General features: G+C 44.5%; 3 protein-coding genes across 4 annotated transcripts; 1 reads left to right on the top strand and 2 right to left on the bottom strand.

The window, feature by feature from the left end:
• Nucleotides 1-7,413: 7,413 nt before the first annotated feature.
• On the bottom strand, nucleotides 7,414-32,641 carry LOC309552114 (zona pellucida sperm-binding protein 4-like; the record flags this gene model as incomplete). Its single annotated transcript, XM_082252918.1, has 12 exons — nucleotides 7,414-7,568; nucleotides 9,253-9,366; nucleotides 9,594-9,672; nucleotides 9,794-9,944; nucleotides 10,020-10,209; nucleotides 10,882-11,009; nucleotides 11,457-11,551; nucleotides 11,830-12,017; nucleotides 13,622-13,777; nucleotides 28,438-28,534; nucleotides 29,247-29,368; nucleotides 32,482-32,641. 12 exons carry the CDS (start codon nucleotides 32,639-32,641, stop codon nucleotides 7,414-7,416), a joined length of 1,635 nt encoding a protein of 544 aa, XP_082109044.1.
• A 21,897-nt stretch (nucleotides 32,642-54,538) lies between these two features.
• Nucleotides 54,539-121,864, top strand: LOC309552116 (platelet-derived growth factor receptor-like protein). The gene is made up of 6 exons (XM_082252920.1): nucleotides 54,539-54,677; nucleotides 65,000-65,315; nucleotides 87,504-87,655; nucleotides 95,083-95,376; nucleotides 116,886-117,025; nucleotides 121,427-121,864. The coding sequence occupies exons 1-6, from the start codon at nucleotides 54,629-54,631 to the stop codon at nucleotides 121,646-121,648; spliced, it is 1,173 nt and encodes a 390-aa protein (XP_082109046.1). The 5' UTR covers nucleotides 54,539-54,628; the 3' UTR covers nucleotides 121,649-121,864.
• Nucleotides 95,271-226,988, bottom strand: CCDC69 (coiled-coil domain containing 69). Of its 2 annotated transcripts, none has more exons than XM_082252922.1 (9): nucleotides 226,785-226,988; nucleotides 173,704-173,761; nucleotides 171,277-171,425; nucleotides 163,006-163,093; nucleotides 160,806-160,879; nucleotides 155,976-156,077; nucleotides 148,479-148,598; nucleotides 138,628-138,725; nucleotides 95,271-95,408 (listed from the first exon to the last, which is right to left on the bottom strand). In XM_082252922.1, the coding sequence occupies exons 1-9, from the start codon at nucleotides 226,830-226,832 to the stop codon at nucleotides 95,399-95,401; spliced, it is 747 nt and encodes a 248-aa protein (XP_082109048.1). In that variant the 5' UTR covers nucleotides 226,833-226,988; the 3' UTR covers nucleotides 95,271-95,398. The 2 variants fall into 2 exon arrangements, with proteins under 2 accessions (XP_082109048.1, XP_082109047.1); XM_082252921.1 differs by lacking the exon at nucleotides 95,271-95,408 and adding an exon at nucleotides 135,354-135,760.
• Nucleotides 226,989-288,358: the final 61,370 nt, after the last annotated feature.

Below are 288,358 nucleotides of genomic sequence, written 5' to 3'. Positions count from 1 at the left end.
ACCGTCACCTAATTTCCTTTTCCTGTTTTTTGTTTTACATATTTCCCCATGTGTGCAGTGTTGTCTGTGTCATAGCTCAACTGATAGGCATGTTTGCCTTGGCATATCATATTTCAGCTTGCCAGAAAGAAAAAGACAGCTGGAAAGACACTGCATTAGTTTTCTACTAAAAATCATAAGAAAAATGCTGTTTTTTTTGGGTTGTGGACATACTACAGAGCTGAAACTTGACAGGTACACTTTTGTGACCCCCCAGACACTAAATACAAAAAATGACATGCCTGCCTAAAAAAATGCCCGATAAATGCCTGCAAGAGAAAAAGACAGCCGCAGAGAAGCCGTATTCCTGAAAATATAAGAAAAATGCTGTTTTTTAGGGGTTCTGGACATGCTACAGAGCTGAAACTTGACAGGTACACTTTTTAGACCCCCCAGACACTAAATACAAAAAATGACATGCCTGCCTAAAAAAATGCCCGATAAATGCCTGCAAGAGAAAAAGACAGCCGCAGAGAAGCCGTATTCCTGAAAATATAAGAAAAATGCTGTTTTTTAGGGGTTCTGGACATGCTACAGAGCTGAAACTTGACAGGTACACTTTTTAGACCCCCCAGACACTAAATACAAAAAATGACATGCCTGCCTAAAAAAATGCCCGATAAATGCCTGCAAGAGAAAAAGACAGCCGCAGAGAAGCCGTATTCCTGAAAATATAAGAAAAATGCTGTTTTTTAGGGGTTCTGGACATGCTACAGAGCTGAAACTTGACAGGTACACTTTTTAGACCCCCCAGACACTAAATACAAAAAATGACATGCCTGCCTAAAAAAATGCCCGATAAATGCCTGCAAGAGAAAAAGCCAGCCGCAGAGAAGCCGTATTCCTGAAAATATAAGAAAAATGCTGTTTTTTAGGGGTTCTGGACATGCTACAGAGCTGAAACTTGACAGGTACACTTTTGTGACCCCCCAGACACTAAATACAAAAAATGACATGCCTGCCTAAAAAAATGCCCGATAAATGCCTGCAAGAGAAAAAGCCAGCCGCAGAGAAGCCGTATTCCTGAAAATATAAGAAAAATGCTGTTTTTTTAGGGGTTCTGGACATGCTACAGAGCTGAAACTTGACAGGTACACTTTTTAGACCCCCCAGACACTAAATACAAAAAATGACATGCCTGCCTAAAAAAATGCCCGATAAATGCCTGCAAGAGAAAAAGCCAGCCGCAGAGAAGCCGTATTCCTGAAAATATAAGAAAAATGCTGTTTTTTTAGGGGTTCTGGACATGCTACAGAGCTGAAACTTGACAGGTACACTTTTTAGACCCCCCAGACACTAAATACAAAAAATGACATGCCTGCCTAAAAAAATGCCCGATAAATGCCTGCAAGAGAAAAAGCCAGCCGCAGAGAAGCCGTATTCCTGAAAATATAAGAAAAATGCTGTTTTTTAGGGGTTCTGGACATGCTACAGAGCTGAAACTTGACAGGTACACTTTTGTGACCCCCCAGACACTAAATACAAAAAATGACATGCCTGCCTAAAAAAATGCCCGATAAATGCCTGCAAGAGAAAAAGCCAGCCGCAGAGAAGCCATATTCCTGAAAATATAAGAAAAATGCTGTTTTTTTAGGGGTTCTGGACATGCTACAGAGCTGAAACTTCACAGGTACACTTTTTAGACCCCCCAGATGCTAAATCCAAAGAAATTTTTTATTTTTATTTTTTTTTAATTTTTCCAATAATTGGCTCTCTATCAAAAAATTATAATTTTTAAGAACTTTTTTTGCGTGATCCCTCTCCGGCATGCCACAGTCCAGGTGTTAGTCCCCTTGAAACAACTTTTCCATCACTATTGTGGCCAGAAAGAGTCCCTGTGTGTTTTAAAATTCGCCTGCCTATTGAAGTCTATGGCGGTTCGCCCGGTTCGCCGGTTCGCGAACATTTGCCGATGTTCGCGTTCGCCGTTCGCGAACCGCGAATTTTAGGTTCGCGACATCACTACTCGTGAGATGTTCCCTGTGCCACTGGCTGCAATACAACTCCAAAGCATGATTGATGCACCCCCATGCTTAACAGTTGGACAGAGGTTCTTTTCATTAAATTCTGTGCCCCTTCTCCAAACGTACCTTTGCTCATTCCGGCCAAAAAGTTCAATTTTAACCTCATCGGTCCACAGAACTTGTTTCCAAAATGCATCAGGCTTGTCTATATGTTCATTTGCAAAGTTCAAACGCTGATTTTTGTGGTGAGGACATAGAAGAGGTTTTCTTCTGATGACCCCATGTACAAGTATCTCTTTATAGTGGAATAGTGTACCACAACTCCAGTGTCTGCCAGATCTTTCTGGAGGGATCGTGCAGTCAAACGTGGGTTTTGAATTCTTTTTCTCACAATCCTGCGAGCTGGTCCGTCTGATATTTTTCTTGGTCTTCCAGATCTTGCTTTAACTTCCACTGTTCCTGATGACTGCCATTAATTACATTCCGAACAGAGGATATTGACATCTGAAAATGCTTTGCCATCTTCTTATAACCTTCTCCAGCTTTGTGAACGTCAACTATTTTCAGTTTCAGTTTTCTAGACAACTGCTTAGAAGATCCCATGGTGCCGATTGTTGGGGGCAAGGTCAGATGAGTCTGGGCATTTAAAACCTTTGAGATTGACATCACCTGGTCTTCCCAGACGATGATTGAGAACAATCCATGGCACTGGCGTGTCTTAGCCTTGCAAAGGCGGCAGTGCATGCTATGAATTCTGCAGGGTGCCCAAACTTTTGCAGACATCTTTTTTTTCCCTGTAATTTTGAAAGTGTCAATGATGGAAATAAAATCTAACTTTTGTTGACATATTATAATAAGAATGTCTAATCTGTAATTTGACACATTTGAGATTTTTCCATCTTTCCTTGGCTTCTTTATGCACATTAATACAAATTTTTACCTGGGGTGCCCAAACTTTTGATCCCCACTGTACATGCAATATGTTAGAAATATCCTATAAATTGACAACTTTGTGTAAAAAAAAAAAAGTTTTCATTTTTTCCCCACATTTTCAAAAAACATGTTCAAAAGACTCATAGAATATGCGTTGGGAGTGTTTCTTTCCAAAATGGTATCATTAGGTGAGCAATTCCATTGTCTTGGTGCTCTAGGGCCTTCAAAAGTGATAGGTAGTCAGAAAGCTGTGTATTTATGCTCCTAGAACGCTAGAAGGTGCTACTTGGGATGACTTTTTGTGGCTAGGCTGTGTAAGTCTTCCATTTCTATCACCATACTCAGGAAGATTAGCAGAATGTATTTTTTTCTAATTGTAATTTTTGCTGTGTACATGCCATGTGTTAGAAATCGCTTATAAATTGACAACTTTGTGTGGGGGGGGGGGGGATTCTTCATTTTTCCCAAGAATTGTGGGGGGAAAAAAAATTACAACTTAAAAACTCATCATGCCTCTTACTAAATACCTTGGACTGTCTTTCCAAAAAGGGGTCATTTGGGGGTGGGGGGGGGGTACTGTCCTGACATTTCAGGACCTCAAGAAAAGGAGATAGGTAGTACATCAGGTGTGATCAATTTTCAGTAATTTGTACCATATCTTCTAGACTCAAACTTTCACAGACTAAATACTCTAATTTGGGTTATTTTTACCAGAGATATGTAGCAGTATAAAATTTGGCCCAAATGTATGAAGAAAAATTTTGCAATATTTTAGAATAGAAATTAAAAAAGTTTTGCTTACATCACAAAAACCCAATTGTGCTCAAATACCAAAAAAAGAAAGCTCCATTTGTGTGAAAAAAATAAAAATTGTTTGGTTACAGTGTTGCATGACTGAGCAATTGTCATTCAAAGTGTGAGAGCACTGAAAACTGGTCTGGGCAGGAAGGGGGTTAACTGCCCTGAATTGAAGTGGTTAAAAAAAAAAAGATAGCACTACACCCATTTTAAAAATTTATATAGTCAGACCAAAAAAATATACAGTACAGACCAAAAGTTTGGAAACACCTTCTCATTCAAAGAGTTTTCTTTATTTTCATGACTATGAAAATTGTAGAGTCACACTTCAAGGAGGTAGTCACCTGGAATGGTTTTCACTTCACAGGTGTGCCCTGTCAGGTTTAATAAGTGTGATTTCTTGCCTTATAAATGGGGTTGGGACCATCAGTTGTGTAGAAGTCAGGTGGCTACACAGCTGATAGTCCTACTGACTAGTCTTCCTACTGTTTTGTATTATGGCAAGAAAAAAAGCAGCTAAGTACAGGAAAACGAGTGGCCATCATTACTTTAAGAAATGGTCAGTCAGTCCAAAAAATTGGAAAAAAAAAACTTTGAAAGTGTCCAAGTGCAGTCACAAAAACCAAGCGCTACAAAGAAACTGGCTCACATGCAGACCGCCCCAGGAAAGGCAGACCAAGAGTCACCTCAGAAATCGCAGGTTAACAGCAGCTCAGATTAGAGACCAGGTCAATGGCACACGGAGTTCTAGCAGCTGACACATCTCTAGAACTGTTAAGTGGAGACCGTGTCAATCAGGCCTTCATGGTAGAATATCTGCTAGGAAACCACTGCTAAAGAAAGGCAACAAGCAGAAGAGACTTGTTTGGGCTAAAGAACACAAGGAATGGACATTAGACCAGTGGAAATCTGTGCTTTGGTCTGATGAGTCCAAATTTGAGGTCTTTGGATCCAACCACCGTGTCTTTGTGCGACGCAGAAAAGGTGAACGGATGGACTCTACATGCCTGGTTCCCAATGTGAAGCATGGAGGAGGTGTGATAGTGCATTGCTGGTGACACTGTTGGGGGATTTATTCAGAATTGAAGGCATACTGAACCAGCATGGCTACCACAGCATCTTGCAGTGGCATGCCATTTCATCCAGTTTGCGTTTAGCTGGACCATCATTTATTTTTCAACAGGACAATGACCCCAAACACCTCCAGGCTGTGTAAGGGCTATTTGACCAATAAGGAGAGTGATGGGGTGCTGCGCCAGATGACCTGGCCTCCAGTCACCGGACCTGAACCCAATCGAGATGGTTTGGGGTGAGCTGGACCGCAGAGTGAAGGCAAAAGGGCCAACAAGTGCTAAGCATCTCTGGAAACTCCAAGACTCTTGGAAGACCATTTCAGGTGACTACCTCTTGAAGCTCAGCGAGCATGCCAAGAGTGTGCAAAGCAAAAGGTGGCTACTTTGAAAATGTCATATTCTAGGTTCTTCAGTTGTTTCACACTTTGTTATGTATATAATTCCACGTGTTAATTCATAGCTTTGATGCCTTCAGTGCGAATCTACAATTTTCAGTCATGAATAAAAACTTTGAATGAGCAGGTGTCCAAACTTTTGGTCTAAATATATATATATATATATATATATATATATATATATATATATATATATATATATATATATATATATATATCCCAACAACTACACAGCAAACATGTCAAGCCAGCTCAAAAATGAATCTTTGATCAAAAGATCGTAAGACCAGGGACCCAAGTATTACCACTAATATCACAGCAGTAGTCCAGGGAAGGGCACATCAGTTGTACTTTCCACATCAGTTGTACTTTCCACAACTGCAAACATTGGATTAAAGATTCTAATGTGCTGGAAACTTGCCTGCAAATATTAACATGGCTTTAGAACAAAAACTCTTGGCAAGGACACTACATAATCTTGGTAAGCTAGTAAGTGTGGAAGCAAATCCAAGCAAAATTCACTAGATCTACAGAGATAAGTCGGTGTATATTTTCCAATACTCAAGCGTTACACAAAAGATTGTCAAAACATGTTGGCCAAAATACTAAATTTAGTAGTATTAAGTTATATAGTTGTTATAAGTTGTTATACCTGGGCAGGGCAATACACAGCAATATAAATGTTGCTGTTTTTTGCATTTTGTAAGGGCAATGGCTGGTGTTGGCACTTCAGCACAGCACCATGTCTGATATATTGCACTGTTTTTCACATTCACTATTGAAGATGATCTACAATTTTATATGGACTTTATATATTCATATTTTGCACTGAAGTCACCTTACACTTGTCACTATATTTGTAGTTGCTATATTTGCACTAGCCAGCACCCTGGAATTTTTTGTTAGTTAAGCTACACAATTTGTATCGTCAATCACAAAAGTTTATTGCATTTTGAACTATAAAATTACACACCAATACTAGGCAGTGCCATATAAGAGGGAGGCTGCAGTTTAGGTATACCTTTGTGTGGATATATTATACCAGATGCAGAGTGTCACTATTCCGCCACCAGTTGAAGCTCCCACTGTTGCCTGCTACAAAAACCCAGATGCATCTTGTTTTTTTTAACGTAAAGGCAATTGGTGGCAGGCAAGAGTGACCGCAGAGAAAGGTTTCATCTCCCATTCTCTGGAACCCTCTTCCTCAGTCTGGCTACTTCCTATTCTGCCCACCTTTAGATGATACCTGAAAAGTAACAGTGAAGCCCATCCCACCAACTAACAAAGTCTTCCATCAGATAATCCCCTATATATTTGTTGTACCACTTCACCCACCCTATGAAAGTGTAAGCCAATATAGGCAGGGTCCTGTCTACATTGTAACTAATGCATTTCCCCCACCTTTAGGTTTTAAAGCACTGTGCAAACTGTTGGTGCTATATGAATCCTGTATAATAAATCAAAAGTTAAGCTTAGACTTAGCCCGTTTGTCTTGACAGCTGGAGCTGTGGAACAGATGTGCATGTCTATGGACCATTTGTATCACAACTTACTTGTTGCTTATGACACATACCTACTGGTTATGGCAACATTTGCCTCAATAATGGCAAGGATAGGCTTACCATTAGTAACATGTTACACCCATACTCCGGGTGTAACAGTTTACTATAGGCCCTGGGGACAGGCTATAGTAACCTTTTACACTTAAGTCTGTTCCATCACACTGGCTGCTGTACTGGCTGGGAGGGTTCTGTAAAGCCAACTGTCTTTCATGTTAATTGCCACGAGTTTACCCACCCCTCCCCTACAATATATACCAGGCTCCACTATCCCACCTGGAGGCCTGTCCATGTCAGAAGCAGTGCACATCCATTTGATGCTTCTGCCTTCTTGTGAATAGCATGTATGACACTTGGGTCAATTCTACAGTGGTTGGCACCTGGAGAAACAGCTGATAAAAATGGTCTGGTCAGCTGCAGTGATTGGGGGCATCTAGGGTCTGATGACCTTGTGATTTAACTGCATACCAGCAGAGGTGGAATGGCTGCTCAATGGTACAGAGTAGTATTGAACATTGTTACATTGTGCCGGTACAGAGATTCTTACTCCCCCTCCCCCCACTGTTGCAAGAGGCAGTGTAGAAAGGTTTGGCGATTGGCTGACAAAAGCCACAGAAGATTGGATTCTGAAAAAAACATTTTATTTAAGCATTTACAGTGGACATGTCTCAGTTTCATGTTGAGCTCCATTGTTCCATCTTCGTTTGTTAATAGTCACAACAATCATAGTCACAAGGATAACTGCCAATACACAGCCAACAGATACTGTTCCCTTTAGCCAAACACTGTAAGTAGACTCAATGTCACCTAATGGAAGAAAAGGCACCAAGACATTAATAGGGCAAAGTGACAAACTAAATTCAGCCTAAATTCTCAATTTGTACAAATTAGTTTACAACTAGTTTAATAACACTTCTACAAAGCAGTTATTCTGCAATAGCTGTAAAAGGACAACCGATTCTACTTGGGACACTGCAAGTCTTTAACCCCCCCAAGTTACGGTTCAGCTTGGGAGTACCTTAGCAGTGCTGTAGCACCCTTCTTGCTAGGCTGCTCTAGGCAAATTTAGTGTTTAGATCTCCTGTATTTAGAGCAGAATGCTTAACTGTGGGCTCTGCAGGGTGCAAGTCCAGCTGCTTTGCCCAGTTTTTCATGGAGCTTTATAGAACAGTGAGTAGGAGAATCAGATGAGCAGATGATGAAACTCTAGCCAATCTCTGGAGAGGATTTGCCCAGAAGGTGGTTGGTTAGGTTGGTGCATAAATAGTGCACATCTGCAGAGAGCAGTGTCCTTGTCCAGGAGGAGAAGTTCCCAGCTAAGGGAGGGCTGCCTGTTCTGAAGACCCAGCCTGCTCCAGGATCACAGCCATGCTGAGAGGGCCTGCTCAGTCAGAATGCAGGAGGGGTGCCACCAAAGACCTGCCTTGGAGATCACAGGTTGAACCCGTTTGCTGGAGTCCATTACATGCCAAGCTGAACGACTGAGTAATAACCTAAAGGGGAATACTTAGTGACCACCACTTAAATCACTGCTGCACAGTGTAAAAGGCTTGCATGCCTGGCCCTGTCCACTTGATTTCTACAAGAGGGGCCTCATTGTTCCTAATGTGGAGTATCTAAAAGCTCAAACCTTATCCAAGTGATTACTGCAATAAAACCCTTTCTAGTTGGTCTGCACTCTTAACCAATCATGCTGGCCCCTAAGAGTTAGCCTTCTGCATTACCCAGGTAGAGTAAGGGTTTCCAGGCCGTTTAACTGAAATTGGAGGCTGCCAATTCTGACCTACCGAAAGTGAAGATTGGTCTTCCAAGTCAATATCAAGAACAGTCAAATTACAGGTACATTATAGGTTACATATTTATTCTGACTCGGATTGTTGTGGTAGTGACCTAACCCTTGTGAGACCTCTGTGCCTGGCCTGTATAAGCAAATACAGTCACTGCGGACAATCCTCCTCAGATAGCTGAACTCGCCAATACTGGTTTCATCCAAAAGCTGGTTTATTCTGAACATCACACAACAGGAATACAGCAGAATGAATGGATTTCAGTATTATGCGGTCAAAAGATGATGCTTTCCTTAGCTTAGCATGTAGATACAAGAGTCTGTTTCATGAGGTAAAATTGAAGCAGCCATGACACAGGAAGTACAGGAAGAACAGGGGTGGAGTTTACATACAAGGAAATTATGTATCAGGCTCACAGGAGGAACAAGAGCATTACCAAAAAAGGCCAGAAGGTGGCAGCAAATAAATCACAGAATATACTATGTAAATTGCATCTACAATAATGAGAATATTAACTGTGTAACAGCACAATATTTGTTCAATGTTTTGAAGGAAGCATACTGAACCTTTAGATGAGCACAGCCATTGTGCGCAACAGGTTCAATACTGAGTCATGCTGGGGACCTATACATTTGAGGTTTTACCTACAAGTATGATGAACAAGCCCCAATGCAAAAGAAACCCATGCCATAGTTAGCGCTCACCTCTCTCCATTTCAGTGGGATCTTGCCTTTCCCCGTCTTTGTACCCACTAAAGATGACAGGTCCATCTGAAGTAACCATTAGTGATTGTTGCAGAGCCATATCAGCCATTCTCTCTGCAAGAGGAGACAATGTTTAGTTCTCATACAGCAGCATGATCCACAGGACAGATTTAGAGTTAACCAAACAGCTTCAGCCTAATTGGTTTTAGGTGAGAACACAGGTTACAATCCAAGGGATAGTTTACATTACCGCCAGCTTGTCAAGTCTAAATCTAGCTTTAGTACAAAGGATAAGTGCAGAAAGCCAGGAAAGTAAAAATGTTCAAAAATCCCCATCTTACTTTTCTTTTGAGCGCAGTTTACTATGCAGGAGTCTGTGGCAGATGGGACACATACTGACGCACTGCAGTGAAAGAACACCTATAGGGGGGGGGGGGGGGGGGGAGGGGAGGGGAAAAAAAAAAAAAAAAAAAAAAAGTTTAGTACTTTTCAACCAGGCTGCAAAACCAACTTAGGGCCAGGCACATTATCACACACTTACCAGGCCACCAAGAGAAACCTGGGTGTTGGGAGCCACAAAAGTAAAGGTGCTGACCATGAAACGTTGGTAGTAGGTTGGAAAAGGCATGCTTTGTGAAGGTGCTCCAACAGGAATCACCTGAGTTAGGTAGTTGTCTCCACGGAAAGGGCAGCTAGAAGACATAAACCAGCATGTAAAGACTAACGCCGATTTGTTGCGGTCTATAAACCTGCCATCAATTGCTTACCTGTTAAACAAGATTGGCCATTGAGGAGCATCAGTGGGGCTAGCAGAGTTGGTTGCCCAGCAGTTGTCCAATATGAGAACCAATTTAGGGTCACTCCTGTGTAGAATGTGAACCTCCAGGAAGACTGGATCTCTGAGCACTTTGACTACAGGGTAGTCTGCATCAGCATAGTATGAACTATAACCTCCATCTGCAAGACAAGAAAGCTTACGTTTATATATATATATATATATATAAAAAAAACTTTAGAAACAAAAGTGGTGGTGGGGGGGTCTGGCTATTTGGGAGTGGCATGCATGTCATAAGCTACAACCAGCACATCAGCTTTTAGTAGTTGTGTGAGAAGGCAAGCCTTTGAAGTGAAAATTTTGCTGGCACCAGTGAAACTGAGGTTGCAGCAAAACCCCATTACACGCCAGAGCTCTGGGCCCCAAATGAAGACAGACAAGTTCAACATGAAGTAGCATGTTTAAAACTAGGTTAAGCTTGGTCAAATTTGCTCCCCTGCTGGTTACAATTTCACTGCAAACCATTAATCCCTTGTAGCCTTGCGTTACACAAGTGTTAGATGGCATCTCAGTCAGCAGCACCTGCCAATATATCCAAGACCAGTGGACTGTAGCCTTTTGCCTGCAATAGCCAGCAGTCTGAAGTGTTTTTAAGGTATATGGGTGTGGGTTCCAAGGAATGCTGTCTTGAGAACCTGCAGGTTACCACTGCAACCTGAAGAGATTCATTGTTGTGCCATACATCAGATCCATGCATTCCAAGGTTGCCAGAGAAGGTCTCAAAGCCATTCCATTTAGCATTTGAATCCAAAACAGCTACAGTTGCTTTAATCTTTTTTTTGCTTTAATCTTACCTTTTGCTATTAACATTTCCAGCAGAAGAGGTCCTTGGGTGGACACTGGAGGTGGTGGTGGTAAAGTCACTACTCCAACTTCCAAAGAAATAGTGCCAGTTTTTCCATAACTGCAGCGAACAGCAAGCCTGAAGGAAGGAATTGGTATAGCAGTCAGCCATCAGTTGTGTGTCAAATATTGTTATAGGTCTAAAACACCTACTACCTCCTAGTAACATTCAAATGACAGTGCACTAGAAAAATTATGCTTTTGTAAATGACCAAGAGCCTTCTCTTTTGTCCACAGGGCTGACCATCTTTGTTTATGCATTGACTAAGCTAATGGCCTAGTGATGAAACAATCCTGCAGTCATTTCATGACTCGTAAGCCTCGTACTGCTCACCTAGAAACGAGTGTGCAAGTGCTCACTGGACAAGCAATGAGGAAATTCTTAAAATTAGCACTAATGAAATGCTTTTGGTAAATCTTTGTACTTATGACCAGGGTCAAAGACTGCTGTCCATACAGACAGTTGGAGGCTGTTGCTTTTTGAAAGCTCAGCCATGTATGCTGACTGGGACCACTTTAAACATACCTTATTGTACTGTCCCTTGTGATTGAAGAACCTTGCCATGTTTGCATTTCTTTGTTTGCAACAAGTGTGCTTTCATAAGTCATGCTGTCAGATGCCTGTGAAAAAAAGCAAACAATTCAGATCCAGAGCCATTTAGAATGTTACATAAAATGGTCACATGTGCATGGAGATCTCTCTCTAACAAAAAAATAAACGTAAAGGGTGATTGATAACTTTTGCATTCTCATTTAGTTCAGACTAGCCATTTTTGGCAAGGTCACCACTGCTTCCAGTTGAGTTCTGTAGGAATAGTTGACAAACTACATGAAGTCCACATATTGGACCTCCCCCTTATACAAAGCAATCCATTTAGTTTTAGAATTGATTAACTCACCTGATTCACAGTACTGCATGACAAAGGAAACATGAAGCCAACAAACGTGTCTGTCATCGTGGTGCTCAAGCTGGGGCATGAGGTGGAATCTACATCCACCACACTGACTGACTGCAGTATCAAAGATGGCAAAGTGAGATCAGTTGACACAACCACCACCATGTTGCCGTCAGTGCATTGCGCAGTCACTGTAGAAGAAACATATGTTAGTATACAGGTTTGACCTACAGCAAATACATTTTACAGCTTTTAGCACTTAGGTTTCCACAATTTGGGAAAGGAATTTTAATGCAACAAGGCAAACGTGGCCATGCAACACCTTTGAAAACGAAAATGTTTAGACTGCAAAGAGGTAGTGTGCCAGCCTGGCCACTTTACCCTATAACCCTTACAGCACTTAGACAATAAAATCAAGTCCTTGCCCCATCTAATGATCTAGACCAAAAGCATGCTTAGAGTAAGCCTGCCTAAAATCATAGCCAACACTGCTAAATGCTGGTGGCGCCCAACTAGTTGGTTTAATTCCTGTGATTCTTCACTAAGCAGTACATGGCATCTCAACTTCAAAAAAGCCAAATACAGTGCTAAAGCCTACTGAAAGCTTGTCATCAACAGTGATGCATTATGCCCCATACACACATGCAGATTATCTGCAGACTTTTGTCTGCAGACTTACCAAAACCATATAATATGAGGTCAAACCTAAACATTTTCAATTTTTATGCAATCCGGCAGGCCCTTGCACTACATAGAAATGGTAAGTCTGCAGACAAAAGTCTGCAGATAATCTGCACGTGTGTATGGGGCATTAGACACCACAAAGTTTGTACAAGTCTGGCAGTAGTAAAGATCCTATGTACACCCTGGGGGCTAGAATTCAAGGGGCCACTGAAAAGGCATCAAGGACATCACAGGCATTTTCCCACGATACATTATACAGGTGGGTTGGGGACAACCACTCAGCCAAGTCATTAGTAATATCTCAGGACCCTAGATTTGTTGCAACAGCTGCAGTAGCAGATAAGGTACTTTTGGGGGGGGTCTTTGCTGGGACAATTTAAATGACTGCCCTTCTACTCACAATGAAGGCTTGTTAGCCGTTACATTGCAAACTAGTACCTAAAGCAAGGGTCCCAAACTGGCAGCCTTCCAGCTGTTGTGGAACTACAAGTCCCATCATGCCTCTGCCTACGGGAGCCATGCTTGTACCCGTCAGCCTGGCAATGCCTTATGGGAATTTTAGTTCTACAACAGCTGGAGGGCTACCCGTTTGAGAGCCCTGGACTAGGGTGTATGCGGTGACTGTATGTAGATTAGCATAGTTTGCATTGACAAGCTCACTTAAGAAATCTGCCCATCATTCCACAACTTCCAGATTTCTTGCAGCTTCTCTGCTGTCAGGACTATTTACCCCATGGTACCTTGCTACCTGTACTGACAACTCGCAACACCTCTAGTTTGGAAGGCAGGCTCTGAAATGTGTGACAGCAGTACCTATACTCAGGGCATACTAAATGTGCGGGGATCTTCAAAAGTGGTTCACAAATGTTAGATTGTTCAGATTAAGAGTATGCTAGAATTGCAGACCTGTTAACACTGGCTCACCTTGTTAAAAAAAAAAAAAAACTATTGCAGCCATTGTGTCAATTGGTGAGCTACAAGTAAATTTTGCTTTGGGTTTGATTGAGAAAAAAAAAAAAAAAAAATGTATAAAGTTTAGAAAAATTGTATTAGCAAGTGTAGAGTTGCCAAACTTGTTTAAGCCGATTTAAGCGCCAACTACCCAACTTACATTTGTTTCCATAGTAACAAGGATTTTCCGGGTCACTCCGAGTATAGCAGCATCCAACACTTTCACAGCGATCTTTGGACACAGTTGTATTAGCACATGGAATTCGGTCAGCTGTTGGAATAGCAGAACATTCTCCAGCACTGGGAGCATCCATTGCTATACAGAAAGATACAGTAGTTATTTAGATGCTGTGCACAACTGAAATAGTTTTAGATCTGCTGGTTGTCTCCAGTGGCAGTTTACTACAATGTGGGGTTTGCCTTTAGGTTCCCCAAACAATTACTGTACATTTCTTCTAGAGTATACTATAGAGGGCTTTTTATTTCTAAAAAAAAAAAAAAAAAAGTAATTCCCAACAGGGACAGCACAAATGTTAATAGGTTCACTGACTTACCACACGGGGTAATTTTGGTTTCCTATATAGTGATAACTGATTTGTTATTCAAGCTTACATTTTTATGGTCAAACCACTTGGGCCTGCCTTAGCACCTTTTATGAACTCCGGTACTTGCATAGAGCAGTTATTTTTGTATATGCTTTTCTCACTTAACACTTTAAGTAGGGCTGGAACAAGGTCATCAGGTGCCCATGGTGAAGTTTGCAAAAGGTGTGCACCTTCCAAGTAGTTTGCATCAAACTGGAGAATTACATTGGTGCATGTGTACCACAAATATGGGACTAAACAGTAGTAAAAAATAAAAAGTCCCTGCGTCAGTGGCGTTACCAAGAACACTGGCGCTTCATCACTGGTGTCAGTCTGATTGTTCAGTGGGATAAAAGGTGAGCTTTAGATGGGCAACCATCATTGCTGCCCCTCAGAAAAGGGTGCTGTGGCAGACAACACTTGATAGGTGTCCCCATTTTAACCCACTGCACCTCAGCGGTTTATTGCATGCTGTTGCAGTGTGGCCCCACACAATTTTTTGCCATGAAGCAAAGTATCAGGTCATGGAATGTGTAAGCCCTAAACAGCTGCATAGTCCTGTTCAGTTGGAAAGTCAGGGAGCAATAAATGCAGCTCAACCTCTTACCACCCTGCATTCACCCATGTGATTAGGCCCCTAAGGCCTTGTTGCAGTTGTGGGGGCACCACCTGCTCAACAAGACCCATGGTTTTGTCAGGGGGGTGAAAATGGGTAGAATGAGGCAAAATAATGCATCCTCCCCATCTGTCAAATGCCCTCTGAAAAGCAATCTAGTGAAAATTTCCTCAGAGTGCTACTGAAAGCACAAACTAGTCCTAAGGCTTCATGCAGATGTGACAAGCATGAAAAAGGGCAGTCCATTAATTTCAATGGGCTGCCCTAAAGAAATAGTGCTGCTCCAAAATGCATGGTACATTATGTATAGCACTGTCCCCCGTAGGGCTCGCTGTGTGATGACTTTTCAGGCCTCCTCTGATTACCTGCAGAGTCACTTAGGGACAGTTCACTCATCCATACTTACTCCAGTTGCTCAGTACTCAAACAGTCCAGGGGGGGGGGGGGGGTTTGGTTTTATATTTATTGTTGACTTAGATGGGAGAAGGAAATAGTGGGGTACTCCCAACTTGAACTATTCACAGTAGATGAGGCCAAGTGAGAGTTGTCCTTACCAGGTTATTTGCAAAAGCAGACCCCGCTTTAACCATACTGCCACATGCGTGGAAGAAATAAGTTCTCTTGCTCTCTAGAGACAGACTTGATGCAACTACATTATCTTCAGGACACTTTCTAGCATCCCCTTGACTGACCAGTCCACTGACTCTTCCAACAGAAGGGGTTGCCCTCTAAAAATCAGATCTTGTCTGGCAGAGATGACTGGAAGGGACACTCAAGATCTGGGTTCAACTCCTCTGCTTTTAAAGGCCCTCGGTTTGACCAACTGAGGCTACACGGCAGCTGCCCCCCCCCCCTCCGGGACCTTGCTCTCCAGCTGAAAGGCCCCAAGCACATGTGCCTATAGCATTTATTCAGTATCCCAGCATGCATTGAGACACTTTCCTCTGCCATTCACCAGAGCTGTACTAAATGCCTTTGCACTGATCAGGACAGGTTTCCTTCCACTGTCCAATATATGCTTCCCTAATGGACCAGTGTAAAACTTCAGACAAGACGAGCTGCACCATGAGCAGACCTCACTAGCAGATCCTGCTCTGGTAGGCAGAAAGCAATATAAATTTCCCCTGCAATCTCTGTCAAGCTGAAAAGATCCAAAAACTATTATCTCTAGCACTTATCTAGGATAGTGCAACATATGCATTTTGTATAGGCAAGTGAAGCGCAAGAGCAAGGCTGTGGGGGTGCCATTAAGAGTTATGGCACCACCACACCTGCAAGTAGGCCAAGTTTGTGCGCATTCATGCAACAAAAGGTCAACCAAAATGGAGAGGGGGGGGGGGGGGGGAAGGTCTGGGGCCAAATTGCCCCCTGTATACTCAGATCACACATGCAAAAGCAGCAGCTTCTCCTTCCACCATCCACGTGTGGTCACATGACAGAAGGGCAGCCTGCATTTACTCCTCAGCTGGGCCATTCTAAAAATTGTTAGTTTCAGCACCGCTTTCTTCCATCCCCTGCAGGCTAGAGAATGAGAAAGCCAAATCTCCCCAGCAGCTGACTGCTACAATCACTCCCATGAGTGGAGGGGGGGGGGGGGGGGGAACAAGCAGCTAGTGCACTCCCATCACACTGCACCTGGGGCAGTAATCCAGTCTCAAAATTCTTAGGCCAAATATAGAAGTACTCCATTTCAATGCTAGGATTCACACTTCTAAGACTAAAAAGCTCAGGCAGAGAGCTGCACCTGTGGTGCAAATTTAAGACAATACATTCTTTGTTGTGAGTGACAAGCCTCTGGAAAGCCCAAATGAGCAATTAAAGATTACCAACACGGGTGCACTGGCCTAGTGCATTATCCTTTGAGGTTTATTAAAAGTAATAGAATAAAAATACTCAAACGAGTTCTTGATAAAAGCACAAACAAAAAATGTTTAAATCCTCAGCATCGAGATTGGGATAACATCGTCCCCTAAAGCTGTATAGGCTTAAGTGTTTCGAGGCAGCGCCTTTTCAGAAGGCTCTGAAGAGGCACTGCCTTGAAACGCGTAAGCCTGTACAGCTTCGAGGGACGATCCAATCCCAAAGTTGAGGATTTTAAAAATTCAAGTTAGACTTACCAGTAACTTGTTTTCCAATAGTCTTTCAGGACAGCACCTTAGAGAGATGGCTCCTCCCTCTCCTCATCAGGAAACACCCCATCCACCAGATTTTAAAAAGGAGGCTTCTCCCACCATTCATCAGTTTGTAGAAGAGTACCTCCGGCCCATGCTGGAACACAAACAGATATGGTTAATCACAGCAATACATTTTATACAATAGGGCGGGATCCTCCTGCTGTCCTGAAAGACTATTGGAAAACAAGTTACCGGTAAGTCTAACTTGAATTTTCCCTAAAACGTCTTTCAGGACAGCACCTTAGAGAGGATTATCGAGACTTACTCAATTTAGGGAGGGACCACAGCTTGCAGGACCTTTCTGCCAAAAGCCTGATCTTCAGCTGCCAAAAGGTCCAACCTATAGTGTCTTGCAAATGTAAAGTAGCTTGACCACGTAGCCGCTTTGCAGATCTGATCTGGAGTGGCACCAGCTTTCTCTGCCCATGTAGTGGCTAACGCTCTAGTAGAGTGAGCTCTGATCCCTGTGGGGGAGACAGTTTCATTTGGGAGTAAGCCTCTGAAATAGCGGATCTGAGCCATCTGGCTATTGATCCTTTTGATGCCTGGCGACCTTTTTTGTTGCCAGAGAAAACAAAAAGAGAGTTTGATGATCTAAACTCTTTAGTAACCTCCAAGTAATGTATAAGGACCCTTCTTACATCTAGGCAGTGAAAGCTTTTTTCCTTATCTCCTGATGGATTAGGGCAGAAGGTAGGTAACAATTTCTTGTGAGCGGTTTCTCGTTGAAGCTACTTTTGGGAGAAACCCTGGATCCGTCTTGAGAATTATCCTGTCTGGATATATGGACAAGAAAGGTTCGATAGCTGATAAAGCATGTAATTCACCGATTCTTCTTGCTGATGTTATTGCCACCAAGAAGACCGTCTTGAGGGTAAGGTTTTTTAGTGTAACCGTTTCTAGTGGTTCAAAAGGTTCCTTTGTGAAGGCCTGAAGGACCACCGACAAGTCCCATTTGGGGGGAAGCTTCTGACAGGCACTGGTCTGGAGCGGGTAAGGGCCCTGAAGAATCTGATGATTAAAGATTCTGAAGAAATGGGCCTTTCCAAGAATACCCCCAGGGCTGTAACTTGTACCTTGAGGGTACTTACTGCCAAACCTTTTCCTGCGCCCTCCTGTAGGAACTCCAAAATTGAAGTAATACTGTTCAATTTTTGATCTTTCGATTCACACCAGGTATTATATGTCTTCCAAACTTTTGCATATATATTCCTTGTGACTTTTTTCCTACTGGAAAGTAGAGTAGCAATTAATGCGTCTGAAAATCCTTTCCTTTTCAGCAGTTGCTCCTCAGATACCAGGCGGTGAGCTTTAGCTTTTCCACTTCTGGATGATAGACTGGACCTTGAAGCAGTAGGTCTTGACGAAGAGGGAGCTGAAAAGCAGGTTTGACCGATAGTTGAAGGACAGTCGAAAACCAAACCCTTTTGGGCCAATAAGGAGTGATCAGGATCACTGAGACTCTTTCCATTTGGATTTTTCTCAATACCAACGGAAAGAGCTGGAAGGGGGGGGGGGGGGGGGGAAGGCATACCCCAACCTGAACCTCCAGGGAATCTACTCCCAGAGAGATGTCGTTTCTGTGGAGTGAGAAGTAAAGTGGAAGTTTTGCGTTTTCTTTCGTTGCAAACAGATCCACCTCTGGCTTTCCCCAAGTCTTGGTTATCAACATAAAGACTTCTGGGTTCAAGCTCCATTCTGCTTCTCGGATCTTCTGCCTGCTTAAATAATCCGCCACACTGTTTAATGTACCTTTTAGGTGGATTGCTGACAAGGAAAGTAACTGCCTTTCCGCCCATTGCAGAATTTCCGTTGCCAACAGCTGTAGGGTTTTGCTTCTTGTGCCCCCTTGCTTGTTTAGATATGCCACCGTAGTGGCATTGTCTGAAAGGACTTGAGCATGAGTCCCCTGAAGATTTTGAGAGAAGGCAGCTAGGGCTAGGCCCACTGCCTTTAACTCCTTCCAATTTGAGGATTTCCTTGTCTCGGTCCGAGACCAAACCCCCTGTGCCAGGTTTTGGTTCCAGTGGGCTCCCCACCCCCAACTGCTGGCATCCGTTGTTAACCTCTGGTCTGCTGGGAAGGACCAGGCCAAACCCTGGGACAAGGTTATCTGATTTCTCCACCACCAAAGGGACCTCTTGACCTTGGTGGGGATTTTTACCTTTAAATCCAAAGTCTCTGGATTGTGATCCCAGATTCTGAGGAGGAAATATTGGAGTGGCCGAAAATGCAGCCTTGCCCATTGGACAGCTGGAATTGATGCAGTCAGGTTTCCAAGGACTGACATGATCTCTCTGATCGACCACCACTGATTTGTTTGTAGCCTTGCTACCAAATTCTGTATTTTGACCTGTTTGTCTTCTGGTAGGAAGATTCTTTGTTCCACAGAGCATAACTGAAACCCTAGGAACTGAACCCGCTGAGCCGGTGTGAGATTCGATTTCTTGATGTTCACTATCCATCCCAGAGCTTCTAGATGACTTCTTGCCTTGTGTAGGTCCTCTTGAAGTTTTTCCTTTGACGGGGCAAAGAAAAGCAGGTCGTCCAGGTAAGGCACCACAGAGATTCCCTGAAGGTGGAGGGGAGCTAGACACTCTGCCATTACCTTCGTAAAAATACGAGGGGAGGACGATAGCCCGAAAGGGAGTGCTTTGAATTGGATATGGAGCATTTCCTTTCCCAGATTTACTGCCAACCTTAGGAATCTCTGTGAGTGAGGGGCAATAGGGATATGCAGGTAAGCATCCCTTAAGTCGATTGATGCCATGAAGCATCCCTTTGTTAACAGGGTTCTGACTGTAACAATTGAGTCCATTCGAAACTTTTTGTACAGAACTGACCTGTTTAAAGGTTTCAGATTCAGTATAAGACGAAAATCCCCCGATGGTTTCTTTATCAAAAATATGTGGGAATAGAATCCCTGATGTTGTTCCTCCACTGGAACTGGACAGACAACTCCCTGTCGCCTCAGGTCCATCATAGCCAGGGCTTTTTCTGCATCTCTTGGGAGGTTTGTGACAAAAATGGATTTTTGTAAGAACTTACCGTAAAATCCTTTTCTCTTAAGCTCATTGACAGACGTAGTCTTCTTGATTCTCAAGAGCTGGGTTATGTTGTCTCCGCAGGAGTAGGACTAGGCAGAATGACAAAAACGTTCTGGCTCCACCCTAGGGGGCAGTCCCTGAGGGTATATCCTCCCTCTCTCTGCTACAGGGAATCAGTTCTGTTTAAAGCAGTACAGAGAAATTAACCCAACCCAATGATAGAGGGGCGGGTACTACGTCTGTCAATGAGCTTAAGAGAAAAGGATTTTACGGTAAGTTCTTACAAAAATCCATTTTTCTTTATCGCTCATTGACAGACGTAGTCTTCTTGATTCTCAAGAGCTGGGACATCCAGAAGCAGTGCCACAAATGAGGGGTGGGATTGACAAAATCAAATCCAATCTAGTAGGCCCAACCGGTGCCAAACTAGAAGTTTTAAAGGCTCATTATAAACAAAGAATGAGACTAAAGAAAAATTTTCCAACGGAAAAAACCCTCGAGGTAGACCACTGGTCTCCTCAAATTGCGGCCTGCAAAACCTTGTGGCCAAACGAGGCATCAGACGATGCCATTACATCAACTTTATAATGTTTAGAGAAGGTATGCACCGACGACCAGGTAGCAGCCTTGCACACCTGGACCACTGACGCCTGATGGCAAAAGGCCCATGACGCACTAAGTGCCCGAGTGGAGTGCGCCTTAACAGGGAACGGGGGCTCCCGACCCTTAATAGAATAAGCCTGCACTACCGTCTGTCTGATCCATCTGGAAATGGTCGCGGCAGATGCAGGCAACCCCTTTTTGGGTCCATCTGGGATCACAAAAAGTGAATCCGTCTTGCGAAACGAGTCTGTCGTTTTCAAGTATACCCTGATCGCCCGGACCACATCCAAGGAGTGCAAAGCAAATTCCCGAGGATGACTGGGCTTAGGACACAGGGAAGGTAATACAATTTCTTCATTCAGATGAAATTCTGAAACTACTTTTGGTAGGAAGGATGGATTCAGACGAAGAACCACCTTATCTCTATGAACCACCAGATATGGTGAACGACAAGATAATGCGGCCAGTTCTGACACCCTGCGTGCAGAAGTAATAGCCACCAAGAAGGCCACCTTCTGGGACAACGTGGGTAGAGGAATCTCCCTAATATCTTCAAAGGGAGGTTTCTGAAGAACCGACAACACTAAATTAAGATCCCAGGGGGGTAACGGCGCGTGCACTGGCGGAGCCAGATGTCGCACCCCCTGGATGAAATTCCGCACCAAGGAATGAGTAGCCAAAGGCTTCTGAAAGAAGATGGCTAATGCTGAGACCTGACCCTTGATAGTACTCAAGGCCAGTTTCTGCTCAACCCCTTGTTGCAGAAAAGCCAATATTCGACTAATCGAATAAGACCGAGGACGGAACCCCAAAGGTTCACACCATGCAATGTAGGACTTCCATGTGCGATGATAAATCTTTCTGGAAGTCGCTTTCCTTGCTTCAACTAGAGTAGGAATAACTGAAGCTGACAAACCTTTGTCCTTCAGCACCTGGGTCTCAATAGCCAGGCCGTTAAAGCCAGCGATCGTAAAGCAGGATGGAAGATCGGTCCCTGAGACAGTAGATCCTCTCTGAGAGGAAGTCTCCACGGGACGTCCGCCACCAGTCTGACCATGTCGGCGTACCAAGCTCGACGAGGCCAGTCCGGAGCTACCAGGATTACTGGGATTCCTTCCTCCTCTACCCTGCGAAGAAGTCTTGGCAGTAACGCGAGAGGAGGGAAGGCATATATTAGCTGGTATTGCCCCCACGGGGCGATCAGTGCGTCTGCGGTTTCTGCTAGAGGATCGCGGGAGCGAGCCACGAATCTCTGAACTTTCCTGTTGAATCGTGATGCCAACAGATCCACATCCGGGGTGCCCCATCGTAGGCACAACTGGTGGAAAACGTCTGGATGGAGGGACCATTCCCCCTGATCCAGGGTCTGACGGCTGAGATAATCTGCCTGCCAATTCACCACCCCCGGAATGAACACCGCAGAGATTGCTGGAACAACTCGTTCCGCCCAGCGAAGAATGCAAGCCACTTCTTTGGCCGCTCGGACACTCTTGGTGCCCCCCTGGTGATTGACATAAGCCACGGCCGTGGCATTGTCCGACTGGATCCGAACCGGGCTGCCCTGGAGCTGCTCGGTCCAGTGAATCAGACAAAGTCTGATCGCTCTCAGTTCCAATACATTTATCGGTAATCTGGATTCTTCCGGGGACCAAAGTCCCTGGGCAGATAATTGACCGAGAATTCCTCCCCATCCGGATAGACTGGCATCCGTGGTCACCATCGTCCAATATATTGGCAGAAATGACTTTCCCTGGCTGAGCATTGGAGACCGAAGCCACCAAACCAGAGACTCTCTGGTCTGTTTGCTCAATCGTATCTGATTGTCCAGGGATTCCGGATTCCGATTCCATCTGAGGAGAATCTCTTGCTGAAGAATTCGGGTATGGGACTGGGCAAATGGGACTGCTTCGAATGAAGCCACCATCAACCCCAGAACCCTCATGCAAGTCCGAAGGGAAGACCAGCTGTTGGACAGTAACAACTGGACTGCTGATTGAATCTTGCGAAGTTTCCCTACCGGAAGAAACACTCTTGTCCTGACTGTCTAGAATTAGACCCAGATATTCGAGCCTCTGGGTGGGAACCAGAAAAGACTTTTGCTGGTTCACCAGCCACCCGAATTCCTGTAAAGAAATCATAGTAATTTCTATGTTTTTTAGCAAGGTCTGAGGAGACTCTGCATGAAGCAGAAGATCGTCTAGGTAACCTAGAATCTATATACCTCTTTGGCGCAGAAGTGCCAACATAGGGGCCAACACCTTTGTGAAGACCCGCGGAGCCGTGGCGAGACCGAAAGGTAACGCCACAAACTGATAGTGGTTCTCCTCTACGGAAGAGCGTAGAAAACGCTGTTGTCCTGCGAAAATGGGAATGTGAAGATAGGCGTCCTTGATGTCTATGGACGCTAGGACATCCCCTGGATGCAGGAAGGCTGCTACCGTGCGAATGGACTCCATTCTGAATCTTCTTATGTTGACGAAAGAATTGAGTGCTCTTAAGTCCGGAATTGGACGCACTTTGCCCTCTTTCCTGGGTATTGTAAACAGGTTTGAATAAAACCCTTGAAACCGTTCTGTCCAAGGAACGTGGACTACCACTCCTTGTTGTAGTAGATCTGTGACTGCTCCCCGCAATCTTCTAGACGATCCGGAGATAGTCGGATATTGGAAGGGAAGAATCGCGCCGGTGGGAGAGATCGAAACTCGATCTTGTACCCTGACTTTATGACTTCGCAAACCCATTTGTCCGGGATTCTGGAAAGCCATGGATCCGGGAACCGGCGAAGACGTCCCCCCACCCCAGTTATGGGTGGGGGCGCACCTTCAGGCTTTGGATGGTTTATCTTCAGGTCTGGAGGGGGGCGGGCTTTTGCTTGCCCGACCAACGACCCCTGACGCCTCCTGTAGGAACCTTGGAGGACTTAGTTTTTTCACCCGCTGGACGAAAAAACCTCTTGTGAGCAGAAAAAGAAGGCCCTCGTCTTTGACGAGTTCCTCTACCTTTAAAATTTTGCGGTAAAAAGGTGCTTTTTCCACCGGTGAGATCCTTAATGATCTCATCTAAGTTGGCTCCAAATAGACGCTCTCCTGAAAAGGGGATATTAGCCAATGCTTTTTTTGGAACCTTGGTCGGCTATCCAACCTTTTAGCCACAGTGTACGCCTGAGAACCACTGCTGAGACTGATGCTCGCGCCATTAATGGAGTGGCGTCTAACGCCGCATCACATACAAACTGTAACCCCTGTATCATTTGTTCCAACAAATCTGATACCGCCTGAGGGACTTCTTCTAAGTCCCGGCGTAACCACTTGGTCCATTCAGTTACAGCCTGCGAAACCAGACCAATAGCAATTATTGGCCTGAAAGCTGATCCAATCAAGGAAAACATGGTGCGAGACATAGCTTCTATCTTGCGATCCACTGGATCTTTAAAAGACGGAGCGTCTTCTAAAGGAATAACCGTGGCTTTATTCAATCTAGCAATTGGTGAATCCACCACAGGTGGTTGTCCATTTCTTAATAAGGGTTTCCTCAAACGGATAACGCCTGTCAATGCGTTTGGAAATATTAAAAGTGCGTTTTGGCAGACGCCATTCTTCATCGATTGGATTGCCAAAACATTTGGGCAATGGAAAAACCTTTGCCACTTTGATGCGCTTTTTAGTCCCAAAAGGGATCTCAGTTTCAGCTATTTCTGATGGAATACCCTGTAACCTTAAAATCTCTTGAACAGATACAATGAGTGCGTTTACCAACGCTTCCTCTCGGGCTATGGCAGATGCCGAAACATCCTCCTCACTGTCTGAAGAGACAGGACCCGAGACACCAATACCAGATGAAGTACCTGCAACTGCAGAAATAGGCTCAGAGTCTGAATCCGAGGTTTCAGATAATAAGGGGTTAGGCGGGGGTCGCTTTCTTGCGCCCTGTCCCTGACAAGCCACTTCCACCCGGGACACAAAAGTTTCCATAATGGCTGACAAAGATTCAATTGTCAATGGGGTGCTGGAGGATCCCGCAGACCCCTCGAGGGGATCCGGAGGAGATACATGAGTGGCAGGGTCCATGTTAATACAGGACACTTTTGCCAGCAATAAACAAAAAAACTTTTTTTTTTTTTTTTGTGTGTCTCCCCCTAGCGCAATAGCGCCCCTCAGAGTACCTGCTTCTCGATCCCAGAGAGAGAGAGGGACCCCCAAGGCTCACCAACCGATGCAGTGCAGTTTCCAACAAACTGCAGCCAGCGTCTGTCTTACACAGACTGGAAGGAGCTGTTTGCTTTTTCCCGGGCAGAAGGTGTGGCTCCGCCCCCTGTGTACGCCTTCCGGCGTTCCCAGCCCTCCACGAGGAAGCTGGGCTCACAAAACATGGCCGCCCCCATAGAAGAGACATAAGACTCCAAAAACACGGCGGCCGGCGTGACCTGAGGACATACATGCATTCGGTCTACGGCAAAATGGCGGCGGACCGCCGATATCGTCTTCCCAGCACATCCACCTGCACTCTGCTGAGAGGTGACATATGGATCTACAGAGATACACTGCACATAAGGTAGGATTATACCTCCTATGTTTGCTGTAATGTTACAGTCTGCTGGGTAGAGTGTTAGCTCTTGAACCAAGTCTACTTCCCACAAACACATGCTGTATTACAAGGGGGACTTGTAAGTGTCAGATATATACTGACCATATATGGAGGGGCCCATAATATATACTGCCTCATAAATGAGGAAAAAAGGGAACGTTTTACTCACCATACCGAACCGACAGGCACCCTCTCTTCATAATACCCTCTCCACCGAGGTGGGGGTTTGTGGACGCCTCGACTCTCTGGTCCTGGCGTCCAAGCGAGCTTTTAACTCGCAAAGTCAGTCCCTTTACTGGGACTCCGTCGCGGCCGACTCAGCGCACTGGTCTGCACGCGCTTTTAGGCAGAAACCGGGGTGACCACTGGATCTCACATCCAGCCCGTCGCCCGGCCCCGCATACTTACTTGAATATGTCGCGGCCGACCAAGCGCAATGCCTGGTCTGCACGCGCTCGTAGGCCGGCTGGGGTGACCACAAGTGTCGCCCAGTCCGGCATTTTTGCTTGAAGATCTCACAGGAAAAAAACACTGGAGAAAACTACCTAAAAAATGTCTTTTTCTTAAAGAAAAAAAAAAGTCTTGCCAGGACCAAAAGATCCCAGCAAGGAACTTAGGTCCTTACTCCTGACTAGACAGAAAAAAACTGATTCCCTGTAGCAGAGAGAGGGAGGATATACCCTCAGGGACTGCCCCCTAGGGTGGAGCCAGAACGTTTTTGTCATTCTGCCTAGTCCTACTCCTGCGGAGACAACATAACCCAGCTCTTGAGAATCAAGAAGACTACGTCTGTCAATGAGCGATAGAGAAAGAACCTTTCGGGTGGCGTCTCTGAAAACTCTATGTTGTAGCCTTGGGACAGCATATTCAGAATGTATTGATTTTCTTTTATGGCTGCCCAATAGGGGAGGAATTCCCTCAATCTTCCTCCCACCGGCAATGTCTTGTCATTGTGTTTTGTTGGTTGACACAGGAGGATGGAAGAGAACACCTCCTTTCCCTTTGGGTTTTTGTGTCGACCAGTTTCTTCTCTTCTCTTGGGGTCTGCTATTTTGCTGAGCTTTTTGAGGTCGAAAAAGCTTCTTTGCTGCCTGTTTCTTCTTCACAGGAAAAGACTTCTTTTTGTCTGCTGTTCTATCTAGAACAGAGTCTAGCCCAGGTCCGAATAGTAGATCCCCTTGAAAAGGAAGTCCACACAGCTTATTTTTAGAAGCTGTATCTCCAGGCCATGTCTTTAACCAAAGAGCCCTTCTGGCTGAGTTGGATAAAGCTGCAGATCTTGCTGTCATCTTCACTGACTCTGCTGAAGCGTCAGCAATAAAGGCTGTGGCCGTGGAGAGCGTGGAAAAGGAATCCAAAATTTCCTGTTTGCTTTTGCTTTTAGCTGGCTAAGCCAGTATTCCAGATTCCTGGACACACGTTACTGCCATGGCAGGCTTCAGACTCCCCATGGTGGATTGCCAGGATCTCTTAAGTTGCTGGTCCATCTTCTTATCCATGGGATCCCTCAGGACTCCCATGTCTTCAAATGCTAGGTCTGTTGACCTAGAAACCTGGGAGAAGGCTGCATCAATCTTTGGCATCTTATTCCAGGGAGCTCCTGGGTCCTCATCAAAAGGAAATCACCTTTTAAAGGCTTTAGGGAAGAAGGTTTTCTTTTCCGGATCAGCCCACTCATGTTTTATTGCATCTGAGATGGTCTGATGCACTGGGAAGATACGGCCCTTAGGCTCTTCCAAACCTGCATACATTTTATCATGTAGGGACAGTTCCTTCTTTTCCTCCTCTAGACCCAGGGTGATGTAAACTGCCCTCAGGAGACCATCCACTTGCTCTAAGGATAGTTTGTATTTAGTGGGCCTACTTTGTGCCCCTCCCTCCTCTTCTTCCTCTGAATCCTCTTTGTAATGTGAGGGGGAATTATCTCCTTGGGTGGAAGGAACCCCTTCTGTCCCCACCGAAGGAACCAACTGTGAACCCTGAGAGGACAGTGAGGCTGATGGCTGACTCAAGGCAGGATCCTGTAGGGATGACCGAAAAGATTGGATGGTAGCAGCCAATTCCTTCCTCACAGATGCGACTAGATCGCCACAAACTGTAGATGCTTCTTCCTTTACTAGTGCATCAATACATCCCTGGCAAAGTGTCTTTTTCCAGCTTTCCGACAACTTTGCTTTGCATGAAGGACACTTTCTCTTGGAAACAATTTCCGAGCTTTTAGCCTGGAAGACATGAATGGGAAAACACACATGCTTCTTAAGAGTCAGCCTGATTCTCAGGGTCACCAAGGTGCACAGAAAGACATTTTTAAGGGAAGTCCCATGTGCCCTGACAGGCCCCCAGCCACCGGGGGGAAAGATAAAAAGGGATGGAGAGAGACCCCACAGTAAGATAGGCCATATAAAGATACCCCTTACCTGGGCCTTACTGGTGCCTGTGCCTGTCCCACTCGCTGAAGAAGCTTCCATCACTTGGCAGCGGTATCACCCGTGGCTTCGGTACCGGTTCCGGAGACCAAAGCGCACCTGCACTGGAATAAGGCACCAGCTTGCTCCTCCCTTCTTCCTCTGCGTCCGGCGGAAATGACGCCACACGCCCCCTGCAGAACGCTGCCCTTTCCGGAACCTCACTTCCGGTCCGGACGAGCGTCACTCGATCCGGAGAAATGGCGGCAAATTTGAAAAAAAGGCGGCGGAAGCCCAAGAAAAAATCTTTCCGCTCCCAGATGCCTTCCCAGGGCTGTGCTCTGCGGGGTCCTGACTCAGCCTAGAGCACTGAAGAGGAAGAAGGAGCCCATGCACTGCAGTCGGTCGCGTGAATGGGAGAAGCAATCGTCTCCAAAAAAAGGGTAGGTGGACGTAGGAAGCCCGGTCTCTCAGGATAGCACCTTAAGAGCCCAGCTCCCCACAGAGGTGTTCCTTGGCCAGAGGAAACACAAAAACTGATGAATGGTGGGAGAAGCCTCCTTTTAAAATCTGGTGGATGGGGTGTTTCCTGATGAGGAGAGGGAGGAGCCATCTCTCTAAGGTGCTGTCCTGAAAGACGTTTTAGGGAAATTTTGTTTGATGTGTTTTATCAAGTCATTTGGGAGTATTTTTATTCCATTACTTTTAATAAACCTGCTTAAAGGATAAAGCACTAGGCCAGTGCGCCCTTGTGTTTGTTTATCGTTTCTAGTGTTCCCAGACTACCCTGGTCTTGTGAGGGGCTGCAAGGCTGAAGCATTCCAAAGTTGCCGTGTCAATAGTTAGACATCGGCAAGACGGTAGCTGAGCTGGATAAAGGATTGTACCACTCAGAGCGCAGGGGACAGGTGCCTTGCACCAACAGTTTGTTTGAGCAATTCAGATGCTAGAAGCAAAGTTTACCAAAGAGAACTGGACATTGGAGATCCTTTTTGTGGTACCGAGATTTTCCATTATGAAGAAGTTCTTCCAGACTAATAGTCATCACATGTTTACCATCCTAATAAAAAAAAAAAAAAATAGTTCATTGAGAATGCGACTCAATCACATTAGCTTCTTGCATGGTAGTGTCAAGGTTACTCACTGCCCACTCCCTTTAAGTGATACAGAGTGCAAGGGGTTAAATGGCTGTGCATTACCTACTGGATACATTTGCAACATTGCCCACGCTAACGTGTGAAGCCTCCCTAGCAAGAGGCCCAAACTTTTAGGGTTTGGACAGCAATATGGGCAACAACCTGTCCTGGTGTGATTCCTTGGACCAAGCCCTGTAGTATGTCACTGGAACCTCAGATTAAAATCCACAAAAAAAAAACATTTTAGAACCATAAAAATTTGAGGGCTTGTCCCAATAGACATCTAGTCTACAGTCCTGCTGATGTCTGGACTGAGGGGGTACCCCCTTCCTCAGAGGAAAATAAAAAGTTGTAACCCCTACCTACCAACTGCAGTCCTCAGCTAGAATTCAAGAATTGTTAGAGGGGAGAACAGTGCTAGTGACAGGTTTTATGTCCTTTGGAGGGAGCTTCTCTATACTACTAGGGGGGGGGGGGGTATAGAAGAACTTAACCAAACTCTATAGTTATGCATGAAAGTGGAGGGGGGGTGGGAAAGTTGGAAGACATTCCAACTCTTCAAGCAAAAACACCCTGTTCCAATACGCACATCAGAAAGAATCTTTTGTTGCAGATTTTAGCAGGTTACCATCTTACCTCTTCTTTCATAAAGCAGCTATCAAATGAAGCACCAACCCTTACAGATCCATCCAAATCCTGTCCTACCCATGTGCCACAAGCAGAGTTATTGTGCAAGTAGTGAGGCTTTCCATTATGATCTAAAGGAAAAAAAAAAACCCCCACAAAGTCAAAAGCTTTTCCAGGGAGAGTGCACATTTAGGATTTCAAACATTCAGGACTTCAAACATTCAGGACTCAAGCACACTGGACATAAAAACATTAGTAGAAAGCTGTAGAAGGAGTTTCAGCTTTTTGCAGTAGCTTTTTTTCAGCAAAACTATACTCTACAAAAGCTTATGGCTCAAAAAGCTTGATAAATGCATTATAGCCGTATTTTTTTAGCGTTTAAGCTTTTATTAGAGTTAGAGCGTCATTACAGCTGAAAAACGCCTCTCAAAGCCCACCAGTTCTGAGTCTTTCCAGCCAGAAAACACCCCAGCCAAAAACTGCTGATAACAGCCTTTTTGTGCATGGACACAGGATAACATGATGGGGAGTTTACTGGCTGTAGAAAAACACATCCAACACCAAAATCAGCAGCTGTAGAAATATCCAGTGTGCATGAGGCCTCAGTTATTCCCTCTTAGTAACCTGCAGTGTGGCACAAACCACACACCTGAAGAGCATCTTGAGGCAAACTGCTTAATAGGTTAAGGCCCCTTTCACACAGGCTGACCGTTTAGATCCACCTGTCCGTTTTTTTGGCGGATCTGAACGGTCCCCCCATGCATCTCTATGGGGCATTGGATGTCAGCGGAGACATGTCCGCTGACACCCGATCCGTCAAATCTGGACGGATGGAAACCCTATTTTCCATCCATCCAGCGGATCGGATGATAACAGACCGACAGTCCGTTCCCATCCGATTCCCCCATAGAGATCTATGGGGCTGTGACAGCTGTGTCTCCGCACAGTGCGGAGACACAGCTGTCAATTCTCCTGCTCAGCGGATCGATCCCCCGCTGAGAAAACAGAGTCCGTTTGACGGACTTACTGTGTGAAAGGAGCCTTAGGTTTGTAGAGCATATTAGCCAACATTTAATGCAATGCTGGTGCTGCACTTTTAGCATTATAGATTATATAGTAACCCCCCACAACCAACCATTCACAAGAGTACTGGATGCTTCTACATTACCTTACCAAAACAAAGCATCCCATTCTTAGTAGGAAAAAGGCAGACCATAGGAACTGGAACCACTAACATCTGCTGATTTTGACAAGATAAGTTTTGCACTTACCACTATGGTTCACACTGAATGCAGCCTTGAAATAACGCTACTTAGTGCAATTTCATGTGCAGCTTGCCAACATCTGCCTGACTTCATGCCAATAGTGCAGAAACCTCAAAATCAGCACAAGTCAGTCACACCAACTGAACGGTTCCATTGGCACAAATAGTGCCAATGGAACTCTTTTATAAACAATGCAACTTAAACAGTCAAGTAGAACCAGTGTGAATCAGGGCTTAAGGCATTTAGATGTATTGGATATTAAAAACACCCACACATTACTACACTATGGAAGTCAAGTCTCAATGGCAAGAGGATTAGATGTGGGGCAAACCACAGGAGCAATGAGAGAAAAGCCGCTCAGGTGTATGTTCCAAAACCGCTGCATGTCAGATCCGTCATCCAAGAGTAGAGAAATTCCAGGTTTGAGACCGTACTCAACCTTGAGTGCAGTCTCAAACTTGGAATTTCTCTACTCTTGGGCAAACCACAGGAGCCAACCATATTATAGCACAGAGGTATGGATGGTGGAAGAATTAAAGAGTAGTTATTTTAATTTGCCTTTTGGAAAAAATCAGAACACTTAGAGGAAGTAAAGTCGAAAAAAAAAAACGAGAAAAAAAAAGCCCTGTAAAGAGAAAGGCATAATGAGCTAGTATGCATCGCATACTAGCTCATTATGTAGTACTTACCTTAAAACGAAGCTCCCGCCGTGCAGCCACCTCAGCGACAGGACGGCGACATGTCCGGCCGTCCTGCTTCCGGGTTCGCGTCCTCCGGCCATCTGATTGGCCGGAGGCGCGATTACATCACTCCTGCGCCTGCGCGCGGGAGCCGCCGTTCACGGCACTGAGCTCTGAAGGAACGGCACGGGTGGCCGTTCCTTCAGAGCGCCTGCGCCGATGACGTCATCGGCAGTATGCACTCTAAATATCTCCTAAACGGTGCAAGTTTGGGAGATATTTATAGCACCTATAGGTAAGCCTTAATATAGGCTTACCTATAGGTAAAAGTTTGTGAGGTGGGTTTACAACCTCTTTATTGCAGGGGGGGGGGAGGGTCTAAACTACAACTTTAGGTTTAATTTGACTTTAGATAGTTTAGGCCAAGCGAATCATTCTTTGAGACTGCATTAGCGTCCTCATTTAAATAAAAGTTTACTTTCCCACCAAAAAGCACCCCCCTCCACCTAATGGGGCATCATATAAAAATCCTAAACAGTACCTTGAGGGATACACATTTTTGTTATCCAGGTAGAAGAGGATCACTTGCTGTCCTCATGAACATTTTTAGGCCCCTTTCATCCCTGAGAAAATGTCCAGCTTCAAGCGCTAAAAGGCAACAAGCCAAAACTCATTGGTTTCAATTGCCCCTGCTCACATGAACATTCTGTCACCTGAAGCAAAATGCCACAAAGTACATGAGCTGCTTCTTGGTAGATTACAGGATTTTTTTGGTCCCAATAGAAAGGCCTGACTTAAGTTTTTTTTTTTGGTGTGAATGGAGCCCAAGAGGTTAAAGCCAGAGAAACCCTTGAAAATAACCTTCAGGGTTCAGAGAACCCCTACAATATACTACAGCTCATGGTCCATTAGTGTGGGGTCAGTGGGAGGAATGCTGCTTACACTGGTCATTTGGAATAATCCCGGTCTTACATAAAAGAAAAGGTAAGGTAAGGTGGACTACCCCCTACCTTGGTGGGAGTGTTACTCATTTGGGAAGCAGTTGGTCACTGCTCAAGGAACCCCTAGCAACCTCCATAAAAATCCTATAGTTCCTCAGAAGTTTGGTTGCAAAATGCTGCTTTATAGATTTAAAATTTAAAAAAATAATGGACATTCTGACACATTACCCCAGTGTGTTTATCAGAAAAGCCCTGACTGGTCACCTGTGACTAGTTAGGTTAGTAGCCCCCAGAAACATAGCTATACAAGCCAAAACAACAGAGTATAACAATGAAAATAAATACTACTTGTACTCACCTAGTACCGATAGCACAAAAGCAACATCATTCAACAGTGAAGGGAGTGAGAATTGCATGTAATCATACCCACAGTTCAAGCGGGATGCATCATCCCAAGAATCCAAACTGCCAGACACAAAGCCACAGAACCATACCACCCCTAGCAGGATTAAAGCCATCTTGCCTAGCAACTACCAATACCACAAGTAGGGAAAAGCTCCCTATTTATATGCTGGCTCATTAACTGATTGGGCAGCTATTGTGGTAAGCACAGGTGTATTGCATGTTGTTAAAGGCCAATGATCAAGTTCTAGGAAGTTTCATTAACTCATTCCTAGCTTATATTCCTTAGGTGAATACTTTTGGAGGAGTTTTTTACTACTAATGCCCCATACACACGTGCAGATTATCTGCAGACTTTTGTCTGCAGACTTACCTTTTCTATGTAGTGCAAGGGCCTGCCGGATTGCATACAAATTGAAAGTGTTTAGGTTTGACCTCATATTATATGGTTTTGGTAAGTCTGCAGACAAAAGTCTGCAGATAATCTGCACGTGTGTATGGGGCATAAGGTTAGGTCCACACTGGCCTGCACACTGGCAGCTGTCAAAGTTAGCTTTGGCAAGAAGTGGCGCGATGCATATTTCAGTGCATTTCACTGCGTCCCTATTTTTTTTTTTTGTTTTATTAACTTTATTTGAAGTGTCCTATAGTTTTTGCACAACAGTGCGTTGTGCTGCTGTGCGGTGCCATGTGGTGGTATCCAGTGTGCTGCGTAAAATTACTGACATACTGCATTTTTCCGCAATAGGCATCACCCCAGCATTGTGGTATAAACTGGGCACATGTGCCCTAGTGTTGACTAGGGATGAGCTCAAATGAACCCACCTGAGCTATCCTGCCAGGATGCTGTCACTGCAGATTGCCACTCATATGTGGCCGTAGTGACACTTTACTGGCAGGTAATGATGGACCCCGGCGTGTTGGGACCGCAATTGCCGACGACCACCCAAGATCACTCCCCGCTTTGAGGGAAGAACGGTCGGCTGTTGTAAACACAACCAACTGTTCTTCTCTCTGAAATGATCACAGAGCATCTGTGATCCTTCTATATAGGATCACAGATGTAGCACCCTCCTAGATAGGTGCTAGGTAGGTAAAGCCTAGTATCTCCATCTGCTTATCAGGGGAGCCTGATTGTTAGTTATGCCTGTTGCATGTGTTCATGCATGAGTCATCTGGTCTGAGGGAGTATCCCCACTTTGCCCAATAGGGAGGCCTGTTGGACAGTGGAGGAAACCCAGCCAGTGACACACAGGCTTTGTAGCTGTCCCAGTGGGATGGCCCAGACAGTGGTGCATCCTGGGATAGGCTTTAAAAGCCAAGTGCACGTGTGGCAGGGCGCCTTTGGGCGGGAAGCCAAGTCCTAGAAGGAGAGTACAGCTGTTTCTCCTTCTGCAGTTGGAAAAGGTGGTCACAGGAAATCAGCCTGGTGAACCTTAAGGTGTTGCTGAACGCAGAGGTCCTGTGGATGCAGACAAGTGGAGTTTGGAGGCAACGGTGACTCTGGAAAAACAGTGTCCGTGAGTACAGAGGAACTTGACCAGCGGTCTGCCAGGAAGGGGGCCACTGCAGAAGCTAGGGTCAGCGGACAGATGTCAGCACACCGGTATTGAGAGGAAAGGTGGATGCCAGCTTCAGAACCCTGAAGAGAATAGCTAAAACAGGAACCTTTTAACCACTTCTATACAGGGCACTTTCACCCCCTTCCTGCCCAGGCCAATTTTCAGCTTTTAGCGCTGTTGCATTTTGAATGACAATTGTGCAGTCATGCAACACTGAACCTAAACCAAATTTATGTAATTTTTCCCCACAAATAGAGCTTTCTTTTGGTGGTATTTGATCACCGCAAGGTTTTTTCCTTTTTGCTAAACAAATAAAAAAAAGACCGAAAAGTTTGAAAAAAAAAAAAAAAGTTTTTTGTTTATGTTATACAATTTTGTAAATAGATTTTTTTCCTGCACTGATGAGTCTGCACTGACAGGCACTGATGAGGAGGCACTGATGGGGTGGCACTGATGCGGTGGCACTAATATGTGGCACTAATAGGTAGCACTGATATGCAGCATTGGTGGGCACAGATAGGCGGCACTGCTGGGCACTGATAGGTGGCATTGATGGGCACTGATATGTGGCACTGATGGGCACTGATAGGCAGTCCTGATGGGCACTGATAGGTGGCAGTGATAGGCGGCACTGATGGGCACTAATGGGCACTGATATGCGGCACTGGTGGGCAATAATGGGCACTGGTGGGTGGCACTGATAGATGGCAATAATGGGCACTGGTGGGCAGCACTGATGGGGAGGGCACTGATGGGGAGCACTGATGGGGAGGGCACTGGTGGGCTCCCTGAGCCCTGATTGCCAGCCCTGGTGGCCATGGTGGGGATCCCTGGGGTCATGGGTGGGCATCCCTGGTGGTTCTCGTGGCCCCCCCCCCCCGAGGGTCTGCACTGGTAATCAATGATCTGATTACCAGTGCAGATCCCCCCCTGTCAGAAGAGCCGCAGATCGGCTCTCCTTTACTCGTGCCTGTCAGGCACGAACTAAGGAAAGCAGATCAACGGCTCTTCCTGTGCACTATGTGACCAGCTGTGATTGGGCACAGCTGGTCACATGGTATCGGAGATGCGGTGTGTCAGAGTGACACGCCGCATCAGCGATCGCCGCTCTGCGCGGCTCTGTCCTCAAGATTGTGCATAGTTCATTGTTGGAGTATCCCACTCATCCCTTCTCCAATCCCTAAATAAAAACACAAAAACCAACATCCCCTGGATTGATTATTGACTGAGCCAAGGACTTTCAATGCTGTTTGTCTGCTATCAGTTGCTAAGGGTAACCCAAGGGAATCCAGAAGGTGTAATTCTCAGCAGTCCTCTAGGGGGCAGTGTTACACAGGTCTCTATGGTCATTTCATAAGCCCCTCCCCCCACAGTTAGTAAACAGTCCCCTAGGCTCACACTTAACCCTTTGATCACCCACTAGGTTAACCCCCTTCCCTGCCAGTGTCATTATTACAGTAACAGTGCATATTTTTAGCACTGATTACTGTAGTAATGTCACTGGTCCCCCCAAAAGTGTCAAAAAGGTCAGTTAGGGGTTCGATCTGTCCACCGCAATGTCACAGTCCTGGTAAAAATCGCAGATCACCGCCATTACAAGTAAAAAATAAATAAATAAATAAATAAATAAATATAAAATGACATAAATCTTTCCCCTAGTTTGTAGACGCGATAACTTTTGCGCAAACCAATTAAAATACGCTTATTGCGATTTTTTTTTTTACCAAAAATATGTAGCAGAATACAAATTGGCCTAAAAGGATGAAAAAAATAGATTTTACATTTTTTTTTGGGGGGGGGGGGGGGGGATGTTATATAGCAGAATGTGAAAAATATTGTTTCCTAACTTCCTAACAGTCTCCATGGCAGCCTACGTGTGGGTTAACCCCGCCTCCACTCCAAGGGTATAGGACCCCCCTCTCATAAATTTCAGCTCACAGGTACAGCCAGTGTTCCTTTTTTGTCTTCCTCCAAGGACCAAGATGCTATTGGACAATCTGAGTAGGATGACCGGTTTACCTTATCTAGGATCAGCGGTGTCTGTATGCCCAGGACCCAGCCATGGGTGGGTGAGTGGCGCTTTAAAATTCTGCTACTTGTGGATGGCTGGCGGCATCCTGGTAGGGTCTGAAGACTTCGGGCAAGGTTATCCATGGCAGTGTATTTGTTCTATTTGTCAGTATTTGTCTCTCCTTTACTTCCCTGGGGCTAGTGGACTGTGACCAATGGCTACTGGAACGCTCTCTGCGCTCCAGGCATCTCCTTCCTCCTTCCCTGCCGCTCGGTTCTGCTGGCGCATGTGTAGTAGATGGACGGCGCTTGGTCCCGGTCTTGCGCATGCACAGTACGCCTCAATCAGATCAAGGCCTGGCCCGCGCATGTGCAGTTGCGATCGCGGCCAGGTCACCAATGACGTCATCCTGGCGGGGAATTTAAACAGCTGTCAGCCCCAGTACTCTCAGGGAGTACTGTGGGCATAGAGACAGCTTTCCTGTGCCTTTTCCTTTCAAGCTACAGGTATGTGGGACTGGTATTATGCTTGCTGGTTACTGGATGCTGTGATGCTGTATTAAGGATGGTGGTAGTGGTGGCGGTGGGGGGCGGGGGTGGATATAGGTAAGGGAGGTTGGAGTACTTATTGTGCTGCTCTGTCCCTGATCCTTGTTCCCCTTTCTTACCACTGTGGTTTTACCGGCATGCATGGATCCTGCGTCACCGCTCTCCTGTGGCCAGCCCTCTCATAACAGGTGGGTGCTGGTGCGGCAGGGGGAGGGGTGCTGGCTCCTGGTTCACGGCTCAATCCCGTGTCTCCCCAATCTTTCTCTTCCTCCCTCCTGCTCTTCCAGGTCTGGTACTCATCAGGAAAGGGACCCTGCCTGGCCAAGAAGGAGTTCATCTTCTAGGTCCAGACGTCATGAGTCTCCGTCAGGGAGCAGGCTGCAGAGGAGATGCTCAAGTTCCTCCTCCAGACACCGCACACACCACCATAGTAGCCATACAGCCCTGAGAGCCTGTTGGGGATGTGGGGCGCAAGTCCCTTTGCGAGCCATGCTTCGCTCGCGCAGCCGGTGAGAGGGAGTCTGAGGACCAGAGGTTGGAGTCCCTGGTGAAGCAGTCCCTGAAAGAATGGGGCACTACTCCCGCACAAGGTCAAGCTACGACCAGCTCTCACATTGAGGCCCCAGAAGATCAGGACCCCTCTCAGCCGAGCCTTACTTCTGGAAGGTCATCTGAGAGTGACTCCGAAGAGGATGGATCTGTAGGAGGCTTTGACTTCGCTCTGGTCTTGCCTTTGATTAGGGCTATTAAAGAGGCCCTGAAATGGGAAGATCCCCTGACTCTCCAGACGAAGCAACGAAAATTCTTTAAGCACCTGGGTAAGGAGTGCCTTAATTCCCCATGCCTTGCAGAACTGAAGGACGTCATCACGGATGAATGGAGTAAAGGGGACAGCAAATCTTCCCTATCCTCCAAGCTGGCGAAGCTCTATCCGTTTAAGTCAGAGGATGTAACTCATCTGGAGTCAGCCCCTCTGGTGGATGCCGCAGTCACAAGACTGGCAAAACATGTTACATTGCCATTGGATGATGCACTCTCTTTTAACCACTTAAGCCCCGGAGGATTTGGCTGCTAAAGGACCAGGGGTTTTTTTGCAATTTTTTACTGCGTGACTTTAACGGACAATTGCGCGGTCGTGCGACGCTGTACCTAAACGAATTTGACGTCCTTTTTTTCCCACAAACAGAGCTTTCTTTTGGTGGTATTTGATCACCTGTGCGATTTTTTGATCACGCGCTATAAACAAAAAAAGAGCGTAAATTTTGCAAAAATAACAATATTTTTCACATTTTTTTATATGAAATTCCCCAAAAAAAAAAGTAAAAATCAAAATTTTTTAACATTTTTCGGCCAATTTGTTTTATGCTACCTATGTTTGGTAAAAAAAATCGCAAAAAGCGTATTTTGATTGGTTTGCGCAAAAGTTATCGCGTTTACTAACAAAGAGAAAGATTTTTGTCATTTTTGGTGTTTTTTTTTTTAACGCATAATGGCGGCGATCTGCGATTTTTTTTTCGGTACTGCGACATTGCGGCGGACAGATCGGACCCTTGACTGACATTTTTGACACTTTTGGGGTTACCAGTGACATTACTGCAGTAATCAGTGCTATACATATGCACTGTTACTGCAAAAATGACACTGGCAGGGAAGGGGTTAACTTTATTGGACAGGGAGGGGTTAAGTGTGTCCTAGGGGCGTGCTTTCTACTGTGTAGGGACATGGCTATTGGTGTAAAAGCAAAGATAAACCGTTCTACATAGTAGAACGGTCAGATCTTCACTTTTACACAGGGAGAACTGACAGGCAGCTTGTTTACACAAGCTGCTCTGTCTTTCTCCCTTCACAGGAGCGATCGTAGTGTGGCCGGCGGACATCGAGTCCGCCGGTCACACGCACTGACTTGCCTGTGAACGAGCCGCGGCGGGCGCGCGCCTCGGCGGGCGCGCGCCCGCCCGCTATAGGCTCGCAAGTCAGTGACAGGCGAGTGACGTACCGATACGTCACTCTGCCTGGCCGGGGCTGACCGCCGCAGTATATAGTCGTGCGGCGGTCGGCAACCGGTTAAGGATCCCTTGGACAGAAAGATAGATCTGGACCTGAAGAGGATTTACGTTATGGCTGGTGCAGCCTGTAAACCTGTCCTGGCGCTAGCAGCCATGTCCAAGGCCATGGAAACTTGGGTGTCCAACATCGAGACTAAGCTGGGAGGCATCTCAGATGAGGCAATGGAAAGCTCAAGAGTTTAAACTGGCTTCAGTCTTTTTGGGAGAAGCATCCATCGACATCCTTCGTCTCCTAACCAGAGCCATGCTTTCCTCAGTTACGGCTAAGCGGGCCTTATGGCTGCGCCCCTGGCTTGCTGATCCAGCCTCCAAACAGGCCTGGTGTAAAATTCCTTTTGAGGGTTCTTCCCTCTTTGGGAACAAACTGGACAGCCCCATAGCACGAGCCACCGGGGGGGAATCATGCTTCCTTCCCCAAGATAGAAGTCTTGTTGGCCAGAAGAAGTCTCAACCCAGCAAACAGTATACAGAGAATTCAAGGGATGCTCGCTACTACAGGCCTGGTCGGGACTTTCGGAGGAATTGGAGAGGAGGTCAGACATCCTCCCGAAGATCATCTAGAAACCCGGCTCCCTCCAGGCAGGAAGCCACAAAGTCTTTTTGAGATTGGGCCTGCTCAGACATACCAGGTGGGGGCACGTCTGCTCCTCTTTCGGCGTGTCTGGGTGGCCTGAATCTCAGACTTCTGGACCGTCGAAAACGGTCTCCACAGGTCACACGTGGTCCTTCCTGGCGGACCCTGTTCCCAGGTTTATTCCAACTCGCTTGCCTTGCTTGAGTCTTGCTCACTTACGTAGATGATTTGGTGTCTCAAGGTGCAGTGGTTCCGGTGCCTGATCAAGAAAAATTCCAGGGCGTGCATTCACCCCTCTTCCTAGTGCAAAAGAAGAACGGATCCTGTAGGCCCGTCATAGACCTCACTTATTTAAACAAGTCCATAAAGAACGAGAAGTTCAAAATTGAGACTCTTTCCACTATCCAAAAGGCAGTGCTACCAGGCGACTGGTTATCCTCGATAGACCTCAAGGATGCCTACTTTCATGTGCCTGTAGCAGAAAACTTTCGCAGGTACCTTTGTTTTGCAGTCAAAGAGCGGCACCTCCAATTTACCTGTCTTTCTTTCCGCCTGCCTACATCTCCGAGAGTGTTTTCCAAGGTCCTCCTGGCAGTAGTGGCCCTCATAAGGTTAAGAGGAATACCTTTACACCATTACCTGGACGACCTTCTTCTGTTATCTCAAGACAGGGATCAATTGCTAGCCCACAGAGATCAAGTAATTGCGACTCTCATGGAATTCAGCTGGCTATTAAACCTGCAGAAGAGCCAGCTGGAGCCTACTCAACGCCTAGTCTATCTAGGGGCTCAGTTTGACACCATCAGGAGTACAATCTCCCTTCCTCTGGAGAAAATCCCAGTGGTTCAGGAAAGGATTCTTCCAGCTCTTTCCTCCTCCCTTCTGAGGGCTTCTCAGTGCCTCAAAATCATTGGCACGATGGTGTCCACGGCTCCCATGGTCAAATGGGCTCTATGGCGAATGCAGCCTTTTCAAAGAGGCTTTCTTCAGCAGTGGAACCCAGAGGAGCAAGAGCAATGTATCCACATCTCCTCCAGCATGAGGATCAGTCTTTTGTGGTGGCTCCAGCGCAAGAATCTGCTCAATTGCCATTCTCTGACTCCAGTCTCATGGACCATCATTATGACTGACGGCAGCAACTCTGGCTGGGGAGCTCATTGTTTGACAGGGGAGGTGGTCTTCGCAATTCCACATTCCCGTCTCCAACATTCTGGAACTTCGGGCAGCTTTTATGGCTCTCCGAGCCTTCCGCCACCTTATAGAGGGGAAGTCCGTATTGCTCAGGATGGACAATACCACAGCAGTGTCCTACGGGAAGAGGCAAGGTGGGACCTGGAGCCTTCCCCTCTTACGGGAGCTAGACCTGATCAGGACTTGGGCCCAGGCTCATCTTGCCAATATTTCGGCAGTATAAATTCCTTCCGGGGTCTCAAAATGTCCAGGCAGACTTTCTGTCCAGAGTTCAGTTGAACCACAACAAATGGTCCCTCCACGTTCAAATGGATTCTGTCACTGGGGGTCTCTCCCGAAGTCGACCTGTTCACCTCTCCCTGCAACCACAAGTTGGAGAAATATGTCACGAGAGGCAGGTGTCACCAAGCTTACGGGACAGATGCGTTGACCGACAAGTGGGAGTTCAGCAGGGCATATGCCTTTCCCCCAATCCCCATCATCCTCAGGTTCTTGCAGAGACTCCAAGCAGAAGATGTGGAGATTGTTATGGTGGCTCCATACTGGCCAAACAGGCCATGGTTCCCGCTTCTCCTGCAGCTCAGCTATCGGGACCCAATCCCTCTTCCCCTCACGCTAGACCTTCTTTCGCAGGGAGTGACATTACACCCCTGCTCTGCATTGCTCTGGTTGACGGTCTGGTTCTTGAGAGGGAGAGGTTGGAATCCCTTGGCTGTCCCCCGGGGGGTCATTCCCACCTTGATGAGCTCCAGAAGACCAAGCACAAATAGGGTTTATTGCAGAGTCTGGGCTAAATTCATGGAATTCATGTATCCGGAAGGAAGGTCTTCTTCAGTCCCTTTTCTTCAGTCCCTGGGATTCAAGACGTCCTGAAGTTTCTCCAGGCAGGTCTGGATATGGTCCTTTCAGTAGGCACTCTCAGAGTTCAAGTGTCGGTCTTGACCGCTTTCTCCAGTGTCCTGTGGGACAACAGGCCTACAGAGCAGAGGGTTTGGCTGCTCCAGAGGCGGTGGCGGCCCATTCTACAAGAGGGCGGCTTCACGTCAAGTGGCTCCAGAAGTAGTGTGTAGATCGGCCTCTTGGTCATCTGTCAACACCTTTATGACCCACTACTGTGTGGAGCCTGCCTCCTTATCTTCAGTTAATTTAGGTCTGACTGTTTTGTCTGCTAACAATATGAATTAAAATGTTCTTTGTTTAAGCATTCCCACCCGTGTGGTATGGGCTAGTTATTTCCCACACGTAGGCTGCCATGGAGACTGTGAAAATTCCCTATCAGATACTTACTGTAATTTTCCTTTCCTGATGGTCTCCATGGCAGCCGCAGTTTCCACCCTCTGGTCTTGGATTCGGCTAAGATATGGAACACTAGCTGTACCTGTGAGCTGAAATTTATGGGAGGGGGGTCCTATACCCTTGGAGTGGAGGCAGGGTTTTTTTTTTTTTTTCCCAAAACATTTTATTGAAATAAAATACAGTAGAATGAAATAACAATTGAATAGCAGTTTGAATGGTACAAAGCGGAACAGAAATACCAACAGTAACATCCAGAATACAATATAAGGGTGGAGGAACAAAACACGACACAATTGTACAGTGGAGCACATGGGTGTACAAGACTTGAACTGAGCATGTAGTATATACCTTAAGCAGTGCGGGAACAGTCCTGCTTCCCATACTCTGGTGTGGGGCCACAGGGAGAACGTACAGTCAGAGGTCGTGTGGACCTCCAGAGTTGTGGGATGGAGTGGAGGCAGGGTTAACCCACACGTAGGCTGCCATGGAGACCATCAGGAAAGGAAAATTACGGTAAGTATCTGATAGTGAATTTTCTGGATTTTTTTTTTTTCAGAATTGTCGCTCTTGTATTGTTTATAGCGCAAAAAATAAAAATCGCACAGGTGATCTAATACCTCCAAAAGAAAGCTCTATTTGTGGGAAAAAAGGACATCAATTTTATTTTGGTACAGTGTCGCACGACCGCACAATTTTTAGTTAAAGTAACGCAGTGCCGAATCGCAAAAAATGGCCTCGTCATTAAGGGGACAAATCCCTCCGGTCCAGAACTCCCTAGTGGTGACCTGCATTTATCCAGTGAGGAAAAACGTAGTGTGTACAAGCCTTTATTATGGTCTGTGTATGGCTGCTGCTATTAGTGCTGTCTCTGAAAATAAAGGTTCTTTCCTGGTGCCTCCATGGCAGCATACTAGTAATAGAGCTCCGCCTCCGCATAGCCCCCCCCATAATTCTCCTTTTTTTCCTCATACCTCTTGAACAGTGAAGATTGCAGCAGTATGTCCCTACCTCTGCCTGTGAAAATGGGCAGCTTCCACCGGGTTCAGCCTCTCCCGTGTGCAGTCCCTGTTCTTGGGCCGCTAAACGCGCTAATAAGACTGGGAACCCCTTCTGTGGATCTTCTGGGGTTTGTGAGTAATGGCGTTTCCTCATGTGGAACAAATCTGCCGTCTTTTGTTTGTGTATATGCAAATATATATAATGAATGTATATATATGCTGTGGGGATGGCTGGCTGCGGGTGGATCAGCATTCCTTTTGTTTCCCTTTTTCTGTCTCTGCCCAAATATCATGCATTTTCAGTATTTGTCTTGTATTAAAACATTGCCGGTTTTAAATTCCTTTTTTCCTGTAGACCGTTAGTGTGGTACCTTGCTAGTATGTGTTTGTCTTGCCAAGCGGTCAGGGAAGTTCTCCTGCGCAGCATAACGGTGTCTGTGGCGTCCTCGGATATCCTAGTCGTGCCGGGTCGCTCCAGGATGCGCAGTAGAGACCACGGCGGCCATTTTGCCGTAGTCTCCAAAAAAAAAAAAATAGAAGACAGTATATATTAACCACTTGCCGCCCGCCCGCCGTCATATGACGACGGAGTGGTGCGACCATTGTTCTGGGCCGCCGTCATATGACGGCGGCACATTCAGGCAGGGCAGGCGCGCGATCTCTGCACTGCCGGTGTTGGCGTGTCCCCAGGACACAGCCCGTCACTGGCAGGGGGGAAGCAGCCAATTAGCATGGCTGTTTCCCACGTGATCGGCTGTGTTCCAATGACACAGCCGATCACAATAGAGGAGCCCAGAAGATGACCGCGCATGCGCGATCGGGAGCCGCGGTCATGTCGGTGGCTCTGTGTTCCCTAGGAACACAGCTAGTCACCGGCAGTAGTAAACAGTCACTGACAGTGGCTGTTTACTATGTGATCGGCTGTGAATCCATTCACAGCCGATCACAAAATGTAAACACAGAGCAGTAACTCACTGTTACTAGCTCTTCTCCCCTCACACAGTTTCCAGAATTCAATACGTCCAGGGGCACGGTCTCCTTGCCCCCGTCGAAAGCAACAGCCATAATTTAGAAGACACTCCGTACCATAGGGAAGGACTACATGTCAGCATCACAATGTCTGAGTCTGATCGGCTCAATGTCCTCCTGCATCCCTCTCGTGCCATGGTCACATTGGCACCTCAGGTTCTTTCAGTCGGGATTCCTGTCCCAGTGGCGCACACGTCAGCTCTCTCAGACAATCCAGATAACATCGGTAATGTGCAGAGGCCTTCATTGGTGGACAAATCCGGAGAATCTCGCCAAACCTCACCATTTGGGTTCTCATTCCTGGACCACGATCACATCGGATGCAAGCAGCCAGGGTTGGGGAGCACATTGCGAAACGATGCAAATCCAAGGAAGATGGTCTTTCCCAGTGAAAGGCTTGTTTTCCAATATTCTGGAATTGAGGGCTGCATTCCTGGCACTAACCTCACTGGCTCCTCAGGTGAGGGAGCAGAGGGTCCTAATACGTCTAGACAACAGGGCAGCGGTTTCATACATCCAGGAGCAGGGAGGAACCCACAGCAGGAAGGAAGTAGAGCCCATTATGATCTGGGCAGAAAGGAATCTGGTGGCCCTCAGAGCGGCCTATCTACCGGGCAAATTGAACACAGTGGCGGATCATTTATCAAGAGAGTTCGAGGACACCAACGAATGGGCACTACATCCGCACATTTTTCAGCAGATCCTCAGCTTATGGGATCCTCCGCAGGTGGATCTATTTGCAACTCCGGAGAATTCCAAGCTCCCGAGATTCTTTTCACGTCTCCCTTACCGGCAAGCGGAGGAAGTGGATGCTCTGTCCTGCCCATGGCGGTTCACGACTTTGAAGACGGTCTTTTTGGTGGCTATCACATCCGGTAAAAGGATTTCGGATTTGCACTCCCTGGGAATAGGGGAGGAGCATATATCCTTTTTCCCAGACAGGGTGGAGCTACGTCCTCTACGAGGTTTTACTCCCAAAGTGACTACTCCAGATAACTTGAGTGAGCCATGGGCCTTACCAGTCTTCTCGGATTCATGTCAGGAACTAGATGTTCCCAAAATACTAAAAGCCTATTTGGAGACGACAGCAACCTTCAGGAATTCAGAAAAGCTTTTCGTGGTTCCTTGGGGTAAAAACAGAGGAAAGGAAGCCTCAAAAAGGACCTTGTCATCATGGGTAGTCAAGACCATTCAGAAAGCCTATAAAGCACAGAACATGGATATTTCTTCCAGAGTGAACGCACACTCAACAAGGGCAGTTTCAACTTCCTGGGCAACGAGAGCAAACGTCTCATTAGAGACAATATGCAGGGCGGCGTCTTGGTCGTCACAGCACACGTTTCTCAGACACTATCGAGTTGATCCGGGGGCCCTAATGACGGTTGAATTTGGAAGAAGAGTTGTTCGAGCAGCAATGTCTTTATCCAATTAAAGTTTGTTTTTTGATTAGCATTATCCCACCCGTGTAAGCTAGTTATTTATCACTAGTATGCTGCCATGGAGGCACCAGGAAAACAGAAAATTGTATCATACTTACCGTAATTTTCCTTTCCTGGTGCCTATCCATGGCAGCATACGCTCCCTCCCTTGGTTTTCCTATTTATGGAGAATAATGGGGGGGAGGGGGGCTATGCCTTTTAATTTATGCTATTCACTGATCCTGAAGGTGGAGTCGAAGCGGAGCTCTATCACTAGTATGCTGCCATGGATAGGCACCAGGAAAGGAAAATCACGGTAAGTATGATACAATTTTTCGTTTTCGTTGAGTGAGCCACAAAGCTTTGTTTCATAGTACTGCTCTTTTCATGAGCATTAGCAACAATCTTGGAAAAACAAGGCAAAAAGGGAATTTCCATAGTTTATATGGCCCCAGATATGAAACCCGAAATATAATCAACAATTCTAAATATAATCAATTCTGTCACAAAGCGAGACAGATTCTGAAACAAATGTATTATATTATTAAATAAAATACAGCTTGATGTATGAATTGCTGTTCTAAAGTAGCACTGCAGCAGAATAAAACCTGCCCGGACCACTTCTTACACTGAGGGCGGGTTTGAAATTGTTTGCGTTTAGCTGATTTCAAACCCGCATGTCAGTGCGACTTAGCGATTTGACGGACATTTGTGTGGGTTCATGCACAGATGTATATTGAAATCACCCCCAAAGTCGCCAAAAGTAGTGCAGAAACTACTTTTGGAATTAGTGCGGTGCCACAAAGTCGGTGTCGCACCGATTTGGATGGTGCCGTTGCGGGCAATAGGCTCTGATTTGGCATGGGATTTGACATGTCAAATCGACCTGATGTGAACGGGGGCTAAAAGCGGTAGTAAACTCTTAAGATTAAAAAATTGTCCCCCTGCAGGCTAATCTCATAATGTGCTAGTGTGCATTGCATACTAGCACATTATGACAGACTTACCTGTAAAGTAAATCCCTCTAGCAGTGTGCTGACAGGGCTTCCATATTTACGCTATTTTCAGGCCGTTTGAATGGCCGGCCCGCGATGACATCACACACGCGCATGCCCACTGGAGTCATGATCATGGCACAGCACAGCACTGAATGGACAGCACACTCGCGAGTGTGTCACCAGCTGTGAATATCTCCTACAGTGCCTTGAAGAAATATTCATTTCCCTTGAAATTTTCCACAACCAAAATTGTAAATTTATCTTATTGGGATTTTATGTGATAGACCAACACAAAGTGGCATTTAATTGTAAAGTGGAAGGAAAATGATAAATCGTTTTCAACATTTTTTACAAATAAATATCTGAAAAGTGTGGCGTGCATTTGTATTCAGCCCCCCTGAGTCAAATTAGGTGGAGAGTGTCTGTGAACAGCAATTTTCAAGTTTTGCCGCAGATTCTCAATTGGATTTAGCTCTGGACCCATGGTGCCATAGGAGGAACAACCACAATTTAACTTTTATTAATCTAAATTATAAATAAATGTACTAGGATTCGCAGACTTGTATTGGTAAAATGGCCGAGGCCTTTATTATAACTTCACAAACAATTTTTTTTACAACTAGTCCAGCCATAGAGCGCGAACTAAACCCATAACACACATCTTTACTCACTTATGTAACTTAGCCATGAAGCCCAAGTTACCCATAAATATTAATATATAATTAAAGAACAACCTCAACAACGAAGTTGTCACACAGAAAATAAGCAAAACACAAAGAGCATTTACCATAGGGGACGGGTGGGAGGGACAAAGTCTCGGTCTGCTCCTGTTAACTAATGCTGCTAACGTATTTTCTTTGTTCTTTTATAGGGAACTGTTTAAGATTTAAGGTTTCAAAATTGTAATTTTTGACCCTACAGTGCCTTGAAGAAATATTCATTCCCCTTGAAATTTTCCACAACCAAAATTGTAAATTTATCTTATTGGGATTTTATGTGATAGACCAACACAAAGCGGCATTTAATTGTAAAGTGGAAGGAAAATGATAAATCGTTTTCAACATTTTTTACAAATAAATATCTAAAAAGTGTGGCGTGCATTTGTATTCAGCCCCCCTGAGTCAAATTAGGTGGAGAGTGTCTGTGAACAGCAATTTTCAAGTTTTGCCGCAGATTCTCAATTGGATTTAGCTCTGGACTTTGCCTGGGCCATTCTAACACATGAATATGCTTTGATTGTAGCTCTGGCTGTATGTTTAGGGTCGTTGTCCTGCTGGAAGGTGAACCTCCGCCCCAGTCTTTTCCAGATTCTAACAGGTTTTCTTCTAAGATTGCCCTGTATTTGGCTCCATCCATCTTCCCATCAATTCTGACCAGCTTCCCTGTCCTTGCTGTAGAAAAGCATCCCAACACCACAACATGATGCTGCCACCACCATGTTTCACGGTGGGGTTGGTGTGTTCAGGGTGATGTGCAGTTAGTTTTCTGCCACACATAGCTTTTTGCTTTTAGGCCAAAAAGGTTCAATTTTGGTCTCATCTGACCAGATCACCAAACCACATGTTTGCTGTGTCCCCCACATGGCTTCTCGCAAACTGCAAATGGGACTTCTTATGGCATTCTTTCAACAATGGCTTTCTTCTTGCCAGTCTTCCATAAAAGCCAGATTTGTGGCATGCACGACTAAAAGTTGTCTGTGGACAGAATCTCCCACCTGAGCTGCGAATCTCTAAAGCTATAAATACTTTTTCAAGGCACTGTAAACAGCATATTCACTGTACCTACAGGTAAGCCTGGTCTGAGATAATTTAAAGGGGTGCATGATGCAAGATGAAAGAACTAGAGTCAGTAAAGCATATGTGGGGTTTGAAGCAAAGCCACTACAGGAGGTGAATTTATAAAGAAAAGCAGTTGTGCAGTTGCTATAGGTGTAGCACCCTCCTAGGTGGGTGCTAGATAGGAGAGTATATATTTGGCTCTGTCTGCCTATCAGAGAAGCAGCAGGTAAATTCTATATTGCTCTGTGCTTAAATGGGAGCAGGATCTGTGAGTTAAGTCTGCTCAATGTGCTCAGTGTGTGATTCATCTGGTCTAGGGGAGTGTTTCACACTAGTCCAATAGGGAGGCATATTGGATAGTGGAGAAAACCTGACCAATGGGTACACAGGCTTTGATACAGCCCCAGTGATTGGCACAGACTGGTTGTCTCGGTGCATTGTGGGGTGGGGTAAAAAAGTCAGGAGCACATGTGTTCGGGATCTTTGGCTGGCGAGCAGAGTCCCAGAAGGAGGGTGGTGGCTGCCCATAGCAACCAGGACCAAACTCGCATTATGGAGACCCATAGCCTGGCCACATGGTACAGGAGTGAAGGAGTTAACTAATGCACGCATGAGATCTGCACTAGGTGCATGGCAGAACCCCAATCTGTCACTAGGAGTGAGGTGGACTGGAGGAGAGGGCACGGGCTCAGCAGTGTCCTTCCTAAATGCAACATACATCAAGCTAAAGTGTATAGTGACACATGACAGTTTTACAGAAGGACTGTGCAAGGCTTATCCCTAAGCCGGGGAGCTGCCATAATGTTTGATTTTCACATGACTGCAATCCCTGCATGGTCCTGGGCATGATGAGCACGAAAGGTACCCCTATATGCAGGGCGAGTGGCCCCCATCTGCAAGTGTGTGAATGGTGGGTAGCCTGGCCACTCACCAGTCCTTGTGGTGCGGCTGTAGACTCCCACTGTAGGAAGGGGGCCCCTTGCCTCTTCGCAGATGGTTCCAGTGATTAGAAGTGACAGGGAGAAGAGTGAGAAGACGCTCCAGTCTCCCTGCAGCAGGGGCGAGATGGATTGTGCTGCCCCTGTATCACCACTCTCAGGCCTCAAGCTTTGGTGCCCTGCCTGTCTGGTCTCCCGCAGAGATGTGGGCACACATGCTGAAGTGCTCACATGGGCTTCCCTGCTGCCAAGATTTAAAAGTTTCCAGTGCATACTGTTAAAAAATATTCTACCACTCCTCTTCTTCCTCAGTGTTCTATTGGAACTGTAGTGTAAGGGTCCATGTGTGTCCCATTCTATGGTTGATGTCCTGGACTACAATTCCCATGATCTTCAGCGTCCATAGGCTTTCCTGGCTATAGCTCTCCCCCTGCTGACTGAAGAGGATAGTGCAACACAACATTCAGCATAGCAGTAGAAAGTGAAAGTAAAACTGACTGTAAAGAGGACAATGCCTCCTTCCCCATGTCCATGTTTCTGTAGTCCAGCACCTGGCTACACTTTTTGCTGCATTTTGCTCTGTTGAAGTGAAACTAATTCTAAAAAATAACAACTTGTGAACAGGCAGGCTTTTTATTGGGTTGATTTACTGAAACTGGAGAGTGCAAAATCTGGTGAATCTCTACATTGAAACCAATCAGCTTCCAGTTTTCTTTTTAGTCAACGCTTATTTGAACAAACTGAAGTTAGAAGCTGAGTTGTTACCATGCACATCTGCATCATATTTTGCACTCTCTGGTTTTAGTAAATCAATCCCAATGTCCCTCCTGTGGATAATGCATCACAGGAATGGAGGCGAGTAGTTCTACCACTTGACCCCCCTTTATTACCAGGCCATTTTTTTGCGATACAGCACTGCATTACATTAACTGACAATTGCACAGTCATGCAACGCTGTACCTAAATAAAATTTATATCATTTTTTTCCCCACAAATAGAAGTATTTTTGGTCATGAATAAATCACCACTGTTTTTTTTTATTTCTTGTACTATAAACAAAAAAACTAATTTTGAAAAACATTTATATATTTTTTACTTTCTGCTCGAAAACATGTCCAAAAATAAATAAATGTAAAATATCTGTCTTCATAAATTTAGGCCTATATGTATTCTGCTACATGTTTTTGGTACAAAAAATCCCGGTAAGCGTATATTAACTGGTTTGTGTGAATGTTATAGCGTGTAAAAACTATGGCATATATTTATGGAACTTTTATTTATTTATTTTCATAATAGTAATGGCGACGATCGGTGGGGCTGTGATATTGCGGCAGACGATTGGACAATTACTGACACTTTTTACACTTTGCGGGAACCAGTGCCACTAATACAATGATCAGTGCTAAAAATATGCACTGTCTCTGTACTAATGACAGTAGTCATGACTGGAAAGGAGTTAAACATCTAGGGCGATATAACTGTGTGCCTAGCCATTGTTTTTGTGTACTGTGTTAGGTGCTTTTACTAGGGGAAAAGATAGATTTTGTTCCTTGCTTTGCAGGAACACAAATTCCATACCTTCCCCTCTGTCAGAATGGAGATCTGCCTTGTTTACATAGGCAGATACTAGTTCTGTGTGTTTTACTGACAATAAGCAGGTGCCGGTGGACATCTAGTGCCCGGCACCCACAGATCAGCTTCTGCATGAATAATCACAGCAAAAGCTGCTCGCTGGTAGCACATGCATGCCCCCTGCAGGCAGGAGTGCAGAATCACATATATATGTGTGATTCCGTACAGGAGAGCTATCCTGCAGCAGTAAAGCTGCTATGGGCTGTCTTTAAGTGGTTAAAGTCGCACTAAAGCCTCACATTTTTCTTAGAAATAGATCTTTAAAGGCTAGGTGAGCAAAGGAAAATACATGTTTAATTCAAGAATGGTGCAGGAACGCTTACAATTTCTTCACTTAGAGGTCATGGCAGTGTGATTAGTGGACAGTTTAGTAAAAGACAAATGGGAGAGCTGGCACCGCTCAATCCACAATAATACTGTGTGTTGTCAGCCCACCACAGGAATTAGAAACCAAATGCATTTCTGGCTGATCAACGGGTATTTTTTGCCCTTGTAGAGTCTTTAAAGGTATAAGACATTTGGAATGTGCATATATGGCAGAGGTGTACTAAATAGTTTTTTATATTTTTTCCAGATGTGCACTTCCATGCCAAAGTCCTCCAACATTTTAAACCTGAGAATGTTTGCTCCCCTTTGTACTGCAGAATGTTGACTGGAATGCTGTTTACAGTGTCTGGGTTATGAAGGACTGCTTCCTCAGTTTACTATAGGGATAAAGGACTCATTCACACTTAAGCATTCTGTTGCGGTGCGTTATGTGATATTGTAGCTCAGGGTTTCTCAACCAGGGTTCCCCCTGAGGTTGCTAGGGGTTCCTTGGGAAATGGCAATTTCTGCCTCTCAGATACGTTCCCATTGTTCCTTATAGCTATCTGTAAGGGGATAATTCTTCCCAATGATGACAAGAGTAAGGAGCATTCTTCCCATTAACTTTCACACTGATGTGTCATAAATTGTAGATTTTTAATTTTTAGCAGGGGTTCCCTGAGACTAGAAATTTATTTCAAGGGTTCCTCTGTGTTAAAAAAGTTGAGAAAGGCTGTTGTAGCTCTTTTAAATAAATTAGGAGCAGGAAGGTTTTACTTTGCCTCCTCTGCAATAATGGTTTCTTACACCCCTGATTGCATTCTCCTTTTGTGTGCATGTGCAGCTCAGTGCGCAATCCTGGCATGTGCCGGGTGCTGGGATGAATGAACACCAGTGTGCATGTGCAGGAGTTATGTCATCCCAGTCAGGTTAAATATGGTGAACCCGGAAGAAGCTGGCCAGAAGATATCAGCACTAGCAAGGAAATTCCTAGACATAACATTGCTGGAGCTCAGGTAAGTTTAGACTTTAACCACTTAAGCCCCGGAGGATTTGGCTGCTAAACGACCAGGGGGTATTTTGCAATTCGGCACAGCGTGAGTTTAACGGACAATTGCGCGGTCGTGCGACGCTGTACCTAAACGAATTTGACATCCTTTTTTTTCCCACAAACAGAGCTTTCTTTTGGTGGTATTTGATCACCTGTGCGATTTTTTGATCACGCGCTATAAACAAAAAAAGAGCGTCAATTTTGCAAAAATAACAATATTTTTCACATTTTTTTATATGAAATTCCCCCCCAAAAAAAATGTAAAAATCAAAATTTTTTAACATTTTCTGCCAATTTGTTTTATGCTACCTATGTTTGGTAAAAAAAAAAATCGCAAAAAAGCATATTTTTATTGGTTTGCGCAAAAGTTATCGCGTTTACTAACAAAGGGAAAGATTTATGTCATTTTTGTTGTTTTTTTTTTTAACGAGTAATGGCGGTGATCTGCGATTTTTTTTGCGGTACTGCGACATTGCGGCGGACAGATCGGACCCTTGACTGACATTTTTGACACTTTTGGGGTTATCAGTGACATTTCTACAGTAATCAGTGCTATACATATGCACTGTTACTGTAAAAATACACTGGTAGGGGTTAACTTTATTTGAGAGGGAGGGGCTGTGTGTGTCCCTAGGGGCGTGATTCTTACTGTGATTGGCTGTGGCTTTAGCTGTAGGGACACTGATCAACGGTTCTACATTGTAGAACCGTGTGATCAGTGTTTTTACACCGAGGAGAATGACAGGCGGCTTGTTTACACAAGCCGCCTGACTTTCTCCCTCTCCCCCGACGATCGCCGAGTGACCGGCGGACATCGGGTCCGCCGGTCACACGCGCGGGGGGGGTCCGTGACCGCGCGGGAGCGCGCCTCCGCGGGCGTGCGCTCGCTCCCCAGAGCCTCACAGGCTAGCGACGTAGACCTACGTCGCTCTGCCTGTGAGGGGCTGACTGCCGCAGTAAATATACTGTGAGCAGTCGGCAAGCGGTTAAGGGGGTTTCAATGGGCTGCCAAAGCATTGCAATAAATGAAACAAATTATTTTTTTTTAGCAATGCAATGCACCACAAAGCACAGTTTACACTGCCTTTGTGCTTTTTTTTTTTTTTTTCTTCCTTTCATTCTATCTATCTATCTATCTATCTATCTATCTATCTATCTATCTATCTATCTATCTATCTATCTATCTATCTATCTATCTATCTATCTATCCAACAAAGAAACAAAGAATAGTGACGGCAGAAAAAGACTGAGTAGTCCATCGAGTCTGCCAATTTTTTTATTGTTTTGTGTTGTTTTTTCTTTGTTACCTTTTTTTGTTTGAGTATAGATTTATGTTTGTCTAAGTGCCGGTTCACACTATTGCGATGCGGGAACACTGTGAATCTACTGCGTATTCCTGCATCGCATTCGCAGCACAGGCAGTTCACACTGTCATATGCGACACCCCCAGATCCGATCACAGTGCGATCTGACAGTTCGCACATGAATCGGATCGCACCGGTGTGAACCACCATGCGATCCGATTCTGCTGTGGACCAAAAAAAAGGGTCCTGTGTGAGTTCACTGCGATTGTGGTGCGAAACTGTATGGCTGAATTCGCACCGCACAGACATCACATGTGATTTTAGGAGCAGTGCGCTCTGAATTACATGCGATGTCTGTCATCGCAATAGTGTGAACCGGCACTAAAGCATGCTATCTATCTATCTATCTATCTATCTATCTATCTATCTATCTATCTATCTATCTATCTATCTATCTATCTATCTATCTATCTATCTATCTATCTATCTATCTATCTATCTATCTATCTATCTATCTATCTATCTATCTATCTATCTATCTATCTATCTATCTATCTATCTATCTATCTATCTATCTATCTATCTATCTATCTATCTATCTATCTATCTATCTATCTCAACATGACCTATCTTTCAGAAATGTGTAATTAAAACAGTTAGCAGTTGTAAAGAAATTAATATTTCATACTCCAAATATACTGTTGGGCCATGCTTGACACCATTGATGAATATTTCCAGGGACACAATTTCTAGTGATAAACTGTCTCTAATGCCCCGTACACACGTGCAGATCGTCGGCCGAACGATCGGCCGTCTTTTGTCCCCGGGCTGTCATGTCTGTTGAAAAGTGCAAAAGACTGCACAAGAATTTTGTCCGCCGACTACAGCCGACTGCAGAAGTGATGTCATGTGATGGTTAACTTTCCCTGTGTTTTTTCTTTTCTGAGCATGCCCAGTCTTGCAAATCTGCTGTCTGTCGGCTGAATTCTGTATTGACTGGCGAACAATCGGGCGCTCTGGTGTCGGCATACAAAAATTTTAATGCCTGCACAACAGATTCTTTTCAGCCGAAAGTGCGCTGTCGGCTGTCGGAAGCATCATACTAACAAGCCGAAAATTGGCCGATCTGTCGTCGGCCGAAGCTTTTCGGCCGACAATCTGCACGTGTGTACGGGCCTTTAGTCTGTGATTAGGGACAATTTTTCTAAATAAATCTGAAGAAAATATTTGCAGAGAATACAATCCTGCCCCTTCATTCCCTCTCACCACCTCCCCGCCATGTCCCCTCGGTGTACCTCCCCTCCTCCCTGGCAGTGTGGAATCCACTGACCGTCCACCACTGGCAGGACTCACAACTCTCACACTGCACTGTGGAATTTCCAGCCTTCTCACTTCTTGCAGCAATGGATTACAAAGTTCTGCTGATTTTGCTGCCAACTCTTGTTCTGCTAGGTAAGCCCTATCTGTCCGTCAGTCCTTTCTGTCTCAGGCATAGCTTCTACTTGTACCTGAGTGCAGTATCTGTGCTGTGCGCTCTTTGCATTCCTATACATCATATAACAGAGGAGCTATTGTAGGAAGTATACACACAGAACTGATCTCTCTCAAGCAGACTTAGGACGTCTAAAGCTTACACAAAAAAGAATAAGGAACATGAGCGTGAATTTAGCTAGTGACATTTTGAGGCCCATGTGTATGGGGCCATCATTTTTTGTTGATCTTTTACACATTCATCATTAAATGTTAATTAATATTTTTATACAGGATTTATATAGCACCAACAGTTTGCAATAAGCAAGAATTTTAAATATAAGGAGCACTTCTACTGACTTTACCAATGAACCATAGCAAGCATGCAGCCAGTGAAGACTTGGGATACCTAATACGTCCATTACTTTCCCAGATCCGTAACTCACCATGTAGTGAAGTAATGGTAACTATGACAAGCACAGATTCTGCGACCTCAGAAAAAAATCAGCAATGCTAAGAGCCCATATTTCTGACCGGACAGGGTTAATGTTCTTTTACCTAAACTAATTTATTGCTAATGTGTATTGTCTCTTTAAAGCGTAACTCCACTTTTGTCAAGAAAAAAACATTCCCCTCTGGGTGATCTATCTACATTACAAGGATTTTACCAAACTTTGTTGCAGATTCCTACCTTTTGTTATTCTTAAGAAATAGCTGTTTGTTTGTTTGTGCACAGTAAATAGGAGCATCTTTATAATTATCAATCAGGCACTGCGCTTGCCGGGTTCTAATGAGGAAAGTGGCAAGGTCTGCATCCCTTTAGATTTGATTTCCCTTTGGGAGTATCCCCCAAAGAATTACATTTTTGTTGCAGAGGATTCCCAAAATCTAACTTGTATCTTATTGCAGACTTTTGGGAAAATCAGTAGGCCAATTACACAGGCAAGAAATTACATTTCTATCTACCGTATACTTGAGTATAAGCCGACTTTTTTCAGCATGTTTTTTTTATTCTGAAAAAGCCCCCCTCAGCTTATACTCGAGTCATGGTCTCACTTACCTTTTCCCCCGGTCAGTACACGTTCGGCTTTTCCCGGGCAGACGGCGCCATTTTTAAATGTAAGGCGCCTCACCGAAAGGAGATGCAGTGCTGCAGGCATCTCCTGTACCATCTGTGCCATGCCTGTACCATCTCCTGTGCCATGCCGCCATGCCTGTACCATTTCCTGAGCCATGCCTGTACCATCCCCTGTACCATGCCTGAACCATCTCCTGTGCCATACCTTTACCATCTCCTGTGCCATGCATGTACCATTTCCTGTGCCATGCCTGTACCATCTCCTGTACCATGCCTGAACCATCTCCTGTGCCATGCCTGTACCATTTCCTGTGTCATGCCTGTACCATCTTCTGTACCATGCCTGAACCATCTCCTGTGCCATGCCTGTACCATTTCCTGTGCCATGCCTGTACCATCTCCTGTACCATGCCTGAACCATCTCCTGTGCCATGCCTGAACCATCTCCTGTGCCATGCCTGTACCATCTCCTGTACCATACCTGTACCATCTCCTGTACCATGCCTGTACCATCTCCTGTGTCATGCCTGTACCATCTCCTGTGCCATCTCCTGTACCATCTCCTGTACCATCTCCTGTACCATCTCCTGTACCATGGCAGAATCATCTCCTGTACCATGCCCACAGCCCTGCATCTCCGGTACCATGTCCGCAGCCCCTGCACCATGCCCGCATACCCTGTTTAGGGTCTCGTGGTGGTCCAGTTGGGTCCAGGAGCTGCTGCATTTCCCACCCTAGGCTTATACTCGAGTCAATATGTTTTCCCAGTTTTTTGTGGTAAAATTTGCCTGCCTCAGCTTATATTCGGGTTGGCTTATACTCTAGTATATACAGTATATGACATGTATTACTGTATACCAACTGTGTACAGAACGCCTCCATGTTGCCATATCTCATTGCATTTTATAGAAAATTGCAGCTCTGCAGATTGAAGAGGAAAGGTCATTTTGAATAACAATATGTAATAACATAACATAATAACATAATGTAAGTATACATATCCCATGCCTGAGCGACCCCTGTGAAAGCTGCAAATCGCCATAGTAGTTGCTGCTACTACAGGGACAACAGCAGTCTTCCTGGTTCAGTGCCATGTGGTTGCCCTTCTGCAGTCACAGGGGATCGCTCACCTGGCACTCCATTCACAGAAAGCCTTGTATTTTTTCAATGAGTACAAGTTATTCTCTGATTTGACAAGGCGGAGAGGTGGGGTGGTGATGTCGCAATCTCCACCTTGTCCAATCAGAGAATGCCTTGTATTCATTGAAAAAAATACAAGGCGTTTTGTAAATGGTGGTGACATCAAACAAGAGACCCCAGTAGTTAGCATGCAGAAGGGCAGCTGCTTGGCACTGGACCCGGACAACTGCTGCTATTACTGTAGTAGCGGCAACTACTACTACTACAGTAATTTGCAGTGTCCACAAGGATCACTCAGGCATGGGATATTAACTTACATTGGTCCAAGCTGGACCGATGTAACTATGCAATAAATTATAGTGCCAAAACTTATGATTTAAAGGGATTTATACATATTATACATATTTACATGCATTACTAGTGTGTGTAAATTGTGTGTACACATGTATTTCCTATAAAATTATACATGTACATTGTGACAACTTAATTTACTTCTGACAAATTAATACGGCACTGTTTTCAATAACACATCATTACAGTGTATCTGTAGGGTGGAGAAAGGTTAGATCCTTTGTCAAGTCTTTACTGTTGTCTTTTTCCCCACCGGGGAGATCCACTCCTCTATTTGGACTGATGACCATTGTTGCGGAGAAAGAAAACCAACATTTTGAGCCTGCCATCACACCAGGTACCATTTAAAGTGATGCAATTTAAGGCCCCTTTCACAATTGTGCGACTTGTCCTGCGACTTGGGACTGCAAAGTCGCATGACAAGTCGTACTCCATGATTTCCAATGAGTACCGTTCATATCTGTGCGACTTCAAAGTAGTGCCTGCACTACTTTGGTCCGACTTTGATGTGTTTTGAGGTCCATAGACCTCAAGATTACACAGATATTGCTGTGTAATCTGTATAAAGTCCAGTCAAAATCGCATTAAAACCACATCAAAATCGTGCGACTTTTAGGTTGCACAAGTGTGAAAGGGGTCTTAAAGCCCAAGTTTAACACTACTTCAGCACTACTTCAACACTACTTCAACACTACTTCAACACTACTTTAACTCTACTTCAGCACTACTTCAACACTACTTCAACGCTACTTTAACTCTACTTCACTACACCAAAGTGCTGAATACAATCTGACATGCCTGATCAGGTCAGGACCCCTGATGATATGGCAGCGCTGCTGTATGTGACACCTGGGGGGGGCTTAAATGCAGCTATGGTGCAGAGGGATCAGATGCCACTTTGTTTTTTTACTCTGCTGAATAATCAGCAGCGAAAAAGGAGAATATGTTTTAAAATGGATTTCAAAAGCTAGGCACTTAATGGCACAGGCACAAACTATCTTCAGCAATACAGAATATCACAATTATGTAGTGCTTACATGGGCTGATTGCAAGAGACTTGTGTTCATGGGTGGCCGAGTTCTCTCTTGCATTACACGTATCTGAACAGCAGAGCTGGGGTACTTTTCTCCTGGTCCATCGCACTGTAGGCCCCTTGAAACTCCTTTAGGGAAAGGGAGCCTTGACTGCTGGAAGCATGGCATCACTGTGGGTGTGAACCTAAAAGAGAAGTTAAGTAGCTCCCTTGGGATTGGCTACAAAGACCTGAGGTGACTGGGTGGAGCCTGAACTCTAGGAAAAGGCTACGCTGGGGCACATCCAACTGCTCTGAGGAGATTGAAAATGCAGGGTGGGTCACACTGTACCCACACTGCATGGCAGTGGCGGCTGGTGCTCAAAATTTTTTTTGGGGGGGGGGGGGGGGGGCGCAAACAGAAAAATGTAATAGGCATTGCTTTGCGGCAAAAAACGCTGTAAAAAATTGCGTGACTTTGAGGTCGCAAAAGTGTGAAAGGGGCCTTCAGAAAATAAGGTATAGTGTGCCCCCTTTCAATGCAGAGGGACCAGCGTGCCCCCTTTCAATGCAGAGAGACCAGCGTGCCCTCTTTCAATGCAGAGAGACCAGCGTGCCCCCTTTCAATGCACAGTGACCAGCGTGCCCCCTTTCAATGCACAGTGACCAGCGTGCCCCCTTTCAATGCACAGTGACCAGTGTGCCCCCTTTCAATGCACAGTGACCAGCGTGCCCCCTTTCAATGCACAGTGACCAGCGTGCCCCCTTCAATGCAGTGACCAGCATACATGCCCCCTTTCAATGCAGTGGCCAGCATACATGCCCCCTTTCAATGCAGTGACCAGCGTACATGCCCCCTTCAATGCAGTGACCAGCATACATGCCCCCCTTCAATGCAGTGACCAGCGTACATGCCCCCTTTCAATGCAGTCACCAGCATACATGCCCCCTTTCAATACAGTGACCAGCCCACATGCCCCTTTCAATGCAGTGACCAGCGTATGTGCCCCCTTTCAATGCAGTGACCAGCATACATGCCCCCTTTCAATGCAGTGACCAGCGTACATGCCCCCTTTCAATGCAGTGACCAGCGTACATGCCCCCTTCAATGCAGTGACCAGCGTACATGCCCCCTTCAATATAGTGACCAGCGTACATGCCCCCTTTCAATGCAGTGACCAGCGTACATGCCCCCTTCAATGCAGAGACCAGCGTGCGTGCGTGCCCCATTCAATGCAGTGTGGGCCCCCCCCCCCCCCGAGACCAGTGCACTTACCTGGAGCCCTGGAGCTTCTCTTTAGTCCTGGCGGCGGCTTCCCCTCACTGTGTCCCCCGGCGGCGCGTCTCTACTCTCCTCGAGTCCTCCCACTCCCGCCTCCTCCTCGGCCAATGGCATGGGGTTTGCCTTGCGGCCAATCAGGAAGCCGGTATTAAACCGCCTTCCTGATTGGCCAGGAGGAGCAAATCTTCATTCACTATTGTCACACAATGGGTGGGCTCAGGGAGCACTGCTCTGCGCCCTGGGACCACCCTTTGCATCACCCTATTAGAGCCTCTAGGGTGGACTATCAGGGGGGGATGAAAACTCCTCCTACAAGCTTTAACCAGACACTGATAGAAGTCACATGACTGCTATATACTTCTGATTAGAAAAGGTATTTTTCAGTTTATATTTACTAAAATAATTGCATTTCGATGGTCTGTGTAGTGTGGGAGACCAGATATAGTGACTAGGGATGATCGAACTTTTGAAAAGTTCGGTTCGACCAGAACACCCGAATTTCCCAAAAGTTGGGTTCGGATTCCAGAACCCCATTGAAATCAATGGGACCCAAATTTCGGTAATCAAAAAACACCATTTTGAAGCCCTAAAACCCAATAAATGCCCCTAAAAAGTGCCTAGGGTTCTGGGTCATGCCCCAGGGACTATGAATCAGGCAAAAAAAAGTAAAAAAAGTTCTTAAAAATTGTCGTTTTTGATAGAGAGCCAATTATTGAAAAAATTATTGAAAAAAAAAAAAAAAGAGATTTCTTTGGATTTAGTGTCTGGGGGGGGGGGGGGGGGGTCTAAAAAGTGTACCTGTTAAGTTTCAGCTCTGTAGCATGTCCAGAACCAGAAAAAAAACAATTATTTTTCTTAGAATTTCAGTAGCACAGGGATGGTGTTACCCTCCTTTCACACCTGGGCGTTTTTGTTTCAGGCGTTTTATGGGCGTTTTTTGAAGGCGTTTGGAGGCAGGCATGACATCTGAACTTCTGTATAGGGGTATATATATATATATTTATATATGTGTGTGTGTGTGTATATATATATATATATATATATATATATATATATATATATGTGTGTTTATATACATTTATTTACACACACACACACACATATATATATATATATATGTATACCCCTAACCCAAAATCTGCATAGTGGGGTCACCCTGACATGGAAGAGTTCGGTCACCCTGGTATGGCAGGCAGAGTCAGCTAAACTACACTACGGTCACCCTGACATGGCAGAGTTCGGTCACCCAGGCATGGCAGAGTTAGGTCACCCTAAACTCCAGTCACCCTCCAGTCACTTAAAAGTATCCCTACAGAAACTAGATTATTGAATCTAACTATAGTGGTATATTGTACCCTAACTACACTGCATATCCCTTTCCTCACACTAAAAGAACAGCTCCATACAGCAGGAGAAACACACATGCTTACACTCTCTTCAAAAGCCTCTGTATTACAGTGCTAGAGGTTAGGCGGGGCTATATACTGGGGGGCTTATTGACTCCTGATTGGCCTCTGGACCCCGTAGTCACTCTGATCACGTTCCTAGCAGACTCCTGTCCCCTTCATTGGCTTGGAATTGGTTCTGGTGACCGAATTCCGAACTTTTACCGCAAAAAGTTTGGAATTCGGCCGAATTTCGAACACCCAATGTTCGGGTCGAAGACAATGGTTCGATCATCCCTAATAGTGACTGCAGGCTCCTGGGTTTAGTAACACTTAAACATTGACATTTGCTGCAGTTCGCCGTGCGATTGCAATGCGGTGCAGGAAACACACAGAATTTGCTGCAAATATGTGAACCAAGTATTTTGGCTGTTTGCTGCAAGGGTCGGCTTGTGTGTGACTTCTTCTTCTGCAGATGTGCCACATCCTGTCTGTTTTGGGGTATATACACTATATTACCAAAAGTATTGGGACACCTGCCTTTACACGCACATGAACTTTATTGGCATCCCAGTCTTAGTCCATAGGGTTCAATATTTGTAGCTATAACAGCTTCAACTTTTCTGGGAAGGCTGTCCACAAGGTTTAGGAGTGTGTCTATGGGAATGTTTGACCATTCTTCCAGAAGCGCATTTGTGAGGTCAAGCACTGATGTTGGACGAGAAGGCCTGGCTCGCAGTCTCCACTCTAATTCATCCCAAAGGTGTTCTATCGGGTTGAGGTCAGGACTCTGTGCAGGCCAATTAACTTCCTCCACCCCAAACTCACTCATCCATGTCTTTATGGAACTTGCTTTGTGCACTGGTGCGCAGTCATGTTGGAAAAGGAAGGGGCCCCCAAACAGTACCCACAAAGTTGGGAGCATGAAATTGTTCAAAACGTCTTAGGAGTTCCCTTCACTGGAACTAAGGGGCCAAGCCCAACCCCTGAAAAATAACCCCACACCATAATAATTGATACCTAATGGCAGTCAGGGTGCCATTGTCTAGCCTGTAGAGGTCTGTGCGTCCCTCCATGGATATGCCTCCCCAGACCATCACTGACCCACCACCAAACAGGTCATGCTGAACTATGTTACAATGTTACAGGCAGCATAATGTTATCCACGGCTTCTCCAGATCTTTTCACATCTGTCACATGTGCTCAGGGTGAACCTGCTCTCATCTGTGAAAAGCACAGGGCACCAGTAGCGGACCTGCCAATTCTGGTGTTCAATGGCAAATGCCAATTGAGCTTCACAGTGGCGGGCTGTAAGCAATGGGCCCACTAGAGGACGTCGGGCCCTCAGGCCACCCTCATGAAGTCTGTTTCTGATTGTTTGGTCAGAGACATTCACGCCAGTTGTCTGCTGGAGGTCAGTTTGTAGGACTATGGCAGTGCTCATCCTGTTCCTCCTTGCACAAAGAAGCAGATACCAGTCCTACAGATGGGTTAGGGACCTTCTGTGGCCCTGTCTAGCTCTCCTAGAGTAACTGCCTGTCTCCTGGAATCTCCTCCATGTTCTTTAGACTGTGCTGGGAGACACAGCAAAGCCTTCTGGCAATGGCACGTATTGATGTACCATCCTGGAGGAGTTTGACTGCCTGTGCAACCTCTATAGGGTCCAGGTATTACCTCATGCTATCAGTAGTGACACTGACCCTAGCCAAATGCAAAAATAGCGAAAAACAGTCAGAAAAGATGAGTAGGGAAAAAAATGTCAGTGGCCTCCACCTGTAAAACTATTCTTGTTTTGGAGGTTGTCAGATTGTTGCCCATCTAGTGCACCTGTTATTAATTTCATTACCACCAAAGCAGCTGAAACTGATTACCACTCTCTCTGCTACTTAACTAACCAAATCAATATCCCAGGAGTTTAAATGACTTGATATTATACTCCGATTAAAAAGTGTTCCCTTTTTTTTGAGCACAATATATATACAGTATATAAATCTGCAGAGCATCGGCCTGGGGCTGTTGGGCCTGTTGACCCATGGGAGTTCATTGGTCAGGACAGATTACTGCTGTGCTGCCGCTAATCCCCTTAAGAGGGCCCATCTTCAATGGTTCCAGTAATTATGGACTTTGTTTTTACAGATATTATCCAACACAGGTATAGACCGCACTATGTTGTTCATTCACCTAATCTTTTGGTAAAACCTCTAGGGACAGTGTTATGTTCAGCAGCACAGCTAATTCTACCTCAGCCAAATTAGGTGAACTGATTGTACATGAATGGGAAGATTGATGAAAGATGTACCTGCGCTGTCCGAGTGCCTCAGTAAAAGGTATTTTAACCAACTAAAGAAGTTGTCATTGTCTGTTCCTAACAAAAGTACATATTATAGAATAAGTGTAACCTTGCAGTATCTGAAGAAACTTACAGCTAAGTAAACATTTGTACCAGGTAACCCTCATAGTTGAGTACATTTGAAGAACGCACACTTAAACCTTAAAGTTTGGGATACAATCTCAAGTATTTGCAGCCAGTCTAAAGAGGGAGCCTGTGACTGTGGTGGGAGATGGTGACTCTGTTGGATGGGAGGACAGATGCACTTTATATCCCTCACCTCATGGCGAAATACTCATATTTGGTCCTGCTGTGGCACAAGGTTGGCCGAGGGACCTGGCCTGGGTAGTCACGAGTGCAAGGCCTTCCATAGTTTAACGCAATAGCTTCTGGTGGAGTGAGCCACAATGGTGAGAGAGAGTTTATGAAACTGAGTACCAGTATGTGTTCAGTTCCCAGGGAGGGACATGAGTGACTGGTGAGCTATGGGGATTCTTTGGCATCCACAACCTAAAACAGTTATTCATCATGGTGATGAGGTGGAGAAGGTGAGAGTGGAACACTGGTGTCTTCTGGTTAGGGGTGTGAAGAAGTTAAGTGCCGAGGAACCGATGTTCGCCACTCCCTAGGGCAGGGATCCTCAAACTACAGCCCTCCAGCTGTTGGGGAACTACACATCCCATGAGGCATTGTAAAACTCTCACATTCACAGACATGACTAGGCATGATGGGAATTGTAGTTCCTAAACAACTGGAGGGCCATAGTTTGAAGACCCCTGCCCTATGGGGTGAACACCCATCACCTCCTTCCCTACTTTTTCCCCTCCTCAAATGCCCACAGTACAATTAACATCCCTGCTTGGGGAGCGGGAAAGAGCTGCGGGAGCTTGTGACGGGTAAGTGATCACCAATAAAAGGATGCGGGAAAACTTTCTCTGCCATTACCACCAATTCCTCAGGGTGGGCCGGGGGGGTTAACTTTTAGTGCCATGACCACCAATGCAAGGAGGGATGGGGGGGGGTTACCTTTCACTGACGCTTACCACCAATGTGCAAGGGGGGGGGGGATTACATTTTACTGCCAGTGACCAGCAATGCAGGGGGGTTACCTATCACTGCCATTGACCGCCAATGTATCAATGTAAGTGGGGGAGGGGGGGGGGGTTTACTTTACTGTCATGACCATCAGTGCAGGGGGGAACTGGGGTATTAACTTTTACTGTTACTAACCACCATTGCAGGATGGGGAGAAAATTTCACAGCTACTGACCACCAATGCAGGGGGCCTGGATTTCACTACCATCGGAAGTCCCAGTGACAAATACACCCCTCATTCCTTGAAATGAGATGAAATCTCCCCAGCAGGTTTCAGGACATGTTGGAAATCTCCTGCAGATATGTCTCTTACCAGTCAAGATGTTGCTGAATAAATGGCTTGTTTATTAGAAAGCAAATGTAAATTACTTCATAACCATGGACAACGTGTACTTCCACTGCAAAGAACATTACATTATACAAGCATTAAACACTACCATGTAGTGGCATAACTACTAAGTACAGTATAATATACTATATAAGAATGGTTGTTGCACCTCTGTATGCATAAACAGCATGCTAACAAAACCCAGGAGGTTCCAACCCTCCCACAGATTTACAGCTTACTTAATGTTCTTGCATGAAGATCCAGTCAAATTTACTGTTAAATATCACTTTATTTTGTTTTACAGCTAAATGTGAAATCAAATCTAAACCAGATAGAACTGCCGAGAAAAAATTGGCTGGGGTGTCTACCAAATCCACAACTAAGAAGCCTAAGCAGGATGCCATAAAACGACCACCAAAAGTCAAACCCCCAGCATCTCCAGCCCAGAAGCAGGCAGGGGGGTCCATCCTCTCCCAAGTTGTGCAGAGAGGGAAGTTCCAGCAGATTGGTGATACAATTACTGTGAAGGCTGGCCAAACCTTGGATCTTCGCTGCAAGGGGACCTCAGTCCGATGGAACTACCCCCACTACCTGCATGAGGATGACGAGGGAAGACTCAAGTAAATGAAACTAATATATTTATTTTTAACAACAATCTTACAATACGATTATATGTGCATATACATACAGTCAGGTCCATAAATATTGGTAATGACGTCAAAATCACTCAAATGAAGGTGTGATCACCATATATGGTGATTAGCATGAAACGACAAAAATGAACGCCATATCATAAAACCCAAAACATTTAAAATAAAAGAAAAAAAAAAAAAAATTACCCTTGATAACGTCAGCTCTGACTAAACGCATCGGGTCACGGCATGCTGACATCACCCTCTGCGTCCAGGAATTGCGGGCGGTAAGCCGACCGGCCGGCGGCTTCAGCTCCTTGTCTATCCGAGGCGTTTCCTCTATCTATTCATATGAGTGCATTTTCGTTTTATACAATAAAGTCTTTTTGGTTTTACGTTATGGCGTTTCCCTTTTTCATTCGATGATTGCGGTGTCCACTGGTCCTTATGTGTATTTCCATTTGCTGTGGGATATCTTGAGGCTGTCAGGTTCCCCCTGGATACATCTATCATCAGACTACCGTTTGAATTCAGGCTGATTCCTTACTGTCATCCGGTAAGGAGCTTCTATATTGGTGGGTGCTCATCTTAGGAGTGAGTTTCCCTCTCCTTATTCCTCACTGGGTGGAGAGTATCTGGTTCCTTGCTGCACACCATTTTCTCTCATGCTGGATGATTACAGCGCACAGTCTTCCCTCTTTTTTTGGTAAGAAGTATTTACACAAGTTGTGACACAAGCACAGTGATGTTTTTTTTACCTTTTTACATTGTTTGTGAAGGTGTTCCTTTTGTATTTTTTTTTTAGTGCATTTTTTTATTTTTATTTTTTATTTTATTTTACATTTTTTGGGTTTTATGTTATGGCGTACATTTTTGTTGTTTCATGCTAATCCCCATATATGGTGATCACACCTTCATTTGAGTGATTTTGACATCATCATCACATCATATCAAGTGGCTTATACAAGACTTCTTCCTGGTATTTGGATCATTCACGGGTTCAGCACACTTGGTGGAGAGTGACCATTATTTATGCACATTATCCACCTATTTCTGGTAAGCAGAACATTCATCAGTTGTGGATTTCCCCTGCCTAACAACTTGATTGATTCACATCTCACTCATTGGAATTTAAGAACTAATATTTACCTATTGGACATTTTTTCATATTAAGTTATTTTTATATATTTCATTTATATATATTTTTTTATCACATAGCGCAACTTTTTTATATTATTTGGTTTTGGGGTGTTGTCACACTTGAAGTTGCTGCTTATTCTACTATTCATTTCATTCAATTTTGATCATTTTTCATTTTTTAGCATTAGCGCGGTTTATACCACGGTTTATACCACGGTTTATAACACGGTTTATACCACGGTTTATACATTTACTTACCATAAATATTGGGACATCAACACAATTCTAATCTTTTTGGCTCTATACACCACCACAATGGATTTGAAATGAAACAAACAAGGTGTGCTTTAACTGCAGACCTTTAGCTTTAATTTGAGGGTATTTACATCCAAATCAGGTGAAAGGTGTAGGAATTACAACAGTTTGTATATGTGCCTCCCACTTTTTAAGGGACCAAAAGTAATGGGACAATTGGCTGCTCAGCTGTTCCATGGCCAGGTGTGTGTTATTCCCTTTTTATCCCATTTACAAGGAGCAGATAAAAGGTCCAGAGTTCATTTCAAGTGTGCTATTTGCATTTGGAATCTGTTGCTGTCAACTCTCAATATGAGATCCAAAGAGCTGTCACTATCAGTGAAGCAAGCCATCATTAGGCTGAAAAAACAAAACAAACATATCAGAGAGATAGCAAAAACATTAGGTGTGGCCAAATCAACTGTTTGGAAAATCCTTAAAAAGAAAGAACGCGGGGGCGTGACCGGAAGGGGACCGAGGCGGATGTGTGTGACCAGATCTCCGCCGGTCCCCAGATTTAATCCATCTTAATCCTCAGTTTTGGCTGCTTTCTTTGGGGACATCGCTGCATATCTAGTATCCCCAACCCCTAAAGATCCTACCTGGCCAAAAATTTCACGAATCGGATCACCTGGAGCGGATCGGTGACTGCGGCCTAGTCGGGACCAGAAGCCGGGGACTCGCCTAAAGCGGCATCCGGCCGCGGACTTCCGCGAAGCGGCCGATCTGACTGCATCTTGCGGGCCATCGCTGCTCTCCTAGCATCCCCACTCTGCTGGCCCCTTTTCTGGCTCGGGTCTTTAACTCGATTCCTGACGGCTAGGATTTTCCTCCTCAGAGGTTAGAGGCCCACATATCTCTAATTCCGAAGCCGGGGAAAGACCCCGCATCGTGTGCCAATTACAGACCTATCTCTTTGATTGGAATCAACCTTAAACTTTAGGCTAAGATCCTAGCGACTCGATTGAAACCGTTATTGCCGGACCTTATTCATATGGACCAAGTGGGCTTTGTCCAAGGCCGAGAAGCTAGGGACAATACCTTGAAAACCCTCCTGCTTACTGATTATGCCCGCTCCCACATTATACCTTTGTGCCTGCTGACGGTGGACGCGGAGAAGGCCTTTGACCGTGTTGACTGGCATTTTCTGCGTCTTACCCTGGAACAAATCGGTCTCGGCCCGCTGATGCTGGCTAGAATTATGGCCCTCTACAAATCACCTTCCGCTAGGCTCCGGATTAACAGCTCCTTATCTCCTACCTTCAGCATCCACAACGGTACGCGCCAGGGTTGCCCCCTGTCTCCGCTCCTCTATGTCCTAGTAGTGGAACATCTGACCGTTGCTCTTCGTAAAAACCCCAATGTTTGCGGACTGACCATTGGCCCCATGCATTCTAAACTAGCTCTATTCGCGGATGATTTACTGCTTTACATCACTTCTCCTCAAAAGTCCCTCCCTGCGATCTTGGCCGAGTTCCGCGACTTTGGCCTTCTGAGCACCTTAAAATCAATCATTCTAAATCGGAAATATTGAATATCTCCCTGCCTAAATCGACTCTTAAGCGTATCTCGGACACATATCCCTTTAAGACGGGATCCCCCTCCGTTCGCTACTTGGGCGTCAATCTGCCTTCTGACCCGACGCGCCTCTTCACTGACAATTTTGTTCCACTCTTCACTAAAACCCTATCTGACCTGTCTACCTACTCCACGAAACGCTTGTCTTGGTTTGGGAGGATCAATGTTCTGAAGATGGACGTTCTACCTCGCTTTTTATACCTCTTCCAAGCGCTTCCTGTTCACATACCTGCCTCCTTCTTTGACAAGCTGCGTAGAGCGCTTTCGAGATTTGTATGGCTTTATAGCCGACCCCGCCTAAAGTATGCGACTCTCACCCTTCCGAAGTCTAGAGGGGGCACCGGTATCCCGGACTTCGCTCTCTACCACCGCGCAGCAACCCTGACGCGCTTGGTGGATTGGTTTCACAATGCCCCCACTAAACTGTGGGTGCAACTTGAACGTCTTCTTGCCCCCTTTGATCTCAGGGCACTTCCCTAGACTTCGGCGCATCTTCGTGGTCACGTTTCCTCTTTCAACACTTTAACGGGCCAGACCCTGCGGGTTTGGGATTGCCTGAATAAGTCGGGCCGTCTCTCAGGTCCTCAGGGCCCCATGACTCCCTTCTTTGGCACCCCGGCGTTCCCCCCGGCAGCCTCGTGTTCTAGATTTGGACCCTGGACTGCGACGGATCATCGACGTGTTTCCCAAATTCTCCGAACTGACTCGTCCTTGTTGACGACCCCTACATCCACCACATCCGACGGTGCTCTTGTGAGCTGGCTGCAGCGCGGACAGGCTCTCTCCTATATACGCACCTTGCCCTCACTGACTGATGTTAGGGGAGACCCTTCGGAGTTTGACTCTATCCTACTTCAGGATGTTCCCCCCACGCATACGGTATCTCTCTTATATTCCTTAATCCTACGTGCCCTTTGCCCTGACCTGCCGACCTATACTGCTGCCTGGGACAGAGACCTGGGACGAGCCCTTTCATCTACCGACTGGTACAAATGTTTCGCGCTGACTCACTCGCTGTCTCCTGCTACACAAGTTCAGGAGAAGGGGTTCAAACTCTTGAGCAGATGGTACAGGTGCCCTTCCTCGATTACCTATATTGATCCACTTCAGTCGGACCAATGCTAGCGATGCACGTCATCTAGGGGGACGCTCCTTCATATTTGGTGGGAATGTCCGCAGATCCATGAATTGTGGACTGGAATTATTGCTCTTTACTGCAGGCTCCAGGCAACTACAGTCTCCGCGACACCGCAATTGGCCTTGTTGTCCTTGTTGCCCGGCTCCTTCCAGTCGATCAAGAGAGGCGTTCTGCGTTTTTTCTTGGTGGCCGTTCGGACGGTAATACCCAGACACTGGAGAACCCAGTGCGTGCCTTCTAAACTTGAGTGGGCTTTGGAACTAGACAGGCTTAGGGATATGGAAAACCTGCTGGCTCGAGAAGGGGGTAAAGAGGAACGGTTCTCTGCTGCATGGATGTCTTGGGACATGTTTCGGTGTTCGGATGCCTTTCAGTCCTGGATCGAATCGTCTGTAATGCCGGGTGATGGGGAACAGTAGTGGGATGTGGGCGGTCCCTCTTGATCTTCTCTGTCTTCCTCATCCTCTTGGCTTCTCTGTTTTCGCTCTCCTGCTTTACCCCACCTTCCTTCTCTCTATCTCTTTGGCTAAAACCACTGGCACCATACGGCTATCCTTTTTGCGTGCCCTTGTTGTTTTAGGGTGCTTCTCAGTGTAAAACCTGGGTATTTATTAGTGCCTTCTACACTTTACACCATCTTCTACTGCAACACCAGATGTAGCGGTGTCTCTACCAGTGTTATCCTTTATTTGTCGACCCATGTTACACCAAGCTGCTGTTTGTTAAGTTGCGATACTATCATACTCCAATGGACCTGGTAGTTTCTGTTTCGTTCCAACACTATTTAATATTGATTGTAATAGGTACTTTCTTGCAATTCACTTTGTGACATGGCTGTGAATTTTTTCTGTTTGTTCCTGGCTCTTTAACTTTCACCCATACTTTGTAAAACTCCCCTTTTCGCAATAAAATCAGATTGAACTAAAAAGAAAGAACGCACCGGTGAGCTCGCTCAGCAACACCAAAAGACCCGGAAGACCACGGAAAACAACTGTGGTGGATGACCAAAGAATTATTTCCCTGGTGAAGAAAACACCCTTCACAACAGTTGGCCAGATCAAGGAGGTAGGTGTATGTGTGTCAAAGTCAACAATCAAGAGAAGACTTCACCAGAGTGAATACAGAGGGTTCACCACAAGATGTAAACCATTAGTGAGCCTCAAAAACAGGAAGGCCAGATTAGAGTTTGCCAAAAAACATCTAAAAAAGCCTTCACAGTTCTGGAACAACATCCTATGGACAGATGAGACCAAGATAAACTTGTACCAGAGTGATGGGAAGAGAAGAGTGATCATGATCCAAAGCATACCACCTTATCAGTGAAGCATGGTGATGGTAGTGTCATGGCATGGGCATCTATGGCTGCCAATGGAACTGGTTCTCTTGTATTTATTGATGATGTGACTGCTGACAAAAGCAGCAGGATGAATTCTGAAGTGTTTCGGGCAATATTATCTGCTCATATTCAGCCAGATGCTTCAGAACTCATTGGAAGGCGCTTCACAGTGCAGATGGACAATGACCCGAAGCCTACTGCAAAAGCAACCAAAGAGTTTTTTAAGGGAAAGAAGTGGAATGTTATGCAATGGCCAAGTCAATCACCTGACCTGAATCCGATTGAGCATGCATTTCACTTGCTGAAGACAATACTGAAGGGAAAATGCCCCAAGAACAAGCAGGAACTGAAGACAGTTGAAATAGAGGCCTGGCAGGGCATCACCAGGGATGAAACCCAACATCTGGTGATGTCTATGCCTTCCAGACTTCAGGCAGTAATTGACTGCAAAGGATTTGCAACCAAGTATTAAAAAGTGAAAGTTTGATTTATGATTGTTAATCTGTCCCATTACTTTTGGTCCATTAAAAAGTGGGAGGCACATATACAAACTGTTGCAATTCCTACACCATTAACCTGATTTGGATGTAAATACCCTCAAATTAAAGCTAAAAGTCTGCAGTTAAAGCACATCTTGTTTGTTTCATGTCAAATCCATTGTGGTGGTGTATAGAGCCAAAAAGATTAGAATTGTGTTGATGTCCCAATATTTATGGACCTGACTGTATGTGAAAATACATGTATTTATCTGTAAAAGCCTCCCTTATATAAACATCTAAAAGCCCTGAGAATGTTGCTGGGTGCCACCATCTTGGATGTGATGTTTGCAACCCCAGCAGATAAAGAGCTGTCACACAAGTGAAACTCTGTGGTATTCCCCTTCATCAACCCAGCCAGCTAAAAAAAAAAATTGTGTTTTTTTAGGGAGGTGATGGGAGGGGGGAATTGGGCCAGCACAGACAGTAATTAGACATTCCCAGAAAAGGAGAGGGCTATGGCATGGCATGAGCTGGGGAGGGGGCTGGGGCTGTGCTAAGGAATGTGCACTTTGCAAGTGCCATTGCTGCAGAGCTTAGTAAATAAAAGGAATACCTGTTCACATGCAGGGATAATTCTTAAAAAAACTGCATTTTTGCTTGCACATGATTGGATGATGGAAGTCAGCAGAGCTCCCCCCTTATTTACTAAACTCTGGACCAACAGCACTTGCAAAGCACACAGTCAATATACTTTTAGTAAACCATCCCCTATCTTTCTTCTGCAATAATACACACCTACCTGCCTGCCACAGTCTTCTATTGAGTTTTTCGCATGCACTCCCATCGCACTCTTGCTATGCAGGAATGACTGACCCCCGTGCACTTGCTGGGGGTGACTCCCCCCCCCCCCCCCCCCAGCGGCCAGCGAGGGAAGCAAGGCCCGAAGCGAAAAAAAAAAAAAAAAAATAGCGCAGGGCAGACATGACCATGTGAAGAGGGGAGACAGGGCAGGTGTGAGTTAAATTAAATTGTTTTGAGTTGGGGGGTATTCAGGGATTGGTGTATCAGGTTTGGGAGGGGTTGAGGTACAGTTAGGAGGGGTGGCCCCTCAGATTGGAGGTCAGTGGAAGTTCAACGGACGAAGGAAGAAGAAGCTTGGTCACCCACCTTTTTCACTGCAGAGCATCTCACCTCAGCTTCCCTGGTCTGTGATGGCGGATTTGGACGTTTTGCTGGAGCAAATCAAGGCCGCTGCCGCGGTGAAGGGGACTGAGTGGCTCCGGTCCCAGGTCTCCACGTTGATGGGGGTTCAGGACTCTGCGCAGGATTCGGAGGGGCTTGCGGTCCCGCGGGCTCGGCGGTCACGGCCGCCGGAGCGTTTTTCACCGGACCCTTCCCCTCGAGCTCAGCGTCATCCTAGGAGCCCCGACAGGGACCCTTCAGGGCCGCCGGCTAAGCGTACTCCTGCTGCGGCCGTGCGCGCCTCTGGGAGGAATCCTCTGCATGGACGGAGCTCTGGGGGTAGTGGGGGGAGGCGGCCTTCGGTCTCTCCCCGTCCCTCTCGCCGGGGTGCTACTGGACTGGCGGGCTCCCCTACTGGCGATGCTCCGGTCGGAGGGGTGCCTCGGCGTGGGAGCGGCTTCATGGCGGCCGGTGGCAGCAGTGATCGGCGGGACTCGGAGTCGGCCTCGGCTGGGCGCAGAGAGATGACGCGGCGGGGCAAGTCACGTGGCCGGGTCATCGGAAGTTCGGCTGGTTCACAGAGGTCTCCGTCGGGCGGAGCTGGAGTACGGGGGCGTGGACGCCTGTCGCTCGGCTCTGCAGATGGCGGGAGTGCGACACCTGGTGGACGGATGTCGGCGGTGCCCGGGGACGATCGTTCGGAAGGCGAGGTGTCCGGATCGGATGTGGAAGAGGATGTCGGTGGTCGGTCGGCGACGAGGGAGGCTGGATCGGCGGCTGGGGGCGCCCCCCCTGGGCAGACAGGTGAGGTCACAATTCCTTCTCTGGCTTTGTCTGATTTGCGGGGCTTGTTTGATGTGGGGGGTGGGGGTGCTGGAGGGGCTCGGGGGGTGGGGGTGTCCCGGCCAGTGGGGGCGGGGACCCCGGAAGGGGGTGATGATGGGGGTTTGAGGGGCTTCCTCCTGGGTCTACGGGACCTCTTGGGGCGTTTGCCCCCGGGGGACGGGGGCCGCTTGTCTCCAGCGGCGGCTTGGGTGCCTCCGGCGGGGGGCTCGGGCACGGAGCCGGGGGGGGCCCCGGGGCTGGCGGGGCCGTCTTCCACGGGGCTAGTTGCGGGGGGGGCTGGGGCCCCTCCCCAGGTTGTTGGTGCGCCGGCAGTGGTGGCAGTGACGGCCGGGGCGGCGGGGGACAAGACCGGGACGGCGAAGGAGGGGAAGGCCGACGCTGTTCGCCTGGACGATTCAGCGAAAGGTGAGGTATATGTTTGTTTTGAGGGCCCATTGGGGGCACATTTGAAGCAGGAAGTCCGGGAGAAGATCTGGAAGGGTGAGTACGTGGAAATCTTCACGCTGTTGCCCCTCGAGAAGTTTCACCTGGACAGGGTTAAACCGGAGGAGCGCAAGAAGGAGGACGAGGAGGCGCAACGCTATCGGCTTATCCCTCGGACCTTCGCCAATTGGCTGCAGGCCTTTGCCATTCTGGCGGGCGTCATAGGGGAAAAGGCGCCGGAAAACTGCTCGGCCCTGTTCTGCTACATGGACGCTGTAGGGGAAGCCTATCGGGTTTACGGGGGGTCGGCCTGGCTGCGGTACGACGAATAGTTCCGGCAGCGGAAGGCGGTTAGGCCGTCCTTGCGGTGGGACCACAAGGACATCAGCCTGTGGATGCGGCTCATGTCGTCTGCGAAGGCTCCGAATCAGTTTTTTCCAGGGGGGGCCGGTGGTTCTGCGACCCCGGGACAGCCGGCCGCAAAGAGGAGGGGTTTCTGCTGGCAATTTAATGAGGGTTCCTGTAAGTTCGGTGGCACATGTCGCTTCAAACATGAATGCTCCGGTTGCGGAGGTTCCCATGCCTTGGCTCGGTGTTTTAAGTCCGGAAAAGGGCGGTCCGGAGAGCCTTCGCACAAAGGGGACGACGCCGGTGAGGGTGGAAAGGCTGCGGCCTTTTCTAGATAGGTACCCCGATAGGGCGGCTGCCCGACTTCTGGGGGAGGGTTTTGCGGTGGGTTTTCGTATCCCTTGCTCTTTGGCCTCGGTGCCGCCGGTGGCGAGGAATTTGCGTTCGGCATTGCGCCACCCTTTGGTGGTGTCGGATAAGTTGCACAAGGAAGTGGCTCTCGGTCGCATGGCGGGCCCGTTCTCGGAGGTGCCGGTGCGTGACTTGGTGGTTTCGCCGTTGGGGGTGGTTCCCAAGAAGGAACCCAACAAGTTTCGCCTCATTCACCACCTCTCCTTCCCAAAGGGTGGGTCTGTGAATGACGCCATCGACCCGGATGCCTGTACGGTGTCTTACATTTCCTTTGACGCCGCGGTGGCCTGGGTGCGACATTATGGGCGGGGGGCCTTGATGGCCAAATCGGACATTGAGGCGGCGTTCAGGTTGCTCCCGGTTCACCCGGACAGTTTTCGATTGCTGGGCTGCCGGTGGCAAGGGGCGTATTATGTGGATCGCTGCCTTCCTATGGGCTGCTCCATATCGTGCGCGCTGTTTGAGACCTTCAGTTCCTTTGTGGAGTGGGTGGTTCGGGAGGTTTCCGGTGTGAATTCGGTGATCCACTATTTGGACGACTTTCTGTGTGTGGGCCCGCCCTCTTCCAACGGGTGCGCGATCCTGCTTGCCACGTTGCAGCATGTGGCCGGGAGCTTCGGCATTCCGTTGGCCCCCGACAAGACGGAAGGCCCGACCACGGTGCTCAGCTTCCTGGGCATTGTCGTGGACTCGGAGGCCATGGAGTGTCGCCTACCGGAGGATAAATTGGGGGCTTTGAGAGCTGAAATTGAAGGGGTGCTGGGTTTGCGCAAGATTCAGTTGCGCAGCTTGCAGTCGTTGCTGGGTAAATTGAATTTTGCCTGCCGCATTATGCCCATGGGCCGGGTTTTCTGCCGACGGCTGTCGGCGGCGACTTCGGGGGTGAAGTTGCCCACTCACTTCGTCAGGCTCAACAGGGAACACAGGGATGACTTGCGTCTGTGGCACGGTTTTTTGGCCACATACAATGGTAGATCCTTGTGGATGGCCGGGCCGATCAGCAACTTTGATTTGGAACTGTTTACCGATGCTGCTGGTTCGGCGGGGTACGGGGCTTTTCACCGGGGGGCGTGGAGCGCCGCCCCTTGGCCGGGGGCATGGCAGGTAGCGGGGCTGGTCAGCAACTTGGTGTTGCTGGAACTGTTCCCGGTGGTGGTGGCCCTGGAGATTTGGGGGGCGGAGTTCAGGAACCTGAAGGTTCGCCTCCATTGCGACAATCTCGGGGTGGTTCAGGTGATCAACCGCGCGTCGGCTTCGTCTCAGCCGGTGGTGCGCCTCCTCAGGTATTTGGTTTTGCGGTGTCTACGGTTGAATGTTTTCCTGTACGCTGTGCACATTCCGGGGGTTCAGAATGATATTGCTGACGCGCTGTCTCGTTTTCAGTGGGACAGGTTCCGGGAGTTGGCACCGGCAGCGGAGCAACGCGGAGTCACGTGTCCGGAGTGGCTATGGGGGATTGCCTTGGGGTCCTCGCTGGATGGATCAGGAAGTCGGTGAGCGAGTCCACGTGGTCGGCTTATTGCAAGGTATGGTTGGAGTGGCTGGAGGTGTTGCGGGTGGCATCGGTGGATCCTCTGGGTCCGGAGGTCAGGTGGGTGTTACTTTCTTTTGTCTCTGATCATTTTGAGAGGGGCGCGTCGGCTTCCGCTGTGGCTCGCAAGTTGTCCGGCTTGGCCTTTCTGTTTAAATTTCTGGGTTGTCAGGATTACACGAAGGACTTCGTGGTGAGACAAGCGTTACGGGGCTATTCCAGGGCTTATCGGAGGAGGGACACTAGGCGCCCGGTGTCCTTCGCTCTTTTGCAGGACGTCTGCCGGCAATTGGGGGAGCACTGCGCCTCGAGTTACGAGGTGGTGTTGTTTAGGGCGGCCTTTTCTCTCGCTTTTTTCGGGGCTTTCCGGATTGGGGAATTGGTCAGCTCCTCCCGGACGGTGCCGGGGGGCCTATTGGGTCAGGATGTCTCTGTCGGTCGGGAGGGGGTTACTATCCTCCTTCGACGGTCCAAAACGGACCAGAGTGGCAAGGGGGTCCGTGTCCGGTTGTTCGCGGTGCCGTCTTCACCGCTGTGCCCGGTAGGGGCGGTTCGGGATTACTGGGCAATCCGCCCTTCGCGGCCCGGTTCATTTTTAATGCATGCGGACGGGTCGTCGTTATCTCGTTTTCAATTTGTATCGGTGTTCAGAAGGTGTGTGGGCTCTTTGGGTTTGGATGCCAGTAGGTTTGCATCTCATTCCTTTCGGATCGGGGGGGCCACTGAGGCTGCACGCTGGGGATTGAACGACGATGCGGTCAAACGCATTGGGCGCTGGGAGTCTAGGAGGTTCTTGTTGTACGTTCGTCCACAGCTGTTGGTGTAGGGTATGTACGGGGGGTGGTTTTGTCGCTGGGGGGGTGTGGGCCCGGCTGGTTATCTGATTATTGGTTGGTTTTCTTTTCCTTTTGTCCCCTTTTCTTGTAGGTTTGGAACCCTGCCTTGTTTGGATCGTGGGACACTCGTATGTTTTCTGGGGGGCCCGGAGAGCTGATGTGCGTCCTAATGGTAGACAACTTGGTTTTTCTCGGCACGAGGCTTGTGTCCGGTGGCTGGGGGTGCCGGGGCTTACTTGGGGCAGGGTCCTTCCCGAAGTGCATCGTTTCGCCCGTTGGACAGGCAGCCAGATGTTTTGGTGCTGCATGCCGGGGGCAACGATTTGGGGGCCAGGTCCGCGCGGGCCTTGATCAGGGACATAAAGTTGGATTTCCTTAGGCTGCGCACGGCTTTTCCGGCGCTGCTTGTAGTTTGGTCGGATATGGTGGCCCGCACGTCCTGGCGCATGGCCAGGTCGGTCGCGCGCCTTAATAAGGCTCGGATTAAGTTGAACAAGGAAGTGGGGCGCTTTGTGTGTCGGAATGGGGGGTTGGTGGTTCGCCACCTGGAGTTGGAAGTGGACACATGGCGGTATCTGCGGGATGATGGAGTCCACCTCAATGCGGTGGGTATAGATTTATGGGCCCTGGGATTACAGGATGGGATCCAGCGAGCCTTGAGGGTTTGGAGGGGCACGCAAGGGTAAGGTGTCACCCTTGGGTGCTGGTGGCGTTTTGTTGGTCTTTGCTGGCGGGGGAGGTGAACAGTTTAGGATAAGGGTATGGTTGGGACTCATCGTTGGTATGGGTCCCTATGGTGCATTCCATTTAATGTCAGTTTAAATGGAATTCAAAATGGTGGCACTGCGGGGAGTGGTTTGTCTCCGAGCCGGTGACGCGGCTGGAGGCCTATCAGGGCACAGGTCCCGCAGTGCAGGATTTGGAATTATTTGGAGGAGCCTCAAAGACCAACAGGCCTAATGACTGATTGTTTTATGTTTGTAAGGAATGTTTTTTCTCCTTATGTTAATTTTAAGGTAAAAGGGTTAATAAAATGGCTGCTGTGGCCAATTAACTCCAAGCACGGTGTGGTCTCAATTATTTAGGTAAAGGGAAAGGTTTATGGCATGGGGGTGGAGCCTTTGGCTTTAAGCAGCCTAAGAGTTTGGGGGTGACATCTATTCTACATTGGTCAAGCAAGGCCCGAAGCGAAAAAAAAAAAAAAAAAATAGCGCAGGGCAGACATGACCATGTGAAGAGGGGAGACAGGGCAGGTGTGAGTTAAATTAAATTGTTTTGAGTTGGGGGGTATTCAGGGATTGGTGTATCAGGTTTGGGAGGGGTTGAGGTACAGTTAGGAGGGGTGGCCCCTCAGATTGGAGGTCAGTGGAAGTTCAACGGACGAAGGAAGAAGAAGCTTCCCACCCACCCTCCCTAATTTCTGGGACTGTTATGGTTGATTTTGATTCATGTCTTTTGTGCTTTCTGTCCTTTCTGGGGGAATTTTATATTGTCATGGCAGCTGGGCGTTTTGTTGGTCTTTGCTGGCGGGGGAGGTGAACAGTTTAGGATAAGGGTATGGTTGGGACTCATCGTTGGTATGGGTCCCTATGGTGCATTCCATTTAATGTCAGTTTAAATGGAATTCAAAATGGTGGCACTGCGGGGAGTGGTTTGTCTCCGAGCCGGTGACGCGGCTGGAGGCCTATCAGGGCACAGGTCCCGCAGTGCAGGATTTGGAATTATTTGGAGGAGCCTCAAAGACCAACAGGCCTAATGACTGATTGTTTTATGTTTGTAAGGAATGTTTTTTCTCCTTATGTTAATTTTAAGGTAAAAGGGTTAATAAAATGGCTGCTGTGGCCAATTAACTCCAAGCACGGTGTGGTCTCAATTATTTAGGTAAAGGGAAAGGTTTATGGCATGGGGGTGGAGCCTTTGGCTTTAAGCAGCCTAAGAGTTTGGGGGTGACATCTATTCTACATTGGTCATGTGACTGCTGCATTGCTGGAAGGTGGAGTTGAGTATTTTTGGGTATTTAGTTCCACTTTAATGACTGACTTCCAGCTTATTTAATGACTGGCTTCTGCTGTTCACATTTAACCCATCATCCTAATATTTACATAAGATTAGGGGCTCGGACTGGCCCTGGAAATAGACAGTTTGCATCCAGGGACGGGCGTTCCTGCCGTACACAAACTGGGCACAGCTAATCCATGGAGTTTAGCCACATCTGATCACCGCAGTCCATTTGAATGAGACCTAAGGCCCTGTTCACGCATGGGCAATTTAACATGACTTGCCCAATGTGTGTTAATGCAAGCAGAAATGAGCTCAGATGTGTTCAGATACTCGTCCAAACTCACTCGAGCTATCCTGCCAGGAAGCTGTCACTGTGCCTGCCTGCAGCCGCATGTATGCATGTTCCTTTTATCAGTACAGCTGCAGGGCAGGGAATGCCTTAGCCACTTATGATTATTGGTTCACAGTGACAACCTAATCACGGGATAGCTCAGGGGAGGTTGGACAAATATCTGAACACGTCTGAGCTCATTCATAAATGCAGTAACGGTGGATTGCCATTCTTTTCTATGAGGCTTGTTTGCACCTATGAATTGCGATTCTGTGCGTTAGGAAAATAGTACTGGTGTATTTTTAGGTGCATTAACACGATTTTGGCCCCACAGACTTTAATGGCAGCGCACAGAAAACAGTAAAGTAAAATGGTCCTGATTCCCCAATATAGATCTTTATATCACTAGTGGGACCACCAGCAGGAGGAAGGAGGTCCTGATTCCCCTATATAGATCTTTATACCACTTGAGGGATCACCAGCAGGAGGAAGGAGGTCCTGATTCCCCTATATACATCTTTATATCACTAGAGGGACCACCAGCAGGAGGAAGGAGGTCCTGATTCCCCTATATACATCTTTATATCACTAGAGGGATCACCAGCAGGAGGATGGAGGTCCTGATTCCCCTTAATAGATCTTTATACCACTAGAGGGATCACCAGCAGGAGGAAGGAAGTCCTGATTCCCCTATATTATTATTATTATTATTATTATTTTTCTACAGGATTTATATAGCGCCAACAGTTTGCACAGCGCTTTACAATGTGAGGGAAGACAATACAGTTACAATACAGTTCAAAACAGGAGGAAGTAGAGGGCCCTGCTCGTTGGAGCTTACAATCTAGAATAGATCTTTATATCACTAGAGGGATCACCAGCAGGAGGAAGGAGGTCCTGATTCCCCTAAATAGATCTTTATACCACTAGAAGGATCACCAGCAGGAGGAAGGAAGTCCTGATTCCCCTAAATAGATCTTTATACCACTAGAGGGATCACCAGCAGGAGGAAGGAGATCCTGATTCCCCTATATAGATCTTTAGATCACTGGAGAGATCACCAGCAGGAGGAAAGAGGTCCTGATTCCCCTATATAGATCTTTATACCACTAGAGGGATCACCAGCAGTAGGAAGAAAGTCCTGATTCCCCTATATAGATCTTTATATTAATAGAGGGATCACAAGCAGGAGGATGGAGGTCCTGATTCCCCTAAATAGATCTTTATATCACTAGAGGGATCACCAGCAGGAGGATGGAGGTCCTGATTCCCCTATATAGATCTTTATACCACTAGAGGGATCACGAGCAGGAGGAAGGAGGTCCTGATTCCCCTATATAGATCTTTAGATCACTAGAGGGATCACCAGCAGGAGGATGGAGGTCCTGATTCCCCTAAAAAGATCTTTATATCACTAGAGGGATCACCAGCAGGAGGATGGAGGTCCTGATTCCCCTAAATAGATCTTTATACCACTAGAGGGATCACCAGCAGGAGGAAGGAGGTCCTGATTCCCCTATATAGATCTTTAGATCACTGGAGAGATCACCAGCAGGAGGAAGGAGGTCCTGATTCCCCTATATAGATCTTTATACCACTAGAGGGATCACCAGCAGGAGGAAGAAAGTCCTGATTCCCCTATATAGATCTTTATATTACTAGAGGGATCACCAGCAGGAGGATGGAGGTCCTGATTCCCCTAAATTGATCTTTATACCACTAGAGGGATCACCAGCAGGAGGATGGAGGTCCTGATTCCCCTAAATAGATCTTTATACCACTAGATGGATCACCAGCAGGAGGATGGAGGTCCTGATTCCCCTAAATAGATCTTTATATCACTAGAGGGATCACCAGCAGGAGGATGGAGGCCCTGATTCCCCTAAATAGATCTTTATACCACTAGAGGGATCACCAGCAGGAGGAAGGAAGTCCTGATTCCCCTATATAGATCTTTATATCCCTAGAGGGAAGTCCTGATTCCCCTATATAGATCTTTATATCCCTTGTTGCCATTTTTTACTTAAGAGATAGGATAACCGGATTATAGCAGATCTTTGATGGAGGACAGACTCACACAGGCACCATGCTTTAGTTTTCTCAGGAACACACACTGCAGTTTCTGCTGCCTCTTTTTTCTCTTTTTTTTTTTTTTTTTAGTGAGTGCAACTTTATTTAAACACTTCCTGGTTAACAAACAGACAACATATTCATATGACTGTAGATCAATGGATAAGCTGTATAAGGGCATATAAACAAAATGTCATATATCTTAACACCCCCACTTGCTCTTATACTGCTTATGAAAAATAGTTTAGTACAGTTACATCATTTTACTCTCTATACTCCAAAAATATAACTCACAAACCTATCAAGCTTAAACTTTGTTATTGGTTTAGTCATAACATCAGCTACCATTTTATCTGTAGAACAATACTCAAGATCTATCTTGCCTTCACTCAGAATAGACCTAAGGAAATGGAATTTAATGTCAATATGTTTGCATCTTTGATGGTAAACTGGGTTCTTTGCGAGAGCTATCGCACTCTGATTGTCTTCAAAAATCTTCACTGGCTCAAACTGACATTCACTGTCCAATTCTCTCAGCAGTTGTGCAAGATATAGACTCTCCTGTGTGGTTGCAGCTAATGCTATATATTCAGCTTCACATGAAGATAGTGCAATTGTTGGTTGTTTCTTTGATTTCCAAGAAATCAGAGGTCCATTTTCAGTCAGGCTAAAACAATATCCTGTTGTGCTTCTCCTATCAATCTGGTCTGAGGCCCAACTGGCATCACTATACGCCTCTAGTTTTAACTTCTCTTTACATTTTCTGTAGCATAGTTCAAAATTGACAGTTCCTTTCAAATATCTCAGTACGTGTTTGGCCGTGATCATGTGTTGTACACTTGGTTGTGAAAAGTGTTGTGACAGTTTACTTATAGTCCAACTCAAATCCGGTCTTGTACACGTAGCCACATAAATCAAACTGCCTACTATCTCCCGATAGCTTTTTACATCTGCAAGTTCACTTTTGTCGTCGAAATCTAATTTTTGTTCACAAGGAGTAGATCTCGGTTTACAATCTGACATACCAAATCTTTCTATCATTTTCAAAATGTATCTCTTCTGATTCATCTTCACCGTTTCACTAGTCTGTCTAAAATCAATGCCCAAAAAATAGTTCAGTTTTCCAAGATCCTTCATTTTGAATTTTGTCGCAAGTGTTGACTTCACATCATTGAGTAGTTTTTCATTGCTTGCAGCAATGATGAGATCATCCACCCATATTAGTAATATTGCTTGTTCATCTCTGTTCTGTTTGACATAAACACAATGGTCTACAGAATTTTGTATAAATGCATTTGAACATAGATAATCATGTAGCATCTTGTTCCAGTTTCTTCCCGATTGCTTAAGACCATACAGTGACTTTTTTAGTTTGAGAACTAGCTTTTTATTTGTGTCATCTTTGATCTCAAAACCTTCTGGTTGGTCTATATATATATATCACAATCAATTGGGGCATGTAAGTAAGCTGTCTTCACATCCATTTGATGCAAGATTAAATCATATTGTGCTGCCATTTGCATCAAAATGCGTAATGAAGTAAAATTCGCAGTTGGAGAAAAAGTTTCCATGTAGTCGGTTCCCTTTACTTGATTATAGCCTTTTGCCACAAATCTGGCTTTGTACGTTTCAGTTCCATCTGCATTGCTTTTTATTGCATACACCCATCTACCCCCCACTGAATGTTTGCCTTCTGGTAATGTGGTCAATTTGAAGGTATCATTCTCCTTTAGTGATTCCATCTCATCTTTCATTGCATTTAACCAACTTTGTGACTGGGGTGTTTCCATAGCTTCTCTGAAGGTCTGAGGTACATCATGTGCTCTATAGCAGTAATCTATGTTCATTAGTACCTGATCATCATCAACAGATTCTAGTACATAGTCATTTAAATACTGAGGAGTTTTTCTATTTCTTGTAGGGTATCTTGTACCATGGTCTTCATCTTTGTCCTCTACAATCTTCTCTAAAGAATCTGGGGTCTCATTAGTCATTGGACCTGATACAGGAATTACACTCCTTTCCTCATAGAAATCATCATTATTGTCCAACAGCTCAGTCTGAGTTTGTTTCTCGATTACATCCTTTTCAATGAATTTTACTAGTCTGTGCTTGAAGACTTTGCCAGTTTCAGGGTAATACACTAGGTAAGAGGGACTATTTTTGTCATATCCTACAAAAATTCCTTTTGTGCATTTTGGATCCAGCTTTTTCTTATCGTGTTTGTATGCAAAACATTCTGACCCAAAAATCTTCATTTTTGATAAGTCTGGTTTCTTCCCTGTCAGTATGTTGTATGGCGTTTGCTTCAAACGATTGTTAAAACATCTATTTCGAATCATAGCTGCTGTCATCACTGCATATGTCCATAACTCTTTTGGTACTTTGCTCTCTATTAGCATACATCTTGCCATCTCTATCAGTGTTCTCCAGTTTCTTTCAGCTGTTCCATTTTGATGTGGTGAATAAGGTGCTGAAGTCTCATGTCTTATGCTCTTCTTTATGAGTAGTGACTGGAAGTCATTCGATGTGAATTCGGTACCATTGTCTGACCTCATTCTCTTGATGATCCCATAGGGGGCAGTATCAGCGATAAACTTCTCTGTGGCTAGAACTGTGTCACTCTTGTTTTTCAGAAAGTATACAAACACTGCACCAGAATAATCATCAGTGAATCCTATGACGTATTTGAATCCGTCCTTTGCAACTGGCTCTATAGGACCTGTTAAATCTGTGTGTACTAGTTCAAGTGGGTATTTTGCACGGGTGTCAGGCTCCCTGTTTCTACTCTGAGCAAATTTCCCTTGGATACAAATCTCACAATTCAGGTTGGACTTATCAACCTTACCTTGGATCTTCATTCCATCTACTAGATTCTGTAGTTTCAAGATATCATCGTAATTACAATGACCTAGGATTTCATGCCATGTCTGAATATCATAACAACCGTAACAAATGTCATCGCATTCCTTATAGGTGTTCAAATAGTAAAGCCTGTTGTATTTCTTTATAACAAATTTTGTACCATTCTTATGGATCAGAATACTGTCATCTTGTCTGAATTCAACAGACGCCCCATTTCTTGTTGCTGCTTCAACAGAGAAAATGTCTTGTGGATATGTGGGGATAAACAATGCGTTTTGTAGCAATGTCCTCCTTTGTCTTCCCTTACTGTCCATTAGGTATACCTCAGCGTCGCCTCTCTTGAGTGCTACACCGGAAGTTCTTTTCCCATCTGCCAACTCCATGTAATGTTTCTCTGGCTTAAACGAGGTGTCAAATCTTTTAAATTTCTTGATGTCTGTGATAATATGCGATGTTGCTCCTGTATCTACCATCAGGCTTTTTGTTTTGGGATTGTTTAACTGGTCTTCGCTTATTTTAAAAGCAAATGTTTGTTCTGTATCATCCACTACCTGCTTTACATTGTCTCGTGCCTTTCGTCTGCACAATGTCTCACTGTGAGTGGAGCTCTTGCAATAATTACACCACTTTGTCTTCCTCTTATTCATTCTGTATAGACATGCATTAGCTTTGTGACCTTTCTGATGACAACTGTAGCAGACAATGATGTCTTTCTCCCTTGTTGGTACAACAGGGGTGCTGATTTTCATTACATTATCAGTGCTTGTGCTGCTGTGATATTTTTCAGTGTCCTCAAAAATCCTTAACTGAGTTTTAAAGTCAGTAAACGTCATATCTTCTTTACCTTGTGTTATGTGGATTGCAAATGGTTTGAATGATTCAGGCAGGCCTTTAAGAATCATAGCCACTAATAGTCAATCACTGAGGGTCTCTCCTGCATTTCTAAGTGCTGTAATCGCTGTTTCTGTGCGTATGATATAGTCTGTGACACTTTCACATTCAGACTTCTGAAGAGATGTTAGTTCTGTGTATAAATTTATGATACGTGGCTTACCTTGGCCAGCATAATGATCTCTCAGGATTTTCAGCGCTTTTCTTCCATTATCAGTTGCTTCTCTCATTATAAGAGATAGACTTTTGTCATCCAGGAATTGTATTAACTCAGCATAAGCTTCCTCATTCTTATTCCTGTCTTGTACAGGATCTGTTCCGTCTGGTGGTTCCTGCAGGATTGTTTCTTTAAGATTCATCAAGCGCAGATGGCCTAGGAATTTTGTCTCCCACAGCTCATAATTTTTCTCATCTCCATCGAAAAGCAGCCTGTTCCATCGGCTTGTTCCCTCTCTCCTGGGCCCATAACCTGTTGCCATTTTTTACTTAAGAGATAGGATAACCGGATTATAGCAGATCTTTGATGGAGGACAGACTCACACAGGCACCATGCTTTAGTTTTCTCAGGAACACACACTGCAGTTTCTGCTGCCTCTTTTTTCTCTTTTTTTTTTTTTTTTAGTGAGTGCAACTTTATTTAAACACTTCCTGGTTAACAAACAGACAACATATTCATATGACTGTAGATCAATGGATAAGCTGTATAAGGGCATATAAACAAAATGTCATATATCTTAACATCCCTAGAGGGATCACCAGCAGGAGGATGGAGGTCCTGATTCCCCTAAATAGATGTTTATACCACTAGAGGGATCACCAGCAGGAGGAAGGAGGTCCTGATTCCCCTATATATATCTTTATACCACTAGAGGGATCACCAGCAGGAGGAAGGAGGTCCTGATTCCCCTATATATATCTTTATACCACTAGAGGGATCACCAGCAGGAGGAAGGAGGTCCTGATTCCCCTATATAGATCTTTAGATCACTGGAGAGATCACCAACAGGAGGAAGGAGGTTTCCGATTCCCCTATATAGATCTTTAGTGAGACCTCATTTGGAAAACTGTGTCCAGTTCTGGAGACTTCCCTTAGAAAAAGATATTGATAAGATAGAACGAGTCCAGAGAGGGATAAAAAACAATGGTGAAAGGTCTGTTGCATAAAACATATCGATAGCTACTTCAGGAACTTGATATGTACATACAGTCTGAAGGAAAGAAGGGAAAGGGCAGACATGATTAAAACCTTTAAATACATCAAGGGAGTGAGTAAGGTTCAGAAGGGCAGTTTTTTCAATATGAAACCAAAATCAAGAACACGGGGACATGACCTCAAAACTAACTGGAGGAAAGTTCAAAACTAATCTTAGAAAGTATAATTTTACTGAAAGGATAGTTGATGCATGGAATAAACTTCCAGCAGAGGTAGTGAGACAGTCAACAGTAAATGGCATCAAACATGCTTAGGACAAACATAGCTCTCTACTCAGACAATAAAGCTAACGAAAAGAAAAAAAACAAGCAAAAAAAAAAAATAGGCAGACACGATGATCTTTTTTTGCTGTCACCTTTCTATGTTTCTCTGAAAATGCACTACAACATGGGCATCATAAACTAAAATAAAGTAAGAAAATGCAGACGTACAAATGTGAATCTAAGGTGTTTTGGAGCTGTTGTATGAAATTAGTCCTAGCTGCAAACTATGCAAAAATGTAAATTTTGTGTGACAAATAAGCACACTAATGCCTCTTTTCCACTGAGTGGTACGGTACGGTTCGGTTCAGTACGGTACGGTTCGGTACGGTACACATTGCGTTTCCACTGCCAATAGTACCCTTTCATGATACGCGTGGTGTAGCAGGAAAGCTGTGATAGACGATTCTCTGTCAACCAATCAAAGTTCTGCAGAGTGTAGCTCCACCCTGTTGGTACGGTACTAATGTGCTTGGTACCCCAACGAAAGGGTACCAAAAAAGTGGTACGGTACGGTTCGGAATTAGGGTACCATTCATAATGGAAACGGCATAAATAGCGTACCGGACCGAACCGAACCGTACCAGAAAGCTCAGTGGAAACGAGCCATAAGCTAGCCTAATGGTTATATGTCTGCCTGGTGCCATCTAGTGATAAACCCCAGAGTATAATTCAAGGTTTTTACAGACAAATCTTTGCCTTCTAAAAGGCTTTAGGTATAAATCAGACAAAGCAGGGTATTAATTACGTGTACTGTTATGGTTATACATTGCAAAATTAGCCTAAAGATAATCCTGTTTAGAGAAATCCCTTTGAACTCCAAACTTGGAAAAGGAACGCTCTGCAGCACATAATTTTGGCCTGCAACAAGAAATGTGACTGTAATCCAACATATCCTCATCTCGCCATGACACAGTGCTATAATTGCAGACCAGTCAGTCTCATTTAATGTATGGTTATTGCAAAGGCACCTTCTAACCATCTAACAATCTTTCCCTGACAGGGTTAAACACTTTGGCCGGTACAGTCAGCTCATTGTGTTGAACACCACTGCAGCAGATACAGGTGAATTCAGCTGTGGTGGGTATCAGTGTACTGGAGATGGCTGCCATGACGGGGAGGAGAAGACTGGCAAGACATTTGTGTTTGTTACAGGTAATCTATTTTATGTTCCTCATCATGCACTAAACATACACTATGTTACTAAAAGTATTGGGATGCCTACCTTTTCACGCACATGAGTTTTAACCACTTTACCACTAGAGCATTTTGCTGTTTTACGTCTGGGCCACTTTTTGCGATTCGGCACTGTGCGACTTTAACTGACAATTGCGCGGTCGTGCGACGCCATACCCAAACGAAATTTACGTCCTTTTTTTCCCACAAACAGAGCTTTCTTTTGGTGGTATTTGATCACCTGTGTGATTTTTACTTTTTGCGCTATAAACAAAAAAAGAGCGTTTATTTTGAAAAAATAACAATATTTTTAACATTTTTTTATATGAAATTCCCCCCAAAAAAGATGTAAAAACCAATTTTTTTAAAAAATTTTGGCCAATTTGTTTTCTGCTACCCATGTTTGGTAAAAAAAATCGCAATAAGCGTATTTTGATTGATTTGCGCAAAAGTTATTGCGTTTATTAACAAAGGGAAAGATTTATGTCATTTTTGGTGTTTTTTTTTTAACGAGTAATGGCGGCGATCTGCGATTTTTTTTGCGGGACTGCGACATTCCGGCGGACAGATCGGACCCTTGACTGACATTTTTGACACTTTTGGGGGTACCAGTGACATTACTGCCGTAATCAGTGCTATAAATATGCACTGTTACTGTAAAAATGACACTGGCAGGGAAGGGGTTAATTTTATTGGAGAGGGAGGGGTTAATGTATGCCTGGTGCTTACTGACGTGTGGGGGGGGGAGGTGACTGTGTGAGCCAGGGACAGATCGGATGTCCAGCTATGCTGAACACTCCGATCTGTCACTCCCTGTCACTGAGGAGATCCGCCCGCTTGTGTTTACACAGGCGGGCGGATCTCCACACTAGATCCCCGACGATCGGGGCAGAGCAGCGGCGATCGCCGCTGCTCCTCCCCTGGCCCGACTCCCGCTGTGAATGAAAACAGCGGGAGCGCGCCGCCTACAGGGGAGGAGTCTGGCAACGTAGGTCTACGTCGTCAGACGGGATCGTGCCACTTTGCCGCAGTAGTACTCCGGTACTCAGTGGCAAAGTGGTTTATGGCATTCCAGCCTTAGTCTGTAGGGTTGAATATTGAGTCAGCCCACCCTTTGCAGCTATAACAGCTTCAAGTCTTTTGGGAAGGCTGTCCACAAGGTTTAGGAGTGTGTCTATGGGAATGTTTGACCATTCTTCCAGAAGTGCATTTGTGAGGTCAAGGCACTGATGTTGGACGAGAAGCCCTGGCTCACAGTCTCCGCTCTAATTATAGGGGATAGAACCAAGGGATGGTGCTCAGAAGTGGGTAGGTGGAAGAGACAAGGGGTTAAAACCTGCTCCTATTCTCTGAGAAAAAAAAGCCCTGAGAAGATGTGAGCACAATCACTAAAACCTAATATAAGCTTTACCATGTTTATGTAATTTTGAAAGTAATTTTTAATATTTTTAAATCTCAAATTTTTATTTAAAAAAACCTAATGATTCTGTCATAAAGTTCATCTTTCTGGTATTTCATGTTTTTAGGGTGACAACGCTCTGTTCCTGTCTTCCATTTGTGCCCCTGTCCTCTCAGCCTGTTACATAGGCTTCCGATGGAAAGTACAAATACTTGATTCAACATCTGTTATGCAGGCATGGTCCACTAATGTTCTAAGTGAGCACAACAATCTATTGATAGACTATTTCTGAACAAAGTACCAGGGTAATAGTATAATTGCTTGTCTGCGAGAGTTCTCATTTATCCAGGTTATGGTGTATATCAGTGGCGGCTGGTGCTCCAAATTTTTTGGGGGGGGGGGCGCAAAAAGAAAAATGTAATAGGTATTGCTTCGCGCCAAAAAACGCAGTAAAAAATTGCGTGACTTTGAAGTCATGGTACAGGCATGGCACAGGTGATGGTATAGGCATGGCATAGGTGATGGTACAGGAGATGGTATAGGCATGGAACAGATATGGTATAGCTCCAAAAAACAATAAGGTGTAACCACCCTTCTCCTGCGCTTGGTATCCAAGCCCCTCGACCAAACTCCTCACGGGACTGACAACTGGCTTCTCAGATGGCTAAGGTCTTGCTGCCCATATCGGACTGGGGTAGTCACTCTGCCTGGCCGGGGCTGACTGCCGCAGTAAATATACTGTGGGCAGTCGGCAACCGGTTAAAAACATATGCATAAAAACAGTACAACAATAAAAAATCAAGATAAGACTGTGGGTCTTATCTTGATTTTTTATTGCTGTACTGTTTTTATGCATATGTTTTTAATTATACGTATATATTATTTTAGCATTTGTATTGTATCTGCATGATCGATGTATGCCACTGTATACTACTAATGATGTCACGAGAGGGAGTGGGGTGGTGCTCTGGCCACTCCCCCGGGGGAGGGGACACTCCCACCTGGGGGTAGTGACTGGATCGCTACCTCACTGCATCACTATTTAAACCAAAGAGACAGCCATGACACAGTGGCTCTGGGGAAGAGGCTAGGCCTCGAAACGCGTCAGTCATCTCATCGGTCATGGACGATTATATGGACTAAACCCGGACAGTTGAGCAATCTAGCTTGATACGATATACTTTTATCTACGTCTGTGAGTAGCCATTTTTAATGTTACATAAATAAAGCCTTTTATTGAGGATAATGCGCAAGGTTGGTGCGCCCTTTCTTGTTTTCTTTGCTTACAGATATGGTATAGGCATGGCACAGATATGGTATAGGCATGGCACAGGTCATGGTACAGGAGATGGTATATGCCCCCTTTCAATGCAGAGACCAGCGTACATGCCCCCTTTCAATGCAGAGACCAGCATACTTGCCCCCTTTCAATGCAGAGACCAGCGTACATACCCCCTTTCAATGCAGAGACCAGCGTGCGTGCCCCCTTTAATGCAGAGATCAGCGTGCGTGCCCCCTTCAATGCAATGAACACTGTGCTGTGCCCCCTTCAATGCAATAAACACTGTGCTGTGCCCCCTTCAATGCAATAAACACTGTGCTGTGCCCCCTTCAATGCAATGAACACTGTGCTGTGCCCCCTTCAATGCAATGAACAATGTGCTGTGACCCCTTCAATGCAATAAACACTGTGCTGTGCCCCCTTCAATGCAATAAACACTGTGCTGTGCCCCCTTCAATGAAATAAACACTGTGCTGTGCCCCCTTCAATGCAATGAACAATGTGCTGTGACCCCTTCAATGCAATAAACACTGTGCTGTGACCCCTTCAATGCAATAAACACTGTGCTGTGACCCCTTCAGTGCAATGAACAATGTGCTGTGACCCCTTCAATGCAATAAACACTGTGCTGTGCCCCCTTCAATGCAATAAACACTGTGCTGTGCCCCCTTCAATGAAATAAACACTGTGCTGTGCCCCCTTCAATGCAATGAACAATGTGCTGTGACCCCTTCAATGCAATAAACACTGTGCTGTGACCCCTTCAATGCAATAAACACTGTGCTGTGACCCCTTCAGTGCAATGAACAATGTGCTGTGACCCCTTCAATGCAATAAACACTGTGCTGTGCCCCCTTCAATGCAATAAACACTGTGCTGTGCCCCCTTCAATGCAATGAACACTGTGCTGTGCCCCCACAATGCAGAGTTCAGCGTGCGTGCCCCCTTCAATGCAACTGTGCTGTGCCCCCTTCAATGCAATGAACACTGTTCCGTGCCCCCATCAATGCAGAGTTCAGCGTGCGAGCCCCTTTCAATGCAGAGCGCCACAGCATTGTCCCCAATCACTGCAGAGCGCCACAGCATTGTCCCCAATGATTGCAGAGTGCCACAGCATTGTACCCCAATGATTGCAGAGTGCCCACAGCATTGTACCCCAATGATTGCAGAGTGCCACAGCATTGTACCCCAATGATTGCAGAGTGCCCACAGCATTGTACACCAATGATTGCAGAGTGCCACAGAATTGTACCCCAATGATTGCAGAGTGCCACAGAATTGTACCCCAATGATTGCAGAGTGCCCACAGCATTGTACCCCAATGATTGCAGAGTGCCCACAGCATTGTACACCAATGATTGCAGAGTGCCAGAGCATTGTACCACAATGATTGCAGAGTGCCCACAGCATTGTACCCCAATGATTGCAGAGTGCCCACAGCATTGTACCCCAATGATTGCAGAGTGCCACAGCATTGTACCCCAATGATTGCAGAGTGCCACAGAATTGTACCCCAATGATTGCAGAGTGCCCACAGCATTGTACCCCAATGATTGCAGAGTGCCACAGCATTGTACCCCAATGATTGCAGAGTGCCACAGAATTGTACCCCAATGATTGCAGAGTGCCCACAGCATTGTACCCCAATGATTGCAAAGTGCCACAGAATTGTACCCCAATGATTGCAGAGTGCCACAGCATTGTCCCCCAATCAATGCAGAGTGCCACAGCATTGTACCCCAATGATTGCAGAGTGCCCACAGCATTGTACCCCAATGATTGCAGAGTGCCACAGAATTGTACCCCAATGATTGCAGAGTGCCACAGAATTGTACCCCAATGATTGCAGAGTGCCACAGAATTGTACCCCAATGATTGCAGAGTGCCACAGCATTGTACCCCAATGATTGCAGAGTGCCACAGAATTGTACCCCAATGATTGCAGAGTGCCACAGCATCGTACCCCAATGATTGCAGAGTGCCCACAGCATTGTACCCCAATGATTGCAGAGTGCCCACAGCATTGTCCCCCAATCAATGCAGAGACCAGCATGCGTGCTCCCTTCAATTTAATGCACTTACCTGGCGGCGGCGGATTCTCCCCTCCTCGATCCAGTTCGTCCTCTTCTGCAGGGGTGGGAAGGTGAGCGGCTTCTCCCTCGTCCTCCGAGCGGCGGTGACGGTGAGTGACTGACGCACGCACCGGCACCGCCCCCATTGTGACGTCGCGATTGGATGTCCTGGATGATGATTGGTCCAGGCTGGAGACTGGACCAATCACAGCCAGGACATCACGAAGGTGGGGGTGGCCAAGTGCTCTTTCCTGCGCCCAGGTTACGCCCCCAGAAGGCAGCCAATCGGCGCCTTTCTGAGTTGTAAACCCCACCCCCCCTTTAGCCACCACATAGGATGGTCAGGCCGACGAACCGATTTTTTTTTTCCTAACTTTATTGTTCTTTTTTGTCATTTTTTTTTCCTTTTTTTAAGGGGGGCGGCGCCCTGGCGCCCCCTATGCACGGGCCGCCACTGGTGTATATATAGTATTAGTTTAGCCTAGCACACACTATTCGTTTTTTTCATTCAACCCAGCAGGGCCGAACGGATTGATTCCAGTACACACAGGCCGAATGTCAGCCAGTTTCTATTAAACTGGCCAATACTGCCTGACATCCGGCCTGTGTGTACTAGGCTTTAGTCACATTCAACTTTACTTGTTCTGTAATGTTGAAGACATATCAACACTCATCTATGTAGCTTCCTTAGTCCTTATTTGTCAAGTACATCCAGTTATATGTGTTAACTATATCTTTGAGGTGTAATGCAGTGTATTGCCAGTTCCATCTGGGATCGTTCTTTTTTCTATTTTACTTAGTACAGATGAAAGATAAGTTTTAGGTATACACTATATTACCAAAAGTATTGGGACGCCTACCTTTACACTTACATGGAATTTAATGGCATCCCAGTCTTAGTCCGTAGGGTCAAGTATTGAGTTGGCCCACCCTTTGCAGCTATAACAGCTTCAACTCTTCTAGGAAGGCTGTCCACAAGGTTTAGGTGTGTCTCTATGGGAATGTTTGACCATTCTTCCAGAAGGGCATTTGTGAGGTCAGGCACTGATGTTGGACGAGAGGCCCTGCCTTGCAGTCTGTGCTCTAATTCATCCCAAAGGTGTTCTATCAGGTTAAGGTCAGGACTCTGCACTGGTGCTCAGTCATGTTGGAACAGGAAGGAGCCATCCGCAAACTATTCCCACAAAGTTGGGAGCATGAAATTGTCCAAAATGTTTTGGTATGCTAATGCCTGAAGAGTTCCCTTCACTGGAGCTAAGGGGCAAAGCCCAAACCCCTGAAAAACAACCCCATACCATAATCCCCCCTACCCCAAATGAGTTGGACCAGTGCACAAAGCAAGATCCATAAAGAAATGGATGAGTGAGTTTGGGGTGGAGAAACTTGACTGGCCTGCACATAGTCCTGACCTTAACCCGATAGAACACCTTTGGTATGAATTAGATCGCAGACTGCGAGCCAGGTCTTCTCTCCAACATCAGTGGCTGACCTAACAAATGTGGTTCTGGAAGAATGGTCAAACATTCCCATAGACAAAGTCCTAAACCTTGTGGACAGCCTTCCCAGAAGAGCTGAAGCTGTTATAGCTGCAAAGCGTAGCCCAACTCAATATTGAACGCTATGGACTGAGACCGAGATGCCATTAAAGTTCATGTGCGTGTAAAAGCAGGCGTCCAAACACTTTTGACAATATAGTGTAGCTGTATGCAGTGTGTTATCTACAATTGATTATACAATTTCTAATACCCAAGTACTAAAAACTGAAGTATAGGTATGATCATTTTTACATACCAATGTAAGCATTTATTTTCCATACCTGTGGTTTCCCCATGGAAGCTGTAAATCACTGTAGTAGGCACTAACTTCCAGGTCCCGTGCTGAGCAGCTATCCTGCTACATTGTGAATACAGGTGGTCACTCGCTTGGCATAGGTGCCATTTGGGGACACTTTGCATTTTTATCAATGAATGCAAAGCATTCATAATTGGACAAGGTGGAGTAGGAGGGCGTTGACATTGCAATCTTTACTTTGTCCAATCAAAAAACACTTTACTTTTATTAAGAAAATGCAGTGTTCTCTAAAAAGGCACCAGAGCCAAGCAAGCAACCTCATGCATTAATAAGCAGCAGGACTGCCACTCAGCACAGGACCTGCAAGACAGTGGAGATCATTGCAGTGTCTATTACAGTGATTTCTGGCTTCAATAATGATCCCATAGGTATAGTACATACCTAGCTGGACCAATGTAACTATGTAAAATTTGCCATACCTAAATTCCAGCTTTAAGAGTGCTGAGCCACCACAGGACAATATTGTCCTATTTTTGTAAAAACAGATTTAATAATGGTCATACATTTTATTTTGCAGTGGCTTCTGGAATGTGGCTTAATGTTTCTGGTTGAAATATTGGTAAATTAGGTGCAAAGACCATATTGTCTGATCACTTCTCGGTAACAAAGACTCTCGAGTGTGTAGAACTGAGTTTTTAGTAATGAATAGAATTACCTTTAAGATAAGCTTTAACAAATAATGTTTGCTATGTCAGAATGTCAGAATCGAATTGTCTAATTGACGGTAATATGATTTTTCTGTAATCATTGCATTTATCCTTGGAATGATCAGATATGATGCTTTCGTTCTGTTCCTTTGTAGATCCCCAGGAGCTCTTTGTCCCAACTGAAGATTATTATGTGGTTGTGCAGATGCGCACAAGACAACCAGCTCTGCTGCCCTGCCAAGTCACCAACCCATTGGCTAAAGTGACTTTGCATAGAGAGTTCCCACCAGAGCAGATCCCAGTGGATGGGGTAAAGATCTCCTTTGACCAGAAAAAAGGATTCGTCATATATCAACCACAGCTTTCTCTTGCTGGTTCTCTGTATTGTATCGCAGAGTTTGATAACCTTCGCCAGATGTCCACCAAGTATATGTTGATCTACGTACACTGTAAGTGCCCTTGGTCAAGATCTCACAGTGTTCTGCTGAAGAAAAATATTGTAAGATAAAAGATTTGAAAGTATATCTTTATGGTTTTCAAGTTAAAAAAGAAGGAATTTATTTAATACAGGTACTTATGTCAATTTACGCAGTGATTTACATATATGGTGTACATTCACATCAGTCCCTGCCCACAAGGAGTTTACAATCTGAGGTTCCTATCTAACTTAACCACTTAAAGAGGTTGTAAACCCAAATTTTTTATTTTTTTCAACCTGAAAGAGAAACAAATAATGAGCTAGTATTTATCGCATACTAGCTCATTATGAAATACTTACCTTAGAACAAGCCCCCGCCGTGCCGCCCGCTTACCTCTATGACAGGCGACATGTTCAGTCGCCCATCTTCCAGGATCGCGGCATCCGGCCATCTGATTGGGAGCCGACGGTCGCGGCACGGGGCTCTGAAGGAACGGCACCAGCGGCCGTTCCTTCAGAGCGCATGCGCCAGTGATGTCACTGGCTGCATGTAAGGTAAATATCTCCTAAACGGTACAAAAAAAAATAAAAAATCTGATCACTTTTATTGCTGTCACAAGCAATCTAAACATCCCTTGTGACAGTAATATGCAGTGACAGGTACTCTTTATGGAGGGATCGAGGGTCTAAAAGACCCTAGACCCCTCCCCTGCACTTCCATGTATTCAAAATGCAGCAAACGGCATTTTTGAATACACTCGTTTTTTGAATTTGCCGCCTTTAGCAGCAGAGTAACCCGGACGTGACGTCATGGACGCCGCCTCCGATTTACGTCATCGGAGACCCGATCGAAGCCGCTTCCGGCTTTGATTGGGACTCCATCCAGCCGACGGACGTGCTGGCTGGGTGCTCGGGTCTCCCGGTGGGATGGGAGACCCGGGCAAAGCCACGGAAGGTGGTGGGAGGGGGGATGTCCCCTCCCGCTCGCCGGGGTAATGACCGAGCGGCTCCCAAGCCGCATTGGTCGTTACCCCAAGAAAGCCGACTGCCGGCTCTAAACAACGGTACCAGGGTGATGCCTTGTGCATTCTCGAAGCTTCTCCAGTATCCAAACTTTGGGGGCCACGCCCCCACCGCATCGATCACCCCTGGCTCTGGATCACCCAGGGAGTCCCCACATCCTCTGTCCCACACCGTGCTACCAGGGGAAAGCCCGGGCAGTTGGAGGAATTAGCACCACACGAAGCGATTAGGGTGTGCTTAGGCACAGTCCCTGTGCACACCTATGGGGCTTCCTGGTTTTTACTTTTTCCCTAACCTCACAGCAAACCATGCCCTCCACAGGCGCCAAACTTCCTCCAGACCTACATTTAGACAACCACATACTTACTTTCAAGACGTTCATTCCTTGCTTATATACCACTTATATACCACTAATTCATCATCCAATATACCTATTTCCTGTCCCGGAGATGCAAAAGGAAGTTAGAGAGGAATTCCCCTCACTCCAGAACAGGTGTCGTATTGGAAGAATTCTCCTTACATTTTGACCTGTGGGCAACTCTAAAGTTCTGGATTTCACCTCATTTTTTTGGTGACAGTGGTCATCAGTACACATAGAGGAGTGTATGTGTACCCCCAATGGGGACACAGGCAACAATAAAAACTTGACAGAGGGTCTAACCCTTTCCCCCTCAATCCAAAGAAAAAAAAAATGGCTTTAGATTTAGTTAAAGCAAAAGAGATGTCCCTCCAGCACCTAGAGTGTCTCAGTGCCGAAAAAACAATATACTGTATACAAACCACAATTGTCATCTAATGCAGACCTCAAAAGTTTAGACATTGTTATTTCTAAACTCTTTAAAACCATTGCATGTATCTCACTATAACAAATAGAATTGCAGTTTCTGCTTATGATTTATCTACATGGCACAGTCCTCTCTAACTCCACTAGGTGGCACCCTTTTCACAGAAAAGCTGAGATATAGCCTGGCCCTGTTCATGTCTATTTACCATAAAGGGTTCTGTTTAGTGTGGATTTTTCCTTTTCAGTTCTTTCCAAATAATACTTACTATTAGGGTTGAGCGGACACCTAGATGTCCGTGTTCGACGGGTTCGGCCGAACTTTAAAAAAAAGTCCGGGTCCGTGTCCCGGACTTTTACCGAACTTTTCCCGGACACCGAACCCCATTGAAGTCAATGGGGACCCGAACTTTAAGGCACTAAAATGGCTCTAAAACACCAAAGGAAAGGGCTAGAGTGCTGCAAATGGCAGCAAAACGTAATTAAGAGCATGGCAAGTGCTCTGCAAACAAATGTGGATAGGGAAATAACTTAAAACAACAAAAAAAAACAGAAAAATAAAACAATGTTCTTCTTCATCTCTGAAGGACGAGGCCCATATGGAGTAGGAGGGAGGTTGAGGTGGTGGTGGATGTGGCGGTGACATAGGCGTGCGCACAGGGTGTGCTGGGTGTGCCTGGGCACACCCTAATCACCTAGGGCACATAGCATTGCCAGTGAGGAGATGGGAAAGATCTCCCTGGGACCTGCTCTGCTCTATTTCTCCTTGCCTACAGGTACATGGCCCCGATACATTACTCTCCCTGCTGGCAAACACATGCATGTGTATTTCAACTTTGGGGTGCACACCTTAATGCAATAGGCTGCGCACACCTATGGGCGGTGTAGGTGGAAGCGGCGGTGGAGGAGGACCAGGGCCGGATTAACAGCATCATGGGCTTGGTGCTGAGGATTTTGAAGGGCCTTAAGGGCCGTGCCTTGCCATGCACCCAGAGGAGGAAGGGTGCAGCCATGCATGCCTAATTCAACATGGGATGCTGTCTCTGAAGCCCATAAACACATCCATGCATCGCCAACTGTCCCTCCTTGTCCGGCCTTCACGCTGTGTGGGGAGGTTCTGAGGGTGCTGCCTGGGGAAGCGAGCATAGAAGCCAGACTTCTGTGTTTACAAGTGACAGAAGAGCGGTAACAGTGAATATGGCCAACCCGGGGCCTATATAAAAGGTAGGGGCCTGGAGCTGCAGCTCCAATAGCCCCTACATTAATCTGGCCCTGAGGAGGAGGACGAGGTAGCCAACACTGCTTCTTTTCAAAAATTTTAAATGAGGGTACACCCCAAAAGAGTGAGAAAGAGCAAAAATGGAACAATGGGTGGGTAAGGTCGGTATCCATTGCTATTCTGCATAAGGTACGGAAAAGTCCCGTGGGATCCATGCCTGGTTCATTTTAATGAACGTGAGCTTGTCCACATTGTCTCTGGACAGGCGGCTGCGCTTGTCTGTTATAACGCCCCCAGCCGTGCTAAATACCCGTTCAGATAATACACTGGCTGCAGGGCACGCCAGCACCTCCAAGGCGTAAAGGGCAAGCTCAGGCCATGTGCCCAATTTGGAGACCCAGAAGTTGAAGGGGGCAGACCCGTCATTCACTACATGTAGGCGTGTGCACACATACTGCTCCACCATGTTGGTAAAATGCTGCCTCCTGCTAAGACGTTCCATCTGAGCTGCTGGTGCTGCTGTTTGTTGTGGCGTGCTGACAAAGCTTTTCCACATTTCGGCCATGCTAACCCTGCCTTCTGAGGTGCTGGCGGTGCCCTGGTTGCGTTGGCGACCTCCTCCTCCTCCTCCTCTGCCTTGTGCTTCCACTGTGGCCCCGCTGTCAGATGGGAATGCCAGCAGCATGGCGTCTACCAGCGTGCGCTTGTACTCGCGCATCTTGCGATCGCGCTCCAGTGAGTGAATTAAGGACGGTACGTTGTCCTTGTAACGGGGATCCAGCAGCGTGGCCACCCAGTAATCAGCACAAGTTAGAATGTGAGCAACTCGGCGGTCGTTGTGGAGACACTGCAGCATGTAATCGCTCATGTGTGCCAGGCTGCCCAGAGGCAACGAAAGGCTGTCCTCTGTGGGAGGTGTATCGTCCGTGTCCTCTGTATCCCCCCAGCCACGCACCAGTGATGGCCATGAGCTGGCCTGGGTGCCACCCTGCTGTGAACATGGTTCCATCTCCTCCTCCAGCTCCTCCTCCTCCTCATCCTCCTCATCCTCCAGAACTGTGCCCCTGCTGGACAATTGCGTCCCTGGCGTTTGCGTGTGCAGGAACCCACCCTCGGAGCCCCTTGCGAATGACTGCCCTGAAAGCCTTGGAAATGTTACCTCTTCATCCTCCTCCTCCTCCTCATCCTGTGCCACATCCTCTTCCATCATCGCCCGAATTGTTTTTTCAAGGAGGCATAGAAGTGGGATAGTTAAGCTGAGAACGGCGTCATTGCCACTGGCCATGTTGGTGGAGTACTCAAAACAGCGCAACAAGGCACACAGGTCTCGCATGGAGGCCCAGTTATTGGTGGTGAAGTGGTGCTGTTCCGCAGAGCGACTCACGCGTGCGTGCTGCAGCTGAAACTCCACTATGGCCTGCTGCTGCTCGCACAGTCTTTCCAGCATGTGCAAGGTGGAGTTCCACCTTGTGGGCACGTCACATATGAGGCGGTGAGCGGGAAGGCCGAAGTTACGCTGCAGCGCTGCCAGGCGAGCAGCAGCAGGGTGAGAACGCCGAAAGTGCGCACAAACGGCCCGCACTTTCTGCAGCAGCTCTGACATATCGGGGTAGTTTTTAAGGAACCTCTGCACCACCAAATTCAGCACATGCGCCAGGCAAGGGATGTGCGTCAAACCGGCTAGGCCCAGAGCTGCTATGAGATTTCGCCCGTTATCGCACACCACCAGGCCGGGCTTGAGGCTCGCTGGCAGCAACCACTCATTTGTCTGCTGTTCCATGCTCCTCCACAACTCCTGCGCGGTGTGTGGTTTGTCCCCCAAACAGGCAAGTTGTAAAACTGCCTGCTGTCGTTTACCCCTGGCCGTGCTGAAGTTGGTGGTGAAGGTGTTACGCTGTCCGGATGAGGAGGCGGTAGAGGATGAGGAAGCGGAGTAGGAGGAGTTAGGAACAGGAGGCAAACTGAAGCGCCCTGCAATCCTCGGTGGTGGAAGGACATGCGCCAAATTGCTATCCGCCTCAGGCCCATCCGCCACTGCATTTACCCAGTGTGCCGTTAGGGAGATATAACGCCCCTGACCGTGCTTACTGGTCCACGTATCCGTAGTTAGGTGGACCTTGGCACAGATGGCGTTGCGCAGTGCACACCTGATATTTTCCCCCACTTGGTTGTGCAGGGAAGGGATGGCTTGCCTGGAAAAGTAGTGGCGGCTGGGCACGACGTACTGTGGGACAGCCACCGACATAAGGTTTTTAAAACTGTGCGTCTCCACCAGACGGAATGACAGCATTTCAAAGGCCAATAATTTTGAAATGCTGGCATTCAGGGCCAGGGATCGCGGGTGGGTAGGGGGGTACTTCCTCTTCCTCTCAAGTGTTTGGGAGATGGAAAGCTGAACGCTTCCACGGGACATTGTGGAGATGGTTGTTGGTGACCCAGGTGGTGGTGTTGCTGACAGATCGTCTGTTTGCGGGGTGGCAGGTGCCGGTATCACTACAGATGTGGCTGGAGCGGCCGAGACTGCAGCAGAAGAGGAAGCAGGATGAGCCAGAGACGTTTCTTGGTTTTGAAGGTGTGTACTCCACTGCAGCTCGTGCTTTGCACTTAGATGCCTGATCATGCAGGTTGTGCTCAGGTTGAGAAGGTTTATGCCTCGCTTCAAGCTCTGATTGCACAGGGTGCAAACCACTCGTGTCCTGTCATCAGCACATTTTCTAAAGAACTTCCACGCTAGAGAACTCCTTTGAGCTGACTTTGGTGCGCTCGTTCCCTTGCTGCGTTGGGCAGTAGCGGGCGTAGTGTCTAGGGCACGGCCGCTCCGCTTCTGCACCCTGCTCCCTCTTCTGCTGTGCTGGTGGCTCTGTGCGACCACCGCCTCTTCCTCCAAACTACTCAGGTCACCTGCATGACGTTCATTCCATGTGGGGTCGAGGACCTCATCGTCCTCCACATCATCTTCCACCCAGTCTTCACCCCTGCCCTCCTTGTCGGTCTCCACAATGCTGAACGCCGCAGCAGTTGGCACCTGCGTTTCGTCATCATCGGAGACGTGCTGCGATGATCCTTGCATGTACTCATCTTGAGAAATAAGTGGTTGGGCATCGCTGCACTCAATCTCTTCCACTTCTGGGGCAGGGCTAGGTGGATGGCCCTGGGAAACCCTGCTGACAGAGTCCTCAAAAAGAATAAGAGACTGCTGTATGGCTTGGGGCTCAGACTGCTGGCCTGATTTGCAAGGGGGTGAGGTGAAAGACGGTTGGACATTGGCTGCAGGTGCCAACTCTGACCTTTCTGCAGTAGACTGGGTGGGAGACAATGTGAAGGAACTGGAGGCACTGTCAGCAGCAAACCAATCTACTATCGCCTCAACTTGTTCTGGCCTCATCACTTCTAGGGGCGTTTGATGCCCTACCAAATACTGATGCAGGTTCTGTCGCCTACTCACACTTGAGGAAGGTGTTTCACTTGTGCGTGTAGCTGGCACAGATCGACCACGTCCTCTCCTTGCAACAGGAGCTCTACCAGCAGCACCACGACCCAGGCCACGGCCCTTATTTGACGGTCTCCTCATATTTCTGTAATTTAAGATCTTGCCCTAGAAAGGTTTTTATTGAATAGCGGAATAGGAAATATGATCCAAAAAAGTGTATGTATCTCGCACGTACAAAACCACACTAGGCCCCAATTACTATTGTTTCTACCCCTAAAAGGATGGATGAGGAGTAGGAGGAGTATGGAACAGACAGCACCCTCAAATCTTCAGAAGTATGAGATGAACCCCAAAAACTTGGAAAGGTGGATCTCACACGTACCGACACAGACTATCCCGCAATTCAATTGATCCTCAAAGGTTTTTATTGAATAGCGGAATAGGAAATATGATCAAAAAAAGTGTATGTATCTCGCACGTACACAACCACACTAGGCCCCAATTACTATTGTTTGTACCCCTAAAAGGATGGATGAGGAGTAGGAGGAGGAGTATGGAACAGGCAGCACCCTCAAATCTTCAGAAGTATGAGATGAACCCCAAAAACTTGGAAAGGTGGATCTCACACGTACCGACACAGACTATCCCGCAATTCAATTGATCCTCAAAGGTTTTTATTGAATAGCGGAATAGGAAATATGATCAAAAAAAGTGTATGTATCTCGCACGTACACAACCACACTAGGCCCCAATTACTATTGTTTGTACCCCTAAAAGGATGGTTGAGCAGTAGGAGCAGGAGTATGGAACAGGCAGCACCCTCAAATCTTCAGAAGTATGAGATGAACCCCAACAACTTGGAAAGGTGGATCTCACACGTACCGACACAGACTATCTCGCAATTGAATTGATCCCCAAAGGTTTTAATTGAATAGCGGAATAGAAAATATGATCAAAAAGAAAGTGTATGTATCTCGCACGTACACCACCACACTAGGCCCCAACTACTATTGTTTGTACCCCTAAAAGGATGGTTGAGCAGTAGGAGGAGGAGTATGGAACAGGCAGCACCCTCAAATCTTCAGAAGTATGAGATGAACCCCAAAAACTTGGAAAGGTGGATCTCTCTCACACGTACCAACACAGACTATCCCCCAATTTAACTGATCCCCAAAGGTTTTTGATTAAATAGCGGAATAGAAAATATGATCCAAAAAAAGTGTATGTATATCACACGTACACAACCACACTAGGCCCCAATTACTATTGTTTGTACCCCTAAAAGGCTAGATGAGGAGTAGGGGGGGTATGGAACAGGCAGCACCCTCAAACCTTCAGAAGTATGAGATGAACCCCAACAACTTGGAAAGGTGGATCTCTCTCACACGTACCAACACAGACTATCCCCCAATTTAACTGATCCCCAAAGGTTTTTCATTAAATAGCGGAATAGAAAATATGATCCAAAAAAAGTGTATGTATATCACACGTACACAACCACACTAGGCCCCAATTACTATTGTTTGTACCCCTAAAAGGCTAGATGAGGAGTAGGGGGAGTATGGAACAGGCAGCACCCTCAAACCTTCAGAAGTATGAGATGAACCCCAACAACTTGGAAAGGTGGATCTCTCTCACACGTACCAACACAGACTATCCCCCAATTTAACTGATCCCCAAAGGTTTTTGATTAAATAGCGGAATAGAAAATATGATCCAAAAAAAGTGTATGTATATCACACGTACACAACCACACTAGGCCCCAATTACTATTGTTTGTACCCCTAAAAGGCTAGATGAGGAGTAGGGGGAGTATGGAACAGGCAGCACCCTCAAACCTTCAGAAGTATGAGATGAACCCCAACAACTTGGAAAGGTGGATCTCTCTCACACGTACCAACACAGACTATCCCCCAATTTAACTGATCCCCAAAGGTTTTTGATTAAATAGCGGAATAGAAAATATGATCCAAAAAAAGTGTATGTATATCACACGTACACAACCACACTAGGCCCCAATTACTATTGTTTGTACCCCTAAAAGGCTAGATGAGGAGTAGGGGGGGTATGGAACAGGCAGCACCCTCAAACCTTCAGAAGTATGAGATGAACCCCAACAACTTGGAAAGGTGGATCTCTCTCACACGTACCAACACAGACTATCCCCCAATTTAACTGATCCCCAAAGGTTTTTGATTAAATAGCGGAATAGAAAATATGATCCAAAAAAAGTGTATGTATATCACACGTACACAACCACACTAGGCCCCAATTACTATTGTTTGTACCCCTAAAAGGCTAGATGAGGAGTAGGGGGGGTATGGAACAGGCAGCACCCTCAAACCTTCAGAAGTATGAGATGAACCCCAACAACTTGGAAAGGTGGATCTCTCTCACACGTACCAACACAGACTATCCCCCAATTTAACTGATCCCCAAAGGTTTTTGATTAAATAGCGGAATAGAAAATATGATCCAAAAAAAGTGTATGTATATCACACGTACACAACCACACTAGGCCCCAATTACTATTGTTTGTACCCCTAAAAGGCTAGATGAGGAGTAGGGGGAGTATGGAACAGGCAGCACCCTCAAACCTTCAGAAGTATGAGATGAACCCCAACAACTTGGAAAGGTGGATCTCTCTCACACGTACCAACACAGACTATCCCCCAATTTAACTGATCCCCAAAGGTTTTTGATTAAATAGCGGAATAGAAAATATGATCCAAAAAAAGTGTATGTATATCACACGTACACAACCACACTGGGCCCCAATTACTATTGTTTGTACCCCTAAAAGGCTAGATGAGGAGTAGGGGGAGTATGGAACAGGCAGCACCCTCAAACCTTCAGAAGTATGAGATGAACCCCAACAACTTGGAAAGGTGGATCTCTCTCACACGTACCAACACAGACTATCCCCCAATTTAACTGATCCCCAAAGGTTTTTGATTAAATAGCGGAATAGAAAATATGATCCAAAAAAAGTGTATGTATATCACACGTACACAACCACACTAGGCCCCAATTACTATTGTTTGTACCCCTAAAAGGCTAGATGAGGAGTAGGGGGGGTATGGAACAGGCAGCACCCTCAAACCTTCAGAAGTATGAGATGAACCCCAAAAACTTGGAAAGGTGGATCTCTCTCACACGTACCAACACAGACTATCCCCCAATTTAACTGATCCCCAAAGGTTTTTGATTAAATAGCGGAATAGAAAATATGATCCAAAAAAAGTGTATGTATATCACACGTACACAACCACACTAGGCCCCAATTACTATTGTTTGTACCCCTAAAAGGCTAGGAGTAGGGGGAGTATGGAACAGGCAGCACCCTCAAACCTTCAGAAGTATGAGATGAACCCCAACAACTTGGAAAGGTGGATCTCTCTCACACGTACCAACACAGACTATCCCCCAATTTAACTGATCCCCAAAGGTTTTTGATTAAATAGCGGAATAGAAAATATGATCCAAAAAAAGTGTATGTATATCACACGTACACAACCACACTAGGCCCCAATTACTATTGTTTGTACCCCTAAAAGGCTAGATGAGGAGTAGGGGGAGTATGGAACAGGCAGCACCCTCAAATCTTCAGAAGTATGAGATTGTGTTCACTGTACCCCACAAAGATTGAGTTCACTGCACCCCACAATGATTGTGTTCACTGCACCCCACAAAGATTGTGTTCACTGCACCTCACAAAGATTGTGTTCACTGTACCCCCCAAAGATTGTGTTCACTGCACCCCACAAAGATTCTGTTCACTGTACCCCACAAAGATTGTGTTCACTGCACCCTAAAAGGATGTTGTTCACTGCACCCCACAAAGATTGTGTTCACTGCACCCTAAAAGGATGTTGTTCACTGCACCCCAAAAAGATTGTGTTCACTGTACCCCCCCAAAGATTGTGTTCACTGCACCCCACAAAGATTGTGTTCACTGCACCCCAAAAAGATTGTGTTCACTGTACCCCCCAAAGATTGTGTTCACTGCACCCCAAAAAGATTGTGTTCACTGTACCCCCCAAAGATTGTGTTCACTGCACCCCACAAAGATTCTGTTCACTGTACCCCACAAAGATTGTGTTCACTGCACCCCAAAAAGATTGTGTTCACTGTACCCCCCCCCAAAGATTGTGTTCACTGCACCCCACAAAGATTCTGTTCACTGCACCCCACAAAGGATTTTGTTCACTGCACCCCAAAAAGATTGTGTTCACTGCACCCCAAAAAGGATTTTGATCACTGCACCCCAAAAAGGATGTTGTTCACTGCACCCCAAAAATGATTTTGTTCACTCCACCCCAAAAAGATTGTGTTCACTGCACCCCACAAAGATTGTGTTCACTGCACCCCAAAAAGATTGTGTTCACTGTACCCCCCAAAGATTGTGTTCACTGCACCCCACAAAGATTCTGTTCACTGTACCCCACAAAGATTGTGTTCACTGCACCCCAAAAAGATTGTGTTCACTGCACCCCAAAAAGGATGTTGTTCACTGCACCCCAAAAAGGATGTTGTTCACTCCACCCCAAAAAGATTGTGTTCACTGCACCCCACAAAGATTGTGTTCACTGCACCCCAAAAAGATTGTGTTCACTGCACCCCAAAAATGATTTTGTTCACTGCACCCCAAAAAGGATTTTGTTCACTGCACCCCAAAAAGGATGTTGTTCACTCCACCCCAAAAAGATTGTGTTCACTGCACCCCAAAAAGATTGTGTTCACTGCACCCCACAAAGGATTTTGTTCACTGCACCCCAAAAAGATTGTGTTCACTGCACCCCAAAAAGGATGTTGTTCACTGCACCCCAAAAAGGATTTTGTTCACTGCACCCCAAAAAGATTGTGTTCACTGCACCCCACAAAGGATTTTGTTCACTGCACCCCACAAAGATTGTGTTCACTGCACACCAAAAAGGATTGTGTTCACTGCACCCCAAAAAGATTTTGTTCACTGCACCCCAAAAAGATTGTGTTCACTGCAGCCCAAAAAGATTGTGTTCACTGCAGCCCAAAAAGATTGTGTTCACTGCAGCTCACACACAGAAAAATGGATGTGGATCACTGACACCTGCCTATCTCCAATCCCACACCACACAGCAATATCGATTGTAGTTTGTAGAACACAGTTTCCCTAAAATTCAGCAGACTCTGTCCCTAACAGGATTGAGAAGAGATCGTAGATCAGGATTGAGTGCAGATTCACCCCACCCCCCACACAGCAATATCGATTGTAGTTTGTAGAAGACACTGACCCTATAATTCAGCAGACTCTATCCCTAAAATGCCTACAACTCGCCCTGCCTAAACACTCCGACCTGTCCCTCAATTCTATCCGGACACAAATGGTTTTTTCCTGCCTATCTTTCCCTAATCAGCAGCCAGCACATTGATGTGTGCTCTGTCCCTTAGCTAAGCAGCAGAATGACGCTGCTGCGGCGGCTGCCTCGAACTTATAAAGACTTGGTCACATGCTTCAGACGGCCAATCACAGCTACTAAGACATTTGCAGGCATGGCTGGGATGGCTTAAGGCACACCAGTTAAACGATTGTTGATTGGCTGTTGAAAGCCCGCCATGAAAAGAGCGCCAAAGCATGCAAAACCCGGAAATAAAACGACCGAACACGGATTTTTACCCGAACATACAGTAAAGTGTCCGTGTCCGTGTTCGGGTAAAAAAAATCCAATTATTCGGTACGAACACGAATAATACAGTCCGTGTTCGCTCAACACTATTGGTGTTAGTTCCTTATTATATTGGCCATGTAATAAAAAGGCAAGGTTACTGTGCTTGTCTGCCTGGATCTGAACAGGTGATATTAGAACAGCATCTGTTTAATAGGTCTTAAGAATGTTTCCATTCTAGAAGAACTGTAGTGAGTTTTTAGAAATTATTGCGTATATCAGGGGTCTCCAAACTTTCAAAACAAAGGGCCAATTTACTGCCGTTCACGTTTTAGGGGGGCCGGACTGTAGCTAGCGGGGGTAGAAAATGCCCTGGAATCCTTGGGAGTAAACAATGCCATAGGCTTGGTGGTCAGTGGGAGAAAAAGTGTCCCATCATTGGTGTCTCACTGGGAGGAATAGGGCCCCATCGCTGGTCTCAGTGGCAGGAATAGTGTCCCATCATTGGTGTCAGTGGGAGGAATAGTGTCCGACCATTGGTGTCAGTGGGAGGAATAGTGTCCCATCATTGGTGTCAGTGGGAGGAATAGTGTCCCATCATTGGTGTCAGTGGCAGGAATAGTGTCCCATCATTGGTGTCAGTGGGAGGAATAATGTCCCACCATTGGTGTCAGTGGGAGGAATAGTGTCCCATCATTGGTATCAGTGGGAAGAATACTGCCCCATTGCTGGTCTCAGTGGCAGGAATAGTGTCCCATCATTGGTGTCAGTGGGAGGAATAATGTCCCACCATTGGTGTCAGTGGGAGGAATAATGTCCCACCATTGGTGTCAGTGGCAGGAATAGTGTCCCATCTTTGGTGTCAGTGGGAGAAATAGAGCCCCATCGCTGGTGTCAGTGGCAGGAATAGTGTCCCATCATTGGTGTCAGTGGCAGGAATAGTGTCCCATCATTGGTGTCAGTGGGAGGAATAGTACCCCATCGCTGGTGTCAGTGGGAGGAATAGTGTCCCATCTTTATTGTCAATGGGAGGAATAGTGCCCCATTGCTGGGGTCAGGGGGAGGAATATTGTCCCATCACTGGTGTCAGTGGGAGGAATAGTGTTCTATCACTGGTATCAGTGGCAGGAATAGTACCCCATCATTGGTTTTAGTGGAAGAAATAGTGCCCCATAATTGGTGTCAGTGGAAATATTAGTTCCCCATCTCTGCTGTCAGTGGGAGGAATAGGGCCTGTCTTTGGTGTCAGTGGAACAATTAGTGCCTTGAATCAGTGGAAGGAATAGTGCCCCAAGGGAAGGAATAGAGGCATGCAAAGGGCCACATCTGGCCCGTGTGCCGAAGTTTGGAGACTCCTGGTTTATATGGATCATTTACATCAAATAACCTGCTGTATAGAAACTATGTTAAGCCGCAATAAACCGGCACCATATTGCCCAACTGACAGTCTCTCTTAAAGATTTCATTCCTTTTTTAGTTCCTTCCTCCCCAGTTGCCTCTCTTTTTGATCAGATGCATAAAAAAAAATAAAAAATGTTTTTAAAGTATTACCTAACTTTAAGGAGAATTGTATCGGTCTAAAGCCTTTTAATACACCCTCTGAGTTATTGCATAGGTTATTATGAAATAGAAGTATAAAGTAAATACGTTTTGTAATAATAATCAGTTTAATGCACACTTACCTGGCTCCTCTCACTGATCTAGTGCTGTCCTGTCTACATCACCATTCCTTGCCTTCCTGGTCTTACAGAAGACACAGGCAGCAGTAGGAGTCATAGCTTCCTTTTGCTGTCAGTAAAATCCTGTGAAGAGAGAGCGGGGGGATGGCCGAACTGTGCTGTGTGTGTCTATTGATGCACATAGCCCAGCTCAGGGGGGCACCCAAACAGATGCCCCCTGAGCACACAAATTTCTGAGGGGGCACTTATAAGAAGATAGAAGGGAGGGTGCCAGTGGGGGGACACAATAAGAGGAGGTAAGGGACGGATAACATTTATTTTGTATATTATATATTTCATGATTTGAGGAATTGGGGCAGTGACAGGGCCAACTAAACTTCTTCTGCAGAAAGATGTCCCTCTTTTCCATCTGAAAAAAAAAATCATAGTATGCGCCATGTTGAAATACACTCTCTTGCCTGCTCAGTGCCAATTCACATTTGAAAAACAAGAATTTGGCCTTTTACCAGTCTTGTGCTGTAGGCATCCACAACTTATGGCACTCTTTTTTTTTTTTTTATACGCTGCACCCTTGTCAATAATCAAGCTGGCCAATTATTGGATAAAGGTAAAGAAAAAAGTGCAATCGGAAAACATCTCATCTTTTATAAAGAAGTATCACTTTTTTTTATAGTATTCAATTCCTAATGGGACAAAATACATGTGCGTCCTATCTTCCTGGATTCCCTGCAACACAGGCTGTGATGTTGAACAATGGCACACATTCATTCAACCCCACAGCTAGCACCCAGGTGGCTGCATTGCTAGTGAGCGCCTGTCTCCGACTACCAGCACATGGGAGGCAAGTACCGTCATAAAGAATGCATTTTCCAGTGCAATCTACAGTGCAGTCCCACCTACCCCACTGCACTCTGTCATTGGTTGCTAGGACGGCTGGTGTCACAGCAACCAATGGCATCCCAGCAACCAATGGCATGCTTGTCTCAGCATTCACAGGCGGACCAAACTTCCCTTATTCAAACCTACACCACCTCCCATCTCCCTCCCTGCTGTTACACACTGTTATTCAGCCAATCTGTGAACTGAATAAAACAGGAAAAGGGGACTCTGATGGGGACACTGATGTACGTAGGGAATCAGATGGAGAAATAGATGTATGAAGGAGTTCTGTTGGGCACACTGATATAAGTGGAGACTTTAATGGAGACACAGATGTAAGAGGGAGCTCTGATGGGGACATTGATATAAGTGGGGACTCTGATGGGGACACAGATGCATAGAGGAGCTCTGATGGAGACACAGATGTATGGGGGAGCTCTGATGGGGAGATTGATATAAGTGGGGACTCTGATGGGGACACAGATGCACAGGGGAGCTCTGATGGAGACACAGATAAATGGGGGAGCGATTATGCGACACGGATTTAAGGGGGGAATCTGACAGTGACAGTGGTATAAGGGGGGCAATGATGGTGACTCTGATGGTAGAACTGATGTAAAGGGGGACTCTGATGGGGACACTGATGTAAGGGAAACTCTGATGGGGACACTGATGCATGGGGTGGCTCTGATGGGGAGCCTGATGGGTGCCTTGATGTAAGGGGGGACTATGATGGGAACATTGCTATAAGGGGGCACTGATGTATTGTGGGACTCTGATAGGGACACTAATGTAAGGGGGGCGGTGATGTATTGTGGGACTCTGATAGGGACACTGATGTAAGAGGGGACTCTAATGGGCACCTTGATGTAAGAGGGAATCCGGTGGGGACACTGATATAAGGGGAGGGCACTGATGTAAGGAGGGACTCTGATGGGAACATAGCTTTTCTTTGTTTTACTAAAATGCTTTCTTTTTTTATAAATCATAACATGCTGATGATAAAAAAAGATTAAAATAAAATATAAAATGTACCTAATTATTTGTAAAACAGATTTTTTTTCTTGCCTAAGAGTATTTGTAAATTATACATTGCAACCCTGGTTCTGAAAAGTATTGAGACCCCTGCATGAGACTCTAGCACAGGGGTCTCCAAACTTTTTAAATAAAGGGCCAGTTTACTGTCCTTCAAACTTTAGGGGGGCCGAAATGTGGTCTGTGGGAGTAAAAATGCCCCAACAACAGTGGGAGTCTCAAGCTTGGTGGTCTGTTTGAGTAAATAAATTACATAGCTTCTGTGGTCAGTAGGATGAGAAATAGTGCCCCATCATTAGTATCAGTGGGAGGAATAGTGCCCCATCGCTGGTGTCAGTGGGAGTAATAGTGTCCCATTGTTGGTGTCAATGGAAAAGGTGCTTCATCTTTGGTGCCTCATATCATAGGATGGAATAGTGCCCCAATGGCCAGATAAAGACGAGCAAAGAGCCACCCCCACTGCACTAGTGTTAAACTTAAGCCCCGGAAGATTTTACCCCCTTTCTGACCAGGGCCTATTTTGCGATTAGGCACTGCGTGACTTTAATGGACAATTGCGCGGTCGTGCGACGCTGTACCCAAATGAAATTGACGTCCTTTTTTTCCCACAAACAGAGCTTTCTTTTGGTGGTATTTGATCACCTGTGCGATTTTTTGATGATGCGCTATAAACAAAAAAAGAGCGACAATTTTGCAAAAATAACAATATTTTTCACATTTTTTTATATGAAATTCCCCAAAAAAAATGTAAAAATCAAAATTGTTTTAACATTTTAGGCCAATTTGTTTTCTGCTACATATGTTTGGTAAAAAAAAAATCGCAAAAAAGCGTATTTTGATTGGTTTGCGCAAAAGTTATCTCATTTACTAACTAAAAGAAAGATTTCTGTCATTTTTGGTGTTTTTTTTTTAACGAGTAATGGCGGCGATCTGCGATTTTCCTTGCGGGACTGCAACATTGTGGCGGACAGATTGGACCCTTGACTGACATTTTTGACACTTTTGGGGGTACCAGTGAAATTACTACAGTAATCAGTGCTATACATATGCACTGTTACTGTAAAAATGACGCTGGGAGGGAAGGGGTTAACTTTATTGGAGAGGGAGGGGTTAAGTGTGTCCCTAGGGGCGTGCTTCTAACTGTGATTGGATGTGGCTGTGTGTGTAACAGCAGAGATCAATGGTCCTACATAGCAGGACCGTTTGATCTGTGAATTTTACACAGGGGAGAATGACAGGCGGCTGTGTTTACATTAGCCGCCTGCCTTTCTCCTGCTGATCGACGATCTCCGACGATCTCCGACGATCGCGAGTGACCGGCGGACATCGCGCGGGCTGCTTAGGGAACGAGCGGGGGCGGGAACGCGCCTCCGGCGGCGCGTGCTCGCCCCCTATTGGCTCACAGGGAAGTGACGTACCGGTACGTCACTTTGCCTGTGAGGGGCTGACCGCCGCCGTATATAGTCGGGCGGCGGTCAGCAAGTGGTTAAGGTGTGGGTGTACTGTCCAGCCCTGTTGCTTGCAGCCTGTAAAGCTCTTTGAGAGGCTGAAAGCTGCTTAGACTGGTCGGGGATGTAGACTGCTTGCCCTTACCTTTAGTACTGCTTAGTGTACCGTCCAGTTCATCCAGCTGCAGCAACTCTCAGCCTCTCACAGAGTTTAACCACTTCCATACCGAGTCATGTAAAATGACGTCGGCAAAGTGGTTGTCTAGATCCGGGCCGCCGTCATATGACGTCGGCCCGTTCTAGCTGCTACTGCGCGCCCCCGGCGGCGCGCCCCCGGCGGCGCGCAGCGGCGCGATCAGGGATGAGGCTCGTCCCTCGGACATAGCCCATCACTGATCAAGGTAAACAGCCAATAGAAATTGGCTGTTTACCACGTGATCGGCTGTGTCAATCACAGCCGATCACATGAGCGGCTCCAGCACGAGCCGCTCGTTCTCTCTGCAAAGCGCGCCCCCGGGGGCGCGCAGAGCAGCGATCGGGGACGAGGCTCGTCCCTCGGACAGAGTCGATCCCCGATCTAGGTAAAGAGCCAATGAAATTGGCTCTTTACCACGTGACCGGCTGTGTCCAATCACAGCCGGTCACAAATGTCAACAGAGAACACGGTAACTAGCTGTCACCGTTTTCTCCTCCTCACACACTGATCCTGTGTGAGGAGGAGATTGTGGTAACAGCTAGTTACCAACTACAGTGCACCCTAAACACACTGATTGCCCCCCCCCAATAAAGAGCACCTGTCACTAGCCCATCAAAGTACCCGAGTACCTGTCATCAGGTACTCAGATGACAGGTACTCGGGTACTCTGATGGGCTGGTGACAGGTATTCGGGTACTCTGATGACAGGTACTCAGGTACTCTGATGACGGATACTCTGATGACAGGTACTCGGGTACTCTGATGACAGGTACTCGGGTACTCTGACGGGTACTCGGGTACTCTGATGACGGGTACTCGGGTACTCTGATGACGGGTACTCGGGTACTCTGATGACGGGTACTCGGGTACTCTGATGACAGGTACTCGGGTACTCTGATGACAGGTACTCGAGTACTCTGATGACGGGTACTCGGGTACTCTGATGACGGGTACTCGTGTACTCTGATGACAGGTACTCGGGTACTCTGATGACAGGTACTCGGGTACTCTGATGACGGGTACTCGGGTACTCTGATGACAGGTACTCGGGTACTCTGATGACAGGTACTCGGGTACTCTGATGACAGGTACTCGGGTACTTTGAGTACCTGTCAACGGAGTACCCGTCATCAGAGTACCTGAGTACCTGTCACCTACCCATCAGAGTACCCGAGTACCTTCCACCTGCTCATCAGAGTACCTGACGCCTGAAGTACCCAAGTACTTGCCGCCTGCTCATCAGTACCCATCACTACTCATCAGTACTCATCAGTACCTATCACGTATCAGTACTGATCATCAGTACCCATCAGTACAGTATCACCTATCACCTATCAGTCAGTGAGTACTACTCATCAGTACCTATCACCTGCCTGTCACCTGCCCATCAGAGTACCCGAGTACCTGTCACCTGCCTATCGGAGTACCCGAGTACCTGCCACCTGCTCATCAGTACCAGAGTACCTGTCACCTGCCCAACAAAGTACCCGAGTACCTGTCACCCTTCATACAGCCACCATATCCAAGTCCAAAAAGGTTTATATACGTCGTCCGTTTAAACCTAAATACCGGTGTTATGGCAGCAGATAGCTGCCATAACCCTGGTATTTTTTTAAACGGTGGACGGTTGGCTTTCCGATAAGGGTGGTCCCAGCGGCAGATTCGCCGTGGGATCACCCTTCCGGGATGGCGGAAGAGGCGCCCCCCCCCCTCCCGACGCGTTCCGGTCCTTTTCCCCGCTTACCGGACCCGCCAGCAGCGGGGAAAACGATCCGGTCCCGAATCCTCACAGACAGAATGTCGAGTGAGGGCAAGCTTGCCCTCACTTGACTCTATGGTCTTGGAGGACCGGAGCTACGGAAAATGTTGTTGCCTAGCAACCGGTTTAAAGGTCCTTTTTTTTTTCTTTTTCATTTTATATTATAATTATTTTTTTTTTTTTTTTTTTTCTTTTAGTGTACTTGTGAGATCTGAGGACTTTTTGACCCCAGATCTCACAAAAAAGAGGTCCTGTCGTGCATATTTCTATTACGAGGAATATTTACATTTCTTTTAATAGAAATAAAAATGATCAATTTTTTTTTTTTTTAAAACGGTGTAAAAATAAAAAATAATAAATAAAATAAATAGTAAAAAAAAAAATTAAAGCGCGCTGTCCCCGTTAGCTCGCGCGCAGAAGCGAATGCATACAGAAACCCCGCCCACATATGTAAACGGTGTTCAAACCACACATGTGAGGTATCGCCGCGATCGTTAGAGCAAGGGGAATAATTTGAACCTGAGACCTCCTCTGTAACTCAAAGATGGCAACCTGTAGAAATTTTTAAATTGTCGCCTATGGGGATTTTTAAGTACCAAAGTTTGTCACCATTCCGTGAGCGTGCACAATTTTGAAACATGACATGTTGGGTATCTATTTACTCGGCGTAACATTATCTTTCACATTATGGAAAAAAATTGGGCTAACTTTACTGGTTTCTTATTTTTTAATTAAAAAAAGTGAATTTTTTCCAAAAAAATTGCGTTTGGAAGACCGCTACGCAAATACGGTGTGATAAAAAATATTGCAATAATCTCCATTTTATTCTCTAGGGTCTCTGCTAAAAAAAATATATAATGTTTGGGGGTTCTAAGCAGTTTTCTAGCAAAACAACTGATTTTAGCTTGTAAACACCAAATGTCCAAAATAGGCCTAGGCAAGTGGCTAGGATGCATGATGATGCTCCTTGGATGTTAGGCCCCTCTATATGGCTAGGCTGTGAAAAAGTCTCACACATGCGGTATTGCCATACTCAGGAGGAGTGGCAGAATGTATTTTGGGGTGTCATTTTTGCTGTGTACATGCTATGTGTTAGGAATATCCTATAAATTGACAACTTTGTGTAAAAAAAAAAAGTTTTCTTTTTTTTCCCACATTTTCCAAAAACCTGTGGAAAAAAATGATATGTTCAAACGACCCATAATGCCTCATAGAATATACGTTGGAGTGTTTGCTTTCCAAAATGGGGTCATTTTGTGGACTTTTCCATTGTATTGGTGCTCTAGGGCCTTGAAAAGTGTGATAGGTAGTAAGAAAGTTTTATGTGTATTTATGCTCCTAGAACGCCTGAATGTGCTTCTTGGACGTGGAGTCTCTTTTTGTGGCCAGGCTGTGTAAAAGTCTCACACATGTGGTATCGCCATACTCGGAAGGAGTAGCAGAATGTATTTTTGGGTGTAATTTTTGCTGTGTACATGCTATGTGTTAGAAATAGCTTATAAATTGACAACTTTGTGGGAAAAAAAAGAAAAAAAAAAATTTTTCTTCATTTTCCCAAGAATTGTGGGAAAAAATTACAACTTCAAAAAACTCACCATGCCTCTTACTAAATACCTTGGACTGTCTACTTTACAAAAAGGGGTCATTTGGTCGGTATTTGTACTGTCCTGACATTTCAGGGCCTCAAGAAAGGAGATAGGCAGTCAGTACATCTGGTGTGATCAATTTTCAGTAATTGGTACCATAGCTTCTAGACTCAATAACTTTCACACAGACTAAATAATATACACTAATTTGGGTTAATTTTACCAGAGACATGTAGCAGTATACATTTTGGCCCAAATGTATGAAGAAAAATTTATTTTTTGCAAAATTTCATAATTGAAACTAAAAAAAAGTGTTTTTTTTTCAAAATTTTTGCTCTTTTTTTGCATATATCACGAAAAAAAAAAACCCCAGTTGTGATCAAATACCACCAAAAGAAAGCTCTATTTGTGTGAAAAAAATGATAAAAATTTTGTTTGGTTATAGTGTAGCATGACTGAGCAATTGTCATTCAAAGTGTGACAGTGCTGAAAGCTGAAAATTGGTCTGGGCAGGAAGGGTGTCTAACTGCTCTGTATGGAAGCGGTTAACATGTTGCTGACAGCTGGGCCGGATGGTGTGCCTGTGTCCTCCACCCCCACCAAAACACCAGTTCTAGACACCTAGTGTGCATGAGGCCTAAAGTACAAGTTCACTGTCTGAGAACTACTGATGCAGCCTTTGGTATCTAGAAACATTTGGCATGCATCTTTACAAGGTCAAACCCAAGTCCATAAAAAGATAAAAATAGCAGAGACTGTAGGGAGTTTCAGCCAGCTGATCCAAAATTCTGAAGCATACTGCAGAGGAGAATTCTCTACAATTCAGCATGTTTTTAATATGTATTTGCATACTTTTTCAGATCCATCAGCTCCACCTAAACCTACAGTTGAAGCATCAGTGAAGTCATTTCGAGCTGGAGAGAATTTTGTTGTCACTTGCACTGTTCTGGGTGATCTGGACATTGCTGTAGATATCACCTGGACCTTTCCTGGGCAGAAAGTAAGAGGCAGTCCTGGAATCATTGTTCTTGTGCTATACTATAAATGTTCTAGTGTTTACTTCTTTCCTTCATTTATAAAGATAATTTACCAACAATTCTATTTATATACAGCATTAATATGATTATTATTACAAGATTTATATTATGCTAGCAGTTGTGCAGTGCATTACAGAATAGGGAAGATAAGACAGTTACAATACAAGAGGGTTAGGAGGGCCCTGCTCATGAGAGCTTACAATCTAAAGGGAAGGAAAAGTGATAGAAAAGGCATTATTTTGTGAGGGAAGACCTGATGGAAAAAGTAAAGTTGTTAGGTGTCGGGGGAGATAAGCCTTTCTGTGGCAATCAAATTTCAAGGATTGCCTGCAAGTGGATAAAGTAGGAGATGGCAAGGCAGGTTGAAGTAGAGGTAGGGAGAAGCTCTGGAAAAGACCTGGAGGGGAACATTGGGGGGGGGGGGGGGTAACAAATGGGCTAGAGAGCAGGAGCTCTTGGGAGGAGCAAAGAGGACCGTTTGGGTGACATTTTGGGATGGGGTTGGTGATGTAGATGAGGGCTAGTTGTGGATGGCTTTGTATGCTTTTAATAAGACTTTCTAATTTTATACGTTGGGCTATCTATTTATCTGTCTGTCTGTAATCAATGTTATCTATATTATTCTTTCTATTGTCCACCAATCTATTCATCCATTGTAAATCTCATCTGTCAGTATAAATCCTTAACCACTTGCCGACCGCCCCCCGACTATATACGGCGGCGGTCAGCCCCTCCCAAGCAAAGTGATGTACCGATACGTCACTAGCCTGGGAGCGAATAGGGGGCGAGCGAGTGCTCGTACCTGAAGAAGCCGGCGCGTGTGACCTGCGAACCCGATGTCCGCCGGTCACTCGCGATCGTCGGGTAGAGAGGGAGAAAGGCAGGCGGCTAATGTAAACAAAGCCGCCTGTCACTCTCCCCTGTGTAAAAGCACAGATCACTCGGTCCTGCTATGTAGGACCGTTGATCTGTGCTGTTACACACAAAGCCACATCCAATCACAGTAAGAAACACGCTCCTAGAGACACACTTAACCCCTCCCTCTCTAATAAAGTTAACCCCTTCCCTCCCAGTGTCATTTTTACAGTAACAGTGCATATATATAGCACTGATTACTGTAGTAATGTCACAGGTACCCTCAAAAGTGTCAAAAATGTCAGTCAAGGGTCCGTTCTGTCCGCCGTAATGTCGCAGTACCGCAAAAAAAAATCGCAGATCGCCGCCATTACTCGTTAAAAAAAAAACAATAAAAATGACAAAAATCTTTCCCATAGTTAGTAAACAAAATAGCTTTTGCGCAAACCAATCAAAATACGCTTATTGCGATTTTTTTTTACCAAACATATGTAGCAGAAAACAAATTGGCCTAAAATGCTAGAAAATTTTGATTTTTACATTTTTTTGGGGGGGAATTTCATATAAAAAAATGTGAAAAATATTGTTATTTTTGTAAAATTGTCGCTATTTTTTTGTTTATAGCGCATGATCAAAATATCGCACATGTGATCAAATGCCAACAAAAGAAAGCTCTGTTTGTGGGGAAAAAAAGGACGTCAATTTCATTTGGGTACAGCGTTGCATGACCGCGCAATTGTCTGTTAAAATCACGCAGTGCCGAATCTCAAAATAGGCCCTGGTCAGGAAGGGGGTAAAATCTTCCGGGGCTTAAGTGGTTAATTTCATTTAAGACTGAACTAGAGACCAAACTTGTTTTTACACTTTGGATACATTTGGGAGAAGTAAAAACCTTTGCAAGACTTCTATTGCACTGTGTGACTCCATTGTGAGTTTTCCCCTGACATTTTGGCTATATAACAACAAGACAAGAAAATTTGGCAACAAGTGCCAATGGAATGTAGACAGCAATAGGCAGGCGCTGGGACTTCAAAATGTATTTTCTTTTTTTCTTTTTTTGATAGAGCAAAGGGTTTAAACTCCTATTAGGTTTAATTTTTGTTGTCCACATCCTGCTGGGGAGGTTTCTCTCCAATTTAGGGTAAGGGTCTAATCCTTCCCAAGTCTATTCAAAACATAAAAAAAAAAAACAATTTTCCTTTATATACTTGGAAATTCAAATCAGGCTTACAATGTAATGTATTTGCGTTACCTTGGGTTTTTTTTCTTACAAGCAAATAAATTATTTTAACGAAATCTTAAATTTTTGGGGGAATTCAATGAAAATCTCCTTTTATGTGCTGCCCACAGATAGCTAAGTAATGTATAATCCCCCAGATGACTATGAATCCCCGACACAGTAATATCCATGCAGCTACAGTATTGCAGACAACCTTTGGCAGTGAACTCTATTATTTACTGAAAAGCTGCATTGTTGAATTGGGTCAATATTCTCACCACTTCTGTTCCAACAGGAAATGTGGATACATTTGGGTTGGGTGCTAAGGTTTTCATATTCAGCCAAGTAACTAAACTATTGGTTACCTGATACTAAACATTTGCTGGCGATGCCAGCTTAGCTTTCTGCCATGCCTAGTTCTTGGTTTCATGTCAAGCGGCGTGGTCCCCTAACCTCCTTCTGGATTCTCTTCAAAGAACTCATTATTCATCGTAAAGAAGGAGAAGGACACGGAGCTGGAATCCATAGGGCTCATTTATACCGCAATCCCCACATTTTTATTATTAGACAGAATTTATATAGCGCCAACAGTTTGCGCATCACTTTGCAACCGGAGGACAGACAGTACAGTTACAATACAAATTAATTCAGGAGGAATCAGAGGGCCCTGCTTGTTAGAGCTCAAAATCTAAAAGGAGCTTACAATCACATTTGGTGTGTAGTTCTGCATGCGTGTTCTCAGGTATTTGTTTTGTCACATTTTCAGTGTTTTTTGGGTAATAGTTATGATTTTTTACTACATGCATTTAACTACTTCATCACTGGACACTTTCATCCCCTGCCTGCCCAGGCCAATTTTCAGCTTTCAGCCCTGTCGCACTTTGAATAACAATTGCGAGGTCATGCACCACTGTACCCATATTAAATGCTTATCTCTTGTGAGACAGAATGAGCTTTCATTTAATATTTTTTAATAGTATTTAATAACCACTAGGGTTTTTTAATTAAAAATTAAAAATTTTAATTAAAAAAATGAAAGAAAGAACGAAAGTTCTGAACCCCCCCCCCCCCCCCCCAAAAAAAAACTTTTTTCTTTGTTTCTGTTATAAAATATTGCAAATAAGTAATTTTTGTTCTTCACTGATGTGCTGATGGGGCTGCACTGATGGAAATTAATAGGCAACACTAATGGGCACTGATAGGCACTGCACTGATTGGCACTGATAATCAGGACATTGTAATCAGTGTAAGCAGTGTGCTGACAGCCTTGCCGGTTATCAGCACTCCTTTCCTCACACAGACACAGCACTTTTTTTGTTTTGTTTTGAGACAGAATGGGGGAGAGTTGGATCTTTAATTTTTATTGCGGTTACTGTCCCCATTGGGAGATTTACTCCTTTGTACCGGTGATCATTGTCGCCATGAAACAAAGTAAGGGGAAATCCAAAATGTTAGAGTTGTCCCCAGCAATGGCGTCTGGTGCTCCATCTGTCAGGGGGGGCAGAAGATGGACCTGACCATGAACAAACCCCCCCCCCTGTCGCCCCAAGCCGCACCATGCACCATACCCACACCCTCCGGCTCGCTCACTCTGTTCTGCCCCAGGACTGACACATGGAGGCAGCGGCAGCTTCCCCACTCAGTCTCCTCCGTTGGTCAGACTTTCCCTGCCTTTCCTCGGCATCACAGCGGTCGTCTTCTCCCTCCTCCTCCTCTTTTGCCAATAGGCTGGCTTCTCCTTTCAGCAAATCAGGAAACGGGTCTCAGGATCCACTTCCTGATTGAGAATCAGTGTGACAGTAGCGAATATTCATTTGCTATTGTCACACAACTAGGTGGGCTCAGGGCGCAGTGCTCTGCGTCCCAAGCCCACCTTTTTTTGAAGCCTATTAAAGCCTCTGGCTCTAATCACGTGCTTAAAAAAAAAAAAAAAAAAACCCTCATTGGAATCCATGCATCCGTTGCCTTGCATGCAGATTAGGGTGCCAAACGCATGGATGGGGGGGGCGTCACCCATGCCCCCCTAAAGGATGGGCCGCCACTGGTCCCCAGAATAAGAAGTAAAGGGACACCTGTTCAGGAAACAATTGTTAAACTTCCTGCTGCATGTCTGGGACAGTAAGTGAAGGGAAACTTCACTAAAGGTACACAGAAAGCAAAAAAATAACTGCCCTACTCCTATCCAAAGCATTAAAAAAGTTATGGCTATAAATATACTATAAATACTATATTTTTACATTCAGTAATAAGAAGATAAGAAAAATAAGAATTGTTGTATCCTCTTCTACAGATTGGTAGACCTCCTTATGTCCGAGAGAGCACTTCCCAGACCAGAAGAGGTGGCCAGTTGCTGCAAGAGACTCAAAGCATCTTGAGTATTGACGAATCTCGAGCAGGGGATGACGGCACCTATACCTGCACTGCTCAGAACCTTCAGGGGAGCACCTCAGTGAGCACAAATGTTTCTATCCTCCCTGCTGCTGCCTCAGGCAGAGCCAGAAACCAAGGCTAATACCATAGGTCTTGTTTTACAAAGGTGTAACCAAACTCAGTAGACTAATGATCTCATGGAACTATGTGGACACCACAACCATGTGACTGACTGCCAAATCAAAAATAATCCTCAGTGCAGTGTTGAAAAGACTGGTTTTACAGCCTTATAGTATATCAGTCCCTAAAGACATGGCCTTGTATTAGTTACAAACAGTAAGTGTATTAAAGTGTACATCCTATATTAAGTTACAGCTTTTGTGATTTATGATTCAAATTACAAGTATGAAAATCATTCCGTTGTCACGGACATATCACTAGAATCTTCTCCGGAGCAGAAACCACTGCTTAAAAATAGATGGAAACTGTAACTAGATCACATTTAGTTTGTCAAAGCACTATGTATCATAAATAACTCCCATGATTTTCCCCCATAAAATATTGTTTTCATGCTCTTTTGCAGCTCAGTTCTGCAGATCTCTTCCAGCAAATACATGTACGCTCTCCAGCATCAACTGCATTACATTGCTCTTCTTTACTAGTTTACAGATTTGACAACATTGGACCAAGCCTGCACAATGTGTGTTGGCACTACCAACTGTAGTGGTGCAGTGCGGATGTTTCCCACCTGTGACTTATAGTGTACTGCAATGCACCTGTGTTTAGGTGCCTTTGGAAAGGTTCATTGGTTTGCCATTTTGTCCAACTGATCTTCTACAGGTCCCTCTCAAAAAATTAGCATATTGTGATGAAGTTCATTATTTTCTGTAATGTACTGATAAACATTAGACTTTCATATATTTTACATTCATTACACACAACTGAAGTAGTGCATGCCTTTTATTGTTTTAATATTGATGATTTTGGCATACAGCTCATGAAAACCCAAAATTCCTATCTCAAAAAATTAGCATATCATGAAAAGATTCTCTAAACTAGCTATTAACCTAATCATCTGAATCAACTAATTAACTCTAAACACCTGCAAAAGATTCCTGAGGCTTTTAAAAACTCCCAGCCTGGTTCATTACTCAAAACCGCAATCATGGGTAAGACTGCCGACCTGACTGCTGTCCAGAAGGCCATCATTGACACCCTCAAGCAAGAGGGTAAGGCACAGAAAGACATTTCTGAACGAATAGGCTGTTCCCAGAGTGCTGTATCAAGGCACCTCAGTGGGAAGTCTGTGGGAAGGAAAAAGTGTGGCAGAAAATGCTGCACAACGAGAAGAGGTGACCGGACCCTGAGGAAGATTGTGGAGAAGGACCGATTCCAGACCTTGGGGGACCTGCGGAAGCAGAGGACTGAGTCTGGAGGAAGACTGGGGAGAGGGAAATGCCAAAATGCCTGAAGTCCAGTGTCAAGTACCCACAGTCAGTGATGGTCTGGGGTGCCATGTCAGCTTCTGGTGTTGGTCCACTGTGTTTTATCAAGGGCAGGGTCAATGCAGCTAGCTATCAGGAGATTTTGGAGCACTTCATGCTTCCATCTGCTGAAAAGCTTTATGGAGACGAAGATTTCATTTTTCAGCATGACCTGGCACCTGCTCACAGTGCCAAAACCACTGGTAAATGGTTTACTGACCATGGTATTACTGTGCTCAATTGGCCTGCCAACTCTCCTTACCTGAACCCCATAGAGAATCTGTGGGATATTGTGAAGAGAATGTTGAGAGACGCAAGACCCAACACTCTGGATGAGCTCAAGGCCGCTATCGAAGCATCCTGGGCCTCCATAACACCTCAGCAGTGCCACATGCTGATTGCCTCCATGCCACGCCGCATTGAAGCAGTCATTTCTGCAAAAGGATTCTCGACCAAGTATTGAGTGCATAACTGAACATAATTATTTGAAGGTTGACTTTTTTTGTATTAAAAACACTTTTCTTTTATTGGTCGGATGAAATATGCTAATTTTTTGAGATAGGAATTTGGGGTTTTCATGAGCTGTATGCCAAAATCATCAATATTAAAACAATAAAAGGCTTGCACTACTTCAGTTGTGTGTAATGAATCTAAAATATATGAAAGTCTAATGTTTATCAGTACATTACAGAAAATAATGGACATTATCACAATCTGCTAATTTTTTGAGAGGGACCTGTACTTAAAGGGGTTCCGCTCTTGTAGCTCTAACTACTACTACTACTAATCTGAAGCCCACCGTTTGTTTCAAGCCCAGACTTCAATATAGCTTATCCTGAAGAATACCTAAGTCCTCAGTTGTATGTAGTTTTTGGAGTATCCCACCACTACCCTATCCAAGTTCTTGCCGCAGTAGAACAGCGGCAAGTCTAAATCAGAAGATGGCTTTCAGCTCAGTAGGTTTGTTGGCCTGTTGGGGTCATTGAGCAATTGGACACTTAAAACAAAGGCCTGTTGCTGGTGCTTGTTTTGATTTCTATGCGTTCAAGTTTGTGTTGTCCAGCTACAGGTTTGCTTTACATCTAGGCAAGCACAGGCAACTAAGCATTCTGAATGTTCCATTTAAGATATCAGCTAACTTGCATATTAGCACTTCCCTCCCCTCCCCTCCCCACTTGTGTCATGCACACAACAGATGGTAAAATCACAAGCACAGCAAATATTTCAACATACAGTGGTGTGAACAAGCCAAGTAATTATTATTGGGTAATGTGTTTTTCAATGTATTATTAGCCCACAAAACGTAAGGGTGAGTTTAGACTAGAATTTCTGATGGCGTGATTTTTCTTAATTAAGAATATACATTTTTTTTTGTCCATGCTGGGAAAAATTATACAGAAAGTGATATTGAATGGGGACCACTCTTCTATCACACAAGTATAAGGAAAAGCAATCAACCCCTGAAAGCACAACTTGTACCAATTAGTGAAGCTGATCACTATCGTCACACTCCTGTAATTGGGAGGGGAGAACAGAATCTTTTTACACCTATTTCATTCGCTCACCATAAAAAGAAGACACTTATTTTGATTAGGTGACAAAACCTATAAATCCTGACATCATTCTAATGCCTCGTACACACGCATCGATAGTTGGCCGTGAATTTTCGGCCAACGTCCGATCGGCCGATTTTCGGCTTGTTAGTATGATGCTTTCGACAACCAACTCCGACTTTTCGGCCGAACAAAATCTGGTGTGCAGGCTATAAAATTTTTGTTGGCCGTCAACACAACGGCCGATTTTCCGTCAGTCAGTACAGATTTCGCCAGACAAAAGTCTGATGAGCAAGACTGGGCATGCTCAAGAGAAGAAAAAACACACGGTAAGTAAACCAGCACATGACATCACTTCTGAAGTTGGTTTTTGTTGGCCGAGAAAATTTGTGTGCAGGCTAGAGCACATTTCAACCAACACAACAACACTGGACAAAAGACGGCCGATCGGTCGGCCGATAATCGTTGCGTGTGTACGAGGCTTAACACCACATACCTCTTTAAATGGATATTTGTTAAAGCATTTAGCAGGAAGGGTAGAGGGCATTAATCAAATTGTTGACAGAATATTCTAGAAGTCTGACAGATTTTACAGGTATTCTCTACAAAAGGTGTTGCATTTTTGGTGAGATATTTCCAAAAATAGGGATTTGTCGAAGAATGTAGTACATGTAATACAACATTGAGACTGTGCATATGCAATGCCTATACACTGTATGGCCAAACTTTTGTGAACTCCTGACCATCACACCTCTATGAGCTCATTGGACTTCCCATTCCAAAACCATAAGCTTTATTGGAATTGCATCTTTGACCCTTTTTTTGCAGCTAGAACTGCCTCCACCCATCTGGGTTTTTAGAGGGTAGCTGGAGAAAATTGCTCCCATTCAGCCCAAAGAGCATATGTGAGGTCAGACGGGTTGATTTACTAAAACTGGAGAGTGCAAAATCCGGTGCAGCTGTGCATGGTAGCCAATCAGCTTCTAACTTCAGCTTGTTCAATTTAGCTTTGTCAAAAAGAAAACCCTGGAAGCTGGTTGGTTTCTATGCACAGCTGCACCAGATTTTGCACTTTCCAGTTTTAGTAAATAACCCCCTGATGCTAGATGAGAAGACCTGCCTCACAATCAGTTTTTTAATTCACCCAATGTGTTCATCAGGATTGAAGTCAGGATGTTGCACTGGCCACTTAAGTTCCTCCACATAAACTCATAAAAACGTGGGGTTGATTTACTAAAATGGGAAAGTGCAAAATCTGGTGTAGCTCTGCAGAGAAACCAATCAGCTTCCAGGTTTTTTGTCAAAGCTTAATTGAACAAGCTCAAGTTGGAAGCCGATTGGCTACCAAGCACAACAGCACTAGATTTGGCACTCTCCAGTTTTAGTAAATCAACCCCCATGTCTTTTGGGATCTGGCTTTGTACATAGAGACACAAGGTTGGAAGTGCACAGTTGTCTAAAATGACATTGCATGCTGTAGAACAGGGGTTCTCAAACCCCAGGCTGCGGACCGATGCTAGTCCATGCCCCGTTTGGAGCTGGGACAAGCGTCTGGGTGTGGGCAGCAGCCAAACTAGCCAGCACAAGCTGTGCTACCACCACTCTCTCACCCTTCCCCAACACCAGAGGAGCCCGCTCCTCCTAGCACCACCACTCCCTTCGCTCTCTGTGGTCACCTTAACTACAGAGGAAGGGGGAAAAGAAGAAGAGGAGGGAGGAGAGCCGGTGTTCTGTCAAAATAGCCAACTCGTCAAAATCTCCAACCACGTCACTTCATGTGACTCTCCAGCATCGGTATTTAGAGATTTAGACGAGTTTGATATTTTGACAGAACATCGGCAGCGGATACACTACGGTACATGACGAGTTGGCTGTTTTGACAGAACACCGGCTAAGGAGAAAAAAGTTGTCGCCACCTTGGAGGCAGCCATATTGTTGGTTACTAGCGGGTGTAAAAAAAATGTCCACATAGTGTATACACTGCTGTGTTCTGTCAAAACAGCCAACTCGTCGAATTTCCCAATTACGGATGCTGGAGAGTCACCAGGTTGAGGACCGCTGCTGTAGAATTACCAATACCCTTTGGAAACACCTAAATTTAGTAGTTTAGAGGGGTGTCCATAGATGTAGTGTATATAGTATGTGTGATAGCCAGGTATTTACAAACCATAGTGTAGTTTAAATGGAGGGGATTGATTATTTCTGAGTCAGTGACTGGAAGAAGTATGCAAATTATAAAAGACATAGGTCCTTATCTACATACCTGCTCCACGTAAGCAACTTGGAGTATATTTAGGTAAGAGCGTCAGTGTAACAGCCAGGCAAATACCATTTACAGAATTTAAAGTCAGCACTGGCAGCCTTTACAGTATATCTCTCCAAAGTAAGTATTCATTTAATGAGGACCAGCAATGTGGAAGATGAACTATACAAAAGCAAGCAGATGGCAAAGGCCTTACCACCAGTATTGCTTAAAAGTTTTCCTGTAGCTGACCATTTCACAACTACTGACTTTTTATGCACCGTCTCTCTGTGTGGAGACTATCAGCGTAGTAGCAGAGCAGGATTTTGCTTGCTCATGTCAGAACCACCCTCTTTCCCCCATGACTGGCAATGTCCGTGTAGGGAGCACAGATCCACAGAATGGACGAAGCATATCATTTATTGCAGCATTTCTCAACTGGGGTGCCATGGCAAAATTCTAGAAACTTTACGAACAAAGGCAAGTGGATTTAGTAGCTTGGTCCAAAGCCTTACATAATACTGGTCCTGACCCTGTGCAGGGCTGCCTGCCTGTGTCCTACCAACTGATTGCAAAGGAGCACGTCTGGCGACTGTGCAGTGTTCTTGATTTTCTCTCACCTGCTTCCATGGCCACCAATGGGGAGGGAAGGGACAACAAGGGGAGGGGCATAGGATTTGCCGGTTGCAAAGGCCACAGTGGAGGGTGATTTCCCCTCCCCTGTGGCCCATGCAAAGTGTCATGGGACCAGGCAGTGCTGGTGCTCAGTAGCTTTTCCTTAGTCAATCAGAACTCCTGATTTGAATATTGTATAGATATAAGGCAACACTGTGTCACAAACTACAGACCATTGAACTACATTTTAGGTCTCCATTCATGTAAGTTGGGATGTAGCAGCTGCGCAGACACAGCTGCTGCTCTCAATTTGACATTTGTGTGGGTGTGGATGCATGTACCTAAACACAGACAGTTTGAGAGTTCAGGCACAGGCACCTATATGGATCTCAGATTAGCAGCAGTCACTGTTTCTGTGCAGGTGAACGTACCTTAATTGACATGAATCGGACTGCACGCATAAAACACCTGTGCATCCATGTGCAGGCATACAAGGCCCTTGCTCAAGTGTATGCTTCGGTATGCCTGTGTGAATTAGGACTGAGGGCTCCTTCACACCAGCTGCTGCATTTTTGTGTGTGCATGGTGAGATCAGTGCAGTGATGATGCGCCAATCTCAGCGCATCATTTTCCCTTTTCTTTTTTTGAACGAATTTTGAGATATCTCACAGACATCTCATAAAGTTCAATAGCTGGCCATGCGGCGAGTTCTCTGATCCATATCAGTAGGGACTTCCCAAAGCAGTGCCAAAAAATGAGAGGTGGGAACAGCAGAAAAGAACAAGTCCCCAAGGCTAAACATAGCCAACCAGGCAACACAGGACTCATCAGAACAAAAGATGAGGCCCATCTGAAACAAACAGTAAACCCCCTCAAGGAAGGCCAAAAGCCCTCCAGACAGCAGCCAGCAAAAACATGCGGGCAAAAGAGGCATCTGCAGATGCCAGCACATCCACCTCATAAAATTTGGTAAAGGTGTGAACAGATGAAGTACTAACCAGGTCCGACCCTGCTCCTGACTAGGCAGATTAAAACGGACATCCTATGCAGGAAATGAGAGGGTGTATCCTCCGGGACTGCCCATAGGCGTAGCCAGAACTTTTTTTTCTGCCTAGTGCCCTACTCCTGTAGGGGGCAGTATAACCCTAATGATATGGATCAGAGAACTGCGTCCGTCAATGAACGATAGAGAAAAGTGTAAACATTTCAGGGTACCACTTAGGAAAACTGACATGTCTAGATGTTCCCTAATGAGATAGCGAATCTTTACTTTTTGAGTTCAGGTCCACTTTAATATGAATAGATATACCATAAAAGGTGGCTTGCGATTGTCATCATGTAGGACCTTTAAAGGATAAGTTCACCTTTTGTAAGATGTTACACCCATATTCAGGTATTCTGAATGAATGGACTACAACTACCAACAGCCTTTGCGGCTGTCGGCTTGTAGTTTTCAATGAACTACCAGGGCGCTGTTGAATGCTCTGGGAGTTCATTGATTCTTCCTGTCAGTGTAAAACTGCTTGTTCATACGATGTACAGGCTGGCAGCTTACATTGACAGTGTGCAGGAGGAGAAAAAAAAGTAATTATAGGATTTACATAGCGATAACAGTTTACGCAGCGCTTTACAACATAAGGGCAGACAGTATAATTTCAACACAGTATATTACAGTAGGAATCCGAGAGCCTTGCTCGTTAGACATTTTTTTTATGTGCCAAAAAAATTTGAATTGATCATTTTTTTTTAAAAGGTGAACTTATCCTTTAATAGGGTCACTGGTGCAGTTCACCTGGTATGAATACCATCATGCTCCAAAGAGTGTTCTGCTTTTTCAGCACCCTGTCACCTGTTGGTGCAAGGCAGTCCAGCTCTGGGACCGTACATTACAAAGGACTGAAAATCTAAAAACTTAATGTTTGGGGATGAGAAAGGCAGCTGAGGTTGTATATCGTATTTGGATAGTAAATTGATAAAGACCAGTGTTCACAAGGATAAAATTTATTAAAAGGCATTTTGGAAATTGTACAGTACATCAGCTAAAGTGGAAATGCCATTATGAAATGTATACCAAGCAATTTATAATCAAGACAAGGCTTTCCAGCCTCTGAAGTATCCTTTAAATGTTACTACTGAAAACAAAAGAATGGTTCACAAAGAAAAGTGCTTCATCATGTATAGTACTAGTAATGATTAAGTCCTACAACCGAAATAAACTTAACAGAGACATACAGAGAGATATTTTAAAGCTGCCATTGCGTATCCCCTTCTGAAAAAGCCAATTGCTGGTGTCTGGCTTCAGAATTTTCTTAGACACAGACATAGAACAAGCATGCAGATGACACCGACATAGAGAAAGCATGCAGATGAGCAAAGTCAGAGTGAAATCAGAGCTCCTAATCTGCATACTTATTCCAGATTAATTACCCAGACCCCGATTCAATAGCATTGTCCCCAGGAAGTAGTATTTTTAGATTGGGGAATCCGCAATGGCAGATTCCACTGCCTTAAGTGCAGTTCCAGTGCATTTAACTGAAATTTCAAACAATGAATTTAAGGTGAAGACGGGGAGGTGTGTGTAGTCCAAAAATCAGAAACGTAGCCTAGGGTGATAACGCTGTCAGGCTAAATAGATTGTTGTAAAGGTTGTTGCCACGGGGTTGATTTACTACAACTGGAGAATACAAAATCTGGTGCAGCTGTGCATGGTAGCCAATCAGCTTCTAACTTCAGCTTGTTCAAATAAAGCCGTTTACAAATGTTGGATTTTTTTTTTTGTACCTGCAAGGTAATGCCATAATGTGTTAGTATGAATCGCATACTGGCACATTATGTTACATTTACCTTAAAAATGAAAGCTCTTCCGGTGCCGAAATGTCAGCACTGCAGGCATCTTATCTTCACCCGTTCTGCTTTCAGGTTCGCGGACTCTGACTGGCCAGAAGCATGATGACATCACTCCTGAGTAAGCACGCAGGACACGCCGTTTACGGCACTGGGCTCTGAAGAAACGTCACGGGTGGCCATTCCTTCAGAACGTATGCTCCAGTGATGTCACTGGCTGCATGTACACTAAATATCTCCAAAATGGTGCACGTCTAGGAGATATTTACACTACCTATAGGTAAGCCTTATTATAGGCTTACCTATAGGTAAAAGCAAGAGATGGAAGTTTACTTCCACTTTAAGCTTTGAAAAAAAATAAAAACCTGGAAGCGGATTGGTTTATATGCAGAGCTGCACCAGATTTTGCACTTTCTAGTTTTAGTAAATCAACCTCACTGGGACAAGGATGTAGCCATCACGTTTAAAGTGAAACTTCGCTCTCTCAATTAACATGGATTATTTTTAATCCTTCTGCTGCTAGCATTAGTAAATAGATTGTAAAATATACAATATTTACTTGTTTTAATGTTTTTTTGCAATTTTTAAGTTACTTCCTGGATTCCATGCCTAGGCAAATGATATATATCCCAGGAGTCTTCAGGAGGGGTTTTTCTCAGCTAAGCACACTCTTCTGTCTGCCTGCATGAATGAATGAGCTAAGGGCAAATGGATTCCAGGAAGTAAATGCTACATAAATCATCTTCCCTTACTCAAGATGGCCACAGCCAAAAATGCTAAGGGGTGTTTTTTCAAAGTGATTTCTTAGCAAAATAAAGTATAGAGACCTTGATGGATGGATGAGTTTGCTTTGAATATTAAAAATTAATTAAATAGCATTTTAATTTTGTGGTGCTCAGATGCAGTGTAGTTCCACTTTAGGCAAGAAACAAAAAATAAAATAAAATAAATAAAAAGAATTCCAGCGCCACAACTCAACCCTTTGAAAACACATGACAACACTGGAGAGAGATGCGCTGTACAAAACCTGTTGAAGCCTGATGTGGTGGATGCACATGCCAAAGGGAACAGCACAAACACCTCTACTATGTGACCATTTAAACCTTTTTTTTGTACATTGGAGGGGTTTGCTATGTTTTTGACTTCTAAGGAACAGTAAAAGCTGCAATAAATTACATTTTAGGTATACTGTAACTGCTTTTATTATTGGAAATCTTTCCTATTTACACCTCCTTTATATTCTGACGCCTAGATATGGTTTCATGCATCTACTAGTTAATCACCCAATGACAGCCGTTTCCAAGGTGCAACTAAACAAATCATTAGCACAGCAAACATTTCACACTGCGGTGGTGCAATATCCCATAAAAAGTGACGTTCTTTATTACATAATGTGCTTCCTATGAGTCGGCATGACAAAGTGCCCTTTAAAGTGCTAGATCGGGGTTTTACACCACCTACAGCATTCAGCAGAAACCATACTGTACAGGATTCTCAATGTGACTGAATAGGAGGATGGTGCTGGGCTGCTGTAAAGAATATTTAAATGCTTTAGAACTTCTAGAGAAACAAAAAGAGAATGCAGTATGCTCTGAGAGCTATAATAAGGCACTGGGATTCATTAACTGAAAAGGAGATGCATTAACAGTATGATGATTGAAGTGACATTTCCACTATAACACTAGTCAGTTTATATCAGTGCTGTCAGTTTACCTGGTAACAGTATCTACATCTACCTTGTATTGTACATACATGCAAAAATATCTATTTGGGGTTTTGATGTCTGGGGAATAAGTGCACCGTTGTGATAAAAACAAACGATCGTCCTGGTTAATTCAGTGGCAAAAGCCTTAGCACAGTTTCTATACAGCATATGCATTCAATGAAGTGTAGAAAAGAAGATGTGCTGCGGCAGTAGGGACAGTCAGGACACACTTTCTAGGGTTATAGGGAATAAGAAATGTATCCTTTTAGATGTGCTTCTTTACTACCAGCCGGCCATGAGCTAGTGAGTAATGCATAGAAAGTGTTATCAAGGATGCTTCTTTTGATACTAGTCTCTATGCAGAGTCCTGTGTAGGACATCTGAAATGACAGGACCATCGCTGACCCCCTACTGTTCATCCATATTTGTACACTTGCTTGATTGGCCTGGATGTATCGAATGAACTCAAGCTTTTGATAGGGACACTTGTACTTTGAATAAGACCTAACAATTTAGAAAACTTTTTAGGTTTACCGATTGCTCCAGTGTGCAAAAAGTATTTCAAATTCAAGTCTACAAGTTTGCATACATGGACCACTGCAACACTAAGATTACCTATGACAACGTTTTACAGTTAGGGGTCCTTCACAAAAGCTTTGGCCTCTGAAGTGCGATCCGCGTACGAATAGCGCTACATAAAGCATTTGACAAGTGGTGAGAAGGGATTGCATCACCTCCAGCTTTTAACCCCTGGATCATTGAACTAGGAGGTGGCAAAAATGTGCATTGCATGCAGTTATGGGGTGCTTCCAGAGCAACCCTATTCAGTTGAAAAAGTAAAGTTCCGCGGGTACTTTGCCCTCTGAAAGCAACAGCAGCTTTGGCTGTTGCTTCTCAGCCACAGGATTTGACTGCCTCCTCCAGCTGCTAGCCCTTTGACGATTACACTGGAAGCAAGCATTAGTGGTGTATGGTGAGCTGATAGAAGAGATTCAACTTCATTCACACGGATCTAAGAGAAGAAGGGGAATTTATCAAAACTGGAGCAGCTGTGCATCGCAACCAATCAGCTCCTATCTTCAGTTTGTTCAGGTAAAGTGGTTGTAAATCTTAGACATGAAATATGAACAAAGCATATCCTGTGTACTTGTCTGAAAATAAGAGCACTAAGTGTAATTTCTGTCTGCTTCTTCGTTCCTCTGCATAAATCACTTCTGACAAGTTTTCCTGACACCAAGAAAAAAAAAGTGACAGGGGAGGGACCTCCAGCTGATAAGACAGCCTCATCTCTGTTCCTGTGTGCTGTGTGAAGGGGGTGTGTCCCTTCCCTCCAATCAGCTCACTGAGCTCAGCAGAGTAACTTCCACTCTCCACCCCCTTTTTTCTGACAGTTCACACTAGCTTTATAAATTCTGGACTTTGAACATATGTAGAGAAGAGAAAACTGGAGATAAAACAGATACAACTTATGTAGGAGGATTTGTTTAAACTCTGTGTATCACCTGAGGTCAGTCACTTCACTGAGTATATGTAAGGGTTTACAATCACTTTAAGCTTGGAAGATGGAAGATAGAAGCTGATTGGCTACTATGCACAGCTGCTCCAGATTCTGACTATAGTTTTCTTAAATTCCCATCAAGGAGTTATACACACACACACATATATATATATATATATATATATATATATATATATATATATATATATATGTATATCTCCATCCAAGAGAATCCCTAGTGTTTAAACTCTTCTAAAAAAAAAACACCCGCAAAATTATGAGCCATCAACTATGTATTAAGCATGCTTGAGCATGTTCGGAGTGGGGCTTTAATACAATTCACAGGCTGTCCCATGACAGTTAACAGAAATAAGATATAATGCTACTAATACAAATTTAAAAAAATTTAAAAAAAGTGCTCACAACACACAAGCATGGTTAAAACTATAGCAAGTATAAAAATATATACATCTGTGACTTTTCAAGACTGGTGATGTAAAAAGTGAAAAAAAAAAGGAATAGTCCACCTAAACAGATTGCTTATTTTTGAGTACTCCATTAGATTTGATAACCCCGTAAGTCGAATAGAATAGTCTTCTTCAATATCCTCTTTCCAATGTTTTATATGGGCATATCTTAGCTTAATGCTGAGTGTTATTGTCACCTACTTCCAGCTGGACTGTCTAAAAAACTATATAGAGAATCCAACATTGATCAGGGCTATACATTAAGTAGGGGGCATTGCAATTGCAATGGAAATTTCAGGAAAGGATGGGGATCTTGATGTGGCACCAGACAATTTTATCAACTTAAAAGGAGATCAAACCTGCAGGAGCCCAATTTAAGGCTGGGTTCACACTAGTGCGAATTTGATGAGGGCTTCCCTGCATCCAATTCGCATGACCATAGATGGAAAAGTAAATGGAGCTAATTCACACATCTCCATGGCGGCTGCGGAATGGATTCATCCCTGAAAAAGGAACGCACTGGATCCCTGCTGTAAGCCGCATACTATTTAGGTGTGAACCTAACCAAAATGTTCATTGATGGGTGGACAATGTGGGGTTGATTTACTAAAAGTGGAGAGTGCAAAATCTGGTATAGCTCTGCATGGAAACCAATCAGCTCCCACGTTTTATTGTCAAAGCCTAAATTGAACAAGCTGTCGTTAGAAGCTATTGGTTAACACGCAAAGCTGCACCAGATGTTGCACTCTCCAGTTTTAGTAAATCAACCACAGTATGCCCAAAGAAATTTATTTTTTCTTAGTTTTGAATTGGGGAGGGGGATTAAAACTGCTGTCGTGTTTTTACAAATGCTCGGGGCTCTGTTAGGCTTCATGCACACTGGGCTTAAAAAAACGGCAGTTCTTCTGGCAGAAAACAAAAAAAACAAAAAACGCTCATATAGAGCATATATTTTTCAGAGTTTAGGATGAGTTTAGGAGAGTTTTGTGTTTTTTCTGTCAGTAAACTCCATTTAGAAACGCAAACCAGAAGATTTTTTTTTCCTGCCTTTATGAGCTCAAAATATGCCTGTAGTCACCCTTAAGTGCATGAACACAAAACTCCGGTAGCAGCAGCGATTTATAAGCCAGTGTGCATGGAGCCTAAGAGAGATTTCCCTTTCTGTCCTGGATGGATGGTAAATCAATGACAGGGATCCTGCAATAAAAAAAACTGGTAAGGGTTCCAGCCTCCCCTCTTCTATGGAAAAAGAAGCAAAGTTATTTTTGTCTAGGTTGCGGTTAAAGATTTAGCCTCACCTACCCCTGGTGAGACCACTGTCATCTGGACGGGAATTCCCGTAAGGGGTAATCTCTGTAACAGAACCCCACAAAGTAGTAACAACCCAACCAGGGTACCAAACATATCCCACGCTATCAAAACGTAATGTTTTGGTGGAACATACAATTTCAGTTTAAAAACAAAAGCAATTTTGCATAGAGGAAGTGTCCTGTTGCCAGTCATGGATACCATAAACATGTATATACAGTTTCAATAATTAAAACAATAAAATAAATATGAATTTTTTCCATGAGAGGAAGCTTCTTGCATGTTTTAGGCTATCGGTATTGCCTAGGTCTTCTACATAAAACAAGGATTTTGACCCTTTGTCCATGAATTGAAGACTTCTTTCTCCTAGGTCACTTTGATGGAGTCCTGTGTTGTTATTGGCAGAGAAAAAGGGGGCGGGCCATCCCCATTCACGGTTCGGTAAAAGTGCTGTTCTTTGTCACGCTGTAGCTGTTCATGAAGCTGTTTCTCCTTTTCTAGGGCCACCTGAGCATTCAGCAGCTCTTCTGTCAAACGGCTACAACAAATCAGAAGCAGAGAATGAAACAATGACTTATGTGCGCACACACACACACACACACACACACACACACACACACACACACACACGAGTATGTAGGGAATACAACACAAAAAATGTTAAGGCTTTTGGGAGATCACAGAGATACTTTCTGCAGGAAGTTACCTTTAGGTACCATTCACACCAGGGTGACTTTAAAAATGCACAATTTCAAATGCAACTTTAATGCCACTTTACACTCTATGGCACTCAAGTCCCTTCAAAGAAGTGCAGGAACATTTTCAAAGTCGCTGTGACTTAAGTTGCGTAGATTGGAATTGGTGCTGTTGAAATCAATGGCCTGTGACTTGTCATGGGACTTTCAAGTCGCACTAGTGTGAACGGAGCCTTAACCACTTCCCACCTGCATTGATGTCTCTTTAAACAGTAAGAAACTACCAGAGGGACAGGAAGTCACTGTGGTCACATGATCGGAAGCTAGTCCCATCAGCTACCAGTCTTTACCATGGACAGCAATAGTGACGTGCTCTCCGCACATAAAAATCCTCCTTCATTTGTCTATCACACATTGTCCCTCCCAGACACTGCAGATCACAGTGGGAGGGATTTAGTAACAGAGGCAGTGCTGTCATTCCAGAAAGCAGTGGGCAGGACTAGGTGTGGTCAGGTGCTTTTTGACAAGCTACAGGCTTGTGAATTAAAGCGGAGTTCCACCCTCATTTTCTTCTTTTCTGATTCCAGTTGGGTAAAGCATGTTAAAAAAGAATTGGACATTCATTTGTTTTTTTTGGGGGTCACTTACCTTATTTTAGGGGCATCTCTGTCCGACTTCCTCCTTCTGCGGCCATGGCCCCGGACGGCACTTCCGGTTTTGCATTGCGTCCTGGGAGATGTGTGTCATCCATCCAAGGATGCAATGGGGATGACCGGCCGCTACTCTGATTGTCGATCGCAATCTACAGCGCATGTGCGAGATTGCGATCGGCATTCTGGTTAGCTGAAAGAACACAGTGGGGGACATAGCGGCTTCAGACGCCCACACCGGAGATGGCCACGCTCTTCAATCAATTTTAAAGGTAGGATTTTATCTATATTCATTTACTTGTAAGGGGGTTTGGTGAAATTCTCGCGCTGTCTTTATTATTTACCTGAATTATCTCCTTTAATGCTGCAGGTACTATTATTGGTAACCTACACAATACAGATACTTATATTTGGGGGGAGTACCGCGCTTTAAAGGTGCCTCATGCAAAATTAATTAAAACATATAAATATATATGTGAAAGGTGTCTTAGTGCTTCTCAGTGTAATATTCACAAAATGTGCATCAAAACATAATAAATAAAGTAAACTTCTATCAAATATAAATCCTTCAATCCATAAACAATTAGGTGGTTAAAATTGCTGAATAAATATACTTTTTCATAAATCAACAATGCATATATAATTTCTTAATAAAATATAATAAAGTGCCAAATTGTAAAAACTTCCTAATACGTGACCATCTAATAAAATTATTTTGTGCTGTTAAGTGGGTGATTTAAATATAAAGTGCTAAAATGTCCTTGAATAAATATATAAATATATAGTGATCAAACAAATCTTCTTAATCCAACACCGCATGCAGGTGCTCTTCTGTGTGGTGTCCACTAGGTGTCCTAAGCGCTCACCTCAATACTCTTAAAAAAACCTTGTATTGTATGCCTCAGAGTACTAGTCCTTCCTCCTTACTGGCGTCTGGGTGCCATGATAAGAAATCGATTTTCCTCCCTTTTAATATATGCAGCGATGTGCCAGGGGATATCTGTGGACCTTTGCGTCTCCAAAAAACAAAGCGGGCCAATATAGTGAAGTATGTTCCGTTTTTTATTAAATAAATAAGAGTAACACTCACATGGTATATCGTCTTTCTCAGAGCATAACAAACAATTCCTTGCCGATACGTCACTTCCGGTTTGCTATCCTACGCGTTACGCTGCGTACCCACGCAGCTTCTTCCAGGGATCCCTGGAAGAAGCTGCGTGGGTACGCAGCGTAACGCGTAGGATAGCCAACCGGAAGTGACGTATCGGCAAGGAATTGTTTGTTCACTATATATTTATATATTTATTCAAGGACATTTTAGCACTTTATATTTAAATCACCCACTTAACAGCACAAAATAATTTTATTAGATGGTCACGTATTAGGAAGTTTTTACAATTTGGCACTTTATTATATTTTATTAAGAAATGATATATGCATTGTTGATTTATGAAAAAGTATATTCAGCAATTTTAACCACCTAATTGTTTATGGATTGAAGGATTTATATTTGATAGAAGTTTACTTTATTTATTATGTTTTGATGCACATTTTGTGAATAATACACTGAGAAGCACTAAGACACCTTTCACATATATATTTATATGTTTTAATTAATTTTGCATGAGGCACCTTTAAAGCGCGGTACTCCCCCCAAATATATATATTAATTTACTGTACTGTAATGTGGGAATAGTGTTAGTGTAATTGGCAATAGCTTACAATAAGGGGGGTATTTTTATCTCAAAAATGTTTTTTGTGGCCGGAACTCTGCTTTAACAGCAACATCACTGATTGCCATGTCCTCTGCGACAATTTTTTATCCCACTGTAGTGCAAGTAGGCTGCGTCAACATGAGAGTGGTAACTTTGCTCTGAATTCGGGAGCAGTGCAGTATAGTTACCACACCATCACAGGAAGCTGAAGTAGACTTCACTGGCAGGATCAACAGGTATTTGTGGGACCTTGCAGGGGTTTAAAGGCAAATGGTAGGCACAGATGAATTTATAATGAAATGCTTCTGCGCACAGTTCCACCTAATGACTCGTGTCAGAGCTTACATGGTCATTGCTGCCTGGTTCTGGGCTTGGGCTCGTAAGGCTTCAATCTCCTGCTGCAGACTCTGCACTTTCTCCTCCAGTATAACATTCCTGTCCATCTACCATAAAAACAGAAAGAAATCATCATCAGTAAAAGTAAAATCCAGGGTGATAAAAAGCCATACATCAGTATAAATACTACTATAATAAGCTATGATATGGAGCCGATTCTAGGACTATATGCCCCTGGACAACATGCCCCCTAGATAACATGCCCCCTAGACAACATCCCCCCTAGACAACATCCCCCCCTGTTTTGACAGCGGGCGAAGACACATGAAGATCCTTAGTTCGACCGACGTCAGAGCTATCTGCATTTGCTTTAGACTTAACATTGCACTGCGGGTCATCATTTCAGAGCAACAGGATATAGATCGCAAATGTATACAGCTTCCACTGGTATGAAGGCTGTGGGGGAGACGAAAGCTGTGAGACATGGGGTTTCATATCGCTTAAATACAAAACGGGGCACGCTTTATATATAAGTGCAGCTCGCCGTTATCGTTAGAATCAACGATATGAAGATCCGGTTACGAGACAATGGGCACCGGGGTGGGGGAAATTTCAATAGTGACCTGCCGTCGCGTCGCGTTCAAGTCCTATTTCACTTTATTTGTTGACTGCTTGATCAATTAAGATGTCAAGATGCCATCGTGTGGACCGCGGCGCGGCAGACCAATGAGAATAGTTAAGCAATACTCGTATTTGACTGCGCGCAACGCGCATACTGTGCAGGTAGGCTAGCACAGTGTTTCTCAACCTTTTTTCAGTCGAGGCGCCCTTGAAAAGTATTTTCAGTCTTGAGGCACCCCTGCCCAAGGTTTGATTCACGTTACGGTGCTCATTCCTGACACAGACAAATGCTCTGCTCTTTAGGGGTGCCATTAATTCTTAATGACACTCCACACTTTGGCAAACATGGGGTGCTTTGGGTGCGGCACAAGTTTAAAAAAAGGGTCAGGGACTGCTTTCCCTGCATTTCTGCTGGTAGGGAAACCCCTTGAAGCCCTACACGCAGCACACATCCACACAGGGCTTGTTCACATGTCAGGTTGGAGGAGCAGTAAAACCACATGGTGGAGCTGTCTTTACTACCCTTATCTGCTCCCCCTTTAGCTGCAGAGGCAGCATCTGGGGATGTACATATGTGGTTGCTGCAGCTGGAGGTATACCCAGGGTGAATGGGGCTGTACTGCAACCACCCTGCAACTGTGTGCATGGTTGCGGTGTGGTGTTGCTGAATTTCCGGGTTAAAACAGGTGGTGAAAAGCAACGTATTGCCTCTTTACCGCCTGCCAAATGCCTCTGAAAAGTGATCTAAACAAGGACTGATTTTCAATGGAGCAGCAGCCCTTGCTGCTATCAGAAACAAGCCCTAAAAAGCAGTTCTGACACTACAGGAATGGGGGTCAGGATTAAAAGTAACATACATACACACACACACACATTTATATACAAACACACATACAAAAAAATTTACAAACACACATGCATACATGCACACATACAGACACGCAAATGCACACACATGCATACACATGTATACATGCACACATACAGACACATGCGCACACACACAAACATGTACAAACACACACATACAAATGCACACATATGCATACACATGTATACATAAACACAGACACATGCACACATACAGACACATGTGCACACACACACAAACAAACACATGTACAAACACACCCACACATAAACACACACACACACACACACACACACACACACACAAACACATGTACAAACAACACATACAAATGCACACACATGCATACTGATGTATACATGAACACACACAGACACATGGACACATGTACACACATACAAACACATGTACAAACACACATACAAACACATGTATACATGCACATACAGGCACATGTACACACACACACACACACACACACACACATATACAAACAGACACATATACACAAAAACTTTAAACGTTCTTTTACAATACCTTTCCTCACAGAGGCCGGGTACTGCACTGTAGGGGGAAGCAGAGAGCACAACACACTCCCCCTCACTTTACTTTCACTTTGCTGAGGCTGACGGAGCTTCCTCACAGTTCCGATGTACAGCAGAGGATCGGGAGATCGGGCTCATCTGACAGCCCTTCTCTTCCATGATCCCGCGGCACACCTGAGGACCTCTGGCGGCACACTAGTGTGCCGGGGCACACCGTTGAGAAAGGCTGGGCTAGCATAACACGTAGCTGCCATTGTTCCCTCCCTCCGTCGCAGCCTTCTAAATGCTAATGAGCATCACGGAATATGTATTGTCAGAGAAGGGACAAGAAAAACTGTTATTAGAAGAAGGATTAGTCTATGTCAAGCAGAAAAATCTAGCAAAAGGAGTGGTGTCGTTCGAATGTGAGAAACGTCGATATGCAGCCGCCTGTAAAGCCAAGGTGAAAGTTATTGGAAATCAAATTGTTGGAAGACTTCATGAACACACACATGGACCAGATCCATCAAGGAGAGAAGTTTTGAGAGCAGTTCAACACATGAAGACACAAGCTAAAGAAACAGAAAAAACACCTCAACAAATCATCAGAGTGTATCAACGATAACCAGAGATGCGGCTGCAAAGTTGCCAACCGTTCAGCATCTCAGACATGATATTCAACGAATCAGACAACAAGCAAATAATCCTATTCCATTTCCGCTAACTGCCGAAGAAGTCATCATTCCAGATCAATACAAAACAACAAGCGATGGTCAGAATTTCCTTTTGTACGATTCTGGTCCAGCAGTAAACCAAATTCTTATCTTTGGAACACATGAAAACGAATGTCTTGGCACAATCTCCACATTGGTTTCTCGACGGAACCTTCAAGACCGCTCCTTCAATTTTTCTCCAGTTGTATACGATTCATGCACTTGTCCATGAACGCACTATACCTTGTATATATGCTCTTCTACCAAACAACTCGCAGGCAACATATACGTCTTTACTTCAACAGTTGATGACTCTTAATGCCAACTTAAATCCAGCAACGATAATGGTTTCGAGCAAGCCATGATCAACAGCATACAACAGGTTCTGCCAAATGCTCAAGTCAAGGGATGCTTCTACCATTTTAGCCAGAATCTTTACAGAAAAATTCAGGAACAAGATCTTCAACAGCGATACCAAGAAGATACAGATTTCGCAATAAAAATCAGAATGGTTGCAGCCCTGGCTTTTGTCCCTCCTAATGATGTCATCGCCGCCTTCGAAGAGTTGTGTGAGGAAGTTCTTCCAGATTCCCAAGCATTCCTTGATTATTTTGAGGATACGTACATCGGCAGACCACAATGTCGAGGGCGTCGTGGACCCATGTTTAGAAATGAAACGTGGAATATGTTTGATCAAGCAGAACATGAACTACCTAGAACTAACAATTCTGTTGAAGGATGGCACCGAAGCTTCCAGTCAAACGTCGGCAGTCATCATCCAAACTTCTGGAGGTTTGTCGAAATCATTAAACGTGAACAAGCGCTTCAACAAGTTCATTTAACACAAGCTCTAGCTGGTCACGCTCCTCAACCAGGAAGAAAAATTTATTCCGATCTGAAGGCGCGAGTTCTCACTATTCTCACTATTTTATTATGGAAATCGCAACACATTAGACTATCTGTGTGGCATTGCACACAACCTAGGCTTTTAGAAACAGACAAACAGGTCAGGTGGTCACTAAAATGTTATCATTTTATACTTGTTACATTTTAAAATACAGGTTTTGTTAGTTGAGTTTGTTTATAAACTACTATGCAGTTTATATATATATATATAGTAAAATATGTGCATTATTGACAGTTTGTTTAATTAAAGGTTTTGTAGTTGTAGTTTATTTGTAAACTGCTATGTAGTTATTATATACATATTAAAATATATACATTATTAACAAGAGTGGGAGAGAGGGGAATATTATCCGGTGATATTGTCCGGGGTTAATTGTCCAAGGGATAATGTCTGAAAGATATTGTACAGGGGGATATTGTACAATTGTACAGGGGGATATTGTACAGGGGGATATTGTACAGGGGGTATTGTTCGGGGGGATGTTGTCCCGGGGGGGTATTGCCCAGGGGATATTGTCCAGGGGGGATATTATCCGGGGGGGATGTATTGTACAGGGGGTATTGCCCAAGTGATATTGTTCGGGGGGGATGTTGTCCTGGGGGGATATTATCGGGGGGGGGAGATCATGTCCCGGGGGGATATTATCCGGGGGAGATTATGTCCAGGGGGATATTGTCCCGGGGGATAATTGTCCTGATACCATGGAGCCAATGTAAGCCAATGTAAGTTTTAGCTTACCAGCTGCTGTGGAACTAAAAATCTCACCATATTTCTCCAGCAACCTGTCTCATGCAAACCATAAACCCAAAAGAAACATGTAGGGTGGAGTGGCTACAGATAAAAATCGTACAAGAAAAAATACGAATGCCCTTAACTTTATTTTTGTAAATGGCCAATATAAAAAAGCTTGGCTAATGCTATGGTCTCTGAATTTTAATCCTGTACACAGACTGTGTTGCAAAACGTTCCTATTAAAAGTAAATCTAAGCTTTATTACAGCGCTTAGGTATTTTCAACCTCCCTCATCTAAAATAATCTGCCAAAACCCACCTGTAATACAACCCCTGGCAAAAAGAATGAACTCACTACTTTCGTAAAAAATGTTTATTCAATTGTTTAAATTGTGTAGAAAAAAAAAAAAACTAATCACAGACATTCCTCAAAACTATTTTCATTTAACATTCCAGCCTTCTGGCTTTATGAAACACTAAAACAAAAAAAAAAAAAAGAAAAGAAAACTGTAGTCAATTGCAACTGTTTTTGCAGATCAAGCAGAGGAAAAAATATGGAACCACTCGATTCTGAGAAAAATATTATGGAATCATGAAAAAAAAAAAAAAAAAACAAACACTACAGTACACCACTACTACTCTGTTTCACCACCTCTAGCTTTTTTAACAGTTTGAATTCTCTGAAGCATGGATTTAACTATCGACAAATAGTATTCTTCATCAACCCAGCTTCAACTTTGTTATTGCAGTTGCCAGATCAGCTTTGCAGCTTGGAGGCTTGTCATGGGCCATTAATGTCTTTCATTTCCAACATAGATTTTCAATTAGATTGAGGTCCGGACTATTTGCAGGCCATACCATTGACATTTTATGTCCTTCTAGAAGGAAAGTTTTCATGTCTTTTGCCCTATAGCAAGATGCAAGATCATCCTGAAAAATGATGTCATCATCACTAAACATCCTTTTAATTGATGTAATAAGAAAAGTGACCAAAATCTCAATCTAAACTTGTGCATTAATTGAAGATTTAATGACTGTCATCTCCCCCGTACCTTTACCTGACATGAAACCCCATGTCATCAATGATTGTGGAAATTTGCATGTTTTCTTCAGGCAGTGGTCTTCATACAATTCATTGGAACAGCACCAAACAAAAGTTCTAGCATCATCACCCTGCCCAATGCAAGTTCATGATTCATCACTGAATATTACTTTCATCCAGGCATCCACAGTCCAGGATTTCTTTTCTTTAGTCCACTGTAACTTTGTGTTTTTCTGTTTAGGTGTTAATGATGGTTTTAGTTTTTGGCTTTTCTGTGTGTAAATCCCATTTCTTTTAGGGGATGTCCTACAGTTCGGTCTCAGACACTGACTCCAGTTTCTGAACATTGGTTTTGTTGTGCATTTTCAAGGCATTTTGCTTTAAGTTTTCCATCTTGACGCTTTGATATCTTCCTTGGTCTACCTGTACGCTTCTCTTTAATAACCTTTCCATTTGGTTTGTACTTGGTCCAGATTTTAGACACAGCTGACTGGGAACAACAAACATCTTTTGCAACATTTCGTGATGATTTACCTTCTTGAAGAAGTTTTATAATCCTCTCTTTTGTTTCAACCGACATCTCTCGTGTTTGTCAGAACTTTTGAAGAAATATACATATTTTCAAAAATTTCATATGGAGGTTTAAGACTGAATAAGCCCCAAAACAAGGTTAAACTCAGGACATTCACATAAGTCTTCAAACAGAACATCCTGTGTTTTTATCACCACGTTGGAAGTTTGTAAACTGGCTGTTTGCTGAACTGAGGACAAAAGCCAAGGATTACTATATTTATGGTCACTAACTAGATTGTATTTGAAGAGCCTTTAATGATAATACTTTGGAAATACAGCCAACTCAATTGCTTCTCCCAGATGAGAAAACCTTGGGGGAATGTTTACCTACTAGGACATCTCCTAATAGACTTCCATGAAAAGACAGCAACATTAGTTCTCCAATGACCAGGCCATTGTCTTAACTCTGGGAAAGAAACATAGAGCAAAAGATCCCTCATAGAAAGAACAGTTTGTTATCTTGTAATAAATTCACACAGCTCAGACATTATCTTAAAATATTTGGGATCATAAATATTAATGTGCACCCTCCATGGTCCATAATATACCAAAAGGGGAATATGGAAGTTTTGTTTATGGGTTTAGGATAATATTTTATTGAGAATTACATCATATATGTATATATCTAAAAGTGTAGGATTATAAGGCTATACCTCATATTATAGCCCAATTCTTTTTCTCTATTTTGCTGGCATAATAATCATCTAGTAGGTAATATTCTGATTAGAAATATCCCATTGTAGAAATGGGTTACATATATGCATTACTGTGTTTAAAGATAGATATATATTATTATTATTATTATTATTATTATTACACACTCCGCTGCAAGAAAAAGTATGTGAACCCTTTGGAATGATATGGATTTCTGCACAAATCGATCGTAAAATGTGATCTGAACATCATCTAAGTCACAACAATAGACAATCACAGTCTGCTTAAACTAATAAACCCACAAAGAATGAAATGTTGCCATGTTTTGATTGAACACACCATGTAAACATTCACAGTGCAGGTGGAAAAAGTATGTAAACCCCTAGACTAAATGACATCTCCAAGAGCTAATTGGAGTGAGATGTCAGCCAACTGGAGTCCAATCAATGAGATGAGATTGGAGGTGTTGGTTACAGCTGCCCTGCCCTATAAAACCACACCCCAGCTCTGGGTTTGCTTTTTACAAGAAGCATTGCCTGATGTGAATGATGCCTCGTACAAAACAGCTCTCAGAAGACCTACGATTAAGAATTGTTGACTTGCATAAAGCTGGAAAGGTTATAAAAGTATCTCCAAAAGCCTTGCTGTTCATCAGTCCATGGTAAGACAAATTGTCTATAAATGGAGAAAGATCAGCACTGCTGCTACTCTCCCTAGGAGTGGCCGTCCTGTAAAGGTGACTGCAAGAGCACAGCGCAGACTGCTCAATGAGGGGAAGAGGAATCCTAGAGTATCAGCTAAATACTTACAAAAGTCACTGGTAAATGCTAACATCCCTGTTAGCGAATCTACAATACGTAAAACACTAAACAAGAATGGATTTCATGGGAGGATACCACAGAGGAAGCCACTGCTGTCCAAACAAAACATTGCTGCACGTTTACAGTTTGCATAAGAGCACCTGGATGTTCCACAGCAGTAGTGGCAAAATATTCTGTGGACAGATGAAACCAAAGTTGAGTTGTTTGGAAGAAACATACAACACTATGTGTGGCGAAAAAGAGGCACAGCACACCAACATTAAAACCTCATCCCAACTGTGAAGTATGGTGTGGGGGTATCATGGTTTGGGGCTGCGTCAGGGCCTGGACGGATTGCTATCATCGAAGGAAAAATGAGACATTTTGCAGGAGAACTTAAGGCCATCTGTCTACCAGCTGAAGCTCAACAGAAGATGGGTGTTGCAACAGGACAATGACCCAAAGCATAGAAGTAAATCAACAACAGAATGGCTTAAACAGAAGAAAATACACCTTCTGAAGTGGCCCAGTCAGAGTCCTGACCTCAACCCTATTGACACCAGACATCCCCAGAATATTGCTGAACTGAAACAGTTCTGTAAAGAGGAATGGTCAAGAATTACTCCTGACCGTTGTGCACGTCTGATCTGCAACTACAGGAAATGTTTTGGTTGAAGTTATTGCTGCCAAAGAGGTTCAACCAGTTATTAAATCCAAGGGTTCACATACTTTTTCCACCTGCACTGTGAATGTTTACATGGTGTGTTCAATAAAAACATGGCAACATATCATTCTTTGTGTGTTATTAGTTTAAGAAGACTGTGATTGTCCATTGTTGTGACTTAGATGATGATCAGGTTACATTTTATGACCAATTTGTGCAGAAATCCATATCATTCCAAAGAGTTCCCATACTTTTTCTTGCAGCTATATATATATATATATATATATATATATATATATATATATATATATATATAGTTTTCTGCTTCTACCTAGATGTGTAATTATTCAGAATATTTATATAGGTAAAACATTTATTCCTAATCAATACAAGTGCTGCATTAGTAATGTATACTCATTAGACGGCATTGCCAGGTATATATTACAAAGATCATATAGCCATGCCTGCAACATGAGAAAATGGACATTCTTACAACAAATCATTTATAAGAATAAATCAGAACAAATATTTCTACTCTAGGATACACTTGGTGGCAAAAGAGGCAAATGCCTAATCACAAAAGAAAGTTCTTTTTTATCTGCCTCAACCAATGGAAAGAAGTTCCACTTTCTGGGCTAGGCTTAATTTTTATGGCCTTTTTGTCCCAAAACGGTATATATAGGAGATCACAGTTGATCATCAAAGGACAAACACACTTGCACACCCTACTTCACTACATAGGTTTTATTGATTTTGTCATGGATTATTTGAATACTGGATTTTGAGTGCTCATGAATGATATTTAGATTGTGACTCCCCAGATGTAACAACCATCGTAGATTTTTCTTTAACTTATTTTTGTTTTTCTAAATTTTACCTTCTTTGACTCTCACTCCAACTACACCGTAAACTTTGTAGTTAAAATTTTAGTTACCCAAAATATTTTTGTCAACTCCTTCATTCCCTTCACTTAGTTTTTTTTCTACCATTTTTTATAAAAGCTTTCAATTGGTGTTAGTTTTTGTAATGCAATAATAAAGATCTTGAAGGGTAGGGCACACTTTGGCATCCTCACATTGGGCAGTCCTTCCATAACCAATAGATGGTATACTTTTATATCACCCACTGTCCCAATGTATCTTGGTGCTGGTTCACACTGTAATTGCACAGGAACGTGCTCTGCATTCCTGTGTGATGTGATTTTCAGCCCATTCGTTTGGATGCACTACTTTTAAGAATGCATTGCAACTGAATTGCATGGTACTGCAGTACCATGCAATCCAGTACACTCATGGTGATACATGGCTTTCCTGCACCGTGTTCTGGTGTGGATGGACCCTACATCTCTACTTGTAGTAAATTCTTTGCATCTGAATTCCCAGCTCTACCCACCTGTCACATCCAACAGGAAGAGGTCTTAATCGTGTTGTTGGGTTTCTAATATATTTTACATTATAGATAAAGGGTAAACAGTCTCTTTCTGAGACTCCACCATAGAGAAGAACCATTTTTTTTGTTTGCCAGAAACACTTTTGTTATGTGCAAAGGCAACGGGTAATTTGAACAATATTGACAGTTTAGAGTGGAAAGACCCTTTAAAATTACAGACGCTACACCTTGACAGCTCCCAATCGGTTTTTCACGAAAATTGCTGAGCTACTCCCTCCAGCAACTTAAAATAAAACAAAAAAATAGTAAAAGCTGAAACAATTCTAATGACCACCATAATCAGCTTTTATACCACACATCCTGAACCTTACTGTAGCTTGCTGGGCCTGGAGTCTTTTCTCTTGTTCCTTGATCCGCTCACTTTTCATTTCAATAACAAAATGCAGACTTTGCAGCTCCTGCTCCCAGAATTCACCAGGGCTACCATGATCCTGTGAATATAGCATTGGAAACCACTATTAAAAAATACTTGCAATCACTGCCTGATGATGTGCTTTACCCCGATCTAGAACCCCCCCCCCCTTCAACCCCATCAGTGGAGGTTGCTTTTATTATTATTATTCTTCAATGCACTTTAATAAGATAGCGAAAATTTTAAACTAAATATTTCACAAACGTGGACAATTCCAACTGAGCGCATAATGAATGCATGTATAATAACACAGGGTACCTAGAGTGAAACCAAATGGCTAATGATTGGTAGTTCTGGAGATCTAGAAGGCTGGAGTTATGTCACAGTGATCATCTTGCTTCACAACTTCAGTCATTTCATGGACTTCAGATTTTTCTATTAAGGAACTATAGTATTTTTTTATTCGTTCAGCTATACATATGCTTGAAGCTAACCTGTGAGTTGGTGGTTGGTACTCAAGCATAGATGCCGAATGTCCCGGATTTGCTGGGACAGTACTGCATGTATGTGCTCTGTCCAGGGCTACTTCCCAACATCAAATCATCGTCCTTATCTGAGTTACTGAGCATGCCCAGTAACTTAAAAACAAAAAAAGTGTATTAACTGAAGGGATCACAACCTTTAATAGGTGGTTCCAGCACAATTAGGTGCAGGAACACTTGGAAAGTGGGCATGATCTGGGTAGGACCACCCAGAAGAAAAGGCGTATTAGGTGTGCCATGAATTCAGGTGATCATGTCCTGCAGACTGGGATGAATATGTTGACAAAATAAAGTCAATAGGATCTCAACAGCAGCACGAATCAGGTTGATTCAGGTTAGGGGATCAAATGCAGGTTATAAAGAGGTCAAATTCACCTGTCAATTAATTCTGAATGATCTCAGAAGCTCTCATTCAGAATCCCTGAATGATCTCATGATCTCTTAAATGGGATCTTACATGCAAGTAGAATGCAAGCTTTTTTTCCCCCTTTGACATGAGCCCAAAGTATTCAACACAAGCACCCAATATGTCCTAACCCTAATAAGGACCCCAAATCTTGTGAGATGACACTCGTGCACAATGACCTAATTTCTAATAGATGGAGATAAGGTCTTTTTTACCTCAAAAGGACTGAAGTAAAAAAAAAATTAGGGTTGACGTGATTGTCCCGCCCTATCCTGGTGGTCAATGAACCCCCACGTATCACAGCTTCAAAGCAAAAGTGATAACCACTTGGTCAGCGTTCCACCATTACCCTTGCTGAAACTTTCCCTGCACAGGCAAATCTGACATCAGTGTCCCAGCACATGACAGTGAAATATAAACCACATTCCATAAACCGGTATTACATATGAATACAAATATGTAAGCAGCCTGTTTAAACTTTTGAACCTATTAAAAGGCACCTCCTGCACTGCCAGGCATTCTCTTCTAAAAACACAAGTCGGCTCCTTTAAAATTCCTTCCTGAGTGATTACAGGGAGGCCTGGAATGTGGCAGCGCACCTAAGTGTGGACAGATTACCAAAGGGAAAGGATTACTGTACTGTGCCCTGAAATAACTGTTTGTGTGTGAGGCACATTGGATAAAGCACACTTCAATGAAATAAACAAGACCTACACCAAGTACAGCTTCAAGCCAAAAAAAGATCATTTCATTATGCACGTAGACAATAGTTTGTTTTAATAAAAGGCCAAACCATAAAACATTGACATTTCAAGCGTACAGTTGCCTGATTTTTTTTTTTTTTTTGGATAGAGTGTGGAAAGGTTAAAACATCTGTCAGGTTTCTATTGCGGTCTATGTCCCCACTGGGGATTTTTAAAAAAATCTGAAATAAAGTGATTTAAACAAGCTAAACATGTTCCAGAGCATTTATGTTAAGTGTATATTTACAGCAGTACCACACCATAGCGGAGAATAACAGAAGAGTTAGCATGAGGTTTTGTTAGACCCAATACCGGTTTGAAGAAGCACGACATCCTATCAACGCTATATTCCTAAGGTCAAACAAATGCATGCAGTCACCCATATGAATTTGGCTAGCCTTTTGTAATAGAAACATAACAGGATAAATCAAAGATCATCCCAGCAGTCTATTAAAAACAAGTTCCACTGGTGCTAGTCCAGGGATATCCAGCCACCCCCCCCCCCAAACCTCGTCAAACTTAGCGAGGCATCCCCGATGCCACGCTCATACCGGAAAGGAACCCCCATGTGGTCTATGCATTTTTTGGGGGCGGGAGAGGAAGTACTCTTCTAGTGCAATCGTAGGATTTTGCATGCTTGGAACAGCATTCTGGACACCCTAGTGAACGCATCCGGCACTACTACATCAATCAGTATATCCAACACACGTTGTTTGGGGTCAGTTACAAGGGTAGTTTGAAATAATTGGATTATTCAAGTTTATAACTGTCTCCCAATATCTGTGTAACGTGGGGCAGCGCTACAGCATGTGGACCAATCAGGTCCTGTATCAATACCATTTTATGTAATTTAAACTTGCAGTGAAGTGACTGGCTTCAGGTGATACACAGATGAAACAAATCCTCCTACATAAGTTATAACTGCCTATCTGCAGCCCTTTCTTCTCTACATCCTTTCAAAGTGCAGAATTTGTTTGTGAATAGTGGCAGCAGCTTTGCTCGCTATTATCTCTGTAAACGCACATAGCAGCTCGCTTGACTTTCCACAATCTGATCTGCATAGAATTTGCATAAGAGTGAACCGGGGCTCAATGACTTCATATCCATGCAGCATTTTATTTTTTTATTTTTTTATGGAGGTGACACTTTACAATCTTCCACTTAGCTATAGGAACACTTTAAGTAGGGACTTGTTGACCAGTGGTACTGGTCCACTGTCTTGGCATTGGTTGGCTTCTGCAGACATGTCCTTCAGCTGTCTTCCCATACCGCTGTCAGTTTGCAGGGCTTTGAATGAACTACGAGCACACTCATCAGCACCCTTGAAGTTCATTGAGAAATAGAAGCCATCTGCAATGGTGGCAGATGGGACTTGTAGTTTTTCTCATTTGCAGATTCCGGTGAATGAATTATGCGACTATACAGGCGAAGCAGGTGTGGGGAGAAGAACCCGGTCACAGGGAGGTGGGATTGCAAGTGCTGTAAATACAGGTGCAATGTACAACATGCTCCAAAAGGTAAAACTAAAGCCCCGTACACACGTACCGATAAATATTCGGCCGACGACCGATCGGCCGATTGTAGGCTTGTTAGTATGATGCTTCCGACAGCGCATTTTCGGCCGAACAGAACCTGTCGTGCAGGCATTAAAATTTTTGTTGGCCAACACCAGAACGGCCGATTGTTCGCCAGTCAGTACAGATTTCGGCCAACAGACAGCAGATTAGCAAGACTGGGCATGCTCAGAAAAGAAAAAAGACAAGGAAAGTTAACCATCACATGACATCACTTCTGCAGTCGGCTGTTGTTGGCCGACAAAATTCGTGTGCAGTCTTTTGCAGTTTTCAACAGGCACGACAACCCTGGACAAAAGACGGCCGATTGTTCGGCCGACGATCGGTACGTGTGTACGGGGCTTTAGTCTTTAGGCTTCCGCGGGTATGCACAGGCATTTCTAGGTGCTGTGGGAGCTATCTTAACACTGGAATAGATGAGAGATACAAAAAGGCAGCCTGTGATACAACCTACTGGCAGCTATGCAAAGACTAATAGCCTCACAAAGCGGTTTTAAAAAAAATACAATACATGGGGAAAAAGCAGGGAACCTTACAGGAGCAAAGAATAGGTAGTGTAAGGAATTTTCTATAAGATTATGTAAAATCTCAACAATTCTGGCATTGCATATCAAACTATCTGAGAAAAACTGACTGAGTTACCCATCAACCAAATGCATTTTTTTACTTTTAGATTGCAAGCTCTAACAAGCAGGGCCCTCTGATTTAACTTGTATTAAATAGTATTGTTACCGTACGGTCTGCCCTCATGTTGTAAAGCACTATGCAACCTGTTGGTATATAAATATAAATCTATATAATAATAAAAAAACATTGTTAATGTTCTGGTTATAAAATGCCGTATTTTATGTATTGCTATAGGCACCAAATATACATTTACAGTGGATATAAATGTCAGGTTTTTGTGATGTAAATAAATAAGACAAAGATAAATAATTTCAGAACTTTTTCCACCTTTAATGTGACCTATAAACTGTACAACTCAGTTGAACAACAAAACTGAAATCTTTTAGGAGGAGGGAAGTAAAATAATAAAATAACCACTTGCCTACTGCTCACATTGACAGTACTGCGGCAAAGTGGCTCGTTAAGGTCTGACGACGTAGACCTACGTCACCAGATTCTCCCCTCTGAGGCTCGCTCCCGCTGTATTCAGACAAAGCGGGAGTCGGGCCAGGGGAGGAGAGGCGGTGATCACCGCCGCTCTTCCCTGATCGTCGGGGATCGAGTGAGGAAATCCGCCCGCTTGTGTAAACAAAGCGGGCGGATCTCCTCTGTGACAGACAGTGACAGATTGCAAGATTCAGCATTGCTGAACCTGTGATCTGTGTCTCTGTCACACAACCCCCTCCCCCCACACAAGTAATCATGAGGCATACATTTAACCCGTTGATCATCAACAGTGTTAACCCCTTCCCTGCCAGTGTCATTACAGTAACAGTGCATATTTATAGCACTGATTACTGTATTAATGTCACTGGTACCCCCAGTGTCAAAAATGTCAGTTAGAGGTCCGATCTGTCTGACGCAATGTCGCAGTCCCGCAAAAGAAAAAAAAAAAAAAAAAAAAAAAAAAAATCGCAGATCGCCACCATTACTAGTAAAAAAAATAAACAAAAATGACAAATCATTTCCGTAGTTAGTAAACGCAATAATTTTTGCGCAAACCAATCAAATCAAGCTTATTGTGATTTTTTTTTACCAAAAATATGTAGTAGAAAACAAATTGGCCTAACATGTTAAAAAAATTTGGATTTTGGGAATGTTCTATATCAGAATGTAAAAAATATTGTTTTTTTTTTTTTAAATTGTCGTTCTTTTTTTCAAAAAATAAATCACACAGGTGATCAATCACCATCAAAAGAAAGCTCTATTTGTGGAGAAAAAAAGGACATAAATTCAATTTGGATACAGCGTCGCACGACCGCGCAATTGTCCGTTAAAGTACTGCAGTGCCGAATCGCAAAATATAGCCTGGTCTGGAATGAGGTAAAATCTTCCAGTCTTAAAGCGGTTAAAAATACACTCATTGAGATTTTTTTTGTCAAAGACATGTAGCTAAATACATTTTGGCCTAAATATATGACAAAAATTTAATATATTGGATATTTTTTTAACTGTCAAAGTAGAAAATGTCAATTTTTTTTCGCAAAATTTTCACTCTTTTTTTGTTAATATCGCAAAAAATTAAAAGCGCAGAGGTGATCAAATACCACCAAAAGAAAGCTCTGTTTGCAGGAAAAATAGGACGTAAATTTCGTTTGGATACGGCATTGCATGACTGCGCAATTGTCAGTTAAATTTGCGCAGTGCCAAGTTGCAAAAAGTGGCCTGGACATTAAGCAGGAAAATCCTCCGGGGCTAAAGTGGATAATATGGTTGCATAACTTTGATGAAGCACCTTTTGATTTTATTACAGGACTCTTTGTAGGTATGAGTCTATCAGCATTGCACCTCTGGACTTGGCAACATTTGCCCGTTCTTTGCAAAAACACTCCAAATCTGTCAGATTGCGAGGCATCTCCTGTGCTCAGCCCTCTTCAGATCATTCACGGATTTTTAATTGGATTCAACTCTGGGCTCTGGCTGTGCTATTCCAAACCTTTAATCTTCTTCTGGTGAAGCCATTCCTTTGTTGATTTGGATGTATGCTTTGGGTCGTTGTCATGCTGAAAGATGAAGTTCTTCTTCATGTTCAGCTTTCTAGCAGAAGCCTGAAAGTTTTGTGCCAATATTGACTGGTATTTGGAACTATTCATAATTCCCTCTACCTTGACTAAGGCCCCTGTTCCAGCTAAAGAAAAACAGCACTAAAGCATGATGCTGCCACCACCATGCTTCACTGTGGGTATGGTGTTCTTTTGGTGATGTGCAGTGTTGTTTTTGCGCTAAACATATCTTTTAGAGTTATGGCCAAAAAGTTAAACCTTGGTTCCATTAGACCATAACACCTTTTCCTACATGCTTTTGGGAGACTTCAGATGTGTTTTTACAAAATTTATCCGGGCTTGGATGTTTTTTTTTCTAAGAAAAGGCTTCCGTCTGGCCACTCTACCTCATAGCCCAGACATAGGAAGAATACGGGAGATTGTTGTCACATGTACCACACAGCCAGTACTTGCCAGATAGTCCTGCAGCTCCTTTATCGTTTCTGTAGGTCTCTTGGCAGCCTCCCTGACCAGTTTTCTTATCGTATTTTCATCAATTTTGGAGGGACGTCCTGTTCTTGGTAATGTCACTGTTGTGCCTTATTTTCTCCACTTGCTGAGGACTTCACTGTGTTCCATAATATAATCGAATGTCTTAAGCCCCGTACCGATTGTCGGCCGTAAATATTCGGCCGCCGAACGATCGGCCGATTGTCGGCTTGTTAGTATGATGCTTCCGACAACCGACAGCGACTTTTCGGCCGAACAGAATCGGGTGTGCAGGCTATACAATTTTTGTTGGCAGTCACCAGAACGGCCGATTGTTCGCCAGTCAGTACAGAATTCGGCCGACAAACAGCAGATGAGCAAGACTGGACATGCTCAGAAAAGAAAAAACACACGGAAAGTTAACCGTCACATGACATAACTTCTGCAGTCGGCTGTTGTTGGCCGACAAAATTCGTGTGCAGTCTTTTGCACTTTTCAGCCGACAGGACAGCACCGGACAAAAGACGGCCGATCGTTCGGCCGACATTCGGTACGTGTGTACGGGGCTTTAGAAATGCTTTTGTATCCCTCTCCTGAATGATACATATTAACAATGAGATTCCTCTCATGCTTTGGAAGCTCTCTGTGGACCATGGCTTTTGCTGTAGAATGCAACTAAGAAATGGTCAGCAAAGACCTAGTAGAACAGCTGAACTTTATTTGGGGTTAATCAGAGGCACTTTAAATGGTGACAGGTGTGTACTGACTCACAAACAAAGCTACATCCCCAGTTATAAGAGGGTGTGCAACCACATTATTTTATTTTTTATCTATTTTAGTTTTTATTTTTACTCCCCCTAAAAGATTTTAGTTTGTTTTTTTGCAATGGAATTGTACAGTTTATAGATCACATTACAAAAGGTGGAAAAAGTTCTGAAATGCATTATCTTGGTCTCATTTTTTTTACATCACAAAAACCTGACATTTTAACAGGGGTGTGTAGACTTTTTAAATCCACTGTATAAGACTGGCTTTAAGGGTACCAATATAATACCTGAATGTGTATTTTGTAGTCTTGATTTAGGACGGACTCTTCAACCCGTTTCATTTTCTCTTGGAAGGAGGCCAACTGTCCATTTAACTCAGCAACAGTTTCCTGCAAATTAAATGATTACTATGCTTATTTGATAGGGAAATATAAAGAACAACAGTAACGTGCAAAGTACAGTAGCCACAGGAACGGTTCATTAACAAGTCTATTCATTTTAATGCCGGAAAAATGAACCTGCGCAGTTTTTTGACCATACAGCACACCACAACGTTCACATTTGTGTGCGTTGTGCCAAAGCTCAGGTGCGTTAAAGGTTTACTGTATATGTGTGCTGGGGTTCTATTCAATCAATAGCTTTTTGTTTGTATGCTGGATCTTTAATCCCCAGCTTTGGACAAAGTCAGTTATGTAAATACGTGGCCTATGCACTTGAATGCGCTCTTTCCATTCAGAACGTCTCTGAGTGCATCATCACTGCTCTTTGCCCTGCTTTACAGAATAAAGCACTGATATATTACCAGATCAGTTATCATTTCCAGGTATCGCATCACTGCATATAACTTGACTTCGTACCTATGTGATCTCATCCATAACATTTTTTCAACTTAAAACTACAGTAGATTGTATAATCTAGCTGAACTCTTTATCTAGATTGTTACATAGTTAGTGAGGTTGAAAAAAGACATCAGTCCATCCAGTTCAACCTATGATGTGTGTGTGTGTTTGCTTTTAGCCGTACATTGTATACCCCTGTATGTTGTGGTCTTTAAGGTGTCCATCTAACAGTTTTTTGAAAGTATCAATGCTCCCTGCTGATACGACTGCTTGTGGAAGAGAATTCCACATCCTTACCGCTCTTACAGTGAAGAACCCCTTACGCACTTTAAGGTTAAACCGCCTTTCCTCTAGTTTTAGTGAGTGGCCACGAGTCTTATTGTATCTCCTTTCTCTGAATAGTGTGTTCCTTATGCTCGGGTCGCCAGTACAGTATTTGTACATTGATATCATATCCCCCCTCAATCGTCTCTTCTCCAGAGAGAATAAGTTCAGGGCTTGTAGTCTTTCTTCATAGCTGATGTCCTCCATCCCCCTAATTATTTTTGTTGCCCTTCTCTGGACTTTCTCCAGTTCCAGCACATCCTTTCTGAGGACCGGTGCCCAGAACTGGACAGCATACTCCAGATGTGGCCGGACCAGAGTCTTGTAGAGCGGGAGAATAATCTCTTTATTTCTGGAGTGAATCCCCTTTTTTATACATCCCAGTATTCTGTTGGCTTTGCTTGCTGCGGCCTGGCATTGCATGCCACTGCCAAGCCTGTTGTCTACCAGTACCCCTAAGTCCTTTTCCATCCTAGACTCACCCAGAGGTTCCCCCCCTAGCGAGGAGCTTGCTTTCTGGTTTCTGGCCCCCAAGTGCATTACTTTACATTTTTCAACATTAAATCTCATCTGCCATGTAGTTGCCCACTCCGTTATTTTGTTCAGGTCCGCTTGCAAGGTTTCCACATCCTGCATAGAAGATATTGGCATGCCTAATTTAGTATCATCCGCAAATACTGAGATTGTACTAGATATCCCCTCCTCTAGATCATTTATGAATAAATTAAACAGGATTGGTCCCAGGACAGAACCCTGGGGGACCCCACTTTCCACACCCGCCCAATCCGAGTACTCCCCATTAATCACCACCCTCTGTACTCTCCCCTGGAGCCAGTTCTCTATCCAGGTACTCACCTTATGGTCCATACCCATCTTCCTTAGTTTGTACAGTAAGCGTTTGTGGGGAACGGTGTCGAAGGCCTTTGCAAAGTCCAGATACACCACATCCACAGGCTTACCTTTATCTAGGTGGCAGCTCACTTCATCATAGAAGGTTAATAGATTGGTTTGGCACGAATGATTTTTCATGAATCCGTGCTGATTAATACTTATAATACCGTTTTCATTACTAAAGTCTTGTATGTGGTCCCTTAACATCCCCTCCAATATTTTGCAGACTACAGATGTTAGGCTGATCGGCCTATAGTTACCCGGGATATATCTCGGCCCCTTTTTAAATATTGGTACCACGTTGGCTTTTTTCCAATCAGCTGGCACCATACCCGTCTGTAAACTATCCTTAAAGATCAAGAATAATGGTCTGGCAATCACCTGGCTGAGCTCTTTAAGAACCCTCGGGTGCAAGCCATCCGGTCCCGGGGATTTATTTATGTTAAGCTTCTCTAGTTTAGCTCTAAGTCTATCTTCTGTTAGCCATGGCGGCACTTCCTGAGGTGTATTATTTAGTTCGGCCTTACAAGCTGGGTTCGTGTAGACCCCCGATTCCTTTGTGAAGACTGAAGAAAAGAAATTATTTAACACTTCCGCCTTTTCTCTGTCCTCAGTGGCCATTTTTCCTTTATCATCTTTTATGGGGCCAATGTGTTCTGGCCTCGCTTTCTTGCTGTTTATATACTTAAAGAACTTCTTGGGGTTCTTTTTACTCTCCTCCGCTATATGTCTCTCGTGTTCTATTTTAGCCGCCCTGATTTCATCTTTACATTTCTTATTACACTCTTTATAATGCTTAAATGCTGCCACTGACCCCTCAGTCTTGTATTTTTTGAAGGCCTTTTCTTTAGCTCTAATATACATTTTTATGTTGGAGTTTAGCCACCCAGGGTTTAGTTTTGTTCTTTTAAATTTATTTCCCAGTGGAATGCACTGGCCCACCCCCTTGTTAAGTATGCTCTTGAAGCACTCCCATTTTTCCTCCGTGTTCTTTGTTCCCAGGGTTCTATCCCATTTTATATTTTCTAGCAGTGAGCGCAGTTTAGGGAAATTGGCTCTTTTGAAATTCAGCGTCTTAATATTACCCTTGTGTTTCCTATTACTGTGATTAATACTGAAACCAATTGACCTATGGTCACTGCTCCCTAAGTTTTCCCGTATTTCTATATCCGTGAGCAGGTCTGCATTGTTGGTAATCAGTAGGTCAAGTACCGCATTGTTTCTTGTCGGTGCATTCACCATCTGACCCATGAAATTGTCCTGCAAAATATTTAGGAACTGCCTAGCCTTGGCTGAGTGCGCGGTTCCTTCTGCCCAGTCTATATCCGGATAATTAAATTGCTTTCTTTCCTAGCAACTGGAAACTAAAAGGAAACTGTCAGGAATATGGGAGCTGTCAATGCGGACTTGTTTTCAAAGCTGTATAGTCTGGGTCGGTCATCACTATTCTTGCTTCAATAGTTAGACTCCAACCTGAACAAATAGTTAAGTCAGCAGTTCTAACTACACTGGCTGTATTCTTGTTCTGGGACAGTGAATCACTGAGCAGTGAGACAAAGGTAAAGATGACACTCCATGAACTTGCATCTTCAAAAGCAAGCCAGCTACTGTATTTTCATCCTGATGGGTGACAGCCTGAAAAATGTTATCTCACGTCTTTAAAACTACATGGGAAGTATTTGTTTCCAGCACACCATGGATCCATTTTAGGAATCCATTTTTTTTTTTTTTAATAAAGCATGTGATTTTCACATGCCTGACGAAAGGGCCCTGCACAACTCTGAATTGTACTTACATGTGATTGCTTTATTAAAAGCTCTGGAAATATAAATGGATCCATGGTGTGAAGGCGACATATGCTTTCTTGTACATTGATTACTGGGTAACCAACTGGTTGTTGCTACAGCACCCCCATACCCTGGCCTTTATCCAAGAAGGAATGCGATGGGAATATATCTGATCTACCTCAACACGTGGTAACATTTTTTTTTTGCCAACAAATTCACAAAGCAACTACACAAAAGGCTTCTATAGTTCTTTACAGAGGAACTTCAGTTGTTTCTGATAAAATATAAGTCAGTAGCTACAAATACTGTAGCTGCTGACTTTTAGGGCCCATTCACGCTATGTGAATCAAACAGGAGTGTGCTGTGTGTTCCTGTGCGATTCACATGCAGTCCTGTTTAGTGAAATTTCAGCTCGCTAATTTTGAATGGGCTGAATTTGTGCCACACCAAAAGCAGTGCATGCACAGCTTTTTGAAACACACTGAAGCTGAAATGCATGATACATTTGTACCATGTCATCTGGTGCAGGCAAATGCACTGCGGTTGCGACCTGCATTTGGGGTGTCATTAACTTTGCACCGACACCCGCTGCAGATTGCAAGGGCAGTGAGATTTGAATGCGGTGCGGGAAACCGGCACAGAACCACGGGTTTCCAGCACAGTATTCTAGACTGATGGGCCCTTAATAAACAGACTCTTGCCAGTCCAGGGAGTCCAGCACTGTCCTCACCTGGGCTGGCTCTTTACCAGTGTTTGGTATACTGGCGTATCATCTTTGATGTTGGAAGCCAGCTGTGATTTGCTGGTGTTTCACAGCTGGCTCCCCACTAAGCATGCACGAGGCACGCTGTGCTTGCAGTGTGGTCCTGCAGCGTCCTGAGGCCTTTGACATGTCCCAGGTGGTTGCAGGCGGGGAAGGGGACGGGGCGAACTTTGGGGAAGTGGGAGCAGGCAGCTATTAGAAGTAGGTACCGACATCCAGAAAAAAAAAAAAAAGAAGATAAATGAGCAGGGGAGGCGGATCAGCGGAAGTTCACATTTTCAAGTTCCACTTTAAATTCTTCCCACAAGCATCTATGAAAAAGGACATTTTTTACACAAGTAGCTGAGAAACTATCACAAAAAGACTTGACTTTTTATGGTCATTATAATGAGATAATGCTATATGACTAATTTAGATGCTGTAACCATCTTATAGTCATCTTTGGTTATGCACTACTTCATTGCAAATGGATTCATCTTTTAATTATGCTGCAAAAGCAATGAAACAGCAGACCTTAAGGGAAGTGGTTAACTTTTCGTACGTTTCTTTGAGTGATGCCTTTTCTTCATCGTAGTGCTTCTGCAGCTCTGTGGGAAAGAATATGGTACAGTACAGTCATTTCCTTTCAAAGTAACTCTGTGCACACATACATAGAAACCCTAGGTTCAAAAGGTTTCACTTCCTTTATAAGGGGATAACAGAACCACACTACACCCTAATAGATATAGATAGATATATATGCTACATTACATGATTATGCCCCCATGAACTCTAAAAAACGTTTGTTAGTATAAAAAACAAAAAAAGATTCCCGAGGCACAGTCACAGACATATTAGAATTCATCATTATAAAAATATATTATATTTTATATATATTATTAGACCTATTCATAAAGCAGTATATGACCTAACCACGGCCATACTGCTGCTTTCCAATGAAAGTATCACTTCAACATTCAAAAAGCACAGATGCTTAGAGATTCTGAAACATGCAAAAAAAAAAAAAAAAAAAGTGGGAGGGGAGAAAACCCATCACATGATCGATTCAAGGTCATATGACAGTGCTCTCCTCCTATCTGTATGCGGCTAGCGGGAGGTCTGACCCATCAGTGTGACATCAGGGACCCAGCTTCAAATGATTGGATTCTTTTAAAATTTACATTTCAATATACAAAAATTACTAAAAACAAAAAAAACATTTAATTTCTACCTCTTCAGCATTTAACATATTACCGTTTTCCCCCATATTCCACTCCCTCTCCCACCCTCTTGTGCCAGATGCTTTCCTCCCTCATCTCCATACCCTCTTAAAATCCTATGCTATACAGTTCTCAACATATTTACAATTTTTTTTAAAGTCCGTCCACCTTTCCCAAATTTCGGAAAACGTTTTTGGTCCTTCCCTCTCAGATATTCCATTATATATATATATATATATATACATACACACACACACACACACACACACACACATATACATACACACACACACACACATACATATATACACACACACACACACACAGTCAAGTCTCTTAAACCATTCCCTATTGTGGGTCTTTTTGGAATTACTAGTTTTGCTGCATTTCAAAAGGGAATGGCAACACTGTACTCTTATAAGTTTTTTTACTTTTGTTTATGTAGGGAAATAAACAGCACCACAGGTCATTGGGTATTTTTATGCCCGTAATCTCATCCATGTGTTGCTCCACCTCTTCCCAGTACACATATAAAAGTGGTTTATAGTGTCCTTCATATTGCAGCCTCTCCAACACAAAATGGATTTCTCTGGTTGACATTTTTGTACTTTACAGGTGTTATATACCATCTCATATACCTTGCTTTGGGACCCTGGAACAAGCAAAAAAAATAAATAAATAAAAAAAATGTGGTGGGAGGGGAGAAAACCATCACATGATCTATTCAGGGTCATGTGACAGTGTTCTCCAATCTGTCTGCGGCTAGGGGGGAGGGCGGACCCATCAGTGCGTCATTAGAGGCCTGGATTTGACAGCCAGGTCCTGACCAAATAAGGAAATAAGATGGTGGCGCAAGACTCGGTGTGTGGTGGCGGATCACAGCAAGAGGATGCTTGATTCGAGAGTAGGTTACTAGAGCATATAACCCAGCAAAACAGGTAGGAGGAGTTAAAAAGCAAAATTAGCCCTGGGGTGGTGAAGCTCCCATTTAAAATTCCATTTGCACTGGTATGGCATTGTTTTACTTTAATTATTTTATGTTCACTAGCAGTTTAAACATCAGCTAATCATATGGACCAGTAAACCTGTCAAACTTGAGAAATGAAATGGAAGAAAAGATGAAAAAAAATACATAAACAGATATTACCTGCAAAAAAAATACCTTAAATAAAGACCTTAAGGCAAAATGATCAATGGTTCCAAAGATATAGACACCTAACATTATTGGCAAATCTCCACTTGGTTAGTAAGACTGCCCATAAGGTTTCTTTGAGTTAAGAGTGTATTTCACAAAACATAAGCATTGCTTGTACATAATAGCTATAGCATGACTTGCCCAAGTTTGTGACCAGTTTACTGTGAATGCATTGGGTAAAAAAATGCACATTTATGAGGGGAAAAAAAAAAAAAAAAGTGTTTTTCCTCTTGAAATGTACACTTTTACTCGGCATCTGCTGTAAATCCTTCAGAACACCATAACCCCCGCCCCCCCCCCCCGACATCTTCAGTTTTACCTTCACACTTTTTATCAAGTTCAGCTTTTAGACATGAAGACTGTTCTGAAAGACGTTTTTCCAAGTCTGCTTCTGCATCTCGTTTACCCTGTAACAGAAGAACGACATCTATTAACAGACAAGAAAATAAAGTCCATCTCCAGGCACATGTGGTGCCTCCAATCCCTTCTCCTTGCCCATTCACAAGTTTGCCATCATGAGACCTTCTTCCCAGGGTAGAGACCAGTGAGCCAGCTCTGCAATCCAGGCCTGCCACTGGCCGACCTTGTTGCCCTTCGTCGAAACATAATCACATCACTGCAGTCTAATGGAGCTTGAAAGAATCACACTGCTGGACAGCCAGTGATAGGTTTTCACATCATCCAGGCACTGTGATGGGCACCTGATGAATAACCCACTGCAGTGCAGAAGAGGCTGGACTAGGTACTCCGATATTTAGGCACAATAAAAGTGCGTTTAGGTTTTGTGTTTTTTTTTTTTTTTAAATAAACTTGGAGATTTAGAGGACGGTGGTGGGGAGGAGGGGGTTAACAGACATGACCTATAAAGCTGGACTCCAGCTATGTTGCTAAATACACATATGTAAAATGTTTTGTAAATCTATCTAGCCATTTTTCTGATTCCTACACTTCTAACAGATAGCACACACAGGAAGGTGACACCACTTTCTTTTGTTAAGAAATACAGTGGTGTCACTTCTGCACCTGTAGCCTGGTGATTGGACAATGAAGGAGCAGCAATACTCTGATAAGCTATTAACTCGGCTCCCTCTTCCGGGCAGGATGTTTCTGGTCATGTAGCAGAGTCTGACTGGCTCCTAGTGTTACCCCTCCGTCTACCAGTACGGGTACTGCTATACAAAGAATGACAGAGTTCAATATCCAGATAGAGGTGGGTAATTAAGCTAGTTGCGTGTAAAAATGCATTTAATCTCCAGCCAAAATGTACTTTGTTTTGGATAAAACAGGGAAGGATTAGAACCCTTGTTGGGTTTTGACAGCTATCCTGGGCTCGGTCTGTCATTTCTGTTCATGACAACGGTTATATTAGATACGGCATTGGGAAAAAATCTCTAACAGGAGCACAGACCCCCAACTCCTGAAGGAGGTACTAGCCTTCCCTCCTCCTACTACTAAAACATATGCTTTCTTTATGTTGCTGTTGGGGATATTCCCTCACTTCCTGTCCTAGTGACAGCGGTTTCTTCAGACAGGAAGTGAGGGAAGATCTTGCTAACAAAAGCACTGGACAGAAGTAAAAACTCTAAAGACATTCTAATCCCTTCTTATTCTATTCAAAACTAAAAAAAATAATTAAGAAGTTTTTGATGGACATACACTATTGCAAATAGAATGCACGTCTGTGTTAAGGCCCGTATACACTTGACGGAAATCGGACGAAATATCATCCGATTTTTCTCTCTCTTGCTCAGCGTTCATAACCGTTTTTAGTTGACAGTGCATAAATGTTCACGAAATTTCTCGTCCGATTTTTTATTTTTTTTGGGACATTTGTTCCTAGACTTCCGGGTCGTCAGCAACTTCAGATCATGCGCGGTCTTTCGTTTCCGATTTTTCACGGACGTACTGCATACACATTAAAGAAAATTGGTCGTCAGGGGACGGACGATAAAAATTTTGGTGTTTGTCCCTCCGTTCTTTTTTGTTGAAAATGTTGGCATCGGCTGCTGAAAGTTGTGTACACACTAGCCAAAAATCATATGATTTTACCTCGGACAGGAATTTTTGGCAGATTTTCTACTAGTGTGTACCCCACTTTAAACTATGGTTGTTTACATATCTCTAAAGATCAAGTCATTTTTGCCAGCAAGGGGCACGCGTGTGCCGCTTCTGTTGTGAATATTCACAGCAGAACCCGATCTACAGGTCCCGAGCACTGTATGTCCTCCGGCACCCGCCGATCGTCGGTACAGAACACAGAACGGTGACCTGCCTATGTCTATCAAGACATATCACTGCTCTGACAGGGGTAAAGGGATGGATTTGGTGTTCTTGCAAAGCAAGAACTAGAATCCATGTCTTCCCAAAGCAGCACACCGTGTACACCACTGTTTATAGCACAAACAAACAAAAAAAAACGCAGGAGGTAATCAAATACCACCAAAATGAAGCTTTTTTTATGGAAAAAAAAAAAACAACACATTTTATTTGGGTACAGTGTTGCACGACCGTGCAACTGTCAGTTCAAGTAACGCAATGCTGTATCGCAAACCGTGGCCTGATCATGAAGCGGGGTAAAAATCGGGAGGTCAAGATGTTAAAATTCACCCTCTCAATTTGTCCTGTTTACCGTTAACATCGAAAGTAAAAGAAAATCTAAAATTTTGGGTTATCCCCAGAAAATGAATAGAGAGGAAATCTGATGGGCTACTTGGGAAAAGAAACCATTGCGCAGAGAAGGTAAGAATAACATGTTTGTTATTTTTAAAAATAAAATGTAAACCATTGTTATTTTTAAAAATAAAATTTAAACCAATCACTTAATAAAAAGGTACCCACATTAATTAAAAAAAAAAGAATGCATTTATTACATTTTTGCTTTAAAAGCCCACAAAACATTGCAACCACAAGCAGTGGATCACAGGTACAATGTGGAGACTCCTGTTGACTCTCCCCACAGCCCCAAACCAGAACGAAATGAAGAGTAGTCTACAAGTGCAATCAGGTCACTGCACTTGTGCTCTATAAAATTTTTTCCAGTGGCAGATGCGACTTGTAGACGACCTATTCACAGATCACTATGAATTGATAATGTGGCTGTCTGAACAGAGCCATGCACAGCCACACCAAATTCAATTTAAAAAAAGAGAATGCTGCAGGGAGAAGAACCTGGGGGCAGTGCAGTTTGAGGAAAGGGGGTTAAGGGATGTGACCATGTTTTATGTTGGAAAGAAATCCAGTATTTAACCACTTAAGCCCCGGAAGATTTTACCACCTTCCTGACCAGGGCCTATTTTGCGATTCGGCACTGCATGATTTTAACGGACAATTGCGTGGTCGTGCGACACTGTACCCAAATGAAATTGACGTACTTTTTTTTCCACAAATAGAGCTTTCTTTTGGTGGTATTTGATCACCTGTGCGAGTTTTTGATCATGCGCTATAAACAAAAAAAGAGCGACAATTTTGCAAAAACAACAATATTTTTCACATTTTTTTATATGAAATCCCCCCCCCCCCCCCAAAAAAAAAAATGTAAAAATCTAAATTTTTTAACATTTTAGGCCAATTTGTTTTCTGCTACATATTTTTGGTAAAAAAAAAAAAAAATCAATCGGAAAAAGCGCATTTTGATTGGTTTGCGCAAAAGTTATAGCGTTTACTAACTAAGGGAAAGATTTTTGTTGTTTTTATTGTTTTTTTTTTTTTTTTTAACGAGTAATGGCGGCGATCTGCGATTTTTTTTGCGGGACTGCGACATTGCGGCAGACAGATCGGACCCTTGACTGACATTTTTGACACTTTTGGGGCTAACAGTGACATTACTACAGTAATCAGTGCTATACATATGCACTGTTACAGTAAAAATTACACTGGCAGGGAAGGGGTTAACTTTATTGGAGAAGGAGGGGTTAAGTGTGTCCCTAGGGGCGTGCTTCTAACTGTGATTGGATGTGGCTGTGTGTGTAACAGCAGAGATCTACGGTCCTACATAGCAGGACCGTATGATCTCTGCTGTTACACAGGGGAGAAAGACAGGCGGCTTTGTTTACATTAGCCGCCTGCCATTCTCCCGATGTAACCAACGATCGCGAGTGACCGGCGGACATCGGGTCCTCCGCTCACACGCGCGGGGGGGGGGCCGTGAGCGCGCGCTCGCTCCCTAGAGCTTCACAGGCTAGCGACGTAGTACTATGTCACTTTGCCTGTGAGGGGCTGACTGCCGACATAAATCGTCGTTAGGCAGTCGGCAAGTGGTTGAAGCATTAACATGTGGTCACACCCCTTAAGCACCTGCTAGATTATATGAATGTACAAGCTATTGAGATCTGAGCACAGGTATATCTGATTTCTGTTGTATTGCAGGTCAGTGGCCAGACCTAAACCTAGTAGCTCTCCCCCATGTATATGTTTGCCTCATGTTGGCATTGTGTCCATAGTAGCATTTGCAGTGGCAGAGCAGAGTAGGACTGGCCATAGAAGGATTACATTGACGCAGTTGCCCAGTTTAAACATGTATTGTAATACGTGTGAACTAAATATCCCTATTTTTATTACAAAGTTTGCTAGAAAGGGTATAGTAGTGTGCAGAGGGGGTTCATCCACTATTTTTCATGTTTCATGCTACACCCTAAATGTGGATGTAACATGAAACATGGGAAGAAAGATAGTGTATGTTTTTGAGACCTCTCTCTGTTTTTTTTGCAGTCTCTGTCCTGTCTGGGGGATTTCCTTTTACTTGCTTTCCCAGAGACAGAGCAGAAAGAAAAAGGAGATTTCTCCAAAGTGAGGGGATAGGCCCTCCTAGTTGTCACTAGAACAGAGAATGGCCACCCGGACAAAGAGGATGAATCTTCCCAGTGGGGACACAAACAGCAATACATCCAAAATTAGAAAAAAAATATTGCTTTACATACATAAAGTTAGAACAATACAGTCAGATCAGATTTAAAGGCCTTGCTATATGATTTAAAAGGTAAATACACTTTCAAGAGCCAATGTTCTAACAATTTTAGATAAATAGAGCACTCTTTTCAGTGTCAGCCTCTATTGTCAACTGTCTCTCTGACAGCTCCATGTATACAGATTGCACCTGTAGAAGCCATTCTCACTGGACTCAAAGTTCAGATTAAGGTAACAATGCAAATGGCTTCTTTATACAATGTAGTTGCTCACAAAACAAACATTTTGCAGTTTAGTTTCTTTCCCAAGCAGAACAAAGCTCCATACTGGCAGGCAACATTAAAAGAACATGTTGGTCTTGTTCTATGCATTTTTCTATAAAGTCATACTAAGTACACAGAACGCATACGGTCAATGAGCTGATGTAATTATTTAGTTGTTCTGTGATAAAAGGTAAAAGTGAATGGGACAGAGCACCAGTATTTATTGAACTCTTTGCTAGCATTTCTAGCATCTGCTAATAATAGGTGTTCTGGAGGCTATTGAAGTCATGGCTTGGCGTTTGTGTTATCAAGTCCTTTAAAGCGATTTTGGGCCATCAGCTTTCCGAGTGCAACCTGAAAAAGAAATACTGCCGATTTTTCTTTCGGGTCACTTACCTTATTATAGAAGAAAATATACTCCCCTTCCTTCCACTATCTCCCTCTAAAGGCCGCGGCCCGCGCCGTCTCTTCCGGTTTGCGATGACTCCTGGGAGCTGAACGTCATCGCTCCCAGGAGTCAATGCGCCTGCACCGGCCCCGCTCGTCACTTCTCATGCAGGCGCGGCATTCCCTGCTAAACAGCTTCTGGGCATGCTCAGAAGCTGTGCAGGGATGCCGCGCCTGCACCGGAAGTGACGAGCGGGGCCGGTGCAGTGCATTGTGGGACTCCGACCTCATGGAAGAGGACATGAAGAGGGACGCTGTGGCTTCAGCTGCCCACACCTGAGATGGCAGCGCTGGAGAAGAACTTTTCAAGGTAAGTATTTCTTCTTACAGGTAAGTGCGACCCGGGACAGTTCAGAGGCTATCCATTATGGAATGTACTAGCCCCGACTGTCCCGGGGGTATTTTTAGCTAAAATTGACCCCCGAGGCAGGAACTCCGCTTTAAGCAGAGATAAGCAACAGATTTGTTTTTATGCCTATGTATAGCCCAAGTTTAGGGCACAGTGTGTAAGTATTAGTGGAAAGTGACTTATTTTGAAGCTCTAACACCCTAGTGTTTGGGCTTCTGCTGTAGCTACAGGAGCTGGAACGGTTTAGTTTGGTCTGCTCGAGGATCCACAGGCTGGGAGTTTGATTACCTCCCCGACACTGGGAGACACTTCTGGAGATTAGGGCGGGAGTATTCAAATACTCAGCCTGAATATTTAGTAGGGCCTAACCAATCCCTGGGGCGGTGTGCCCAGATGGTGGATGGATTCCTGAGTGGCTGCTTGCCCTGGGCTTTACTGGGCTGGATGCTGGACTGCTTTCTTGGGACCATATACATGGGCTGTGTACATTCTAGGACCCTGTGAGTAGAGCCTCTTCACTTGTACTGAAGTTTTAATGGTCCCCAGCCGTGAAATATGGACTACTGCAATTTCCTATTACTTGCTCTACACTTTGCTGCACGGTCTCCAGCTGTTCACATATAGACTGTTCTAGCTTGCTACTGTAGCACTACTCCCTTGGGAGCTGCTGGTTACGGGTTCCCCTGGGTTACCATTAGCAACGACATGACAGTTCAACCTTTCCCAAGTGTTTTAGCTCAGTTAGGAAACAGTCCAGTAACTTTGGTTTTTATGGTTTTATTTAGAACTTGGATAGGAGAAGGGAATGAGTGGGATACTCCAACTTTATACACTATGCACAATAGGCTGGGACGACTTGAAAATGCTAATTAACGCTGAGTAACGCTAGTCATGGCTAGGCCGCTGCTTCAGTTTGTCACAAGCTGTGACGCAGGACTGAATGAACTTGCTGAGGTAAACTGTATCCTGGGGTAAACTGGACTGTACTGCAGAACAACTTCAGGGCCCTTCCTGGCACCCCCTTTGTTCCTAATCTTCAGGGTCAACTACACAGCACCCCCTTTACCAATGCACTCCTTGTATGAGCTAGCACCTTGATCCCCTGACTTCCCTGGAGTGGTCCCCTCTCCTAGGTAGATCTCCTGGTACTCACGATACTGTTTTTCCCCAAGATGATTCTGCCAGCAGCTCCAACTGTCAGCACTCTGGATCCTCTGCAGCTCAGCTTCACACCTGGTTCACTAGGCCAACCGCCTGAACCACTTTCCTCACACCTGCAGGAGGAGAGACAGCCGTCCACCTCCTCCTGGGACTTTGCTCCCACCAAAAGAGACCCTGTCACATGCTCCCCCCGGATTTATAGCCAATCCCAGGATGCACTGCAACAATGCCCACCCACTGAGACAGCCATAAACCCTGGTGCGCTACTGGTTAGGTTTCCTTCACTGTCCAACAAGCTCCCTTATTGGATACCAGTGGGGACACTCCCTTAGACCCAGTAAATCACACCTGGAAACATGTGACAGGCTAAACTAACAGATCAGGCTCTCCTTGTAAGCAGAAAAGAGCCACTAAATGCGTTTTCCTAGCACCTACCTAGGAGGGTGCTACACTACTACTACTTATGTGACTACTATTACTAGGATAGAAGTATCTTCTATCAGCTGTTTCATTTTGGAGTATCCTGCATTACTCCCAGATCCCTTCCTAAGTTCTACTTGATCACCTCAAGCAAGTTCGACTTGCAATACATTTACAAAAAAAGGCACACCTAGTCTGTTTATTGAGCCAGAATGAATGGACTGCTGTGTGCCTGGCTCTTTTGCTGCAACTTGGGATATAACCTATTTAAATCTACAGTGAGCGCTACAAATACATTATAACTCTTATTGTAAATAGACACCCACTTTTTTAGGTTCAGGTTTTTTCAATGAAGGGTACTTTTATTGCAAAGACATTTTAGTCTACTGCATTCTTTCAGCCTTGTGGCAACAATTTGAGAAAGGGAGGAAGACCCTTTCTGTTTAAGCATAACTGTGCTCCTATTCACAAAGCCAAATTCTCCTGTGGAGGATTTTGATTGACCTGCACAGAGCCTTCACCTCAACCCTACTAAACAACTTTGGAATGAACGCATATTGTGAGCCAGGTCTTCTTGTCCAACATCAGCATCTAACCTCAAAAAATGCTCTTTTGACTGATTGGGCACAAATTCATACAGATACACCCCAAAACCATATGGAGGCTGTTACAGGGGGTGGCGTGTATGTGTGTGTAGAGGGGGGTGGGGGGGTCACTGCATCAACTGTATATTTATTGATTATGGTTTTGGAATGGAATGTCCCTGTAAGGGGCAGGTCACTATAAATGTTCTGGACATTTAGATAATGTGCAAGAATTCTGATACTACTGAAGCCCAAAGCAACCAAGAATATTGCAATTGCTTTTAATAAAGCTAGTGAGAAGACTATAGGCTTACATTTGCCAGGTTCCTTGTTCACATTAAGGAACATTGCAGTCCATCTATTGTCAGCCAAATCAAAGTTTCTCGCTAAAGTGTTACTGCAGCGTTTACCTAGCACTATTGCTCCTGTAGAGGAATAATACTTCATCTAATTTTACAACTGACCTTTTCCCTCAGCTCCTGTTCTTGCTCCTCCAGCTTCTTCTTGTTGGCCTCCTCCATGGACATCTTCTCCTCATGGTGGGACTGAATGAGCTTTCTGATTTCTTGCTCATAGTCTTTGATTTTCTGCAAACATTCACTTGATCCATTTCCTGTGTTAGAACCAGAATAAAGAGAAAACTAATGTCAGCTCATAATCCATGTCTACAAAGCCACTTTTCGATAGCAAGTGAACTCCGTAATAGAATTTATATCTAATCTGAATTGCTATTAGTGAAAATGTAATTACCTAGAATTAACGTATACAACAAAGGGAGGAAAAGCATAGTCAATGGGTTGCCTACAGCTAACAGTTTCATCCTTGCCTTAAATCACCAGTATCTTTTGGGCGACAGATTCTCTTCTGGACAAATGTTTCGAAGAAAACTGGGAGTGTTAAAGTGTGTAAACCCAAGACTTTTTTTTTTAAAAGGAGTATGGAACAGAATCCCAGTCAGGTACCCGCTGGGGAGTACAAAATGTATAGAAATTGCTGCGCTAAGCGTCAATTGACTAAAAAATAATAAAATTAATATACAGATAAAAAAGCAGCTACACAAAAAGATTGGAATCATCAATAAACCAATGTGACAATAGGGGTGTAGCGCGTAATGATTAAATTAAATCACATGACAAGAGAAATCTTAAAAAATGGTCAATATAAAAGTCCATATATATTCTCCAATATCACTGTGAATCCACACCAATAATCTTAAAATTGAAGAGTGCTATAGGTCCACCACCAAAGGAAAGATCACTCAGATGCCCTTACCAGAATATTAGACCAACAGGTCAAACAGCATGGGTTAACAACATTAACCACTTGCCGACTGCTCACTAGAGCTCTACTGAGGCAAAGTGGTTCGTTATCGCCTGGCGACGTAGACCTACGTCGCCAGACACTCCCCTTTCTCGGCGCTGCCGGAGGCTCGCTCCCGCTGTATTCAGTCACAGCGGGAGTCGGGCCAGGGGAGGAGCAGCGGCGATCCCAGATCCAGCCGCGATTCCCAGATCGTCGGGGAATCTAGTGTGGAGATCTGCCTGCTTGTGTAAACACAAGCGGCGCGGATCTCCTAAGTGACAGGCAGGGTCAGATTGCAGGGTTCAGCATAGCTGAACCTGCGATCTGTCCCTGTGTCACTCAGTCACCTCCCCCCACACACGTTAGTAAGCACCAGGCATACATTAACCCCTCCCTCTCCAATAAAATTAACCCCTTCCCTGCCAGTGTCATTTTTACAGTAACAGTGCATATATATAGCACTGATTACTGCAGTAATGTCACTGGTAAACCCAAAAGTGTCAAAAATGTCAGTCAAGGGTCCGATCTGTCCGCCGCAGTCCCGCAAAAAAAAAAAAAAAAAAAATTGAAGATCGCCGCCATTACTCGTTAAAAAAAAAAAAAAAACACCAAAAATGACAGAAATCTTTCCCTTAGTTAGTAAACACAATAATTTTTGTGCAAACCAATCAAAATACACTTATTGTGATTTTTTTTTTACCAAACATAGGTAGCAGAAAACAAATTAGCCAAAAATTTTTAAAAAAATGTTGATTTTTACATTTTTTTGGGGGGAATTTCATATAAAAAATTTGAAAAATATTGTTATTTTTTCAAAATTTATGCTTTTTTTTGTTTATAGCGCAAAAAGTAAAAATAGTACAGGTAATCAAATACCACCAAAAGAAAGCTCTGTTTGTGGGAAAAAAAGGGCTTAAATTTCGTTTGGGTACGGCGTCGCACGACCGCGCAATTGTCAGTTAAAGTCGCATAGTGCCGAATCGCAAAAAGTGGCCTGGACGTAAGACAGCAAAATCCTCCGGTGGTAAAGTGGTTAAAATCCGCAATCAGAATCTCCGGATCAATGGTGGTAGTAATCATAATAGTCACTGCATCATTGGTAACAGTAATCACATCAGTCAACCTCTTTTTTAATCCTGGTGATCATGGTTTAGAAAATGATGGGGAATCCAAAACTCTTGAGTTTTAACAGGGGATAAGGGGGAATCTAAATTAAATGTATCAGCACCCAAGGATACTAGGAAGCAGGAGCCGCCTGTGTCCTATAATCGAATAGGGTTCATGTACACTGGGTGCTGTATGCATGTTCAAAGCAAGACTAATTTGGCATTTTTTTCCTACAACTGTAATATGTGCGCTAAAAATAAAAAATAAATACTACCAAAATAACCATTTGCCTTTGAAGAGAATCTTTCCTTTTCCACCTGCTGCAATGGTGCTCAATCTGCCTCCTCTATTCTCCAGATGGTACTAAATAGAAAATGACAGCCACAAATGGAGAAGACTAATAGTGCATACCAAACTGGCACACATTTGTCTCTGGCCTTGCCATAGCTTGTAAGATTGAACATCAAAGACAGCCGTCTTACCAGCTATGTGGTTCAGCTCTTGAGATGTCTGCTGGTTCTCCTTTGTTTTCTGACGACTCTGAAAGAAAAAAAAGAGAACTTGTTTTTGACATGGTATTATTTGATAAAGCTTCAGATAACACAAGGGTGTTCAGAGGTGCAGGAGTGTATTGACTATCCTCTAGCATCAGTTTCTACCAGTGTAGGTCTACAGAGAGAGATGAAGAAGAAATGGTGCAGACACCAATAGCACTGGCTTATTAGTCTAAATTAACTAAATAAAGTTTTAGGTCTTTATTTCCTTTTTCAATGGTTCCCATTGTTGAGTAAAGGGAACTCATCACAGGTCTATGAATACCTCTATAGTGGCATTGGTTTACTTGTCCAGGGACCTAGATTTTAAATTAAACCTTTCCTGAGAAAGATATTGGTTCTGCCATTGATGACCTCCTAAAAATACTATTTTGATGGCTATTATGCTGACCCAGGCTTCAACTCAATGACAGATCAAGTATGCATATAGGGAGAGTCAGAAATTCATCTTTGCATTCCTGCTCAAGGTCTGTAAAGTATTAAAGCCAGAGGGTTACTATGACAGCCAGGCATATAGCATTTACAAACCAGTAGCCTTTGTGTCTTAGAAAAGGCCAAGTTCAGCCAAAACATTTACATTCATTTTTTGTATAGGCTTTTATTACAGTATGGTCAGTGTCCTCACTTGTTAACAGGACAAAAAAGGATTGGAAATCAGAACATAAAGCAGTAGGGAGGGGCTAGAGCTGCTGACAACACTTTTATTGTCGTTTGTGTTTTCCTGGGTCATTGACAACTATACCCCCTTATCCACAAACCGCAAAGCTCCTAAATCACTCCCTGGTTATCTCTCTTCTCATTAGCTTACCTTCAAATAGGCTATCCCCCCTTTCAGTCCATCATGAATGCTGCTGCCAGACTCATCCACCTTACAAACCGCTCAGTGTCTGCTATCTTTCTCTGCCAACCCCTCCATTGGCTCCCACTCACCAAACAAATTAAATTCAAAATACTAACAATAACTTAAAAATCTATCCACAACTCAGCCCCCAGCTACATCACTAACCTAGTCTCAAAATACCAACCAAATTGTCCTCTCTGTTCCTCCGGCTCTCTAGCTCCCTCGCCACCCCCTCCATTACTCTCCTCCGAGATTTCTCCTGAGCCTCTCCCATCCTTTGGAATTCCCCACCCCAATCTATCTGATTATCTCCAACTCGATCCACTTTTAGCCTATCCTGCCCCCACGGAAAAACTGTTTTTATCCTCTTCATCAGCTCACCCCCCACAATTACCTTTTGTATCAATTGACCCTGCCTCTTAGATTGTAAGCTCCAACGAGCAGGGCCCACTGATTCCTCCTGTATTGAATTGCATTGTATTGTAACTGTACTGTCTGCCCTAAGATTGTAAAGCGCTGCGCAAACTGTTGGCGCTATATAAATAATTACATACACATGTGTCATAGGGAAAGAAGTGAAACAATACTCTCCCAGAAAGGGTCACAAGCAGAAATACGTTCCTATAAAAAGTGTACGTAAACCCTGACAATCAACTCTTATTTGCTCCCTTTTGGTCTTTTAAAAAACACAATACCAGCCAAACATATGATAACAGTGAATAGCCCATTAACAGATTAAAACAAATACAGCTTTTTTTTTTGCAATCTTCATCTTCAACCCAGAGAATTCCCCTGCATTCATTTACCCTGCATCTAGAAGCCTTCAGCCTGATGGCCAGCATATTTTATTCCACTTCGTCTGAGCCAAGGCCATCCCTGGACCTGCTCCAAGCTTGTGACTGGACATTGTAAAGAGAAGCAGCACAGTGATGAGCAGATCTCTGTCATTTTGTTTTCTCCTCCTATCAGAGCCCTTCTGGTCAGCACTGAACTGATTGGCTCCTTGTGCTACTTCTTCCTCTTACACAGCAGCCCTGCTTTACAGGGACTGTAAGAGGCTTATACAAGATCAAAAGTAGTTACTTACACTGTTTGCATTAAACAATACATTTAATGATGTATTAAATATTACAGAGCTTTAATTTGTGTTTTATACAATCAGCTTTAAATATAATATCAGGGGCATCTTGTTATATTTGCTTGATAAATGCCAAAGAACCTGTTGTTCTTGTCAGAAATTCAGCACTGCGTCCTCTACATACTTCCTGTGTTATCTCAATGCCTTGACATATGCCCATCCCCATCCCTATCCAAATCCAAATCCAAATCCAAATCAAAAAAAAAAAAAAATTGGCTGGAATGAAGCATTAAACACAAAGACTTCGCCCAAAGGTGTACGTGGATTACTCACAGTTTAGACAAACACTACAAAATCTCAGTGTAAACTACCGTGCCTGTGTCTTGTCAAAGACTGACTATCATTTTTATTAGCAAAGAACACTACACGTTATCAGAGTGACTGCAATAATATAGAGACTGCCATTGTTGGTGTAGCAGATACCACTTCCTCCTCCCTAGAGCAGTAACATAATTTTCGTATATATAAAGAGCACATAAGAAAGCTTGTTGATGGCATGGCATTTTTAAAGTGGTAGTAAACTCGGCTTTGTCGATTGAGCAGGGTCTTAACCTCTCTCAGAGACTGATCAAACTGGCTTTATGCCTGACAGATCTATAGATTTTAATATCCCTTGATTATTCTCAAACAGACATGCTCCCCGACAAGGTTCCAGGACTATAGCAAGTCTCGACAGAAAAAGCATTGGATACTGTAGAGTGGTTATAGCTATGGGAGGTGTTGTGGAGGACAGGACTCCTGCTTCGCTTTATTAACTTTCTGGCTAGTATATGGTTGGGTGGCCTTCTCTCTATCCCCTTACTAAGACAGGGCTGCCCTCTCTCCAGCCCTCTTTGCCCTTGCTATGGAACCTATTGCGTTAGCACTTGGGGTCTTTCCTGAGATCTGTGTCCTATGGGTGGGGTGGCTGAAGGAGAGGGTAGCTCTCTATACTGCTTACTTACTGTTGTTCCTCAATGCTGGAACCTCCTTACAAGCAGCCCTTCAATCTAGGAATACCTTCTCTCAATTTGCTGGTCTGAGGGTTAACTGGCATAAGACGCAATTCTTTCCAGTCTATGCTGGGGCGTGGGCTTCCGCCTCTGTAATGGGTGGATAATTTTACTTATCTGGGTATTATTGTTTCTCCGTCAGGTCTCCAATTGTACAAAATATTCACCCTGTGTTATCTAAGGTCAAGCTTCATCTGAAGGCATGGAGCAACCCCCCTCTTTCCTTTCTTAGTTGCATCTCCTTAAAATTAAAAAGGTCCTACCCAAATTTACCTACCACTTGGGTAATTCTACACAATGGCTCCCTAAAACCTTAGTTACTAAACTCCAAGAAAAAAGGTTCCTTTCCCTCCTTTGGGGTTCCCACACCCCCAGGAAACATAGAAACATAGAATGTGTCGGCAGATAAGAACCATTTGGCCCATCTAGTCTGCCCAATATATCTGAATCCTATGAATAGTCCCTGGCCCTATCTTATATGAAGGATAACCTTATGCCTATCCCATGCATGCTTAACCACTTGCCTACAGTGCACTTTCACCCCCTTCCTGCCCAGACCGATTTTCAGCTTTCAGCGCTCTCACACTTTGTCTGAGAATTACTCAGTCATGCAACACTGTACCCATACAAAAATTGTGTCCTTTTTTTTCACACAAATAGAGCTTTCTTTTGATGGTATTTGATCAATACTGGGTTTTTATTTTTTGTGCTATAAATAAAAAAAGACTGAAAATATTGTGTCTTTGTTTCTGTCATAAAATTTTGCAAATTAGTCATTTTTCTTCACAAATTTTGGCCAAAATTTATACTGCTACTTATCTTTGGTAAAAAAAACCCAAATAAGTGTATATTATTTGGTCTTTGTGAAAGTTATAGAGTCCACAAGTTATGGTGCTATTCATTGAAAATTGATCACACTTGATCACACCTGATGTACTGAAGGCCTATCTCATTTCTTGAGACACTATAAGGTCAGGAAAGTACAAATACCCCCCAAATGACCCCTTTTTGGAAAGTAGACATTCCAAGGTATTTAATAAGGGGCATGATGAGTTTTTTGAAGTTGTAATTTTTTCCCACAATGCTTTGCAAAATGAAGATTTATTTTTTTTTATTTTTTTTTTTTTACAAATTGCCGTATTAACAGGTTATTTCTCTCACACAGCACATGTATACTTGCAACTACACCCCAAAACACATTCTACTACTCCGCCTGAGTATGGCGATACCACATGTGTGAGACTTTTTCACAGCCTGGCCACATACAGAGGCCTAACATCCGAGTAGCAGCGTCTGGAATTCTAGGAGCACAAATTACACATATCATTTCCTGACAACCTATCGCACTTTTGAAGGCCCTGGAGCACCAGGACAATGGAAACCCCCATAAAATGACCCCATTTTGGAAAGCAAACAGCCCAACATATAATTTTTGAGGCATAATGAGTCTTTTGAATATGTCATTTTTTTCCACAAGTTTTTGGAAAATGTGGAAAGAAAATGAAAACACATTTTTTTCACACAAAGCTGTCCATTTATGCAATATTTCTAACACATCGCATGTACATAGCAAAACTTGCACCCCAAAATACATTCTGCTATTCCTCCTGAGTATGGCGATACCACATGTGTAACACTTTTTCACAGCCTGGCCACATACATAGGCCTCACATCCAAGTAGCGCTTTACACAAAGTTGTCCATTTATCCACTTTAAGACTGGGCCTATTTTTGACACTTGTTGTTTACAAGCTAAAATCATTTTTTTTGCTAGAAAACTACTTTGAACCCCCAAACATTATATATTTTTTTTTAGCAGAGACCCTAGAGAATAAAATGGAGTTATATTTTTTATCACACCATATTTGCGCAGCAGTCTTCCAAATGCGATTTTTTTTAAAAAAATTCACTTTTTTGAACTAAAAAATAAGAAAACAGTAAATTTAGCCCAATTTTTTTCCATAATGTGAAAGATAATGTTACGCCGAGTAATTAGATACCCAACATGTCATGCTTCAAAATTGCGCATGCTCACAGAATGGCGCCAAACATTGGTACTTAAAAATCCCCATAGGCAACATTTTAAAAATTTCTGCAGGTTACTAGCTTAGAGTTACAGAGGAGGTCTAGGGCTCAAATTATTGCACTCGCTCTAACAATCGCGGCGATACCTCACATGTATGGTTTGAACACCGTTTACATATGTGGGCGGGACTTGCGTATGCGTTTGCTTCTGCGCGCGAGCTAGCGGGGACAGGGCGCTTTATTTTTTTTTTTTTTTTCCTATTTATTTTATTTATTATTTTTTTATTTTTACACAGTTTAAAAAAAAAAATGTTTTGATCATTTTTATTCCTATTACAAGGAATGTAAACATCCCTTGTAATAGAAATAGGCATGACAGGTCCTCTTTATTGTGAGATCTGGGGTCAAAAAGACCTCACACCTCACAACTACACTAAAAAAGAAAAAAAAAAAAAAAAAATTGTTGAAAGAGGAAAAAAAAAAAAGCAAAAAAAAAAAGCGGCCCTTTAAACCGGTTGCTAGGCAACGTCTTTTGACGTAGCTCCGATCCTCCAAGACCATAGAGTTGAGTGAGGGCCATCTTGCCCTCACTCGACTTCCTGTCTCTGAGGATCCGGGACCGGATAGTTTTCCCCGCTGCCGGCGGGTCCGGTAAGCTGGGAAAACGTCTGGGACGCGGCAGGAGGGGGGGGGGGCACCTCTTCCCCTGCACCGTAAGGGTAATTCCGCGGCGAATCCGCCACTGGGACCACCCTTATCTGAAAGCCGACCGCCCGTCGTTTCAAAAAATACCGGGGTTATGGGGGCTATCTGCTGCCATAACCCCAGTATTTAGCTTTTAATGGCCGGCGCATATAGTCGTTAGGCGGTCAGTAAGTGATTGCATGTATATGGCAAACAGGTGACAATGACTGACGGGGTGACAGGTGACGATGACTGATGGGGTGACCGGTGACGATGACTGATGGGCTGACAGGTGACGATGATTGATGAGGTGACAGGTGATGATGATTGATGAGGTGACAGGTGACGATGATTGATGAGGTGACAGGTGACGATGATTGATGGGATGACAGGTGACGATGATTGATGGGATGACAGGTGATGATGATTGATGGGGTGACAGATGACGATGATTGATGGGGTGACAGATGACAGTCACTGACGGGGTGACATGTGACGATGATTGATGGGGTGACAAGTGACGATCACTGATGGGGTGACAGGTGACGGTGATTGATGGGGTGACAGGTGACGGTGATTGATGGGGTGACAGGTGACGGGCGATGGTCACTGATGGGTGACAGGTGACGGGCGATGGTGCACGGCGGTACTGATGGCAGTCTCTGGTGACCGGTGAACTTTAGGCTATGTTCACATGTGAGCGTAGCGATCACGGGCAGAATCACTGCGATTCTGCCCGTGATCCAGAAATCATTGCAAATTGCGGGGCGCCTGTGCGTTGCCTGTAATTTGCAATAGCACCCCAAATGCTGTGCGATGTTGCTGCGATTTCCGCCTGTCGAATCGCGGTAACATCGCGCAAACAACGCATGACGCTCCAAAGAAACTCTTGTACCTTTTTTGGGCGTCATGCGATGTTTGCGCGATGTTACCGCGATTCGGCAGGCGGAAATGGCGGCAACATCGCACAGCGTTTGGGGTGCTATTGCAAATCAGGGGCAACGCACAGGCATCCCGCGATTTGCAATGATTTCCGGATCGCGGGCAGAATCGCGGTGATTCTGCCTGCGATCGCTGCGCTCACATGTGAACGTTATGGGTGTCAATTTCTGGGCACTGATGAGGTGACTGTTGGGTGACAGGTGACATTGGGGGGGGCTGAGGACTGTGTGGGGACATTTATTTGTGTGATTTTTACTTTGTGACATGTGTACAGAGCAGTAACTCACTGTTTCTAGCTCTTCTCCCCTCATACTGGAAACTGTATGAGGAGAGAAGAGCTAGTAACACTGAGTTACTGCTCTTTGTTTACATTTTGTGATCGGCTGTGAATGGATTCACAGCCGATCACATAGTAAACAGTCACTGTCAGTGACTGTTTACTACCGCCGGTGACAGCTGTGTTCCTACGGAACACAGTGCCACCGACATGACCGCGCTGCGCGCTCCCGATCGCGCATGCGCGGTCATCTGGTGGGCGCCTTCATTGTGATCGGCTGTGTCATTGGAACACAGCCGATCACGTGGGAAACAGCCACGCCCATTGGCTGTTTCCCCCCTGCCGGTGACGGGGGGTGTCCCGGGGACACCCCGACACCGGCAGTGCAGGGCGGCGCGCACGCGATCGCGCGCCTGCCCTGCTTAAAGTGCCGCCGTCATATGACGGCGGCCCAGGATAATGGTCGCTCCGCTCCGCCGTCATATGACGGCGGGCGGGCGGCAAGCGGTTAAACTCCTTCACTGTATTTGCAGCTACCACTTCTGCAGGAAGGTTATTCCATGCATCCACTACTCTCTCAGTAAAGTAATACTTCCTCATATTACTTTTAAACCTTTGCCCCTCTAATTTAAAACTGTCCTCTTGTGGTAGTTTTTCTTCTTTTAAAATATGCTCTCCTCCTTTACCGAGTTGATTCCCTTTATGTATTTAAAAGTTTCTATCATATCCCCTCTGTCTCTTCTTTCTTCCAAGCTATACATGTTAAGGTCCTTTAACCTTTCCTGGTAAGTTTTTTCCTGCAATCCATGTACTAGTTTAGTAGCTCTTCTCTGAACTCTCTCTAGAGTATCTATATCCTTCTGGAGATATGGCCTCCAGTACTGCGACAATACTCCAAGCGAGGTCTCACCAGTGTTCTGTACAGCGGCATAAGCACTTCTCTCTTTCTACTGCTTATACCTCTCCCTATACATCCAAGCATTCTGCTGGCATTTCGTGCTGCTCTATTACATTGTCTTCCCACCTTTAAGTCTTCTGAAATAATTACTCCTAAATCCCTTTCCTCAGATACTGAGATCAGGACTGTGTCAAATATTCTATATTCTGCCCTTGGGTTTTTACGCCCCAGGTGCATTATCTTGCACTTATCCACATTAAATTTCAGTTACCAGAGTTCTGACCATTCTTCTAGTTTTCCTAAATCCTTTTCCATTTGGCGTTTCCCTCCAGGAACATCAACCCTGTTACATATCTTTGTGTCATCAGCAAAAAGACAAACCTTACCATCGAGGCCTTTTGCAATATCACTTATGAAGATATTAAACAAAATTGGTCCCAGTACAGATCCCTGAGGTACCACACTGGTAACATGACCTTGTTCTGAATGTTCTCCATTGACTACAACCCTCTGTTGTCTGTCACTCAGCCACTGCCTAATCCACTCAACAATATGGGAGTCCATGCTCAATGACTGCAGTTTATTGATAAGTCTTCTATGTGGGACAGTGTCAAAAGCCTTACTAAAATCTAGATATGCAATGTCTACTGCACCTCCACCGTCTATTATTTTAGTCACCCAGTCAAAAAAATCTATAAGATATGTTTGACATGATCTCCCTGAGGTATACCCATGTTGTTTTTCATCTTGCAATCCATGGGATTTAAGATGTTCCACAATCCTATCCTTTAATGGGGTTTCCATTAATTTGCCTACTATTGATGTCAGACTCACTGGTCTATAGTTGCTCGATTCCTCCCTACTACCTTTCTTGTGAATGGGCACGACATTTGCCAATTTCCAATCTTCCGGGACGACTCCTGTTACTAATGATTGTTTAAATAAATCTGTTAATGGTTTTGCCAGCTCACCACTAAGCTCTTTTAATAATTTTGGGTGTATCTCATCAGGACCCTGTGACTTATTTGTCTTCACTTTAGACAGCAATCTTAGAATGTCTTTCTCTGTAAAGACACATGCATCAAATGATTCATTAGTCATCCTTTCAAGTGGAGGTCCTTCTTTTTCTTCTGTAAAAACTGAACAGAAGTATTCATTAAGGCAGTCGGCTAGCCCTTTATTCTCTTCTACATACCTTCCATCCTTTGTTTTTAATTTAGTTATTCCTTGTTTTAGTTTCCTTTTTTCATTTATATATCTGAAGAAATGTCTTATCCCCCTTTTTCATAGACTGAGCTAGTTTTTCTTCTGCCTGCGCTTTAGAAGTTCTTATAACTTGCTTGGCCTCTTTCTGCCTAATCTTGTAGCTTTCCTTATCTTCATTGCTCTGGGTTTTTTTATAATTACAAAATGCTAGCTTTTTATTTTTAATGATTTGGGCCACTTCTGCTGAGTACCACAGTGGTCTCTTCCTTTTTTTGCTTTTACTGACAAGTCTAATGCAATTTTCTGTTGCCTTCAATAATGCACCTTTTAAGTAGTCCCATTTCTCCTGGACTCCATGTAATCCGTTCCAGTCTGATAAGGACTCATTTATGACTAATTTCATTTTTGAAAAGTCTGTTTTTCTAAAATCTAAAACTTTTGTTTTTGTGTGGTGTGACTCTTTCACAGTTCTTATATTAAACCACACTGACTGGTGATCACTAGATCCCAAGGTTTCACCTACAATGACATCATATACCGAATCCCCATTTGTGAATACTAAATCCAAAATGGCCTCCCTCCAGGTTGGCTCCTCAACCACTTGTTGCAGAGACAACCCCAGTAGGGAATTTAGAATATCTGTACTCCTGGTAGAACTTGCGATTTTGGTTTTCCAGTTTATATCTGGAAGATTGAAATCTCCCATAATGATAACTTCTCCTTTCATTGTCATTTTAGCTATTTCTTCAACTAGTAGATCATCTAGTTCTTTAACTTGACCAGGTGGTCTATATATCACACCTACACGAGTTACTGCATGATTAGCAAACTGCAATGTAACCCAAACTGACTATGTTGGCCTCACCAACTTGTATTAGGTTAGATTTAATGCTATCTTTCACATACAGGGCCACTCCTCCTCCTTTCTTGCCTTCTCTGTCTCTTCTGTATAAAGAGTACCCTGGTATGGTTATGTCCCAGTCATTTCTTTCATTAAACCATGTCTCCGTAACAGCCACTAAATCTACTTTCTCAGATGCCATTATTGACCCAAGTTCATTGATTTTTTTACCTAAACTGCGAGCATTTGTAGACAGGACTCTGAGCTTGTCATTTCTTAACCTCTGTGCTTCTGACCTGTTCTGGCATTGTTTCGGGGGGCAATTGGACTCTTGTATTTCCACTCTTTTGCCCCCCCTTCCTAGTTTAAATACTCTTTCGCAAATTCTTGGAGTTGTTCACTAAGTACATTTGTTCCTTTGAGAGAAAGATGCAAACCATCTTTTTTGTAGAGTTCCTTTCTATTCCAAGTAGAGCTATCATGAGAAACAAAGCCAAATCCTTGCTCTTGACACCATTTACTAAGCCATATGTTGAACTCCTTTATGCGCCTCTGCCTATCATTCTGAACATTATGCACAGGCAGAACTTCAGAAAATGAAATGGTGGATGCAAAATCCTGTACGTCATTACCAAGTGTGATAAAAGATTTTTTCACCTCTGACACTTCATTGCAAGCCAGGTCATTTGTCCCTAGATGGACAAGAACATCCACGTCCCCTTCCTGATTTGCTTGAAAGAGTAGGAATAAATTCACTATTTTTTCCAGACCACTTAATCAGAGAGAATTGGCTATGCTGATTGTTTTAGGCCGGGTTCACATATGTGCGAATTGGATACAGGTTTCTCGGCATCCAATTTGCATGACATGCAAGTGTGACCGACTCTCAATTTAGCTGGTTCACACATGTCCGGGCGGCCGTTGTTCTGCATTCCAAAAGGGTCCTGTACGTGTTTGGGTCCAGTTCAGGTGTGAATTCAGGCAAAAATTCAGACTCTAGCCTACAGCCACACATATGTGAACCAGGCCTCAAGCATTTATTTTGTTTCCCCAGCTAGTTACAGCTTATTGGTGGTTGCAACCTGACCTAACTCCTCTACTATCTTGGAGCCAGCAATTCTACAATCTTTGGAAGCCCTCCAGTTTTTCCTGGGTTGAGGTTTGAAATCCCCTCCTAATCTAACCCCTCCATGCTTACCAGATTTATTACTACTGCTATCTACAGGTCTTCAGTTGTCAGTTCCCAGGTAATCACATATCTCTCTCTTATTCCGAGCTGGAGGCTATCCTTCTTGACCTAGGGAAACCCACTTCAGAGCTGTATCTATATCCTCTTGTGGAGGCTATCCCTGAGCCGTCTTCCCTAAAAACAGAAATGGAGGTCTGATATCCCAGGGTTGAATGACGAAGATTGGTCGGAGATTTTTCCCCCTTCTCTCCTTTAGTGTCTGCTAGGGACATGTTAATCCAATTCAAAATCCTGCACCGGGTCTATATTACCTCTTATAGGCAGCACAATATAAGTCCCTTTATTTCTCCAGCTTGTTGGTGCTGCACACACCAGTCCGGTGATTTATTTTGTATTTTTTGGACTTATATAGTCATATATTGGCAAGGTGTGTTAAACATTGTTGCCACTAAAACACAGATCGTAATCCCCGTTGAGCCTAGATATTGTTTTTTGGGTCTGGTTGAAACTCCCCCCACGGTGCAATTCTGGAATGCATTTAGTAAATTCCAACCTGTCTTTAGATCAAGCGACATGCAATATCCCTGCAAGTTTCAGAGAGTATGGTCTTGCTGGTTAGATAATGCCTCCACTGCTGAGACAGTGGATAACTCTACCTGCTTGTTAAAGTGTTGCTAAACCCAAGGCCCTGCATTCACTATATCTGGTCTCCCACAGCACACCAAACATGGAAATGCAATAGTTTTAGTAAATATAATCTGCTAAAGTACTTTTTCTCATCAGCAGTATATAATAGTCTTTTGACATCCATCAGTGCATGGTTAAAGCTTGTAGAGTTTTCATTCTCATCTGATTGTCCTAAAAGGCTGCAGGACCCCTCTGTCTGGACAGTGCTGACTGGCCCTGTGGTGATCACATGCGGTGATCACATGCACTTTCCCAAGAAAAAAAAAAAAAAAAAAAACTTTCTAGCAATACACACCAAACTGAACATGTGCAGTTTCCCCCTACCCTGTGTTCTATATGGAGATGGATTGGGGACAGTGGAAGGGGAGGATCAGGGAAGACAGGATCAAACACCCTTTTTACAAAATGCAGAGATTAACCCCTTAGGTTCCACAGTGAGTGTAACAAGCATGCTTTACTAAATATACAGACTGATTTTACTGTTGTGGGTTTAGTAACACTTTAACTTTAACTATTGTTGGGGGTTGTTGGGGGTTGCTTGAGCCATGCACTACAAGATTAATGCTCCCCTTTTTATTTATTTTTCTTTGTTTGTATTTTCTATCCTATCCTTTTTTGCTCTATTGGGCCAGTAGGCCCCACCCCTGTGTGGGCAACTTTTGGACCGTTTGTGTATGAAAAGCAGTTAAACTTAATACAAAATATAAAAAAAAAAAAATATCTCTGCTTTGTCACTTTTACCTACAGGTAAGCTTATAATAAAACGTACCTGTAGGTAAAATGGATATAGTTACATAGTTACATAGTTAGTGAGGTTGAAAAAAGACACCAGTCCATCCAGTTCAACCTATGATGTGTGTGTGTTTGCTTTTAACCGTACATTGTATACCCCTGTATGTTGTGGTCTCTAAGGTGCCCATCTAACAGTTTTTTGAAACTATCAATGCTCCCTGCTGATACGACTGCTTGTGGAAGAGAATTCCACATCCTTACCGCTCTTACAGTGAAGAACCCCTTACGCATTTTAAGGTTAAACCGCTTTTCCTCTAGTTTTAGTGAGTGGCCACGTGTCTTATTGCATCTCCTTTCTCTGAATAGTTTGTTCCTTATGCTAGGGTCGCCAGTACAGTATTTGAACATTGATATCATATCCCCCCTCAATCGTCTCTTCTCCAGAGAGAATAGGTTCAGGGCTTGTAGTCTTTCCTCATAGCTGATGTCCTCCATTCCCCTAATTATTTTTGTTGCCCTTCTCTGGACTCTTTCCAGTTCCAGCACATCCTTCCTGAGGACCGGTGCCCAGAACTGGACAACATACTCCAGATGTGGCCGGACCAGAGTCTTGTAGAGCGGGAGAATAATCTCTTTATTTCTGGAGTGAATCCCCTTTTTTATACATCCCAGTATTCTGTTGGCTTTGCTTGCAGCGGCTTGGCATTGCATTACACTGCCAAGTCTGTTGTCTACCAGTACCCCCAAGTCTTTTTCCATCCTAGACTCACCCAGAGGTTCCCCCCCTAGTGAGTAGCTTGCTTTCTGGTTTCTGGCCCCCAAGTGCATTACTTTACATTTTTCAACATTAAACCTCATCTGCCATGTAGTTGCCCACCCCGTTATTTTGTTCAGGTCCGCTTGTAAGGTTTCCACATCCTGCATAGAAGATATTGGCATGCCTAGTTTAGTATCATCTGCAAATACTGAGATTGTACTCTATATCCCCTCCTCTAGATCATTTATGAATAAATTAAACAGGATTGGTCCCAGGACAGAACGTAAACATGCACCGTTTAGGATATATTCACATGTTTTGCAGCTGGTGATATCACTGGCGCATGTGCACTGTGCTCTGAATCAACGGCATACTTGAGTGTACCGTCCCTCCCACGTGCATGTGCGCGAGTGACGCCATTATGGCTCGGCGATTCAAAATGGCCAGAGCCTTCAAACTCTGGAGGAAGACCAGGTGAAGATAGAAGTCCTGGCAGCTGTGACAGCGTGCTACTGGAGGGATCCGTTTTAAGGTAAGTCTTTAATAATGCGTTAGTATGCGATGCAGATTAGCACATTATGACAAACTTGCAGGGGACCAGATTTTTTTTTTTTTACCACCACTTTAACTTATCATCCCATTGTTGAGATAAAACCCTTAGGGCCTTTATCAAAATTACTTTTCTTCTACACGTCAATGAGAACACACACGTAGCTTGAAGCAGGTTTATGCACCTTAAAAGGTTAATTGTACATCAGAAAAAGTGAACTGTAGGTCAAATCCATCTGTCAGTGAATTCTGTATGAAATCAATCATCTCAAACCAATTTCAAAACAGGTGAAATGCTCCTCATTTATCCCTTCCAGCTTAGGCACATCACTTTAGTGATTGAAAACTTTTTTTTTTTTTTTTTTCTTCTCAAAATAAACATGTTATACTTGCCTACTTTGTGCAATGGTATTGCACAGAGTGGCCCCTAAACCTTCTATTCTGGGGTCCCCCGCTGGCACTCTGGGCTCCTCTTCTTTTCCAAGTGCTCCCATAGCAAGCTGCTTGCTATGGGGGCACTCATGCAGGCTTGATGCTAAGTCAGGCTGTGTGTGTCTATTGACACACACAGCGTGGCTTGGCCCTGCCCCCCACTCCCTCCTCACTGGATTTAACTGACAGCAGCATGTGCCAATGGCTCACACTGTTGCTGGATCTCCTGTGAGAAGAGAAAGGAGACAAAACTTCTGCAGACAGGCACAGAGCTGGAATGAGATCAGTCAAGTGTTTTTAAAAAGGTAAAAAAAAAAAAAAAAAATACCCTTTCAAAAGTTGATCCCACCCTCCTTTTAAACGAGTTGTAAAGTCAGAAGGTTTTTTTATCTGAATGCATTCCATGCATTAAGTTAAAAAGCCTTCTATGTGCAGCAGCCCCCCTAATACTTACCTGAGCCCCATCTCCAGCGATGTCCACGAAAGCCTCAGCCGTCCAGGACTCTCTCTCCTGATTGGCTGAGACACAGCAGTGGCACCATTGGCCGCCGACGCTAACTCAGAGAGGGGGTGGGGCTGAATGGCAGCTTCGTGTCTGAATGGATACACTGAGCTGTAACTCGGCTCAGGTGCCCCCATAGCAAGCTGTTTTCTGTGGAGGCACTCAACAGGAGGGAGGGGCCAGGAGCTGCAACCAGGGACCCGAGAAGAGGAGAATCTGGGCTGCTCTTTGCAAAACCAACTGCACAGAGGAGGTAAATATAACAGGTTTGTTATTTTAATAGAGAAATAAAACGAGACTTTACAATTACTTTAACGCCGAGAATGCATTAAGGTATGTAGCACCCTACAGGTAGGTGCTAGGTAAATGTATAGTGGGCCTTGTCTGCCTAACAGCAGGGCTGTGATTTATTTAGTTAGGGTGTCAGGGCTTACAGATGTGCCTGCTGAGGGGAGAAGTATCCCCACTGGCTCCGGTGAGAGGCTTCTCATAGGGCAGTGTGGGAAGCCCAATCAGGGGACACATTCAAGCTTGTAACAACCCCAGAAGGCAGATTATGCTGCAAAGGATTCTGGGAGTGGGTATAAGTTTGGGGGAAGTGCGTGACAGGGTGTCTTTGGCGGGAGCAGAGTCCCAGGAGGGAGAGTACGGCTGTCTCTCCTCCTGTCTGAGGAAGCGAATATCTTGGGGTGCTGCCTGAGAAGCCAGAGAGTGTGGAGCTGAGGGGATCCGGTGTGCCGAGAACCTGCAGAGAGCGAGAGGGGTCCAGTCCCAGGAAAGCCTAAACAGGTCGTGAGTACTGAGGATTGTCCCTGGGTCCAGTTCCAGGAAAGCCTACACAGGTGGTGAGTACTGAGGATTGCCCCTGGGTCCAGTTCTAGGAAAGCCTACACAGGTGGTGAGTACTGAGGATTACCCCTGGGGGTCTGCCTAGAGTCAGAGGGGACCACTCCGGAAGAGGTTCTGGGATCCAGTGCCAGCTAGCTGAAAGTGGGTACCTAGGTTGAGGACCCTGAAGAGGGGGGAAATAATCAGTGAACCCCGAAGAATTCAAGGTTAAAGGGGGCACCTGCAGTTGGGCCCTGAATTGTACAGAGTGTGTCAGTAACAGTTGCAGCTTTATAGAATCCTACAACGTACTACCTCAAGCCAGTGCAAGGCAGGAGGGGAGTGTTCAGTGACTTTGCAGTACAGCAGTGTCAGTAATTCTACAATTTACAGTCTTGGGTCTTCTGGACTTATTGTCGAGGATCCAGCACTTCTTACAAGCTGCAGTGTGTTCTCTGTGTTAGTGAGCGTTGGCTGGCGTCAAGGAAGCGCCAACGGGCATTTTTCAAGGATTAAGTCCCAAGTGTAATTAGTTAAGCCTAAAGGAGTATCCCACTCATTACCTTCTCCCATCCCCTTTCTACAATAAAAAACACAAAACCAAGATGCCGGAGTTATCCATGTCTCAATTCTCACACCCAGGGTCGCAGCTCACATGGGCTGGAGAGGTAACCGGTAACAATGGCAGACCCACATCAGGCCATAGGCCTGGAAAACCTGCTACAGGTAAAAAAACATTTTTGCCTTTATAACCACTTTAATCCCTGTTAACATAATACTGATTAGGCTCTTTATATGAAGCACCGACCACTTGGGAAGTTTTAGGGTTTGGATGCATTCCTTGGATCCTACTTTCATTACAAAACCTAAAACTACTGTGGTCATTTTGGCTGAGGTTCTTTGTGAAAGTCAAGTCCTACTTAGTTGTGGTCATGTAAGGGCATTCACACTAGAATGGAGAGCTGCCAGAGTGCTTTATCCTTCCAGCAGCTGTCTTTTACCGACTGCAGTGTGGTGCACAATTCAGTGCCTCACTCAACCACACAAAGCATCCTTTTTCTTTTGTTTTTTTACAAACTTTATTTGAAATGTACAAAAGTGCAATGTACCGAGCTGCTATACAGTGCCATGCGATTCTGTACAGCTCACTACAATAAAATGCAGCATGTCTGCATTTAATCGCAGCAAAGCTCTGGGCTGCATTGCAGTGTCAATGGGACACATGGAAAACCAATCTTAAAAAACAGATTTCATTATCCAATCAATGTGTCATTTGATCAAAATGATAGAACCTGCAAAAGTCCCAGCAGGATAAATAACTTTTGCACACGTGCGCGTGCGTGTGTGTGTGTGTGTGTGTGTGTGTGTGTGGGTACATGCCCCTGTTCTGGCCAATCAAGACGGCTGAAGACCCAATACCCAGAAGAAGTCGAAGAGACAAAATTCAGGCCAGTGATCGAGCTAACATATGTCCGATCCTGAGCTCCATCATCAGAAATGAGTATTTGTGACAGTTCCCACTCACGATTTACAATGGTAAGCCAATAGGACACCCCCCTCCCCTTCATGTGACAGCTAATCACAGTGATCCCATGATTGGAAGCACACCTACCAGCTTCTAATGTAAAGAAATTCTTAGGCCTCTTGCACACAATGCTCCTGTTTGAGCATCTACTTTTTCCAAACTTTTTTTGTAAGCATTTGCGCATTTTCGCATAAATGCATGAAAACTTTTTCTCATGTTCTTGTACTGTATGTAAATGAGTCTTTGCGCATATTTGTGCGTATTTGCATGCATTTGCGCGCATATTGGCTTTAATTACTGACCAAAAATGCAGATTTTTCTATTTTGTTTTTACTGAAGAATGTACAGCGCTTGTTTATGCGCCTGTGTGCATAGGCACATTACAATTAATGGGCTGTATTTTAGCTCAGTTAAAAAAAAAAAAAAAGCTGTACTGAGCTTTTTCAAGCTGCAAGATGCTCAAACAGGAGTATAGTGTGCAAGAGGCCTTAAAGTTAAAGTAGTTCTAAAAGGCAGGTGTTTTTTTTTTTCTTTTATCTTAATGCATTAAAATTAATAAAACCCTTTTGTTTTCAACAGCCCTCCTAATAGTTTCCTGAGCCCCTTTTTGATACAGCGATGTTGCATGAGAGTCTCGGTTGCCCAGGAACCTCCTTATTTCCTGAGCCATTGGCTCCTGCTGCTGTCAAATCAGAGAGCCAATGAGGAAAGAGAGGGGGCGAGGTCGAACCAGGACTCTGTGTCTGAATGGACACACAGAGCAGCCGCTCGGCTCGGGTGCCCCAGAGCAAGCTGCTTGCTGTGGGAGCACTCGGCAGGAGAAAGGGGTCAGGAGTGCCAGCGGGGTACCGGCGAAGAGGAGGATCTAGGCTGCTCTGTGCAAAACCATTACACAGAGCCGATAAGCATAACATGTTTGTTATTTTTAAATTAAAGAAAAAAGATTTTAGTATCACTTTAAACTTTACCTGAACAGGGAAGTTTCGCTCTTCTTCTTCCTTCACCCCCTCCTCTCTCATTTTGTGAAGTTTGTTTTGGGGAGGAGCGGGTACTCTTTCTGCCAGGTGCCCGCTCCGACTTCCTCTCTGCTGGCCTAGGCAAGCAGAGTGGAAAGTCTCAGGCCTGGGACATGTCACGTGTCCCAGGAGACTGCAGGACCATTAGGAAAGTGCAGCGCGTCTCTCAGGAAGCCAGCTGCAAAACACCAGGAAGCTGGCTTCCCACAAGCAAGATGGCAGTGCCAGGGACTCACAGACCGGCGAAGAACCAGCTTAGACGATGATAGCACTGAATCCCTGGGCTGGTAAGTGTCTTTATTAAAAGTCTGCAGCTATAGTATTTGTAGCTGCTGACTAAGGCCCCTTTCACACTAGCGGACCGCTCAGATCTGCCTGTCAGTTTTTCAGGCGGATCTGAATGGATGCCCCATGCATCTCTATGGGGCATGGGATGTCAGTGGAGACATGTCCGCTGACATCCGATCCTGTCCGTCAAATCTGGACGGATGGAAACCCTATTTTCCATCCGTCCAGCGGATAGGATCGGATGAGAACGGACAGGCGGTCCATTCCCATCCGATTCCCCCATAGAGAACAGCGGGGACTTGACAGCTCTGTCTCCGCTCACAGCGCGGAGACAGAGCTGCCATCCGAATGCTCACCGGGGGATCGGCGGATCGATCCCCCGCTGAGATAAACGGAGTCCGCCGGACTCCCTTCTGTGAAAGGGGCATTAATTGGTTTTGTTTTTTTTTAACTGACTGGAGTTTACCTTTTAAGGGCTGGTTGCAGCTGGCAGTAAGGGGATAGAGCAGTGGTTCTCAACCAGGAGTCCTCCAGAGGTTTCTAGGGGTTCCCTGAGCAATGAGCAATTTCTGCCTCTCAGATAAGTTCCCGACACCATCGATCTTTTTAGCCGTTATTCCCAATGTTCACAAGTGTAAGGAGCATTCATCCCACTGACCATCACACGAATGTATCAGGAGTTGTAAATATAATAATTTTTAGCAGGGGTTGCCTGAGACCTGAAAATTATTTCAAGGCTTCCTCCACATTGAAAAGGTTGAGAAAGGCTGCGTTGGAGGATTAGAGGGGGGATTTGGTTTAAAAAAAAAAAGTAATTGCATAGGTGTCTGCTTTTTAAAAGTTTTAAATGGTTGACAGGTTCACTTTAAGTAGAGTTATGTCTAACGTGGGAAAGCTCAACACATTTCCTAATTACAGACATTCACCAAATGTAAGAGACCATAATAAAATCCCTAGAGACTGTTATCAAATTATTTGTAGCCAAGCAAGCCTTTCATTAAAAAGGGAAAAATGCAGACAAACAACACAAAACACATTTTGCAAAGTACTGCAAAACAAGCTTGTATAAACCCACGCATATAATATTTAAAAAAAGAAAAAAAAGGAACCTGTCACACCAAAGCAAGTGTGAAACATATCAAAGTACTCAGGCATGCCAAGTCATTTCAGACTACAAAGAGTTCACCTCTATGTATTGTGGGATGCAGGTGACGTGCCATGGCATTTGGAGATCAGCATTTATAAATGACACAGGCAGCACAGTGGTTCAGTGGCTAGCACATCTGCCTTGCAGCACTGGGGTCCTTGATTCAACTCCTGACCAGGCCACTATTGCCTGGAGTTTGCATGTTGCAAAAAAACCCACCTGGCGCTGCACGACCATAAAGATTCTGGAGCATCTTTGGGCTTTTGTCATGCATAAGGCAGCACTTTTAAGAGAAAAGGCTGCCCCATGTGGGACATGTACTAAAAAAAAAAAAAAATAAAAAATTGTAAATGGGGCCCTAAAGTAAACTATAGGCATTTTTTTTTCCATTATGGATAGAGCATGGGAGGGTTATTATAACTCCTGTTACTTTTTCCCCCATCATTGGGGATATTTCCCTTTACTTCCTGTCCCATAGCCAAAACAGGAAGTGAGAGTTCCCCCCTTTACTATGCAACATAAAGGGGATCCCTTGGGGCCCCCAGGTCACCAGAACTAGTGTTTCCATTGAAAGATTTCCTCTCTATTACTTTTCTGGGGACAGCCCAAAATTTGGGATTTTCTTTTACTTTCAATGATACTGTAAACAAGACAGAGAGCGTCAATCTCCCTAAAGGGGGGACAGGCAGCAGTAAAAAGCTAATGGATTAGTACACCAATCTCCACTCTGTTCAAAACGAAAAATACGTTTTGCCTTTAGTTATACTTTAATGCCCCTAACTGGCTGATCCACGGGTAGGGGTAGACACCCCCAACCAATCAATGTGGAGAGAAGGGTTGACTAGATGTTTTCGCGATCGCTACTGACAACCCCCTAAACAAGGCTGGTGTCAGTGATAGCTATCCCCCCTAATCAGCATGTACAAGCATGCATGTCAACAGAATTCCAAGCCATTACAGAAACAGCACAACAGTTCCAAATATAGAAAGTTTATTTTACTTAGATCCTACTTTAAATGAGTTCCTTGCAACCGTCTGTAACACTCTCCTAGATAGGTGTTAGAAGAGAGGATATCGTTTTTAGATCTTTTCTGCTTAGCATAGAGATTGCCAGGTACATTTTTATTGTTCTCTGCCTACCAGAGAGCAGGATCTGCTAGGGAGGTCTGCTCATGGTGCTCAGGTGCAGCTCAGCTTGTCTGAAGTGTTTCACACTGGTCCAATAGGTAGACATATTGGACAGTGGGAGGAAACTTGACAAATGAGTGCACCAGCATTTAGTATAGCCCTAATGATTGGCAGAGGAAAGTGCCTTGGTGCATGCTGGGATACTATATAAATTCCAAGAGCACATGTGCTTGGGGTCTTTCAGCTTGAGAGCGGGGCCCCGAAGGGGGGGAGGGCGGCTGCTCCACCTCTGTAGGAGCTGCCATGCGGCCTCAGATGGTCAAACTGAGGGCCTAAAGAGTCAGAGAGGAGGTGAACCCAGATGTCCTGCAGAGTGAACTGGAAGGGAGACACTGGAAAGGATCTGATTCTGCTTACAGATCTGTATCATGAAGTCTGTCCTGGGAGGGCCACCCATTCTGCTAAAAGAGTCAGTGGACGGGTGTTAGTCAATGGGATGCTAGAACGTGTCCTGAAGATAATGCAGTTGCATCAAGTCTGCTGCTAGAAAAGCAAGAAGACCTAATTCTTCCATACATGTGGCAGTATGGTTAAAGCAGTAACCCGGTGAGGCCAAGTGAGAATTATCCTTATCTACTGTGAATAGTTCAAGTTGGAGTATCCCACTATTCCCTTCTTTCATCCAAGTTCCACAATATAAAAACCAAAACCCCTGGACTGTTTGAGTAATGACAAACTGGGAGTAAGGATGGATGTGACAAATGTCCCCTAGTGACTGTCTGCAGGTAACCAGAGGAGACCAAAAAGTCATCACACAGCAAGCCCTATGGGGCCAGTGCTACACATCTACTACAGGATTTTACATAAACTCTCACATGGGGTGTGGGTGGGTCGGCTTTCCAAAGCCTGAGCAATGCAGTTTGCTCCCTCAGCCTGATGTATTACCAGAATAAAAAAATACTTCCAAAGCGGGTCAAAAGCTGACTATACACTGGGCAGCAGGCTGAACACACAAAAAAAGCCAAATTTCGCCGATTCCTTCATTCACGCTATATAGCTGCGGCTATTGTATTTTGACAGCAGACCTCCACTGACTGTCAGAAGATCCGTACAGAGTCTGCATCTGATTGGATGCAGCTACTTTTTGGCAGATATTTTTACACCTGGTTTCTTTCATTTTTTAACCTGAGACATGTTGGGAGGGAGATAGTCAACAGGGCCACCCACTGCGCGAAGTTGGTGTATGGCCAGTATAAAATCCATTGGTGCCTGTGAGAAGTTTCTTAGGGGTTGATTTACTAAACTGGGGAGTGCAAACTCTGGTGCAGCTCTGCATTGCAGCCAATCAGCTTCCAGGTTGTAATGTCAAAGCTTAACTGAACAAGCTGAAATTAGAAGCCGATTGGCTACCATGCACAGCTGCATCAGATTTTGCACTCTCCCGTTTTAGTAAATTAACCCCAGTGCATTGAAAATACATTGTGTTTATGTAAATTGGTCTGGAATCGCATTATCGGTTCAGATATGTGCAAATTCTTATGTTTTATGTAGATGTAGCCCTGCCCACTGGGGAGTGGCTAAGAATACACACATCCTCCTCACTTCTGTTGCCCTGAGTGTTGTCCAACCCACTTGACAATATAGGTTCTGTCATGGTAAATAAGACACTACCAGTTTTTCAGTAAAGAATCAGATTTACTTATCTTTAACTTTTGTGTTTAGTAAAAAGCACAAACAGTTTCAGTAAAACAGTCAATACAAGAACGTCAATGGTAAGAAAGATCCTAAATACTCAACTCAGAACTGGATGAGATTCAGCACTCAGGATAAAAAGGCAATCCTAACATATATATTAATATGGAATGGAGGAATAATATATTGGTAATCTGTAAATACACTACTCCAAGTGTAATGCAAGAGTGACCACAAATCCATGCTCTACAGTAATAAAAAGTAACTCCAACTATTACTAGCCTGTCTTAAGAGATTCCAATATCTTGAAATTAAGAGTGCATCCTATAGGGGGCCCCGTTTACATTAAATTGCAAGAGTCTCCTGGATGAGCAAGGCCTTGCTAGTCTTCGCCGGCAAAGATGTCCTCAACCAATCCAGGGAAAGTATTTGTAATCCACGGTAAAGGTGATTAATTAACTGTAATCTACCACAGGAGTAACCATAAACTGTAATCCAAACAGAAAGGGAGAAGATAGGTTTCTGTACTCCACAGCTGGTTAGCCATTCTAGAACTGAAGGGAGGGACAAGTCCTTCTGATCCGCCACGCACTATTCAATGCAGCAGTGTCCTATGGCGACCGTTAGAACCATTGTGGCCTTTTTCTAGAACTGCTTTGCAGACCTGCCCTGGCTCAGTCTAGTAGTACCTTAAATGCTTTAAATTGGATCTCTCTCACCCAGTGTGATGAACACGGTGTCCACGGTCCACACTATCAGTGTCCCACTCTCCTCAGCAACGCCCACAGGCTCTCAGGGCGTCCCTCCGCTCGGTCAACCACCGAGATCCTTCCGCACACCGCTCCCTCTCTGTCTCCAGTGTCTGCCGTTAGGCCTCCAGCCTATCCTTCGCTGCGCTCCGCAGCAGCTCTTTCCCTCCTCACGGCGCACTGTCCTCAAGGCAATAGAGCAAATCTTGGTCCCGCCCCCTTTATAAAGACACTCCCAGCTGCCCCTGTGAGACCCGCTGCTCCCTGGGAGAATAGTTCAATCACACAGACATTCCATGGTCCTTACTCCTCCCAGAACTATATCTCCCATAATTCAATAAGTCAGTACTTGAAGAAACTTTAACAGAACGAACAGTCTGAACAACTCCAGCCTTGCGACCAGGCAAGATAGATAGGATAGAATAGAATAGATAGGATAGATTTTTCCCCTCCTGCTCCTCCCCTCTTCACTTCCTGTTTCCTGTCTGATGTTCATGTGCCCATCTGCAAACATCCAAGATCATGGCCCCCCAGACGTCCGAACACTGGCATTGACCACGAGGAGCTCAAGAGGAACTCTAGCCTTACCTTCAGTCTTGTACAATTGTACAGGCTCCTCTTCAGCACCAAAATAGCTAACTCTGATTTCAATACACATTGTGAGCACCTTACAGTGTTCATTAAAAGCTACTCTAAGTCAGTCTGCCTTATTTTCTGACTGCAAGATGTCCATCATAATTTAGTGCACATGTGCCAAACACAAGGTCTGCGGGTCAAATCCAGCCCACCAGTCCATTTTATGTGGCTCTCACACCACCTCTGCGCCCACCCCCCAATGTCTCAGCAGTAAGCAGCAGAGAGGAGGACAGAATTCCTCCAGCAGATCCTGCGCTTCTTCATGCAGCCGCAGCACACCATTGACTTTGCATGCTCTGGTCTCAGCTTTTAGCAGACTCTGGCAACTGGCTCCAGCCCTTCTTTGGTCCTCCTCCAGACCCTGCACTTTCTACTAACCGGCTCCTTCCTAGCAGCAGCACAATATAAGGGGGCTGCACTGTGATGCAAGGGAGGGTGGGGGACTCTTGACTTCTGATGTAAGGGGGAGGTCGGATGCTCTGGACATCTAGTTTTAAAGATACAACCGGCCCCTTAGAGAGCAACCATAATGCTGATGCGATGAAATTGAATTTGACACCCGATATAGCACTTTCCTCATCCGCTTTACTGTTCCTAGCTTCCCGTTTTCATTCATTGAATATCATTTTTTTTTTTTAATCATGGAGGCTCAGTGTCACGTGGGAGGGGGCACATTAACCTGGGTAGTATGCATGCAAATACTGCCTGACTTCCACCCATCAAAGCATTTTGATATTTGCATAACTCCTCCCAAGAGCCAGCCCACTGCTTGTATCAGGTTTGAGGGCTCTTGAGAAAAGTACAGAGGATGGTTTCAGCCAGCCCTGATATGCCTACATTGCATAGAGAAGCAAAGAGGTCCAGTGATCAGGGGCAGACTGGCAACTTTCAGCCCAGGGGGCAAGTACAAACCAGAGGCACACGGTGCAGCGACTCAGCCCCCCTTCCACTCTCTCTCTTCCCGGCCTCCTTGTGACCCCAATTCCAGGCTGAAGCTCCGCTCCAGGTACTCTCTACTCACCGGCCGAATCTGGTTTCCCCACCTGACCAGCAGGGGCGGTTGGGGGGAGTGGAGACAGTTCAGTCAGGGCTGGCCTGAGGAGGAGAGTCTCCAGTGGGACATGGAACCGGCCTCTGCTTGGACATAGCTTAAACCATCCATGCTGGGGGGGGGGGGGGGGGAGGGCAGCACTCTGTCCTTGTCTTAATGCCACCCTCAGTAGGTCAGCGGTGGGGACTTTTTACTTCTCATCACCAGGAATCCATTAGGCATGTCTGTGGCAGAAGCAGTGCAGCCTATTTATGGGGCATTAGAGTGGCCTGGGTGGCAATTGCCCCCCTGCCCAGTCCTCCCCTGCCAGTGATGATGTCATGGAGTATAAAAATAGGCATATAATGGAAAAAAAAAAGGGGGGGGCAGAGAAGGAACCAGGGAATGTAAAATATACGCAGAATAAAGAAAAATGTAAACTTGTAAAACTCCATTTAGTACAGATATATCAGTTCCCTATTTGCCCGAAGCTGTTTAACGCTTTGTTCTTGTTTGTCCTTTCACCTGACATATTTGGGTAATTATCTGCCAGTATAACTCCTCTTTTTTCTTTAAGTGTGAAAGCATCGCAACTATGAAAATGATCAGGGTGTCTCCTGCAGATGACATATTTTCTTCCTTACGCCAGCATTCCCGTGTCAGGTTTGATAGAGGAGATATTTTTTTAATGTGGGTCAGGAAAACAGGAAGGTTTGGTGGAAAATAAGAAGATTGATGACACATGATACACAAAGCATATGTGTTCATCCCAGCCTCTCATGACTCTGTATAGACTAACAGTGTGGTTTCATTGCTTGGGTACAAAAAGGACCCGCTGCACACAATGTCATCGCAGTACTGTGCTTTACTGCATTGGTGCAATGCGGGAATATTTTGAATGGTACCCCAGTAATGGATACATGTTGGGATGCAATTCAGAATGAATGGCACTGCGACGCACCAACGTACTTTCTTTAAAGCAGCGTTTTTTTAAATGATCGTAAATGTTGGGGTGGTGCGCTATTCTATTGTAGCACCCTACAGGTAGGTGGTAGGCAAAATATAGTGGGCTTTGTCTGCCTAACAGCAGAGCCATGTTTTCTTTTGTGCAGGTAGGTTGTCATGGCTACCCAGTGTGTCTGCTGAGAGGGGAGTATCCTCACTAGCTCCTGTGAAAGGCTTCTCATTGGGCAGTGAAGGGAACCCAATCAAGGGACACATCCAAGTTTGTAACAACCCAAGAAGAAAGATTATGCTGCAAAGGATTCTGGGAGTGGGTATAAGTTGGGGGGAAGTGCGTGACACGTCTTTGGCGGGAGCAGAGTCCCAGGAAGGAGAGTGCGGCTGTCTCTTCTCCTGTCTGAGGAAGGTGGATGTCTCGGGGTGTCGCCTGAGAATCCAGAGAGTGCTGAGTTGAGCTGAGGGGATCCGGTGTGCCGAGAGCCTGCGGAGAGAGAGAGGGGTCCAGTCCCAGGAAAGCCTACACAGGTTATGAGTACTGCGGATTGCCCCTGGGGGTCTGCCTAGAGTCAGAGGGGACCACTCCGGAAGAGGTTCGGGGATCCAAGGTCAGCTAGCTTTAAAGGGGGTACCTAGGTTGAGGACCCTGAAGTGTAAAAGGGGTACATAGTCAGTGGACCCTGAAGAGTTCAAGGAGCAAAGGGGGCACCGTCAGTCTGGGCCCTGAATTGTATTTCCTTTTGCCAGTTACAGTGTTAGCTATTTGGAGTTCTACAAAATACTACCTCAAGCTGTGCCAGGCGAGGGAAAAGTATTCAAAGACTTACACAGTGAAGCACTGTCAGGGGTTCCACAGTTTTCAGTCTTGGATCTACTGGACTACAGGTCGGGGATTCAACACTTCTTCTGTTTTACAGAGTGTTCTCAGAGTCAGTGAGCGTTGGCTGGCGCTGGCTAGCGTCAAGGAAGCGCCAATGGGCATTTTTCCAGGATCAAAGTCCCAATTGTAATTAGTTCAAGCCGAAAGGAGTATCCCACTCATTCCCTTCTACCATCCCCTTAATTTATAATAAACACCACAAACAAAGATGCCGGAGTTGTCACTGTTTCAATTGTCACACCCAGGGACATAGCTTACATGGGCTGGAGAGTATTCCGGTACTAATGGCAGACCCACATCAGGCCACAGGCCTGAAAACCTTGCTACACTATTAATAAAAACACAGTGTAAAACTTCCATAAACCCATAATAGGGTAATATAAATAGTGTATTAATAGACAACCAAAAGTCTATAGGCAAAAGTCCATATACAGAACAACATAATAAAGACAGCCAAAAAAATCAAAAGTGCCAATGGGAACTGTGCACTGTCAATACAAAAAATGTATGTTTGAACAATAAAAATGCTCTAAAAAAAAAAAAGAGTTAAATATAAGTGAAAAATAGCAATAGGTTCTTTTCCCAGTGAACATAGTGATACATTTGTGAGTCACTCATACATGCAGTGCTTCTCAGTAAAAAAACTTCAATGCTCAGTAGTAAAACTGCAGCACAATGCTATCTCACAGTGCACAAAAAGCCAATCCGCAAAGGGGAGTCCAATATCTTCCTTTAAATCCTCCTCTACCCAGAATGGCTAAACCCCACAGTTATGTGTGGACAAACACAGAAAGATCTAATTGTGCAGTATGTTTTAAAACACATTTATTGATTAAAAACAACTTAATCCGATGCACTCACATTTATAGAAGCTTGTGATTGCATAAGATCCAATATAGTATATTCCCTTCTGGTGCAGAGAGACGCTTCAGATCCCTAATACGGGTCGCAGTGACACCAGATCTGACATCACTGGCTCCTCCTACGCGTTTCGTCAATGGTCACGTGACACCTTCAGGGTCAGGTGTTTTTTAAATGGACCTCTAAGTATTTTGAGGAAGATTAGAAACTTCACTTACTACAGGAAGTTCTGCCAACTGTCTCTCAAGCCCCCCCCCCCCCCCCCCACTAGAAGGAACCAGTGTTCTATGAGATTACCACTACCTGGCCAATCATTTAATGGAAGTGACTTTCTGACCAACAAAATACTACGTATGAGCTATGCGTTCCAACGTGCGTTCCATGGCGCTATGCGTTCCAAACACTTCATGATCTGACGGGTAGCAGTAATCTGATAGAACACCCATGCGGACATCTTACCACACCCAGCGACGTCTTGAATTTCAGAAATAAAGTGAGCTTAAATAAATATAGTACATTGACACCTGTGATGCTGTTTTGACGTTTCAAGTTGGACGCCATCAGTAGGAAGTTGGCAGAGGCCATGTTGGTACACCCCGCATTGCTCAGCGCTAAACATTTATGCTTTCAAAATTAAACATCCAAACAGCATCACAGATATCAATATACTATATTTACTTTATATACGCTCACTTTATTGCTAAAATTACTCTGAAATTCAAGACGTAGCTGGGTGTAGTAAGATGTCCGCATGGGTGTTCTATCAGATTACCACTACCCATCAGATCATCAAGTGTTTGGAACGCATAGCACCTGGGAACCCATGTTGGAACGCATAGAGTATGCGCAGTAAGTAGGTATTGGTGGGACCATCACTTCCATTACACGATCTGACAGGTAGCAATAATCTGATAGAACATAGGTTGTGGGGCCACAGAAGTCACAACTGCCTTCCCACGGTAAACATGGCAGTACCAGGGACCTGACAACAAACGAAGAACAAGCCCAGGTGCAGACAGTGCTGGATCTCTGGGCTGGTAGGCTTCATAGTTGGTAAGGTTGAATAAAGACACTGGTCTATCCAGCCCAACCTGGTAGGTGTCTTTTTTTTTTTTTAAACTTAATTTACTTTTTAAAGCGTAGTAAACAGCTACAGTTTAAAGAAAAACACCTGTAAGGCAACTGCATAATGTGCTAGTATACATTGCATACTAGCACATTATGAAATACTTACCTTAGAACAAAGCCCTCCTGCGGCGCTCTATCACCGCCAACAGGGCTTCTATCTTGCCTCGGTCTCTCTTCTGGGTTCGTGGGCTCCAAGTAAATGAGTGGTCGAGGCCGCGATGACGTCACTCCGGCACAAAGATCTGAAGGTCGGGCATGGTATGCGGACCTTCAGAGCTCATGAGCCGGTGAAATCACTGGCTGTAACCAGGGTGAATATCTCCTAAATGGTGCACATTTAGGAGTGAGGCTTACCTGTAGTTAGAAAAAAAATAAAGCAGATTTTACTACTGCTTTGAGTTTTTTTTTTTTTTTACAGATTCATACTTACCTTGGAACCGAGCAAACACCACGATCGCTCGGTTCTCAGGGCTACCTAAACAGAGAGCTGGTGACTGTCAGTCATCAGCTCTCTGCTCAGCCCCCCCTCAGGGTATGAAGACATCAGTAGAAGGAGTTAATGCAGTGTGAAGACACGTGTGGTTACCTAGGTTAACAGAAGTTTAACAAGCAGCCTGTCGGTAGCGTGTGCCTGTTGCAGGTGGAATGGCCTCTAGCAGCAAGGTAGATGTTGTTGGCCTTTCTTCCACCAGCGGTCTGTCTTCCAGAAAAACGGGAGCAGATTTGTGCAGCAGAGAATCTCATACTGTAGAGAGGTACGGAAGTTCAAGAGTTAAGTGCATGTGTGGAGCCCACACATAGCACATGGCGTTGACCACTCCGCTACTGGGAATAATAATGGAAAAAGCTGGACAGGTAGATGTGGACAAGGCTCAGTGTGTCCCTCCAAAATGCAAGTTATGGAGAAGGTGTACATTGTCATGGGGACCCGAAAGTTAACTGGAGAATAGTCCTGGTGCAAATGTACATGGTGTATATTCAAGAGTAGAGGCCTGCCTTAAGGTTGAGTATTCCCCCCATGGCAGCTTCAGACTTGTCCCAGGGCATTGGTGGAAATAGCACAAGAGTAAAAAAAAGGTACCCCATGTATAGTGAAGTGATCCTTTTAAAGGGTGCCTAGCATAGGCCAGAAGAACCCACCCTGGAGTAGACCTTTAATGTGACCCTCTTGCTTGGTGCCAAACGAGGATGGGAGCACCTGTGTCAGGACCCGGACTTGAACCTGGGACCTCCAGTGTGTCTGGCAATGACTCTAATTGCTGAGCCACCTGGAATGCTGGACAGCTCCTTGGACAAATCCTTGAATGATCCTGCCGTGAATCTTGATTGTCTTGAACCTTGAACTCTTTGCTACTCACATGAACTTCCTTATTTAAGCCATGTCTCTGCACTTCCAGGTCGCCAGAATATTGTGCCTTCACCAGCCAATATCTCGCTTGTCTCTCCTGCTGCCGCCCCTATCTTTGCTACCATTCGTTATCGACACTTGGCTTGTTCCTCGACTACGCTTCTGCCTAATCCCGACCTGCAACCACTTGTTACCGACCTTTGGCTATTCCTAGACTATGCTTCTGCTTGATCCTGACCTGCTATATCTGCAACTGGACCCTGGCTTGCTCACCTCCTGGTGGGGCGATCCTGAGGACTGCGACTGTAACGCTCCTGCGTTTTATGTATGATGTGGATTTTCAGCTGCAGAAATATTCCACTTCAGTAGTCATGTAGAGAAACGCTGAGACACCATTCCCAACTCTCAATGACTCCTCATGTGTGGATGATCTCAATTCAGCAAGTAAATACACACACTCAATAAGATGTTTCCTAGAGTGACTTATGTATATAGTAACACAGTGATGATAGGCTGAAGAGACAGGTTGGGTAGAGATGGTAGATGACAGACACTTGAAAGGAAATGTTCTTGAAAGTAAGATAGTAGCAGATGGGATGCAGATAGGTTTAGCAATCATGTATGGTAGCAGATGACAGAGTAGCAGGTGGACATACAAGAGAGATCAACCCAGTGCAAGAACAGGTGGTAGTAGGCTCAAGAGCTAGCAATCTTAGATAATGCAGATGTAGTAATAGTCCTTAGTATGCAGAGCTAGATAGTATAAGCTTTAGTATGAAAGTTATAGAGGTTTCCCCTGTGGGGTACTTATCACTAATAGCAATGTAGCAGAGGAGAGGTTCGGCAAGAGCGGATGATCCGGTAGCGGGATACAGGGATCAGCGCAGCGTGGTTCCGACAGCGAGGTATGCTTGCAAGCATGAGAGCTTCAAGACAGGTTAGCATCAAGGCACAAAGCAGTTTGAACGAACACATGTGAGTGAGAGCCGGCGATCTAAATAGCCATCCAGTCCGGCGCTCAGTGATGACAGCATCAGTCTTAAAGGTGTATGCGCACCTTACCAAAAGAGAATGGTGGGGCGCATACACTTATGAAAGAGTAATTAGGGTACCCAAAGGTACCAGAACATTACAGCGACCTGGTACTAACACGCAGCAAAATCCATCTCCACCATCAGGAGCGCTGGTGAACACCGATTAATACTTAGATTCCGCACCTCAGATGAGCCTGCGTCATCTGCCAGTGTGACCTGCCTGTGTTCCTATCCAGCTGGTTCCCGTGTAAGCTGCTATAGGTTTTGGTCTTCGAGCCTGACTCCAGATCGTGACAACCTGCCTACCACATGCTCTTGTCATTACTTGCTGATCTACTAATAAACATCTGTAGTGAGGCTAGCCATATATGTTTGGATTTCACCAGATTTACCCATGCATGGTAAATAGAATGGATGGTGGAAATCTCCCTTGCCAGCTATTGTATTTAGACAACCAACACATCCTTGTAATTGGATGATGTTATTGCTCAGCCGTCAACTTTCCACCCAACTCCTATTTCTCATTTAAAACTTGTCAAACCGGGCAGTACTGTCAGGGCCACCCACAACTGAAATTTCAGCTTTAAAGTTACACTGCCTGCACTGGGCATAATGTATGACATTAACGCTTCTAATACACGATGCTCTTTTAACCACTTGCCGACTGCCTAACGCCGATCTACGTCGGCAGTCAGCCCCTCACAGGCAAAGTGACGTAGGGCTACGTCACTAGCTTGTGAGGGTCTAGGGAGCGAGCGCGCGCTCCCGCTCCCGCGTGGTCACGGACCCCCCCGCGCGTGTGACCGGCGGACCCGATGTCCGCCGGTCACTCGGCGATCGGCGGGGGAGAGGGAGAATGTCAGGCAGCTTGTGTAAACAAGCCACCTGTCATTCTCCTTGCTGTTAGGATACTGATCACTCGGATCTAGTATGTAGATCCGTTGATCAGTGTCCATACAGCTCAAGCCCCAGCCAATCACAGTAGAAAGCACGCCCCTAGGGATACACACAGCCCCTCCCTCCCAAATAAAGTTAACCCCTTCACTACCAGTGTATTTTTACAGTAACAGTGCATATATATAGCACTGATTACTGTAGAAATGTCACTGGTAACCCCAAAAGTGTCTAAAATGTCAGTCAAGGGTCCGATCTGTCCGCCCCAATGTCGCAGTACCGCAAAAAAAAAAAAAAATCGCAGATCGCCGCCATTACACGTTAAAAAAAAAAAAACAACAAAAATGACAGAAATCTTTCCCTTTGTTAGTAAACGCGATAACTTTTGCGCAAACCAATCAAAATACGCTTTTTGCGATTTTTTTTACCAAACATAGGTAGCATAAAACAAAATTGGCCGAAAAAGTAAAAAAATTTTGATTTTTAAATTTTTTTTTTGGGGAATTTCATATAAAAAAATGTGAAAAATATTGCTATTTTTGCAAAATTGACGCTCTTTTTTTGTTTATAGCGCGTGATCAAAAAATCGCACAGGTGATCAAATACCACCAAAAGAAAGCTCTGTTTGTGGGAAAAAAAGGACGCCAAATTCGTTTAGGTACAGCGTCGCACGACCGCGCAATTGTCCGTTAAAGTCACGCAGTGCCGAATCGCAAAATACCCCCTGGTCGGAATGGGGGTAAAATCTTCCGGGGCTTAAGTGGTTAAGCTGCTGGGTACAGTAACATTTTAGAGTTTTGCAATGAAAAGCATAGTTGGTTGAATGGTTAACGCATGTCATTCATGAACCTTTACATCTCCTGAAAAGGATTTCTTTTGGAATAACACATCTTTGTATATATGGGTCTAAAGGTTTTGATTGTGCTGTGCTTTTGAAGATGCAGGAACATCAAACCAGCTTGAAAATAAATAACATGAATCCTGTCCCAACATTGCACATTCCCCTTACTCAGTGTATCATGACAGTGACCCTTGCTGGCAGCCTTCTCACTCCTGAAGATGCATTTGCAGTCATTGCTAAACATTCACTCAAAAAAAGTAAACTATTAGAACTTACATATTTAACACACACCTTCCGTGGAGCCCAACCCACACATTTGAACAGCAGGGGCTCACTTTAAGTGCATGTATACACCCAACTTTTTTGGTCACTTTTGGATAGAGATTATAAACCCTAACATGCTTTCCAAACAAGGGCACCAAACAAAGGTTTCTTGAGTCCAGCGTGGTATTTTATTTATTCTCCAATGAGAACAGTAAAGAAACACCAGGCAACCAATAGGTTTTGGGGGGCCCAACAGCCTTCTTCCTTTATTAGGACTCTAAAATAAACTAGATATCAGTTAGACCCAGAGCAAAGCTCCTGGAAGTCATAAGGTTTCCTAGTGTGACAACATTGCTCCTCCATAGATAGAAAGGAAAACTAAGGCCTTGTGGCATCAGGATTTCAGTTTATGTTGATGGCATCAGTTTGAGACACTTCGGAGTTCATTAACATTATGACATGTATGTAGGCAGATGCAGTCTACTTTCACCCCTGCAGGTGGCGCTCTTCCGCAGCGGCACTGTTGTTGAAGAGAAGTCAAGAGGAACATGGTTCCTCTATGATTTCCTGGGTCACCGGGGAAGCTATCCTATTGGACTGTTGCCCCATGTGACCCTAGCAGCCATCTTGGGTCAGGCAGAGCATTTTAAGGCCCTGGCTCCCAGGCTTAGTGTGCGTTGGTAGAGTAAGGACAGATAGACCGCTTGTTAGGGGCAGTACTAGTGGTAAGGGAAAGATTCCTGGCATGGAGGGAAAGCGTAGAGAGGTATCTCTTTACTACTTTATCCCTTTCTGGCACAAGACGGCCAGGCCGCATTCTGCTCTCTTAATAGACGCTGTCAGTCTGGCTGCATTCCGCTCTCTTCACATTACTGGAAACCGTGAGTGTACTCAGTAGGGCAGTCTTCCCACTAGGTTTGTTGTAAACTCTTGCTGTACTATTTCAATAGGCACTGACCATTCCTCCCAACTTTAGAAACCAATATTTTTATGGTTCGTATTTCAAGATCTTGCAGCAAAACCAATATTTTTCTTACATCGGAGTACTTAAAAATTTGGGGGTTTGTTCATTTGAAAAAAAAAAAAAAAAGGCTTGTGTTTCTTTTATTACACGGTGGATGTCAGTTACTGTAATAGTAAGGACCCTCTCCCCTCCCTGATCCCTCCCAGCACCAAGCTCCATACGGACAGATCCCTAGAAGGAATGTACAGTCTGCTGCACTGAGAAACAGATTCCCTTCTCATGCCAACTACATTTGTAATGTCAAGAAGTGTTTATGAGATTTGAGCTGTCTGCTAATAAAAGTGGTGCAAGGAGTTTATGTGTACATCCACGGTGAGATCACGATGGCAAAGCACGAGCCAATATTGTACCAGATGCTCTATGTGGTCATTTACCCCACTTCTTTAACAATGAGGCAATGTTATGAAAACTGATTCTGTAAGAGACTGAGAAATTAAAAGGCCAACTTCATCCAAAACTGATTTAGGAAAAAGGTCTTTGTTGGTAGAATTAAAACCTAACCTAAAGCGCTCATTGCAAAGGACTTGGATAATCACTTCTCCTGCTGCCTGCACTGATGATAAATGCAGAAATAAGGAGAAATCACCCGCTTAACCACTTGCCGACTGCCTAACGCAGCTCTACGTCGGCAGCCAGCCCCTCACAGGCAAAGCGACGTAGGTCTACGTCGCTAGCTTGTGAGGGTCTACGGAGCGAGCGCGCCGCCGGAGGCGCGGTCACGCACCCCCCCCGCGTGTGTGACCCCCCACATAGCTGAACCTGCGATCTGTCCCTGTGTCACACAGTCACCTCCCCCCACACACGTTAGTAAGCACCAGGCATACATTAACCCCTCCCTCTCCAATAAAAATTAACCCCTTCCCTGCCAGTGTCATTTTTACAGTAACAGTGCATATGTATAGCACTGATTACTGTAGAAATGTCACTGGTAACCCCAAAAGTGTCAAATGTCAGTCAAGGGTCCGATCTGTCCGCCGCAATACCGAGAAAAAAAAAAAAAAAAAAAAATCGCAGATCGCCGCCATTACGCGTTAAAAAAAAAAAACAACAAAAATTACAAAAATCTTTCCCTTTGTTAGTAAACGCGATAACTTTTGCGCAAACCAATCAAAATACGCTTTTTGCGTTTTTTTTTTTTACCAAACCTAGGTAGCATAAAACAAGATGGCCGAAAATGTTAAAAAATTTTGATTTACATCTTTTTTGGGGGCAATTTCATATAAAAAAAAATGTGAAAAATATTGCTATTTTTGCAAAATTTACGCTCTTTTTTTGTTTATAGCGCATGATCAAAAAAAAAAAAAAAAAAAAAAAAATCGCACAGGTGATCAAATGCCACCAAAAGAAAGCTCTGTTTGTGGGAAAAAAAGGACGCCAAATTCGTTTAGATACAGCGTCGCACGACCGCGCAACTGTCTGTTAAAGTCACGCAGTGCCGAATCGCAAAATACCCCCTGGTCAGGAAGGGGGTAAAATCTTCCGGGGCTTAAGTGGTTAAGAATCTTCTGAAATCTTCCAAGAGTAGCCTATTTCTGGTCTTCCATTGCTCCAGATGGGGTCCTCCGCTGGCCCCTACTTCACTTCTCTGTCCTGTAATGGTGTAGGGGGGTCAGTGGAAAGAACCAAAAAGCACAGAGGAGGACCAGGATATCGACATCCCTAGGAGGCATCGGTTTCTGAGGAATGTTCAGGGGGTGATTTGTCTTTAATAATTGTAGGCAGGTGCAGTCTATTTTCTCGACTGCATGCAGCGCTTGTCCGCAGCAGCATTGCAGATGGAGAGAAGGTCAAGAGGAACATGGTCTCTTGGGTATAGGGGAATTGATCCAATTAAATTCTGCATCCCCATGGGACTCTAGCAGCCATCTTGGATCAGGCAGAGCCTAATTAGGACCCTGGCTCTCAGGTTTGGCACATTTTGCGAGTGGGTAGAGTAGGAACCAGTACCCCATTTGCTAAGGACAGAATTTGTGGCAAGGAAAGATTTCTGATAACGAGGGAAAGCGTAGGGCTCACAGCTTCTCTGGACATCATCCCACTTGGGCACGAGACAGCTAGGCTTCATCTGCCACTCCAAACAGACGCTGTCAGTGTTGCTGAAGCCTGCTCTCTACATGCTGTTGGACCCATGAGTGTTCCCGGTTAGGCTGGCTTCCCAACGGTTTTAATGCGAACTGTCTTTGCTTCATCTCACTTGAACTGTGTGTAATATTGCCACCAAACTGCACCTGACCTACATACTTACTAATGTAGTGGTCAGCAACACAGGCAAAATTAGGCCAGGTTCACACTGCTCCGACACGGAAGTCGGATGACTTCCAATCTGACATTGCCGTACGATTTTATGTCGGACTTCCTCGCAACTTCATTGCACGAGATCTGACTTTGATCCCACAAAACCAAGCCCTTTGAGTCTGGTATGGATCTTAAAGAAAAAAAAAATGGCGTGGAATCATCCCCACCAAAAAATCTATACCAGACCCTTATCCCAGCATGCAGCCTTGCAGGTCAGGAAAGTGTAAGCACGCCCCCCCCTCCTGGACCATACCAGGCCACATGCACTCAACATAGGGGGGTGGGTGATTTGGAGCAGGGGGGCTCTGGGCCTCCCACCCCAAAGCACCTATGCTCCCATGTTGATGGGGTCAAGGGCCTCTTCCCACAACCCTGGTCAGTGGTTGTGAAGGTCTTCGGGCAGGGGGCTTATCAGAATCTGGAAGGCCCCCTATAACAAGGGGGCCCCCAGATCCCACCCCCCTCCATGTGAATAAGTATGGGGTACATTATACCCCTACTCATTCACCCAAAAAAAGTGTCAAAACTAAAAACAGCACACAGGTTTTTGACAAAGTCTTTTAATAAAGTAGCTCTATCTTCTTTCTCTGGTGTGGTCTTCTCCCTCCACTAGCTCCCGTTGTTGTGTCGGCTCCCACTGTCTGACATTTCTTTTATAGTCATAGGGCGTAGCTATCCAGTGACATCACCCAGAGACCCCGCCCATTTGTGACGTCACTGCCCCATCATTCCCTGGCGATGATGTCACAAGGGGGCAGGGTCTCCAGGTGACATCCCTGGATGGTCATTCCCCTTGGCTATATAAAAAAAATGGCAGACAGCGGGAGCCAACACAACAGCGAGAGCTAGCGTTGAGAGAAGACATCACTGGAGGAAAAAGAACTGTTGGAGGAAGAAAATAGCGGAGGGAGAAGAACCGGAGGAAAAACCAGGAGGAAGATAGCAAAGGGAGAAGAACCAGAGGAAGAAAACAGTGGAGAAAGAAGAAAAAAAAAAAGAAGAACAAAGAACAAATGGAGAAAACATCACCGGAGAAAGAAGACACGTTGGAGCTACTATAATAAAAAAGGACTTGGTCAAAAACCTGTGTACTGTTTTTTTTTGACACTTTTTTGGATGAATGATTAGTTTGGTACAATGTACCGAACGACTCGTAGTTCGGTGCATTGTATACTTGGGGAGGGAGAGATCTGGGGGCCCCCTTGTTACACGGGGCTTCCACATTCTGATAAGCCCCTGCCCGCAGATCCCCACAACCACTGCCCAGGGTTGTTGGGAAGAGACCCTTGTCCCCACTAACATGAGCACCCACCCCCCCACCATGTTTAAGGCAAGTGGCCTGGTATGGTCCAGGAAGGACCCCCCCCCTGTTCCTGACCTGCCGGGCTGCATCCTCAGATAAGAGTCTGGTATGGATTTTGGGGGGTGGGCCTCACACCATTTTTTTCTAATTTTGGCATGGGATTTTTCCTCGAGATCCATACCAGATCTAAAGAGCCTGGTATGGTATTGGGAGGGGAACCCCACGTTTTTTTTTTTTTTCTTTGCGTGGGGTTTACCTTTAAGATCCTCAGAGCACTAGTCACACGCCAAAGTCAGATCAGTTAAGATGATATTCCGACTGTCATCCTGACTTCAATTATATTAAATGGCTGAAATCTGACCAAAGTAGTGCAGGAACCTTTTTCAAAGTCGGAACCGATTTGTGTCAGACCAGTTAGGGCGGCTCTCATAGGGAACCAAAGTCTAAGAGTATGCCGCACCAGTGAGAATTGGGCTTAGGCAAATATCTCAGTACTTCTTTGCAAGAGTTCCTCATGTTGGGTTTTAGTGACACGGTGACTAATTTGAATCACCTTCAACCTAAGAGCTTAATTTACTATTATGCCCCTCTCACATAACCAGATCAGAGACATTTGTTCAATCTGGCTCAGATTCAGCAAGGATAAGGGTTCACATATACAGTATCTTAAAAGGCCAGGATTGTAAACTGTGGTGTGCATAAACTATAGTCACTGTACAGTTTAAAAACACACATTAGAAGGAAGGGAAAGTCGTTTTGTTTAAGAGAAAAGGCACACAGGACGTACTATACCATGCTACCTGTTACTTTGGATTTAGTTCGGCCTTAAAACAAACAATGTTTACCTTCTGTGTTTGTGAAAGCTGGGCTTGTTTTTTGATACTTTGTCCCAAAACCAAGAGTTCCATGGACTGTCCCGGTTATACTCGTGAGGCAGTTAAATCCCTGCAGATTACTATTTGAATACTACTGGAGGTCAGATCTCCTTTAGATAAAAGAAGAACAAAGAAATTGTGCAAAGAAAGTTAGTTAATAAATTGTGCCATGATTGGTCCTGCATAATGCAAGAGAGAACCTTAGGGGCCCTTTTTCGGAGACATCAGGGAGAAATTTTCCCTCAAATGACCAAAAGGAGTGTGCTTGTCAGGGCCATGTAGGGTAAGGTGACCAGAAATTTTTAAAATGAAATCTGGGGACATTTGTTTTTATTGGCAAACAATTTTATAAGCATATTTTTCTCAAAATATATATGCAGTGTATGTGTTTATGGAATGACTGAATGATATATACTGTACGTCATTTCTCACATTTTCTCGATGAGATTAAAAAAAAAATAAGATACTTCTTAGAATTTTAGGAGATAGGACTACCAAATGTTATGAAGATAAGGCAGAGAAAAAGCAGAGTTTAGGAGCTTGCTACATAAAGAATGCAGGGCTCAGCAGTGCGCTACATAAAGAATGCAGGGCTCAGCAGTGCGCTACATAAAGAATATGCAAAAGGGGGCTTATATAGCCCTCCCTTTCCCATGGGATGGCGGAAGGGAATAGGGACACATTAGCTTTGGTCCAGCCATATTGTTAGGTAGTTTAATTAGGGACACAGATTTAGTTCAGCCATATTGTTAGTTAATTTAATATGAGGTAGTGACCTTTTGACTTCCTAGCTTTCTTAGCCCCCTTCCCGCTCTGAGGATCCCGCTCTTTCCCGTATCTGGGCAGCTTAGGCTAGGTAGCTGGGCAGTTTTCAACCGTCTCTAAGTTTAGCAGCGAATGAGGCCCCTTCCCGCCTTCCCTCTCCCGCCCTATGAGCCCACCAGTACCTCAGTTTAGGGCTATTTAAGCAGGGTTCCGTGATCTAAAGGCTTAATCCCTTCAAGACATCTCTTACCAGCGTTCCCCTCCCTGCCCTTGGTTTGTTGTGGCTACAATATTAACTGGTTGGGTCACCTGTGCTTTGCAGAGGGGGACGATTTGTAAAGTGGTGAAGGATGGTATATTTATGTGGATATATTTTGATGGTACAACCTGAGTTGTTCATGACTAGGTTGTGGTTGTGATGTTAAATTATATATTTTGATGACTTTATTTATGTTTTGTTAACCAGTTAATAAACAGCCGCGGCCTTTACAGCCCATTCAGACTGGCGGGATCCGACTTCGAGGGGCGACCTGTGAAGTCGCGGTGCACTTCGGCGCGACTTGCAGGGACTTCACATAATGGAAGTCTATGCAAGTCGCTCCCAGGTCGCCCCAAAGTAGTACAGGACCCTTTTTCTAAGTCTGAGCGACTTGTGTCGCTCCTATTAGAACGGGTCCTGTGCTAATCAATGGCGAGCGACCGAGCACGACTTATCAGGCTGACAAGTCGCCTGACAAGTCGCGCTAGTCTGAATGGGGTCTTATACATTCAAACAATTTGTGTGAGTTGCCTTATTTTTTCTCTTAAATATTTATGTATTTGTTTATTATTTATTTCCTATTTTAACGGTATAGCAATTTAGAGTGTATGGTTTAACAGATTCAGATTAACTCCTTCCTGCCATTCCATGCAGGGCTCAGCAGTGCCCATCCAATGCAGCCTCACAAGTGCCCAACAAAAATTTCAATTTTGGTGAGATAATCTGAAAGGGAAATCACATCTAAATGGTATGCAGACGCTACAATTTTCCTCAGAGCCTTGCAGTTGCAGCAGCTGATTGATAATTATAAAACCACTCCCATTCAGATTAACTCTGCACATGGACACAGATAAATATATTTCTTCAGAATAACAAAAGGTAGGAATCTGCAACAAAGTTAGTTAAACTCCCTGTACTGTACATAGTTCACCCAGAGGGGACATTTTTGGGAATAGCAGTCAGTCAGTGATGATTGGGGGGAGCAATGTCATCTGCTGGACGTTGGTCCATTGTTTTATCAAGTCCAAAGTCAGCTCAGCCCTCTACCAGGAAATTCTAGAGCACTTCATGCTTCCCTCGGCTGACCAGCTTTATGGATATGCTGATTTCATTTTCCAGCAGGACCTGGCACCTGCCCACACTGCCAAAAGTACCAATACCTGATTATGGTATCACTGTGCTTGATTGGCCAGCAAACACGCCTGACCTAAACCCCATAGAGAATCTGTGGGGTATTGTCAAGAGGAAAATGAGAGACACCAGACTCAACAATGCAGACGAGCTTAAGGCCGCTATCAAAGTAACCTGGGCTTCCATAACACCTCAGCAGTGCCACAGGCTGATCACCTCCATGCCACGCCACATTGATGCAGCAATTCATGCAAAAGAAGCCCCGACCAAGTATTGAGTGCATACTATGCTGTACATGGACATACTTTTCAGTAAACCAACATTTCTGTATTAAAAATCCTTTTTTTTTTTTTTTTTTTTTTTTTTTTTGGGGTCTTAAGTAATATTCTAATTTGTTCAGATACTGAATTTTGGGTTTTCACTAGCCATAAGCCATAATCTTTAAAACTAAAAGAAAGAAATGCTTGAACAATATCACTCTGTGTGTAAACACATCTATATAAAATATGAGTTTTACTTTTTGAATTGAATTACGGTACTATAATAAATGAACTTTTTGATGATATTCTAATTTGCGCATGCGCATGGTATTTTGCATAGAATGGTGACGCATGTGCACTTGCGCGTCCACAGTTCCCGTTCGCACTAGCTGGCCTATTTAACCGCTTCCGGACTGCCTGACGCATATATACTGCGGCAGGCTGGCCCTCCTGCTCGAACCGACATAGGGCTACGTCGGTTGCGCACCTGCAGCACTGAGTCTGGGCCGTAGAAGTTTGGCCACAGCCACACCAAACTTCTACGGCCCAGACTCAGTGCCACAGCAACTCCAAACCTTTATGGTCCAGACTCAATGCCACAGCAACACCAAACCTTTATGGTCCAGACTCAGTGCCACAGCAACACCAAACCTTTATGGTCTAGACTCAATGCCACAGCAACTCCAAACCTTTATGGTCCAGACTCAGTGCCACAGCAACACCAAACCTTTATGGTCCAGACTCAGTGCCACAGCAACACCAAACCTTTATGGTCCAGACTCAGTGCCACAGCAACACCAAACCTACGGTCCAGACTCAGTGCCACAGCAACACCAAACCTACGGTCCAGACTCAGTGCCACAGCAACACCAAACCTACGGTCCAGACTCAGTGCCACAGCAACACCAACCCTTTATGGTCCAGACTCAGTGCCACAGCAACACCAAACCATTATGGTCCAGACTCAATGCCACAGCAACTCCAAACCTTTATGGTCCAGACTCAATGCCACAGCAACACCAAACCTTTATGGTCCAGACTCAGTGCCACAGCAACACCAAACCTTTATGGTCCAGACTCAATGCCACAGCAACACCAAACCATTATGGTCCAGACTCAATGCCACAGCAACTCCAAACCTTTATGGTCCAGACTCAGTGCCACAGCAACACCAAACCTTTATGGTCCAGACTCAGTGCCACAGCAACACCAAACCTTTATGGTCCAGACTCAGTGCCACAGCAACACCAAACCTACGGTCCAGACTCAGTGCCACAGCAACACCAAACCTACGGTCCAGACTCAGTGCCACAGCAACACCAACCCTTTATGGTCCAGACTCAGTGCCACAGCAACACCAACCCTTTATGGTCCAGACTCAGTGCCACAGCCACACCAAACCTACGGTCCAGACTCAGTGCCACAGCAACACCAAACCTTTATGGTCCAGACTCAGTGACACAGCAACACCAACCCTTTATGGTCCAGACTCAGTGACACAGCCACACCAAACTTCAAAAGTATAAACAATTGCCCCAGCCACACGAAACATCCAGAGTACAGACCCTCTGCCACAGCCAAATTAAAGTTCTACAGCGCAGACCCCATGTCACACCAAACTTCCACAGTGCAAACCCTTTGCCCCAGCCACACTAAACGTCCACAACACAGACCTCCCTGCCATAGCCACACCCGATTTTCACAGACTACCTTATGATATGCAGCACATTTCACTGCGCCACAGCAGATCCTATCAAGTTATTAATGCTATTAATAATCACAGTACAGAGACTGCCTTTATTGCAAATCTTCAGGCAAAATAAAACCCACTTCCTTTCATCTATTTACCAAATTTATAATCTTAAAAAAAAAAAAAAAAAAAAAAAAACTCTACAAAACCCCATTTTTAATTACTGGAATCCACCATTATGTGACCAACCTTGTTGTGTCTCACGAAATTGAAGACCGGTGATCCTCATTGCACTCCATAAACGAACTTATCTATATTTTATTTCAATAAACCCTTAAAGAGGAGCTCCAGGCCCCCCCCCCCTCCCAAAAGAAAATTAAAAGTCAGCAGCTACAAATACTGTAGCTGCTGACTTTTAATACTAGGTCATTACCTGTCTAGGCATCCAGCAATGTCCTCACCCAAGCCAGTTCTTCAGTCGACTATCGGGTGTTGGCACCGCCATCCTGACCAAGGGAATCTGGCAGTGAAGCCTTGTGGCCAGTTTCCTACTACGTATGCTTGATGCGCACTGTAAATAGGCCACAGTCTTATGGGACCTGTGAAGTGTCTCAGAAGGCCATGGGGGGAAGGAAGAGGGGGGAACTCAGCCAGTTGTGGGAGCGTGTACCTGTCTATTCTAGGTACCCCCTCTCCCCCCAAAAGGCAGCAGAAGGGACAGGGAGGCAGACTAGTGGAGTTTTCCCTTTTAGATGGAGCTTTGCTTTAAAGCATTTTTAAGTGCACACTATAGCGTGTGCTGCGATCGCATGTAATATCGGAGCGCACTGCTCCTTCATTACATGCGATCGGATGTGCAGTGCGAATTCAGCCATACACTTTGTATGGCTAAATTCGCACTGTACCCACACAAAAGTCACACATGACCCTTTTTTTCAGCTGCATCAGGATCGGATCGCACAGCGGTTCACACTTGTGCGATCCGATCCTGTGCGAACTGTCATATCGCACTGCGATATGCGATCAAACTGGGGGAGTCGTTAACATTTAATTGACACCCCCTGCGTATCGCATATGGCAGTGTGAACTGCCAGATGTGCGTTTGCGATGCGGGAACAGGCTGCAAATTCGCAGCCTTCCCGCATCGCACAAGTGTGACCCGGCACTAAACTGCGGATGTTTTTTAAAAAAAACAACACACCACACACCTGCAAGGCATACTAGCACATTATGAAATATACACCTTGGAAGCAAGCCCTCTAGCGCTGTACTGTCACCGCTGAGAGGGCTGACATTCCCCCCGTCTTTCTTCCAGGTTTGCAGGCTCCGGAGCCGCAACTACATCATTGCCACGCATGCACACGGGAGCCCTTAGTTCCAGCACAAAGTTCTGGCAAGGTGTGCTGGACCTTCTGGGTGCATGCGCCAGTGAGGTCACTAGGTGCATCCAGGGTGAATATCTACTAAACGGTGCATGTTTTGGAGATATTCACTGTAGGTAAAAATGCCCAAGCGTGACTCACAACCGCTTTAAGCTGACCATACATGGTATGCATTTTGTCCGGTTCCTGATTACCAGATGAAATTTGCCCGGCCGACGGCCTTTCCAGCATCTTCCAGCTGGACATTCTTCAATCTGAAAACTGAAGGAGCCAGGCGGAACATTTTTGAATGAACAGCAGCTGCATCTTTCCAGAAACAGCCACTGTTGGGGTATTCTGACCGTCGCTGCTGCTGGCTGTCAGAATACAAAAGCTGACAGGGAAGATTTGTCCATCTGTGCTGTTTAGTGTGGATGGAGGAATCTAGTAGATGTCTTTCGTTCAGCCTATGTGTATGGCCAGCTTTACTCTCAGATTACTAGCTAATCGCAGTTCTCAACTCCACCAAGGACAATGCCTGTCCTACCACATGATACATCATGGAAGATAAATATAAATCTCCCACCACCTTTGCTTGCTCCTCACTGGGAATGACAGAGTGTGTGGGTGTGCTAGCAGAGGAGTACGCATCATCTTAGCAGTGTGTATATATATGTGTCAGAATGTAAGGGAGCAGCGCAGGTCAGTGCTGCTATGACTGAAGCGCTTAAAACAGCCAATGCACATTCCTGCATATCAACACGACTGAGGAGGGAGATACAATGAGCAAAGCAACTCGAAGGCAAAGAGCCAGCTGTTGGGAAGAGTAAAATAGCAATTTTAAGGTGGCTTATTAAACACAGTGCAAAGACATGCTGTAAACCACAACACCCAATCAGAAATTAGTCTTTAGTGTGGACAGACTAATCATAGCTAGTCTTTGATCGATTGGTTTTGGGCCAGGACAAGGGGTGGGCAGGAGGGCTGGCTGCCCTGGGCGCAATGGTTTATTGCAGGGATGTGGGCGCTCTGACCCTAACCCTAAGGGAAGGAGTTGGGGCGCAGTTTGGCATCTTTGCCCAGGGCGCTGAATGACCTTGTCCAGGCACTGCCTGCATGCCAGAGCTTTTTGCACAACGCAATGAAAAGGGCTTTTCATTTTTAACTGGAAAATTCTTCTACACTGGTCAAGATTAAATATTTTAATTTATTTAACTTAAGATCCCACCACCTTCAGGTGCAGGCCTACAATGCTAACCCACAACCCAGCAATTAGCAGCAGTGCTGTCAGCTTGCTGTGCAAGGTCCTTCAGCTGGCCTTTGGGCTACCTATCTGATAGAACTAATAGGCAGCCCAACTCCATGGCAGGCTGAAAACACTGCTGCTAAGTGCGAGAGAGTCACTAGCTCCCCTATGCTCAGAAGGTCTAGGTTAGTGATGGTGAACCTATGGCACTTGTGCCACAGCTGGCATGCAGGGCCCTCTCTGTGGGCACGCCAGCTATACTGGGAAGCTGCCGCCGCTGATGCCTGGGGTCTTTTAATCCTCCCTCCCCCCGCACAGTAGTGGTGCTGTGACAAGTGATCGTGGACTGTCAGTGCATTTTCCTGCTTGCCCCCCTTCTGTCAAGCAGCGCTGAACAGGGACAGAGCAGTGGTTGCAGAGAGCGGCGCCCACACCAATTCCTCCTGCCCCCTTATTGGCTGCAGCCAAGCACCAATGATGAGGTTGACAAGTGCACCATGGGACGTTTAGTCCCCGAAGACTATGGAGAGAGAGAGAGATCATGAGAGAGACTGAAGCAGCACACTGTGAGCCAGGGATAGAGAGGCTGCGAGGATACCTCCCCTGCAGTGCCAGTTGCGGGCCTTGCCACGGGCATCTGAGAGCGAGTGGACATCTGTTCAGAGGAAGTGTTGCTGTGTCACTGGGATTGGTGAGAGACCCTTGCGGCCATTATCTGTGGCTGTTATTAATTGCAGTGTTGGCACTTTGAAAAAAATAAGTTGGTTTTGTGTCGCAGTTTGGGCACTCAGGCTCAAAAAGGTTTGCCATCACTGGTCTAGGTTCTAGAACAGGGGTCTCCAAACTGTGGTCCTTTGCTAGCCTTTATCCGGCCCTTGGGCACTATTCCTCCCACTGATATGATGCACTTTTCCTCCAACTGACACCAACAATGGGGCACTATTTCTTTCACCGATACCAATGATTCCTCCTACTAAGAGGGGCACTTCTACTCCTCCTATTGACCACTAACCCTGAGGCCATATTTATTCTCACTGATGCCAGGCCCGTGACATTTTCTGTCCCTGCTGGCCACCCTAAAGTCTTAAAGTGGAGTTCCACCCTATTTTTATACTTACCTCCATCTTCTCGCTCCGGGTCACCTGAAAAAGAAATGGATAATCGCATATTTTTTTTTTTTTTACTTACCTCGTAGCGAAGAAAAAATACTTACCTTACTTCCTTCTTCCTCCTTCCTCGGCCCGTCGTCACTTCCTGGCTCTGCAATGATTCCTGGGAGCTGAACGTCATAGCTCCCAGGAATCATTGCGCCTGCACCGGCCCCGACGTCAGTTCCGGGTCGCGCGCGTCATCCCCTTCTAAACAGCTTCTGGGCATGCCCAGAAGCTGTAGAGGGATGACGCACGCGACCCGGAAGTGACGCCGGGGCCGGCGCAGAGCATCGTGGGACCAAAGAAGGCGGAAGAAGACGCCGAAGGGGATCTCGCTGGCTTCAAGCTGCCCACATCTGAGATGGCAGCGCTGGACAAGACGTTTGCAAGGTAAGTATTTGTCCTAACAGGTAAGTGCAACCCGGGACAGATCAGAGGCTAGCCATTGTGGAATGCACTAGCCCTGACTGTCCCGGGGGTATTAAAAAAAAAAAAAAATCCAGGGTGGAACTCCGCTTTAAGGACAGTAAACTGCCCATTTGTTTGAAAAGTCTGGAGACCCCCTGTTTTAGAACAACAAAGCCAAATGTACTACAATAAAAAAGTCTAAAGCAGGTGTTTATATTTCAAATGGAAACGCCCTTAAAGTGTATCAATGTAAAATCATATATTCGTTGAATCTCAATTATTTATAGCCTACTCCTATTACTCTAAACAGTCCTCAATGTTTGTAACTGTACTTTGGAACACTTGAATTCTATGACACATATTCCCTATGCCCTGTGAGTAGGCATTGCTGTGTCACACATTTAACAGAGCTTGCCTTCTAAACTACAGGAGGTGCTGAGAGGAAGAGTTTCAGGAGGCGGAGTCAGTACAGTAAATCACTGCTTGCAGGCAGCAAGGTACCATGGGATATGTAGTCCTTAGATGTGGAAAGTAAACAGCAGAGGTGGTGCTGAAAAACATGCAGGAAATCCAGGAAAATGTGCAAAGAGATGACCAGCAGACAGGCAGCACTCACAATATTAAAGGAGATTTTTCCAGTAAGTTAATAACTATTGTTTGCATTGTTAATACAATGCTGATGTTATAAAAAAAAAAGTTAAAAGGTTTTTTTCTCAATTTTGTGCGTTCTCTGCACTATAATAATAAAAAAAAAAAAAAAAAAAAAAGACCTTCCACTAGCTGCTTTCTCTCTCGCCCCCTCCCCCTTCAACACTCACATGGGTCTGTCAGCGATCCAGCGCTGTGCCTATCTATATCCCCCCTCTCCTCTCTTCCTCTTCTTACAGGACACATAGCTAATGGCTCCTACCACTGTTAGTCAAAACCTGTGAGGACAAAGCAGGGGGATGTGTCTGTGGACGCACACAGCCTGACTCAGCAGCATGCCCGCAGAGGTGCCCCCATGGAGCACTGTTTGCTGAGGGACCACTGTTAAATACCAGTGCACAGAGCAGGGAAGTATAACAAGTTTATATTTTAGGGAAAATCAAACAAGACTCAGTATCACTTTAAGGCTCGGTTCACACTTGTGCGATGCGGGAAGGCTGCGAATATGCAGCGTGTTCCCGCATCGCTTCCGCACATCTGGCAGTTCACACTGCCATATGCGATACGCAGGGGGTGTCAATTAAAAGTTAACGACACCCCCAGTTTTATTGCATATCGCAGTGCGATCTGCAAGTACGCACAGAAACGGATCGCACAAGTGTGAACCACTGTGCGATCCAATTTTGATGCGGCTCAAAAAATGCCTCCTGTGCGTCTTTGGTGCGGATGCAGTGCGAATTCAGCCATACAAAGTGTATGGCTGAAATTCGCACCACACATGAGATCGCATGTAATGAAGGAGTAGTGCGCTCCAAATTACATGCGATCGCCGCAGCCGCAAGAGTGTGAACCGGCACTAAGGCCTCTTGCATACAATACTGATGTTTGAGCTTCTGCTATTTTTGACGTAATTTTAGGTGTTTGTTTTGCGCGAATTCACACGCACAATACCTTCCTAGGGAAAATAAATTCATAGTTATGCTCATATGCGTGTATTTGCATGCACCGGCGCAAAAAACTGACAGGGAACGCAGATTTTCCTATTTTTCTTTTACTGAGGAATACTTGGTGTTTGTTTATGTGTCTGTGTGCACAGGCACATTGTAAACACTGGGCTACATTTTAGCTCAGTAAAAAAAAAAAAAAAAAAAAATGTAAAATTGTTAATATATATATATATATATATATATATATATATATATTTCATTTTTAGCAATTTTTTTTTTTTTTCTTAAAGCATTTATATTTTGGATGTCAAAATTAACGTTAAGGCTCTCTGCTTTTTCTGGCTCAGCTAAACGCACCTGACATTTGAGGTCAAGTGACCACCACCCGAGCCTTTTAACCTAGGTCAAGAAGGCTGACCTTTGTCACTTTCAGTATGTAATTATGTCACTCATTTAGCTCACTAAAACAACCTCCTCCCAACTTCCACCATCAGCGGTGCACACAAAAGTGAAGTGTAACTACAATCTGTTTTTTAGTTTTAGTCTAAGCATGGAAAGGATTCTATCTGCTTTGGGGGTTTATAGCTGTCGGCAGCCTTGTTTAGGAGATTTCTCATCACTTCCTGTATCTGGGGCAGCATTTACCCAAAGAACAGGAAGTAGGGGAGGTCTGCCCAATAGGAACACATACAGCCAGGGCCGGTGTTTTATCAGAACACCGTTACCAATCAGATTCTGCAACCGGAAGGGACGTTCGGACGAGAACAACTTTCTGCACATGCGCCACGTGTTCCAATACGTTCGCTACGTGTTCCAATAGGTTTCCTAATGTGACAGAACATAAAGCTGCGGCGGAAATCTTCTTACACCCACTCAAGTCTTGAATTTTACATTTATTTTAGCAGTAAACTCACCTTACATACTGAAATAGACTATTTCACCGCAACCGAGTGAAATAGTCTATTTCACCATATAATCACTTTGTTTCTGAGCAGTGCAGGGTGTACCAAGATGGCTGTCGCCACCTTCTACCTGCAGGTTTCTTGCTATATTTACTATATTACAATAACAATAGAAATGTAATACGGTTATTCAGTCTATAAGGTGAGATTACTGCGAAAATAAATGTAAAATTCAAGACTTGCGTGAGTGTAAGAAGATGTCCGCCGCTGCTTCGTGTTCTGTCACATTAGGAAACCTATTAAAACGCATAGCGGCCATGTTGGAACACATGGCGCATACGCAGTAAGGTGTTCTCATCTGAACGTCACTTCCGGTCACAGAATCTGATAGAACACTGGCCCTACCACGAGTCCAGCTGGGTCCATTGGACCCAGGCAGAAAATTGACTCCCAAGATTTTTTTTTTTCCAACAGTTTTGCGTGTCATCAGTTTGCGGCGTGTTAAAGGCGGCATTTCTCCATCTCATACTGCCACCCCTAGTGCAAACTCATGGGTAGGAGGCAGAGTGCCTCCTCCGAGAACGTCCCTCATGTGATCGTAGTGCGCGCAATGACGTCAGACATCAGCGCACTCCATCTCACGCAGGGCAGGCTGGATTTTCTAGGGTGGGTGGGCACAACAGACACAGGAGTGACAGGAGGACAGACAGTGGGTGTTTGGTGAACCCGTCCGCTGGTGAGTTCTGGAAGAAGATAACGGTATATATAATATATCCTACATTTTATATTTATATAAAATAATGGATGCTGGGGGTCTTTTGGTGGGAGTAATTTTCTTTGTTGAGGGGGGTCAGCATTTCATTCTTGGACCAGCACTGCATACAGCAATTTAAACCCACCAGTTTAAAATTACTACCCAAAAGTAAAACTTGTGTGTGTAGTATCATTTCATCTTGCTACTCTGTTGTGCAGCGCTTCCAGACATTTGACAAATGACAATGTAGCAGTACTTAATTTCCATCAGTCGTCTTCTGGTTCAAGGACATACCTTTATATCAACCAACTTAAAAATAGCTTCCGACAACTCCTTAATATAAATCTGTCACAAGGGCAATATGGAGGCTGCAATGGTACAGGCAAATGCCACTTGCCTCATGTTTTTTTTATAAGAGGTTTTCTTTTAAGAAATGTATTATTTTTTCATTATTATTCCTACTTTGTTCCCTATTGAGTGCTTCCCACCTGGTTTTAAACTACCCTTTGACCCCAATCCAGTGATTGTCACACAAATGGCAAGGGTCCCACTTTGCAGCTTGCTGACAAGACACAGGCTTTTCTACCCAGGCTGTGGCTAACTTTTAAAGAAAACAAACTGCAAGGACCTGCATTCACTATATCTGGTCTCCCGCAGTATACAGAACATGGAAATGCAATTATCTTAGTAAATATAAACTGCTAAATACATTTCTCAACGGCAGTATACAGCAGTCTTGTTACTTCTTTGAGTGTCTGGTCCTTGTAGGAGGCATTTTAATTCTACTTTGACTGTCATGTGAGGCTGCAGGACCCCTGACCCTCTCTCTGGACAGTGCTGATCGGCCCTGTGCTGATCACATGCACCCTCCCAAGAAAATAAATAAATAAATGCATACCAAATTTTGTTTCCAAAGGCTCTGTCTTATTAGGAGATGGTTTGGGCCAGTGGAAGAAGGGGAGGTTCAGAGAAGACAGGATCAAACAGTCTTTTTACACAATGCAGAGGATTAACCCCTTAGGTTCCACAGTGAGTATAACAAGCATGCTTTACTGCATTTACAGACTGATCTTACTGTTGTGGGTTTAGTAACACTTTAAAGTTGTTAATCAGGGTTGCAGAATACACTGCCTAACACAAAGACAGCCAAAAGAGGGAGTTTTTTTTTTTTTTTTAAATCATGAACAGAAAATCACAAAAATATGACACAGGAAGGAAGTAAAAGAACGCAGTCACATCACATTGTATTTTTAGGTACAAAAATAACTCAGAAATGTACACTCAGAGAAAATACACAGAAGTCAGAAAGAAGTCATTACAATTATGAAAATGTAATTAGATTTGTAATGCTCTGTATTAGCAGCAAAGTGTCCCTAGAAATGATTTTAAGGGCGGGTTCACACCAGCCGTGTGCAGTAGGATGACAGCAGTGCTAATGTGCTGATGGGGGCACATCACACAAAATGTTTTCAAACAAACTTTATTAAAATGTCACAGGGCAGTGAATTACGTTGCACTGCGCTAAGGAAAAGTGGCTCATGCAGTACTATGTTCAGTGCACATCCCCGCAATGTGGTGGTGTGAACCAGTCGGGTAGGAGTCAAGGCATTTTGCTTTGTCTTGAGGTGGGACTACGCTGGAAGAGCCGCCCAACGCAGTCCTACTGCACCTGGTGTAAATCGGCCCTAAAAATCCTCAACTGGGTCTAAGCCCTGGTTCACAGCACTGTAATTTGTCATGCGATTTGACAATTCAAAATCGCATGCCAAGTCGCAATGGAAGCATTCAAATCATTGTGGCTCAAGTCGCAGCGACTTTAAGGTCCCTGCACTACTTTTTTGCGAATTCATTGTGACTTGCATTGACTTCTGTTAAATGAAGCCGCAAGGAATTTGGAAGTCCAAATCGCACTGATCTGCGGCTTTGAAATTGTGTGATTTCAAGGCCGCACTGGTTTGAAGCAGGGCTTAAAGTCTATCACAAGACAACTTCACCTGTTGTGTACCTACGTAAGGCTAGTATATGACATTTTAGGTTGGTACTTTAAATGCTGAGAACACTTTAAACAAAAGGGTTAAAAAAAAAAAAAATGGAAAAAAACAGATTGACAAAAAAAAAAAAAAAAAGAGAAGAAGAAAATAGACACAGGTATTACCTTTTGTATCACTTGACCCTCCCTTTTAGATTTTAGGCTATAAACGAGAAGGGCCCTCTGATTCCTCCTGTATTTAATTTTATTAGAACTGTACTGTCTGACTTAATTTGTAAAGTGATACACAAACTTTTGGCACTATAAGAGTTGGTTCACACTATGGCGACACGACTGCGGGGGCGACCTGTGAAGTCGCCGTGCACCGCGACTTCGGCGCGACTTGCATGGACTTCACATAATGGGAGTCAATGCAAGTCGCTCCGACTTCTGTCAAAAGTAGTACAGGAACCTTTTTTCCTATCTTGAGTCGCTCCTATTAGAACGGTTCCCGTAGCACAGAATGGACCGCAACTTGTCAGGCAACCAAGTCACCTGACAAGTCGCGGTAGTGTGAACCGGCACTAAAAATCCTGTATTAAATATTATTAATAATAATAATATTCTAGACATTTCCAGGTACAAAGTTTGAAAACCCAGTACTGTCCCTAGGACTATTGACAAGCAAACATCATTCAGACCACATTTTTTGGGCTTGCATTTATCAAGGCAAGGACAGATAGAAACAATTGCTTTATATTTGCCCTGTTCACACCATACAGGTGTGCGTTTTTATGCAATGCTCAAGATCGCATGTCCAAAGCAATCACATGATAAAATAAAAAAATAGAATTTTGACCCTGTACAGAAAAATTAATTTAAATACGCAAATCAATGGACAATAATGCACCGTGCAGTGCATTAAAAAAAATGCAAGTCAATGTGCATGCATTTCGTGCGCATTTTTGTGGTGTGAACGAGCCCTAAATGCAAGACTCAGGGAGAGTTGAAAGGTTCAAATCTGCCCATTACCTCCTCTGACTGTGCAAACAGAAGTAACAGTACACTATAATACTCTTACCTTGTTCCTGGATCTGGGGCAGCACATTTTGCTGGCCTTGCAGCCCATGGCTGCACCCCGTTTTAGAGCTTTGCAGCCACCGGTGGAGTTTGGGTCACATCTCGCCCCCCTTCCCTCTCCTCTATACTTTGGCTGGCTGCCTGGGTCTCCTACACACACCCCTCTCTCTCACTCTCACATACTAACTAAACCTGCTGCTGCTCACTAAAGTTTAGGCAACAGAAAACTATTGTGGCCGTAAGTATCAGAATAGAAGCTCATGCTGGTAGTGGAAATATGGGAGGGGGCAGGAGACAGCCCATAGGACAAAGCTGAGTTCCCAGCTTCATGAAAGTGGTGGGGCTCAACGGTTCAATCCTATATTAATAGTTGTCTTCAGAGGTTTTTTTTTAAATTGATCACACAAACTTCATACTTCCCAGATCACTTTCTTCTGTGGTTAAGGACTCATGCACACAGCCACTGAATTTTATCAGTAATACTTTTTTTTTGCTGGTCTGAATGCAAATGTATTGTTTTCTATGGGCTAATGCACATAGCTGCATAAAGATCAGAAAACATATATATGCTACCTTTAAATCCGTAAAGAGCAAAGTCTGCATCTAGGTTCCAATATATGGATTGTACTTGTATGTGCCAACATTTACATTTATACAGTGTACAGCACAAATGCACTCCATTAGAGTACAAGAGCTGCTTGCATCCTAGCAACAAAATGATGCCAGGCATTGGAAGTCGCCTGCATCCTAGCAACAAAATGATGCTAGGTGTAAGGAGCTACCTGCATCCTAGAAACAAAAGGATGCTAGGTGTAAGGAGCCGCCTGCATCCTAGAAACAAAATGATGCTAGGTGTAAGGAGCTGCCTACATCCTAGAAACAAAAAGATGTTAGGCATAAAAAGCCTCCTGCATTCTAGTAACAAAATATTGCTAGGTGTAAATAGCTGCCTGCATCCTAGAAACAAAATGATGCTAGGTTTAAGGAGCTACCTGCATCCTAGAAACAAAAGGATGCTAGGTGTAAGGAGCTGCCTGCATCCTAGAAACAGAATGATGCTAGGTGTAAGGAGCTGCCTGCATCCTAGAAACAAAATTATGTTAGGGATAAGAAGCCTCCTGCATCCTAGAAACAAAATATTGCTAAGTGTAAGGAGCTGCCTGCATCCCAGAAACAAAAGGATGCTAGGTGTAAGGGATGAGGAGAGAAAGAGGCGTCTCTAAGTGTAGACTTTAAAAACACATTTTATTCAGTATAATGTACACTCACATCTGTAAAGTAGCAAATTCGTATTAGGCACCCTCCTGGAGATTCCAAGATAGGGAGGTGAGGGAATGTGTCATCCGATCCATGCTGCCATCCCGCGGGTACGGTGAAGAGGAGACATGTCCCGCGGGATGGCAGCATGGATCGGATGACACATTCCCTCACCTCCCTATCTTGGAATCTCCAGGAGGGTGCCTAATACGAATTTGCTACTTTACAGATGTGAGTGTACATTATACTGAATAAAATGTGTTTTTAAAGTCTACACTTAGAAGCGGCTCTTTCTCTCCTCATCTCTAGCTTGTTGGAACACCTGGCTCATTGGTTTCTAGATGGCTGACCTATATGTTGGATTCTCCTTTTCTATATAAGACTTTTTATGGACCCATATGGACCTTGCTTAACTGTCTGGCTTATGCGCCTGATACATGTTTTCTCTTAGGTGTAAGGAGCTACCTGCATCCTAGAAACAAAAGGATGCTTGGCGTAAGGAGCTGCCTGCATCCTAGAAACAAAATGATGCTAGGCATAAGAAGCCACCTGCATCATAGAAACAAAAGGATGCTAGGTGTAAGGAGCTACTTGCATCCTAGAAACAAAAAGGATTCTAGGATTAGGGAGCCGCCTGCATCCTAGAAACAAAATGATGCTAGGTGTAAGGAGCTGCCTGCATCCTAGAAACAAAATGATGCTAGGCATAAGAAGCCCCCTGCATCCTAGCAACAAAATGATGCTAGGCATAAGAACTCCCTGCGTCCTAGCAACAAAATGATGCTAGACGTAAGGAGCCACCTGCATCCTTGAAACAAAATTATGCTAGGTGTAAGGAGCTGCCTGCGTCCTAGAAAAAAAAAAGGATGCTAGGCATAAGGAGCTGACTGCATTCTAGGAATGCAAGAATTCTAGGAGGCTTTCCTGTAAAGCCACCTGCATTCTAGCTATGGAGGATACTAGGAAGCAGTAGCCACCTGCGTCCTAGTAAAGGAGACACTAGGCAGCTCTCTTGGAAGCCACTTGTGTCCTAGCAACTGAGGATGTTAGGGAGCTTGTTTGAGAAGCTGTCTGTGTCCTAGCAACCAAGGATGTTAGACAGCTCCCTTGAGAAGCTGTCTGCGTCCTAGCAATGTAGGTCACTAGGCAGTTTCCTTGATAAGCCAACTGTGTCTTAGCAATGGATAAAATTCTCAAGAAAACCCTCTGCGTCCTAGTGTCTGAGGATGCTAGATAGTAATAGCTGTCTGCACTCTTGCAACAGAATTCCAGTAAAATCCTGCATACTAGTTGCTGTATTTTCATATGGCTGTGTGCATGAGCACTAAATATACCTGCGTTTACACATGTTCAGAGAATCCAATCTGCCTCTGGATGCAGGGGATTCTATTTTCTCTAAATGCAAGTAATTTGAATGCACCAAAATGCAGGTAAACAGACAGTATGAATTATAAAATTTCAAAGCATTATTTACTGTATGTTTACAAATGTCCCAAATGAGAATGTACTGTATGTACTGACAGGTACAGTACCCCACAAAAGTGAGTACACCCCTCACATATTTGTAAATATTTTATTCTATCTTTTTATGTGACATCACTGAAGAAATTACACTTTGCTACAATGTAAAGTAGTGAGTGTACAGCTTGTATAACAGTGCAAATCTGCTGTCCACTCAAAATAACTCAACACACAGCCATTAATGTCTAAACCGCTGGCAAACAAAAGTGAGTATACCCCAAGTTTAATTGTCCAAATTGGGCCCAATTAGCCATTTTCCCTCCCCGGTGTCATGTGACTTGTTAGTGTTACAAAGTGTTGGTGTTATCACTCTCACTCTCTCATACTGGTCACTGAAAGTTCAACATGGCACCTCATGGCAAAGAACTCTCTGAGGATCTAAAAAAAAGGAATTGTTGCACTACATAAAGATGGCCTAGGCTAAAATAAGATTGCCAAGACCCTAAAACTGAGCTGCAGCATGGTGGCCAAGACCATACAGCAGTTTAACAGGACAGATTCCACTCAGAACAGGCCTCGTCATGGTCGAACCAAAGAAGTTGAGTGCACATGCTCAGCGTCATATCCAGAAGTTGTCTTTGGGAAATAGACGTATGAGTGCTGCCAGCATTGCTGCAGAGGTTAAAGGGGTGGGGGGGTCAGCCTGTCAGCGCTCAGACCGTTCGCCGCATACTGCATCAAATTTGTCTGCATGGCTGTCATCCCAGAAGAAAGCCTATTCTAAAGATGATCCACAAGAAAGCCCACAGTTTGCTGAAGACAAGCAGACTAAGGACATGGATTACTGGAACCATGTCCTGTGGTCTTAGTTATGAGACCAAGATAAACTTATTTGGTTTAGATGGTGTCAAGCGTGTGTGAGGAGTACAAAGACAAGTGTGTCTTGCCTACAGTCAAGCATGGTGGTGGGAGTGTCAAAGCAAAGGACTGCATGACTGCAGCCAGCACTGGGGAGCTACAGTTCATTGAGGGAACCATGAATGCCAACATATACTGTGACGTACTGAAGTAGAGCATGATCCCCTCCCTTCAGGGACTGGGCTGCAGGGCATTATTCTAACATGATAACTACCCATAACACACCTCCAAGATGACCACTGCCTTGCTAAAGAAACTGAGGGTAAAGGTGATGGACTGGCAAAGCATGTCTCCTAAACTAAACCCTATTGAGCATCTGTGGGGCATCCTCAAATGGAAGGTGGAGGAGCGGAAGGTCTCTAAAATCCACCAGCTCTGTGATGTCATCATGGAGGAGTAGAAGAGGACTCCAGTGGCACCCTGTGAAGCTCTGGTGAACTCCATGTCCAAGAGGGTTAAGTCAGAGCTGGAAAATAATGGTGGCCACACAAAATATTGACACTTTGGACATTTTAATTTAGGGGTGTACTCACTTTTGTTGCCAGCAGTTTAAACATTAATGGCTGTGTGTTGAGTTATTTTGAGGGGACAGCAAATTTACACTGTTATACAAGCTATTCCCTCACTACTTTACATTGTAGCAAAGTGTCATTTCTTCAGTGTTGTCAAATAAAAAGATATGATAAAATATTTACAAAAATGTGTGGGGTGTACTCACTTTTGTGAGACACTGTATGTAATTTCCAAGGTGTATTGAGGTGCCATTCAAATCATACCACAACAAATAACACACATTACCATGCAATGTGGTACAAATCATGGCGATGATATGTAAGGGGCCTGAGGGTGCAGGGACCCATACAAATCATGGCGATGATGTGTATGGGGCCTGAGGGTGGAGGGACCCATCAGAAGCCCAGACTTGCTCAATGGCAGCTTACTTTAAAAACATAGGTATATTGATTGATTAAAGTGGCTACCATTTTTGTTTTGCTTGCTGAATTTGATGCAGGCACACACTAAAGGTCTTCAGCTGCCATTGACGTGTGCTGGGCTTCTGGTGTGTCCCAAAACCTTTAGGCTTTGCTTGCATAGGCAGCACTTTCCACTGCCTGTCTGACAAGTAATCTATAGAGGATTGCTTTTCAGAGGGGGGTAAAGCAGTGACTTTAAGGCATTAAGGAGATGAAACTGCTGCCTCCTGAATTCCTGTTTTTTTTTTTTTTGTTTCCGCTAAACAGGTTTTTCTATTGAATTACTGCTCTTCAGTTGTGAGGAAAGCATTTGGCTTGTAGTTGCAGCGCAGCCCAGTTCACTTGTTGCTGTTCCTGGCCCCTCCCTGCTATTAAGTGCCCCCACAGCAAGCAGCTTGCTATGGGGGCACCCGAGCCATGCTGCAGCTCTGTGTGTCCATTCAGAGATGAAACTGCCATTTGGTCCCCCCCCCCTCTCTCCTGATTGGCTAACTGATTTTGATAGACAGCCCAGTGAGCCAATTGCACCATGGCTGTATCTCAGCCAATCAGGAGGGAGAGTCTCAGACAGCTGAGGGACTCGTGGACCTCGCTTGGCAGAGATGGGGCTCAGGTAAGTATTAAGGGGTGCTGGGGAGGTTGCTACACACAGAAGGCTTTTTATCCTAATGCATAGAATGCATTAGGATAAAAACCTTCTGCCTTTACAACTCCTTTAAAGCCAAACTTTAGTGTGTCTGAGCACCACAAACTAAAAATGCTATTTACAGTGCCTTGCGAAAGTATTCGGCCCCCTTGAACTTTTTAAACTTTTGCCACATTTCAGGCTTCAAACATAAAGATATAAAACTGTAATTTTTTGTGAAGAATCAACAACAAGTGGGACACAATCATGAAGTAGAACAAAATTTATTGGATATTTCAAACTTTTTTAACAAATAAAAAACTGAAAAATTGGGCGTGCAAAATTATTCAGCCCCGTTACTTTCAGTGCAGCAAATTCTCTCCAGACGTTCAGAGAGGATCTCTATGATCCAATGTTGACCTAAATGACTAATGATGATAAATAGAATCCACCTGTGTGTAATCAAGTCTCCATATAAAAGCACCTGCACTGTGATAGTCTCAGAGGTCAGTTTAAAGCGCAGAGAGCATCATGAAGAACAAAGAACACACCAGGCAGATCCGAGATACTGTTGTGGAGAAGTTTAAAGCCAGATTTGGATACAAAAAGATTTCCCAAGCTTTAAACATCCCAAGGAGCACTGTGCAAGCGATAATATTGAAATGGAAGGAGTATCAGACCACTGCAGACCTGGCCGTCCCTCTAAACTTTCAGCTCATACAATGCAAAACGTTATGTTTGGCTTAAAAGCAACACAGCTCATCACCCTGAACACACCATTCCCACTGTCAAACATGGTTTTGGCAGCATCATGGTTTGGGCCTGCTTTTCTTCAGCAGGGACAGGGAAGATGGATAAAATTGATGGGAAGATGGATGGAGCCAAATACAGGACCATTCTGGAAGAAAACCTGATGGAGTCTGCAAATGACCTGAGACTGGGACAGAGATTTGTCTTCCAACAAGATAATGATCCAAAACATAAAGCAAAATCTACAATGGAATGGTTCACAAATAAACATATCAAGGTGTTAGAATGGCCAAGTCAAAGTCCAGGCCTGAATCCATTTGAGAATCTGTGGAAAGAACTGAAAACTTCTGTTCACAAACGCTCTCCATCCAACCTCACTGAGCTCGAGCTGTTTTGCAAGGAGGGCAAAAATTTCAGTCTCTTTATGTGCAAAACTGATAGAGACATACCCCAAGCGACTTACAGCCAGGGCCGATCCTAGGGTCACAGGCGCCTGGGTGTAGAAATTTTTCTGGCGCCCCCACATGGGCGTGGTCATCTTACTAACTCCTCCCCTTTACAAATGTTTCTATGGCAATGGCTCAAACACAGAGATGCTCCCCTAAGAAGTCTTCCTTACCCTGGGACCCTCCCACAATCTCTTAACAATAAACAAATTACAGTAAGAGAAGCAGAGTACTCTAATGGGAACTGGAGGGGGGTCTCTCTAATGGACACAGAGAGGGCATCTGTTAGAGAGTCTGTTAGACAGAGCCCCCAGACAGGAGATGGTAAAAGACTGCAGACTTAATACAAGAGATGGTCAGAGACTGCGGATATGATACAAGAGATCAATGCATTGATGCAGCCTCATCAGTGCCAACCAAATGCAGCCTCATCAGTGCCCATCAAATGCAGCCTCTTCAGTGCCCACCAAATGCAGTCTACCAGAGCCCACCAAATGCAGCCTACTAGTGCCCACCAAATGCAGATTACCAGTGCCCACCAAATGCAGCCTACCAGAGCCCACCAAATGCAGCTTACCAGTGCCAACCAAATGCAGTCTACCAGTGCCCACCAAATGCAGCCTACCAGAGCCCACTAAATGTAGCTTACCAGTGCCCACCAAATGCAGCCTACCAGTGCCCACCAAATGCAGCCTACCAGAGCCTACCAAATGCAGCTTACCAGAGCCCACCAAATGCAGCCTACCAGTGCCCACCAAATGCAGCTTACCACATGATTGGATGATGGAAGTCAGCAGAGCTCTCCCTTATTTACTAAACTCTGGAGCAACAGCACTTGCAAAGCACACAGTCAAAATGCTTTTAGTAAACCACCCCCTATGTTTCTTCTGCAACAATACACACCTACCTGCCTGCTGCAGTCTTCTATTGAGTTCTGCGCATGCATTCCCAACGCACTCTGGTTATGCAGGAATTACTGACTCCTGTGCACTTGCTGGGAGTGACTAACAACCCCCCCCCCCCCTGGACAAGAAGCTGAAAACTCAGCATCTGGTGGGTATTTAGTTCCACTTTAATGACTGACTACTAGCTTCTTTAATGACTGGCTTCTGCTGTTCACATTTAACCCCTCATCCTAATATTTACATAAGATTAGGGACTCGGACTGCCCACCAAACGCAGCTTACCAGAGCCCACCAAATGCAGCTTACCAGTGCCCACCAAATTCAGCCTACCAGTGCCCACCAAATGCAGATTACCAGTGCCCACCAAATGCATCCTACCAGTGCCCACCAAATGCAGCATACTAGTGCCCGCCAAATGCAGGCTACTAGTGCCCACCAAATTCAGCTTACCAGAGCCCACCAATGCAGCTTACCGGAGCCCACCAAATGCAGCCTACCAGTGCCCACCAAATGCAGCCTACCAGTGCCCACCAAGTGCAGCCTACCAGTGCCCACCAAGTGCAAGCCTACCAGTGCCCACCAAATGCCAGTGCCCACCAAATGCAGCTTACCAGTGCCCACCAAATGCAGCTTATCAATGCCCACCAAATGCAGCTTACCAATGCCCACTAAATGCAGCTTACCAGTACCCACCAAATGCAGCTTACCAGTGCCCACCAAATGCAGTTAACCAGTGCCCACCAAATGCAGCCTACCAGTGCCCACCAAATGCATCTTACCAGTCCCCACCAAATGCAGCCTACCAGAGCCCACCAAATGCAGATTACTAGTGCCTACCAAATTCAGCTTACCAGAGCCCACCAAATGCAGCTTACCAGAGCCCACCAATGCAGCTTACCGGAGCCCACCAAATGCAGCCTACCAGTGCCCACCAAATGCAGCCTACCAGTGCCCACCAAGTGCAGCCTACCAGTGCCCACCAAGTGCAAGCCTACCAGTGCCCACCAAATGCCAGTGCCCACCAAATGCAGCTTACCAGTGCCCACCAAATGCAGCTTATCAATGCCCACCAAATGCAGCTTACCAATGCCCACTAAATGCAGCTTACCAGTACCCACCAAATGCAGCTTACCAGTGCCCACCAAATGCAGTTAACCAGTGCCCACCAAATGCAGCCTACCAGTGCCCACCAAATGCATCTTACCAGTCCCCAGCAAATGCAGCCTACCAGAGCCCACCAAATGCAGATTACTATAGCCTACCAAATTCAGCTTACCAGAGCCCACCAAATGCAGCTTACAAGTGCGTCTATAAGTATAAACACCCATTTCACCCAATGAATCCCACTGATGATTACATAAACTCCCAAATAAATATAATCACTGACCTTACTTATCCTCTGTAATTCCGATTTCCTGCTCCTCTTATAATCTCTTCCAATAGTTTTAATAATACTCTCCAGCTTCCATTCCATCCTTCTGATCTTCCTATGCTGGATCCACCTTTGTCTGATCCCTGCGATGCTCCCCTGGGTCCCATTCTTCAATATAAAGGTGGAGAACAAGCGGCTGCAGCAGCGGGAATCACCTGTCCTGCGCCCTGATTGGTGGATGAGTTCCCAGCACGAGGAGGAAAGGTTGGATCGGTGACGTCACTAGAGGGAATCCCTCTCATCAGGCTGCATTGTTCTGCACATGGAAAGTCATGGGTAGTCCAAATATAGCCTCATCCATACTGTAGTTAATCAAGAAAAGCATGCGTGTTACGGTAAGTGGTCTATAACAAAAGATAATTGTGTAATAAAACGAATAGGGTATCCAATAGGAAACTATAAATAAGGAATGAGAGGGGAGGGAACAAAAATAAAAATGTTCCTAGTTCTATACAGTGAAGGATAAAGAGCTCTATACGTTCCCAACTACACCCCTACCCCCCGTCATATTTAATACAGGCTAAAAAAAGATAAAACACTCTGTTAACTCTACTACATTTAGATTTCTCACGATGATTGACATGTGACCCCTCCATACTATATTCACTCCATGCCTGCGTACCAATATGTTCATATCCCCCCAACACTATGTGGAGAGAAATCAAGGAATAAGTGTATATGTGTGTATACATAAAAGGAGAGAAGGCCCATCTAGTGTCTTTAGCTGGTAGATAACTTATGAGAATATAGTCGGTATTGTCCTGGGGTGGTCAGTCAGCTGGTAATAACTGAAGGGGAGAGCCACACTGTGTCCCCCTTCACTATCAGCGTGATCGTGTAGCTATAATCCATCCAGGATTGCCCAGATCTATAAATAGGAAGGAGGGGGGAGGCGCTGCACTAAATGCTATATGAGGGGCTGCACCTGTATGTGTCAGCCCATCTAAGTTGCACCTGGAGCGTGGCCGCCACCGTAGGTCATGCCGCGCATGCGCAGCCATGACATCGCTCCAGGCATCATCAACACGGGGCCACATCCAGGGATGACACGCGTCGCGCATGCACGGGCATGACGTCACCAACACGTGTCCGTGCTACAAGGCCAAAGCCAGGCCCCACACCTAACGGCCAACTGAAGACCAGCCTGGGCACAGATGCACACATCGATAAAAAATGGCGGTGGCTGCCTTCCACAACAAATGCCTGCCCAACCATCCAAACATCCCACAGCAGGGGAACATCCCCCATACCAAGACAAAAACAACCACAGGGCCCCACAACAAGTGACCCTAAAGCCCTACATGGCAGTTAGATCCTGGACATCAAATGTCCCCCGAGCCAGTTTCCCAAAGGGGCCAGGCCAGAACAAACCTAAACTTCCCACCCCCTAAAAAAAAGTACACACTATAGAAGATACTGTATGCTTTATTCATATTTCATATCTGAGGTTTACAAGCTCTTTAAGGTATATATAAAAAGTCAAAAGTCCCATTACCCCCCATTTTCTGCCTTTTCATTTAACCGGTTGCCGACCGCCGCACGACTATATACTGTGGCAGTCAGCCCCGGCCAGGCAGAGTGACGTATGGGTACGTCACTCGCCTGTCACTGACTTGCGAGCCAATTGCGGGCGGGCGCGCGCCCCCCGAGGCGCGCGCCTGCCCCGGCTCATTCACTGACAAGTCAGTGCGTGTGACCGGCGGACCCGATGTCCGCCGGTCACACTACGATCGCTCCGGTGAAGGGAGAAAGGCGGAGCGGCTTATGTAAACAAGCCGCCCGTCATTCTCCCTGGTGTAAAAATGAAGATCAGACGGTTCTACTATGTAGGACCATTGATCTTTGTTTTTACACCAATAGCCATGTCCCACTACAGTTAGAAGCACGCCCCTAGGACACACTTAACCCCTCCCTCTCCAATACATTTAACCCCTTCCCTGCCAGTGTCATTTTTACAGTAACAGTGCATATTTATAGCACTGATTACTGCAGTAATGTCACTGGTAACCCCAAAAGTGTCAAAAATGTCAGTCAAGGGTCCGATCTGTCCGCCGCAATGTCGCAGTACCGAAAAAAAAATCGCAGATCGCCGCCATTACGCGTTAAAAAAAAAAAACACCAAAAATGACAAAAATCTTTCCCTTTGTTAGTAAACGCGATAACTTTTGTGCAAACCAATCAAAATACGCTTTTTGCGATTTTTTTTTACCAAACATATGTAGCATAAAACAAATTGGCCGAAAATTTTAAAAAATTTTGATTTTTACATTTTTTTGGGGAATTTCATATAAAAAAATGTGAAAAATATTGTTATTTTTGCAAAATTGTCGCTCTTTTTTTGTTTATAGCGCATGATCAAAAAATCACACAGATGATCAAATACCACCAAAAGAAAGCTCTGTTTGTGGGAAAAAAAGGACGTCAAATTCGTTTAGGTACAGCGTCGCACGACCACGCAATTGTCCGTTAAAGTCACGCAGTAAAAAATCGCAAAAAACCCCCTGGTCTTTTAGCAGCCAAATCCTCCGGGGCTTAAGTGGTTAAGAGATTTCTCTTGATTCCTGTCCTGGTAGCAACAGTGCCTCATTTTCAGTCCCTGTGACAGTGATAACCAGTACAAAGTGAGTGAATCTTGCTAACAGGGATGCAAACAACAAAAATGTAAATGTGAAAAGTTCTGCACTATGAACACCCTTTATAACGAGGCCTGAGAAACAAAAGCATCAGTATTGACAGGTTAAAGGTGTAATTATCTCGGTAAAAGCAGCTTTAGGTAACAGTTTGCAAAAACACACAATAATTATACAGCTTTAAATCTTAGCAGGTTGCTAGGTTGGATATTTGAAATCAAATGCAAATAGCATTCTAAATGCAAATTATACTAACAACTGCAAATAAGCTACAGTTCCTAATCCTGTAAGTAAGTGTCCAACAGGTCTTTAAACAACAGACATGACCAGCTTTATGGCCTCCTTCACATGGGCGGTAAAATGACAAAGGTGGGTCAAATCAGCTACACAGTCCAAAACTTGTTTCACATGCATTACTGTGTGTTGCTAAACGTTTCCTAAACACCACCTCTGGTTTTTTCATAAGGTGGGAGAGGAGAGAGGAATACAATGGGACTTTATTGAGCCACCAAAGAGAGTGCAAACAATATATATAAAACTCATATTTTTTTATTTACAAATATGAACCACTTGCCTACTGGGCACCTTCACCATCTTCCTGTCCGGGTTAGTTTCAGCGCTGTCACATTTTGAATGACAGTTGCCCGGTCATGTAATATGAAATATGAAATATTTATAATTTTTTTTAGATCAATAGAGCTTTCTTTTGGTGTATTTATTCAGCACTGGGTTTTTTATTTTTTGCTAAACAAATAAAAAAAAAAAAAAAAAAAAAAAAATATATATATATATATATATATATATATAGTTTTCTTTTTCTGATATAACATTTTCTAAATATGTAATTTTTCTCCTTCACTGATGTGCGCTGATGAGACTGCACTGATGGGCACTAAGGCGGCACTGATGAAGCTAAATATCAAAGTGCATCGCAATCTCAACAATTTCTCATAAGGTGCAATAGAATTCATAAAGCCACATATATCATGGTTTCAAACAATATAGAAAGGAGATTGGTGTCACCACAGGATGACGCTGTGGACACTGGGGTGATTCTGTGCCGCGTCCTAATTTATCCACATATAAAGGGGATAGAACTGCATGGACTTTGTTGGCACCATAACAGGACAATCAAGTCATAAAAAATTGTATTCTTATTTTGAAAATATTAAAAGTGATATATATATATATATATGTACAAAACAAACATAAGACAAAAAGCAAAACAAGACTAAAGACAGAATCTTTAAAAACAAGCATAAGTGCTGATATAATACTCAATATACCCAAAGCCCCTATAACCACCTCATTGGAGAAAATATGCCATCTAAAACCTAGTAGGAGACAAGAAAACGGACAACCCGTGATTGTTATCAACAGACTTAATTGGCAAATAATACGATTCCAACGATGATGGTGGTTTTAAGGGCTCAATATTCAGTGGTAGTATTTTCTTTCACAAAAATTTTCTACATGTTTCGCACCAGATGCGCTTCTTCAGGAGAAAATCGTTATATGAAGACTGTAGTTGTTCAGAATAAAAGTATTGATAGCAGAGTGCAATAACACTGTTTTTCCTAATTATAGAATCGGCGTTTGTTGTCACATGGCAGATAGTGAGCAGAGGTCCAGAAAATCCCTCACCAATACCAACAATTGTTGGTGGCGGAGGTGGGGGGATATTTCGAATAAAAATGGTACATCAATCCTTAAGACAAAGCATTGAGTACTGTAGTTAAGGAGGTCACCAATAGGGCAGGTGTTTTGGCACAGGAAAGCAATGAAATACCGGTATAAAATTAACAAATATATGTTCAACTGAATATATACTGCAACAGCACAAAGAGAAAAGCTGGCATACAGAAATATGTTTTGAGGAAAAGATCCCCCCAGTGGTATCTAGAGAGCAAGGTAAACCTGTGAAAGCTGCCAAAACAGGAAAAGTAACTGCTGTGACACTCGCTGGAGCGCTGTGACCTCCGCTGCAACCTGGTTCATCCTCTGATGAACTCTGTGCCCAAGAGGGTTAAGGCAGTGCTGGAAAATAATGGTGACCACACAAAATATTGACACTTAGGTCACAGCTTGGACATTTTCACTTAGGGGTGTACTCACTTTTGTTGCCAGCGGTTTAGACATTAATAGCTGTATGTTGAGTTATTTTGAGGGGACAGCAAATTTACACTGTTATACAAGCTGTACATTCCCTACTTTACATTGTAGCAAAGTGTCATTTCTTCATATACCTCCCCTTGACATGCCTTTGTGTTATCTTCGCTTGTGAGTATGAATTTGCATCAACTTTTAATAAAGCTATTTTATTTGAAGCAATGCGCTAGGCTGCTGCGCCCCCTGTTTTTTCTTGTTACAAGCTGTACACTTACTACTTTACATTGTAGAAAAGTGACATTTCTTCAGTGTTGTCACATGAAAAGATATAATAAAATATTTACAAAAATGTAAAGGGTGTATTAATCCAGTGTTTCTCAAACTTTTTTTAGTCGAGGCACTGTTTAAAAATAATTGACAGTCTCAAAGCACCCTTTAAAAACTATTGACAGTCTCGAGGCACCCCATTCAAAAATGTAAAAAATATTCTACGGTAATAGTTTTACAGCAACATCCACACATGTAGGACACCCAACATTGGAGGTGACTGATTCTTCCAACGCAAATACACTTTTGCAAACTGGTTCTGACTAGTATTCCAATGTTTCACTTCTACCTCAGTTTTTCTCCATCACTCAGCTAATGTGACCCCAACGTTGATGGAGAGGGGCAGGGGAGGGTCAAACAGGGATACTATGCAGGCAACTGACATCTTCCATATTAACTGATAATGCCATTGGTCATTAGGATGTCGGCAACTAGAAGGTTGTAATGGTGCACATTGAAAACCTACGGTGTCATGGTCTTACCTTCTTGCTGTTCTCCTTCGTTTGACATGTGCTGGCGGCCATCTTGGTTTCTGGGTTTCTTGTAGCCTCCCACCCTGCGGCTCCTCCTTCCCACTGGGAGGAGCTGGATGCCTAGCTCATATATATAGGAGGTCTGTGGCTTCAGTTCCCTGCTTGGTCCTCCTGTGTTCACATGCTTCTAAGACTGCTGCTGCTTCTGGTTCCTGTTCCTGGCTTCGTCTGACTACCCTGCTGGTTTCTGATCCTGGCTTCGTCTGACTACCCTGCTGGTTCCTGATCCTGGCTTCGTCTGACTACCCTGCTGGTTCCTGACCCCTGTGTTCACATGCTTCTAAGACTGCTGCTGCTTCTGGTTCCTGTTCCTGGCTTCGTCTGACTACCCTGCTGGTTTCTGATCCTGGCTTCGTCTGACTACCCTGCTGGTTCCTGATCCTGGCTTCGTCTGACTACCCTGCTGGTTCCTGACCCCTGGCTTCGCAAAAGACTCTGCATCAGTTTCGCCATCCGTTTGGACTTTTGCTTTACAGCTTGTTTTTCAATAAAGCTTTCTTATTTTCACTTATCTGTTGTTGTACGTCTGGTTCATGGTTCCGTGACATACGGCTAAACCAGGGGTGTCCAAACTATGGCCCTCCAGCTGTTCAAGAACTACAATTCATATCATGCCTAGTTATGTCTGTGATTGTCAGAGTTTTACAATGCCTCATGGGATGTGTAGTTCCACAACAGCTGAAGGGCCGTAGTTTGGACATCCCTGGGCTAAACTAAAAGGCAGGCTTCATCGACCTGCTGGCTTGTTTACAACTTTTGGGCAATTTTTAGGCATTTTGACGAGGCACCCCTGAAGAAATCTCAAAGCACCCTGGTTGAAAATGTCTGGTATAATCAAATGCATTTGTGATTTATATCAGATGGTTCTTTTTAATTTAAATTGGACCATTATAAAATGACAGATTCTATATGTTTTGCTTATACTTCCATTTTCTATATTGTATATGGTTATTTTTATAGCCATGGCGAATTTTACCCCAGGGATGTGTTGGCTGCCTTTGAGTTCTGCTGTGAATTATTTTATTATTAAAGGTTTTGGACTCTTGAACCTTTTTATCTGGCACTTGTTGTCCTTTTTCTTTTCATAAAATACTACTTTCACCTGATTGCATCTCATCACTGCTGACCTCCTCCACCCACCTTCAGTCACTTTCTGCCCAACAGTACTTGCTTAAACCTGATTCTGGTCCAGCTGCACCCACACTGCAAGAGTAAACTGCTCATGTGTTCTAGAGGAAGCCCTTTTACTTACCCTATACACTCCCCTGGCAGATGGCACTCCCTCATGCTCTGGTGGTGGACTGTCCCTCAGCACATCACATCACCATGACTGTGGACCCTATATGGGTCTTGATGACATCAGGACCTTATGGCACTTTTCCACTGCAAGTACCGGCTCGGCTCCACTCGGCCCTGCTTGGCTCGGTTTGGTTTCCCACTGCATGGTACCGCATGGTACGGTGTTGGAACGGTTTGATACGGTTTGGTATGGTTTGCTTTTCCACTAATAGTAAGTGGGTGGGATAACAACGATTCTCTGACCAATCAGTGGCTAGTAGTGACAAACAGTCAAGGCTGCATGCAAAAGATTGTGGGATATGGTACCGTTACGGCCCTCTTGGAACCACAACCGAGGTGGTACTGTTTAAGTGAGCCGTACCGTTCGGTTCCATGCAGTAGAAAAGCGTCTCCGTACCGTACCGAACTGTTCCAACACCGTACCATGTGGTACCATGCAGTGGAAAAGCACAAAAGCGAGCCGAACCGTTCGGTTCCATGCAGTGGAAAAGCGCCATTAGACTGCTGGAGCATTGTGTAGAAGACATAGACCTGTCTAGCAGTGCAAAAGATCAGGTAAGTAAATCTTCTTTTCTATGCCCCCTAGGCCTAAATGAAGCAGAGCCTTACTGCAAGGCAAAATTTTCAAGTTTTCTTAGAGTAGGGATTTAAGCATTAGCTACACAAGATTGCTATTTACTGGCTTCCTTATAATGAAAACAGTTCCCCATCCCATGTCTAGGCCGGGTCCCTGAGTTTTTTACATACTTTAAAATCTTGGGCAGAGTTTTTAACATACTTAAATGTTTATCAGCATAGCCTCTTATCAGAAACAAATATGAAAGGGTTACCTTACAGGCACATAGTTGAAGCTCAGTTGTCAATCCATAGCAGGAATTTACTAAACAAGGATCTTTACGGTAGGATCATCAGGTATAATTTCAAAGTTATATAGTTTATAAAATGTGAAAACTTTTTGAAGGCTTTGTGATTGAGGTTAGTTTCTACTTTAAAACCAACAAAGTTGAAGCTGGAGATGAGCGCTGTTAGGTTGATGCTATCTTTTTGAGACTGACAGATAGAGCTGGAAAGAGGAGAGCAGAGTAAAGCCTGGTACACATAACGAGAGTATCGGACAAATGATTGTCTGTTTGTTTTTGCATGCTGGTCTCATATCAAAAAAGAAAAGGTTACTAAAGTAGGAAAATTCTTGTATGAAAGAATAAAAAATTGGAAGTGATGTTATGTATTTTATTGTATTCGTATTGTATTTTCAGACAAAAACTTTGCTAATTAAACAAAAATAGTATGATCTGCTATCGTATGAGAAAAATGTTTGTGTTGTTTTTTCGGATCATTTCAGGCGAAAGCAGTGTACTAACGCTTCGAAAGCAGAATTTTTAGCCTGATTTTATAATCGCGTGTACAGCCTGGACTTTAGCATTCTCTTCTTTTACCAGGTAAAAATGAAAAGTCAGGCTGCAGACAAAACAGATTATTAAATCTGCATAGAAGTGGGCTCTTCACAGCAATGTCTTTGTGGTTTAATCAGGGTAATGTGGCTGCATAGCATAGAATCATTCCTTCAGTAAAACAGTAAAAAAACACAGCTAGTTGTGATTATTTTCATAAACAGTGTTCCCCTCCGTGATGTCCCATGTAGCTCTGATAACACAGGGATCCAATGTATGGAGATGAAGAATCACCCAACTGGAACTGCACTACTCTGGTAGTGTGTTTTGTGCTGGAGAGAGGAAAAGCAGAACGCCAGAAGCAGGGCAGAGCCCAGCATGTGGGCCGTACCTCACCTGAATATCTGGGGCAAGTTTTTAAGAAAGCTGTTGTCCACTCTACAGGAAAACTTGGGGCCAAAAGTTAGATGGGCCCAGTCATAAAAATACCCAGAAGCTGATCTGCAGAAGCGAGGAGTACCTAGATCATGCACTTTGTGTTTCCATCCCTTTGGCCATTTGTCTGATAACTGGAGGAGATTTGTGCCAGTGAGGGCAGTGGTTGATCCATGCCTTATATGACTTCTCCATATTTAGAGGGCCATACATTTCTGGTAAGCCTTTTTGTGTGAAACATGGTGGCGGAGGTTCATTTGGAGTAGAATGCAAGAGATTTTTATTTGTTATTTGGACTTAAACATGTGTAACAATCCTACAGGCTCACCTGAGTCAGAGGACTGCTGGCCGGAGGTAGGAGTGGAGCCCAGTGGCAAAGACCGCAGGCAGTTAGTAGGTGCTGGATACCGAATGGACACTGCGTGGTACTCTGATGAGGACACGGGTTCACCCAAGGTGTGGAAACTAAGTGCTAGCTGGTTTTCACTAGAGCCCCTGATGGTGGGGATAGACTGCGCTGCAAGCTAACACCAGGACGCGGACCTCAGGATCACCCAGCCAGGCAGAGTGCAGGTTCGGTCCAAAGGCGGAGGAGCAGACAAGGGATAACCAGAGAGAAGTCAGACGAGCCAAAGGTCGGGGCGGGCAGCAGTAAGCGTGGTCAAACAATCCAGATCGGCAACAGAGGTAGCAGTTCAGTAGGTAGGGACAAAGCAGAAGAGTAGTCGGTAGTCAATTCCTGGTCAGCGTTGGATTTGTGGTAGTAGATAAGAGCAGCAGGTGAGGAGTAGCTTGATCAAGGCTCAGGAGCTCATGGAGAAAATACCAAGGCAGTGAAAAGAAGCATACACAGGGTTAAAATATACTTCCTGCAACCAGCATCAGGTGATGACTGATTGCATGAGATGTTAGCTTCTGACTACTGAGAGACACCCGCTGGTGGACACTGGAACTGCAGCCTATGGATCTGGGAGCTACAGTGCCACCAGCAGGTGAGCTCTTTCCTGACAACATGTTTTTTTATTTATTTGCTCTCACATGTTGATAGATGTGATAAATAGATAGCACCAAGATTAATATCTGTGCAAGTGAACCTCCATCCAAGATATGAACTTACCAGAAATGAGACATAAACAAGCTGATATATTGGATATATGTACTCCAATTTAGGAGACTCTCAGAATTATAGAGTTATGACTGCAGTACACTGGGGTGCAGTGACATGGCTGCTGCTGCTTACATACCGTATGTATTTGCAAATGTGTGCAAACTAAACCCCTTGGTTTTAACGTGAACTGTTAGACAGGACAATTCAGTTTGTTGCAGTCTGGCTAGTAAGTAAGCTGGGACTTTTGTTAGTTGTTTTTGACATGCGTCGCCCTTCCATGTGCTCTTTGCTGCAAAGGGCAGTTATAGATTGAGGGGGTTGCCACTTATTTGTTTCTTTCCCTTTTTTGTACTGCAGCTCATTGGAATGCAAAAAATGGGAGTTCGGAGTTTGGGTTGGTGATTAGCTCAGAGGATGCCTGAGCGCACCTCTAGTTGTCACTGAGTAGATGCCACCTCTATTCTTGTGCCAGTGACAACAGTACAATTTTAAAACTTCCCATCCTTTGGTGCAAACAGTAACCTAGGCATACACTGCTCAAAAAAATTAAAGGAACACTTTTTAATTAGAGCATAGCATCAAGTCAATTCAACTCCTGGGATATTGATCTGGTCAGTTAGGTAGCACAGGGGGTTGTTAAACAGTTTCAGCTTCTTTAGTGTTAATGAAATTACCAACAGGTGCACTAGATGGGACGACCTCCAAAACAGGAGTGGTTTTACAGATGGAGGCCACTGACTTTTTTCCCTACTCACCTTTTCTGACTGTTTTTCACTAGTTTTGCATTTGGCTAGGGTCAGTGTCACTACAGGTAGCATAGGGGTATACCTGGGCCCTATAGAGGTTTCACAGGCAGTCAAACTCCCCCAGGATGGCACATCAATACGTGCCATTGTCAGAAGGTTTGCTGTGTCTCCCAGCACAGTCTTAAGAGCATTGAGGAGATTCCAGGAGACACGCAGTTCCTCTAGGAGAGCTGGACAGGGTTGTAGAAGGTCCTTAACCTATTAGCAGGACCGGTATCTGCTTCTTTGTGCAAGGAAGAACAGGATGAGCACTGCCAGACAGGGCCCTACAAAATGACCTCCATAAATAGACTTCATGAGGGTGGCCTAAGGGCCTAACATCCTCTAGTGTGCCCTGTGCTCACTGCCTGGCACTGTGGAGCTTGACTGGCATTTGCAATTGAACACCAGAATTGGCAGGTCCGCCACTGGCACCCTGTGCTTTTCACAGATTAGAGCAGGTTCACCCTGAGAACATGTGGCAAACGTAAATGGGTCTGGAGAAGCCGTAGAGAACATTATGGTGCCTGTAACATCGTTCAGCATGGCCAGTTTGGTTGTGGGTCAATGGTGGCCTAGGGAGGCATATCCATGGAGAGACGCACAGACTTTTTCAGGTTAGACAATGGCACCCTCACTGCCATTAGGTATTGGGATGAAATCCTTGGACCCATTGTCAGACCCTATGCTAGTGCAGTGTGTCATGGGTTCCTCCTGGTGCACAACAATACCTGGCTTCATGTGGTGAGAGTATGCAGCCAGTTCCTGGAGGATGAAGGAATTAATACTTTTGAACGAGCCTCCCACACTCCCCTGACCTAAATCCAATTAAACACCTCTGGGACATTATGTTTTGGTCTATCCAACGCCGCCAGATTGCACCTCAGTCTGTTCAGGAGCTCAGTGATGCCCTAGTTCAGATATGGGAGGAAATACCCCATCCGTCGTCTTATTAGGAGCATGCCCCGACGTTGTCAGGCATGCATACAAGCACGTGGGGGGTCATAAAAACTACTGAGTACCATTCTGGTTGTTCCAATGAAATTTCAGCAAAATGGACTAGCCTGCTGCATCATTTTATCACTTTGATTTTCGGGGGTTTCTTTGACTTCAGCCTTCTGTAGGTTGATCATTTTAATTTCCATCAAAGCATGTGGCATCCTTTCGTTCCTTACACATTACCCAGTCCAGGATAGATATCCAGCATGATATTTTTCCCCATTGAGATCTGATGTGTTTTCAAAGTGTTCCTTTAATTTTTTTGAGCAGTGTATAAAGAGAGTATGACTTTGCCCAGCAGGGACACAGACAGCACTGGAGACTTGAAAGAAGATCTAACCCTTCTATACTCCATCCAAATTGAAAAAAAAAAATGGGGCTTTAGATAAACTTTAACATGGCTAGCAGTTGGTAATGATTAGCATTGTTAAGCATTTGAAATGACTTCCTTCTTCAGCATCAGAGACTGGCTGTTGTACTTCTAGGATTACGGTAGTAGTGTGTGTATATTGCTGGGACAGGCTTCCTCCCATGTGAGTAAATGGGGCAGGAACGAGTGTTGTGGTTACTGATTCTATCACAACTGTATCTGTTTTAGCACTCTACTTATAACATCTTTTTTGTATTATATTCCGTCTGTTATGGCAGAAGTGAGAGATTTTTGGCCGCTGCAATATAATAAATAACAGGACCAGGATAAATAATAGATAATGAATTGCCTTTCAGTTTAAAACTTCTGTAATCCCCTTTAAAGGGAAATGATACTAATTCTGAAACCAGACCGACTGCTGCTCTTTTTATTGGCTCTGTGATATTTAATCCTGACGCTAATGTTATGGTGGTGGGGGTGTTTTAAAGGGGAATCATACTCTTTACATTTTACCTGTTATATTTTGTATTATGTTCTGGAAATATATAAATATGTATAGCCAATTTTTTTACTTTTGCACTTTTGGATTGAGGAGGGATGAGTTAGAACCCCTTAGACCAGGGGCGTAACTACAGGGGTTGCAGGGGTTGCAATCGCTACCGGGCCCCATGCTCCAGGGGGCCTGGTAGCAAACCAGTGGGTGAACTTCCAGGATCGCAAAGGTCACACTTGCGACCGGACCCTGGCATTGCACCACTGTGGGGAGGCCCCAAGATTGCAGGAAGGGGGCCCACAAGATTGCAGGAAGGGGGCCCACTGCAGAACTTGTGAAAGAATCCTGCTGCGGGACCGTAATAAAAGGCCATGCAACGCATGTAAAGAGCCCCAGGATTAGTGGGAAGAGCCCTGGGCTTGAAGGTAAGGGCCCCGGCCAGGGGTCTGGGGGGCCCTTCATGGTTTCTTGCATCAGGGCCCTGAAGGTTCTAGTTACGCCTCTGCCTTAGACATTTATAGCTGCCTGTGTCCCTGTTGGGGAGATTCACCCTCTTTATTTGTCCTGGTGTCAAAGTCATTTCAACAGAAAGGGATTGGAGATCCAAAATTTTTTGAGTGGTCATAGATTTTTGCAGGATACTTGATGCTGGAACTGTACCACTCAGCACACTAAAATGCTTGATGCATGACTGAGGGACCTCTTGACCAAATCCCCCGTCCAAAATGACCAGACGACACATCTTATTTGGAGTCCAATGGCCATAGCAGCCATTTTATTACAAACCATTAAATACAACATTTACAAGAAAACAAGTTTAATGCATATAATACAGTCAATGCATGCCAAATAAACCAACCTCAGCTTATGCCTGGTCTAAGGTCTTTGAAGGCCTATAATCACGATTAACCGTTTGTATCTGCCACCCAATCAAAGGCCCCCAGCCGCAACTACACCGGATCAGGGACAATTAACTACTTACATACTACCAGATACAACCTAATTAATACCCCAATGTTACCATATTGTTAAGAAGGGACACTCATACCTCAGATGGGCCCAACCCACAATTTTCCACAAATATTTAACCAGCACTGCCTTCAAAGACCCAATCGACCCCTTGCCTGCTGCTACGATAAGAAAATAAAAGGACCAAGAAATTGAATTGCAGGCTAACAACATAAGAACCAACAACCCACTAACAAATACCCGAGCACCCAGTAGGGGGCTCCCCCAAAACAAAACAAACAAGGGAGGGAGGAGGGGAGAAAACTGTTTGATGCTGTGATGAGCTCCGACTGAGCTCTGACACGATCCCCCCTCCTCTCTACCCACTACAGGACACACTCTCTGCATTGAACTCTATATTCTGGTAAACACAATGCATCATTCTAAATCACCCCACTAATACTTCTCCTCTTCTGCAGGCCCCAGTCATGCAGGCCCTCCTCCTAGTTTCACTCAGCTCCATATACTTACAGAGCAGCTAGATTCCCCCATGTGAAAAGGGCATCATCATGTACACCTCTAAGTGGAAATGTCCAAATTGGGCCCAAAGTGTCAATATTTTGTGTGGCCACCATTTTTGTTAACCATCTTGGGCATGGAGTTCACCAGAGCTTCACATGTTGCCAATGGAGTCCTCTTCCACTCCTCAATGACGACATCAAGATGCTGGTGGATGTTAGAGACCTTGTGCTTTTCCACCTTCTGTTTGAGGATGCCCCACAGATGCTCAATAGGGTTTGGGTCTGGAGACAGGCAGGGCCAGTCCATCACCTTTACCCTCAGCTTCTTTAGCAGGGCAGTGGTCGTCTTGGAGGTGTGTTTGGGGTTGTTATCCTGTTGGAATACTGCCCTGCGGCCCAGTCCCTGAAGGAAGGGGATCATGCTCTGCTTCAGTATGTCACAGTGCATATTGGCATTCATGGTTCCCTCAATGAACTGTAGCTCTCCAGTGGCGGCAGCACTCATGCAGCCCCAGACCATTGAATTCCCACCACCATGCTTGACTGTAGGCAAGACATATTCATCTTTGTACTCCTCACCTGGTTGCTGCCACAAACGCTTGACACCATCTGAATCAAATAAGTTTATCTTGGTCTCATCAGACCACAGGACATGGTTCCAGTAATCTATATCCTTAGTCTGCTTGTCTTCAGCAAACTGTCTACGGGCTTTCTTGTGCATGACGTTCAGAAGAGGCTTCCTGCGGGGATGACAGCCCACCTCTTCAACCTCTGCAGCCTCTGCAGCAATGCTGGCAACACTCATTCGTCTATTTCCCAAAGACAACCTCTGACGCTGTGCACATGCACTTAACGTCTTTGGTCAACCATGGCGAGGCCTGTTCTGAGTGAAACCTGTCCTGTTAAACCGCTGTATGGTCTTGGCCACCGTGTTGCAGCTCAGTTTCAGAGTCTTGCCAACTTTCTTATAGCCTAGGCCATCTATATGAAGAGCAACAATTATTTTTTTCAAATCCTCAGAGAGTTCTTTGCCATGAGGTACCATGTTGAACTTCCAGTGACCAATATGAGAGAGTGAGAGCGATAAAACCAAATTTAACACATCTGCTCGCCATTCACATCTGTGACCTTGTAACACTAACAAGTCACATGACACTGGGGAGGGAAAATGGCTATTTAGGCCAAATTTGGAAATTTTCACTTAGGGGTGTACTCACCTTTGTTGCCAGCAGTTTTGACATTAATGGCTGTGTGTTGAGTTATTTTGAGGGGATAGAACATTTACACTGTTATACAAGCTGTACACTCACTACTTTACATTGTAGCAAAGTGTCATTTCTTCAGTGTTGTCACATGAAAAGATATAATAAAATATTTACAAAAATGTGAGGGGTGTACTCACTTTTGTGAGATACTGTATGTCCCAAGATGGAAGCTCTGTTAGACTAGAGTTAAGCTCACCATAGATGGGTAGAATTTCAAATGAAAATTCTTGGGAAAAGAATGTTTTAAGAAAGTTTATTTGTTTTTCTAAACATTAGTGGGGTGAAATCGATGTTCATTTTTGACCACAAAAATCAAAGGAGCAAGATTGACAATTTTTCTTGTACTAACACATTTCTAACAGTATATGTGGTTTTGGTTTGGTAAAGTCCATTCATCATTCAAGGCAGCTCTAGGAAATGTATGCAGGGATGGATGCACAGATTTGGACACAGCTTATCTCCGTTCAGAGCTGTGCGTCAGTCCCTGTAGGGATGTAAACACAGTTACATGTGGGAAGACCCATACAGCTGCTGGGTCTCTCAGGCTGCTGTTCTTGACAGGCTAGCCGCATGTGGCTGCAAACAACACCAGACATTTCTTGGGCACATAAACACGGTTCTCTATGTGGAGGTAGGGGTCTCTGTGCCCATGTGATCGAGGCCTCAAAGCTGCCTATACATTGTAGATTTCAACTGGGTCACTTGGTCAGCCCCCTGCTGCCTAACATCCTTCAACTGAAATATCAAAGAAGCCAGGCATAAAATTGTTGGACAAACAGCGGCTGCATCCAATCCTACACATCTACTGTGTGGGTATTCTGACAACCCCCACCGGCTGTTGTCCAGCCCACTACGTCCATCTGTGCTGTATAGAGTGAATGGAGGAATCTGTTACATTTTTTCTGCTCAGCACTCATGTTGAACAAAAATAACCTAATAGTGTATGGTAGGGGTCTTCAAATAATGGCCCTCCAGCTATTCAGGAACTACACTTCCCATCCTGCCTTATCATGTCTATGAATGTCGGAGTTTTACAATTCCTCATGGGAGGTGTAGTTACACAACAGCTGGAGGGCCGTAGTTTGGACATCCCTGGTGTGTGGCCTGCTTTATACTCACCTCTCCTCTGGCTTTAAGGTCTCATGTGTGCAGCCAGCTTGGGTTGACTCGCCAGCTTGGTCACTTTTGTTTAATCATGGTAGGCCAGGACCAGGGATGTCTACTAAGTACCCTCACCCTGTCGGTATTGTGCACAAACATGCAATTTTGGCTGATTTGAAAACACTGTGTCTTGTCATTATATAGATTCAATCTCCATATGTGCCCCAATCACCAATGTCATCAGGAATAAAAGTGACAATAAATCTACATTTTCCGGTTGCCAATCTTCCAGTGGGGACATTTGTTCACACCACAGTTGTCTGTCACTAGCACAAATATCGACCGTGGTTTTACCCATTCCCGATTCTATTCAAAAGAACAAAAGATTTTGGCTTTAAATATACTATAGGTGGTTATTGCCAACTTCTTGCTCTGCTCACAAGTAACCCCCACCCCCTTCACAGAGACTCCCCTGTGTGCATGCTTTTCTTTTGTTTTTAGGTATACTTACCTTTTTTTAGCTTTCTTGTTGTGGCTGTCAACTGACAAGGAGGGTCTCTTCCTCTCCCAATCTTCTGTCGTGGTGATTGATCCTTTGTAAAGCTGAGATCAGCACTGGCATTAACACTGTGCTCTGCATCAATACACTGTTATTACAGGGTGTCATGTAGATATACCCACAAGGGGTGGGCCCATGATACCCTACACTAGGGATCTTCAAACTACAGCCCTCCAACTGTTGCGGAACTACATATCCCATGATGCATTGTAAAACTCTGACATTCACAGACATAACCAGGCATGATGGGAATTGTAGATTCTGAACAACTGGAGGGCCATAGTTTGGAGACACCTGCCCTACACTTTCAGTAAGTATCCAGTCTTTTGAATGAAGTCATGCTGGGCATCATTCAACCCAGAAGACTGAGGTCATCTTGTGGTGGAAAACAAGTACAGCGGGGGGCAGTTCCCTAGTTGTATTTCAATACTGTTTGGGGACTCATTATTTTTAAAAAAATCATGGAGTTTCTATATTCAACCCATTTTTCAGGGTTTTTCTAATTACTTTGGTTTCCTCTCCCAATTTAGGAACATTCTATTACAATTAATCTTTGTACTCAAATTGGCCCTAGTAGTATCCACGGGCTTCTGTAGACAAACAAAGCATGCATTCAGATGCATTTAGCTGGTATTTAAAATGCTTTTGAGTCCATTCAGAGTTCTTTCTGATCTCCTTCTGACCTGCAATTGACTTCCTTCTAAGCTGAACTAAGCTGCTTCAATCCGCCTTTGCATTCCTGTGGACTCGAATAGAGAGAAAAGTAGTTCTAACAGGATCAAAGCACATGAAATTGGCCCTTTAATTGTGGTAGGATGTTCGTCTTTACATTATTTTATAGGGTAGAGACTACTGGAACGGTCTATGCACTTTGTAAGGGGCTGTTGAATTTGACAGGGTTACAGTATAGAAATTGATAAAATACATATGGCTAAATCCACAAAGCTACTGCAATAGGAGAGGTCTACTTTATTTTACGTTCTATTATTTTTATTTTTATTGCAATGAGATTTGGAAATTACAATCACATGGCTAAAATAAGAATGATTATTCTTGGGTTAAAGCTTTGACAATCGAGCCTGTTGTAACACAATTACAGAGGAAATATAGGAATGGGCTGTACAAAAAGACTTTACAGTTGAGGACAGTGCTGAGTCACACAGTAAAAGGGAATTAGCCATTGCTTTTAACACAGAAAAGCAGGAGGGAGAGAATGCTAATAGTTTGTGTAGTAAAAATCATACCCTGTTCTTCTGCTATTATTAAAGGGTTGGTTCACCCAAAATGGTTAGAGTTATATATGAATGTTGATGGTCTCAATTATCCACTGGCCTCCTATGTCTCTCAGGAAAACCGGTAACAGGTACCTGTACCTTAGTTCCTTGCTCTAAATAACTAATGTTAAAACCTAAAAGTGATGTTTTTATGAAACTTTTATTTTTCCTGTTGCTGTTTTTTTTTTTGCTCCTACTAGTGGTCATCTGTAATATGTCTTGTGTTGGAGACTGCGCTCGACTGACTGGATTGGTCACTGGTCCTGAGTGGGTATTCGTGTGGGCAAAAAGGAAGGAATGCCTTCCGGTAGATAGTGCCTAGTGATGGATTGTGGTGATGGGCCCTTTCGGGGATTTGGCTGCTGCCTTTTAAGTGCAAACATAAGGTAATTTCAGCTTGTAAACCTAGATAAAAAAGAAAGGAGTGCCTGGAGTCCAGAAAACTGTGACTTCTAAAATATGGTTCATGGACATTTATTAAAAATTAACAACATGTACATCAAGCCAACGCATTTCAGGGGAATAGACTCCCTAGTGCCCTATCATTGCTGTTAGTGGGAGGAATAGTGCCCAATTGTTTATATTAGAGGGAAGAATTATGCCCCATGGTTAGTGTCAGTAGAATAAATAGTGTCCCATTGTTGGTGTAGGTGGAAGGAATAGTGGCCAATTGTTTATAGCAGGGGGAAGAATTATGCCCCAATTGTTAGTATCAGTAGAGGGAATAGTGTCCAAATCCTCGGTGTCAGTGGGAGAAATAGTGCCCAATTGTTTACATTAGAGGGAAGAATTATGCCCCACCATTAGTGTCAGTAGAAGGAATAGTGTCCCATCATTAGTGTCAGTAGATGGAATAGTGTCCCATTGTTGGTGTCAGTAGAGGGAATAGTGACCAATTGTTTAAATTAGAGGGAAGAATTATGCCCCATGGTTAGTGTCAGTAGAATAAATAGTTTCCCATTGTTGGTGTAGGTGGAAGGAATGGTGGCCAATTGTTTATAGCAGGGGGAAGAATTATGCCCCCACTGTTAGTGTCAGTAGAGGGAATAGTGTCCAAATCCTTGGTGTCAGTGGGAGAAATAGTGCCCAATTGTTTACATTAGAGGGAAGAATTATGCCCCACCATTAGTGTCAGTAGAAGGAATAGTGTCCCATCATTAGTGTCAGTAGATGGAATAGTGTCCCATCATTAGTGTCAGTAGAGGGAATAGTGACCAATTGTTTATAGTAAAAAGTAAAATTATGCCCCATGGTTAGTTTCAGTAGAGGGAATAGTGTCCTATTATTGGTGTCAATGGGAGGAATAGGGCCCAATTGTTTATATTAGAGGGAAGAATTATGCCCAATGGTTAGTGTCAGTAAACAGAAAAGGGTCCCATTGTTGGTCTCAGTGGGAAAAATAGTGGCCAATTGTTTATAGCAAAAGGAAGAATTATGCCCCATGGTTAGTTTCAGTAGAGGGAATAGTGCCCTATCATTCGCGAATATGGGAGGAATAGTGCCATATTGTGTAGTAGGGAATAGTTATGCCCCATGGTTAATGTCAGTAGAAAGAATAGTGTCCCATCGGTAATGTCAGTGGGAGAAATAGTGCCCAATTGTTTACATCAGAGGGAAGAATTATGCCCCACCGTTAGTGTCAGTAGAAAGAATAGTGTCCCACTATGTAGTGCAAGGGCCTGCCTGATTGCCTACAAATTAAAAGTGTTTAGGTTTGGCCTCCTATTATATGATTTTGGTAATTCTAAAGGAAAATTGTACAAGAACATTGTATAGTGTATGGCCAGTGTTAGCCAGTGTTAGTAGAAGGAATAGTTTGCCATCATTGGTGTCAGTAGGAGGAATAGTGCCCAACTATTGATAGCAGTGGGTAGAATTATGCCACATTGTTAGTGTTAATAGAAGGAATAGCGCCCTATCATTGGTGTCGGTGGTGGAAGAAATGGTGCCTCACTATTGGTGTCAGTGGGAGGAATAGTGCCTCGTATCAGTAGGAGGAATAATGCTCAAGGGCCAGATTAGAGCAAGCAAAAGGCTACATCCAGCCCGTGGGCTGATGCCACCACTGTAGAGAAATGACTGCACATAGTGGTGGAGAGTGCAACAGTTGTGACATCAAGCTACATTGCTTGAGCAATTGGAATGCCAAACAAATCTTAGGAATATAACCTGATTTACAAATAGCAATTGTTTTCCTTTTTGAGTGTTGTCATGATTTTGAATCTTCATTGGATCAGAAGAAAATGTGTTCTGGCTGTGGCTAGACATACTCTTGAGAAACAAGCAGAGTAGCATAGCAGCTGTACATTTCCACTAAGCACAATAGCGAGTCTGTGTTTGTAATGAGCAGATTTATCTCTTTCATCCATATACTGTATATTTTTATCATCTATACACAGTTTAATGACAGCAGTCTAGCTTTTACTGTCTCCCACCCTTAAGTGGGGGATTTTGAACAGGATCCCCACAGCAAGTGAGATTTCAACCTGGCTGCATCCAGCTTTATTGCATTTCAGCATCAGGAAAACATTTTCAGCATTTCCAGCATAATTTAGCCAGCTTGTCCACAGCAAAGCCATGTAAAAAAATCATAGAACACTAGAACAATGCAACCTCTAAATGGGACTTTAAAAGGCATAAACAACTATATATATTAAAAAAACAATACATTTTATTGGTACACATTAAAAATATACAAACGTTAAAAGGAATTACTGTGGTTCTGACATGATTGTTGTTAACCATGTGCTTCTGTCCACAAGTTGAAACAAGGAGACAGCTATCACCCAACGCGTTTCAAAACAGATTTCAGCTTTCTTCTTCAGGGGTAGATAGTTATCATGAGTAATTGTCTATGACAAAAAGAACACCATCAGATATCACATTGATAAACAGCATACAGGCAGAGATATGGTGTATATACAGTATGTATATTATTTATGAAACCACCTAAACAAAAAGCATAAATCACACAACCACATCACATAAAATCACAAAGGAAGGAATTTTCCTATTGCATGCTGCCAGAAATTCACCAGCAAAGGCCGTCAGAGGCCCATTATCTCCACCCACTGGGTTTTTGTAAAAAACTCATAGCCTTGCCAGTTGGCTTATAACGAAGTTACGATTGAACTATACAATCTAAATCCCTTTCTAGTAGAATTAACCTTGTACCCACATCCAAAAAATACAGTTGTGTTTTTTTTTCTAAATCTGCCACCATACCGTGTCCCTCTGCAGAGCAACATGCTCTAGCTTTTCCAATGCTTTTCCAAACCTTTGTGAAGGCAGCTGAACCTTTCTAGGCTCCGTTCACACCTGAGCGTAGCAATTTATTGACGTTTTTCTGGCATTTTTTAAGCGTTTTTGCAGCTTTTTACAAGTGTTTTGAAAGCGCTTTAGAAGCATATTACAAGCATATTACAGCTTCAGGCATTTTTGTTTAGTTAATAAAAAGCACTAAGGGGAGGAGAGGGAGAGGAAATTAGGGGTGGAGAGCTGCTGTTTAAACAGATATCAAGGAACAAACGCTTGTAAAACGCTAAAGTCAGGCATTTCTATTGAAGTCTATGGGGCCAAAAATGCTTGTGACATGCACACCTGAGCGTAGCAATTTATTGGCGTTTTTCTGGCATTTTTTTAAGCGTTTTTGCAGCTTTTTACAAGTGTTTTAAAAGCGTATTAGAAGCATATTACAAGCGTATTACAGCTTCAGGCATTTTTTTTAGTTAATAAAAAGCACTAAGGGGAAGAGAGGGAGTGGAAATTAGGGGTGCAGAGCTGCTGTTTAAACAGATATCAAGGAACAAACGCTTGTAAAACGCTAAAGTCAGGCATTTCTATTGAAGTCTATGGGGCCAAAAATGCTTGTAACCTGCCAAAAAGAAGCTCATGTACTTTTTTGTGCGATAGGTTTTTGGCTTTAGGCGACAGAAAGCTCATACAGTATGTGAACAGGGGCCGTTGAAATAAATGCGATTTGGCTTGTTGAGCGCTTTAGAACTACAAGCTCCAAGCAGAAAATCGCTCAGTTTTAACGGGGTCTAAAGAACGGTCAAAGCAGTGCCTACTTTCCCCTGATTACTCCTGGTGCTCAAGAACACCTAGTGCTCAAAGAAACAATAATGGTAAATGTGGTTATTACCCTTGTCAAATAAATTAAGCCTCTGTGGCCATGAAACAGACCCTGGCCAAGGCCTGGCAAACACCCAGTATCCCCATCAGTAAAATCAAATCTCATAGTCAAATCTCATAGCCAAAGTTCCATAATACTGTATTATGGGACCCCGGGTAAAGCACTGGTTGCCCTCAACCTTTGATCATTCTTTACCAAACGTGTAAATCTAAAATTTGCACTACTTCTATTTGCCCCCCACACCCTTCCTTCTTACCCTACATACCTTCCTCTTTCGATCGTTTTCTTTTTTCTTTTTCCTCTCTTCTCTTACTTTTTTCTTCTTTCTCCTCTTCCTCTATATTATTCATACCCCTACTTCCCCCCAACATTTACGAACAACCGCCCAACCAGATATAAAACCTGTCTATCCTGAGCATGTAAGCTCCACCCTATGTACTGTAAGTGCTACTTGGTGACCTCTTATACCTAAGGCTGCAGCAATGCTCTTTGAACCTTCACGTCCCAATCTGCATTTCTTTCTTTGAATTTGTGTGGAGTGGATTTGAACGACCTTAGAGTTTTATTGTATTTTTGTTTTTTTTTTCTTTTTGGATAAATGCTTACTTTAAAGGAAAGGTTATGTTGTGTACTTTCTTTGGTACCCCTGCTTCAAAGTACCTATAACAAACCTTTTTTTTTTTTTCGAAGGGAGGTCATAGTTCTACGTTGAACTGTACACATTCTCATACAACGTACGTATAACTGAAAACGATAAAATGTCTTTTATGTTGTATTTAGGTGAGGGAGATTCTCTTTAGGACAGCATTGTTTTTCTGTGGACCTTTTAAACAGCAGACAGATATCAGCCTGCAGGAAGCGGTGTGTTTTATAACAGCGATGTCAAACTGACCAAATCCACACTGTGTACATATACCAGTATTAGGCCTCAGAGCTCACATTTGCCAAGGACATTAGAAGATCAGAGCCTGAAGAGCGATTTCTATGGAAAGAAGTTATTTTTATCCCTCCTCTAATCCATAAGAGGAGACTGATAACAGTAAACAGTTGTCATACCTCATTGGTGTGTGGGAGAGGGACTTCAAAGTTCTATAGTGCATAGATAGCCCTGACATTGCCACAAGCTTCTGAGCCTTCACAGAAAAAGTCTTTAAAATTTCAAAACATTTGTGTTGGTGACATATACGGTACAATTTTACAGTCATTTTGTAATATGACCCAGGGTTAGAACCTCTTTCCGCATTTTTTTAATCGCTCTCTTAATCCGTATTGTGACGATGTCTTTTATTTTGTGTCCAGGTGACTGGTGTCAGACAGAAGAGAAAGTAAGGGGTGATCGCTTCAACAAGGACACGATCCACCACTAAACTTCTGTTCAGAACTAGTTTAAAGCCCAACTCCAGAGAGGCCTGAAGCAAAAAAAAAAAAAGCGAAGGGCTGGCATGACTAGGCTAGCAGTGTAGCAGCAGTTAGAGGGTTAAAACATCATAAAATCAGCAGGGATAAAATGTGTACAGATAGTGATTGGGGGAAAGTAAGATGTGGGTGGGGCAACATATGTGGGAATTGGGAACATTAGGCCTGAAGGGACACTCGAGGATCGCATGAAGAAGACGTTTCTCACCCTCCCTCCCTGTTGATGAGTTCATATTGGATGGCCGTAGTGGTCTCGCGGTTGGGGTCATTGGAGGCAGCCAAAATGTTCTGGGTAATATCAGAGTAAGGACCCTATTATGATATGGCGTACTATAGTTATTCCCAGTCAACGGTGGGTTAACAGGAAATTGTGAAAATGGAGGTGTCTGCGGGAAATTTGGTATTGTTCTCGAGCCGATGTTCTGCGGCTGAGAGCCCTTAAGTGGTTCCTCAGATACAATTTTGTGTTGGTTAGGTAGTGCCTCCAAAGATTGGCAACCTAGGGGGTCATTACTGTTATTGTTCTTTATTTCTGTTCTAAGGAATGTTGTTATGTTGTTTTTGGTTAATAAATGGCCGATACGGCCAATTTTAACTCTAAAAGGTGTGTCTGCTGTAACGTTTTAGGTATAAGTGAGAAGTGGGGTTAATATTGGCCATTATGATGTATGAGAGCATAGTGGGCAATACCTCTGGTATGCACTAGTCAAGTTTAATACAACATTTTTAAAAAATGTCCCAGATAAAAATAAAATAACCAGCTCTGCAAGGGCTGTCCCTTACAGTACAAACTTTATGCCATTGGATGTCACTTGTCTTCCGTCCAACATCATTCAACCTGCTTCCTCTAAACCGGGGGTCTCTAAGCTTTTTAAACAAAGGGCCAGTTTATTGTCCTTCAGCTTTTAGGGGGGGGCAGACCACAGCTAATGGGAGTAGAAAATGCCCCAGCAGAGGGCAGCGGAGTAGACAGCATCTATGTCATGTTTGCAGCTTGGTGGGCACTGGGAGTAAAAAAAATTACAAAGTGCTTGTAGTCAGTAGGAGGAAATATAGTGCCCCGTCATTGGTAATAGTGTGAGAAATAGTGACCCACTGTTGGTGTCAGTGAGAGAAATAGTGCTTAATATCAGTGGGAGGAACAGTGCCCCAAGAGCCATGTAAAGGCAGGCAAAGGGATGCATCTGGCCTGGAGGCTACAGTTTGAACACCACCTCTTTTTATGATTAAAAAGCACAGGACTACGCTATACCAAGTTGTTCTGGTAAAGAGTGTTATTACTGCTCCATCAAGTTAAAAAAAAAACCCTTATAAAGCAGGGATTTCAAAACTTTCTAAACAAAAGCCCAGTTTACTGTCCTTCAGACCTTAGGGGGTCTGGACCGTGGCCAGTGGGAGTAGAAAATGCACAATCTTTGGTGTCATTGAGAGGAATTGTGCCCCATCCTTGGTGTCAGTGAAAGCAATTGTGTCCCATCATAGGTGTCATTTGGAGGAATTGTGGCCCAGCATTGGTGTCATAGGGAGGAACTGTGCCCCTTTTTTGGTGTCATTGATAGGAATTGTGCTCTATCCTTGGTGTCATTGGGAGGAAATGTGCCCTATCATTTCTGTTAGTGATTAAATTGTGCCCTAAGGGCCGGGTAAAAGCAAGCAAAGGGCCTCATCCGGCCTCCGGGCCGCAGTTTGGAGACCACTGCTCTAAACCCAGGGCATTAGGGGCCCACCCTCTTTAAATACACTATGTAGGTAAGCACCACATCATATGTAGTATTCAGTACTCACCCACCACCAGAGACAGAAGTAGGGGGAAGAGGACTCATGACATCAGACCGAAGACCCGCTGACATAAGGTATGTATAAAGATTTTTTTTTAGCAAAAAAAACTTGAGTTGGAAGTAAATAACATGTGTCATGATAGATTTTATGTTTGGCTAAATTTTTACATATTAATTCCAGTCAAATTAATATAGTTGCCAACATTTGTAAATATTTTTCAGGAAAATCCTGCCTTCTTTAGTAAAGGTTAAAGTAGATGTAACAAGTGAGTGAGTAGTCTGTATGCTTACACTTTTGCTTGCATTAACCACTTCAATACAGGGCACTTTTACCCCCTTCCCGTCCAGGCTACTTTTCAGCTTTCAACGCTGTCGCACTTTGAATGACAATTGCGTGGTCATGTGAAATTGTACCCAAACCAAAATTTAGCTCAAAATGTATTCTGCTACATTTCTTTTGTGAAAAAAAAACAAAATCAGTGTATATTATTCAGTTTGTAAAAAAGTTATTGAGTCTAAAAACCATGGTATATATACAGTATCTAAAATTTGATCAATCCTGATTTCTTGAGGCCCTAAAATGCCAGGACAGTAGAAATACCCCCCCCCCCCCCCCCAAAACGCCCCCTTTTTGGAAAGGAGACAGTCCAAGGTATTTACTGAAGTTGTAATTTTTTGGTCCAAATTTTTGGAAAATGAAGAAATTAAAAAATGTCTTATTTTTACAAATTTATTTTTCACATACTATCACCAGTGCAGTACAGTTTCATCATATACAGTGCCTTGCGAAAGTATTCGGCCCCCTTGAATTTTTTGACCTTTTGCCACATTTCAGGCTTCAAACATAAAGATATAAAACTGTAATTTTTTGTGAAGAATCAACAACAAGTGGGACACAATCATGAAGTGGAACGAAATTGATTGGATATTTCAAACTTTGTTAACAAATAAAAAACTGAAAAATTGGGCGTGCAAAGTTATTCAGCCCCTTTACTTTCAGTGCAGCAAACTCTCTCCAGAAGTTCAGTGAGGTTTGTTGGTACCTCAGGCCAATAAGAAGTGGGACTTTTAAGGCAGGTATGGGGTATAAGATAAAGTACAAGCAAGAATTGCTAATAGTGACTAAATAATAATAATGATAATAATAATAAATGTTTAATTCTTAAAACATATGTACAGTGAAGTACAGTTGCGTGAAAGGGTTATAGACCCTTGTGAAGTTGTGTAATAGAAGGAGGGTTAGTGACATGTGAGAAATAGTGACTTTTGAGGGTATATCTCTGTCTGTTCCTGCTGTTAAGCTTGGGTGGTTCAGATCAGAGGTGTCTCCTATATCCTACGCGTTTCGGCCTTTAATTGGGCCTTTTTCAAGGTTGATTGTCACTATTTCTGTTGATAAAATGCAGGTTTTTATTAAATATAAGTATCACCACTTTTTTTAAAAAAAATTAAATAATAGTGGTGAATTTTTCAAAAAATAGTACATACATGTTGTTTTCTTTGAATCCTTTTGTGTTGAAATGGCTCCCTCTTTAGCACAGCGAGAACCATGCGGTTTCCTGAAAAATTGTACGTGTATATATATTTATGAGATACAGCAAAGACCCATGCAAGACAAAAGGCACATACCCATGTGGGTCATGTGACCAATGCAAAGTCATAAGAAAATGCACTAAAACCACTCTACCGAATGGAGAAACTTTTGAACCCAAACACTTCACCAATTGTCGGACTAAAGGCGTGGTGTATATGATGAGATGCGAATGTAACGCATTCTACATAGGTAAGACAAGACAGGAATTCGGAAAGAGGATCAACAAACACGTAAATTCAATGGAAATGTGCAATTTCCATCTACCACTGGGTCGACACGTGGCCTATAAACACGCCCATAAGATGCCAAAAATATCGTTCATGGCCCTAGAACGGATCCACATCCCAAGGAGGGGGGGTGATTGGAACAAAACCCTGCTTCAATTAGAGATGAGATGGATAAAACGTCTCAACGCAACCACCTTTCCAGGCCTAAATGAAGCAGAAAGCTATGCCCCCTTTTTAGAAGGTTTCTCATCAGGGAAAACTGATTAGAATAAAAAACCTTCATCAAAAAATGAAAAAATCATAAAACTGTGAGAAAGTCCATTCACAAAAACTCTTGTTCAAAAAACATCAGCCACACAAATCTCGCTACCAAAAGGAAAAAATACAATGAAGCAATCATTGACACACCCCATACTTATAATCATCATCCATTTACATCATCCAATCCATTCACAAAAAAACTTGTCCAAAGATGTATATATATATATATATACATCTTATATCTTTTATCAAAAACACGAATTGAAGATGCGGAATTCCGTCCCTTTTTAGATTCCATAAGCTTTGAGAAGACCGATCTGACAGACTTTCCCCACTCTTTTCCAATGGGGATATAACCGGAAAATTCCCCCTCCTTTCCCTTTAAACCTGACTATTCATTACACTGCTATTAAAACTGCTAATAATTTCATGGAATGTTCTCCCCTGTTTTTTCCTTTTATATACCTCTTGTTTGCAAATTATAATGCACTTATGCCTTGTACTGAATCCTTGTTGAAGAAATCTCCACATACTTTTAGCACACCCGGCACGGTAAGCCCCTGGGGGGATCTCTCACTGTTTTCCCTCCCAGGGGCTTTTTACAGGCACAACGTAACAGCCAGCGACATCGGCGCCTCAGACTCTGCCAGTCTGTGACCTGTGTCCTCTCCGTGTCGGCGGCCGCGCCAGTGAGCAACAGCGGTGGAAACTGGAAGCGCACTCGTCCATATGACGCAGGCGCACCAGAGACACACACCAGCTGTATGTAATCTGGTTTCAGACGTGCGGCGCTCACAGCGCATGCGCGAGCCTGATAAAAGGCCGGGGAACCTCTGCCTCTCTCATTCCACAACTGAATGGGGACGAGAGAGGACCAAGAGCGGCGCACAAGAAAAATTGTAAGTTTTGAAACACCACCCTTACCACTTACTCCACCCTGAAAAGGAGATACATTACTGAAGGAGTCTTTTCTCCTTCTTTTCAAGTGTGACCCAGCTGGAAACCGCATGGGACAACACTTGTTGCAAAGTGATAATGAAGGTAAAAACAAACCCAAAATGTTATATACTGTATATACTGCATTATTGCATCACAGATATAAAATCTTCCTATACATGTACCTGTCTTATATAGAACTGTACCATTTAAAGGCACAAGGATATCCTTGCCCAGAACCGGTTTCACACACACCGGAATCAAAACTAACCACCAGGGGAGATTCATATGATCTACCCCAGATATGAGACACAGCCCATGTAAGTTCAACTACACACCTGTAGAACCACTATCAACTTTGTAGCTGTATCTCATAAATATATATACACGTACAATTTTTCAGGAAACCGCATGGTTCTCGCTGTGCTAAAGAGGGAGCCATTTCAACACAAAAGGATTCAAAGAAAACAACATGTATGTACTATTTTTTGAAAAATTCACCACTATTATTTAATTTTTTTATTTTTTTTTTTTTTAAAAAAGTGGTGATACTTATATTTAATAAAAACCTGCATTTTATCAACAGAAATAGTGACAATCAACCTTGAAAAAGGCCCAATTAAAGGCCGAAACGCGTAGGATATAGGAGACACCTCTGATCTGAACCACCCAAGCTTAACAGCAGGAACAGACAGAGATATACCCTCAAAAGTCACTATTTCTCACATGTCACTAACCCTCCTTCTATTACACAACTTCACAAGGGTCTATAACCCTTTCACGCAACTGTACTTCACTGTACATATGTTTTAAGAATTAAACATTTATTATTATTATCATTATTATTATTTAGTCACTATTAGCAATTCTTGCTTGTACTTTATCTTATACCCCATACCTGCCTTAAAAGTCCCACTTCTTATTGGCCTGAGGTACCAACAAACCGATACAATACTCAACCAGGGACGACGGCAAACCCAACTATACATAGGGTCATAGAGATCAAAAACCCCTTCTACGAAGTTCAGTGAGGATCTCTGAATGATCCAATGTTGACCTAAATGACTAATGATGATAAATAGAATCCACCTGTGTGTAATCAAGTCTCCGTATAAATGCACCTACACTGTGATAGTCTCAGAGGTCCGTTTAAAGCGCAGAGAGCATCATGAAGAACAAGGAACACACCAGGCAGGTCCGAGATACTGTTGTGGAGAAGTTTAAAGCCGGATTTGGATACCAAAAGATTTCCCAAGCTTTAAACATCCCAAGGAGCACTGTGCAAGCGATAATATTGAAATGGAAGGAGCATCAGACCACTGCAAATCTACGAAGACCTGGCCGTCCCTCTAAACTTTTAGCTCATACAAGGAGAAGACTGATCAGAGATGCAGCCAAGAGGCCCATGATCACTCTGGATGAACTGCAGAGATCTACAGCTGAGGTGGGAGACTCTGTCCATAGGACAACAATCAGTCGTATACTGCACAAATCTGGCCTTTATGGAAGAGTGGCAAGAAGAAAGCCATTTCTTAAAGATATCCATAAAAGTGTCGTTTAAAGTTTGCCACAAGCCACCTGGGAGACACACCAAACATGTGGAAGAAGGTGCTCTGGTCAGTTGAAACCAAAATCGAACTTTTTTGGCAACAATGCAAAACATTATGTTTGGCGTAAAAGCAACACAGCTCATCACCCTGAACACACCATCCCCACTGTCAAACATGGTGGTGGCAGCATCATGGTTTGGGCCTGCTTTTCTTCAGCAGGGACAGGGAAGATGGTTAACATTGATGGGAAGATGGATGGAGCCAAATACAGGACTATTCTGGAAGAAAACCTGATGGAGTCTGCAAAAGACCTGAGACTGGGACCAGTGCCATCTTAAGAGCCTTATAGGCCCCTGGGCAATGCAGTGCACTGGGGCCCCCTGTGGAGCAGCGATAGCCGGCGGCCAATGGGAGGGGTGCCTGGAGGAAGAGGGCAACTGTAATGTGTATTTAGACTATATACACATTACAGGGAACACTATATACTACAAGAGTACAACTACCTGGAGGATATACCTTACTATATACATATTACAGGGACCAATATATACTACAAGAGAGTACAACTACCTGGAGTATATACCTTACTGTATACATTACAGTATGTAATGTAGTATACTTTACTGTAGTATATAGTGTTCCATGTAATATGTATATAGTTAGTAAGGTATATAATATACTCCAGGTAGTTGTCTCTTGTCTTGTACTATATATTGGTCCCTGTAATATGTATATAGTAAGGTATATATCCTCCAGGCAGTAGTTGTACTCTCTTGATGTATATAGTGTTCCCTGTAATATGTATATAGACTATATAGACTATATAGACTATATACACATTACAGGGAACACTATACTACAAGAGAGTACAACTACTACCTGGAGGATAATATATACCTTACTATATACATATAGGCCAGGGACCAATATATAGTAGGTAGTATATCCTCCTCCAGCCAGGACAGGTAGTAGTAGTTGTCTGACTGTCTCTTGTGTCACTCACTGACTGCCACATCGATTAGATCCCCATCATCATACAATGCCATGCCATCATCATTATCACTTCACATCACATGCCATTGATTGAGAATGAGTTAAAAAAAACTGGCAGACTTACCTTACACGGCTGCACATGGCATGGGAGGAGGTGGGAGGAGGCCGGCGGAGGCGGAGCCAGTCTTCTTCTAGGACGGACGGAGGAGAGGAGAGTGAGGAGGAGAGCCGACGAGGAGGAGGATCCTCCTCCGAGTCCTCCGCTGCGGCGGCGGCGCTGTGCATCCTGGGTCTGCTCTGCTGCACACGTCACTGGTTGCTAGATGCCAAGCGGGCTGGCCTTAGCAACCAGTGTGTGCAGGGCAGACTCGAGCCACCCACGGCCGCCGCCGGACTCCGAACCGGAGGGGAAGAAGAAGAAGCAGAAGCAACAAGGGGGGGGGCGGACGCCTGGCGGACAACGGAACGGGGGGGGGCCCTAGACCACCAGGGAGTGGGACATCACATGCCACCAATCCATCGATCCATGTGGGGCCCCTTGGCAAGTGGGGCCCCCGGGCAACCGCCGGGCATGCCCAATGGAAAAGACGGCCCTGACTGGGACGGAGATTTGTCTTCCGACAAGACAATGATCCAAAACATAAAGCAAAATCCACAATGGAATGGTTCACAAATAAACATATCCAGGTGTTAGAATGGCCAAGTCAAAGTCCAGACCTGAATCCAATCGAGAATCTGTGGAAAGAACTGAAAACTGCTGTTCAAAAACGCTCTCCATCTAACCTCACTGAGCTCAAGCTGTTTTGCAAGGAGGAATGGGAAAAAATTTCAGTCTCTTGATGTGCGAAACTGATAGAGACATACCCCAAGCGACTTACAGCTGTAATCGCAGCAAAAGGTGGCACTACAAAGTATAAACTTAAAGGGGCTGAATAATTTTGCACGCCCAATTTTTCAGTTTTTTATTTGTTTAAAAAGTTTGAAATATCCAATAAATTTCGTTCCACTTCATGATTGTGTCCCACTTGTTGATTCTTCACAAAAAATTACAGTTTTATATCTTTATGTTTGAAGCCTGAAATGTGGCAAAAGGTTGAAAAGTTCAAGGGGCCGAATACTTTTGCAAGGCACTGTAACTGGTGTGGCAGTGTTTAGGGATACTGACTGGTGACAGTATATATAAAAAAAAAAAAAAAAATGTTTTATTTTTTTTACATTTTTATTTCTTTTTTTTTTTTTTTTTTAATACTGTAACCAGAGCAACTGCTCTGGGGAAGTGATCAGGATTTTTTTTTTACACATTATATTTGCTTATAGCAGTGATTTAAAATGTTTGCCCTGAGCAAGCTTTTTACTGAATAACACTGAATCATTCAGTCTGTTTTGTTGAGAGTAGCTGTGATTGGTCAAAGCTAATTATATGGTATAGATGGGCTGTGACTGTAATATGTGATCAAATTGACCAACGGCAGCCTCAGCCAGCAATACAATTGTACACAATGGATGGCTTGAAAGGAAGCAATCTATTGTGTACAACTGTCATGTGACCTGCTGTGATTGGTCATGGCAGTCACATGGTACTGTCAGCGAGCTTGTACGCTGATCAGCCAACGGCTGTGTCTCGTGGACACAGCAGGTGACAGATTGCGCCGCTGCACAGCCCCGCAACCGCCCGATTGCCACTTTCTGACAGGATGTCATATGACGTCCACTCAGGATAAAAAAGCCACTGCCTGGCAGGCAATCTGCAATTGGCCAGGCAGGAACTGGTTAAAGCAGAGTTCCACCCAAAAGTGGAACTTCCGCTCATTTGCTTTCTCTTCCCCCCTCCCCCCCCCCCGTTGCCACATTTGACACCTTTCAGGGGGGAGGGGGGAACGGGTACCTGAATGGCGCTGTCCCCTGGATTACTAGAGACCGGGAGCTGTCTTTGGTCATGCTCCGTGTGCTGGGAGCATGAGTAACCACATTCTTAGGACAGAAACTTTTGCCACCCATGAACACATATGTGCGGAATGTGGATATTAAAGCTCACCCTCTTTGGCACTGCAAGTATATGTTACATGGGTGGCAAGAGGGTAACTTGGAGTTTCCGCTTTAGTTTAGAAGTAGACCCTGATCCAGGATAAACAAGGGATTCTGTGACCAAAAAAATGTTTGGGCATTCAGCAGTTCACTAAGTAGATAAAGTATTGTTTTTTTTAGTTTGTGTTCTCCAGTTTGTTGTTGGCATGCATATTCAGAATAATTATTTTCCATTTCTGGGCTTGAAGCAATATTAAGGGTGTACAACTTTCAGCTTTCTGCTGTCCATCCAGATAATTTCTAAAGACAGGCCAGGATTACAAGTAAAAACAGAGCAACCAAGATTTTGTTTTAACCCTTTGATTTCCATGGTGTACTAATTACATCATTGGCCACCCAAGAGAGGGCCCAGCCATGATGTACAGTATGTTATATGTATTTGAAGGAAGAAAAATGCTCACTACGGTATGACCCTAAGAACATCATTCCTACAGTCAAGCACGGAGGTGGAAACATTATGCTTTGTGGCTGTTTCTCTGCTAAAGGTACAGACCGATGTTGCCACATAGAGTGACAAGTGGATGGGGCCATGTATTGTAAAATCTTGGATAAGAACCTTCTTTCCTCAGCCAGAACACTGAAGATGGGTCATGGATGGGTCTTTCAGCATGACAATGACCTAAAACATACCACCAAGGCAACAAATGAGTGGCTCAAGAAGAAGCACTTTAAGGTCATGGAGTGGCCTAGACTCCAGACCTTAATCCTATAGAACATTCATGGAGGGAGCTGAAACTTTAGAGTTGCCAAGCAACAGCCAAGAAATCTTAAGGAATTAGAGAAGATCTGTAAAAAAGAGTGGACCAAGATGTGTGCAAACCTGGTCACAAACTACAAGACCCATCCTACCTCTGTGCTTGACAACAAGGGTTTCTCCACCAAATACTAAGTCGTGTTTTGCTTGGGGATCAAATACTTATTTGTATCATGTGTTTTTTCTGGAATCTTTTGGTTGATATTCTGTTTTAATCATTTAAAATACACCTATGATAAAAATGATAGACCATTCATTTCCTTGTAAGTGGGCAAACTTACAAAATCTGCAGGGGATCAAATCATTATTTTCCCCACTGTAACTGTGTATAATTTGCACTGCCGGCCGTCTATGCTCCTCCATTTTGCACACTTACAGTATTTATCTTTGTTTGATATTTTTGTCACTTCATTTTGATTTAATTGAGCACTGCATTTGTTGTTTAACATGACATTTGTGGTAGGAGAGTAGATGTTAATTTTAGGACTACCTACTGTAATGTGAACCTCATTCAAAATTTGCTAATATCCTGGAGTTGGGCTATAAGTTACAAAAAAAGCATATCATTTTGCTAGTAGGAGCATTATGTTTGTCCTCTGGGGGGTGGCATAGAGCCAGTAATTGGGATTTAAAGCAGTTGTAAAGCTTAGAGTGATTGTAAAGTCTCATTTAAAAAAAATAAAATAACAAACATGTTATACTTACCTGCCCTGTTCAGTGATTTTGCACAGGGTAGCCCCGATCCTCCTCTTCTCAGGTCCCTCATTGCTGCTCCTGGCCCCTTTCTTCAGTCAAATTCCCGAGCCGAGCTGCAGCTCCATGTGTCCATTAAGATACAGAGCTGCCGTTTGGCCCTGCCCCCCCTCTCCTGATTGGCTGACTGACTTTAATTGACAGCTGCTATCACGTACCTGGTAGAGCTCGAGCTGTAGAGGGGGCTTCTCTTGCACCTCCTGTCCAACACCCCTGGTAGAGATGATAGGCGGTGTAGGGCACAGAGTGGCACGAGGGCCGGTATAGCAGGTGGTGCCTTGACAGGAGACTGATGGCCGTGGATCACCGGATGAGCACCTGGAACTGGAACTCTGTGATGCTGGATGAGAAGGCAGGAGCAAAGTCGGAACACAAGCCAAGGAGTCGTCAACAGCCGGGCAGTGCGGGTACAGGAACATGAGACAAAAGCAGTGTCAGGATACAAGCTGAAGTCGGTACACAATCTGGCAGCGAGGTACAATGGCATAAGACAGGAGCAAGGTCAATCATAGCCTGGGATCACAGGTAGGCAGGCAGGAATCCAAAGGAGAGTCAAGGGTAAGCTGGGTCAGTACAGGTAATCCAGAAGCAGGTCAGGGCACAGGTAAACAGGAACAAGCTGAAAGACCACTCAGCAATGTGCTCCTGTCACTGCTCAGCTTAAATAGGCCATTTGGCGCCAATGTGTGTGCGCGTTCGCGTACGCGCATGCGCATACGTACATTTCTTCCTGTACACCCAGTAATGTGCCTGGGCATGTGCACCAGCACCTGTTTGGGTCCAGCTGAACGTCTCTTACATTGCCCCCCCCCCCCAATGGGCAACCTCTGGATGCCCATCTGCAACATCTTTTCAGGATGAGACTGGAAAAAAGCTTGTATTAGTCTTTTGGCATGAAGGTTAGTTTCTGGTTCCCATGAATTTTCCTCTGGGCCATAGCCCCTCCATTTAATCAAGTACTGGACAGTACCTCCTCTCTTCCTACAATCCACAATTGTCTCAACTTTGTATTCCTCATTGCCATTGATTATTGCAGGTGGTGGTGGATCCTACTCACGATCAGGGAATGGGTTTAATCTTGTAGGCTTTAGCAAGGATACATGAAAGACAGGGTGAGTCTTGTATGTTTCCAGAAGTAAAAGTTCATAGGCTACTGGGTTGATTTGTCTCTTATAGAGAATGGACCGATATATCTAGGCCCTAGTTTCTTGGATGGGCATGACAGCTTTAGATTAGTGGTGGATAGCCAAACCTTGTCTCCTTGTTTGAGGTTTAGGTCTCCTCTTCTCTTTCTGTCAAAAAACGTTTTATTGTCTTGCTGCGCTTTGGAATGGCATCTTGCAACACTCTGTTGTTTGTTTGTTTGGATCCTGGTCTGCGGCCCACTCTGGCACTGACCTTTTTCAGACTAGCACGAAACATCTTGGGCTTGATTCTTTTAATTGTAGCAGATTTTCTAGGCATTGGGCCTGATGTGGGTCTGCCATTGTTACCGGTTACCTCCCAAGCCCATGTGAGCTGCGACCCTGGGTGTGAGAACTGAGACATTGACAACTCCGGCATCTTAGGTTTGTGGTTTTATTGTAGATAAAGGGGATGGGAGAAGGGAATGAGTGGGATACTCCTTTAGGCTTAACTAGATACAATTTGGGACTTCATCCAGAAAATGTCTGTTAACGCTGCATTGACGCCAGCCGACACTAGCTAGCACTCACTGACGCTTAGAAGAAACTGTAATTTGACAGAAGTGCTGAATCCTCAACTCTGGGTTCAGAAGACTCAGGGCTATGGAGCATAGAACCACTGACACTGCTGCACTGCAAAGTCACTGACCACTCTCTCCAGCCTGGCACTGGCTTGAGGTACAGTAGCTTGCTGTGAATTACTGTATAGCTGCAACTCTCAACTGGTACTCTGCACAATTCAGGGCCCAAACTGCAGGCGTCCTCTTTAAACTGTTAGCTCTTCAGGGTCCACTGACTATGTACCCCCTCTGTTACTTCAGGGTCCTCAACCTAGGTACCCCCTTTACAGCTAGCTGACACTGGATCCCAGAACCTCCTCCAGAGTGGTCTCCTCTAACTCTTCAGGCAGACCCCCAGGGGCAATCCTCAGCACCCATGACCTATTTAGGCTTTCCTGGGACTGGACCCCTCTCTGCTGGTTCTCGGCACACCGGATCACCTCAGCTCAACTCAGCACTCTCTGGATTCTCGAGCGGCACCCCGAGACATCCGCTTCCTCAGGCAGGAGGGGAGACAGCCATTCTCCCCCTCCTGGGATTCTGCTCCCGCCAAAGACGCCGGGTCGCGTGCTTCCCTCAAACTTATACCCACTCCCAGAATTATTTTCAGCATAATCTGCCTTCTCGGGTAGTTACAAGCTTGAATGTGTCCCCTGATTGAGCTTCCTCCACTACCCTATGAGAAGCCTCTCATAGGAGCCAGTGGGGAGACTTCCCCTTCAGCAGGCATACCTGGAAACCATGACACCCTAACCAAAGAAATCATGGCCATGCTGTTAGGCAGACAAGGCCCACTTTACATTTACCTAGCACCTACCTGTAGGGTGCTACACCCACCCCACACCAAAATGAGTCAGGTCCCTCTGACTCCGAGGCAGCCTCCTCCTATTAAAATTCTTTTTTTTTTTTGAAAATTTGTTTTTATTGAATTTTTGCACAAAAAAACAGACAAGACAATGCCACGCAGGGCAACAACCATAAACAGTGACAACAGGTCAAACCCCTCCCACACCACCCCCCGCCCACCCCCCCCCCCCCCGCCACCCCAGGCTCCATCCAGCACGTCCAGTGGAAAAACAAAGCATCCATCAGTAATAGAGGTACCCCTCAAGACTGCTCCAATTATCCAGTAGCAAGGTCATAGAACATTCTAGATTAGTCCAGCACAGAGCCCATTAGCAGCAACCCCATGGCTTAGTCAATAAAAAAAAAAAAATAGAGAGACTTCTATACATGCAGTAAGAGCACAATGAACAGGAATATATCACCGACCGGCATGGCCATCCCCCCCCCCCCCCCCAGACAGTCCCGAACAGTAGCACATCTCCTATTAAAATTCTACCAAAAATTAGGAGTATCCCACAAACCTGGAAAGGGGGGAGAAGGGAAGAACGAATTTACAAATAAGTTAGCGTGAAAAAATATATCTTTACACTCTGCTATACATATATAATACACAGTTTAAGGTGCATGGTAACGGATGCACCCCCCACCAAATGAACTCACCTGGTGGAGAACAACAAAGAAAAATACAATGCAAACACCCTGACTGTCTATCTCTAAGGTGGTCCCACCTGTATAGAGAAAAAGGATGCAAAAGTTAGTCAACTGCATCACATATGAAATAAAAGTCTAACTATCTGAACAGTTGAGTGGAAAGATCCTCCTTCATTAGATGTAAGGGCGACCTTTCCTCTTCCTCCCTGACTGCCTCTGCTAACCGGTCGCTTGACACGCGGGGGTCCTCCTTTAACTGGAAGTGCTTGTCCCCTAACACTAGCTGTCTAGACAGAGTCCTCTTTTGTTGAAGTGAAGTACAGGGCCCTCTGCTGTCCTTTTGAACACTTCAGTGAGGAAACGGGGCAGGTCACAGTCTCTCATGACCTACAGTCCTGCTGAGTCAGGGAAACATCACAGGGGTCCAGCAGGGCACCCCCCACCAAAGTTCCTGGACACTTGAACTTTGTAGCAAAATCTTCATCTGTAAAGACTATGGATGAAGTCCCACACAGCCATTTGTAATCCACAAAGGGTCCTGGCCCGATGGCCCAAGGGACTTATCACACAAAACTAATCTCCCAGAAGACCCAGACCCGATGGTCCGAAAGGTCTAATATTACAACACTTGACTTTTCCAAGGACCCTAGCCCGATGGCCCAAGGGGTCAGTCTTAAACTTTAACCACTTATGAACTTGAATTCCAGCATTACAATTACAGTACATTACATTTAAAAGTTTCCTTGGTCAGTTGTGATAGCCAGCCGGCCACACAATTTTCTTCTGCTCCTGAATCTCCTCCTTTTAAATGCATTGACAATCCTCAGATGTAGAACTCACTGTGGGGCACTTGAACATACTCCCCTTGTTCATTTTTGACCCGGATGAACCAAGCATGTCTTGACCCATCCAGGTGGCGGACCTCCACCCTATCTATGTAGAGGGAGTACCCGTAATACCATTGGACCATTACTTTATTAAACTTCTCTTTTAGTTCCTCTTCTGGAGAGTCCCGGTAGGGTTTTGGGACAAACAGGTAATCCAAACTTTTCTACTAGCAACATCACTTCCCTTGGTTCATAAGGGTAGTCATACCCGTATTCCAATGCAACATTTTTCTGCATCCATCGCTGCATTCTAGAACCCGGGGAAGGATCCTCCAGTTTCCTCTCCCTGGTGGAGAAAAAGGGGTGCATATTCTCTGTATCATTTCTTCATAGGCTGTTCTGGTCTCTGGCCTTGGCAATGTTCCCCGGCGGGATGAGGTCTAGGACTCTTGCAACATAGGTGTCGCAGAACCCCAATTTCTGGGCCAATTCTCCTCTCTCAATAGCCTTCTTGGATTCCTGGTCTAAAGGCACAATCCCTTCGGGACCTGGGGAGCTGTTCCCAGCCTCTGACCCCCACTCCCACTCGGCCTCGTCCATTGATCCCCACTCATCCATGCCATCCTCAAATTATCCGTATTTCCTGTAAAATGATGGGGAATCGACTCTAACAGGGCATCTCCCACCCTCACTGCTGGTGCTGGAAGAGGACACCTGGATGACTTCTGTCTTGACAGGCTGTGGAACAGTAATAGGAACGGATCCCGTTAGGGCCCTTGCTGTAGGTATCTTTGGCCACTCTCCTACAGTTTGGGTGGACACGGATTCCCTCCCTATGGACCAAACTCCCTTCCCGCAGACTGTAGGCCCACCGACTGCTGGCAGGGCTTCCAGCTGCATCATCAGCCTGAACATGCCCCTTCCTGCTCCGCGGAGGAACTTGGACTCGTTCCCCGTCACCTCCTGGGTTAGGTCTGTCTCCCACATAACAGTCAGCTTCCTGGGACGGCCCTCACCCTTCTCAGCCCTGAGCAGCAGATCCCCACATTGCCCACATTGAACCCACGCCTGCACTTTCAGAGTAATGGTGGCACATTGGGGACATACCACTCCAAGGAACTCTCGACCTCCTCCGGTGCACAACGTGAGTCCGCCGTCTGGCACCATCCGGATACCGGTATCCCAGACTAGGGGGGGGTTGGGCTGTTGGATCTGCTCCTGGCTTTGCTCCGCAAGGTTTTCTCCCATGATGGCAGTAATAGCGGGAACGCTCCTCTGGTGAACGACATGCCTCCTTCTCCTACATGTGTCTCCCGCATGGCCACACCTGAAGGAGGGGATATTAATAGAGTCCCCTGGATCACTCCTGATTGGCTGGAGGTTCCCACTATCTCCACCCTTTCGCCCAATTTCCAGCGGTTACTCCTCCCATTGGGCAGACCTGCAAGTGGCGAGCTTTCCCGTGCGGTACTGTAACTCTTTCCCTGCCATGCTGCTTCGCTGCAAACCTTTGGGAAGTAGATGCAAAGCGGATTGTGTCACTTGCTAGGCACACGTCCGCCCATCTCAATTGCACTAGGGCCTCCACTGCGCTTTTCCTGACTGAAACCAGCTGTCCCTTCTTGCTCAGCAAGAGTAGCATCCCGCTACCGGTTGCACGGCCGATACTCCTCTTCCTTGCCACACACGTGCAATCCTCATCTTCCATACTGGCTCCGGGACTAGCCCCACTGCCCTTCTCGGCATGGCCAACTACGATCCCCACAGTATGTGTGCAGCAACTATAAAGAATAAATGTCCAGCTGTCAAATGCACGGTCAACATCCTTCCACATGGCGTGCACAGCCACCAGGCCCCTGGCACCTCTCTTCCCGTGCCCTTGGCCTCCATTTTCACCGTCCACACTAGGACCTCCGGCGTCCTCTTCTCTGTCCTCCCTGGGACCCCTGAAACCATATTCACTGCCCACCCTGGGGCTTTTCACTGTTAAGCAGTTGCAGCATTCATACTCCAACTTCAACCCACTCTCCCTGCCTCCCATGGTTGCAGTCTCACACCCGGCCTGGCATTTGAATAGCAGTTCCGGACACAAAAAGGGATTTTTTGGACTTTTCTTTTTGCCGTTGCCAAGGGCAACTGGCCCAGTAACTAATGGCAAAATCCCGGATGAGCCCCCAAATGTAGCAGCTTTTCCAGGCATTGGGCCTGATGTGGGTCTGCCATTGTTACCGGTTACCTCCCAAGCCCATGTGAGCTGCGACCCTGGGTGTGAGAACTGAGACATTGACAACTCCTATTTGGTTTGTGGTTTTATTGTAGATAAAGGGGATGGGAGAAGGGAATGAGTGGGATACTCCTTTAGGCTTTACTAGATACAATTTGGGACTTTATCCAGAAAATGTCTGTTTTAAGGTAGATGGAAATACCACTTCTCCTGATATCCAGTGTATCTGAGGGTTGTGTGCTTGTAACCACGGGATGCCCAGAATAACAGGGAACAGAGGAGATAGGATAATGTCCAGACATAAGCATTCTTGGTGGCCATTATTAGATATAGCCAGTAGTGGACAGATTTCTTGGGTTATAGGCCCAGACGTAAGTCAGCTAGATGGATAGATAGCTGGCTGATCTTTGCTTGCAGGGGAATTTGATGACGCTGAGCAAAGTCATTGTCCATGAAGCAGCTGCAAGCGCCGGAGTCAATGATGATGTTCTTGGATGTTCTTTCCGAGAATCTGTAGTAAGAGAGGTAGAGTAATGTGAGTGGATCGGTCTCTCCTAGAACAGTTAGCGAGGTAAGAAGAGAGAGCAGACTGAGACTTACTAGGCCTCACAGGGCAGTTCTGAAGGTAATGTTCTGCTTCCCCACAATAGAGGCGTAAGTTATTCCGGGGTCTTCCTAATCTCTCCTCCTCAGTGTTCAGAGGGGAGCGTAGGAGCCCCAGTTGCATGGGTTCCACCCCAGAGGCTGCTGGGGAAGTGGTAGATGGAGGAAATGCCGGAGCTGATGGGACTTGTGGCAACATCCAGGTAGGTCTGGCACTACCGGCTCTTTCCGCTCTCCTCTCCCTGAGCCTGCGATCAAGCTGGATAGCGAAACCAATGAGGTTGTCAAGGGAACCAGGTGTACTCACTCTGGCAAGTTCATGCCGAGACGGAATTGATGCCATAAGGCTGCATCATTCCAGCCTGTATCGGAGGCCGACCTATGGAACTCTGCGACATAGTCTTCGGCAGGGCGGCGAACTTGCTGTAGTGCATGTAGGGTAGCTTCAGCTGTAACAGATCGATCGGGATCATCATAAAGCTGCGCCATTGCTTCGAAGAATGATGCGATTGTGTTCAGGACTGCATTATTTTGTTCCAGGAGACGATGGGCCCAGGATTGTGGTTCTCTGAGAAGCAGAGAGATCGCAAACCCCACCTTGGTGGATTCAAGTGAGAAAGTCTGTGGTTGCAGAGCAAAGTATAGCTCATAAGAGTTCCTGAAAGCCCGTAACTTGTGCCGGTCACCCGAAAATCGTTCCGGGGCAGGTACCCGAGGTTCCGGTGGTGGCATAATCACTGCAGGTACAGATAGGGCCCGTTCAGGCAAGGAGGGCCCAGAGGCTGCGGCAGGTGCAGGGGTTGCTGAGGTAAAGGCTTGGATTGGATGCGACCCTCTAGCTGGAAGTAGCCCTCTTGCAGGGATTTGACTGCTTGGGTAAGCGAGGCAAGTTGCTGACATAATGTCTCTAGAGGAGACTGGCTGAGTGGTACTATCACGTACCTGATGGAGATCAAACTGTAGAGGGGGCTTCTCTTGCATCTCCTGTCCAACACCCCTGGTAGAGATGACAGGCGGTGTAGGGCACCGAGTGGCACGAGCTCCGGTATAGCAGGTGGTGCCTTGTCAGGAGACTGATGGCCGTGGATGACCAGATAAGCACCTGGAACTGGAACTCTGTAATGCTAAATGAGAGCCAAGGAGTCGTCAACAGCCGGGCAGTGCGGGTACAGGAACGTGAGACGGAAGCAGTGTCAGGATACAAGCTGAAGTCGGCACACAATCTGGCAGCGAGGTACAAAGGCATAAGACAGGAGCAAGGTCAATCATAGGCCGGGGTCACAGGTAGGCAGGCAGGAATCCAAAAGAAAGTCAAGGGTAAGCTGGGTCAGCACAGGTAATCCAGAAGCAGGTCAGGGCACAGGTAAACAGGAACAAGCTGAAAGACCACTCAGCAATGTGCTCCTGTCACTGCTCAGCTTAAATAGGCCTTTTTGATGCCAATGCGTGCGCGCGCTTGCATATGGGCATGCGCGTGCGCGCGCTTGCGTATGCGCATGCGCATACGCACATTTCTTCCTGTACACCCAGTAATGTGCCTGGGCATGTGCGCCAATGCCTGTTTGGGTCCAGTTGAACGTCTCTTACAGCTGCGGGAGCCAATGGCACCGCTGCTGTGTCTCAGCCAATCAGGAGGGAGAGTCCCAGACGGCGGACAGATTGGCCGACAGATAAACCTCTGGTAAGTGCTGGGGGGGCTGCTACACACAGAAGATTTTTTATCTTAATGCATAGAATGTATTAAGATAAAAAAAAAAAAAAACTTCTGCCTTTACAACTCCTTTAACATGTTTTTTTTTCTAAAAAACAAACTTACTAACAAACAGTACTTACCATATCTGTGCAATAGAGTGGTCCCAAACCACCTCTTCTAGGGTCCCCTGCCGACACTCTATGCTCCTCTTTTTTTTCAGTACAGCACCATAGGAAGCTGCTTACTATGGGGTTGCACCTGCGGGCTCATTCCTGAGCTGGGCTATGTGCGTCTATGAACACACACAATGCGGCTCAGCCCCACCCCCCCGCTCTTTGTTCACAGGATTTGATGGACAGCTCCAGAAGCCAATGGCTCCCTCAACTGCCGAGTCTTTTGGGAGAAGAGAGAGGGGAAAAGAGCTGTTGCAGATGGGCACAGCCCTGGATCAAGATCATGCTCAGGTAAGTAAAAAGGGGGTGAAACAAACACGGATATTTTTTCCTCAACCCCTTCCCACCCGCACTATAGACTAAAAACGGCTACAGTGCAGGCCTACATTGCTGTCTTTTGGACTCAGCTGATCACAGATAAGGGTAAAGGGCCAATCAAAGTGGCCCTTTACAATGTGATCAGCTGTTTCCAATGACAGCAGATCATGGATGTAAACACAAGCTGGTTATTGGCTTTCCATTCCTCGCGCTGACAGCGTGAGGAAGGTAGAAGAGAGCTGATAACCGCCTTGTGTTAAAGGGACATCTACAATGATAATCAGGGCTAGGATTATCAGTGTCCTAATTATCAGTGCAGTCCCAACAGTGTCCACCAGTGCTGCAAATCAGTGCCCACCAGTGCTACAAATCAGTGCCTATCAGTGCCCATCAGCGTCGCCTATCAGTGCCCATCAGTGCCACCTATTAGTCCTGCCCATCAATGCCACCTACCAGTGCCCATCAGTTCCGCCTATCAGTGCAGCCTCATCAGTGCTGACTCATCAGTGCTGCCTCGTCAGTGCACACCAGTGCCGCCTCATCAGTGCCGCCTCATCAGTGCAGCCTATCAGTGCCACCTTATCAGCACAAATCAGTGAAGAAGAAAAATTACCTGTTTGCAAAATTATTATTATTTTTTTAAATTTCTCTTTTTTCATTTCTTTAGCAAAAAAAAAAAAAAAAAAAACCCCAGTGGTGATTAAATAACAATAAAATAAAGCCCTATTGGTGTGTCATTCAAGGTGTGAGAGTACTAGAAGCTGAAAATTTGCCTGGACAGGAAGGGGGTAAAAGTGCCCTGTAGGCAAGTGGTTAATGCAGGGAATACATTAAGGTAAAAAAATGTCCAGGCTTTAGAACCACTTTAAGTGTAACTAAAGAAAGATCATGGCAGCCAGATGCACAATGGTTTGAAGAAAACAGCATGAATAAATTGTGAATGCCAACATCAATCTTATCAAACTGACTATGATTTAGAGCTGCATGGTGTCCTTGCAGTGCTGTGGTCCTGGGTTCAGCTCATGCTTGGCATATTTGCAAATTCTTTAGTTACATTAACTTTTCTGAATTCAGCCATGACTCTTTACACAATGATAAATCATCACAGCACAGAAGAACAAATTGTCATAACAAATTGTGAAATTTGACTGATTTCCTAGGATAGAGGTTTTATTGTTTCACAATTACACCATTTTTCCATAACCAAAAAAAAAAAAGTTTTATTCTACTGTAAAGAATGTTGCCAGGAATAATCGACTGATTGGTCTACTCTACCACTTTCCTTCCTGAAGAAACACTCATGCCAGTATAAAATTACAAATAAGGGTGGTACCTGAAAAGAAGAGAGCAAATATTTATTATCCTGGTCTGCATCCTCCGAAGTCTGCAGGAATACTGAATTGTTGACTTTCTATGTCCCCTGCAGCACTCACATGTTCCTTTCACCCATCTTCACATCAATGCTGCTTCCAGAAGGAACCAATGAGCACTGCGGGGGACCTAGTGATTAAAGTGGTTGTAAACCCATTCATGAAATATGATCTGGGCCCATATATCTGTAGTGTTTACTTATCTTTCTCCAAAGCTCAGAGTGCCCTGTCTTTCTGCTGCTCCGTTCATCTGTTATCAGCAGAGTCACTTCTGACAAGCTCTCCAACACAGGAGATAAAAGCAGCTTTTGTGTCGGGGAAGGAACATAGAGATAGATAAGTAGAGAGACTACAGCTCTGCATGCATCTTGCCTCCTCTGCCTATGTGTTGGGGGGTGTTCCTTTTCTCCAATCAACTCACACACAGTATATGCCCACCCACTGCTGAATGAGGAAGATGTGCAATGTAGAAAGGGGAAGACAGCAGATATACATGTAAAACTTATGTAGGGAAATTTATTTTATCTCTGTGTAGCATCTGAGGCTGTTCACTTTACTGGGCATAGGAGAGTGTTTACAACCACTTTAACACTTTCAGAAATGTTGGTTTCCCTGTAAACTTTCGGCAATGCTTCCTCAACATTGTAGCAGCGTTTGGCAGCAGGGGAGGCAGCAGCATTTAAAAATGTTTAGGTGCCGCCTTTATGACCGGTTCACACAAGAATGTAGTGCGAGAAAGGTGCGTTCCATGTATGTTTCCCACACTGCATTTGAACACTCTGCCCTTGTGATCTACATGCCGGTACCAATGTATTGTTAACGCCACTCCAAACGCAGATTCTAAACGCAGTTTTTTGGGGGTTTTTTTGCAAGCACCAAATCGCATGGTACCACAGTACCATGGGGGGGGGGGGGGTTGTTGCAGTGCAGTTTTAAAAGAAGTGCAATCATGATCCAATGTATTTTGCACCTTATTCAAAACAAGTCAAGATGCACTGCACGGGATTGTGCGTCAATTGCATTTTGGTGTGAACCAGCCCTTAGAGTGAATCTAAACGCAAAAACTAAAATATAGTAAAATAAAGCTAATCAGTCCTTGAATGTGGTTTGGTTCCTTTTTTTTAACGTCATTTTAATAACACATTTCCTGTTGCTTCATGTCTACTGTATGCTTTTTTCATGGTGGCAGCCATTTTTGTCACACAGGTTGGACTTCAAACATCAAATCATTATCCTGTTCTATATTAAAGTGGTTGTAAACCTCAGACATGAAATATGAACAAATATCCCTTTATAGTGTGTACTTGTCTCAATTAGGAGCACTAAGTGTAATTTCTGTCTTCTGCTTCATTCCTCTGCTATCAGCATGAGTCACTTCTGACAAGTTTTGCTGACACCAAGAGAAAAAAGGTGACAGAGAAGGGATTTCCAGCAGATTGACAGCCTCAGCTATGTTCCTGTGCGCTGTGTGAAGAGGTTGTGTCCAGTGGTGGGATTCAGCCGGTTCGCACCGGTTCCATAGAACCGGTTGCTAACTTTCTGCAAGTTCGCAGAACCGGCTGAATCCCTCTGCGCGTCTGAGGACGCGCAGGACAATTGAATGTCCCGCGCTCGGGCAGACGTGGCGCCACGGCCCGCCCATTCTGTGACAATAGCGAATGAGAATTTGTTATTGTCACATGATCCTCCTCCTGGCCAATCAGGGTTCGGGTCCTCCCGCTTCCTGATTGGCCGAAAGGCAAACACCGTGCCGTTGGACGAGAAGGAGGCTCCGCGGGAGGACTCGGAGACGCGAGGAGCCGATTGCGAGACCGTCCGTGAGGTAAGTGCATGGGTCTCGCGGGGGGGGGGGATCGCTGGCACTCTGCAATTGGGGGCAATGTTGTGGCTGGCACTCTGCAATTGGGGGCAATGTTGTGGCTGGCGCTATGCAATTGGGGGCAATGTTGTGGCTGGCGCTCTGCAATTGGGGGCAATGTTGTGGCTGGCGCTCTGCAATTGGGGGCAATGTTGTGGCTGGCGCTCTGCAATTGGGGGCAATGTTGTGGCTGGCGCTCTGCAATTGGGGGCAATGTTGTGGCTGGCGCTCTGCAATTGGGGGCAATGTTGTGGCTGGCGCTCTGCAATTGGGGGCAATGTTGTGGCTGGCACTCTGCAATTGGGGGCAATGTTGTGGCTGGCACTCTGCAATTGGGGGCAATGTTGTGGCTGGCACTATGCAATTGGGGGCAATGTTGTGGCTGACACTCTGCAATTGGGGGCAATGTTGTGGCTGGCGCTATGCAATTGGGGGCAATGTTGTGGCTGGCACTCTGCAATTGGGGGCAATGTTGTGGCTGGCGCTATGCAATTGGGGGCAATGTTGTGGCTGGCGCTCTGCAATTGGGGGCAATGCTGTGGCTGGCACTCTGCAATTGGGGGCAATGTTGTGGCTGGCACTCTGCAATCATTGGGGGCAATGCTGTGGCTGGCACTCTGCAATCATTGGGGGCAATGCTGTGGCTGACACTCTGCAATCATTGGGGGCAATGCTGTGGTCACTGTGCATTGAAAGGGGGGCACGCTGGTCTCTCTGCATTAAAAGGGGGGCACGCTGGTCACTGTGCATTGAAAGGGGGGCACGCAGCGCTGGTCACTGTGCATTGAAAGGGGGGCACGCAGCGCTGGTCACTGTGCATTGAAAGGGGGCACGCTGGTCAATGTGCATTGAAAGGGGGCACGCTGGTCTCTCTGCATTGAAAGGGGGCACGCTGGTCACTGTGCATTGAAAGGGGGCACGCTGGTCACTGTGCATTGAAAGGGGGAACGCTGGTCACTGTGCATTGAAAGGGGGCACGCTGGTCACTGTGCATTGAAAGGGGGAACGCTGGTCACTGTGCATTGAAAGGGGGCACGCTGGTCATTCTGCTGGGAAAGTCGGAACTGGTTACTAAAATTTTTGAATCCCACCACTGGTTGTGTCTGTTCCCTCCAATCAGCTCCCAGAGCTCTCCTGTGCGCTGTGTGAAGAGGTTGTGTCTGTTCCCTCCAATCAGCTCCCAGAGCTCTCCTCACTGAGCTCTAAAGTGTGTAATTTCAGTTCCCTGTCCCCTTTTTTTTCTGACAGCTCAAACAAGCTTTATAAATTCTAGACTTTGAATGGATGTAGAGAAGAGAATACTACAGATATACACCATATGTAGGAGGATTTGTTTAATCTCGGTGAATCACCTGAGGCCAGTCACTTCACTGGGTATATAGTATCTCACAAAAGTGAGTACACCCCCTCACATTTTTGTAAATATTTTATTATACCTTTTCATGTGACAACACTGAAGAAATTACACTTTGCTACAATGTAAAGTAGTGAGTGTACAGCTTGTATAACAGTGTAAATTTGCTGTCCCCTCAAAGTAACTCAACACACAGCCATTAATGTCTAAACTGCTGGCAACAAAAGTGAATACACCCCTACATAAAATGTCCAAATTGGGCCCAATTAGCCATTTTCCCTCCCGGTGTCATGTGACTCGTTAGTGTTACAAGGTCTCAGCTATGAATAGGGAGAAGGTGTGTTAAATTTGGTGTTATCGCTCTCAGTCTATCATACTGATCACTGGATGTTTAACATGGCACCTCATGGAGAAAGAACTCTCTGAGGATCTGGAAAAAAGAATTGTTGCTCTACATAAAGATGGCCTAGGCCAGAGATTCCTAAACTATGGCCCTGTGGCTGTTGCAGAACTACACATCCCATGAGGCATTGTAAAACTCTGACATTCACATACATGACTAGACATCATGGGAATTGTAGTTCCTGAACAACTGCAGGGCCCTAGTTTGGGAATGTTATATGAAAAAAGCCGGCACACGAAAAGTCTTCTTCCAAGTAAAATGCTTTATTCCAACATGGATAGCAGTGACAACATGACAAATGCTGACACGTTTCGGCTTTACGCCTTCTTCATAGTTTGGGAATCCCTGGCCTAGGCTTTAAGAAGATTGCCAAGACCCTGAAACTGAACTGCAGCACTGTGGCCAAGACCATACAGCGGTTTAACAGAACAGGTTCCACTCAGAACAGGCCTCGCCATGGTCAACCAAAGAAGTTGAGTGCTCGTGCTCAGCATCATATCCAAAGGTTGTCTTTGGGAAATAGATGAATGAATTCTGCAAGCATTGCAGAGGCTGAAGGGGTAGGGGGACCAGCCTGTCAGTGCTCAGACCATACGCCGCACACTGCATCAAATTGGTCTGTCCGGCTGTTGTCCCAGAAGGAAGCCTGTTCTAAAGATGATGCACAAAAAAGCCCACAAACAGTTTGCTGAAGACAAGCAAAGAACATGGATTATTGGAACCATGTCCAGTGGTCTAATGAGATAAAGATAAACCTGTTTGGTTCAGAGGGTGTCAAGCGTGTGTGTAGGCAACCAGGAGAGGAGTACAAAGACAAGTGTGTCTTGCCTACAGTCAAGCATGGTGGTGGGAGTGTCATGGTCTGGGGCTGCATGAGTGCTTCGGGCACTGGGGAGCTACCGTTTTTTCGAGAGAACCATGAATGCCAACATGTACTGTGACATACTGAAATAGATCATGATCCCCTCCCTTCGGAGACTGGGCCGCAGGGTAGTATTACAACATGATTAATGATCCCAAACACATCTCCACGATGACCACTGCCTTGCTAAAGAAGCTGAGGGTAAAGGTGAGGGACTAGCCAAGCATGTCTCCAGACCTAAACCCTATTAAGCATCTGTGGAGCATCCCCAAATGGAAGGTGGAGGAGCGCAAGGTCTCTAACATCCACAAGGTGCGTGATGTCATCATGGAGAAGTGGAAGAGGACTCCAATGAAGCTCTTGTGAACTCCCTTGGTGATGTGATTGCCTATTTGGACCTATTTACTGTAGCACCCTCCTAGGTAGGTGCTAGGAAAAAGCATTTGTTTGCTCCTTCTGCTTATCAGGGGAGCCTGATCTGTTAGTTTGCCTGTTACATGTTTCCAGGTGTGACTAACTGGGCCTGAGGGAGTGTCCCCACTGCATCCAATGAGGGAGCTTGTTGGACAGTGGAGGAAACCCAGCCAGTGACACATCAGGGTTTATGGCAGTCCCAGAGGGAGGGCATTCCGGCAATGCATCCTGGGATTGGCCATAAATACGAAGGGGACATGTGACAGGGCATCTTTGGCGGGAAGCAGAGTCCCAGGAGAAGGTGGACGGCTGTCTCTCCTCCTGCAGTGTGAGAGATGGGTGGTGTTGGGCAGTCGGCCTAGTAAACCAGGTGTGGAGCTGAGCTGCAGAGGATCCAGAGTGCTGACAGTGGAGTTGGTGGCAGAGTCTCTCAGGAAAAACAGTGTCGTGAGTACTCGGGGATAGACATATGCCGGTTTTCGGTAATTCGATATATCGCGGTATTGCATAGCCACGGTATTGTTATTGTGGCATTTTTAAAATACAGAGTTTCTCTGCTCCTGGGTCTGACTTGTGAATTGATACATTTCAGTGAGCTGGATGACTCATTCACTCACACAGCTAACGCCTTTCAGCATTAAGTCTCCTAACTATAAACAAAAATGATTACATTGTATCTTTTCCTTCCCTCTGCCAGGGAGAAAGGAAGTTTAACCTCTTAAAGACTGGACCTTTTTCTGACACTTGTTGCTTGCAAGTTAAAATCAGTTTTTTTTTTGCTAGAAAAGTACTTAGAACCCCCAAACATTTTATATATTTTTTTAGCAGAGACCCTACAGAAAAAAATGGCGATTGTTGTAATATTTTATGTCACACTGTATTTGCGCAGCAGTCTTTCAAACGCAATTAATAGACTTTAATGAATTAAAAAAAAAAAAACGTAACAGTAAAGTTATCCAAATTTTTTTTTTGTTACACAGAGAATCGTGAGAGAATCGTGATCTTTATTCCAAGGTAAAAAATCGTGATTCTCATTTTGGCCAGAATCGTGCAGCTCTAATATATATATATATATATATATATATATATATATATATATATATATATACACACACACACGCATAGTAGCCCACATTACATTATTATATAGCATATATACATATATTATATAGCCATCAAGCAGTGTCTGGCCTACCTGGTGATGACTGGTCCTGGCGCTCTGATCCGATGGCCTGGTCTTTAAAGGGGCAAATCAAGATAAAAACACCGGTCCTCCTGCAGGTTTAACCAATTAATGACTTTACTATTGCTTTAGGCCTGGTTCACATGTATGCGGGTTGGGGGCCCACATTTGCACAGGCTTAGCAGCCCATTGATGTGAATGGGCTTGAGCTGCTATGCCTGCGTTTTCAGCTGAAAAAAGGTGCATGCAGAATTTAAAAAAATGCAGTGGCCATGAAATCCATCCTTCTTTTGCACCATGCGACTTACCTGCCGTTGCTGCACACGCAAACTGTTTTTAAATGCCGTGCCCATGTATACAAAAAATGCAGAAAGCTTGCCAGAGCAGGAACTGCAGGTTAGTCGCATGGAGCAAAAGCAGGATGGATTTCAAGGCCACTGAATTTTAAAAAAATGCTGCATGCACCTTTTTTCTGCGGAAAATGAGGGCATAGCAGCCCGTTCAAATCAATGGGCTGCTATGCCTGTGCAAATGTGGGCCGCCAACCCGCATACATGTGAACCGCCAACCCGCATACATGTGAACCACCAACCCGCATACATGTGAACCAGGCCTAAAGCAATAGTAAAGTAATTTATAAACAACACCTCCTTCAGGTTTAACCACTTCTTGACCACAAGGATTTACCCTCTTAATGACCAGGCCATCGGATCGGAGCCGAGCGCCAGGACCAGTTATCACCAGTTAGGCCAGACACTGCTTGATGACCTATTTTAGGCCTGGTTCACAGAGTCTGTACTGACTGACTATATAATAATGTGCATAAGTGAACCAAAGCCCCTAAATTCAGCAATGAAATTGAAGAGAGGTGGAAATTTAATAATTTAAATTTAATAATAGAATACCGTGATAATACCGTATACAGTGGCAAAACCTTAATCAATTAATCGCAGCATGAAAATCTGATACCGTCACAAGCCTACTCGGGGACTTGCCATGGGGTCTGCCCAGGAAGGGGGACCACTCCAGTCAGGGCGATCAAGGAGCTAGCTCACACAGGAAGTGTAACAGTAAAGGGGGTGCCGTGTAGTTGACCCTGAAGTATAGGAACAAAGGGGGTGCCAGGAAGGACCCTGAAGATTGTTCTGCAGTACAGTACAGTTTACCTCAGACAGTTTGTTTCTTACTACGTCACTGCTACGGACAAAGTGCAAACAAAGCAGCAGCCTAGCAACATTCAGCATTACTCAGTCATCCCACCAGTGGCGGCCGGCGCGTTGGGGGCGCAGGGGCGCGGCCCCACCTATCCATGCATCTGGGCCACTAATCTACATGTGGGGCGCCGGACGCATGGAGTTCAATGGGTTTTTTTTTTATTCACCTGATTAGAGCCAAAGGCTCTAATAGGCTTCAGCAGAGGGTGGACCCGGGGAGCAGAGCAGTGCGCCCCGAGCCCACCCATTGTGTGACAATAGCAAATAAAAATTCACTATTGTCACACGGATCCTCCTCCTGGCCAATCAGGAAGCGGGTCCGAGACCTGCTCCCTGATTGGCCGAAAGGCAAACCCCATGAGGAGGCGGGAGGACTGAGGACTCAAGGAGACGCGGGGACTGAGGAGAAGCCGCCGCTGAAGGTAAGTTCACTGGTCTCGG

The sequence above is a fragment of the Pelophylax lessonae genome (genome assembly GCF_965119305.1).
Source record: "Pelophylax lessonae genome assembly, chromosome: 4".
Classification (NCBI taxonomy): domain Eukaryota; kingdom Metazoa; phylum Chordata; class Amphibia; order Anura; family Ranidae; genus Pelophylax; species Pelophylax lessonae.
This window is presented reverse-complemented; position numbering and strand designations above follow the sequence as displayed.

What these genes read in the sequence shown, in the direction of transcription:
- LOC309552116 (XM_082252920.1), top strand. Translation starts at nt 54,629, where the DNA reads ATGGATTACAAAGTTCTGCTGATTTTGCTGCCAACTCTTGTTCTGCTA. An exon ending in GCCAACTCTTGTTCTGCTAG is followed by an intron (nt 54,678 to 64,999) that starts GTAAGCCCTATC and finishes TTTGTTTTACAG; the next exon opens with CTAAATGTGAAATCAAATCT. An exon ending in GGACCTTTCCTGGGCAGAAA is followed by an intron (nt 117,026 to 121,426) that starts GTAAGAGGCAGT and finishes CCTCTTCTACAG; the next exon opens with ATTGGTAGACCTCCTTATGT.
- CCDC69 (XM_082252921.1), bottom strand. Translation starts at nt 226,832, where the DNA reads ATGGGCTGCAAGGCCAGCAAAATGTGCTGCCCCAGATCCAGGAACAAG. An exon ending in AACAGGAGCTGAGGGAAAAG is followed by an intron (nt 163,094 to 171,276) that starts GTCAGTTGTAAA and finishes CTTCTGTTACAG; the next exon opens with GGTAAACGAGATGCAGAAGC. An exon ending in AACCAGGCAGCAATGACCAT is followed by an intron (nt 135,761 to 138,627) that starts GTAAGCTCTGAC and finishes GATTTGTTGTAG; the next exon opens with CCGTTTGACAGAAGAGCTGC.